The sequence below is a fragment of the Falco biarmicus genome, chromosome 11 (genome assembly GCF_023638135.1).
Source record: "Falco biarmicus isolate bFalBia1 chromosome 11, bFalBia1.pri, whole genome shotgun sequence".
Classification (NCBI taxonomy): Eukaryota; Metazoa; Chordata; class Aves; order Falconiformes; family Falconidae; genus Falco; species Falco biarmicus.
Genome location: NC_079298.1, coordinates 27,541,460 through 27,829,817, shown reverse-complemented (window position 1 = coordinate 27,829,817; position 288,358 = coordinate 27,541,460). Strand labels below are relative to the sequence as shown.

The 288,358-nt window shown below is 39.7% G+C and overlaps 8 protein-coding genes across 19 annotated transcripts in view; 5 read left to right on the top strand and 3 right to left on the bottom strand.

The window, feature by feature from the left end:
* RGS13 (regulator of G protein signaling 13) overlaps positions 1-12,614 on the top strand; it is a 13,761-nt gene extending 1,147 nt beyond the window's left edge. The window contains exons 2-6 of one of the 2 annotated variants that reach the window (XM_056356283.1): positions 1,576-1,644; positions 2,215-2,364; positions 4,171-4,232; positions 6,099-6,265; positions 9,152-12,614. In XM_056356283.1, the coding sequence (XP_056212258.1) occupies positions 1,580-1,644; positions 2,215-2,364; positions 4,171-4,232; positions 6,099-6,265; positions 9,152-9,337 (630 nt within the window). In that variant the 5' untranslated portion in view covers positions 1,576-1,579 and the 3' untranslated portion in view covers positions 9,338-12,614. The remainder of the gene's footprint in view (positions 1-1,575; positions 1,645-2,214; positions 2,365-4,170; positions 4,233-6,098; positions 6,266-9,151) is intronic. The other variant, XM_056356284.1, reaches the window with a different exon arrangement.
* A 38,274-nt stretch (positions 12,615-50,888) lies between these two features.
* RGS2 (regulator of G protein signaling 2) lies at positions 50,889-53,902 on the top strand. The gene is made up of 5 exons (XM_056356288.1): positions 50,889-50,971; positions 51,203-51,301; positions 51,401-51,462; positions 52,325-52,491; positions 52,927-53,902. Exons 1-5 carry the CDS (start codon positions 50,904-50,906, stop codon positions 53,119-53,121), a joined length of 591 nt encoding a protein of 196 aa, XP_056212263.1. The 5' UTR covers positions 50,889-50,903; the 3' UTR covers positions 53,122-53,902.
* Positions 53,903-113,628: 59,726 nt separating this feature from the next.
* Positions 113,629-133,119, bottom strand: UCHL5 (ubiquitin C-terminal hydrolase L5). Of its 4 annotated transcripts, none has more exons than XM_056355956.1 (11): positions 132,985-133,119; positions 131,690-131,753; positions 129,827-129,932; positions 121,917-122,042; positions 121,769-121,830; positions 121,560-121,690; positions 119,897-119,960; positions 118,706-118,808; positions 118,172-118,285; positions 116,071-116,169; positions 113,629-114,223 (listed from the first exon to the last, which is right to left on the bottom strand). In XM_056355956.1, exons 1-11 carry the CDS (start codon positions 133,064-133,066, stop codon positions 114,179-114,181), a joined length of 996 nt encoding a protein of 331 aa, XP_056211931.1. In that variant the 5' UTR covers positions 133,067-133,119; the 3' UTR covers positions 113,629-114,178. The 4 variants fall into 4 exon arrangements, with proteins under 4 accessions (XP_056211931.1, XP_056211932.1, XP_056211933.1 ...); XM_056355957.1 differs by having other exon boundaries at positions 118,172-118,282; XM_056355958.1 differs by lacking the exon at positions 118,172-118,285.
* Positions 133,069-152,003, top strand: RO60 (Ro60, Y RNA binding protein). 6 transcript variants are annotated; one of them, XM_056355950.1, is made up of 9 exons: positions 133,069-133,189; positions 138,461-139,063; positions 139,568-139,788; positions 140,043-140,189; positions 141,658-141,795; positions 142,080-142,196; positions 142,967-143,080; positions 143,528-143,674; positions 144,951-152,003. In XM_056355950.1, exons 2-9 carry the CDS (start codon positions 138,484-138,486, stop codon positions 145,101-145,103), a joined length of 1,617 nt encoding a protein of 538 aa, XP_056211925.1. In that variant the 5' UTR covers positions 133,069-133,189; positions 138,461-138,483; the 3' UTR covers positions 145,104-152,003. The 6 variants fall into 6 exon arrangements, 5 of the variants coding, with proteins under 5 accessions (XP_056211925.1, XP_056211926.1, XP_056211924.1 ...); XM_056355951.1 differs by having other exon boundaries at positions 133,175-133,189; positions 138,464-139,063; XM_056355949.1 differs by lacking the exon at positions 133,069-133,189 and adding an exon at positions 133,541-133,694.
* Positions 152,004-152,167: 164 nt separating this feature from the next.
* GLRX2 (glutaredoxin 2) lies at positions 152,168-156,227 on the bottom strand. 3 transcript variants are annotated; one of them, XM_056355960.1, is made up of 4 exons: positions 156,086-156,227; positions 155,032-155,101; positions 153,411-153,587; positions 152,168-152,877 (listed from the first exon to the last, which is right to left on the bottom strand). In XM_056355960.1, exons 1-4 carry the CDS (start codon positions 156,154-156,156, stop codon positions 152,758-152,760), a joined length of 438 nt encoding a protein of 145 aa, XP_056211935.1. In that variant the 5' UTR covers positions 156,157-156,227; the 3' UTR covers positions 152,168-152,757. The 3 variants fall into 3 exon arrangements, with proteins under 3 accessions (XP_056211935.1, XP_056211936.1, XP_056211938.1); XM_056355961.1 differs by lacking the exon at positions 156,086-156,227 and adding an exon at positions 155,624-155,733; XM_056355963.1 differs by lacking the exon at positions 156,086-156,227 and adding an exon at positions 155,235-155,335.
* A 2,262-nt stretch (positions 156,228-158,489) lies between these two features.
* On the top strand, positions 158,490-271,269 carry CDC73 (cell division cycle 73). The gene is made up of 17 exons (XM_056355954.1): positions 158,490-158,690; positions 164,130-164,235; positions 165,225-165,294; positions 166,307-166,369; positions 166,456-166,508; positions 168,301-168,389; positions 170,618-170,834; positions 184,435-184,533; positions 185,805-185,883; positions 197,999-198,063; positions 249,738-249,795; positions 252,825-252,860; positions 253,226-253,313; positions 259,795-259,956; positions 261,863-261,963; positions 265,312-265,453; positions 266,716-271,269. The coding sequence occupies exons 1-17, from the start codon at positions 158,560-158,562 to the stop codon at positions 266,750-266,752; spliced, it is 1,596 nt and encodes a 531-aa protein (XP_056211929.1). The 5' UTR covers positions 158,490-158,559; the 3' UTR covers positions 266,753-271,269.
* LOC130156767 (ubiquitin-conjugating enzyme E2 D2-like) lies at positions 164,303-164,714 on the top strand. The gene is given in 4 exon segments (XM_056355546.1): positions 164,303-164,308; positions 164,400-164,479; positions 164,481-164,656; positions 164,659-164,714. Coding segments are annotated over 4 exon segments (318 nt in total).
* On the bottom strand, positions 220,824-229,111 carry B3GALT2 (beta-1,3-galactosyltransferase 2). Its single transcript, XM_056355955.1, has 2 exons — positions 228,520-229,111; positions 220,824-223,687 (listed from the first exon to the last, which is right to left on the bottom strand). Exon 2 carries the CDS (start codon positions 223,577-223,579, stop codon positions 222,311-222,313), a length of 1,269 nt encoding a protein of 422 aa, XP_056211930.1. The 5' UTR covers positions 223,580-223,687; positions 228,520-229,111; the 3' UTR covers positions 220,824-222,310.
* Positions 271,270-288,358: the final 17,089 nt, after the last annotated feature.

The window sequence follows — 288,358 nt, the reverse complement described above, 5'->3', positions numbered from 1 at the left end:
CCCTGGGATATATGCTTGGCAAATGTGTGTACTCAAGCCCTGGGGAACAATATTTGCTTAAATGAAATGAAAATAACATTTCCTTATACAAATGTGACTTCATGCAGCAACCACCTGAAGAAAAATAATTACTGATTGACACTTTGAATTTAGGTGGAAGTAGCTGAAATAGATTACTTAATATTACTTCATGTAATATTTCTTGGGCATTTCTGTATAGTAGGCTTATAAGCTTCCTCAAGTTTCAAAAAAACCATGAAGGCTGTATTTGGTTTGTATTTCTGTGAATAGAAGAATCACAGTTGCAACATGAAAACAGCGAAAATACAGGGCATTGGGTAAAATACTCTAAGATATGATAAGCAATAACCATATACCAGAATTTAAATGCATAGCTTTATCTTAAATATGGACCATTGTGTCGTTTCAAAAGATTGCTTTCAGACAGAAGGTAAGACGAGTAAATACCAGTGAAAAGGCAAGTGTAGAGGAAGTCATACAGAAACCAAACAGAGAATTCCACAAAAGTAGGAAACGGGCAACAGCCACTGGTGATCCTGCAGGGAGCATGAGCAGCCGGAGTTGCACTATAGCAGTTGGGCAGACTAACAAAGTTTCCATATCCTGTAGGAAATCTACTGGGTAAGACTCTAGTATAATGCAAAATTTGATATAGCTGTCAAGGAAACAAGGAAAATAAGACTAAAGGTAAATTCAATCATTTCACAGGTTCAGAATGCTGGGAGATACAGACTTGTTCCGTGTTTTACAGCGTGTTTCAGTTTGGAGGAATAAAACAGTTGCAGAAGTAGAATGTGCCAGTCAAACCCAAATGTGAAAAAATACCTGTGATTTTAAATTTTAAAAAGACTATTGTTTTGATTCCAGGCAGGTCTATACAAACTTACCCACTGTCCTATGTAAACTTTACAAAGAATTTGACATCTCCTGAAAGCCAAAGAATAAAAATTAAACACACTCCAGGTCACAAGAGGTTGTTGGGTTTTTTTAGACAAACATATTCTTGACTGCCTTGTTCCTAATAAAAAATTACAGCCTTTCTTATGGATATAATCTCTATACAAAATCAAGTTTAATACAAATTTTTATTGACTTTGAAATATTTGCTAGATAAATATCAATGTTAATCTCAGGCACTTAATTTAATCAACACTGTCCAGCTCACATTGAGCTCTGATCCCTGATCCAGGTCACCCTGAACTTTCAGCAGAATGATTCCTGGTTTCCTTCTGCTTTGGGTCAGGTTCAAACTTGTAATCTCTTTTCACAATTGAAGAAGCAAAGAAGGAGAATTATTAACACTGTTTCCCTAAGAGATAGCCACAGGACTGCCTGATTTTTTGTATTTTTAATTTTTCAAAAAAGTTCTTGAATGTTACAAAGATATATTTTGGTCTAATGTTTCAGCCGTGACTCATAGGTAAAGATTAGATGCATAGAATAATACTGGTAGAACTGGTTGCACTACTATATGGAGACTGGATTATAAATGGTATTTAAGATAGCTGGAGCTGAGCACAGCAGGTTTAAAACTCACATATTTTCCATTTTTAGAAGAATGAGTCGAAATACTTGTTGGCTTTGCAAGATATTCAGAGCAGAAGAAAATGGGATCAGTTCTAAGTAAGTAACAATAAGACTTTTGTGTTCTGCAGTACATACAGCTGTCTGAGTAGGAGAGACAGAAATTTTAAATTTCATAGTGGAAGTGTTCTTTGCAAGCTTAAGATCAAGTGAAAGAGTGCAACATCTTCACAACTGCCCCAGCTGCCCATCTTCATATAGCCAATTCATTTGCCGTACATGAAGTGTAAACTGGCATCTCTCTGGTGGAAGGAGGGTATATCCCAGTGGGAACTTCTTTTATATTAAACAAGCATAGGCCGAAACTAAATCCCTGGATTAAATCCAGATGTGGACCTGTGAAGACTTTTTGAGCCCAATATTTTGGGTCAGTCTTTTAAAAGAATTCAGACTGTTGTCAAAGGTTGAGTACACAGGTGGTGGATAAGAGACATGGCCAATTGCATCCTGCAAGCCCTCGGCTGCCACCAGCCTCAGTGGAGACCAGCCATAGCTAGAACTTTGGCCAGCACATCACATCAGGATGGTGAAATGCTTCCATCCAACATGCCTGTCAACTGGTAGCAGATCACACATGTTATTGATTAGAGAAAAAAGTGTCCTCCACAGCAATACTGAGGAGTGTCTGATGACTCCTGAAACTGCCATTTGGGTGAGGTTAAGTAGCAGAAATCCAGACAGCATTTCCACAAGTGCCTGCTGGATGAGGACTTCTCTCCCACACAGCAGTGGCCAGAGGAGCCCCTCACACTGGAAAAGGTACAATAAATGAATGATAGCTCACACAAGGCACTACAAAACCATTTTTCAACTTAAACTTTGGAGTCTCAGCTATAAAGCCTTAGTTATTTATAGAGAATATTCAGGTTTTTTCAGTGTAATCTATGTTCTTCAGCAAAATTAATCACGTTGTAAATCAGTGCAGCGAGAAGTTTATTGTCAGCACAGCAGCTATGAAAGTGGCATTAATACAGATCCTAATAACCCATGTTCATATTTCTCTTACTGCCTTTCATATTTTCTGATTTTAAAAGGAAAGTAAAAAGGTTTTCCTCTGTGTCAGCTGCCCCATCAGGCAGCGTTCTTTCTGCTTCACAGATTAATGCTAAAGACAAATAAATCAGAAATGGAAATAAGATGGCCCTACTAATGATGCTCAGTGAGACAAGATTGTCACTTGTTCTATATAGAAGTGCTATTGCTAACAGAGGTGAAAAATTATCTGCGTCAGTAGCAGTGAATATGACTCAGAAGCAGCTTCTAGGGAAAAAAAAAAAGCGTTCAAAGGACTAAAGTCTCATTCCTTATAACCATACGCTTCGTGAGTTTATACTGAGAGGCCGCCAGTAGCTCATGAGAAAGAAAAAAGAAATATCTTTTACTGGCAAGAGCTACTAGAGAGTTATTGACACCACAATTTGATAGAGGTACAGTTTCTTTTACTATACATTTCTCTGATCAGGTCAGACTGATCAGGAAAGCCTGACAAAATAGTCAGTGAGTCACAGCATGTACTCTTCCAGAGAAAGAGAATTGTATCAAGTTAATAAATAGGTGATCACCAATTTAAAAAGCTACAAAGCTACTAATGACTGTTGTACAGCAGAAGTCTATGAAGCATCATGCAGCACTCATACCAAAGCCAGTTTTGCTTTTAATTTATTTTTTTTTAAAAAAAGTTCAGTGATACTAGCTTTTGTCAAAATTGTAGCTCATATGAAAACAAAATACTCAATGAGAAGGGATCTTCCCCCAGGTTTGGCTGACGTGTAATGGAAAGCACCCACTGGAATACATCCCTTGTGTTTTCTTCTACTAACATAAGCATAAGCATTTTTTCCAGGTTACCAGCACTGATGTCCTGTAACTGCAACGCTTAAAAATTAATTGGTGTAAATGGAACTACATGGACTTAAATGGAGCTATTGGCCCTCAAACATTTGTTTTTCCTTAAATTGTTTAGTCTCTCACCTCACTACTTCCATAGTCTTTCCCAGAATCAGGCAGGAACCTCCTACAAGCTTATGAAATTATTGCTTAAGAATTGCAAACATGAAAAAAAGAAATCTGATTTTAGTCACCTCCAAGAACTGCCTAGACTGTTACTGATGTGTCATACTGCATTGTAACACACTTTGATGTTAAAGTCAACTTAGACATTAAAGGCCTTTAAATATTACACTAACATCTTGAGCCTTTATAAGAACATTGCTACAAACATCAACATTTCGTTAACTATACAATACCTGTCCCAAAGAAGTTGCTACCTAGAAAGCTAGTACTTCCCTTGTGCTTCCCCTAAGCACAATTTAGATAAGCGAATGCCATTTCTAGAGGAATTACATGAGAGCACCTTGAGATGGAACTGTATTTGTGATGTCAAGAATACTTGCTTCAGCACATTAAGCACAAGATTTAGGACACATAGGAAAACCTTTTAAATGTAAGTTTTGTGCCAATCTTATGTAAAGTAGGGGACAGATTTTCAATAATGTAATTTCATTTTGGTTTTTTTTTATACTTTGAACCACAGCTAATCTTACAGTAATCTTCTTTTTTCTAAAGAGTGTCTTTGGAAGAAGTGCTACAATGGTCCCAGTCTTTTGAAAAGCTTGTAACAAGTAAATGTAAGTAATTGCATATTTGTATTCCAGATGGATTACTGAAAAAAACTTCCCATGAAGCAAAATCAGTAAGTCATGCAGTATAATGTATGCTGTCTTACATGCAACTAATGAAAGAAAAACCTTTGTGTGAAGGCTTAGCATGCATTACACTGAAAATAAACGTAGCATGCTATAAATGCTTTCCCAAACTTGCCATTTCTGCAAGCATGTGTAATTCTTTTAAAGACATATGATAAGGGCAGGTTTATGTTCCATGCTCCCACTTACAGCACTGCATAGCAATATGTATTAGAAGAAAGTGAAAGAAAAGTTGACTCTGTGAATCCTGTGCATGGCAAAGACACCAGACCTAATGCTACATCTGTACAGTGTAATGCCCTGGAAGGTGGCTTAGACCCTCATCGCAAGTACGGGAAGAACTGTAGCTTCAGTAGCAAAACCGAACTTTCCCACTTCAGCATCCCTCTGCCTCATTCAGGGCTCAGAGCTCTCTTACGCTTCTCACATGGCCAGCAGTCTCCAGCGACACTGCCGAGTTACTTTTTTTTAAAATATTGACTAGAAAGTAGTGTAACAGAATTACATCACAGCACAAACCTCTCAGAATTATTCCCAAGGACTGGCACTATTTTCAAACTAGACAAAATACAAAGAGCAAGAAGATTAAAAGACAGAATATGTAACAACTATAAAGAAAAAGATTTTGCCATTAAAATCTTTAATAGCAAGCAATGTAGTATGTTAGAGTTTTCAGGGAAAGCACAGGGAGAAAGCGCACAACAAAACATTTAAAAAAGACAAAATCATAGTACAAGCAGCATGCATGCATGCAATCACTGTCACTGCCAAATGACAGGCCGTGCTCAATGTCTTTAAAAACATGAAACCATAAAATGCTTGTAGCTTCCAGCAGTACTTGGATGCTGCCTCTTCTTGAAATACCTCCCTCATTCCCTGTATTTAGATGGCACTATTTGTCGATTCTGAATTTAAGTGCCTAATGACATCAGAAAATCCAAAGATGTACTCATGTGAAAAGCTGGATGCTCTAAAGGCAATGATTTGCAGTTCTTTGTGAAAGGTAGGCAAAGTATTTGCCTATCTTAGGTTTTACTCTTGAAAGTACATCTTACAACTGCAAGCATCATTCCTGCCCGAGTGCTAGCACAGGGTGAGCCTCATAGACTCTCTCCTGGCTAGAGGTATTTTAGCGACTGTCACCTAGTTCTGTACAGAGCAAGTCTAATAACATGACAAAAGGCAGCCTCAGGAACTTCATCTTTGCCAAGATCCTGCTGATTGCTGCCATCAGACTCCATTACCAGGTGTTACAAAGAGATCCTCAGGTGCAAAACCACTTCTTTGCTTCAGAGAGAATTCTTTTAACCACTTGATTACAGCAACAAGAGACAAAGTTATTTCCTCTTCTTTGCTAATTGCTTTTCCCCAAAATTCTTACATCAGGAAAATAAGGTGTTGGTTTTTTTCCACTCAGGTCATGATGGTTTGATAATACTCAGACATTTTCTATACAAAACTAGAGCCAGAATTTTAAAATATTTGATAGTCTTTGGATACATTTCACAGTGTTGCTGGAGCTCAGGAACAGCAAAGTTTTTTGTGCTCTGTCCCTGCACAGCAAAATGCCATGGAAGGTAAAGGAAGTTCTGCCCATGCAGGAAAAGGCAGTGTTGAAGCGTAGGGCTCTGGGTTAGCGTGTTGAGTTCCCCATTTCGATATAGGAATATTTATAGTTGTACAATCAAGAACTATACTGTTTTGTAATCACCCCTATTGCCTTTGAAGGACTCTAAAGATAATGTATATATACATGGTATATAAATTTGGCTTATGAAATATTTACAGATGGGCCTATGATCTACAAGACCTACTTGAAAACAGAGCACAGTGATGAAAACATAGAATTTTGGCTTGCTTGTGAAGCTTATAAGAAGATCACGTCACAGAGGAAAAGGATTTCCATGGCCAGGAAACTTTTTACAAGTTACATTCAACCTCAGGCTCCCAATGAGGTGATATGTGATAACACAAACACTTTTTTTTTTTCTTCTAATAGGAATGCCTGATGCATAATGTGGCTTACAAAAAGCAACAATAAATGCGTAGCACCTCTTGTATTAAAGGGAGTGAAAACTGTTGCTAGTCATCCTCCCAAAACTCTTTGACACCTAGAATTTTAATACTTGCCATCACATCTTGTCTACAGGCAAATCTTTCAACTACATCCAAGGACACAAGCAAAAGGCACAACTAGATTAAGAACCAAGTTCTTGGATCTGTTCTATTCTTTTTAGTGTTTCATCCAGGGGCCATTGATACCTCTTCAACAGATATTGGATGATGACATTGCTACGTGTATATATTACTCTGGTCTTTGCAAGGGTAAATGTAAATGAACTCTACCCGGTACTGTCCCCTTTGTATAGTGAGCTAAAAGAAATATTCCAAGACAGATTCTTTTCTGCTTCCAGAGCAGACTTGTATGCAAAATGTTTGAGAGCAATTTTTTTTTTTCCCAACAAATGGCTATTAAAAAAGTTATTCCTGCTCAGCTAGTCATGCTCTATGACCTTTAACTATTCCTGCTTGTTACTCTCTCCTTGCAAAAATTAGCTAATACTGGCTTTTACTGCCACTGTCTCTGGCAGACTGACATAAATGAAAAATCAGGCTAGAGTATTCTCTGGTTTAGGCAAAACAATAAAATTATTACAGAGTCTCAAAACATAGCTTCCCTGTTGACACTGAAAGACAAGCCAAAACCAACTCAACTGGGTTCCCAAATGCTGAGAGCAGTTGCTGCTTTAAATGACTAAACCACTCCCATCAATCCAAAACTTGAGGAAATCTGAGACTTCCCTCTCCTGGTTTTACATGCCAATTGGCAAGACAATGCATTTTTCTGTCTTTTTCTGATTTATTTTATTTTTAGCATGTGCAGCTATAGGAAACTCAGCAAGACATTTGCATTTCCAAAAGAGAAATGTCAGTATTGCCAAACACAAATGCATTAATCAAAAGTTAGCGCTTAAATCAGGACAGTTAAAAATAAGCTGTATATTTTTTTTTCTAAAATAATACGCATTTGAATCTTGCTGATGGTTGTCTGATTTCTAGGTCTTCAGGACACACTGGTTTCATGTTTTCTTGGTATTTGCTATTAACACAAGAAGTAGGTACCACTCTAAAAATGTAGATGCTCATGAGGATTTAAAACACAGTTTATATTCAGATTTCAGCAGCATTTAAAAAGGTGCAACCCAAACAACTACTCTGGAAGAGCAAGATCCCAACCCATGACAGACATCAGCACTAGCTTCACATCTTTAGAGTTCTCCTTTCAACAGTAAACAAAGTTAAGCTGAAAAAAAAAGCAATGTAATTAATCATCAACTAATGTGTTATCAAAAGCCCCCATTTTATCTGCTATCTTTTCCTTTAACTAGACCTTTCTACTCTTACACATCCACAGAGCTTCAAGTTGTCTGCTACAAACCCTGGATCACATCAGAAAAGCTCTAGGAACCAAAGCTTTTTCTAAACAAGGTTGACTATGGGTTCAGTTTTTGTTTCTCTCAGAGACCATAAAAATTTTAGCATTTGTTTTTCACTGGTACTGTGCACCTCCAGCCACTTGGACTCATTAGAAATCCAAAGTCAGGTTTCCTTTTCAGGGATCTAATCCTAGCTCTAAGAACAATTCTTAGTGAAAGAAAGGGGCTGGATGTCAACACCTTTCAGCTACTTCTTCCACTGCAGCCACTCCACGCAAACCACATCTGCAGGACTTCCTCTGCGTAAATCATACATATGTTCATATGCTTTCTAGAAGTAGTGAGCAAGTCAAAAATATACTGCTTAACCCCACTAAGGTTTGAAGTCTTGGGCCCATATTCTATATATGAGCCCAGCAACAGTGACTTTACCCCTGCTTTTGACCTCCACTGATCACAACAGTCAGGATTAAACCGGCCACTTCATTGAGGGCATGGGGCAGGCTAGGAAATTCAGGCAGATCCCAGTCTTCCAGGCTTCTTGTACTTAGGGGAGCAAACCCCCCGCCATTCAGCCACTAACATACCTCTTACTAAATCAAACACCAAGAGGAACAAATTGGTCAACTAATAAAACCATGTTTTCTGGCATTATAAGGAGAAATCCACTCTGCTAGAATCAATGTTTTTGGTTAGGTGCTTGTGCTGGCTTTGGCTGGGATAATTTTCTTCATAGTAGCTAATATGGGGCTTTGCTTTGGATTTGTGCTGAAAACAACACTGATAATACAGAGAAGTTGTAGTTCCCGCTGAGCAATGCTTACAGTCAAGGCCTTTTCTACTCCTCACCCCACCCCACCAGCAACCAGGCTAGGGGTGCACCAGGAGCTGGGAGGGGACACAGTCAGGAGAGCTGACTAAAGGGATATTCCATACCATATGGTGTCATGCTCAGCATATGAAGTTGAGGAAGAAGAGGGAAGCAGGGGGATATTCAGAGTGATGGCATTTGTCCTCCCAAGTAACTGTTAGGTGTGATGGAGCGCTGCTTTCCTGGAGATGGCTGAACACCTGCCTGCCCATGGGAAGTAGTGAATGAATTCTTTGTTTTGCTTTGCTTGCATAAGCAGCTTTTGCTTTACCTATTAATTGTTATTTAACTCAAGCCACGAGCTTTCTCACTTTTACCCTTTCAACTCTCTCCCCCAACCCACAAGGGGAGAGCGAGCCAGCAGCTGTGGAGCTTAGTTGCCAGCTGGGGTTATACCATGACAGTGCTGATTTTAGATTAAAGGGTATATAAAAAGATATAAATGAAAGGCATTTAGTACAGGTCCCTGTATCTTCCTTACCCTTCTTTGCATGCATTCAGTGATACTTTAGTAATGTTGTTTTCTGTTTCAGATTAATATTGACAGTCCTGCGAGGAAAGCAATCATAAGAAATATTCAAGAGCCAACACAGTCCTGTTTTGATGAAGCACAGAGAATAATTTACATGCACATGGAAAGAGATTCTTATCCACGATTTCTTGAATCAAAGTTCTATCAAAAACTCAAACACAGCCTTCAAAATAATGGCGATAATTAAATGATGAAGAGAAAGGCTGAAAATTTAGGAAGGCTTCTTGTGGCATGCAAGTGTCTAAGATTTAAAGTAGACAGGAGAAATCAAGCAGTAATGTGCTCAACTGTTTTGTTGATGTTCAAATTGGCGAGACACTATCCTCCCCCTTCCCTTTCTTTTCCCATGGAAGAGTTCTGGTTTCGTTTTCCTCTCCTCTCAACAAAACCTTAAAAGCTAGCAAAAACTAAGTAAACCAAAGTTTCAGCCAAAAATTATAGCCTAAGGTTCTACTCTTTTATTGATACTTTTCAACTCAAATAACATTTTCAGTATTGTTTTGAATGACCTTAAGTAAAAAAAAAAAAAATTGTCTTCCTGCTAGGAAATAAATATTTATTTGGCTATACATAACACAGAAGAAAAAACATCTGCATTGCTGCATTGACTTTGTGTTGTTGCTTTGTTATACTCTTCCAAAGTAAAATATGATAAGTTGTGAGGTACAGCTGCTTGCTTAAGCCATGAAGCATAGCATTCACGTGGCGTAGAGTCAATTTATGCTAAATTATGATGTACAACATATGCTGTAAAGGTACTTTGTCTACAGCATACTGTAATACTACCAGTGTTTCCTGAATTTATCTTCACTTATGAAGCTCATTTGTCTTTTTTTCTGGGTATGGACACAAACATATCACTTTGGCATCTGAACATCATACTGTAACGCAAGCAGGTTGGCCTCTCATGCATGCACTGTAAAAGACACCTTGCTTATGTATTGATCAAGTACCAAAAACTGGCTTACATTCAAAAAACAATCTAACTTCTCATGTCTCATTAAAACTGGAATCTCTTAATTATTTTAATGGTCTTAAGCATAGACACTAAAACACAGTAATCCAGGGACCTTTTTGCATCCTCTCAAGCTGCATTATTTCAAGGAATACAAAGAACAAATTCTGACAGCAGCCCCATCAACCCCGGTAGCATCACACTGATCCTCTGGGATGATTTCACAGGAGAAATGAAGTATTCATTCAGTTGGATACATTTATTTGACTGAGGCTATTTCAATCATGTTGCCAGTTCATGCTTTTTAACACTTTAAGCTGTAACTTGCCTGCCTAGTTTAAAAAGGTAATTTTTGTGACAATGTGGTAAATCATTGCCTTGCTTCTGCTGGGAAAACTCAGTCTTTCTGTGGGAGGCTCACAGCAGTCCTTTGTGCCACCTGCTTAACCACAGTAAGTTTTTGTTCTCCCCGAGAACCTCCTTTACTTCTCCAATGTGAATGTCCCAGCCTTTTCCTTACAAGGCGAGCATGAAAACACAGGTCAGTGCAGACAGCGAACAAACAATTGGGTTTTACTTTGGTGGCATCTGTCCTGTAGCGAGGCAACACTATACTTGTTAAGATGTTTCTCTTGCCAGTGTAATAACATATTGTATGTAAACATTTTAAGGTAAAGTCTCAATCCCTCCTAAAAAAATAATCATTGTTTAGGGCCTCCCTGAGCAGTGGTACTATTGTGGTGCACAATATAGCTGGGAAGAGGGACAGTGATTTATTGATGGCAGATGAGCATGCTTATCAACAGCTACCAAATGCATGATATTACATCTGGCTTTGCATTAAGTTATATTGGTAAACCGTAACTGTGTGTGTGTGCTCTAATGTCAACAAAACTATAGTATAAGTGGTCATGTTGTAACTTATCAATTATCTAAGGCTCCACAAATTCATTTCATCCATCATTTTTATGAAATTCTCAAGCTAGAATTTATGTACATGCCTAAAGCAGAATGCAAAGCAAGTATAAGCATAATCTACACTAGTACAGAAACCTTAAAGATAGCAAGTACTGTAAGAAAAGAGATTGTTAGTATAGGAGATAATCCTGTCCTTTTGCATTGACCCCATATAAAAGGATCATCATAGCAACATGTGATTATTCAGCTTGTAAAGCCACTGTCAGCAAGCAGAGACACCACAGGAAATCCAGGCAGGGGTAGCATAGCTTTCTGTATGTACTTCTGAGGTACGTACAGTGCACTTTGGCTTCACAGATCCTGCAGATGCCTCAGCCTCAGAGCAAAGAAAAACTATAGGAACTATTAAAAAGCAATTCCTACAGGGAAGTAGACCTGTGACAAAAGTCAGCCTGAGCAGAGGAAAAAGCAAATAAACAAGGGACTACACTATGAAAAGCCTTCCCATGTCTGTGAGGATCAGAAATTCAGAAGACCTAGGTATTGCTCTCTAAATGGAAAAGACTTGTAATGACCAAGGATAATAGCTCTGCATATCCAAACAGGCCTAGCATGCAGTCTTCTGAAGGGCTTACAGGAAGAGGCTGGTCAGGTAGTGTGACAGAACATTTCTCCTTGCAGAAAAGAGATTATCCAGAAGGAGGAAAAAAAAAAAAAAATCATCCACAGAGAATGCTCAGAGAAATCATAGAGGGACTCACAAACACTTTTACGGCATGAAGTGTTTAGCATTTATTTTGATAACAGGTCATGAGTCTAGCAACCCTTATTGCTGGTGGACTTATTAACTTTATATTTCCTTCTAGAAATAACTAAAAAGTTGATTGTTTTTTGGGGTTTTTTTTCTAGTGATGTCTCCCACCCCCCCCAAGTTGGAAAAAGAGAGGGTCCTTTTCCCCAAATAGATTTATTGTTAACTGTTAGAGATCTTTCTCTTGCTTGATTTTTCTTTTATGTTATGAGAGGCATGACAGTAACAGTGTATTTCATCAGATCACATGATTCATAAAACAGTAACTACTGGCAGCAGCAAAAATAAATCACCGCTTTTAACATTTTCATTAACAGCACTTGAATAAGCTCAGGTATACTTTCCACTGGCAGACAACACTAAAAGGCATTTGCTCACATTAATCACCCAAAGCTACTGTTAAAAAAGATAAACTTTATAACAGCTAAATTTGCAGAATTCTTTGTCATTCTTCCCTCTTTACTTAACAAGAACAAAAAAAAAATAAAAATAAATCCAATGGCAATTCTTCAAACACATTAAATTTGGCAAGACAAAAATGTAGATTAATCAAACCACTATAGCAATTAACTGTATTCAACCCTGGAAACTGTTGACCTATCAAGGCTCTGTAGAAAAACAACCCATAGTGGACAGATGGTCTGGGGTTTTGGGTGGGTTATTTTGTTGTTGCTGTTGTTTTAAAAAGAGCTGACAATTAGATCTTTTTTACTTTGTAAATGTGAGGTGTGCATGAGCTTCTTTCTTGACAAAAGTGATTAAACTTACACCCTATTGTTATATTGCTGTTTTCATGAGTTTTGCGTCTGCTCTCAGTGTCTAGATGATGATAAGTGCAGAATAACAAATGTAGTTTGCATATCAGGTCTAAAAAACAAAGTAAAAATCTGCTTATAAGTAGAGTCAGCCAAAACAAACCAGTAAGAACAGCATAGTCCAGTCTTTTCTGTACAGATGGGTGGTAAATGAGAATATATAATGTCTCTCCATTGTATGATCAAAAGCCTTCAGAGAATAAGTTGCTAGGAGGCTTTCGTCTGAAGTTACCTCAATTATTTCATATCTTCATATTAACTCCAGATATTTCTGCTTTTAAGTCCCAAGAAATAAAATATAGGCAGTTACACTCTAAGCGCAGTAACTAAGTAATGTCCAGAACTCGGTACTGTAGACAACTGATTTAAACAAATATTACAAGCAGAGATGTTTGTCACCAATTCCAGGGCAGATGAGGATGTTTAGGAACCTACAGCCTCAGAGGAAAGGGAAATGACTGTAGCATTTCCAAGTATTGCCAAATATACAGTACTGTTGCAATCACAGGTCCCTTCAGAAACTGATGTTTGGTCTAAAGTTCAGTTCACTAAACATGGAGGAAAGAGCACAATAGAACAAGTCTTCCAAACAGAACATTTTGCTGCACATGACGATTAGCTAGATGATGTGGCTACAGACTGTAGCCTTCCCTGGGCAAAGACTGCATCCTAATATCGGCTTGCATAGGGTGTCCTACAAGGAAGCTTCACAGAGGTGGTAACCTCTCTTGGCAGAATTACCCATCTAATAATTTTGCAGTTGCACTGAGTAACTGTACAGATTTGAGATGCCTTGATTTCAAAATTTAAAATTTCAAACCCAAATTTTAGAAAAATGAAAAACTTTTCAAAATTCAAATTTAAGATAGCAGTCCCAATTCAGAGTCTGATTAGAATACACAAAGGATTTAACTTTTTTTTCTAAATCAAAAATAAAAGAAACAGGTGCAACAATGTAGAAAAATAAAATCACAAGGCAAGAAAATTAGATATTGGGGAAGCAAATCAAGCACTCTTTTAGATATCATACATCATAAGTGCACAGATTCTAAGAACCATGAATTCTCATCACAGCAGCAGCAAGATATCAGCCACTGAAGCCAAACAGTGCAACTGGTTCTTTAGAGAGGAACGTAAATTAGTAAGAACATGGTAGCATCATATTATGGATTCCAGCCAGTGTCTTTCAATTGGTTTTCAGGCACCTACATATCCTTATAGAAACAGCAACATGGAATGAGACATCTTGCAGTATACTACAAATGGTCAGAATTCAGTACATATGCATTCTGTCTTGACTCAGTTGCATGAACACTTTATGGTGTGTAGAACCCTTGGGCTAACTAAGGCTTCCCCTGGTGCTGGTAGATCTGACACAGGTAGGTAGACATACTGCCCATTCCCTGCTGCAGTGGCAAATGGATGCCGCATGGCATCCTAGAGCATCTCAGAAGAACTAGGTGCCTGTGTTTACACAACCAAATCAGGCCTGCTTTCTTAACTAAAGATTTCACATTTGCTAGGTTTTTTTACCCACCCCAGCATCTTAAATCATTTACTGAAAAGTTGTTTATAACTTCACAACAATATTTTCCCTCCAAAGTCACTATGACAATTATCTCAAGATGGCCACGCTTATATAGAAATCCTTATGTCCTGTACCTCAGATTTTGCTCAACTCAAAGTACAGTGCAGCTATCCAGGGACTGAGAACAACTCCTTACTGCAAGAACACATACCTCACAAAATGGAAAGTGGGGTCAGTCTACCCTGACAAGTGTAAGCAAGTGGGGGGTTTTAACCACACCAAACCCGCACTGATGGCTACAGACCTCCTTCACAATCCTAGCTTTTCAGTCCTGTGTCTTCCCTCTGGATTTGTGCATCGGCTGCACAGATGTGAGGATAAGAGGAACAACTCAAGGCTTTACAGCATCAGGGCAGGAGGCAGGGCTGCAGTTCCTCTTCCACAGCCCCATGCCACTGTAAGTTTTTTTACAGGGCCCCATCAATCTAGTAGCCTATACTTATCAGGGGGAAACAAGTCAGTGGGTCAAAAACCTACAAATTGTAGCAAAGACTTTATATGAGCATTGCCTTCCTGTCCAGCTGCGAAGAGCAGAAGTTTTGTAATAGCGGTAAGAGTGCGCTCTGCTAGGCTGGTAGCAAGGCTTAAGGTATAACATGAAACCTCACCTGAAAGACTGCATTTTGTGTGAATAAGCAGAAATGACAAATTGTCACTGTATTTGCCGAGTCCAAAAGGAACATGGCATTCATCTAATGACAGATTAAAATTGTTGCCTCTGTTTTGTGTCCTGGCTTGCCTGTCTCACTAGTCTCTGATAAGTCAAGTTTCCCATGCCATCCATCACTAAAGCTATTGCTGCATATTGTACCAGCCAAGCCAAATAGTTTTTTCTTCCACACTCCTTGTCTGCAAACAGTGATTCCAGTAATCACCTCTAACAGGTGAGTAAATAAGGACAAGATTTTCTTTTTCTTAAAGAAATGGTTACATACTCAATTATTTCATGGAGTTATTTCCTTTCTACAATACCATGATCCACTTTGCCTTTGATTAGAGGAAAGAGTACAGGACTGTAACTTCACTTGCACAAATACACAGGGAAAGAACTTTACAGTCAAAGTTCTAAAAGCAGTTTTCAGACATTTGCAATTATAAAGTTTTATCATTCATAACACGTGATCTGGTCAGTTATTAATGAGTCATTCAGTGCCATGACAGATCACTTCTCAACAGTAGGAACCATAAATATTTTTATTAATTATTCTCTACCAATGACGACATACTTAGTTTTTAGTCTCATCATTCAAGAAGTCCACAATAACAAAAATCAAAGGGAAGAAATATCTAGAAACGTCTAGCCTGTGAATCATTTCCCATGTTGCTCCTTCACTCAGTTTTGTCTGCTGCTGAAATAATCTTTTAATAACAAAAGAGTAATTTATAGTTAATATTTGTAATCTCATTTCAGTTCAGATACCAATACAAAAATTGCTTCTTTATTCCTCATTATCTTCTTCACTCTCTCACTATTCATTTTAGCTGTATTTTTGCAACAGTTTCTGTTGGTGGTCACCCTACTTTTGTTTTCTAGAACACATTTTTCTTTGCATATTTATCTCAGTAGCTCTCCAGATTCCTTCCCTTTCTATATACCTCCCATTTCTCTTTACATTAAATACTGATATTTTTTAAAGCATGTATAACACATACATATTTTAGGATATTTCAAAGGGTTTGTTGTCTGTTTTAAAAAACTCAGGATTTAGATCCTGTAAACTGCATTGGTTCTAGATTAACATCTGTCACTTACAGCTCTTTCAGACAAGTTCATACTCTCTCAGGAGTCACCTTAATGCTACATCAAAGACCTCTCTCCACTTTACACGTATTGAGCCTTCCAGCACAGTCTCTGGCACCACCACCAGTCTGTCTTCATAACCAGGCCAGGTAACATGTCCCAGAGCACCACCAATACATCAGCACACAACACAACCTTCCCAGAAACGCTGTTCACAGACAGGTTTCCTACAGTCCCACTCAAACCATGGCAAGGTAAAACTTAGTTTGCTTATGGCAGCTCTCTGCTGCTGCGCAGGAGTGCCACCCACCCAGCTCACAAGTTGAGTGGGCCTATTAATTGACTCAGACATTGACTCACATGGATTCATTAGAGGACTGAAATGATGAATACCACATTATCAAATGCAATTCCAGAATACAAACACTGCAACAGTCCCACAGGACAAATTACAGTAGGGCAACTATTTAAACTTTTATTGCTGCTACATCAGCATGGCAATTGCTTCCTAGCAACATGGTTACTGGTAAAATAGGATAAAATTGCTCAGAGGATAAGCCTGTATTGTCTTTGCTATTGTAGTACACTGGATGAACAGTTCACTGACTTTTAAAACCTTACAGTTTTACATTGCTAAATATTGAAGAGTGGGTGAAATCAACCTCTAGTATCAGTTACAAAAGTAGCAACAGTTGCTGCAAAATCAGAGCAGTTGCTGAGATAATTATGCTCTGTCTAGCTCTGCTGCTCATACATTTAAGCTATAGTATTAAAAAAACTTCAGAGTTTTTTTTCCAGCATGAACAGAAATGAGATCAAATAGTAAAGATGAAATCTAGCGAACAAATTACCTGTTCTAACAGGTCAAAGTTTAATAGAACATGCCAATCATTTTGCCTCTAGCAACTTAGCCTGCACTTACTGATTGTTGTGCAGTGGTACATGAAGCTAATAGTTTAAATAATCCAGTTATTTTTCCACAGCTTTTGAAATAATTTTTCTAATTGCTGTATCATTGCTGTATCTGCACTGGGTCTGCCAGCCATTTTGGCTATAAAAATATATTTTCTACCTGGCATTTAACATTTTACAAGTGAAGTAGCTAGCTGGAATACATCTACAGCATTTGTAGAAAGGTGTTAATATACTCTGTCTGCACTTTACCTCAGTAGAAGAAAGATCACTTCCAGTGCCAAGAATGACCTGACCCCACTAGCATAAGTTTATAACCATTGCTGAGAAACTGATGTGATAAAAAGCACGTTTTACAATTCTGAGGCAGTTAGGCTTTAGCAGTGACGTAACTTGGAAGTATTTCTAGACAGTCAGGACTAGATTGTCATTTATTTATGTTACATTAATGCTGGTAGTCCTCACTGAAAGCCCCAGGGCATTAGTGCATGCTACTTGAGAAAACTCGTGAAGGAGTAACAGAGAGCTGAAAAGCCAGCAGGTAAGAAACTTAATGAGACATAGGGGCAAAATATTACCCCAAATAAAAACAAACAGCTGAAAAGTCTGAAAGAAGGCCAGCTCACCCCCCAACCTGACCTCTTCCCCTCCACTTTCCTCTTTGGCTGGGACTCACACCATTAGACAAGCCCATGCTAAGCCACGACAAGCCCTTGAGGACACTCACTGGAGCCACCCAGGACTGAACTGCAGGACAATTTGACCAGTCTCCATTGGCACAGGCTTTGCCTTACAAGGCAGCTGGGAATGGAAAACCCCAACACAGTGGGGCACCTTCTTTACCTGCTACAACCAACCAGGTAAACGTTGCCCCCACAAAAAGGGACAACCTAACCAGTGTTGTACATAGTGTAACCTATCAGTCACACCACGCTGTAAATGGTCATTATGAAGTGTTCAAAGATAGGGTTAAAAAGCTGAAAACAATATTTATAGAACTCAGCTATTTATTAAGATAGATTCTTCCCAAATTCCAAACTAAAACCAGAACATCCACATTTCCACATCAAGCCATTTTAAATTACAGCTTCTATTTCAGTAAGAGTGCACAATTTTATATTAGAAAAGTATTTTTAATATGTACAGCTTACAAAACCCACAAAATCTTTCTTAATCATTTAGGTATCCAGAGGCATTTAGAGAAGCAAACTGCATCAAACTTCTAAACATAAATCAGAAAAAGTTTCCAACAGACTTTTCCCATTCCATTTTATTTGAATTTTTTTCATTTTAAAACACAATCAACATGTGACCAACAGGCTCCAGAAGGCAGGATGTTTTAATTAGTACACCACTCCTGCAAGACCAGAAATAACAAGAGTTAAGAAAGAAGAGAAACAAAACTATAAAAAGACTCTGGCTTCTCATTTAGTCTAACACAAAACCTTCTAAAACCGTCACAAACATTTTAAGTACCACATATGGATGAGATCGGAAGCTTTCTTCTCCCTCCCAACTTGTGCACAGTCCATTCATGCAAACACACCAGCATACATTGGAACAGCAAGATCTAAGACTGATCATATTTAGCCCAGATGTAATAATTTTACTGAAGCAATGAAAAAAGTATTTATGAGCAGTGTTGTAAAGGAGGCAACTGGGATCCCCATGGGAAATACCAGTATAGAAAGTCAACATTCCTTTGGTTCTCGGTGAATTAAGATGGCTTTTGGTCAGTTTTCCACTGTTGCTATTTTTCTTTTGTTTGGAGCACCACTCTTCCCTTTTTTCCTTGGCCAAACAGCTGTGATACATGTACAACAGAGACCTGTCTGGACAGGCATAGAAGAGTTATATGATAAAGAAAATAGGGTCCTCAAACATGTTTGGGAAACGAAAATTGTTACTGATTCTCATCTAAAGAGCTCTGTGGGGAAACAATTGCATCATTAGGTTTGTCGTTGATATTCAGCTGCTTACCATTAGCTTTCTTTTTAATGTAAAGTGAAAGATTTGAAAAGAATTTACATCAACAAATGATTAAAGTCTGTGACAATTAATGAGTGATAAAACCCAGTGATGCTAAAAGCACAAAGCGTACTCTGCTTTATTGCAGCATGACAAATGAAGTGGCAGATGCAACCACACTATCCAATCCAGAATTAATCCTAGAACACATTCTCAGATAAGTGAAGAAACAAGAAGTACAGTGTCACAAGAGGGGACGTGTCTATACCTGCAACATCAATCTAAAAAGAACAAGAGAAACAAACACAAAATGGTACTTTAAAAGCAAAGGCACAGGGTGAACAGCTTTCATAGCAAGTAAAGCAGTTTAAAGTATGTTGTATTTTTTTCCTGTATCAGTCCTGCAGTGGTCCTGACCCATATGGATCAGGAAAGGGGATGAACAACAAATTGCACCTGGACATGCATGGGGATAGCAAAAGAAGAATTTCTTTTGCTATTAGCAAAGGTAGCTTCACAAACAGAACAGCATTTAGGGAAAAAGATCAGGATGGTGATTATATATATAACATGCAAGTTATACCCTTTTACACATCTCCTTTCCAGCCTCTCTAGAGCTGCATTGATTTCAACATGCAAAAAGACCAGTTGCGTCACTCAGTCACTTCAATATTAAAATTCAGTTGGAATCGCCCCTTCCAGTTAGCACTGCTGTTCAGCCAAAACTGCCCAGAGAGAAGGGAAAGCCAGCAACAGGGTACAGCCCATGGGTTCCGTCATGTCACCATAGGTCTTAAGATTCCCTCTATTTCTAGTTCAGGTTTTTAAAAGTAACAGTACTGTCAGGCATCAGTTTGAAAGCCCTCAAAGATGTCTGAAAGGCCTCATCAGATCCCAGCAAGAAAGTAGTTTCCCAGCACTACCTCTGTCACTGCAGTTTTCAGGGAACATGTCGCTAATGTCACACAAAGAAAACTACTGGACTCCAAAAATTAATGAGCTCACCAACATCATTAACAAAAATCCTAGCCATTTTGGTATATAAAGAGAAGCAGTTAACTTAGATGAACAGTTATTTGTTCATTGGAACGTTACTGGTTTCTGTACTTGTTTCTACTCTATTTTCTTGCTTCTTGTTGAAGATCCCATTTAGAAATACACAGGTCTGACTTCCTTATTTAATTACAACTCCCTAATTTACTTCTTAGTTATGTAACCACTTTCCATGGGAGAAGTTTTACTTCAAATATAATGGTATTTCTACAACCATGTCAATTTAGGGCCCTGTATCTGAAGGGACGAATCTGGAAGCGAACTTTTCAAAATTTGCATGCAACTTCTCCAGATGTTTAGGGCCTTCTTTATATGAGCATCATTCTTATTAGGGTCACTTGCCAGCTAAATATTATGTGGATTTTTTTTCCAGTCATTACTTGCATGATAGTTGTGTCTATTTCCTCCACCATAAAGATACATCGTATTTCTGACACAGCCATTCCCATCTGGTTAGTGTTACTGCAAACAGTAGCACGCTTAGAGCAAAAGTGAATTCCCAACACCCCTGAGCACTCAAACCCCTGGTTGGGTGCTTTCCTAAGTGCTCTGATTACCAACTACAAAAACCAGCTTGCTCCATCATCATATGGGAAAGCATATTTACTGCCTGGAACAAAACCTAAAATCCCATCCATCTTTGCCAGTATAAAGGAAGAGAAAACAAGCACATTTAAATGGCCTGCAAATTAACCTGCAAGTTTTGCTGTCAGCTGGTTGTATACTGTGTAGAGATGTTCAGCACCTTTTCTAAGTTTGTTTACTGTTCACAACTTCTACACAGGTGTATGATGCCATGTATTTTGGAATATTAACTACACTGAGCCCTTCGTTCAATATCAAAAGATATTAAAGCTTTATAATTTGCTGCCTTGATGAGATGAAGGAAGATACAGTTCTACAGAGCCAGCAGTGTCTACACTCACATCTTAGGTTCAGTGGGAAACTAGCAAACAAAAAAGGGGGGGAAATCCAAGTAATTATCCTTCAAAAGGTCACTTCTCTTACTCCAGTTAGAGCAGACAACACATACAACAGTACATAATCTACTAAACATTAACAAAGCATACTCAAAAAGGACGCATGCAAACCTGAGGCTCAGCGAGGAGTCAGGAAGCATGTTCCTTTACTGATAGCAGTCTTGGAGCAATTTTCATAAGTGATACTTTCCTTCCCAAAGGATCACTTCTGTAAAGCACACAAGCTTAGAACTAACCGATTGCAAAACAACACCTTCCACCACCACAATTTTCTGGTTATGATTTAAAGATAGACATTTAAACATCTCTTTAAAGGGTATATAAAACACAGCATTTTGTTTTGGCAACATTGGGTGCCCCCAGACAATTCTCATCCAAGAAATTCTTACTCCATAGCTTTTTGAATAATCCTTCACTCCTGCACTGTTCAGAGGGAGCATGGACAGAATACAAAACCAGCCAATATCAGCTTTGTAAAACCAGGAGCACAGCACTCATTGTGAATGTCTCCACTCATTGCTGCAATTTGTGTCAGTAAATATGGGGGGTTTCATGTTTTTCTCCTAACATAATCTGCATCCACAACAACGTGAATCTCTTCTTCCATTTCTACCATCCTCACCTTTATATGCTCACACAAACGCTGCAATTTTAGGGGAAGAAGGTTAAACTGCTGCACTGTCATCAGAGATCCCATCCTCATGCAGATGAGAGAAAATTTTCCATGGATCTGTCCGGGGTGCTTGACAGCCTCTCCTGAGAGGTGTTCTGATACCACAGGTTTGGGAAATTACACAGTTGACCCAAAATTTACCAGGAACAAAAAAGCAGCAAGAAGTGTCGGCTGGGAATAAGTTTTAAAGAGTCAGTGGAGCAGGTCTGCTGAGTAAGAATATGTCACTGTTAGTATGCAACTTCACAGAATAAACTTTTTTATGTAGTGTTCCAGGAATATTACCAAATAACTTTAGTGTATTGGGTGAGTCAGTGTGCTGGTGACATGGATTAATAGTCAAAAGGAACAAACCCAAGAAAGTCAGAGTTCAATTTCCTAATGCTGCTGAAAAACTCAGCCACCTAAAACTTGGCAAATTAACAAAACACTAAATGGTAATATATCCTCACAATAAATTAAAACTGCATAGTGCTGGCTCAGCAATCTAAGAAAGAAGATGTGACTATTACAAAGCAGATGTTTCAGTTAATTTGTTATAACACACTTGCTCCAAAGCTGTGGTCTATTGGGAAATAATACAAGACCCAGACCTAGCCTGACACAGATCCAGTAATATTAGCAACAAATAAGTTAGCATTTACAAAGCAATTTTGTCTGTAGTCTCTGAAATCAGCTTTTTCAAAATCATGTAAAATACACATTGCTCAGGACACTGGCAGTGGCTGAGGCTCTCGCTGTGCTTAGTTTTAGCTGCATGGTTTCCAGGGCTTGCCCACCGGCTGATGGAAACATCCCTCATTTCATCCATGCTAGCTGAGAGAGGTGAGCTCTGCAATCACAATGTCAATGTCAGAAAGATTTCCCCTGTAGAGCATGAGCTCTCCAGGTGATCTCCCAAGGTGCAATTACAAATAGCCAGAAGTTGTAGTGAAGACTTAACCAGTGTTAATTGAGACTGAGTGCAGGCCAGGAGTGACACCCATTAGTTTTGGGTGCCCATTTGTCTCTTCAGGAGCCGTACTACAGGAGGCAACTGACTACCAGCCCTTGCTGTACCTCATTCAAAGCCAGAAGCCAACGTCCTAAGTCCCTACAAATAGACTGATTTAGATTATATCACCGGGAGCTCCCACATCCTGCCCAAACCCGGTTGAAATGGCAATTTGATCAGCACCCTCAGCTGCCCTATAAAAGAAATAGCTCCTGTTAAATTTGGTTACACAAAGTTGAGCAGAAGCAATCCGCTGCTTTAGAAAACAAATTGAGGACATCAAGGTTTTGAGCCAGGCACCCCACACTCCACCTGAGTGTCCAGGCAACATATTTTAAAGGTGTTTTTCTCTCAACTTATGAAAAGAGTTTCACCACAGTGCTGAGAAATCCTTCCCATCAGCAACTCAGATACCATTGATTTTTATCAAAACCGAAAAGACTGGTGGAATCGTGATTTTTTTTCTTCCATGGAAAGCTAATGAGAAGTCCTGAAAAGGAGAAAATGTTAATACACAAAGTGCTTGTAGCCAGGGCAACTGAAGTGTTCAGCTGAGCAAAAATTTTCATTTCTGAATAGAATGCAAGTACGCAACTAGGACATCCTTAAGAATTTTACCTTTAGTTTATGGATATGTTTATGCAAGAGAACTGGAATAAGACAGCAAACAAAACTTGCCACACTTTTTTATAAGTTTATTAGCAGGATTAGAGACCAAGACAGACAAGAAAGCTGAAGTTCATCAGCTACATCTGTAACTGTCACATATCTCCAAGTGATATTTGCCATAAGCAAAATGTTCCATTACTTATCATATGGATCTGCTGAATGGTTGCATTTTAATCTTCAACTCCTTTATGTCTTTAAGTCTTTCCATGAAAACAAAGGAACAGTGAAGCCATAAGTGGGGAAAACAAAAAGAGCACCATTACTGCATAGATTTCTCATACTCATTTAGAAAGTGATCCAACAACACAGACCAGATTAGAGGTATGATTGAAAAAAGTCCATTCTTGTGCTTAACTGCACAAGTTTAAAGAAACAGACAGGCATGTAGAAGCACAAGAATCCTCTGTCAGCTGCCTAGATGAGATGTAAAGATTGCCCTAGTTATTTCCTCATCATGCACAGCACACCACTGTGCTGTTCTTTCTTTTCCGTCAGATATGGACCAAAACCCTACTCAAAAGCAACTGACAGCAATGAATTTACATCAAGAACAAACTTAGCATTTCCAGGCAAACCTACAAGGACTACAATACTTGGAAAACCACCCCAAAACCAACAGTGAAATGGGCAATGTGTACTTGCTACTATAATTGGAATCAGAGAGATTAAAATGACTACCTACTGTGCAAATAAAGGATCAAAGCAAACAGCATTGCTTCTGGTACTCAGGAGGTTACTTCATTGTTTTTTGGTGGTTGGGTTTTTTTTTTTTTGTTTTGTTTAAATAAAGTGTTCTGTTTATTCATTCTTCCATCTTTCAAGAGAACCATCAATGTCCCCAGTCAATGAGGCATACTTCCTCCTGGGATACTTGGAAAGAGCACCCTGCATTTAGAGAACTACCTCTATTGCAAACATTTATTCAGAGGTGACTTCAGAAGACCATGCATGTGATCCCTCTGGGTTTTCTCTTTGGCTTTTTTTTTTTTTTTCTTTTTTTGCCTCCTCTGAATCCTGGACTACAGGAGAAAGAATGCTACCTACCTGGTGAGATACAAAAGCATTGCTCATACAGATAACCTTTTATCAAGGAAAGGAACCAGAAGGTGACAGCAGGCAAATGAAAGGGAAGCTTCTACAATAAAATGTGGAGTGGTACAGGAGTAAAGATGTAAAATTACACTCCACACTGCAACATTGCTGCCTCGAAAAGCTCTGCAGTGGAAACTTTTGTCTACTTTCCCCAGTGCAACAGGCCCAACCAGCACAGCTGCCTCCACGCAGCTCACAGACCTGAGCACCAAAAGGCCACCTAGATGACAGTCAGCCCACCTTACATTCCCCTGCTTAGGAGTACCCTCCAGAGCAGTAAGTGGTGGGAAAAGTAGATCCTTTCCTACTATGCTCAAGCTACAACATGTGCCCTATTAGTACACCAAGCCAATAGTAAAACTGAAATAAGGCAAGGTTGTGGGGTTTTTTAATTGTTATTTTTTGATTTTTTGGTTGAATTTTAAACCACGTTTTCTTTCTAGCTTCTGGAATGAAATTGAGAAAAATATTTTGGAATATATTTTAGAAAAGGAAGATCTGTTGGGTAAGATGAACTTTCCCATCTCTCAAAAAAGAGACACATTCAGAAGGACATAATTTAGAGATGTATAGGTTTTAGCCACCTTGACCCAGGAAATGGTACTAATGGTCACTAATGATTTAAATCCTTCCGGACTCCTTGTAGATTAAGTATATTTTGTTTTTATGTTGTAAACAAAGAAATTAAAGGCAGTTTACAATACAAACTCTGCACAAATTCATATGTACAAGACAAATTAGGAATATCAAGCCTGATCTCCAACATAACATTAAAGGCAACAATTAGCTCCGCATTAGCCTTGTCCTGATCAATAAAGCTATACTGACTTCATACCACATAGACATCTGGCCAGATTTAACACACAAAAAATCCCACACACTATACACACAAACACATAACTTTCTCCAGCTTACCCACATAGCTTTTCTGTCTTTCTATGCCAGAAGTACAAAATATTTTAGAACAGACTGTTCAAATTTGCTTGCAGCTTTATAACTGGAACATTAATTCTCTCTGACACTTACTTTTTTTGCCCTGTTTTTCTTTTCAGATACTATCTTCAGTGACATAGTAGCAATATATCAAAAACTGTAATTCTGCAAAACCTTAACTAATAAAACAAGTTCCAAATTACTTCAGGGAAGGTTAGCAAGAAGGAACAATTCATTAAGCCTGGGTAGGTTTCTGTGATGTAAAACAAATACATAATGTTGGTTTTTATACATTTGCAATATCAAAAACATTTATTCTACACTCACTTTCTATAACTGTTTCCAAGGAAGTATTTCAGATGGAAGTAAGGAAACATGATCTGACATTCATTTTCCTCAAGAAGAAACCTAAAGTGGCAGTTGCAGCATTCATTGGTGATTTTTCATTACTAAAAGTTCTCATATAATATATACACATATAATATAAATAGTATATACCAATGACTTTTTTTAACCCTTTAATTTGTAAAGGGCTTTTTGAAGTCATTCACAACCTAATTTTATGCAAGAAAACCTGTGATATAATCTGCTCTCTCCCCTCTCTCTCTTTATGGCTACCAAATCAAAACATTAAACAAGAAGAAGGAAAGAAACAAAATCTACTGGTTTGTAAAGACCACGTAACATCACTTGTACAAATTTGCAGGTAGTGCACATATCATATAACTTTGACTTATTCAGGTGGAAAACTTAACTGTTGTGATGCACAGATTTGAAGATAATCAAGCCTGGAAAGCAGAGCTACAAATATAAGGAACAGGTATATCAATGGCATTCTTCACAAAGGCAAACACTTGCATAGCTATATTATGCAAAGTAGTTGCCAGAATAAAAGATCACACAACAAAATAATGTTCCCATTTCTTTTTGATGCATTAGTGTTGTCAGTAGCATAACCAACATACATAAGTTCATACAGACTGTGATGCAACCAAAATACTACAGCTCTTAAGTGAGACACTTCCAGGCTCTGCATTGGATTTAAAAAGCAAATTCAGTGAGAAAAAAAAAAAAAAGCATCAGCTTTGTCTCCCCCCCCCCCCCCCCCTTAGTACTGTTTCTACACAGGATCATGCATCTGTCCAGCTCCAGTGACATAAGATATTTTATAGATAAGTAGCCAATGCAGCTCACTAAACACCAAAGAGCAAAGGAGACATTTCTGGGATCTGCCAGTGCAGGTGTGGGCTCAGATTTAGCAGTATTACTCCCTGCTGAATTTCCCTGGGTGCAGGGCACACAGCAGAAGGCAACAAATGTAGAACTTGGCTAAAAACTCTTTCCCCAGAAAAAGCACAAAGATGAGCTTAAAACAGGGAAGAACAAAAGGGTACATTTACACATCTCTGTTTAGTGCTGGGAAATGCTGCTAGTCAGACTCAAGCATCAGCTCTATGAATGCTGCTGAGCTTACTAGCTTTAGCAAGTTCCTGAACAGCGAGTACATTCTGTCTCCCTGGTAGCAGGTCAAATCTATACCCCTGCTCCTCAAGTTTATTTCTCAGTAGTTATGAGAGATTTTACAATCAAGTCTTTATCAAAAGCTAATAGAAAAATACAAAGAGGAAACAGAATTGGTAAGAGACATAATGTCCAGCATACTCTGGCTGGACGTACCTTGGCCTTATATTGAATGCACAGGTTGACCTTAGAGTACTTTGCAAGCAGAAACAAGCTTGACTGGCTCATTACCAAAGCAGACATGAGCTCTTGCCTATGCTACAAGATGCTCACAAGTTGTACAGCAAAAACCCCTGAAGAAAGCCTCCTGGCATTATGGGCAGGGCTAGCACAGCACTGAACTCAAGGCACCTACGGTAACATCCCTTCCCAACTGTTCAGTATACAGGCAGCCCAAGATGATTTCTGCCTGCAAACATCTGTACAAACTTCTGAACAGCAGTGCTTGTAGGCCCTGTAATACATAGAACATCATCACAGCGTTCATTTAGACTTTGCTGCTCTGAACCATGTCCCTTTAATGGGCTAAACAGAGTTCACAATCTTTGTTTTAAAATACAGCTACTGTCAGCTGTAAGGAAGATGACATTTACCCAGGACGTAGAAAACCCAAGTTCTGGTCTTTCCTCTAACTGAAGGGGTCAAGCCCATGTTGCACAGGACTTCTGATAAAATATGAGCAATTATTCAATTGAGTATTTACTCAGCATATTTACTCTAAAATATTTTATTACTTGACATATTTTATTATTCAACATATTTATTTAAAATTGTGGCAGTAGAACCCACTGAACTCATTTGCAGATTGTGTATCCAGCCACCTGTACTGGAGGAACTTGCTATAGGAATGGTCTGCCCTCTCAGCTGCTCAGATGATTTGGTGCAAGTATCCTGTTAGTGAATTAAAAGGACAATTCAGGATAACTTACATTTCTTACATCACTCAACTATGTATTTTACATAAGTACCTCGAAACAAACTCTTCACATTAAAATTTACAAAACACTTGCCTACCTTCTCAAACACATGCCCTTCCTCCACTCAAAACCTTCTGAAACTTTAGCATCTCTATATAATAGCAGTTAATTGCTCAATTTGCAGTTACCACATCACCTGCTTACTGTTTAGGACAATCCCAACCAATAGGGATTCAGTACTGTAATCAGCAGCAGGTGCTAAATGAGCTGTTAAACCCTGTCTGCAGTGGAACAGGAACTGTTACTTGTTCTAAATTAGGCTACCCTTACTCAGATTACCTATATGGCTAATTTTATATGTGATGTATCTCCCTCCAAAAGTGTGGCATGTTTTTCCTGTTAGTCTTTCTTTATAGTATTCTCTAAAACACATTTTGTCTATTTTCAAACACTGCATTTCATTCACAAGCACATATCCTTGGCATGCAAAGAAAAAAGTGTTAAACTTGAATGTACAGAGCCCTTTGGCATAACACCATCATTAGAGAACTAGAGAAACCTAAACCAGCCGTTCCATTGAGGAGCATTAACGAAAAGAGAACTTTCTGCTTGCAGTCTATATTCCCAGAAGAATGGCTAACTGCTGTTCTTTTTAAGGAACTGAAGAGTTGTCATCTCTGTGTTGCTGTTGCACTGATTTGTAATCACTATTGGCAAAAGTAGAAAGCATTACAGAATCTGTCAATTAATTCAGTGTAAATTTCCAGTAACGACAGGCCAGTGGAGAGTCCTGGCCAAATTTCTTCTGAGTTCAGAGGAAATTGAGGAGATAAAAAATTGATAATCTGTCTTTGTTTTCTTAATAGAAGGTGCACCAGAGGATGGCTATCACAGTTACTCTCTGGAGAAGCTGCCAAGTAGCAATGGTTATGTGCTGCACTTCAGGAAATCTGTGCCAAACTTCTCAAAAAAACAGGTGCCAAAAGTTAGATTCATATCTCTGTTTATGCACACAGTGTTATGACCTGCATTTGATTAGCTCCCATGAACTTTGGGTTGTAAGCCTGAATCACAACTGTGCAAGGTTTTAATTAGATATTCGGTCACTCTGCCCTTTCTTAAATTCCAGCCATTTACTTGCATGCTTATACACAAAGCTGGAAGCTTAGGTCTGAGAGACCTTCCCAAGCTAGTAACAGATAACTACCCTCACAAGGCAGCATAAAAAATAATTCCAGCAGGAGAAGCCCATTGCTGAAAGATTGGAGTTTAGCAGGTAACTAACCATTGTGCACAATGCTACATTAGTACTGACCGGTAACGAAGTGATTTTAAAGAGCTACTGTGATTTCCTCATTACACATGACTGCTACATGTCTCACCAAAGGCTTGTATAGTTTTGTCCAAAAATGGTGTATTAATTTCCAGTAATAGTTCCACATCCTCAATACCAGTATAAGAAAGAGTATGGAACAAAAAGTGCATCTGATGCCTACACAAATATTTTCTTTCCAAATCTTATTAACACTTAAAAAATACCTTGTAGACTAATTTCCAGCATCAAGCTAGGAAACAGTCTAAAAATACAACAGAATGTGAGATAAGGCCATTTTTCATTAATTTTGTGGTTCAGTACAGTTTGCACTGCAGCTTTTTCAGATTTATTGCAGTTTCAGCTCAGCTCAATGTATTGTATGCAGAGGAAATCTCTCACATACAGGGTGATTCGTCCAAGCCATACCAGATGGGTAAGCAGAATTTTTTATACCTTTCCCTGCTTATCGTTTACATAAGTCAATATTAGTCCAGTCTTTGGTAGTATTTGGTGCTATTCACAAATACTGCACCTACTCCTTAAGTTTCCTTTTCACTACCAAAAGGAAGGCAAAAAACCTCTTCCTGTTGAGTGAAAAGAAATTGCTTTGCAAGAGCACAGTAATTCCTACAGCCCTCCTTTTACAACATATATTTCAATGCTATGTAGCAAATCCTGGCATTATAAAACTAACCAATTCATCCTCAAAGGGACTGCTTGCCAAATTTAACATATCAAAACTTGCCTCCTGTTTCCTATTCCCCTCTGAACATAGACGTAGTTGAAAACAAGAAGTCATGGTACCCTGAAAACCATGTGATACCCAGTATCTTTCCTGACCTTCTCAATGTCTCTTTTCCTTTTTCTCCTTCCCACATTTCTCTATTACCAGTCCTGTGCTTTGCAGTTATGTTCTTAAATTGAATTATCTCCAATTTTTATCTTTCCCCTATTAGAAGAAGGGACAGTTTGTATCCAGCTATCTACCCTGTTCTTTGAGATTTCCTTTCCTATTGCAGGAATGATTCAGCTGATAATGAAACAACTGCTGAGACTCCACAACATAAAGCAGCACTTTTAGTTTGCCTTGTTATGATATGCTGCAAATCTTGATAGGGGCTCAGGTGCTGGCAGCTGAGTTCTCCCTGCAGCAGGCAGACAGCGATAGGAACTTCTGCAGCTATCCAAGGAATGAAGTCTCTGTTCTTCAGCTAGATTTCATGGACATTTTTCACGGACTTTTACAGGATTGCAGTAATTCCATGTTTTTCTCATGAGTTTGCTAGTAAAGCTAATCATAAGTCAACATTCCTGCTAGAGGAAGTCACTCAAACCCTGACTGTGTCTTTCTATGAAAGACTTCCAGCCTCATTACTGGGAACTGAAGGTTAAATAAATATTTTTGTCAATAATGTAAAATATTATTTTATGCAATGTAAGACTTATCAGACAAGTTTACCTGGAAATATGGCAAATGTTTACAATGTGATTAATAAGGAAAAGCCAGGAAACCACAAACAGGAAAAAATGTTACATTGTATGGGTTAAACAAGCCCTCTGACTCATTCTCTGAAAGTTAAAAGAGTAAGCACATTTCTTTTCTGGCCACACAAATAATACAATTGCGATTAGACAAGTAGAGGGTTGTAATAAGATGGTTTCTCCAGAAGTTGTTCATTGCAGTCATCAAAAATACCAGTGAACAGGTTGCATTAGTGGCTCAGTACCCCTATGGCAACGATCATTTGTTAGCACTCTACATTCAACCCACAGGTTAAGGTAATGTTAATATAAATCGGCAAATAAGTACCCTGAAGATACTTGAGCGGGAGAGCAGCCCCTCCAGCTCAGGCGTGGGCCCTGCCCTCGGGCAGGCCTGGCAGTGGGGCCTCCACCTCTGTGCACTCTCATTCTGATCTATGTCTGAATAAATTGCACTTCATATTGCCCAAAACACACATCCTTATCCTTCCCCAGCTTGTTCCTCCATATAAGTTTTTAAATGGGTAAAGTCAGAATATTTTTGCTGGTATGAAGTTCTCCCTCCCCGGTGACCTTCCCCCCAGTGCAGGCCTTGCCCCGCAGGCCGCACAGCAGGAGCCATGGGGCAGTGCGGAAAGCAAGGCAGGAGGGCCAGGATGGCCAGGGGGTCAGCGGCAGTGAGGGGCCAGGCCTCGGCGGCCTGTCAACTGACCTCCATATCCTCAGACATCAGAGGAAAGCAGGCAGCCATGTCTGCTGGCAGGCGGGCAGAACCCCAGCCAGCCCTGCCCAGCACAGCGGGGACATGCCCAGGAGGTTGTTCTCCCAGAAATGGCAAAGCCCACCGGGTTCCTTAATATGCTTTTATTTGTCATGGGGCATACAAGCAATTCCCACCCTAGACAATGCTAAACTGTGAATACTTGCTCTCATTAAGACAGAAGAAAAATTTCCACCACATCCACTCTTGCTAGCCTCCTTCAGTACAGAAGAGCACCTCCTGCCTACAACCATCATGTCCCTTTCTTATTAGTTTTGTTTTTTTTTTAAATCAGTTTCCTTGGTGGCCCACTCCTTGGATCTGGCTTATTGCTATTTTTTTTTGAATGCAGCCCAAGAATGTCTCCTTCTTCCCTTGCCCGCCTGATGCTTCTGAATTTCTGAGCTCAGACACCAAAACTAAAGATTTTTTTTTTCCTCTCAAAACAGCCACCATCATGCACTTCATGTCCAAGAACCCTTTCCTGGGTTTTGGGTAGGAAGACCTCTCTGGCATTGAGCCTAGTGCTGAGTGAAGAGAACAAGCCAATGACTCCTAAAAATTCTTCATTTGCTTCCCCCGTTTACAGATAAACTATACAGATGTTAAGTAGGACCATCTAATTCTTCTTGTGAACATGACTTTGCACAGAAGAGTATTAACCTACCATCTTAAATAACTATCCAAAAAATAAACTAAGCTAAACAATGTTTTTAGTCTTCAGAATCGTTCCAGCATTAAAGAGCTGTTATTCAAAGCAATACCCCACTGAAAGAGACTTTTATAAAGCCTCTTCTTCTAGTTATGAGAAGAAATGAGGTTCAGGACACACAATGTCTCCCACAAGTACTATGCAGTTATGAGGGAAATGGAAGACAATTGTTTTGGAAACGAGACAACAGATGTCCTTTTCTGAGAACTGAGGCCTGGCTCCTGTTAGAAGAAGGTCCTTCTAGGCTTCTTATAAGCTTCCTTCTATTGCTTCTTATAGCAGTAATATGCAATAACTCTAAGTAGCAAAGCTATACAATAAAACACGCTTGGTTGTTAGCTGTCCTACACAATGAGAAGAAAATAATACACAACAGAAATAATGCATTTTTGAATTTTCAGCATCCCCATGACATCTATTTACAGCAAACCAACCAAAACTCCAATGTTTATACTACCAAAGCCAAGCCAAAATACATAGTAGAAACCAAATTATATAGCACTGTTTACATTCCCATAGGCACTGAAAAATTTCCTTGTGGGAATGTCTGCAAATAATTGTTGAGATTATTTACCTTCTGAGGCACCTCTTTCCTCTTTGAAATTAGTAAGCAAAACTTCTACACAATTGACCTCTTACAACTTTCACACACACTCATATCCCACCATGCTGGCACTTCTGCAAAGTATTGGGTAGCAAATTTGGTCTTGAGTTGTTCTTCTAACAATCTATTTCTAGTAAAAAAGATTTCCAGATATGGAGTTGAACTTATTCCTCTTGCAGAAATCCTGTCATGCTAGAGAGAGCCTTGAGAGGCAAGAGCACATCCATTGCAAGGTTAGAGAAGGAGTATTTTTCAGGTCATTCTCAGAATATATTTGGAGCAAAGGAAAGTAGATCAACACTCCTGTTGTTATTCCTTGCTTCTTTCCCAGCAAACTTGCAAGAAGAACCTTTGCTGGAAAAGGAGCTCCAGCAGCCATCCTTTCCTCTGCTTTTTTAAATCTTCCTCTGGTCCTGAGAAGGTTGATTCTTTTGATATCACACTGCAAGAGACAGGATCATTTATTAGAAGCAGTCTTCAGAGCCTTTAAGTATCATACTGGGAAGTTTGTTTTCCAGTTTTTCAATATGAGATTGGATTATTTAAACATCTTCCTGAAGTGAAACTGCTTATCTCTCTCTTAATTTTGGAATGCATGCAACCAAAATAATGCTAATTAGTTATCCAAAGCACCTTCTAAAAATGTAAGATGTTCTTGCCCCTTGGAGCTCATGCCTCTCCTGTCCCTTCCCAGGGACTAATGAAATGTGAGAACTTTAAAACTGGAAACTTTGCTGCAGAAGTGGATTGCTTATATTCTTAACAACCCCAAAACAAACTTGCGGCACCCTGTGTATAATAATACATACCAGTACTAAAACTAAGCTGCTGTCACTGAAACTTGACCACAGCAGGCCTCATTGCAACCACAAATCCTGTGCCATTGACAAGATGTGCTATTGAAACACCTGGTCTTTGAAACATATCCCTAATCTCGACTGTAGTATTCAGCCCATCAAGACAACCCATATAATAAGTATACAAAAACATTCATACCTTGTTGGACCCTGTCACCCAAGTTTTTGAGCCATGCAAAGCCCAGCAATAATATTTACAGACCCTAGCACTATCCCCAACTCGATCTATTAACTAAAATGCAGTGTAAGTCATCACCAACACCTGCCACTGTTGCAGTTTTGCTGGCCAGCGGTCATCCATTTAAAAAGTACTGTCAGCCTTCCTTTACTGAGCCCTCTCCTTAACTGTAGCTTAAGGCTGACAGCCTTTCTTTGAACAACTGTATAGGCTGCACTGCACTGGGATTCCTGCCACAGTATTTCTCATGTGTTGCTTTGTTTTTGAGAGAGAGTTTGTTATCTTAAAAAAGGTCAATAAATAGGACAAATAAATTGGAAAGTACAGGCATTTTTAAAACCTGGTCATCTCACAAGTACTCTAAACTGTGTCAAGTATATTTTGTTAGTGCACATAATGTAGAAAGAAAAAAGAGTATTTTATGTCATGTGTATCCTTGGTGAAATCTGCTGATCAGAAGCAGGGAAAGACTGGTGTGTTCCCCTTGTAAAGGAAAGAATAACTTGCTTCTCCAGTGTCCATCAATTCAGGGTTCAAAGAAAATGTTTCACAGCAAGGAAAAAACCAGATATATTTTTTAAAAAATATCTTGCTTCGTCTAGCTGCTGTGCTGGAGTTTGGTTTTGGTTTGGTTATTTTCCTTTTTTTTTTTTTTTTTATAATTACAGAGTCCCAAGGAAAACAAAGGGAAAAGGCATGATTCAAGATGCAGATTAAACATTGTGCCATGGGACCAGGTCCAATCTTTCAACCCAACCTTGTTTTCATCATAGTTACAGCACACCCTTCTAAAAACTGGCTTCATTCTTATTTTACCAATTATCACTAAAAAGGAGAAGTCATTTGATCCACAAAATACATGTTTTCCCTCCTAAATTTCTATCCCTCAGAGAATCCTTCTGTTGGTGTCCTGAAGTCCAGGCACAGGATTTGCAAAGGAGTAAGCAATGCATTCCTTAGGGTATAATGCCATGCAGCCAAGGCAGTGTAACCGACGAAACAACACTGACAGGAGGGTTATCCTGCACCCTCTTCCCATCATTTCCCTCGTGTCAGATATAGTGACTGGGCAGGTGAAAAAAGCACTACAGTAACCATCTGAATTGCACCCAGAAGTTGTATGAGGGCTAGACCCAGAGCAGGATGAAACAGGGAGCCCACTCCCTGCAGAAACAAATCACCATTAGATGTGTTTAGCTGTAAGGTGAAACCACCTCACTCCATATCCCTTTTAAGGATGTACAAGTGGTAGGGCTGAGGGACAGCCTGCCTCTGCCAGCAGGAACATCTGGGAGTTACAGAGACTGAAATGGCTCATGTTTAAAGTCACTAATGGTTCTTCCATCTCATAACATAAACACTGTTCTGTAAACATATTTTTTCTCTTTTGCAAGAATTAATTGTCTAGCAATTGCCCCATTTTTCTTCTTCCTTCCTTATTAGTACAGTAGTTTTCATATAGAAAAGACAAAGATGAATACAGACTTCCCAAGACCAGGGTAAATTAGGCCTAATGCTGTGATAAACAAATGTAAGTGACTTCTCTGTTTCTCCTTGAGGTAACATCCTGTCTCAACTTCCAGAAAGGACAAGTCCATGGCTGACATTTCTTCCTGGGATATGACTTGTTGAGCTTAACGTTTTTCTTGCCTCGTATGTTGCAAAGTCTTGACATCTGTGCCACAAAGATATAAATTACCAAGCACAAAATAAATCTCTCTGATGGAAGACTTGTACATCTTGGAGCCAAAAAAAGGTATAAATATTGTAACTGAAGTAAAGGACTGTTGTCTGATGAGGAGGAACACACAGTTTTTTGTTCCTGGTCTGTCATTCCAGCTATACTCACAGTTGCAAAGCCAGTAAAATAGTTAGCTAAAGTGAAATTTTTGATTGAGGAGCTACCAAAATATTACAAAATCATCCAAACTTTTACCATGCCTTTAGGCAGGCACAATCCTATGAATTTTTAAGGGAGTGCTTGATCACAAATGAGTTGCTGGAAGAGAAGAACAGACTTCCAACAACTTGGCAAAGAGAAAACTTAGCAGTCTTTTGCAAGGTGCCTTGCCATTTGTACCACTAAATGTCTCCATTTACCATGCTGTAGCCTGCTTCCCACTTGCAGCTCTTGAGACGTCAGCCCTGAGGTTCTGTGTCAGTGCTTTTTCCTCAGATGGCTACTGAGACCTCCCCTTCCCTTTCCTGCCTCTCTCCCCAAAGGTAAGATGCATCATTAGATCTGATGTATGCCAAAAGCTATGAAACCCACTCATAAAATGTTGTGTGTATGAACCTTTCTCAGCACCCTTTGTGCCACAAGTCCCATTTCATAAACAAACTAAAGGTGAAGCTTAGCACATGCCATTAAATATTATTTCACTGCTAGAGAGAGGAATAGCCCAGTGTCAGCTGAAAAGAATTCAGAAAAACACTGAAGATCGCTCCTGATTTAAAAATCAGCAATCAGGAACCTGTTGAAGTGAAGTTTTGGGTTTTTTCCTGCGTAAAAAAAAATTGCATCTGGTGTCTTTTCTCAAAGGGCTCCTCTTGCCTTTAGGGTCTTTGTGTATTAATGGAGCTGCCTCAAGAACTTCCTATCCGACCTGTAAAATATTTCAAACATATGAAAAAGTATCATCTGGAATGGTAGACTTGGATAGCCAACACAGCTGACAGGGCTGTAAGAACAGATGCATGCCCCCAGGGTGGGAAAGCTCAACTAGCCAGGTGCCAAGACCAGGCAGGAGGCACGGCAAATCCAGCTGAGGAAGAGGCAAAGAGCTCGCTCTCCTCTCCACCGGCTGCCTGGCTGCCTGCCAAAGAGCCTGCCAAAGTGGGACAACAGGCTGGATGGAGCACAAATGAGTCTCATTGAGGCTACATATTCTGGAAAAATGCTTTCATTTGGAAGAATCAGCATTTTCTACCAGAAAACCAGTCAGCTGGAACATCTCAAACAGCTCCACTATGCAGTTTAGTCATTCATGTTTTTCTACCCATCTTCCAGCTAATTAGCTACAGCTAAGGCAACACATGGAGATTTGCTACCTCTGCAGGTAGCATCTCTTTATGAGGTATGCGCAAACCACCAAAAGCAGGTTGTCAACAGCCACTGGGTACTGTTTGTAATCATCTCTTGTCGCTTATTAAACACAGTCTCCTAATCCAGCCATTAGATATGGTTTGATTTCTTGTAAAAGATTAACTTATTTTTCTCACCTCTTTTATTTCAAACTGATAAACATTTTACAAGCAACAGAATACCAGATAATTTTGCTTATCTGATTTTATCTATACCTCATCTTCTAAACATACTTTGAGCCAGGGTAAAATTAGAAAGAGATGTTCTAAGCCCTTGGCACTTAAAATCTCTACTTTGGCTCAGCTGACAGCACTAACTGGATGTGATTATTTATATAGCTGTGTAAATGTTCACGGTACTATTTAACCAAATAAAGTATAGACCCTGAGTCTAGCAAAATCCTGTGTGTGTACAAGGTCCTTACTTGTAGGCTTCTCAGGGGTAAATGCTTTAAATCCTAATGGTGTGGTGGCCTGAGTAATTAATAACACTTATAAGGACGTATGAAATGCTACAGTGGGTCAGAGCGATGCCTCATCTAGATCAGAGGTCTCCAGTGGTGGCTGAAGTAGCTAAGTAGGGAAAGCACAAGAAACCAAATCTTGGTTGCTCCATTCCCCACACAGTTGCTCAACATTAACAAATGTGACATTAGGGATGTTAGAGGATTCTCATCCTTTTCAGCATCTCTTTGTGGATCTGTTGTTTATGAATTTGTTTAATGCCTTTTGGAACCCAGTGACTGCCCCATCTCCACAGCCTCTTGTGGAAGCAAGTTCCAGATATTCACTACCTGCTGGCTAAAGACATGCTTGCTTCTATTCTGTTCTAACTGGTCTCCTACTGCTTTTATCAAGTGATTCCCTAGTTCTAGTTTCACCCCTTGGATCATTGTCATTTCCTTTCTTTGCACTGTTTCCTTGCCCCTGCTAGACAAGCCCCAAACCACTGTCCTTTAGTATCCATTTACAGATTTATTGATGATGAACATCTCAGCTTACTCCCAGCAAGAACTAACAGCATGTGCCGTAAGGTCCCATGCATCCAGAAACAAAATAACATGGATGGCTTATGGTCACTGCGTTTCTCAAATGGCTCTGAACATGACATTCCAAAAAGGACAACAATTAAGCATCAAACAGTAACTGTTTAGTAATGGTTTTGTCTTACATCTTGTGTACTTGCAACATTTCTTGAGAGCATCCAAATTTAACTACTGACTAAAACCTGGTTAGGAAAAATGGATAAAGAAATCAGGAACAAAATTAGTGTTTCAGCATTTCACAAAATGTGTGCCTAGAAAATGGAGGATGTCTTCTGCAGCCATGAAAATGGTATTGTAGGAACTAGCAGAAAAGTTCAGTTTATCCAGGAGCTGATGAAAAATCAACCTGGCAATGACTGAGCAAAAGGTGACTGTGGCAAAGTAAACAATGCAAATGGATGCCTCTGCCTAGAGTCAGAAAAAGAACTGTTGGAGCTCTCAGTCTCTCTCTCTCTAAAATTATCCTAAATCCCAAAGAGCACAAAATGCTGCTATCACACTCTCAGAGCATTCCAGTCCAAATCGAGCTTGGCTGCAGATGAGGATAATTTCATGTGCATTGAGTCTGCTTCTTGAAAAGTTTGGTTTAAAAATGTATCTATTTAAAACCAGCAATTGAATTAAGCAGGAAGCTCAATGTATTACATCGATGGCTGAAAATATTCAAAGATTACATGTATCTTAAGGAAAAGAAGTCCCTGAGCATGTAAATTCTTGTTAATTAATGACAGACATGAGACAAAACACGGAAACTAACCACTGCTCCTCTAAAAGATGATAGCCTAATCATGCAAAAGACAGTGCAGCTGCACGATTTAGTGCCCAGATGCCTAGGATTTAAAAACCTTGTGGTACCAACTAAACTAAGCTAAAAATCTCATCACATCCCTTCACAGCAAGTTTAGCCTTCCACATACATTTTCTTCTGCACTGGTCTGACTGGTTTTAAAACATCATGTTTCTCAAATGCAACCCAGAATAAAGATTCTTGCTTTTGAGTCAATCACTACTCTCTCTGAAGGCAGTGACTAACAGCAGGGCAAAATAAAGGCTAATAGAGAAACTTTTGAGATTGCAAACCCTAAAAATCCTCTGTTACTGTAAAAATAACAGGATGCTTTCCAGGTAACAATTTCTCCTAGACTTCTGCAAACAAATAAGTAGAAATCTGACCAAACCCTCTTCTGTATCCTCCAGGAGAGGCTAGGTTCCCGACAGAGCTTTTTAGCTCAGAGTCTGCAAAGCAGAATGTTTTATAGTCATTTTGTTCCAAGAAGAGTATCTGCTGGCATTTATGTTATCCAATTTATTTTGCTAAATAGTATATGGTTTGTTAACGTAGTTAAGACTCAATTACTATTTAATCTTACTGATCCCGTCCTCGGACCAGGCTTTCAGCTATATACAGCTTATGTAGAGCAAAGCAGGTGAGGATAAATGTTAGCCATGTTGCAGGTTAGAGCAGCCAATATAGACTGCCACAAATTTTCAGGATGCTTCATACTTCCCCATTTCCTCTAGCATATGTTCTGGCACAAACTAGGGAAACACTAGGGAAAACTAGAAGCTGCCCACAGGCAGCTTCCTTACCTAGGAGAACTCACAGGGCTGAAAAATTGTTGTAAACATACTACATGATACCACCTGATCAGGTCAGTACAGACTGGGGAAAACATTCCCAGTTTCTTGTTTCTTTATCCTTTGGGTAAATATTTATAAATCTGCTCTTAAACTTGAGCAACTATAAATGGCAATGCCGTGCTTCTTTTAAAAGCTTAAAACATAGGATTAGTATTGCTATTTCACTGAGGATTTTAGAAAATAATTACAATCACAGCAGCACTGAATACACAGTTCTCAGAGTAGAACAAAACCACAAAAAGTAAAATAATAAAAATAAAAATATATAGAAAGGGAAACCTTCAGCCTTATTATTCAGAGGGTTGAAAGTAACCCTCTGCCAGAGTCATTTTAAAGGGCCTGCTGAGCCCGAGGTTTCCATATATAGGAAGAAGGAAGCCACAGACACATTTTTCTGTAAAAGAAGAAGAGTAAGTGCATGGCCCTGGTGCCCACCTGTCTGGAAATGAGAGAGGGTCCGAAGGGAGCTCCCACCCTTGCAGGGCTGGGGCTGCCCAGCTCTGCCCTCGGGTCAGCCTGGGGGTGTCTCAACCTGTGCAGGGGTGAGAGCCAGCTGCAACCAGGGAGAGATCTGGAGTGAGTGCCATTGCGGGCCAAGTCATTGGCTGGTGTAAATCAGCATAGCTACGTGAGAAATTGGCACTGTGCTGTTTCACACAAAATGTGATCTCGTGTTGAATGTTGTTCCAGGAGCAGATAAGTAGCAATCAGCACAGACGCAGAATGGCAAATGCTAGCGTCTCACCCCTCGATAAAATCTCTTCGCTTTGTGGGTATAGATGTCTTTGAATACACATTTGCAGTAAGTGAATATGTAGTTTTTTGATCACGCCAGGGGAAATGGAGGCTCATAGAGAACAAGGAACAACCTGTCCACTTCTAAAGGCTACTTTACTCAAAGGCGGTCCAGCCAGACTTCCAGTCCCTTCACCTGTGCTACCAGCTGGGTGGGTGTCTGCCAGATCTAGCAGGAAAGCCACACTGCCATGCCTGCACGAGGCTGGGCTCCAGCTGAGAAATGCAGGGTTTGGGACTAGAGCCACCACAGTAACACAGCTCCATCGCCAAGACAGCCAGCCCAAACGCCACGCAGACCCACTGTGTGTCTGACTGCCCCTGTTCAAGCAGACTTCCCCTATCTAGTTCCTCCAGTTCAGAAAGGACTCACTGTAATAATGTCATGGTTGATTATTAAGCCAGAAACTTAAAAAGCAAGGAGACAGGCAAGCAAAACGAAGTCTTAGTAGATTTGCTTCCATGAGGGATGAAAAAATTGGGGATGGAGTTTAATAAAGAGCTGTTGTTTTCTCAGCTGTAATTATAAATGAAAATAAAGTCCATCAGAAGATAAAATGAGCTGGCTGGTGATGTCATTATAAATGTAAATGCAAACTGGCAAGGAGAACAAAAGTATCTCAGTTGGTTTGAGTTGTAACAGAATAACCTTTTGTTTCAATTCCACAAATTTGCTAGCTTTAATACATGCAAATTAAATAATATGGGGCAGACAGAAGATTTAGTAAAAAATATTCAAAGTAACTGGCCTGATGATGCATACAGAGTAGTTGCCTGGCACCTCCCAAAAAAAAACTACAGCAGAGGAAACCATCACATCCTTCTTTACTCTCCATTTACTTGCAAACTACCCATATAGAGACTGTCAGTGCAAAAATATCCTGTTGTTTCAAGAGGCTTTTCATGTGTTGATTCTGTGCCCAGTTCCAAATGTGCATCCTTTCTATATTAAATATGTAAGAAAGTTACAATCAAGGTGAATTCCATACGTAAAGGGAAATCAGGAAAACCAGATATAATGAACATATTTATTAAAATTTTCAAGCCTTGACATTGCAGGCCATTAATAAAGTCAGCTAGGGAAAGTAATAGTAGTGACTGAAACTATATTCTTACCACTTACCAGCAACAACAGAAGTATGGTACTAAGAAATTGGTGCCAAACGCTATGTCAACATCAGTCGTTAATGACAGTAAGATATAAAGGAGTTACATATTAAACACAATGATAACAAAGTTAATATTCAATTTACACAGTGTTTTCTGCACATATACACTCTTCCCCCCCTCCCCCCCCCCCCATATTTTGAAACATACATTTAAAAGTAATCAAGAGGTTACTGCTCTGATTACAAATACATTTACATTCATTTCTGAGAGCTGGCACTAAAACATGCAGCACATTATGAAACAGGGAGATTAAGCAGGTTCATCTGTGTTCCACTTGCTGTTTTCCCCCTTCAAACAATCAAATAAATACGTGTTGTTTTCCCTATGCATATCAAGACATCACCCTTACATTTGCGGCTCACACTCCCCCTTCAGCTGAAGTTAGTAGCAAGGTACACGAATCCCCTAACCACATCGTTAGTTTGCTGATGTCCAGCAGAAGAGGATTGGCCAATTGTTCAGGCAGAAATTCCTTTGTGCATTACAACACGCTCACTATAGCCTTGACAGGAGCCCCCTACCATTGCAGCAACAGCCACAAAGCCGGGGAACAAGAAGTCACTGGCAGCACTGAAGGTCCTCTCTGCTGTTCAGTTCCATCAGTGCTCCAGTCTTGGAGCAGTTACAAAAGTTGTGGCATTGCAAACTCAAGTATCTCTTATCATTTTTTTCATTGTCTAATCTTCTTCCTCATCAGAGTAAACACAAGTTTGCCTTGAACAAACTCAGGGCTACTTCTGAATGACTTACAGAAAGAATGAGAAAACAGCGGTCGTTTGATCTAAGTGTCTTCAAGCGGACCTGTGAGTAAACAACACTAGAAAACCCACCTCTGTCCAAATTAGACGCTGAAGTCCCAGGAGTTTTTACCGGTTGTTCTTTCTTTCACAACTTAATGTGCTTGTAAAATTGCTTTAGTTTAGATTTAGACATATATGATATTTAAAATATGAAACCTCTTGTTAGAACTAACAGCTCCTGTTACTCCTAAAGCACACTGTATTCCTCAGAGGCTTGTCTGCAGATGTGAAATTCATCTCTCTTAACTGCTTACTGTATACAGATTAGAATATTTGTATGAAATAATGAAAATACACTACGCAAAGGAAGACTAATTCCATAATACCTGGAAGAAATTGTCCCCACTTCTCCTGTAGCCAAAGCAAGCAGAAGCTAATTAATACAGTGGGCATTAGTTATTCAGTGGATATTGGAATAGGACATGGCAGAGAGTATTTTCCTTGAGATAATTTTTGTTCTTCTTTCCATTCCTCCTTGTAATTTACCTAGGATTCCTGGTATGTTCAGGTATATCCCAGAGAGTTGATCTAAGCCATCTTGTCCCCTGATTTCTTTCTAAGTTCCAGACTTGCCAGGAATGTTGTCTCAGTCTTCAAATAACAGTTTTTGTTGGAAAGCTACCAAAACCCAGACTTATTGAAAACAAAGAGATTTAGTAAACAACTTGATATAAAAAAAACCCCAAACAATCCACAGCAACTAAACACCAGTTTTATGTTCACTGTAAAATAAGTTCCCCATTCTAGAACTTGAACTGCAGCTTACATGTCACACCTCAGAGAAATGTGCATCAGAAAAAGTACTGAAGGATCCCATTTCGAAGTGTACTTTTAGAAACTGCCACACAGTCGGTTTCATTTTTGAAAGAGTTTGGTGTTGAGAAAAGCTTACTGAAAGGATCTGGTAAAATCACAACTAACATCACAGAATGTACACCTCATCTGCAGTAGCTCTTCATCTCCGAAGAGAAGCTGCCAGCCGGGAGAGAAATGCCAATCTGCCAGGTCACCCCCGAGGAAAGCGATGGAAGCATCACAGCCGGGCTCAGGCAACATTTGGCCACTCGGTTGCAACTGGGGAGACCCGTTCTGGGTCTGCCTCCCTTCCCCTCTAGATGCATGCTGGAAGATTGCTTTCTTTCCAGGACTTCATTACTGTCTTTCATCCTAGCTTGCAGATAGTAAAGGTCAGAATTTATGGTGTCTTTTGAGGTTCCAAATGAGCTGGCCAACATCTTTGGGAGGCTCCACTGCTTGGCAGCCTTGCTAGATCTCTACTGAACTTGCAGATACAAGGCTGTTTACAGGTATATTCAGCTCTCCTCTTTGACACCTCTGACTAATCTACACCATCCTTTAAGAACTGGCAAGACTTCCTTTGTTGATTTTAAATTTTCTTTTTGATATATTTTAGTATTTATGGTCAGTGAAGAAACGTTAAATTGTTGTTGATTCTTTTGCTAATGAAGCATCATTTCTCAGTGATGCTTCAGGCAATCCTTGAGAAGCATCTTCTTGCAACCAGAAAAATACTGCAAACATTCATGTAGAGGTCTCATCACAGCTGCTAACTGAAGCCTGAGACACAGTGTGGAACCAACAGAGCTTTCCAAAACATAATCAATGAGTCATATGCGGCCTCTTAGACTTCTAAGTACAACCCATGGTAATGTGCATTCTTGCACTGCCACTTCCTAGAGCTGTAAACGTTCCAGAAAATATTTATTTGATGCAAAATTACCTGTCACTGTTTCTGCCATGGAGTTTTGCCCGTTTAACATACACTCAAATAATACAAGAAGTGATGTTATCACATGTTTTAGAAGTTTAGACTGTTATTTTCCACATGGAACGATTCACCTAAAGTCAGCTATGAATTGCTTTGTTTTGAAGACCTGTTTGAATGATGAACTAATAGCTGATGAGAAAAACATTCTAGAGGAACAATGTACCTGCCTACAACTAATGTACTTGGAGGACTGAGACATTATTTTGCAACACTTGGCATTAAGGGAATGACTAATCTGCCAAACTACTTGTCTATGTCTCCCCCTCAGGCTACCTGCAAGACAGCCTGCTCCTTCAGTCCAATTCTGGCTATGGTCTTAACTCTTCAGTGTACTCTTTAAGTAGCCAGGAGGGATTTTCCAGAGGTTGATGAAGCCAGATAAATATCACCCTATACTTCATTTCTCTCCCAGCCTTCAGGAGTAGACCAGGGTGCCACTGGATAAATGTGTGGTTACCAGTACTGCACATTGGGAGTGAAGGGAAACCTTCATTCTGGCCATTTCTAACTCCAGAGAGCTTAACTTCATCAATTTTGGGATAGTTTTTGTCAATACGATAAGTAGAAAAGGTATAAGGCTACCCTTACTCAAATGAAATGTCCTCTGACTTTAATAAGCAGGTTTGCTCAGACAGTGCTTTCTGCCCTCTCCATTACCATGCATCCTTTGCCAGATCTGAAAGACATTCATTACCTTTCTGCTTTTCACAGAAAAGCCTGTACTGCAACACTGAAGGTGATAAAAAAGGAAATACCACCTTAAAATAGTTTTAAGAAATGAAAAAATTTCTACTGACAAATTTGATATTTTGCTAGTGTTTTTATTTTCCACTAAGAAAGTCTAATTAAATCTCTGCTAGTTCCACCTAGCATGGAGATCAGGTTGTTCCAAGAAGTGGTTTTGTTTCAGTTTTCTGCCAATTATAAAATAGGAAAGACCAACATTGTATCTCCATTTCAAAAGAAATGCTTATTTTCAAAAATCTGAACTTTTAGGTCATGCAGATCTCTTATGCACCTCTCTAATCTTCAGCTCTCTCACTGTTGTGCTCCTGACAGTATTCACCTGTAGGAGTTGTAAAAGGGATTGATTTTGTAAGCCACCGAGACCTTGTAGATCAATATCTGACTAATACCATTTAGGTATTTACAGGGAATTTCATTAACATGGATTAAATAGTCATCAAAAAGGCTGTGTGCTGACTGTGTTGCATGCAGATAATATGATAAAGATGGTGCCCACATCCAGATTTAACAAACATATTTGTTTAATGTCCCTCTGCACACATGATTTAACAAATACGGCCTTGGGGGCAGGGGAAACAAAATAGACTGCAATTTGAACAGAACATGGAGCCAGTGTTCTGCATCACCTAGTTAACCTCAAACAAGATTAATCAGATCTCTTTACCTGAGATGGTGTAACCCAGCTCGTACCTGCTAAGAAAATTTCATTGTTAAAAATACGCTGCTTCTTGCTAAGCTGTTTGCTTTCTGCATTGACAAAAGATGTAAGGAATATGAGAATGTCCTGTCCTTTAAAATGCAGACTGTATTATCGGGTCTCCTTTCAGCTTGTCTTTGCAGAGGAATAAAGCAGATCTTACATGAGCAGGACAGCCAAGCCAGGGTCCTCAGGGAACCCACTGTTCTTACTCCCGCCTGCCATTATTGAGTATCACCCCTTGAAAAACTAGCATTTCCAAATGTCCATGGAATCACAATCAGCTGCTCAATGCCTAAATACACTTTCTTTTTACGGTGTCACTATAACAGAGACGTAAGCATCCACGTAACAGCAGCACTGCAAGTAGACATATAGTTCCAGTTTATCCCCTCTTTGATAAATTTCAGCTCTATTTTTAGAACTTTTGTAAACTAATGTGGGTGTTTATGTAAAACAAGGTGGCTGAGGGCTGGGAATGGCGACTTCTTAGAGAGCTCCATCTAGTTTATATGTTACTCAGATGATTTTGCTGTTCAGTGAAACAAGATCCATTTGTAATGAGACGTATTTTATTTTCTGTTTAGGAAAGACTGAACATTTAATTGGTCCAGTCTTAGTGTTAATGCACGGTAGTGCTAAATTTAGATCCAGAAATGACTTCTTATGATTTGCCTGTTTTCAGCTTTATAACCGGAAAGCAGAATAAGGGGAAGCACAACAGCCAGTCAGGCACAGCCTGCAAGGCTGAACTCAGAGAATGCAACAACTTGACCTCAGCAAGCTTCAAGCAATTAAAAAAAAACCAAAAAAACAAACCACCACAACCCAAAAATAAAAACCACCCACCCACACTACATGCCATTGAAATTGTAAAAGGGACCAGAAAGACAGAATGCAAGGAACAGAAACAGAATCAGACTAAGGGTTTGAGTAAACATCTTCACTTATACAAAAAACGCCAGAAAGAGGGGCAGTTACAGTACTCATCTAGAAAATAGTGCCTTGCCATACATACCATGCATGACTGCTATTATCTAACAATGCATAGCGCAGCAGCATATCACTTCCACCCATCTTCCACTGGGCATCTCTGTGCTCTTTTGTACAAATACTTGTCAGTCCCCTGTGCCTCAGTGAAAACACAGCCTAAAAGAGAGGTAAGAAGAGAGGCTCAGTTGATGCTATTATAAGCAGCACAGTGGTCTTCCTCGCCAATCTCCTGTTCCGATGCTTACATGAACTATCTCACAGACACAGCACCAGGACTGTACAGCTCTAAATTTAAAGAGAACACTGTAAAAATACAGGAAAGTGCACCTGTGCCATTTGCAATTTGTAATGCAAAACAGAAAGAGATAGCTCAACACCTTATTCCTTCTTTTGGATATGATTTTTCAGCTAAAGACACCAAGTGTTCAGTAAGGCATCCCTCAAATAACTCTAAGGCATGGTTTGAACTACCATGCAAAAGCATATTCTCCCCTCTTGACTTTATGAAACTCAGCTATAAAGTCTCTAGACCATTTTTCTTATGTTCTTTCCCATCATCGAAGCCTTCCCTATAAAAAGAAGAAAAAAGGACTGGTATTTCAGAAAATGCAGACATGGGTTTAAGCATTATGCAGTGAGAACAGCTACTCACTGGGGATTTGGAAAAGATCAGCATAGCTATTGCAACATAACGTAACTGAGATGGAAAAAACCTCATCTTCCATCCTGGATGTTTATTGCATATATTACTGTCCTTTGTACATCCAGACATCACTGATGCTCATAGGGATCGTATAAGCACAAAAAGAACAGAACATTCTCAAGAAAGCCTCTGCAAAGAGAAGTGTGATCTCCAGGGTGAGAGCTTGTGTCATTATATGTCTGACATCAGATTTCACTGCAGGTGATAGTGAAATTCTCACTGACTTCAATAGCAAAGTTTGGGCTAGAGACTCCCCCCTCCATCACTTTCCATTGGCCTTGCTCCTTAGCAATGAGATTAGTGTTACAGAAATAGACTGAAGCTTCAAGCGGCACATAAAGGAAAAGATTTGGTGCTGTTTGTGTTTGTCCTCAGCTAGCAAGAGCTTCACTGTTTGGAAACAGCGGAGGTCAGCATACACAGAGACAAATCTGGAGTGCTGCTCTGTACGCTGGATCGAGTCACACAGGCAGGGTCGCACGCCCCTCGGCCCTATTCCTGACGAGAGGCATCACGAGAGGGAGGCACTTACTTTTCAGCAGCATTGTGCACTGTGCTACGCTAACACACCTGAACCTGTGCTGCAATTGCAATCCAGGGCTTTTCCGGAAAGTGGTGATACCTAATTTTCCTGAATTTTTTCAAAATACTGTTGCAAAAGACAGTGTGGGACAGGGCTGAGATTCCCAGTCTCACTTTGCCAGGTTAGTGTATGGCACCATTGGTGTGAAACCAGACCTGTCTCCAGAAAGGCAGGTTACCGACCTGAGCCATTTTGCCATCCTTGCTTTGAAAAACTAGAAATTGGTAAAACAAAGTAATACTTAGGTTCGGTGTATCTAAAACTACTCAGTGAGCCCAAATGCTCTGGCAGGCAGTGCCTGGCGGAGGGCTGCACACATGGCTCCAGGGGCAGGTGGCTCAAGGGGGGTCAGCCCCCTCCTCCCAGAAGCATCCCCCCTGCCATCTGGGGCCTGGTGACATTGTTTGAGGTCAGATGCGCTTTTTTTGTTGTTTTGTAAGCATAAATGGAAAATACCTTTTATCATGCAGATGTGCAATTGACCTCCTGGCAAAGGTTAGCATCCTAGCCCAAAAACACACTGCACAGCATGATGAATTGAGAAAGTATTTCATAAAGTTTCTCTTTTACTGGAAAAACAGTGATATCCAAGTTCTTAAAGTATAACAAAATTTTAACCTAAAATTATACCTTTAAGGCAGCCAATAAAATTCAGTTTTAATCTGACTAGTTTTTAAACCAAATGTTACAGTAAGTGTGTTTTATAAGGCCATCTAACCTCACTATTCCATATTCAGCTTACTTTTTAACCTGGAACACTATTTTTTCCACTGTTTAAAGATATTACAAATCTTATAGCTACCTTCCTTAACTGGCACTTCCATTTTTATGGGTATCTGAAGGAAGCAATTAAAAAGTTTTAAATAAAAAGTATCAGACAAATAGATGATTCATGCTGCAATTTTCCATATGCTAACTACAGCCAACTTTACAGCTTGGCAGATTCTGGGAATATCCTAGCTCTACCCTTACAAATCTCCTTCAGAACCATCAAGAAAACATTCTGTCAGGCTTCAAACATCTGCAGGATCTCTGGTGTGCTACAGGTAAGCCCCCAAAATATAAATGCTGGAACAAACCATACTGTAGTTTTAGGGCACATTTCCCCGCAATCAACTTTGAGAGTCAGGTGGGAGAAACTTGAAACCAGCATAAGAAACAGGGAGATATCCTACAAGTCGGGTGGAAGGTGAGGACGTACTGTTCCTCTTGCAGACCATTTGGTCCTTTACAGAGGCTCTGCTTTGGGTAACGCCTGGGGCTGAGTTTCAACCTGTTGTTTGAAGGCAAGGCAGCCTGCCCCCCCCCCCCCAACCCCCCCAGCCAGGAGGCTGCATGCTGCGAGTTTCGCACGTGCAGAGAGTGTTCCCGTCCTTGTGCGTGCTACAGGCTGTTCAGCAGCTCCTGGCAGGCTCCTGCCCAAATCATTCCCAGCTGCACAGCTCGGCTGACCCTGGCACTCAAAGCGAGTGACGATGGAAGTGCCTGGAAGCGATTCAGCACAGCTCCATCCATCATGCAGGCACTGCCTGCCCTGGGCTTTGCTTTGGCAAGTTCCCCCCTGCAAAGTTTCTGGAACTGATGTTTTACAGCATTTAGAGCCTTACCTCTGTTAGCGTTTCCACATTTACCCCCTCCCACGGTAAAACCCTCGTAATAATTTCCCATTAAAAAGCATGCGTATTGCATATACAAGACTAAGAGCTACCTGTTGCAAAAATCATTTAAAGCAATTTGGTAAAATTTAGAGGATAGAACTTTATCTTCCTATCAGACCATCAACATATGCTGCAAAGGGCTTACAACAGGCAGCACTGAAAATCACCCTTGTTTAAATGCTTGCACAAATGAAATAGCATTAATTTTCATCATACATCTCATTGAAAGCAAAATGCCTTTGCACATCTTTGCGCACATTGGGCAAGCAGAGAGGTTGTAAGACTGTAAGACTAAGGCGATTACCTAAAAGGATCAGACAATTGATGCTACGTGATTGCATTGAAGTCAGCCAGTGTTTTGGGAATCAGTCTCTCTGAATGCTGCTTTCTATAGCAGAAAAATACATGCTGTAGGGTATTGTGGAAAGGAAGACATACGCACGGGAAAGAGAGAAAAGCATGGTATGTTAAAGAGAAACTCATGTGATTCCTAAATCCAAATTCTTAGGACCTGATACCCTTCAGCTGGACACTGCAGATAAGGACCACATGGCCTTTTCCACAAGCTGAAGGGTGGAGCAAAAAACATTGCAGTTTCAGCTTCATGTACTGAGAGTCATTTACACAATTCACTGGTAGGTGGCAACACTATACAGAGATGAAACACACGTGCAGACAGCGTATTAAAGTGATGAACAGCCTGGGTTAGCAGACAAGTGGACACCAAAAATACCGTATACTCGAACTGACCGTTACTTCATTTTTTGAAGAAACGTGGCTAAGACCTTCCTTATGCTTTTTTAGCATGCTGGCCACACTCAAAAGTCTGTATTTCCTTTAAAAAAAGACAAATCTGCAGAAACGCAGGGTACATTTCTGATGGACAGAACAGAAGGGACAGTCACCCCCCTTGGCTGTGCCACAGGGGCGGCTGCTTCTCCCCAGGGTGTCCGTGCCACTGGGTAAAACCTTTCCAAGAGGGTGCTAGCGAGGGCAAGTTAAGAAGGGGGAACAACAACAAAAGAAAAAAAGAGTGGAAGAAAAGGAATAATATAAAAAGAAAAAGGAAGAGGGAAGAAAGGAAAAATAAAGAAAGGAAAAACAAAACGAAAGGAAAAACAAAAAGAAAGGAAAAATGAGAGGGATATTCTTGCCATCGGGTAAAAGCTTTCTAAGAAGGCACTAGCAAGGGCAAGTTGAGAAGGGGGTGAGGGGAATAACAAAACCAAGAAGAAAAAAGGAATGAAAGAAAAGGAAAATAATAAAGAAAAGAAGGTGAAAAAAAGGAAAAAAATAAAGAAAAAAGAATGAAAGAAAAGGAAAAAATAAAAAATGAAGGAAAAAGAAAAAATAAAGAAAAAAGGAGGAGAGAGAGAAAATAAAGGAAAGACAAAGAGAAAGGAAAAACCGAAGGAAGGAAAGACAAAAAGAAAGGAAAAGCGAGCGATGACGGCGGGGGAAGGCGGCACCTGCCCGGCGGGGCGGGGCCGGGCGGGGCGGGGCCGGGCGGGGCGGGGCCGGGCGGGGCGGGGCCGGGCGGGGCGGGGCCCGGGCGCTATAAGGCGGGCGGCGGCGGCCGGCGGGGCTGTCGGGCAGCGCATGGAGCGGGGCGGGCGGCGGCGCAGCGAGGCGGAGGAGGCGGAGAAGGGCAGGATGAAGCGGACAATGTGGGTCCCCCGGGGCTGGCCGGGGGGGAGCAGGGGCCGGGCCGCACCTTGGCTAACGCTGGCCGCTGGCTAGCGGGGGGGACCGGGATCTCTGCGCCGGGTGGCGGCGGGTGCGGAGCTGGCGCAGCAGCGCCGGGGAAGCTGCCGCAACCTTTGCCAGCGGCGGGGCCGGTGTCTCAAAGCTCTTCGAGTTGGCGCTTTTAACGTGTGTCTTTGTCTCTGTTCTTCCAGAATTAAAGATTGGAAAACAAGACTGAGCTATTTCCTGCAGAACTCCTCCCATTCTAAAATGAAATCAAAGAAAGTGGGGAACCATCGCACTTACTTCAGGTAAGTTGTGTGAGGGAAACTTTTTAAATAACTGGAGTGTTCTACAAAAACAGTAAATCTTGAGCATTGGAGTCTAATGTTCTCCATCTCTTCATGCAGACCTTCCCCTGAAGAAGCCCAGCTGTGGTCAGAAGCCTTTGATGAACTCCTTGCTAACAAATGTAAGTTTGTCTTTGAAAAGTAGCATTTAAGAGCAAAGGGCTGGTGAAGTTTGTATGTAAGAGATTGCTTCTTGCATGCTGGCATTGTATCTTTCTAATCTAAATAGCTTTGATTCTGGTCTTGAAAGTTAAATGCTTTAAATGGTTTAAAGCCAAAATTCATACAGGTGTTCTTTAAAAAAAATTACACATGTTAAAACATGAAGAATACTTCATTGTAGTACATTTTTTTGTAACCCTTCTAGTTAAAATCATGCCTATCCACTTAGCTTTGCCAAATGTGAGAAGAGCATTTGTTCACTGCTCAACCAAGACCAAAATTGAAATGGATTCAAATAACTTGGGAAGGATTCTGCAACACAGAAGTTCAGCGCTGTCTGGGTTTTACTGTAGTTCTGCAAGGAAAAGCACTCAAAAGCAGAGCAGAAAGACTAAGAAATATTACTGTTTGCTCTTTGAACTTGCTTGAGTCATCCTTTCCATTGCAAAAAAATATTCCAAAGGTTTTGTGGCACAGTCAAATATTTACTCCAGTGTAAAGGTTAACACAGGAGAGCACATCTAGAAAGAGGTTTTTTAATATATGTGTGGGCATCACAAAAAGGAACATACTGATTAGAGATGGCTTTCATTTTTGTGCTTACCTAAAAAAAAATTACTAGCTGGGTGAAGCCTGCCAAGCTGTTACAGCATTCATTTGCATGCATACATATTTGTGGAAATATCCTTTATTGCTATGATATCTCTGAAAGAGCCTGACCCAGAACTACAGCAAAATGTTTTGGTAGAAACAGATGTAACCAGTGGGTAAATTCAAGATTCTTGAAATAGTTAATTGAGGTGTGTTTTTTCCTTACTGTAGATGGTCTTGCTGCTTTCCGAGCTTTTCTGAAGTCCGAGTTCTGTGAGGAGAATATTGAGTTCTGGCTGGCCTGTGAGGACTTCAAGAAAACCAAGTCACCCCAGAAGCTGACATCAAAGGCAAAAAAAATTTACAATGATTTCATTGAAAAGGAAGCTCCCAAAGAGGTAAAGAAAAACCTGTTTAAGCATTGAGTGCCCTGTTCTAAGTTCTTACAGCTCTTACTTGTTTCTCTGAACTCCCTTTAAGATACAGGTGCCAAACTGCGCTGTATCTACCTCGGTATCTGTGTCTGAATGTAACTCTCTCCCTAACTGCCTTTTCACCAAGCTGGAAAATGGCACAACCAGTATTTTGGGGAGTTTCTATCTTAAGTGGGGAAGTCAACAACCGCATTGAACACCTGTAACATATTTGAGTTTAGCACTGAGAGATAAATGGTATCTGAATCATTTGGGGTTTTGTATAAAAATTTCTGTAAAGGAAACTTCATTCATTTGACCCTGAGTAATATGGTCATACCTTTTTTTCACCTCTTCAGAAATTTTGTGATTTATTATACTTCAGTTCTCAGAAGTAAATGTCTTTTTTTATTATTTCAGATAAACATAGACTTCCAAACAAAGAACATGATTGCACAGAATATTCAAGAAGCCACGCATACCTGCTTCAGTGCAGCGCAGAAGAGAGTTTACAGCTTAATGGAGAATAACTCATATCCACGGTTTTTGGAATCTGAGTTCTATCAGCAGCTGTGCAAGAAGGCGCCCATCACCAGAGCAGTCCAGGGGACATGAGCAATGGAGGAGAGCGCAAAGATGCCTCTTGGCTAGCGGGGAAGCAAGCCACAGCTGATGGCAGCATCCTGTCCTAAAAGACTGAGATACCCAGTGCTCAGTATGTTTGCCATGGTGCAAGGACAAATGCTGACTTTGGTGCAATGCTGATGGCAAAGAGTGGTGCTGTTGGAGGGCATTCAGAGGTGGTGGCAGGAGCGTGCCAGCCAGCTGCTGGCAGCGCACTGTGCTGCGAGTGCTGCAGTGAAAGGTAACTGTGCATTAGACCCAACCATACAGTGTAAAAGCCCTTCTGTCCCGGCTGAGGTGGTGATGCAGCAGGTCAGAGCGGAGCTGCCTCCTTGTAAACAGAAGCTGCTCTGCAGTTGTGCACCTTTGGGAACTTGAGTAATTGGTTATGTATGTATTTTTCCTAAACATCAACTGGTGTTGCTCTTGTCAGTCACTTGGTGTGTTCATACCAGTTCAGTAAACTGCCTCTAGTTGCAGAGATGTGTTGGGGTTTCTGAGTGACCTCCAGGCAGTAAGTGCTGCGCAGCGTGAAGTGACAAGGGACAGCTCTGTTCTGCAACTGAAATACACGGGGCTGGATTGTGTCAATGGGGCTGCACAAGGCCAGACTGAGGGCAGAACTTGGCCAAGGCGAGCAGGAGCTGTATAGTATTATATTTATATTTGGATTATGATTGTGTTGAATGCTGCAATAATGTCATAATTCTGTCTTGAGGACAGCAAGCTTCAGTGAAGTCTCTTATGTTTTTTAATAAAATTTTGGTACAGAGCTTCTTTTGTTGCTTGTTTTGTACACACAGATATATACTGTCTGGCACTGAACTCTCAAGCATTGGGACTGCGTCCTGGGTGTGATCTTAATAGAGCTAATTTTAAAGCTATTGTTTCTTAATCTACCAGGCAAGTGGTTTTTTTCTGGATTGTTTTTGTTTTTTTGAACAAACAAATCCTCAGAGCTTGGAAACTTAACAGGGAAATACTTATTCAATCACATGCTCAATCTTAAATATGTCCCCATGGAACAAGTCTCCAAGTGCAAGGTAAGTGTATGGCTAACATGACAGATCAGCAAGAAAGCACCAGTATTGCTGCTGGAAGTCACAGGATGCTATTTGGATACAGGCACTATTCCAAATAGTAGTACATGAGTAGCACAGTTGCTCCTGCTCAAAACCTCCCCTTTGAAAAAGGGTTTAGAAGGGCTTTAGCGTCAGGCTGTAAAACCTCTACAGAGTCAGTAGAAGTAACGTTATCGTAAAAGTATTTTGACTCCCTGCTAGGTGAGTATGTCTTAGAGGGAAGGTTACTAGTTGCCATTATTCTATGTCACTCTTTCTGACAACATCCAAACCCAATACTTCTGAAAAAGATCCCTAGTTTGTTAGTTTTGTGACTTGTCTGAACTCTAGGTCTGCTTATGTCCTGGCTCCACATATTTTTGGCTCCAGTCCTCAGGTTACAGCTTTAATTGCTTAGTTCACATATATCCCCAGTAGTCACTTCTATAGTGGTCTGCTTCTCCAGGCATCAGGAAAATTCTCATCAAAGGATTTTCGACATCAGTTACACATCCAAAAACTGTTCAAAAGCAACTACTTCATGCAGGTATATGCATATTGCAGGATATATAGTAGTGTGCATATATACATACACACAACATATATCCATTACGCTGCCTTTACACATGGAAAGAAACAAATTTGATGCAGCCTCTGCTTTGCTTGTAGCCCTGTTCCTGGGGCTGTGAGAGCTAGCCCTCACACAGCAAAGTCTGCTGCTCAGTTAAGTCTGCTTAAAATAAGCACAAGAAAAACTCAGCCCAATAAGTTACTGCAATAGAGAAAGTTTTTTTTTCCAGCCAGGAAAAAGATTTGGGCTGATAATTGCTTTCGTAATCCAACAAAATAATTTGAAGAGCATAAAAATAGCCAGAACTATACCTATTAATGACTCTGAGCCAGGGCAGGAATAATTCCATGAAGCTTCATTGGCTTCAGTGAAGCAGCTTTAATCTGTGCCAATTTGGAATGTGGTAATTAACCACTGCTAATGTCTGGTTTCGGGAAAAGCAACACTTCTAGTTTCAGCAGGTGCCAGAACTACTCATAGAGCAGTATGTAGTTCAGAGGGGAAATTAGGTGGGGCCGTTAGGCAGGGCATCGCTGCCTGAGGGCTGTTCTTGTATATTTTTAAGATCTGAACTGTGAACATTGGTCTTCAGGAAGGCTGTGCAGGCAGTTCCATAGCTTCCACTGAGCGTGGCACAGGGGTAGCCAACCGACCAAGCCATGCTGGCTCCCTGGCACAGCCCCTCTGCAGCGCCTGAGAGCCCTGGCTTTAGGGGTAAGCTTTGCAGCAAAACAGTTTGGTGTATCAACAGGGAAAACAAAAATAAATCTTACTTTTTGTCAAATACAGCTGATCTGTGCACACAACATTCCTTCCAATTGTTGCTTTTCCTATTTTTGATAAAAGCCCTGTTTTCCCAACTCCCAGGGGTAACCACCATTAAAAAGGGTACGACAAGCACGTTGGGGATGCTGCAACCCAAAAGATGGCTACGAACATTTCCTGGAGAAACGCAAACCCACCAATTGCTTTAAGAGATGATGGATCCATGCTGTGGGCAGCCATACCGCTGCAGTTAAAATTGGAACTGTGCTATCAGTTTCCAATGGGAACAAATCATGAACTGCTCGTTCCTCCGCAGCCCGGCCAGCCAGTTGGCCCCTCCACCCCAATCCCACCGGGCAAAACACCGGTCGGGGAACGGCGAAGGGAGGGCGGCAGAGCTGGGGGGGATTCCAGTGAGGGCACTGCTAAGCAGCTGGCCAGAGCACAGTCCTCTTCTTAGCTTCCATCGGGTTATAAAGCTGCTGCAGCCCATATCCCTACTGACAGGCACCTGAGCAGGCAAATCCAGAGGAGGGACCCCAGCGGGGAACTGCGTTCCAGGAACCATAGCTGCAAAGGAGCACGAGTCCTGAACAAGTCTGTAAACAAGCTCAGCTTTTTTGGAGAAAGGACTTGCTGCAGAAGGCTAAGGACAGGGAGAAGAGGACCTCTCCGGAGGGCAGTGGGCAGAAGGGCCCCCCGCTCTGCCGGTGCAGCCTCCAGCCACACAGCGAGCCCTGGCTGAGCCCAGGAGACTCCCTGCCACTTCAGCACTGCTAACACGACTGATGGTGGCACGTAGAGTCTGAGGAGCTAGAACTGCTGAAAAATACCAGCAAAGCAGGAATAAAGGCAACTTTTAACTTGCCATGTATCACCGTTTTCAGACCACAGTCTCTCAGTAACTGGTGCTTTTCTTAGCTGCTACAGACGAGCAATTCCCCTGCTTTAATATTACAAAAATTACATTTCTCACCCTTACGATTATGCAGAAAATAAATTTTCAAATTGCAACTGGAGTATCCCTAGTAATTCTCCAAACCAGAACTTAATGCAAAGGATATGCAATCTTATAAAAAAAAGATATCTAATTTTCTAAGCCAATCTCACGATTTTGAGAAACTAGGTCATGAGTTTCAACTGTCTGGATCTGGTAACAGCTTGGCTTTTTTTAAAGGACTTGTGCTGACACTGCAGCATAGGGCGATTTGAAGGAGAGTCCTTTGTGCTATCAAGGCAGCAACGTATAATCTCCTAAAATCCGACCCAAAGCAGCTGGCTCTCGCACGTGCTCTCTGGCCCAAAGGCTGGAGAGGACCTCTGAGAACAGGGCAAGCTCACCGGTGATGCTGACTCACCACTCCAGGCAAATGGGAAAGCAGTGCCACTCGGTAAATAAATGGCAACGCAGCACTCTTGCTCCTCACGTTTACGTACTGTGGCTGAAAAATGTACCAAGACTATAAATAAAACCTGTGTTTCCACTTAAAATTCCCAATTTCCATTTGGAGAAGGGGACACTAATGATGTTTTAAAGGGCTTTATAGGCATGGGTATATGTGTGTGCGGAAGGCTTTCTTGGATGAGACTTTTAACTTGGCAGCTTGCATGGAGCAGAAGAGTGACCTTTAGAAGTAGTTTTAGGCTCTTTATGGATTTTTTTATTTTTTATTTGACTAACTGTGATTCAAGAGGGGAAAAACTGGTTGGAACCTGGAATAGCATCCCGTATTCATCTTCCTTCAGGTGGCAAAACATCACCGATGGCTCCCCCTCATCCCACCTGCACAGCAATAGCTGGTGTCACTACTGGCTCACATGTGCCAGAAGCAAACTGCCAGCCAGCAGCAGGAGATGGGGACGGGGCTAGCAGCAAGGCCGCCTCATCACCCCAGGGTCCATCCCAGAGACAGGGCTGGTGACAGATCTGTCTGCAGCACAGGGCCTGATCCATCCAGGAGAGAGAGGCTGCACCTACAGCAAAGCTCGGGGGAAACACGTGGCTCTCAAGGCTGAGCTGAAACGGGGCCATGGCCACAGGGCAGCACCAGCTGGGGCTACTGAGGGTGCTTAAAGCCACCCCTGTCCTCAGGGCCCTAACACCAATATGAAGGAGCCCCTTTCTGAGGGTTACCGTGCTAGCCATAGGGCCCACAAGCTCATGACCCCAAAACAGTCTGAATTTTTGAGGGGGCTCTGCAGTCGGATTTGCAGTGGAGACCCTCAGCAATCAGCCTCAGACCATTCTGTAAGTGTGGTCACTGGCATCACCCGGAGCGCCGTAACTGGGACAGGGCTGGCCAGCACGGCAGCCCAGGGAAAACAGTCCCGCTGTTATCCTACGTAGGAGTTTAAAATGTGAGTCCTTTGGCAATCTTTCATTAAAATAATCTTTTAGATCAGAGTTTCCAACAGCTACAAAGTACCCATGAGCAGCAATTAAATGAGGTTCCATTAAAAGTATTAAATATTCCATTCAAGATAATCTAATTGACAAAAATTAGTACTTGTGTTCCCCAGCCAGTGTTCCCACCTGGGTTCTCATGGAATAGGCTATGTTTCTGCGTTACAGATTTAGAGCAGAGAGCAGCTCCATGGCTCCCTGGATGGGAGCCTGACTCTGGGCTTTCAGGGGACACGGTACTTATGTATTTATAGGGCTCATAAAGTCAGCTGTCCGATATGGAAAAGGCACTCGGGAGCAGAGCGGGCTGTTTATTGAGCCGGAGCGTTCCTTTGCCGTTGGGGATATCCAAGGAAAATTGAAATGAGGAGCGTGGCAGGGTGCAGGCGCTGCAGAGGGGCAGCGAGGGGCTGTGCTAGCACCCTCCTGTTTCAGCTATTGCTTTTAACAGCCGAGCTCAGGCTGGGACCAGCTGGAGCTGATGGGGCTGAGCTCAGGAGGCGAAGGGGCGCTGGGGGGGAGCTATTCTGACCACCCCGGGGCCATCTCAGCTGTGGTATGTGCAGATGTCGGAGGCTTCCCCCGCTCTCAGCAGGCTTCATACTGCGTCAGAGAGATGATCTGTCGCGTGTGGCTGCCCTCCCTGGCGTCCGCCCAGGCTGAGTACGTCTGTTTGCAAAGTTGAGCTGTCTCCTGACTTGGCCGTGGTTGGTTCCCACTGTTTACTTTCCCTGATACCCACTGCGGGCTGGGACCGGGCGTTCGAGCAAGGGGAGGAATGACTGTCAGGGACACCAGGACTGTCCCAGCCACCTTTGGTGCCATCGGCAGACTGAAACATCATTTTTGCCGCTTGTCCTTCCTGCAGGCTGCAGGGTTTCGGAGCAGGGTCCTTCTGTTTTCAAAAGGAGAGGTCAGCTTACTCAGCAGCAGCAGCCCTTTGAGATGAAAATGCTGGATAAATATGCGGTATAAATGGGTCACAGTTGAAAGCTGAGGAAAAGCTCAGCCGTGACCTTAGGATCAGATAGTCACAGAGCTTTATGGAGGGCAGGGTGGAGTGACATAGTTATGTGATCCCACTGGCTGCATTTTTATGATGCTATGGAGATCACACTTGTTTCGACAGGCTAATACCTGTGTGAACACATAGGTAGCTACTGAAAGTGTGCAGAATTTTTCCCAATAAAGCCTCTTGGCTTCATCTTTTTAGAGGAAAAACCAAGGTGTTCTACAGAGCTGGCTGTGGGAAGAGGTTGGGTTAGCCTAACACAAAGGGACCAGATTAATTTTCATCTGGAATTCTGACAACTAGGTTACGTCTCTAGAGATACGCGTACAAATTAGGGCCAAATCTGTCATTTTGAGGAACTCAATAAGCCAGGAGTCAGCTCAGCAGCCACACAGCTCTTTCCGTAAGTCAGCAAGGCCGGAACCATGGATGTGCCTTTTGCTAGCACTAAAGCAACAATATACTACATCACCCTCTTGATTTACCTGCAATTAACATTTGCTAATTGTTCATTGGGCCAAGATTCCCAATCCTGATGGACGCTATCACACCTGCAGGCTGCTGTCAAAATGCTTCTGTTACCCCCAAAACCACTGTGTGTGTGCTTTAGTAACACTGAGAAGCTCAAATCCTTGGCAGTCGCTTGCCATAGCCTGGCAAGGAAAATGTTCCCAACACCTGGAAGAGTCAGTGTGGCAAGAGCTTTTATCCAGACCAATTTCCCAAAAGTTCAGAGGTCTCAGTGGTCTCTCGCTAGGTTAAGCATGCTCTGTGCCTCGGAGCTGCCTGGGGGGATGGCTGGTGCTGTAAAACAATGTCACGGACTGGGATAATTAAGCACTGGAGCAGCAGGCAGATTTGGAAAGAGGTGGATGCAGGTGTGAGAACAGTACATGGAATCAGCCTTCATATCTTCTTTGAAAACTGGGTCCCTAGGAGAGCTCCCAGCTAAGCTGAGCTTCACTCGGCCACAGAGACCCCCCCGAGGCTGGCAGTGGTCCCCAAGCACAGACCTTCACGGCATGCCTTAGACAGTTCCTCTCCAGAATAGACCAGAGGAATTTGGACATGTAATACCTAGGAGACATCATCTCCCTGGAGATTAACATTTTTGCTGAGTGTTTAGATACAACATCTGAAAAGGCAGGCAGAGCACAGCCCTCCCTGCCAGCTGACCTCCTTCTCCTTTTCATACACACACACCCCCCCACACACACCCCCATCCAGGTGTTTCTTCCCCACAGCTTGCAACGCTGCGCTTGCACAATAACCTCTTGAAGCTGTTTAGCTCTGAGGAAAATGAGAGGACACAATTTTTATGAAGTGTGGTGTTCTGAAACACATACACACATGTAAACCACATCTCCTTTTGTACATTTCCTTACAAAATCAACAAATTACAACAGTGTAAAAGCCACTGTGCTCTGGAACAAGCAGCCTTTGCACACCAAAAAGGACCTTGTGTCTTGGCGTGCTTGTGCACTGTGACTTCTGGAGAAGGTGCCTACACCACACACACAAGAACTTTAGCAAATCTCTTTCTATTTTTTTCTCAAGGCTGCTAACAGCGGGGCAACCTCCTGAAAGTGAGTCCTAACTACTGTCCCTTTTCATGGCTGGAATCAGAAGAAATGTTTTTTAATCAGCTCCACTGGCCACCCTAAAATGGTTAGTTATTCTCTTTCAGTAACTTCTGTGTTATGAGACAAACCCAACGTTTATCAGGGCAACAAACTAATGACAATGTCTAGTATGGAAAGGAGCACTGAGCAGCTGGGCTGTTCCCTGCATCCCAGCTAATGCACCTGCCCGGCAGCGTTCCTGTCATATTTAACCTGGAGTAATTATTACGTAAAGCCTAGCTGAGCAAAGTCTGGGGTTTTATGGTGTCCATCTAAGTTTTGAGCAAGGTGTTGGATCTGGTGTCAAACATTCCCAGTACAATGCTGAACTTGTATCCTCTGCCATGCTAAGAGTTTACAGAAAGAGAGTCAGCTTGGTGAGATGCCGGCACTGCCCGGCTAGCCACCAGCACTGCCTGGCTAGCCACCAACACTTCAGCCGGGGCTAGCTGTGGCCCTTCTCTTCCGAGCAAGGGGCTTTACATCCATCAGCAGGTTGATCACCGCTGCCTCACTCTGTGGCAGGGATGGGCAAACCAAACCACTAATTAGTTGAGTGGAATGATACATTAGCAAATACGAAATAGAGCTCCTCAGCTTTGTGCGGAGCAATTACATCGATCTACAGCGTCCAGAAGATCTCAGCTAATGTGGCGTAAGTGAAGTAGCGAAGCAGGGGAGTATGCCTATAACTGGCTTGTAATAGCCAGCTCCCAAAAGTAGCCCCAGAAACCTTGGAGTAGGTGAGTCTTTCTGAAACACCACTCCAGCAATCACCAGTATGCTTTTCGTACCGCAGTATGCCTCCAGCCCAGCAGTCTAGCATAACTGCAGGAGTACTGGGACTGCAGAGGAGCATCCTTGGCATGGGGAGAACCTTCCCTAAAGACAGAGCATTCCTGTCAGGCCAGCCGTGTGGCTGGCAGCATGGCCAAGCAGGACGTTGTGGCGGGATGGCTGGCCACTAGCAAGGGGAAGAAACGTGCCAAGCATTTGCTTCAGCCCCATGAATCACCACCAAGAGAAGGTTTCAGCGGCCTCCAGATGGGAAAGTCATCCCCTCTTTGCACGTGAGCAGGTACAATCAGCGCAGACTTGGAGAGCAGTCTGTGTTGAACATACTTTCCACTAGGAAGTAGTAAGTGACTAATGATGATGGCAGTCGTTAATAAGGCAACAAGTTAGGAAATAACGTGCAAAGGCAGCAGCAGCTCCTGTGAGCGAGTGCAGGCTGGGGAAGCATTAGCCCCGCAGCTGCCCCGGGAGGGGAACGCTGGGCTCAGGCAGGTGCTGCCGGTGACAGCAGGAGGACCGGGAATCAATGCCACCAGAAACAAAACAAACTCGAGGGGAACAAAGTACTATTTACAGGCAAAGAACATGCCAGCTGCAGGGTTTGCATGAAGTTTGAGTGCCACAAACAATAGAGGAGTGTGGAAGAAATGTCACTGAGGAAGCGTGGATGCAGCTGCTAGCAGATTGCCAGCAGATGGGAAATATTCTTCCCTTCAGATCAAGAGGAGCTGGAAGAAACATCACTGCTGGCACTCCCCAAGGGCAGAAATAATGCAGCTGCTTTGCTGCTTTACTGACAACAGAGCGTAGCTTGTGCCTGTGGGACTCAGTGGGGCCCAAATTACTCTTTCCTGGAACAAGCCACTTGTAGAACTGATACAACCACAAATGGATGCATAAGGTTATTTTAATAGCAGTTTACCAAAAGCAGCCACATTTGGGTAACTTTTTTTAAATCTCAACATGCTGTTAACATGCATAGCAAAGGACCTTGAGCAACATCGCCAGCTGGGTGGCAGCTGTTGGGTCACATCCTTCCTGGTCCCTGCCACACCGGGTGACTGACAAGGCACAGGATACGCCTTTGCTGGGACACCAGCAGCATTCCTCAGGGAGCTTTCTGTTGGCAGTTGCTAGCAGCATGGATTCAGGGAATTTTGCTCAGACAAACCAAGGATATGGTTTTCATGTTAGGCTTTGGGATGACGTACCAGCAGCAGCTGCTTTACCGGGAAGCGGGACAGTTGTGCTCCCCCACTCCCTCCCCTTGCCCAGTCTCTGCACATCCCTCACTGCCCTCGCATCTGATTCAGCAGCTGTGCAGCTGCTGCAGAGCAGGATGAGCAAGTTGGTTGGGCATGAAATTTTTCTTTTCTTGGTGGATTTGTTTTCCATGGGATCAGATCACTGATCCAACTTACCCTGTGGTCGCCCAGACACTAGATGAGGGTGATGGGGAGGAGAGAAATGCGCTGATGGGGGCCCATGGCCTGAGATACAGGAAGGAGAGGCTGATTGACCTCAAGGTTCAAGCCCGTCATCACTGGTTTTGTTATACTTTCCCCTTTGTGCTCCTCCTCCACCTTCCTCTGGCGCATCACCAGCCTCTTCGGAAGGAATGCCATTCATCTGGAGTCGGAACTGCTGATTTTCTGCCCCTCCTTCCCCGATAACCCAGCCAGACTGGTCACACAACAGCACATCAGGAGACATTCACAGACTGGGGAGCAGTTCAAATGGTAGATATTACCAGCAAATCTGTGAACACGGTGTTGCCCAAACAGGGAAGGGGCATCGTGCGTCAGTCATTAGGAAAGAGAAGGGCTTCTTGGCTGGTTTAGCATCCAATAAATGGTTGCACGTTACAGATCAGCTGAATATACCTACTGACGCCTAACAGCCTTGCTGGGAGGTCCAAGGTTCAATTATAGCCTGAAAATAATTTTAGCACATTGGCAATCTGAGTCATTGGCATAATGTAAATGGGTAAAAGTGTAAAAGGACAAAGCTGCTCAGCATCATCGTTTTCCAAGCAGCTTACCCGATTTCCAAACAGAGCTAGGAAAGCAGTGATGCAAATGCGTATCTTCCGGCAGTATATCCTCATATGTTTAGTGGCTTTCCAGTAAAGAGTGCAGTTTCCAGAGTAAGTAAAACCCATGCTGTTATGGCATAAGGAATGCTATCTGCAGAGTATCGATTTTTATAAGGTAAGTATCCGACTGAATAACTCTTTACTACAAATCGACTGCCAGGAGCCAGTTTCACCAGCAATTCAGGCAGCCAGCTGAATTTGCTGCTTCCTGCAGTATTTCAGTACCACCAAGCACTGATGCATCTTCCTCAGCTAGTTAGTATCGTATTGGCTTAAGGAGGAATCCAGTATATTTGAGATGAGCATTCGTTTTAGCTTGATTTGCTACTGCATCTTTCTTACTGCGTAGTTTATAGATATTCTCCCCCTCTCACGCCCTACCCATGATAGAGAAAATGATGTGCTGGGAAGCGGCGCAGCTCAGCAGCCGTGGCTGAAGCTGTTGTTATTATTGACTGCGTGGCCTTTTCTGCAGTTACCAGACTTACACTCTGACTAAGGCCAAACAAACTAATTCCGGTTAAAGCATGGACTTTAACGGTTCTTGCTTGAACAGCTTCAACTTTCACCTAGAATCTACTAAAGTTTCCTCGAAAGTTTAGAGTGCATATGTGTTTCTAAATAACCCATACATCCTAGCATCTCCCACAGCGAGGCAGGGGACACAGCAGCGGCCGGCAGGGCTCCAGTGACTGACCCCTGCTGCAATTTCAGAAACGGCAAAAGACTCGGATAAGTTGACGTAGCAGGTTACTTCCCTTTCCCAGACCCTGATTTACCATGATAATTATTTCTATTCTTGCAATCTTTTATGATTCCTCAGCTACTGTTTCTGTTTACTGCCACAGCTGCAGTATTGCAAAACTGAGGGAATCCTTTTCACCCACATTTCCTCCTTGGCAGGAGTAAATGAAGGCAGCTCTGTCCAATGTCTCGTTTTCTCTGACATCTTGTTAGAAAGAACCAAATGGGTCCTTGGTACTAAAAGCTGGATCCAAGGGTCAGAGGCTGTGAGATGACCTTGGAGCCAGGTTTCTGGCTTGAAATGCCTTCGAAATATAGTTTTTTTGTGTCACCAAATGATGGCCAGTTACTGAAGGGCACACCTTGAGCTGCACGCTGCCAGCAGAACTTTCCTTCCATTAATCCCCACAGCAGCCGCTCTCTTCCTGGGGTGTGTTTTCCAAAAAGATGTCTCACACAGACAGCATTTATATTTCTGACTAACCTTTCATGAGAAGCTGGCTTTGTCTGGGGCTGAGCTGGTGTTGGAAGCTCAGCTAGCATCCCTTCAGTCAGGTCACACCCACAGCAACACTGTCTTGCTTGCTTTTAGGGTGAGGATCGAGCCCTCCAAGACCTACAGCTCTGCTTGAAAGTCTCATCTTCAAAAATATGCCTCATTTTTGCAGCTACAAAAGGTGAACTGGGACAGCTCTTGCTTTAGACGCAGAATAAAGCACGGTGAGTTATGTTGCAAGATACCTGTGCACTCTGTAGGTGGTTAGAAGCATTTTTCTCTCTGAGTGGTCTTAGGTTAATGCAGCCAAACCATTGACGAATGCCTAGATCTGGCGCAAAGGGAAATCATCCCATTTACTGCAAGGGCCGATCACACATTTCTACCTACCAGTTAGCGCTTAGGTAGGAGTTACCGTCTTTAAAGACTGTGTTTAAGATACAGATACTCATTAATATTAAAAAAAGATATATCTATCTCTATAGATAGATAGATATGAAATAGCAACTGTTTTGAATAAACGGATGTTGCCCTTAAGTTCAGCCTTTCAGAAAAGCCTGAAATTGAAACCAAGAAACTGGCCACGTAAGCATTGACTTCACCCTCCCTCGTTGCTCCACCTGAGGCCTCTGTGCGTGGGTTTTGTAAGACAGCAGCAAATTCTGAAGAAGGGTTTATTTCTTTGTCTTTTAATCTAAAGCTGGTAAGACATGAAACCTGAAGAAATACAATACTGGATGTTAGGAAAGCCACAGCAATGGGCATAAGAAAGAGAAGCAAGAGAAATACACACACTAAACTTGCAATTCTTTGATCTTCAGGACTGACCAGCACTGGTTTAGGAAAAAAGTATTGTCCTGAATGTAAAAGGGAGGTTTGTTTCTGCACCATTGAGCCCAACTGTTGTACTGGGTTCTAGGTCATTAATTTTGAGTTAATTGGGTGTATATGCAAACTGCAGTCAAAGCTGTGACTTTAACTCTTGCAGAAGAGCCTCCACGTCTTCCTCGCTGGCCTGGTGCAGCAGCAGGTGATGGGGCAGCCCAGACAGCCTCTGCCTCTGCTTCCCACCATCTCTCCTGCCCCTGCAGCAGCCCCACATCTCCAAAAAGATTTTTTCTCTCACCTACCTGCTGTGAGCTGCCAACAGCAGCTTTCAGTTCCGCAGTCTTTGCTTCCTGGAAGGTATTTGCCAAGAAGCCCTGACAGAAAAATGGTCGCTGCGGTCAACGCCAACAGTTTTGGGAGGGGGTGAGCGATGAGAAAAGCTTCCAGCCCCCTGGTGCCCTGCGTGGGCAGGCGGGGAGCTGGAGGCGAGAAACCTCATTTTGTGAAATAGCCGAGATTTTGGGGACACATTTGAAACACGCCCTGGCTTGGACTTGGTTCTGCCACACAACGAGGCTGGCCTACTTGTGTTACAAAAAGGAAAGTTATTGCTAAACCTTTCCTGCTTCTCCAACTAAAATGAGGCTTGTCATTCTGAAGGCTATTCTGATCTAAACAAGAGTACAAGATTTTTTGCGAAAAAGAGATGGTTGGTATAAAGACTGGCATTTAGAAATGTCAGCATTAAGGCATAACAGAAACCTTGACTTTTCTGTCCAAAATATCCTCCTCAGTTCTTTAGTCTGGGAAAATATGAAGCAATTCAATGAGGTTACAGTGATGCTTCAGTTTTCTGGGGGGAAAAAAGGGTCTTAATTCTTTCCACAGTTCTATTAAACATTTTTTTTCACAGGAGAATTTGCTGGAATAGTTAATGTGGAATAAAATATTCCACAGTACCTGGTCCAGGATAGAAATATTCAGATGCTGGTACCCAGTTGTCTTTTCCTTACTTAGTTTAGCTCATTCAGGGAATCACATTAAGCTAAAATAGACTTGTGTTTGGAGCAAGGTTCCAGGAACAGAGACATTTGGGAATTGCTTTAAATTCTAAACAAACCTGAGCCAACTCCAGAGCAATTTTCTAACACTAGGTCTCACTTTATTATTGTACGTTACTGGGAGGAGATGGAAAATTAAGAGATGTACAAAATCCCCAAGCAGTTTTAGAACAGCTTTCAGAAGCAATTTTGGCTTCCCAGGGCTCCCACTGCCTTCAGCAGTGAGTGCTTAAGAGAAATCCCGTTACTGATTTAGACAGCTTTCTCTTTCAGAGGTTTGTTTCCCACAGAAAAGCCCATGGGAACAAGATGATCAGCAGAAAGACCCGGATTGTGAAATCGGGTCCACACTCCTCTCCCTGCCGGACTGGGAGAGGGTGGACAGTTCCTCCTTGCACCTCGTTCCCCGACAGCTGGTTTTGAGGGCATTTCATAAAAACAGGTGGCAGAGGGACCTGTTTATAATTTTTCAAACAGGGCAGGGATGTTAAAAAAACAGCCCCAAACGAGCCCTCCTTGCTTCACGCCATACGGGAAGAGTCTGGCACCCAACAGCATCTGCCAGGAGGCAAATCTCAAACAAACAAGCGGGAGCACGTCCTCGCACACTCTGTAATCACACTCTGGATCATCCAGAGGTCGAAAGTATCAACAGTTTTAATAGATGGCTGGCTAGATCAAAAAGAAACCTAAACAAAATTGGGCTGAGTGATTATTAGAGCTGATGGGTCTGCTTGTGAGAACTCTCCAAGCAGTGGTTTGCAGCCAGAGCATGAAAGGAGAGGGGTCAGCTTGTGTTTGCCCCTTCACTGTGCTGAGTAAGGCCAATGAGCAGCAATTCAGGCTGTTGTGCAGAACACCCTTAAAAGTTAGGGGGCTCCGCCAATGCACAGATCTAGGAAGGGGAATGACTTAAGCAAAGCTGAAAAGTTTCTCAGGGCTTTTGCTGAGGTGGTAGTTAGGACTTAGGAGATGCATATTTTACATGCCCCCCCAGCACACTCCTGTAGCACATGCTGCTGGTGCTGCCAGTTGCCGAATTGTGCAGCTGAGGAGGGGGCAAAACCGCAGCCTTTTGCAAATGGTAAAAATCTGTGTGATTAAAAGTTACCTTTCTGCACACCCACTGCAAGAGCTGGGACAAACTGATTTAACATCACAGACAAGCATGTACACTCCAACATGAAAGTACTTGCCTAGCTTTATGTCAGGGATGTGTTTCTACATTGTGCCAAAGCTGATAGCACACGCAGGGCTCAGGCAGCATAGCACAAGGCACTTGGGAGAGAGGTAAAACTTTGAGAGAGAGGTAAAACCAGAATTATGCTGCAAAAATTTGGTCTGAAAATCATATGCTGTTGTCAGAGACTGGAATGCAGTCCCACAGCAGCGTAGCTGGGGACTTCCCATCTATATTTAGGGTGTTGCAATCCTATCCTCTCACCCACACGTTCTCACCCTCAGTGGGATGCCAGCTCCGGCATTTCTGGAGCAGAAAGCAGCTGCCTACATCCCTTTCCATGCCTGTGTCGCAAGTATCAGGCTCTTGGGCTGGGACGAGAGCATGTGGCAAGGCAGGGCTTGGTGGCAAAACTGTTCATCACTTCCAACTGCTTCAGTGACAGAGAGAAAGGTTAGGAAGTGACTCAGAGCTCTCAGATACTTGATAGCATCGTGGTATTAAACCTACATGCATAGTTCTCAAGGGAGCTGCTTGCACAGCACCCACAGCCTGACCCACAGAGTGGGCTTTGATAACCCCTTGCGCTGCAAGCCGCGACAGGGCTGGTAACAACCCCGCAGCCGATGACGCTTTGAGCACGAAGGCAGCATTTACACTGCCATGCCCGTGCCCATTCCCACGCTTCCAGCCAGCCGGAGCGCAGGCATACCTGCTGCCCACCATCCCACCTGCGCTACCGCAAGGCGCCTTCCCTGCACGCACATCCTTCCGCACAGCACCAAAGGGATCAGTTTAAGAACAGAAACTCCATGCTCTCTGCTTGTTGGGTTTGCTGGTCACCTAAGCCAGCCCAGAAAGCCGAGGTGCAGCCTTTTTGTTCTCACTCTGTAGATTTAAGATTTATTCAAACAACTGTCAGGTGGTGCGAGGCTTTCCTTTAGTGAAGCCCCACGTACACCCAGTGCTCCCACATACCTTACTCATGCCGTGTCTTAATATTTTTCCATATCAGTCACTGCTGCACGCCAGGATATACATATTGAAGTTTGCCCTTCCCTTTTGATTCATTCGGCGATGTCATCGTGCACAGCCTCGGATGTCAGCGCGGTGGCACTTACGCGTCCCTGTGACACAGCTTCCTGAGCAGAGCGGTAAAAGTAGATTGGTGGGGAAATAACCTCTTGCTGCTACCAGAGCACAAAACTGTCATGGTATGTTAATTAATTGTGTATTTAGTAATACACTGCAGTAAGATTATTTGACAAGGTTTGGGCAAGGGGAAGTGGAAAGTGAGAGTTTAAGACTTAGAACCAGATGCAGATTAAAAGCACTTTGTGCTCGAGCGGTGGATCTTTTTTGCTTTTATGAGAACCCTCAGTTCTTGGAGATGTGGTTTAACATGACAAATCCAATTTTCTTCTTAAAACATGTTTGTAACATTGGTGGTTGCAGAGCAAAGGCTGAAATACAACTTCCAAAAGCACAAAAGACTACAAGGCTAATAACCCCCCCCATCCTTCCCCAAACCAAATATTCTTTCTTATTATTTTAAAGGTCTTCACTTTTTAATAATTATTATTCTGAGTGTTTAGGGCTGCCATAAAATGGCACGATGTCATTGCCTTTGCTTGGAGCTCCTGTTGCTGCTGGAAGGTGACAGACTCTCGCCACTGTGGAACACCTAAAAATGATTATTTAGTCCTAGTTGCAGAGGGTTAGAGCCAGACTTTCAGCAGCAGCTTCTTAAAATAGCAACTGTTTACCCAGCTTATAAATCTACATACCATTTACGGACACAACCCCACAGACAGGGGTGGGATTCTCTTTTGATGTATGAGCCTAAACTCACGCTTCAGACCGAGAGAATCAAACAAAACTGCCAAAATAAAGGCACGTCATCAAAAAACCTGCAGACAGACAGGGGAGGTGATATATGAGCGTGGAGGTACGTGCAAATCCAGAAACAGGCACTGCGTTGTTGTTTGTTTAACATCTACCATGTGCGTGAGCACAGGGGGTGAAGGAGCCCCTGGTTTTTGTTACCGTCCCCAGGGTACAACCGTGTCCCAGCCCCTGCCAGCCACAGCGGGGACAGCAAAGCCGCGTGCCAAGCACCAGAGGACTAGCACAGACTGCTGCAAGAGTAAGAATTGCCTCCATGAGGGCAAAGAAGCGATTTCACAATTAGGGCAGAAATGAGACAGGCTGCTACACTCGTCATATCTCCAGGGATGTGACGTCCCTCGCCGGGCACCAGCGTCTCACGCTTCACCCTGCAGCAACTCGTCCCCCGTTCAGCGCAGCCGCTTCTGTTGTGTAGCCCTAAATGTAATTGGTGGTAAAGATTTTCAGGGGGGTTGGGGTGGCTTTAGGGCTTTTGGTTTGGTTTGGCTTGGGTTTTTTTGTTGCTGTTGGGGTTGTTTTGGGGTTGTTTTTTTCTTTTTGTTACCACAAGCTGGATGCAAATAGCATTAATCACATTTAGCAGCCCATTACTCTGGCTTCCAGTGACAACCTGCGGAGTCAGGCAGGGAGCTTTACAGATGCCAAGTCAGTCCCAGGTAAAGGCAGTTTTTTCCTGAAGCATAATGTCCAGACCTCAGGTCTGCATCCACGTGGATTTAGGAGCACATGGATGCAACTGGCCTAAATGTGTTGGGTTTACATCACTTTTATTTCAAACACAAAGCTCTCCTCTGCATGGATGACATTGAGAAGAAAAACGTAGAGAAAGAAAAAAATAAAGTGCAAGCAGAACTCAGACATTTTGCACAAGAGTTCCTGAAATTGCACATTTTTAAACAAGCACTGTAGTTTAGCTCTAAAACTTCTTGCCTCTTTGTAAATGGAAGAGGCAGACAATAAGTAAGCATAATAAGATACATTTGTATTTTCTGTCTAAACATTTCAAGAACCAGAAAGAGGATGGAGTAGGACTGGGTGCACATGAATTTAACGTAAGACAACATTATTTATAAATAAATTTTCTGAGGAATGATACAAACAACTTTTCTAACAGAAGACTTAAATTCTTGTCATATTTTCCTTAAACACTTTTAGGACTTTTGATTATTCTTTCAGAGAAGCTGCCAGTGTCCCATGCAAACCTCTGAGATAAGCTCAGCAAAGCACTGTGAAGCGAAGGTCTCCAAGGCCAGTTCGCTCTTTGCTGCTGGGCTCCACAGCGGGGGTGGGTGGGCTCCATGGAGGAACTGGCTCACGGATAAAGTGCGAAGTGAAAGAAGAGTTTGATGGCACCTGAAAGAATTCATGCCTGTGAGCCACACAGTGTTGCAAGCCACTGCATGGGAAGTTAGGAAGACATGTCCATTGCTAGCCATCCCCTGCTGTAGGGAAACACAGGTTTTCGTTTGTGTACCCTGGCTCTCACAGCACCCTGCAGCCACAGAACATTTCTGCCTGTGTTAAGCGAATAACAGAGTCCCTTTGACCTGTGCAAGGTTTTGTACTTTTGCCTTCAAATACAAGGCAGAGAGAGCCCCATGTCGCCTCCCACCAGCGAGCTGGGACCACTGGCAGAGGCTGTGGCTCCTCTCCTGCAGCTGGAGATCCACTGCTGGTACATCAGAGATTACTGCAAAGTCCAGACCAGACCATTCTTGTTTGGGGAGAAAATGAGAAAGTACAAAAGGTGACTGCGGGTTATGTTTATAGACGTACTGTGCGACGGCAAAGCAGTACAGAAACTAGAGAATGCAGAAGGGCACCAAAAAATACCAGTTCCATGCGGATTTTGTGTGTCACCTACCTGTGAACGATCTGCACAGAGATGAGGGGACGAGCTGGCTGCAGCCTTTTCCAAACTAGGACAACAGTATGCATTTGGAGTGTCTTTGGAAATCAAAGCAGTACTTGAATTCTAGATTTAGAGACCATGTCTTGATGCATACACTCAGGAAGCAAAATTTTACAAGCAATCATAATTCAAGCATTTCTTTTGATGATGTTCTTTTGTCACAGACGTACATGTACCATTTATGCACTGATGCAATATTCTTTTGTCACAGGTGTACATGTACCTTTTACGCACTGATGCAACATCTATTTCTGTAACGCACAATGCTTTGGGACACACAGCAGAAATTCTCGGGGAGGAAATCCTGGCTGCTTGGTGCTGCTTTCATGCAACCTCCCCTTCCTTCCCCCTCTCTGTACAGTGCAGAAAGTACAGGGACTGTCCCCTGCCATCAGCCGTACATCTAACAGTGCGGAACCCTTCTTGCTTACTTCCCTGTATGATTCAGGTTCATTTACACTAATTACAAATAGATACACTGCATTGTCAGATGCAATTTCATGGCATAAAATGGAAGTTACTTTATCTTGCATGCTCTCTCTCCTGGTGTGCTGTACGCCCTTCTTTTTTGGCTTACTAAATGGTATGCATTTAATGTGGTATTTTGTCTCTGGTTTTGAGATAGCCTGCTAGTTCTAGCTCAGTAGCTCTGAAAGTTTGTGCTGGCTCTCTTGGAATAATTAATTTTGCAGTAAGGTCAATAGATTCTTACTATTGACTTCAGAAGTGTTTAACCCTAGCCAGTAATTTTGAACCAAATACTTCTTATTTTTCTCACAGAAACAGTCTATCTTGGTATTCTTGCTAATGCTTTGTCCATCCATTGTGACTCCTGCTGTAGTCTATGATTTGGGATTACAAAGGCGTGGAAAATGCAATGGAGGGAATGGAAGATCCCTAGAGTTCCTGGTTTGGGATCTGTCTGAAATTTACTGATGGGTGCTGATAGTATGTAGGCACTCAGTTGCAACAGAACACCCACCACCACCACCGAGATGTTTATAAATAAAAGAATATTGAACTTTGCTCTTCTGCATCCAGTTAATTTCAAAGGGGACAAATTACAGTCTCATATATTATACTGGGGTTTCTACACCAAGCATTATTCTCAAATAGTTTTTACAGGAAAGCGTCTTTTTTTTTTTCTTTAAATGGAAGTGCCAGTAACTTCGAAAGCAGGTTTCATTACCTGCCTATGAGCAGTTTTTCAAGTATTACGCATGTTTCTGTGGAGAGGTTTACCTTTGCCAATGTAACACAGGACTGAACCATTTGCAATCAATGTCTGGTTCTGTGCTATAACTCGTATGCCACAGAGCATCTGCTGTCCGCCCACTTCTGCTGTGTTTTGTAAACACTTACTGGCCTCTGCAGCTGTTCTGGGTAGCTGGAAGACAGCCTCATCAATACGTATTCCGTATAAATTTGCACCTTCTCACATCTCTGGTGGTTTTTCCAACTGGTGCTGCACATCTCCCAAGTACTGTTGCAACTTGCTCTTTACTAAATGCAAGCATCTCTGACAAAACATGAAGTCTCTTCCCAACTGGAGGTCACATTGCTGTACAGCGAGAGCCTTGCTAATGTCAGGAGTGATTTATTATTGGCTGGAGATTTTGATCTGATAACATTATTTGTGTTGGTAGATTGCTCACGTGTCAGGATTAGTGCAAGACACCGGACAAGGAACACAGTGTTCTGCTCCTATTTATGTTTCTTGCTATAGTTCCCTCAAAGACTAACATTATTAACTTCCTCCGTCAGAGAAATGACACTCGAGTTTGGGGCGTTTATACCTGCCTCTTACACCTCAGGACTTCTTAGATGAGCTTAAAATCTGATAGAAAGCTGAAGGATAGACGCAGCAATGTGTAATACATGTCTTTACATCAAAATAGGTGTTTTTTTGTGGATGGTTCCTGTCACAGTTTAGGACCTCAAGCCATCAGCGAAACACTAGAGAAGCTACATTGACTTTATAGGGACATTGCTGATGTGCTTTGCCAGACCTAAGGTCTTAGTGGTTCCTTTCTGGAAGTTTTGGAGCGTCAGCCACCAAAGACAGACCTCGTCCTTGTCCATCAGGCCCCATCACCAAGGGACCCCTGCACTTGACAGGGCAGGGTGGCCTCTAGCAGCTCCACACCGAGAGCCCCAGCTGCTGCAGCTGCCCCCAGCAGGGACCATGCTGGCACCGGTGGCATCGCAAGCAGCTGGAAGGGCGAAGCAAGAAGAGATCTGCAGAGAAAAGTCTGCACAGCAAATGCTTCTCTGCCCCTAAATCTTTGCATTGCATATGCATTATCTCCATCCCGGTTTCCTTCTTCACACCCCCTGCAGCCTCCCCTCTCGGCAGGGCAGTTCCACTCAGGGGCAGGGCTGGCGCAGCAGCTACTTCACTTGCCACTGGCTGTGAAGTGCTAAGCAATGAAAACGCTAACACCTATATGCTGACTGCAGCGATTGTAACCACCCGCATGCAGGAGGCCAAACAGCCGAGACTGGTCACACAGGCAAAAAACGGAGCCGGCCGGCAGCTGCTGCTTTCACATAGCTGCTTTCCAGCACCCGAGCGCGCTCCAAGTGCAGAATAGTTTCCACTGTTTCCCCTTTCACACATACTCAGAGTTTTCCAAACCGTTCACCTTTAACAAAAAGCTTCGTGCCTGGCCCCTGCTCGAAGGTCAGCTTGTTTTGAAACGTGAATATGACTCTCAGTTATTAAAGATGCGGGGAAGCAAATAAGATCGCTTTTAGAGTTGGTTTGTTTTTTGTTTTTTTTTTTCCTTACTTCATTTTGGTCATGAAATTTGTGCACCCACTTCCTTAGAATTTATAGTTCATTTTTTGAATGAGACTTTTGCAGACTGGTAAACAGAATTATCCCCTAATAATTTAGATACGTAACAGAGGAAATTAGGTGTCCTGTTATCACACAGTATGATGATTTTTTTTTTTTTTAGCAAAATCTATTTTAGTCCGGTACTTTTTGTGCCATTGTCAGATTTTTTTTTTTTTTTTAACATGCGCACAACTGACATTTGCATAATTTCCATGAGGGAGACTGAAACATTTCAGGGAAACACAATGCAAAGTTCAGGAAGACAAAACTTTTCATACGGGGAGGAAGGAAGCAGGAGTGCCAAGGTGAATCGGGGAAGGCTTTGCCACTCGGGGCTTGCTCCCCAGCCTGGCTGCTCTCACAGGGGCACGTACACCCTCATTTTCCCCAAACCGGAGCGTTTGGGCCAAGTGTTACTGTACAGACCTACATTCCTCTATGGTCTGTCAGCAGAACAAGTGCAAACAGATGCGATGCCGGTAAGACTTGACTCTCGTGACATTCCTGAGAAATCCCCCTGCACAGACCACTATGGGAGCCATCCCCCTGCACCCAGCCAGCCTGCCCAGGACCTGCTCTGGCACCTGTCAGGCTCTTTCACTCACTGAAATGGCAGAAAATGGTCCATATAAAAAGTTTAATATATTTTATATTACATTAGAAAGATTAATTAGCTCAGTTATGGTTTAGAGGCAGTTTGAGGATGGGGCAGGACTGCATAGCCAAGAGCAAGCTGAGGAAAGGGCAGAGGAAAGAAGAGGTAGGGCAGGAAAGCAGAAAAGGCAGAAAAGAAGCAGGTGCATTGCCTGGGCTGCCACCGTGACCAATGCTCAATAGCTAAAGCATTTCATCCTGGCCATCAAGACATACCTTGGGCTGAAACATGAAGAGTAACAAGGGAATGTAAGAAGCAGTGAGACTTGGTGGAATAACAACAGTAATCTTAAAAACCTGCAAATCTGATGATGTGTTACACATCATAAGTTAGCCCATTAACAAATGGGGAAAAAAAGTCTTCTGAGAGACAGCATCAGTTTTAAGCCACGCTGGAGCTATCTTGTTTCCTGCTCTCTGTTTCTGTGACTATGCTGTGTTAATGCTGACAATTTATTGCATGGCCTCTGTAAACATTCTGTATGTTAGGTTATTGTGTCACTCCGCTTCCATTTCCCAGAGAGATCCCATTTGCTATTTCTTACCAAACCTCCTTTTCTAGGAGAAGGCTGTTGAAATCACGACATGGCAATGGCATCTCATTGGTAGGCACCACCACGGTTCACACCATTACAGTATTTCCAGTTGCCCCAGTTACACACAAATTCATAGACAGGAGAGATGACAGTAAGAAGGCTGGATAATTTAAATACTCTATCTTCATATAGGCAACCTCTACCTCAGATAACCTCCAATCCTCTAAAGACAAACTTTCCTTACTCACATTATCAAGTTACCAACCGCATCCAATAGCTCAGAAATCTGGAGCTGGAGAAAGACCAGAAGCAGGGAGGTTGCCAGGAAAGATGTTTAGGACAACGTTTTCTTTTGTGTTACCAGCACAGCTGCTGAACTGCTGTTTGTTTTACAGTTATCTTAACGCTTCAAAGTCAGATGGAAATGTGGTACACGACAGCAAGTGTTCATCTCAAGACTGAAGAAAAGCATTTGTGCAAATAAATTAAATAATTATGACAATACACATAAGGAAAAGAATTATGTTAATTACACACTAGGGAAAAACAACCAAGAAAGTTTATGCTGATGACACAAGACGAGGTCAGAGTTTAGAGCTGAGTCTTGAACCCCTAGTGCCTACCTGGTTTTTGTCTGCTGTCCTTTCTCCACACTTGTGGTACAGAACACCAGAATTATTCAATGTTATGTTTTTTACCACTCCTTCCTTACAGCTATCCACCACAACATAGGTGAGAGAGGTGACCAAGGACTCAAATACCCCAATTCTGTCCCATAAGAAACCTCAGGATTTTGGACTCTGTGTTTCTATACCTTTTTGTTTCCTCATCAGTGAATCATTTGTTACTCCCACACCCCCAGCCTTTCTGGCCTGTTTTCTTTATTTCAGCTATAACCTCTGTACGGCAGGTGGGAGCCCAAATGAATCTCAAATGCAACAAAGCATTCAATCTCACCACACTACAGTAGAAAAAAGTCCTTATGACCTTCACAGGGACAGAGTTACTTGACATTTATTGCACTAGTGGACAGTCTTCCTTTATTTTTCATAGTTTTCTTGCACATCTTGTAGATGAAAACCTGATTTCTTTTATACTTTAGAACGAATGATGCTTTTTTCACTATCGCATTTCAAATGGATTCCCCATATGTAATTCCATCCCTTCATCTTTTGGTACAGGCCAAAGACTTTTTTAATCTTCTCAGGAATCTGGATTTATTAAAAATAACAAGCAATAGTGTGTGTGCGGGGGAGAGAGACAAAGAACAAAAAAACCTATACAAACCCACAGCTGGTCAAAAACTTTGATACTCACAGGAGAATACTGACTGCACTTGCACCACTGACTGAAATTAATGGGTATCACACAGTTCAGCCGCCCAGTTCAGACAGCTGGCAAGTCCTTAGGAGAACGGTTTTACTTCTCCCCAAAAATCTAACCCAAAGCAGAATGCTGAAATGTTTGTGTTCTTGCTTACAATAACGTTGTTTCTTTTGAAAGAACATCCCTCAACCTATAAACAAGGAACTCAGGCATTCATAATAATATAATTTAAATAGAACATGGATAGTTTAAAATTGGGTTTAGAAAGTCTGGCTTGTAGCACTTAACGGATGATGGAAAATAATGCAGTCAGAGAAACATTATACTTCACAAGAGAAATGTTCTAATCTATTCTTAACTCACTTTTATCAATAATCCCCATAGCTGGCTTCTGGTGATCCCAGATGAATAATTTAGAGCCAGGAAAAAAAAAGCAATTTGGACAGGCATTATATGTTGCAGAATGGATGAGAGAAAACGGCCACGGATCCATGGAAGGGCTGTGTGACACAGCACTTGACATGAGTTTGGAGTGAACCAGACTAGGCCGCAGAGAAAAATTTACTGAGCTTGCAAGAATGGACAATGGACAAGGAAGATAAGGAAAAGGTCAATGCTGAGCTTGCAGAAGATGTAGCAACTAACTTTGAGGAAGGCACGTAGAGCACGGAGCTGAGCTATGTGACCAGTTAACCGCAGAAACAGCAAGTAGGAGGCCGTACGAAGACGTAACCGTTAGAGCTTAGCCTATCAACATATGACTAGTAGGCATAATTAACTGAAAATGTATAAATATCATAATTGCGCCGTAATAAATCGGAGCTTGCTTTATCACTCATACTGAGTCGGCTGCTTGCTTCCCCTCGCTCGTCGCAAGTGGCGCCCGAACAGGGACACCCAATCCCTGTTCTTCACCGGACAGCGAGGACGGAGAAGCACTGGTAGCAGCGACCAGGGAGCAAAGATCGACTGATGCTGGCATCGTATCTCGATCCGTGCTTGAACCACGTTAATCAAGGGAAAGGTTCGCCGTCCGTCAGAGGCTACCCAGGGGAAAAAGGCTGCATCTTAATCAAGGAGAAGAATTCTCTTAATCAGGGAAGAATTCTTTAAAAAGCGCGCTATGGAAAAAGAGGTAGCACTCGCTCTTTTACAACGCTTTTTAGAAAAGCGGGGGGTAAGCCCATTAAAAGATTTAGCTGGGCTAATTACGTTAGGCAAAGCAAAAGGTTACTTTAAAGATCCTGAAAGTATGTTTGAAATAGAAGAACGGCGTAATTATGGGGACTGTTTATGGGATTTGGTGATTGACGATGATAAAGTTGCTAAAAAGTTAATGAAATCTTGGAGAGAGGTCATTAACTGTTTAAAACGTTACAAAGTTGAAAAACAGATGGCTGCAGCTGCCTCTAATCGGCTCGAAAAAACTGACTCAACAGCGGGGCGTTTTACAGCAGGAGGAGATTACTTCAGTCCTCCTGCTTCAGGAATTCCTGTCCCTGTTGTTCGTCAGCCCTCAAATCAACCACCTCCTCCTCCTCACACAGAGAAAGAAGTTTGTCCTTCGGCACCGTCTCAAGATCAGGTGCAGGATGGCTCGCAAAGTAACAATTCAGAGGAGGAGTCTACTGAGACTGAGGGAAAAACGACAAGGGGACAGTTAAAAGATAAAACATTTAGTAAACCGTTTCACTCACCCCCGCACCCACGGTTAATTCGAGTCAGTTGGGACAAAATAGTCCGAGAGGCAATGGAGCAGAAAGATTTTGATGCTGTAACTCAAATTAATTGTCAAGCTTATCCCGTGATTTATACTATTGATAATGCAGGAGTAATGACAGGAGAACATCATACTTTAGATTGGAAAATTTTAAATCAACTGCGAAGTACAGTTAATGACTCAGGTTTACATGGTGAACCTACCCGACAAATGTTAAACTATATTTGGGGAAGTGGAATACTGTGTCCGGAAGATATAAAAAACATTATGAGACTTATTTTGAAACAATCACAGCAATTGTTGTGGCAAGCTCATTGGCAAAGGCTTTGTGAACTATCTGTACATGCGTCGCGTGACCGATTAGCAGGAGTAACCGTAGAACAATTGATGGGGTCTGGACCTTTTGCCTCAATAGAAATGCAGATGCAAACTGGTCCTGATGTACTGTTAGAATCTATGAAACTGGCGCGTGAAGCATTACAAAAAGTGAGAACAACCCCTGCTACACCTTCATATATGTCAGTTAAACAAAGCAGGGATGAGTCTTTTGCCTCTTTTGTAGACAGAGTCACTGATGCAATCAATCGCGCAGATATAGCGGATTTTATGAAGGGACCATTATTGAGGCAGTGTGTATTAGAAAATTGTAACACTTATACAAAAGGCATTTTAGTTACCCTTCCTCTAGATGCTTCTGTTGAAACTATGTTAGAAAGAATGAGCCGAGTGCCTGTAGGACCTCAAGCTTTGTTAGTCGAAGCACTTAAAGAGGTAGGAGACAATTTAGTTAAAACTCAGCAGCAAGCTTTTGCAGCCCTCGCTCCTTTAAAAACATCAGATGAACGGCCAAGTAAGAAACCACCTCGAAAAGACTTTATTTGCTTTCGTTGTGGGCGTCCTGGACATACACGTCGTCAATGTCGAGAGCGCCACCTATGGTGCAAAAATTGTCAAATGGACACAGCATCGAGACAGATTATTTCGGCTGCCACGACCAGATGAAGAAAAACGACTTGTAGAAAAGCTGACATATATTATTCTTCCCATTTTATGGCAGCTGCCTCGGGAGATACAATATCAATTACCCTCTGATAGATTGTCTTTATTACATTTTACCCGTATTTTGCATACTTTGCAAGACCTCTTTGGGCAAGGACCAATACAATTAGAAAAATTTTGTCCTATATGTAAAACTGTTTGTAATTCAAAAATTACATTTTATTGTGGATATTGTAAAAGAGTTGGAGTGTTTAGACGAAAAACTTTATGTTCCTGGGTATGTCCACCCTGTCAAAATAACATTTTACGTTTTGGCTTTGGTGGAACTTCCCTTTTGACTGAAACACCTGCTCCCAGTTTTACAGTTATCAACAAAGCATTACAATCTTATGAGGCTTTTGAACAATTATTTTTGGCAGAATTACGTAACGAATTTATCTTTTGGGTTCGCATTATAAAGAAAAGTTTTGAGTCTCATATCATACAACAACATTGTAAACGTGGATGATGGCATTGTTTTTGGGAATTAGCCTATTGAATATTGTCGTTGTTTTCGCTTTACATAGTATAGAGCCTAGACAAAATATGTGGGTTACGTGGGCAAATCAATCAGGAGTTACAGATTTTTGTCTTTCCCTGCAGAAAGCAAGTGATCCTTTCCGAACGTGTCTAATTGGTTACCCTTATATACATTGGCCTGATTTTGAACCTTTGGGAGTAAATTATACAGCCATAAATCAATCATATTTGGCTTGGTTAGACTGGAAGTATAATGACATGAATTTTGGCTTTGGTGATAACTGTACCTGGTGGAATAGTACACTTATTAGAAATACGTATTTTTTACAACAGTTGATTTACCATCTAAATGAATCAATCCATTTACCTCAGCAAGAATTAGACCTATGGGGCTCTTTTCCAGCCGCTGGGCCTTTAGTAAATGTTAGTCAAAAACTTAATTGTACCAGAGTTCGCCCCCTATTTCGACCTATCAATGGCTCAGGTGCTGTCATGTTTGGAGATGAATGGAAACGCATCATGCACCGTGACAATGTAATACAATTTTACTTAGGATATCAGAATGTATCAGGGAATTCTAGCCATTGGAACACCTCAAAATATGCCGGTGAATTTGATGTGGAAAGTGTTACAGCAAAATTATTACCAGAAGGATATTTTCTAATATGTGGAGACAGGGCATGGCCTGCCATACCATTTCGTCCTGTGAGAGGACCCTGTTATATTGGCAAGTTAACCATGTTTGCACCCGCTATGCGTGACTTAGTGAGACAAGTGAATGAGAGTAGAGCAAAACGCAGTCTTCATGACTTAAAGCCAGATTGTAATGATAATGTAAATCTTGGCACAGTGGCTGGAACTGTAGCTCTTTCATTTTTTCTTCCCGGTGGCGCAGCAGCTGCGAATTGGGCTAAAATAAAGACTCTAGCTTGTTGGGCAGTGAAACAATTTAATTCTACAACAGACATTTTATCAGGTCTTGCCACTGATGTTGATAGCTTACGCCACGCAATCTTGCAAAATAGAGCTGCTATAGACTTTTTGCTTTTGGCAAATGGGCATGGATGTCAGGATTTTGAAGGCATGTGTTGCCTAAATCTTTCTGATCATTCACAAAGTATTCATCGACAGTTGGAGGAGTTAAGAAATCGTATGCATCATGTCAAAGAAGGTTCATCAGGCATAGATTCTTGGTTTGCTTCTCTGGGCATAAATGGATGGTTAAGAGACTTGTTAAAACAGGGTTTATCTGTATTGTTGCTTATTGTTTTACTGTTGCTTTTGTTACCTTGTATTCTTTCTTGTATCCGAAAATTGTTTGAACGTGTTACCCAATCCTTCCTTGTCCAAAAAGAAAAAGGGGGAATTGTTGCAGAATGGATGAGAGAAAACGGCCACGGATCCATGGAAGGGCTGTGTGACACAGCACTTGACATGAGTTTGGAGTGAACCAGACTAGGCCGCAGAGAAAAATTTACTGAGCTTGCAAGAATGGACAATGGACAAGGAAGATAAGGAAAAGGTCAATGCTGAGCTTGCAGAAGATGTAGCAACTAACTTTGAGGAAGGCACGTAGAGCACGGAGCTGAGCTATGTGACCAGTTAACCGCAGAAACAGCAAGTAGGAGGCCGTACGAAGACGTAACCGTTAGAGCTTAGCCTATCAACATATGACTAGTAGGCATAATTAACTGAAAATGTATAAATATCATAATTGCGCCGTAATAAATTGGAGCTTGCTTTATCACTCATACTGAGTCGGCTGCTTGCTTCCCCTCGCTCGTCGCAATTATACACATCTGTAATTCATCTGCTTTGCTATATTAAGTCATTCACCTGTTAAAAACTAATTTACTAGTATATAGATGAATATGCTTAAAGGTTACACAGCTAAAAATAGCACTGCCTCCAGAGTTTTCTATACTGTGAAATACATAAATTATCCTCGTCAGTATGCTGCTATAAAAAGGCATTGGCTTGTATTTCTAGAAGCAGACAATTTCAAAGTTCAGTCAGGGGTTACATTTTGCAAATACAGTTTAAATAGCTTTGTAGCATATATAAAGGTATGTGTTTTGTTTTTAAAGATATTTTTATTGCCGTTATTTAGCAAAAAGTGCTATCAAGCTCACCATATGTGAATAGCAGTACATGCCTAAAACTAAAAAAAATGTGAGGGTTTGGTTGTTTGGGCTTTTTTCCCTTAATTTGTTTTTTTTTTTAAAATACTCTATGGCTAATCTAACTTAAACCTGCAAATTTTCCTTCTGCAAAATCATTGCCCAAACATGCTCCTCCTCCTTCGAGAGGGGTGACCGGGCAAGCTGCAGCTCCTTCCCACCACCGCTGACCCCCCAGCTGGAGCTTGCACTCCCCATAGCCCCTTTGTCCCAATGGGGCTCCCAGTTGCTTGAGCTACAACAGCTCCCCATCGCGAGAGCTGGCCAGTGCCCATGCCCACCCCCCACAAGCTTCCACTCCAGGGTCCCATGGCCCAGAGGGAACATGGCTTTATTCCATCTTGAGCATCATGAATAAAACCATTTGCAAAGCTGCATATGTGCCTCACAGTCTCCGCGCCACTGTTGCTACAGCCCGGGTAGAGCCTAATAGAATATTTATTGTTTGTCATTATATACAAGAAGGAAAAAATGTTCTTTGACTCTTGGGAGCCTGAGATGACTTTCACTGGCCTGAAAGAGACACAAACCCCAAGGTTTCAGTCTGATTTGGATCTGGGAATCACCGAGATGCAAACTTAACTCTACAGGTGACATCTGCAGTGGACAGGACATGACCCTGTAGTGCCACTCGGCAAGGCCGAACCAGAAACGACTGAAGTCATCTACATACAGCCGCTGTCTTACAGTTTCTGCCTGCTAATGAAAATGCAGCAGAAAAGCCAACGTGGCAGAACGTCAGTTACATTAAATGCAAAACACGCAGCCAGTAAGCTTTTGTCCATAAAAGAAGTTATCCGAGGGTCAAAACAACAATGGAAAATTGTAGTTCTAGTGTCAACACCAGCCCTGTCAGAAACAGAGAGGGTTTCTGCTCCAGCCAAGCAGATGGAAATACTCTATTGCGTCGAGATAAAGCAGGGCTCCCACCCGGGAGCTGCCTGCATGACTACCGCTCCCTGCCCGAGTGGAGCCTTTCAACCACCCCCCATGCAAAGCAGCCTTCAGGAAGAAGTTTTGATACTGCAGCTATTTTTACTGTTCCCTTTTTCTCTTGTCCAGAGATGCAAGCACAAGGACAACTCATTCCATGAAAATCAAGTGACTTCCTTCAATAAACAGGATGGTGGCTTTTCTTTGGAGTCACACTCACACCCGTTCCCTTTATGGCTGCATAAACATCCTTAGCTCCCCGCAGATCCTTTTACATACTGTACACATAACGCATCTTCCTCCCGCTCAGTCCATCGCTGGGCTTCTGTGGGCGCAGTTGGCATGTCTCTCACAGTGTTCGCATCGTTAGCAGGCTACATTAATCACTATTTATCTAATTTACGGCGCTGCAGCAGGAAAGTGCAAATGCAAATATATGCATCCATTCACAAACATTACAAAGAAATACATAAGTTTTCCTTTTAGCACAGCAAATATTGAGAAGTGATTTGTCAAATCACAAGATCAGCTGGCATCCTGGTCTATAGTATTACTTATATTTACTTTGTCCTGTCTTATCTAACTCAATTAACTTACATTCAGGATATAAGCATACATTCATGTTTACCTTTCTGAATATAGACCATGACTGGAGTAAACTTCTGCCAGAGTGAAATTCCACTTAAGTCAATGGCATTCAGCCATGTTCCAACACGTCGGCTGGGTTATCTTTTGTTTTGATTATTTCCATCACATTCTATGGCAGTGCCATAGCTGCACCAAAGCCCAGCACTGCCTGCACTGCCCTTCGGGGACAGGGTCCGGGCATCCCAGCCTCTGCCGCCAGCAGAATCCTTTGGGGTACCATCGTCCTGATGTTTCTGAGCAAACAAGCAGGGAGCAGTGTCCACATTTTCCCACTCTTGTGGGTCCATGCCCTTCACACAGTTTTCCACAGTTCCTTTCCTCCCTGTCTCCCCAGATTCATTCAAGCTTTGGTTGCTCACATGCCCCTTTTCCCTTCCTGAGCCTCGGCTGCCTTTCTCCAGAGCAATCTAACTGCAGCCCGTCAGCAGGAGCTGACAGCCACGAGTTGTGATGTGTGGACAAGGTTTATCACGGCAGTGAGGGCACTGTGCCTCGAGGCAGGGCATTCCCCCAGCAGCAGAAGTTAACCAAGACTTGTCTCTAAGCAAGCAAAAGTGCCAAACTATCAGATAACACACTCACTTTTAAACTAAAACGTTTTAACGGTTTACCAGGTTGAAGAAACCTAGGCTGGCTTAGAGTTCCAGGTAGGAAAACAGAACTTTGGTTTCATAAGCTTACAGCTTTTAAACCCAAAGCAGCAGCAGCAGCTCATGAGCTGCAGTTGACTTTTGGCTTTGGATCATTTAACACTGAAGCTTGAACAGTCAAGAAGCGGCATATTTATGGCCCCGAAACCTCTAAGCTTTGCACACATCCAGTTTATGAGCTAAAGAAAATGAAGGAAGATTAACAACTTCATTTCTTCAGTCACAGCAGCATCTTTTTAGAAGCAGTTTGCCTGACAGACAGTGGGAGGTAGTTTCAGAGATGCAAATGCAAACTATCGTATCGCTCTTCCTGGAAAACAAGTAGTCCTTCACTAGCAGCAACCTGGAAATGAAGTAACAAAAGAAACAACAGAGGTGTTCGATGGCTCTTCTAGAGTTATTACAAATTTAAGAGCTGAATCACGAGTGGAGTAGCAATTTTCCTGCAAGATCAGAGAGAGATCCAATATCTGTAATAAACGACAGACTTTATCTTAAAACACTTATCACCTTAATAAACAAAAGACAGGGAGAGAAACAGGAAATCAATACACTCATTTTAGAAATGACATCAAGAACAATGATCTGAGGAAGAAGAATAAGAGGAAACAGAAGATAAAGCGCACTGGAGTAATTTTAGACAGAAAGACGACAATAACATTCTTCTAAACTAGCAGGGGAGCTACAGTGAGAGCGACCTGGGTAGTGGGAGGTTATAAATAGTATGGAACAATAGAGAACAAGAAATACCCAAACTTTTCAAGCCAAGGGAGAGGAAAGAAACAAAACTTTACAGTCCCATAAAGTTTTTTGTGCAGTAACTAATACTGATGTGACTGGGACACTACTTTTTTTCCTCATCGGTGTTTTTGAGTGTCCCTCTCACTGCAAGTCAGAGCTAGAAAGACCAGGGCTGACGGGAAATGTTACCCAACATCAGCGCTATTGGCACAAAGCCACAGGGTAAGATTAGAGAACTTGTAATTGAACGGGTCTAGTGAGACCGACAAGATAAAGATGCTGAAGAACTTAGTGAAGACAGTTTTCATAATGATTATACAAAAAAAAGGGGTGATTACAAGTACAACAATATTTGACAGGGAAAAGAAAAAAAGAACTAAAAAAAAGAAGTTTAACTGCAATGCCAAGCAAAAGAAGAAATATCTATAGCTGTTACTTTCCCTGAGTCTGGTTGCCTTAATGTTATTAGAAATGACTGATGAGCTCCATGACTGGCTCATCTTTGAGAAGAACCAGTCTGGAGTCCAATAAGCTGTTGACCACTCCGGAACAGAGTTTGTTTCATAGGGATTACTTTTTATCTTCTTGAGAATATTTTACCAGATTATAAAAGCATGCCTCTGCCTGCACAGATTACTCTCCCTCCACCCCACTCCATTCTCTTTTAATCAAGCATCAAGGTACAACAGTTGCAGGCATTTACTGTGACCCTGCAGTGCCCAGGGAAGTTACAAACAAGGCAATGTGAGAGAGGAGAGAGGTGCTGGAGGGGTGATGGCAACCAAAATAAGGAACATACTGTAATACTTGTTGTGACTTACTCTTAATCGTTCCACTAGCTCACACTCAGGCAACCCCACCTCCCAACACATTTAATGGCATGCCCAAGTCAGCACCTGGATATTTCACTGAAATCCCCCATTTAGCTTATGGAAACCTATTTATAGTAGTCACCATAATCATCCAGTTTTCAGACCTTTCATGGATATTACATTACATTCTCTGCTTTGCACAGTGACTCATTCCTGCTTCAGTCATTTTTGAAGACAATACAATATGCAGAGATAATGCAATAGTTTCCTCCCTCCAGAAGTTTTCTCAATAATTTTCTTACTCCAGAGGGAATTATAAACACATATGACATTTCTACTGTTCTTTGGTCATCAACTGCTTTTAATCAGCATAGTCCTGGTTCAGTTACCAGTTCTAATGAGTTCTTTCTCACTGAAATTAGTGAAGTGATACAGACATACATTCAGTTAAGATCTGGCCCAATTAAATAAATAAGCCAGTGAGTGTAGCAAGACATTATTTCTTTATTTTTAAACAGCTGGAGTAACAACAGTCCATTTAATTTTTGGAAAAAGTTTAAGGGTAGTATAAATAGGAGGAGCGCTGGAAAATAACCACATATGCAAATACAATAATTTAAAGGGGTAGGCAGAATTCTTTTGGATCAGCTAGCAACTCCTAAAAATGCTTGTGAACCACTGTGCTGTTTTCTCCCCCAAATCCCTCTTTACCCACCAAGCAGCTGAGGACAGGACACATGCCTTTTAGACCAGTGTGGTCTAAATCTGAGAGCTGGGTAAACACCTGTTGGAAATATTTTAATAAAGCAAGGTCGATATATTGTGGTAATTTTCCTTATATTAGACATGAGGAGGGAGAGGAGGTAAAGGGAGTAGATGCCAGTTTGCCCTCTTGCTTTCCGTCCCCACTGATGGGGGACCTCCAAGAAGTGCTTGGCGGGGGGAGAATTTGATTTACCTGCCACTACAGCAGCTCCTCCAGTGGGTCCCCAGGGGATGTAAGGGGACACTTTTGGACCTTGTCTAAGTGCTGCAAAATTAACATTCCTACCTGGGCTCTAATGAATAGAATAAGCAGAGAGGAGGCTCCATCAACAGCCTCTTCTGAGTGGGAGGGGGTTGTGCCCAACTTCATACTCCTAAATAAAAAATTCTATGTTTGGACTCACTGCCTAGCTTTCTTTTATGATTACTGAAGAGAAAAAGACATTTTGAAGTTGTTTACTCTGCTTTAAATAGAAAGATGTTTAAAATAGAGTGGGCAAACAGCAGAGCGGAGGAACCTATTTCACTGCACTCAGTGCCGTGTGAGGCAGGCGGCTCAGCAACAGTTCCTACGCATCTAAAAGCAGGCGAGATAAATCCACCTCTCTGCTTTTCACTGGGGGTGGCTGTCCGAAGGGAAAGGGCATGGCCCAACAACTGACATTCACTTGTATGTCAGGCGGAATGGCGGGCTCCCAGCTGTCCAGGAGGCATCGAGGGAGACTCAGGAGGTGGTGCCCACCCGGGCAGCAGAGACCTGCAGGATGGTCGCAGGTCACTGCCATGTCATGTTTTGCAAGTCTTGATTAAAAAGTGTCCACAGCTATTTTTAAATCCTAGAAAACAGTCCTAACAAGGGAAGACAATTAAACTATTCTATCTTTGGAAACACACTTGCTGACAATGGATTTGGCTTCCTTTCCCTTTGCTCTTTTCTGGCCCCGCTGATTTTTTTTTTTTTTTTTATCCTGATCTTCAGACTAAAAGACCAGGACCAGATGTATCTGATCCACATGATTTCTATGACTGATCTATTTAAACATACTGATAAATTATTCTTGTCTTAGTTCTCCTTTGCTTCTCCTCCTCCTTCTCCCGCTTCTCCTCCAGGCAAGAAATAAAAATACCTCAACCAGTGGAGAGTCTGTTTGATCTCATCACACAAAGTCTGGTCAGAAACAACATTTTGTCTGAGTAAGGATTGTGTTACAAAATCTTTTCTGTTGTGCTACAGGATTAACTCTCACATTGATTTAATGTAAATCATACAAGATCTGAAAACTATAGAGGGTTTTTTTCCTACTTTCTTTATCAACAGCTGGTATGTTATCTGACTATCTAGAGAAACAAAAAATTGCATTTTGTACAAACTCATGACATTTATGTTGGTTTCTGTGAAAAAACAAACAGTCCCTGGTTTATCCCCCACAGTATATATGGGTTTTAGTTATTAATCATTAAGAGAACCCAGAGCTTCCATTTCTAAAGTCATAATTTCAAAAGCGCTAAAGCTAGTGCCTGGCAGCAGCCCTGTCTTCAAATAACCACTGACCAATAATCTCCAATAAACAAGTTAATAAATATTCTACAATGTAGAAGAGAACTTTAGTGAAGAGATCATTGCTAATCCTTCAGATGTATTTAGAAGATAGTATTGAGAAACTGTTGGTCATTTAACATCTAATTTTACACTTAGTAATTCAAGATTTCAGTATGTCCCACCACTGTATGTAGTTTAGATTTGTGTAACATTCGCATGAATTTAATAGGTAAATAAATAAAATCCTTGTTTTCCCTTTACGGATGACGAAGATTGTTCTGCACAGACACGGCATAGGACAAACATTAACCCCTTGCAGGTTTTCACCAAACCCTTAGATTTGTGCAGAACAGCATAAGAACGCAAGTTACCAGTTGCCCATGGCTGAAGAGGCCAAAAGCAGCCCACTGAGGGAGAGGCTGGCCTGTGTACTAGAAAAGACGAACAAGAAACATAAGTTAGGTACATTTAAATCAGAAATGAGATGTGTGTTTTCAATAGTGAGTGCTAACACCCACTGGAAGAGATACTGAGAAGAAGCAGGGAGCGCTTTCTGCACAGATTTCTTCAAGTTAAGACTGTGGGCTGGGGACAGGCTGCATGTGGTGTTAGGAGAAATGTGCCCGACTGCTGCAACAGCGAGATCCTGAAGACGGTCTCAGTGACAGTTAGGGCAAAAAGAAACTCCTAAAAAATTCCAAGACTCATTTGATTGGGTCAAGCTGATTACCTTAACAGCTGTAAGGTATGTCTGTCCAGCTGTGACTACTGGGAAGAATTTTGGTAGCAAGACTGAAAACACAGAAGTTTGCAAAGCCGTGGAGATCTGCTCTCCTAACAAACCAAACAGAGCCAAGCCCCAGCCTCACAGACCAGTGGTGTGGTCAGGAGATCCAGCTCCCCCTGCCTAATCATTCTTATTGAAGCGAAATTCACACCGAATACATTGGGACACTAGCTAGGGAAAGTACAGTGGAGGCCGATACATGGGGATCAGGTTGGTGTTTCTCAAGGCACGCTAACATTTACTCTTACATCCTACCGAGGTTAATTTAAATTTTTACAGTGGTTCCCAAAGAGCTGAGTCGGTCTCTTAGGGAAGGACAGATACAGAAAACCAACTTACTCATTACTTCATCTTGTCCTTCAGTAGCGCCTCTATGTCTGCTTTCAGCTATTGTAACCTGTTTTTTTCAGGCTGAACCTGAAATGGTTTGGTTTGGGTGAATGCCTATGAAAGATATACAAAGTCAACCTTTGTTTACTTGTTCTAGCATTGTTTTTAGTTGCTGCTAATGTCTTCTACCCTACAACAATAAAAAGCTTTTGATTTCTTAATGGTGGAAAATCATAATCCCTTGCATGGAAATGCTATTAGTACCCCATGACATATTGAAACCCCTTATAAACATTGACATCTGTGTGTTAGGTGGGATACCAAGCAAGCAGTCACTTACTGTTTGTAAACAAGCTGAACACTGGAGACGTCCATTCTTGAGTAATCTTGCTGCTCCATGGAACTGACAGTACAGTTAAACAAAAAACCACCAACACTAAAAGCAAATTGCCCCTGCAGCCAAGTATACCCCTACAGTTCATTTGACATTTATCAAGCACATAGAGCAAAATCGTACTGAGAGACGGGAAAAAGAACATAACAGGCAGATACTTCAGAAATCTCTACAAAACCTGTAAATGCTATGAAGAGGTGAGCAGAGAGGGAGAGGGTGCGGAACTGTGGCCTCTGGACATGGCAGGTGCCAGCGGAGCACTGGGGGCTGGCTGCTGCCTGCAAACCCCTGAACCCTGTGCTGTCCCCAACACGCCACTCACACCCCCCAGCACAATATGACAACTCAATAGGAAAACTCTGCAATAATTGAATCAATGCAGATGTTTCTTAGCTCCAACCACATGCAGGATTTATAAAAATTCTATTTTCATATAAATCAAAGTGTCCTTGGAGCAGTATATAATTTGCTACCTGAAAAAACTGCAGTTACTATCATTGGCAGTGAGCTATTCTCACACAGTGTTTACCATGTTTTAATAGTTACTAGACTGGTAGCACAATCCCTTATCTCAGCACTCTCATCTAGAAATCCTAAATCCTATATTTCCTTATTGAATGTATCCTATAAAATCAGTTACTAGTTTTACAGTCCTTTCACCCCATCCCACAAAAATCTGATCAAACCCAAATTTAAGTAATACTCCACAGTAATACAGCATCATTCTCTCGTCTCCAAATTGTAAGGAGTGAGAGATTATTACATGTCAGCAAAGCAGAAAATGGAGGCATAGCAGGGAGAAGAGACTTCTGCTCCAAAGTAGGGGACAAACCAACAAACTCAAGCTTTTCAAGAGAACCTCATCCTCAAAAGGGTGAAAAGAAGTTAAGAGTTTCGTTTCAGCCTTCTGAGTTTGGGCAAAGCATGTAAGGCAATCTGAACACAGTCTCTGTGGATGCAAAGTTCATAGATGTGACAGGCTGCAGCAATGTATTACAAGGTCAGTTATATTTGCTTTTGCACACAAATGGAATGATTCCCATATGGATTTACTGGGCTCATTGACAATGTTACAGAATAGATGCGGTCACTCAGAAGGTCATTCAGTGTGGCTCGGTGTATCATATGCTTTCCTCAGAGCCACTGCAAAACGGATAGCTGTTTCTGGACAGAATACCTGCAGATGCAGTGAATTTCTTCAAAGAATCTTGAATCGATCACTTCCAGCAGCCCTTGGCGATCCAGTCCTTGCTGCGGCTCTGACTGCTTCTCTCTCCTGTCAGACAGGTATTGAAGGTAAAACTCTGTCAGACCATAGAGTGTGGTTTGTTATTTCAGCTGTTGTTCAACACTGCCACTAACCTTCAAGCTAAGTAAGACCTGGTTAAAGGCCTCGATGCATGCACTGAACTTCACATCTTTTAGTACTTGCACACGACAGCAAAATGCCTCCAGCACTGGAAGGATTGAGTGCTGTTTCAGGTTAACCAGAAAGGTACTTATCTGAAGAAGATATTTAAGTAGGCAAGGAATTGCACACCTGGAAAAGTGCTGTCTTTTCAGGTTCTGGTTTTGTCATTTTACAAAAGATAAAAAAGTCTAATAGAAATTTCCACTTTCAGTAGTTCTCATACAAAAGAAGTATTAAAACTTTTGACCAAAATCTGTAGAGACATTTTATCTTGCTATTTGGCTCAAAGTTTTACATTATAATAATGAAGGTCAAATTCTTCTCTTTGTTGTCATGGACTTCAACAGGATTAGAGAGGTCTTACAGAACAGGATTTGCACCACTTGCAACAAATTAGGCCAAGTGCCACTTCTTTTAAAGCACACTTCATTTCAAGTAAATAATAATAAAAAAAAAAACCAAACCAAAAACAAAAAAACACCACCAAAACCAATCCTGGCACTTGCCTGTTAAAGCATTCACTAAACACATTGCCTCTGACACCAAGCAAACAAAAGAAACTTCTGAAAGAAGATTTTTCTCCATCTGACCTGTAGTGAGACTTTGTATATTGGTCCTTTCCTCTGCTTAAACCTGATAGCCACTTAGTTACTAAGGTGTTTCTTGAAGTAGGTTCAGCTATTCACGTCAAAGTATTTTGAGAATCTGTCTTTAATTTGTTGCTGGAAGAGACAAGACTGTTGAACCTTAAAGCTTTTGCACATTGTGGGAACACATCAGGCCTTGAAAGCCTTTTTTGCAGACCCCACAATATGTATGACTCATGAAACGCTATTCTTTTCTCAGTATGCAATTAAAAAAAATATATTTATAGCATCATACAAACTATTCAGAAACTGTTTTTCTTTGAAGTTTATGCATAGCAAGGGAATAATAATTTGGGTAAATTACATTTTCTTTGAATTGAGGCCACACATCATATCTTTGCAAAATATGCGGTTATGATGAAGGATCCCAATTCCCCAAAATAATTCTGACATTCACAAGTTTGCTGAGGTCTAATGTCTGATTGTTTTTGGCTCAGAAGTGACTTGAGCGCCAAACTACTTTTAAGAACATGAACAGTGGGACAATTTCCTTGCCTTAGGGGTCTCAATCCCGTGCCTCATGCTGGGTCTTTACATACATCCTCAAAAAGGTCCTAAAGTTCTCAAAAAACTGTCTGTGTAGGATTTGTCAAAACCTTTCAGCACAGATGCATTTGTTCCCACTGAAGTTTGTGGCAAGAGCTTGTTAAAACCCTCCACAGCAGAAAGTTATAGCAAGTTGTACATTACATGCCTGTTACTGCTGTTATCAGTTGTGTTCCGAGAACTTTGGTCATACAAGGAATAGCTCAGTGTTCATTTTGGTCCAGACTAGAGAGATACAGAAGTCTTCCCAAAGATGACATTGGAGGCACAATCAGTTGTAACAAAATGTTCTGGAACCGCACCAGGTTTACGGCAGATATTTCGTACAGAGAAAAACCACCCTTTTTCTGAAGCTGATTACAAGGAAGACTAGGAAACGTCATCTTAAGGAAAATAAGAGAAAACTGGTTGTTTCACATGTAACCGGAGAAGAAATGTATGTTCAGTTCTGGATAGCATAGCACCTTGTAACTTGGGCTACAACATGCAGCCAAAAAGTTGTGTTTAAAGCCAGGCTCAAACCTTTTTGTTTCAAGCCTACTCTATTCAGGTTAAAGCCTTCTTCTCGTGCCTGCAGCCCAGCAACAACTTCAAGCCTAGAAATTGTTAGGTACGACTCAAAAGAGACAAAATCCTCAATACGTGCAGAAACTCCCCCACCCCGGGTGAACTGGAATGCAGTAAAGATCTATTTGGGAGCAGACACCTGTAAACAGATGAGACACATGACTGAACACAAGTGAAGCAGCTTGTACACCCTCTTTAGCACCACCTTCATCCCCCAGGCTCTTGCAGCCAGCAGATGAAGAGAGGAGCCCTCAATGGTAGCCCTGCTATGGAAACAACACTTGTTCTACTTACAGTACAAAAGGCGTTCTGCAGCTGTTCATGCTGCAACACAACTTAAAGCAGTGGAAGAGTTTAGATGAAAGATTCAAAAACATCAGTAATTTCATTTTTGCCTTCCCTGACTTCATGGTACACCATGAATGCATACAACATCCACAGACCCCAACAACGGGTTGCCTTCGCTCTTAGAAACAGAATATTGCTGCAAGATTTTTTTTATTTCCTGTGTTTTCATTCAGAGCAACATATAGGGAACTCAAATGCAATAAAAAGCTGTTGCTAAAACATATGCTGAAACACGACCTGGGCTGAAGGAACAACTGTCGCAGTTTGCACACAACTCAGAAGGGCATGTGGGTTCCTGCTGTCACCAGAAGCTGTATTTTAATCACTGCAGAACATGATATGCCTGAGATAAGCATGCAAGAGCTGCACAACAGCCAGTATTTTTCCTCAGGTCACGTCAGGCAAAAAGTACCATAGTTTCTCTTCTCTCCATCTGATTTTATGCCAACACGTACTCGGAAAGCTGTCGTCTGGCCTCTCCGTCCCTGTGATGGATTGCATGAACCTACCAGTTCCCACAAGTTCAATTTTAAAAAGCTTCTGTTCACTTATGTCTGCCTCATAAAAGATCTTGTGCTGATTTTCTCCCCACCCCCTTCACAATTAACAAACATGCCGCTAAGAAAGAGCTTCACCATCAATCGGATTTCATCGCTGATTAGACGGGAGATACCCGGACTGCATTTGCAGTGGGCCTCCTCCAGCTGTTTTTGCTTCTAAAATTAGCTCAGCTATTTCCTGAGAGAAGTCTCAGCCCAGAAGGAGACACCCCCACCACGCAGTACCTTTGAGCGGTGCCAGAAAGCTGTAAAGCTGAACAGACTGCCTGAGGAGGCCAAGAAACTGTTCACCCCGCCGCCGGCAGCGGGGGTCACGGGAGCCCCTCCTGCCATGCCCCACGCGGAGGGGCCCGTATCTGAAGCACCAAAGGTCCAGTCAGCAAGGGAAAGGCAGCAACTGGCCTGAGGACGAGACACCGCTCATCAGCTCCATCCCCTGCGTCACCAGAGCTGCCGTTACCCCTTGTGCCAGTGGCCGGGTTCGCTGCTGAGCGGCAAGGCCGCGCTTCCCGGGGTGCCCCAGGGGTGCCCCCGCAGCCACCGGGGAGGCAAGGGCAGCGACGCGCAGCCGCCATCCTGCCCTCCCGCCTAAACAGGGGCTCTGCCCGACTGAACCAGGAGCATTAAATGCAGCCAATTTACTCAGTGCCGTGAAACTCAGCACATTTTGGAGCAAGCGACAGAAGTTCTAGGAGCCACGTTGCAGGCAATGTATCTACGTCAGAATCTGTGCAGGCCTCGTTTATACGGGCTTACATCCTTCTGACAGTAGGAAAAAGGTTGGACCCTGACAAAAATAGGTTACAGCTACTTTTGCAAGACACATACATATTCTCCCTTCACCCAGGTTCCCTTTCTCCCACCAGCCAGCCCATATCGTGAGATCTGAGACAAACCTCTAGTCCAGGTGCTGTGCTGCAGCGGGTCTCACCAAGAGATTAAGAGGAGACATTTCTTTTTGAAACGAAGAACCAACAAAACCACGTCCTGCCGCAGACAGTTCTGAAAGGGCAGGCTGAAGATGGGCATTATGGAGTCAGATGCAGTTTCTAACAAGTCATTAGAAGAACAAGACACTGACTGCTTTGGAAGTTCTGCTTGAGCAGTACTTAAGGAAAAAAAAAAGTAATCAAGTTGTAGCAGGATGGGAGGTATGCCTCATGTAAGCATATAGTTTCTTTATCTAACATGTACTGTATAAATAGGAAAGTTCTTCAGTAACTGAGTGAAGCCAGCATAAAAAAAATAATAAAAAATAAATCATACGCAGCTGAGGTTTCTAGGGAACTAATACTACAAGGCCTGAGGAGCCCTTTGAAGTAGGATAACTTGGCAATACTGCAAGTAGTGTCTTCAGTTTTATAGACAAGGTTTGGGATGAAAGAAAGAGGCACAAGAGATCCCTTGTTCTTTTACTTGTTCCTTCTTTCTGACATCTTCATACCATAATTAAAAGCTTTGAGTTTTAACTTCCAGGACTATTTTTTTTTTATGTTCAAAATTAAGAAGAGAAAAAGAGAAGGGAGCATCTCTTTGCAGCTACTACATTCTTTATGCACCCGAGGTTTAATTTAGGCAAATCAACATAATGTCAAAGCAACAAAATCAAATCATTGACATGCAAGCACACAACAGTCAAAAGTGGTGGTTTGTTTTTTTTTTTAAAAAAAAAAAAGTAAAAAAATCACTCCCACCTATATGCACATGCAGGATTATGCAATACTTATACCAGAACTGCATCTGCTCTTGTGTCTGAATTGGTTGACCCAAAATGGAAGGGGAGGAAACCAAAACCAACAACAAAATGCTAAAACATTTTGCTTTCAGGAGCTTCATTAGATTTTATTCCCACAATTACAAAATAAAAATCAGTTTGCTGCTGCAAACTAATTCTGTACCACTGATTGCAGAGGTGATAAGCTAGCTAGTGCTACCTGAGATTCCTGCTTTCTATTGTCAACTGTTTTTGCTTTGTATTATATCTTTTTTACCATATCTATTAGGCCGTAACAGAAGCCTCACAGAGACTCCACTGCACTATCAGCCAGAGCCTAAGGCTTCCTTTTGAATGTACCTATTTAAACTAAACTTTAAAAAAATATGTTTTTTCTAGCATCTTCTTTTCAGAAAGGGGCTAACTGATACTTCCGAAACAAAATGCTTTCAAATTCATGACTCAGATCAAATTTTTCTGCTAAAGTGAAACAAAAATCACAAGTTCTCACAACAATTTTTTGGGAGATGTGCTAAGGATTAAGCGAGCAAGAGCCGTCCACATCAGCAACGACATCCGTACCTCAGGCTCTCGCGGCTAAACTGTTCCTATTAGCCAATAGCTCTAGGCTACGTTTTGGTGTGAAGTCTGTGAATGGCGTTTGAAACCTTTGTAGTTCCCTGTCTCCACAGTCAAATTTTACAAAAAGAATGTTATTTTGCACTGCTAACTATAACAAAATACCCTGTGTGCTATGCGTACCAATCAAATAGGATATTGCACTTGAAAATTCACTAAAAGATGTTATTCTGTTCAAGAAAGCTACCAAATAATGAACGATCTTCGCGTTGGACATACAAGTGTCCAAAACCAGAATGGATGTTGGGAAAAACAATGCGGTGACTGACAAGCAAGATGTTTTTCTCTGGCAAGTGGATATCTTACCTTGCTAGGAGGATATGCACAATTCTTAACTGTTTCTTTTACTATTTTTTTTGGTGGGGAGAAGAACTTTTCATAAGTGGTAACATATCAAAATCATATCATTCATGTAGGATTTTGAACTCAAATAAAAGGTTAGGTTATTGAGGAAAAAAGAATTATTTCATAAAAATGCTCACTGAGGCACCGATACTGACAATTTTGGGCCAACTTCTTCCTGTCTTGGTAAAGACACTGACATGATTACTTAAGACCACAAAATGCAACATGCCTGCTCACGAAGGTCACATATAATCCGCCAAATAAAAAAACGCCAAACATACAGGGAAAATGGCATTCAAAGACCCATACAAAACCAAAAAGCCATTAGTTGGAAGTATTGAGGAAAAATGAGATACTGCCAAAATTGGGTGGTTTTTTTTTCAGTCCTGTTAACAGCTTAGACCGTGTTTTCACTACAGGCATGACTGCTCTCTTTAACAGTAAGCACCAAGGACTCAAAGAAAGATAAAGATGCAAACAAAATGGATCGTAAGAGAATTGACGCAACAGAAGTCAGTGCAAACTTCACAAACTTCCTTATTTAATGACTTTCCAAAATATAGCATAATGGTGATTTCAGTCTAATTGAGTTAATATTAACTTCTAGGAGCTTGTAGTTAGTTTAACGTACGCTCTTAGTCGAGATAAGACTTCTCTAGAGCACAAGGACTATTGCCAGTGACTCGCTTATTACAATTTGCTTGAGTTGTACTAAAAAGCTAATTTTTCTTTGTATGCTTAAACCAAATCCTGTTAGACTCTGTAAATTATAATCCAATTATACAGCCTCATCTAGCCTATGCAGATACTCTGCTAAAGGAGTCAGTGCACAGCAGGAAAACGCAACACGCTGCAGCAGCGCTTTGTAGTGACCGGGTACAGACACATCAAGCCCAGTAGCCAGCAGGGACCGAGCAGTAACCGAGCGTAGCCCCTGTGTTACGCACATCCAGTCTTTTGTTGACACGCTGTGCACATTGATTCTCCTCACTGCTGTTAGTACAGAGTTCCAAAAGTAGCGTATCATGTAAAATATAAGTTGCCAAAGTAGATATGTTAAATGGCCAAGGATGGTGATTTTCAGAGAAACTCTTCACATCCAGCTCCATCCATTAAAGAATCTGAGGATTTAAGTCTGTATCTTTCAGTCAGATGGTCACTAAACTCCAGTAAAGTGCTGTTTGCTACTACAACCCTGAGGAAGAACGTGGTGTCCATAACAGCGAGGAAGATCGAGACTCCTACAAGTGGCCTACAACAAACGCCCAGTGTAAAGCCACTGGGAATCCTCCCCTGGCATGGATACCAGGCAGCACAGGGGGATGTTGTGTACAGGGCACCCGGCACACCTGCTGAGCACACTCCCCCAGCCTTCCTTTGAGGAAGAACAGGATTCACGCTTTTCTTTTAAAGATGCGCAGAGGAAGAGCACAGCAATAGCGCTTACTTGCGCTGTAACTCCCTCGCAGTTAAGGCGTTCCCCAAGGAAGCAAGCAGAAATCCTCTCCTTTTCCCACAGCGAGGCCATGGTGTGGCACAACCGTAGGGGCCGATGTACCTTCAGCTAGCTAAAGTCAGAAAAGAAGAATACAATAAACCCCCAGAAACACCATCCACACTAAGCAGCAACGAGTTTTCTACACCAGTCTCTTGGTGGCTGGATTTTCTGCATCTTTACTCCAATCAGCCGTAATAAATTACAGTCATACAGGAACCAACTTAGGCTATGTAGGTACAGCCTGAAAACATGAAGAGAGAACAGCTAGAGAGGATCCCATGCTATCAGCTGTTTTCTCAGAGCTTAGGACAAAGTGTTCACTGAGGACAGGGTACTCTGAAGGCACTTGTAAACCAGAAGCAGCTCTGCTGCTGGAGAACATCCATACTGGGTGCTTCCCGTCCGGCTTTGGCAGAAAGGAGAGTCTCATCTCCACAGCAAGTTCATCCTCCCAAGTTCCTGATGTGCATTACCTTTGGAAAATAAGATACCCTAGCTGACTAGCCCCTCTCCCAGCAGTGTCACAAGCCTTTCTGGACACATCATGCATCATTAAGCCTGTGATGTGGTCTAAAAGGTGAAAAGAATTAGTAAAACTAGCTAGCGTCAACACTAACTGTAGCTCCCAAAGAAAGGCATGGTTAACCCTCACTTGATCTTACACACCGTATCCTTGAGATACTTGAGAAGCATTGGACTATTTGGTAAATGCTGAGGCAGTTTTAACAACAAAAAAAAATACAAACCTAATTAGCATTCATCCTGTCTTAACTCTGTATGTACTAACCATGTGTGGGGTACATCTCACACTTAAAGGTAAAAATATGCCTTAATACTGCCAACATTTCCAAAGTCTGTTGGGGAAGCTGGACAAAGAGGTCGGGGTTTTTTTCAGTGATAGTTTGATCTTGTCTCCCACTTCTACACAGTAGCCAAAGAGATGGCATTTTCAAGTTTAAAAATCCATTACTGTATGCTTTATCCTCAGGAATAAAAAGAAAAAAGCATACGTTAAGACTGCATTAATTAGTACTTCATGCAAAGCAGACTAGGTTAATATTTTGTAACTTCCAAGTAGTCTTTGAATCTATAAATATTACTCAACTTTCTGGTTTTCTTCAACATCTTTCCATCACAAACTTGTGAAATTGATATATTTTGCTTGACCGTGTTGGGGAAAAAAAAGAAAAGTCAGGAAAGCAACTACAAAAGTAACAAAGAATTAAGATAAGTTTAGGTAAAAATGAAGAACAGGAGCAGCATGTAGAAGATTTTTTACTTTAATTGTTCAGTATGTGGTTTAGCAGAAAGAAATAGTGGCCTCACACACTGAACATTTACGAGTTTGTAAATAAGCAAGACAACAGTAGAGCATAAAAACTTTTATAAATAGTGGACTAAGACAATATGGACTGAAGCTCAGTCTAAATTAAACATCTAATTTTTATTTCATCACTCAGAGCTATTCTGAACTTAGTTTTACTTAAAGCGTGAAAGAAAACATTGGAGGTATTTCTCATCTGCTGTAGTTAGACACTAGGATCTCGTATTCAAAAACTGTAGAAATACAGCAAGTAGTTACGCAAAGACAGTGAATGAAAAAAAGTACATAAATTACATATGCAGGCATGAGCCTTCCTACATGTCTACATTAATTATTTATGTAAGAAAACTATAGCAGGACTCTTCATATGCACATAAATATTTGTGGAACTGGGAATCAGTCAAATACTGGGAAAAAAATTCTTCTTACGCTAAAAAAAAGTTTCAATTAGGTTGTGACCACATCTAAAACAGTCATGAAGCTCTTAAGCTCTGCTGTTGATCATGACATCATCACAAGGAGAAGAGTAATTAAAAACTTCCTTACATGTGTATGAGCCCTAAGTCCAAAACTAGCTGAAACACATAAACTGCAACAAATTAACATGGCTCATCTTTACAAAAACGTTAGTCTGCACCAGTTTTCCTCACCAGTGGAACGACTGATGCATCTGACACACTGTCTGATTCGTCTGTTAAATGTTTTTATTTGGGGGCAGCGGGGGGTGTGGGAAGGAGAAGTATGAATGTAGGATTTCAAAACGAAGGATTTCAGATGGACAGAGCAAGCCCTCATACCGGATCAAAGATCTGGACTTTGTCTCCATCACAATGAGGACTGCTACCTTTAGAGCTACCCTTTTGCCATACATTTACCAAGGTACAAGGACTGTAAATTCAGGCTAACACCGAGCCTGAAAAGCATACAATGTACCCACTGTGTCTGCAGTCGTTAATATTTTACAGCAATTGAGAACTATAAACTTAATTTCCTGTACATTGTGTTTGTGTATGCAATAAACCATGCGGTAGATAGAAGTCACTAAATTTAGCTCTGCAGAGAAAGCGAAGCGGCCATTAAGGGAGGGCATGAACGCTCCGCGTGCTCCTGTGTGTCTCCAGCTGCCACCTACAGTAACGTACCAGCACAGACAGAAAGTTCGGTAGTGCAGTATTGCATAGCAGAAAAGAAGCCATCTCATTCTGCTTGATGAAAAAATAATAATTTGAGGCATTGGTGTTAAGGAAAACTGGTGTTAAAGTTATAGGAATAATGAACAACTCTTATTTCCTTACAATACAGAGAAACAGGGTTCTTCATTTCTCTTGCTCTCCCACCCAACCAGAGCGTATTTTCAAGTGTTTGTTCCACCTTCATTAGAAACTTTCCTATCCCTGCCTCACATTTCTGAGAACAAGTCTCAGGACATTTTCTTTGATGGTACTATCTAACTTGCTTATCTCCTGCACATCTTGTACATCTAGTTGTACTCATTTGTTTTGGAAAGAACTATGATGAAATTATCCTGATGTAAATACCGCATGAATATTACTACAGTACAGCTCCATCTAACATGAAAAACAAGTACCTCTAGCATTAGATAAATTCTTGCCCTTCCCATTATCTTTTAAGTCCCTTCTACTTCTGCAGAAGATGCCAAAAAGTTGTCTGTGTGACAGAAAAGGCCACTTCTCTTGTTTTTCCAGTCTGAGTACTCTTTGTTGGTGTTGAGCTCTATTTTTTGGCTCTTTGTTTTCAGTTTTCCATAAACTCTCCAAGCAGTTTCAATTCCAGCATCATCGTGTATACAAGCATTGCTAGCTTCTCCTCAAGACAGGAGAGCATCCCACTTCTGCAGTGCATGAAGCCCTTCCAGCTACACCTGGCTTCCTCTCAGGTGGTCACAGCTTTTACCGGTTTTGGTATCCTGAGTGTGTCAAGCTCCAGGCACGCTTAGTCAGACTTCTGTTAAGTAACCCAGACAAAACTGTTAATGGATTTTTGGTGGCTTCAGACTGTTAAAACTGCATGCTGTGCCATCTGCTAAGTGATTCATGAAATACAGAAAGGATCACAATCTACTGGAAGTGTCTCACCCCACTTCAGAGCACTGAACCAAATTTCCAGCTGTACAGGACATTGTCTTCTGGCTTTGACTTTTGTATTTCTATTTTACTGTAAAATTAGATTATAAATTAAACATAACACAAAACATCGCTGGCAGTTCATATCCCATTTGGTAACTGACACAGTAAGAATAAAACTCATGGAATTAGACTTTCCCATATGTTGAAGGGGTTTGAACACTTAAAGGAGATACACAAAGAAGGAACACTGATATAATGTACTACTACCATGAAATTATTAGAAATTTGACTTAAACATTTTGCCATCTGGAAAGTGCTTTTATAAAAGTTAGCGAGGATTGCTTTCATGTTAAGGCTATGTTCCTACACCTCGGGATCGCTGGCTAGCAAGAAGGCAGAGGCTAGAAAAAGCAGCATCTCCAGCATGGTGTTAGCGCTCAGCCGTCTCTCTGGAGTCACTGAACCCGACCGAGTTGAAGCATGAGAAGCATCGCACCAAGTGAAGGAAGAAGAGAAAAATTTAAATCTAGAAGCACATTAAGCTCCAGAGAGCCAGAATGACTGTGATTACTATGAAAACCAGCTAACACAGAAGCAGGAGTCAAAATATTAAGCTAAGATTCAGAGGACAGCGCTGCCAGAAAGCCATGCAAATACAATTACACATATAAACTCCACAAATACCTGAGGATTCTTTGAGACCTTATTTCATAAGCAGAGGTTTCTTTTTTTTTTTTTTTTTTTTTTTTTTAAATTTGATTTCAAAACCACCGGGTCCTGGACATAGCTGTGACTTTGGTGGTATTCAGCATGCTTTAGTTTGATTCAGGCCAATGAAGCAGGCTGTTGCATCTGACCAGCACTGGACCCAGAGCAGCACAGAGCGCGGAAGCAGTGAGGGCAGAGCATGCTAAGAGGCTAAGAGGGAGGCAGGCAGGGCAGTGCCCTCCCCGACAGCAGCCCTGTCCCACCATACCTGGCAGGGGTGAGCAGAGCAGGTCCACGTCTTCAGACAGGACAGGAGGAAGGTCCAAGGTCAAGCTAAGAAGGTGAACCAGCAGGTGAGGGTCAGGCCCAGATCTGTAGACAGTAACCAGGGTCAGGCACAAGCAGCGATCACCAGGGAAGTCTGCAGCAATCAGGCAGGTCTAAAGTCAAGCCAGAAAGTCAAGTCAGAGCCAGGGTCTGGATTACAGGGTGCGCAGCCAGGCAGGGGCATGGCTGCAACACAGGGACCTTAAATGTACCAGCAGGAAGGAGGAGGATGTGCCTGGGGCTCTGGCAAGGTGTTTTTTAAACCCAGAACAGCCAGAGGCTTTATTCTGGATCACGCACTAACCACGTTTTCAAAATTTAAACGCTACCATTAAAACAGAAATACAGGGGCAAGGTGGGAGGAAGGAGGGTATGCTTCCTTCAGGCATGGAATACAGACACAGGGTTTTCCCTCTTCATTTGTCATTTTATTTCCCACATTCGCTGTGTTAACAAGAGCAAGTCAAGTGCGTTAATTAGAATGTATGTAGGACAAAGTGAAAATATATCCTGAAGTTAAAGCATAAAGCAAAACCTAAAATTCTACACTCAAACTTTCTTCTTTTGACTTTTTTCTTCTCAATTCTAAGACTCAAATAACTTTGGTAATAAAGTTTGCATGAGCTTTACACATTTCGTATCCAGAATGCTTCCTATAATCATAAAAATTTTGAGTGGAAAAAGGAAAAATTTGTCACGCTACAAGTAAATTCAAATTCAGTTGCACTCGTCATATCTTTCTTCAAACTGCTCTCAATTATTTGCTTCAGTGCTTGTCCTAGCTTTAATTGATCAAACCTGTGGATGACATTTCTGATATCTGAAGTAGTAAACATTCATTCTGACCAGGAATTTGTAGGGAAATTCTTATGGGAACTCTCGCAAACTGGAATATCTTCAGTTAAGCAACTGCTGAACAGATTCCCCACACAGAACCAAATCTAGTTGGTTTTACTGGACATGTCTATGCTTTTTTGCAATGGGAGGAAGATAATTTTATGTTGAATCACTGATTTATTATGAGTCACAAGAAGTGAATTGGCTTCGGTGGAACATGAATCACAAAGCACTGCATTATCTATTGCTACTTCCTCAGGCTAAATTTCTTGCTGCTTGTGGAACTCTTGACATTTCTATTGTCATGTCTGACTCTCACATGTCAAACATACTAAGAGGTTTAGATTCTTCATTACCTAACATCATGAACTTAACAGAAACCGTTGCAGCAAACGCCAACAGAATTAACTTCCCCAAACAAACTGCAAATCGCTCGCGTAAGAGCATACTTCAGAGAGGAAACTGTCTGACCTAAAACTACAGATTTAATTTTTAAGAGTCAAAGCTAAAGGCCAAGTTCAACATTTCCTAGTCTCAAACCCATGTTATACAATGCTCAACATGTAGAAAATGCAAAATAAAGTACTAGGAAGAGGCTGTATATATTGAAAAGCTACTCAGAAATGGCATAGTGGAACACGAGTAGGTCCGACTACATCTGAAAGGAGTACACTCAGGACTCCTGTACTCTCTAAGAAAAATGACTGAGTATCACAGGGATTAGCATTTGTAAATATTACAAATCAGTCAAATTTACTGCATAGATCTTCTGTTTACTATGAAAAAAAAGATCATCTAAGCCAAATATTTGTCTGCAAAATACTTGGGGAAATTCAGATTAAAAAGTCTGATACAAACGTATACAGACCTGTGAAAAGCCCGCAGAACTGAAGGGTCACCCTAGCAGCTCTGAAGAGCAGCAAACCTCCATTACCCCAAAACATCCTACATCCAGGGACTTCACTTGCAACTTTATACTCACCAAAGGGTGTACCTTTCATCCAACTTTTTCCCCTTCTTCTGGGAAAAGAAAACAAAAAATGAACTAATGATTTCTGCATCTGTTCTTTCTTAGGCTTCTATTATCATCATCACCACCATCATCCCCAGTTCAGGCTTACCACTTTATTGTAAGTCTCCCTCACTTTCCTTCACCAGAGCCAAGACATGCTATACATCTTTTTGATGTTTTTTCCTTTTTTTCAGGGCAAACTCTGAGACAGAGAGAGAGAGAGGTTTCTCAAGGTTCTTTGGCCAAAATACCAAGTTACGAAGCTGAAGTTCATGAGATGTAGCAAGACTACCCCACAGCCCAAGTCCACTCTGGAAGTCTGCTGCACCAGCATCTGCCGTATCAGCTCTTTCCACAAAGGGGAGATAGTTTCAGCAAGAATAATTCAACTTCCCAGAAACTGAAATCTCTGTGTTTTCTTGTAAGGGCATCTAAGTTCCCATACTCATTGCTGCATGCACACATATCCTCATTTATTTTCTCATAGAACTAATAAGCAACTTCATGCTTCAAGATATGACTGCTGAACTTCAAAAAGCCTTCATCACCGAACAGAATCCAAATTGTCTTAAGGGGGGCAAAGTCAGACCTGTAGTTACTGTGAAACAAATTCTTACAAAATATGGGTTATAAGCACACAGTTTCGAGATCTTAACAATAAATACTTGACCCTTCAAGGTGCACAGGTAGTGGGAGAGATCTTTTCTTTAGTGTGTAATGAAAACTTTCAAGCATCTCACAACATCCTTAGGTAACCACTACCTGTCACCTGAAGACCAGGACTACCAAGGACGAACCCCTGGTCAGTAAGGCCACATCAGCAAACCTAATCTTCTGACTACACAGAGAACAAACTGGCCAAGTGAAGCCAGTGCCTTCAGTTAGGAGGTTTGTTTGCTCTTATAGGCTTACTGAGCTGGGTGACACAGAGAAGCTGCACAGACCACCTCCTTTCCCTGCAGTGTTTTTCCATGCCACATGTAATACTGTACAGAGACATACAGATGAGTTCTGCATAACGAGTCTCAGGTATCTGGGACAGCATAATCCCACTGTCCTTATCTCTCCGTTTCTCAGCATAGCATGAAAACTCCCCTAGGACAAGCTCTCTCTTCCTCATCTCTCAGGCAGCCAAGAAGTTTTCTTGCTAGTATCTAGACAACGTTAAGTAATAGTCTCTACCTGTCTGGTGGGACAGTAATGTCTCACTTCCATGTATCAACATTTAATTCCAATTATTGTTTTTCTTCATGCAATTAAGCAGGTGGGGCGGCGAGACAGATACAGAAAATTCAGTACATCCCTCAATCTCCTTTTACTTTTCCCCTGAGGGTTGGAAATGAGTTTACATGAAGAGGGGAAGAGGAAAAAAAAGTCAAAGGGAAAATGGATACATCGTCTTCGGTTGGTAACTTTTGAGTGTAAATATTCTTTGAACTGAGAAAACAACAATTTGGAGGAAGACAGGAGTCACTGTAAAGATACCACATCTCCCCACACTGCAGCTTCAAGTTTAAAAGATGAGATACATGAACATAAAAGCTTCCAACATCCCCAGGCCTGTCACAAGAACCTACATTTCTCTTTTCCCTCCACCACTAGAGCATTTCCAGCATTAACGTCACAGTCTGTTTGGCTAGTTCTGCCTTCTGATAAAATAAATATCACTCACCAAAACAGACAGTTCCCAAAACACGTATCTGATGATGTTTCATCACTTTACACAGCAAATCCCTGCTCTTCTACTGTGTGAGTGGGGATACAGGGCTGGAGGTCAGAGTGACATTTAAAGATGTCATAAGAGAGAATAGGGGAAAAATAAATAAAAGCAGCTGAAGTAGCTTCACTTTTAAATCTCTTCTTTTTCCCCTTAAAACCAACAGCAATCTTGGAATCTGTAGTCATGTTTAGGTCACCTCTTAGTGCTACCATATCAAGACTTCAAAGAAAACGTTGAGCATAAAACTTCCTGAAATGCTCTGTAGATTTCGAAGTGATTGAGAAACAACCAAAGCATTACTGGAAAAATAAGTGGTGGAATGAGAAAGACAAAGCACAAGAAAAAGCTTATAATATTCTCTTCCACTCTTGGAAAATAATTTTTCTATAGAGAAACAAAATTCATAAAGCCATGATGCTGGTTTAATTTTTGAAGCACACCACATAGTAACCATGATAAGTCAGATGTGTCCGGACTGTTCAGAAGGTTGCTTTAAATACTATCAGCAGAACTATGCACATGTTCTATTTCCTCAAGACTTACTCTTTGCTTTTCCATCAACTGTAAAGGCACAACAGTTTAACAATATCTTGACAGACTTGACAGGCAACACTGAATCACAAACTGGTCTTCTGTAGTACGCTATTGTCTGTTAAAGACAAGGAGATCTGACCTGTTACTGTAAGAATCATTTTTCAGCACTGGCGATGAAGAAAAGGTAATTCACGTACACACCTTGTGCACAGATTTGCGGAAAATAGAGTTGCTACTGGATGTTCAAGTCAGAAGTTATTCTTATGAGAATTATCTTAAGAGTTATTTCATGTTTTCTTGTTTAAATTGGGATACAACAATTATCTTGGTACCAGACTGTTATCAATAACGTTGGCAGAAATTAGCAAAAATATTTGCATAAAGCACACTTTATTTTTCATTCACTGAACTGCAAATATCAGATATTGGTAAGAGTTGCAGATGATTGCCTAGTTATTGTCAGAGATATAACCCTAGCAATTAGCAATGTGTATAGTTAAAAAAAGAAGACAAATATTAATGTAATTTCCTATTGATGCACTTAAGCACAAACAAACCATGCAAAATATGGAAAATTCTTGCTTATCATGGCAAAACATTTACCTAGACTTGAAGTGCCTTCAATATAACCAACTCTGTTAGATCTTATTAATAGAGGGAAGTGAGATTACCCAGACCAGACAAAAAGGCTCCACAGTTCAACTGCCTTTTGCAGCATTTGCAGCCATTACATGTAATGGAGAAACCTACCTCAATTTCACTTAACTTGGTGATTGTAACTCTGTGGGAACAGCCCTGCACTACCAACACTTCTGCTACATGAGGGTGAACACAAAAGACTGAAAATGGTGGCAGAACTTACTACTAGCTACGTTGCTATTTTTGATCTTAAGGGATGAAAACACAATAAATGGAAAAAAAACCAAACCCCAAAAACAAACAAAAAAAAAACCCCACCAACCAACCAACCAACCCAGAAAAGTAACTATAACACATAAACATAACTATTCCCTCCATAGCTGTTTCCTTAAGGATGCTTTTCTATTTTATTTCAGAGCAATGCTCCGGGACCGCAGAGAAAAAAACGTATTTTATAATCCCACATAGGTCACATCTCAGAAATGCATAAATTTTAAGAGAAATAAGTTTCACTAGCAAGGCCCAAAGCAATAAAGCCCATACATCCTTAAAGATCTAATTGTGATTTTTTTTTTTAAACATAAATAACATTTTTCTCCTGCTCTACAAAAACTACTATCTGTACGATACTTCCACTATTACTAAAATTTCTGTTACTGTACTTATTCAAACTTTTCTGAGCACTCTGTATAGTAGGCACTCCGATAGTAGGGCCTGTAGCAATAGGACAGGGGGTAATGGTTTTATGCTAAAAGAGGGTAAATTTAGATTAGATACCAGAAATAAATTCTTTCCTGTGAGGGTGTTGAGGCACTGGCACAGGTTGCCCAGAGAAACTGTGGGTGCCCCATCCCTGGCAGTGCTCAAGGCCAGGCTGGACAGGGCTTGGAGCAGCCTGGGCTGGTGGGAGGTGTCCCTGCCCACAGCAGGAGGGTTGGAATTAGATGGCCTTTACGGTCCCTTCTCAACCCAAACCATTCCCTGATTCTACAATTTATATTGGATACAGCCTTTTAGAGTCGCAACTTATGTTAAGATGCTTTTGTAGGAACACCAGCATTCTTTCACAGAGGTATTTAGCAAACACAGGCTATAAACTTGACACTCCTTCACTGTACTTTCCTATTATGTTTTTGAGGTTGAAAACAAATAAGTCGATCAAGATTCCAACAAGTATTCTTTGCTGGGAACATTTGTTTTACTCTAGGAATAACTGCACTGTCAGTTTGATGTGGCTTAGCCATCCTGCTTACACCCATTAATTCTGAAGGGACTTCATCATATACAAGATCAAGCTATTCGGGCCAATTAAGCAAGCACTATTTTCACTGAATAACAGAATAAGGAGTTTTAGCTTTCTCAAGACAGGACTGAAGAAGTTCTTCCCACTCTGAAGAAGACTAAAACATTCTGTGTCTGATGTTCATCAGAAGGCACCTTACAAAGCCAATCAGGTTGGATGCTACCACTGCCATACTACAACATGTTTTAACTTACAAAGAGGTTGATGAGCCACTTCTGCCCACAGAAAATATACAATGCAACTGAGTTTAAGATGAAACATGGACGGTTTAGTACCTACTTAGTTAGGTAGGTACCTTACAAGGCTTTGGAAACTCCTAGAACATAGAATTGCTTCCCTTCAAACCCAGTAGTAAGCCAGCTTTTGAGGAAGCTGCAGGATAATCAACTGAAAAGATGTCAGTTATCACAGGAGTAGTTTGAGGGATGTGTAAGAATTATTTTATTTCTCACATTCATCTGGTCTAATAACAGAAACCACATTAAGAGTTAGTAGGAATTTTTGATTTACTGATACGATGTCGGGATAAAGGACATAAAGAGCCCAGCCCAGCTGTAAGGTCACACCTGAAGTCTGACAAACACAACGTGCACACTGACAAATGTCCTAGCTTGGACAGGTAGACTCTGTTACTCATCACACCACTAAGTCCTATACCGCTGGCTAAAAAGACAGGATCTGTGTTTTCTGTTGAGTACAAGCTGAAAGGCACAGGTAACTTGGTATTTTTAAGTTTTTGTGCTAGATCTATTACTCGGTCAGGGAACAAGAGAGAGTATCTCAAAGTTCACAACCAGTGCTGTTGGGAGCTGCTTCTCCTCAGCCAGTCATCTACAAACACAGGTCTGCAGTTTATCTGGATGCACTACACAAACCATGGTAAGTGATCTGAAACCTCAGGTTCGTAGCCTATTATGAACACTGTGAGCTAACACAATTTTTCATGTATATTTTCCTTAGCCTGCAGCAAACGCAAGGTAACACACTCTTGTAACTTTTGTTAACAATGACAAATGCAACTATGCTTAAAAATTTCACTACTGGCTGCAGGTAAAACACTGACTTGAATTTACTATCACATTGTCAGCTGTACAAAATCCATTACAAGATGAGAACATTTCAAATGGCTCCTTCACTTGCTGATAATCACCCCTTTCATGTAGTGCTATGACAAGACTGCCAAAGCCACAGAAGATATTAAGAAAAAAATACCTTTACAAATCTTATGGATAAAAAATAATTACTTAGCTTAGTCCCATATGGTTGAAATAAATACACATTATCTAGTCACCCTTTCCTTCGTACTTTTCTACTCTTAGTCTCCATTTATGTAGCTTTCATGACCTCCCTGCCCAAAGGTCAGATCTTTGGAATATACACCATTATTGCAACAAAATAAAATAAAAACTTATTTTATCTGTCGCCCATTCACTCTTAAAGAATATACCAATAATGCAGATTTAACTTAGTCACTAGAACCAAGTCTTGCAAATATAAGGACTCCTAGCACTTCAGTCCTGGAAACTCAAGGATAAACCTGTTGTTAAACTAATTGATGACCTTCAACGCTGCCCTACAAGGCAGTAAGGTTACACACGCGTGGCAGAAGTTGTGGGAGGGAAAAAAGGATGGATAGCTTCCTACAGGACCAGTTTTGACGAAGCAGAGAGGATTTATGAACATTATCTTAAAATGTTGCTTACAAATAAGAATTTTTGCCAATGAAACTGACTAATCTAATTTAAGATTTGTTGAAATTTTCCAAGTTAAAGTCAATTTCAGAAAACATTCCAGAACAGACATTCAAAAGGAAAAGTTTGTACAATTGAATATAATATAATAAATTTTTCATCTCCAATTGTTTTTTTGGTTTTGCTTTTTTTTTTTTTTCCTCCATTTTCTCTGTATTTGTGTGTCAGGAAGGGAATATCATAATTTTCCTGTATCTTTCTCTAGATGAATAAAAATTTCTCTACCATAACAGTTGACAAGTCGTGTTTCCCTTTCACCTCCAAGAGATGAAAGTCATTAAGCATTCGTTTTCTGGAATGACCCTGTTTATTGATTACGTTCAGATAAATTGTACAAAAGTACCCACAGACTTCATATCCTCCACTTTCTACCTCTATAGCATCATAAGAATAGATTTGGTATTTGAACTGACATTTACGAAGCTGCTATGCATATGTACAGATAGAACGACCATTTTCCCCACAATATCCATTTATTAAAAGCTTTGTCATGAACCTTAAAGAAAACGCAGAGAAACTTATTTGCATTACTAAATGAAACAGCCAGTACAGAATTATTTCTCAAGACATTTTAGGTGTTGCAATTCAAATGGAACAACTGTCCATAACAGGTTATTTTCATGACCAGATGTAAACAAGTATAAACACTTATTCTAAAGATACAAAAACACTGACCTTGTATATGCCCGCCAGTTTTTATTTTTCAAAATCTGTTGCACAGGACAAAGGACTATGTCACCAGTACCACAACCATCTGGATCCAGTCCTTCCTCTAAGACTTTGCTCTGCTCGGGGTAAAACACTCTTCTGGTGCAAGTTCATTCTATCTGACTTTCCTGTGACCGGAATGAATTTTATTTGCAGTAATACACTGAGGGGAAAAAACAAAACAAAACAAAACACTTTTCTCCAAAGCAGTCTAGTGGTATGTTTTGCTCCTTTCTTTCCACCTTCTTAGCCAAAAAACAGACTACTCTCTTGGTCTCTTGTGTCTCTTGGCAGCTATTCACTGGTAAATCGTAACACTGTTGAACATGCAAACTCGTATTTAAAATTTATATCTGTGTACCAAATTTGTATTTTAAAATAATTTATGTAGAAAATATAAAACGTTACCCTGTAAAGCAAGAAATCAGGCTGCAGCAGGATTCTTAAATTTATGTACTATGTTAAAATTGACAGCCAAAGAACAAAACTGTGAGATGACACAGAAGTTTTATGTTGGCATTTTGTTAACAAACCTTTAGCAGATGGGGGAGACACTATAACCTCTTTTGGGCAACATGAAAAGCAGCTGTACAGTAGAATTCTTCATAGAAATTGAACTTACTTTTTATTCTCATTATACCCAAATTTCAGCTCCAACAGCTATGCCACACCATATGTTTATATTAGCAGAAAGCAGCAGCCCTTGAATTAAATCAGAACACAAATCTTTCACCATTCTATAAACAGCAAAATTAAGATGGATTAAGGCCGAAATCTCTATTTTTATTTTTTCGGCACCTTTGATTTCATAATTCATCAACATTATTTACAGTTTTACCTTCATGTGATGTTGCCCTAGAACTAGACAACATACAAATAATTGCCTTTAAAAACAAAGATAAAAATTACGAAAAATGGTTTTACAGACTTGGTGAAAATGGTCAAAAATTAGCATACAGGTTTTGATCAGGGAAAAAAGATATTCTAGAATATAACAAAGTACACTAGTTCTGAGTTGTTCTACTTCTGCATTAAATACTCTTTAAAAAAACCCCAACATTTTTCACTCGCACATTGGACTGACAAATTTTGTTAAACTTTAAACTTCACGTCAATTCTTTTTTCATTCCACAAATCCAGAAAGCTTGCTTGCAATGTAAGTCACTCTAATTTCTAAAAAAATTACTATTAAAATTCACTGACAATTGCAAAAACAATTTGCTTAGACGCCCAAGCATGCAAATAAAAGGAGAATGGAATGACGTCAGCAAAATTTAAGTTGACATCTATTACGGAATAGCAAAATTTTATTGTACAAAGTATCAAAATTCTCCAAGAATGTCAGGGTGCAGCAGGAATCATCAGGCTAGGCAAAGAAAAGACAAACCTTTGCAACAGGTTGAAATGGAGTTTACAGTATGATTTCCAGATCAGAAATGTCTTACAGAGGAAGTGTCTTTCCCTTCCCCTAAACAATACTGCTGCAATGAGTGACTGAAGTAGGGAACCCTCAGACACAGAAATGTTCTCATCAACCTGATCAATTTTGTACAAAATGTGGACATCTATCTCATGTTCTTTTCCGAAACAGATCTTACCCTTCCAGCCACAGCCATGACACGCGAATCATTTCAGCAGTAGGACAGCACAGCACATGTTTTACTTCTTGGGCCAAAATTTTATCCTGTCAATATATATGCTATATATATGAAGCACCAACAGATGGCAGAATCTGTTTCATATCAGGGTTTCAAAAATTTTTCTAAATATTGTATATTCTCATCATACAAGCCTCCCAGACCAAAGGACCTCACAGTTCAGTGAACTATGCCTATAGGCAAAGTAAGCAAAACAAACATATTTTACTGGTTTTAAACATGTTCCAAGCAAACAAAGTTTCTTTTGCTCATTTTTCTTTCTATTGCTTGTCTCGGTCTCCTAAGAAGAAATGGGAAATTTAGAAAGCTAATTTATATACACTATACACACTACAGTGTTTTGGTAATTTGAATACTATATGTTGTTATGATGGCCTGCTACTATCCTTAATAAAACAATTTGTCTATTCATATTTCACACACGAGCAGCACTAAGTACGCAAGACACCACGTGAGCTCCATTCCCCAGACATTCCCTTTGGTCCATGGAAGACAGTTCAAGCATCTTCCATTACAAAATTATCAATAAGAATCTTCATACATGTTTTTTCTTAGATTAAATTACCTCCCAAGGTCAAATAAAAAACCATTGGTTTAATGACTTAAATTTAACATACTCTAGAACAGTACTACCTTATATCCAAGAATATTAGCTCCCCAGAACAAGCGTGCCTTCTTTCTAACCCAAGTTTAGAATGCATATACTCAAAAGTCGTTAAGGCTAATGACCTCCAATGCATATCATAATCATCTTATCCAATAATAAAATACCACAGAAGAAAGTCTGCCAAAATAAAAATGGGAATATTTATTATCTTTTTCTACTAAAGCAATGCAGATCTCTTGAGATTATACATTGGTCTTTGCAAATGTTTCTACAGCTAAATCCATACTTTTCAATTTTGTAAAAAAATTAGACACATGCTTCATAAAAGCAAAGACACAGGGTATGTCACTGAACAATTGGAGAGTATTATAATTGTTAGTAGGGATGAGCAAAGAAGGCTCATGCTTATACTTGAAACTGGTATTTGTATCATCATATATTCAAGTGGGACAAACCAGGTACATTTTCAGGTCCACTTCTCAAGGTTTCAGAAACCAGATATACTGTTAAATACTGAATTTGACCAAGAGAACCCAAACATTACTTAGCAGTACTACATGCACAAGATGCAGGGGAAGGAAGAAAATCAGACTGTGCATACAGTACAAGACAAACTGTTACAATTGTCAAACGTGCGTTGGACAAAATTTAAAGTTTATGAAAAGTTTTATTTGTTGTCATGTAAATAGTTTCAGAAGCACAACTGTATGTATTTTGCAAAGTCATCTTCACTTGGCCTCCTGAACTTTCTTGGCATTCTGTTTTTCTTTCGCCTAGAAAATAAAGGGAGATGATGTTAAGACAAAGACCTTCCTTTTGGAGCTTTGAATTACTACTCATTAAATTTTTGAACATTCAACAGAACATGCTGTAGAAAGAGACATTTTAAATGTAAATTTAGACCCTTTAGAAGTATCCTACTACTATTTTACTAGGTTCATTTACAAAGCCTTTTAAGAATACAGATAGGTTTAAATACATAATATGAAAGAAACTCTAAGATTAGGTAACTACCATACAGGGAAAGGAGAGGTGAAAAAGCAGCACTATTTTTGAAACATAATTTAACCTTCAGTTTTCATACCTCCTTATTAATTTCATTTAACAGAAATAACTCTTCCTAATAAAAAAAATTTATGTCACAAGAAAACACTGCATTCAGACATATTGATTATCACAACTTAAACTCTGAAGCAATCAACATCTTAGGTTTCTAGATCTTTCAAAAGAACAGTGACGAAAAAACCCACAAGAGTTCCTACCACGACATTTGCGAACAGATTCTCATATAACTTGTACCAATTGATTGGACGTTCAAATTGACAGGGAACTAGCATTTTCTTCCTCATGAATTTAGTGAAAAAATATTAGGCAAGAAGAGGGGACAATTCAGATGCAATACTCGCCATCTTTCTGTCAAAACTTTTGTTCATTCTGAACGAGACTGTTGCTTGTTACCCCTTGCCATTGAACAGAACTGGATCTAATGCTGTGATTTAGAATTAAGATCTTTTATCACCAGCTACTCAGGTCTACTGGAAATTTACTCGTATGAGAAGCTTGGTGGTGTTATAAATAACACCTATTAATGTGAAACTGGATTAAAACTCCACAAGTTACCCAAAGAAGGAAAATATTAAAACTGAATTCAAAAGTTACTGTCTTTCAAACTACTGGCCCACAAGCATACTCTAACTAAATTCATTACTCATTAAATAACATTTAGCTCCTTTTTCATCATAATAAGAGAGAGCCTTTTTCAGTGTGAGGTCAAAATCGGGGATACTGTCTATGGCACATGAATAGATATGCAAGCCAGCGCTGATCTTATTACAGTTGAAGTACCTGACTAACCATACAATTTAATAGCCTTGCTTTAATAAAAAAGCCTTAATACAAACCCTAATAGTAAATCAATATTAGTAGCTAGACCCCTCAGAAAGGGGAAAACAATGAGCCAGTAAATCAGTGTAAGAACAGAGAAAACAAAGAGAACACATTCCAAGCTGTCTAAATGACCAGCACCTCTGTGCAAAGGTTGCCATCTAGTGCTGACAGCTGGGTAGATCAACAAACCTCAGCACTGAAGTCCATGTTGGCAAAAGAGATTGATCTTGTACATACATGTCTGTGTATGTATACAATTAAATAATCTTCAGTTCAAAAAGGGATATCTAGATAGTATGGGGAACTCTACTACATACTAACTGGAGCTACACATCACTATTTTACTAGGACTTTTAATTTCCTCTGCAGAAAAGCCCAATTCATGTGTGTCTCGTAGCATCTTACACCCTGTAATGTGATAGTTTAGCTGATAATGAATTGCATCCTCCTATATCACCGTTAGAAAAATTTGTTTAGGTTATCAAAGGGGAGCTACCATTTGCTTTTGCATAATAGTGCAAAGTTGGTTGGTCCCCCAACGTCCCGTCTCCATTTGAGTTATGTCTCTTGAGAACTGCAAGGGACTATCAGGTAAACTAGCAATATCCCTGAACATGGTGGTTCATATAAACAAACCTATGCCATATATGTTTCCAATATATTTGTCCGCATTTTTTCTATGTAGAATTATAGTAATATGCTGCTTCTTAAAAGTTAGTTGGGAAATACTCACTTTTTCTACTAATGGTATTAACTGTTGGTGCTCTGCTAAAGTCTTTAATAATTCCATGATGAAAGGCAGGTAGTTATGTTTTCTTCTAATATTTTCGATCTAAAATTAATTAAAAGCATCAACAGAATTATTACATGCCTAAACAGGGATTTTCCCCATCCCCATTATTGTCATTTGGCCTGCCTCCCCCCACCCCCCACCTCCCCTTCCCAAGAGCAGGAATTCTTTTTTCCGTTTCAGCCAGCTAAAAATAAAGTCAAAGCAATAAAATCCTAAGCACACAGTGCAAAAGTATATGCCAGATGAATTTACTGCTTAAAATTCTCCGTACAGTCTTTTGTCATACTGGCCAAAAAACCCTCAATGATTAAGTAGGTTATATGGTTTAGCTACCGCCATAACACTGACAAGTACTGTTATCCGAATTATTCACTTTTTTACCCTCTCAATTTATATTGCAGTTCAAACTATGTATTTGTACAGTCCCTTGTGCAGTTGTGGCCTCAGCCTAGGCTGAAAACTTAAACATTTCTGCAATGCAAAAGCATAATTATTTTTGTTATACTGAACGCTTTGCAGCTCCTACAGCAGTTCAATCTTTCAGAAAAGGAGAAGATTGTTTGGTTTTTCAACTGAGAGGAGTGACGTCCAAGTAGTTACCTTAACATAAAAAGGTGGACTTTATGTAGTTTCCAAAATATTTCCACATACAATTAGGAACTTTAAGGGTTTTTGCCCCTCAGTTTCATTTGTTTGCTTACTCTCATGCTCAATAAAGCACACACTTTGGGTTTTTTTGAGTTTGGTACTTAATGTTTGGGGTTTTTTATAGTTTCTTGAATTGCATCCTGATGCTGTGGAAAAGAACATACTAACACTGGTTTAGGGACAGATAACAACACTTTACAACCTAACACATATACTGTAGAAATATATTTGAAATTATCATCAGATTACTGAAGTCATAGTCTGTACCTTGTAGAAACTCATGAAAACATTTATTGCGTATTTAGTGAAAACAGAAAAAAAATCTAGTGAAAACATTTCTTTCTTTTCTATATCCTTTGATATATACAACTTATTTTAAAACTTTTTTTTAAAATGTAGACACTTTCCACCCCCACCCCCAATAGGTTAAGGGATTAAAAAAAAATAATAAAAAAATCACTACCCAGCTTTCTTCCCCCTCAAAACATTCCTTTAAAAGTATTAGGGAATTATCAAAAAAGTTGCAAGTGATGATCTCAGAGGAACTTTCCCACATCGCATTTTCATTAACACAACATGTCATTTCAAAGAATGACATGCTTTCAATGCACACAAAGTACTTCAGGAAAAAGCAGATCATATCAACTGTATCTTCACTGCTTCCCATAGAGGAAAAAACAGCAGGTAAACTGTAACAAAAGAACTCAATTACCCTAGGAAAGCTTCTTCACTAAAAGCTATGCAAGCACCTCTATGTCAGATTCAGAGATGTATGTGTAAAGACAGCACAAGGAACGTTAATGCATCAGTTGATAAGGAAGTTCACAGAATCTCCTGATTAGTCTTCATTATCAACGGATGCATTAACATTCTTCATTACTGACAGTAAGAGCTGGAAGAGCTTATATGAACGCTGTGTAGGGAAAAGAAAAAAAAAGTTAAAACTAACATATCAAAGTCCTTCCCTTCTAGTAAAAGCAAAAAAAATATCCTACTTAATAAGAGGCCACTGTTACATATAGTGGTTGTAATTAGCAACTCTACAAGAAAAGGCTAATCAGCGATCTCAGACACACAAAGCAGTTTCTTTGTAAGAGTTCTAGAATCCACTGTGCTTAAAAAAAAATATTTTAAAGCGAAAAAGACAAAGAAGTGGCAAAACAAAGGGAGCTACCAAGACCATTACTAACCCACTTGGTAAGCCTTATGCTAAAAGGAAGCAACTGGTAATAACTTGTAAATTCAGGAATGCAACATGAATCTACGTAACATTGCCTTTCTAGTACCCATCCAATTCCTCCAGAGTAATTGTAACAGTCTCCCACATACACAGAAGCTGCCTTTTTCTTACAACTTTTCCAATAGTTTAATCAGAAAAGCAAAGGCTACGTACCTTATATCTTTTTAATTTTTGGTTCTCTTCTTCAATTAACATCTGGTATTTTGCAACTTCTGATTGTATAGAACTTAACATATTACTACTTTGATCTGTATCCATAGGCTCCTCCTTCCACAAAACAAAAAGTGAAATGTAACGCATTCCTGTATTTTTAAATTTATTATTTTTTTAATTAAAATAAGTCTTGTCTTAAAGAGTATTTCTGTCACAGAAAGATTCAGTTTTGCCTACAGTTATAGGAACATTCAAGGAATTTCCACAGTTAGATATAAGAAAATTAGCTCAGGTACTAGCAAAAGCATAGTTCCACTACCACAGCAAATTAGTCAAGACAGAAAGCCACAGTTAGCTTACTTGGAACTAACCAGAGCTGCATCAGTGTACCCACACAGCACTAGACAAGTATGTAGTAATCCCTCTCTGCTTTAAGTGATACTCCATTTGGAGCATGGAAAGGAGAAGGTCAATAATGATGACACAAAACCATTATCAGAGAACTACTCCAGTAACTTAAATACCAAGGCCTACCTCTGCAAGCTGCTGCTGTAATTCTGCAATCCTCTGCTCATATATCATCTTTCTGTCAGATACAATAGCCATCAAGTTAAACCTTATCTCACCTTCGCTGTACCTAAATGAGGAACAACAAACAAAAAAATTTTTCAAAATTCCTCATTAATATGACAACTCAAAAACCCCCTTCACTATTTCATTATAAGGGAATGTATTTTGTGGGGAAAAAAGAAAATCTAAATCAATTTATTAAATTAAGTTGTGCTACAGATCCAATCTTGTTAGGAAATAAAATGAGATCTCAGACGAACACTATCCAGTATGTAACTCCTAATAACTTCCTCTCCCAAGATACTACTATTCCTGTCTGTGGCCACAAAAAGTAAATACTAGAACTGCCAAAAAAAAGAAAACAAAACATGATATAGCTGACAACAAAACTTGCACAAGACTGCTGCACACAATGTTTTTTACTTTCTAATTACTGTTACTTGTTAGAAAATGTTGGGAGACTACTTCACACAGTGAAAAGTACATTCAACAATTAGACTAGCAGGCCTTTGAGTTTAAATCCTTCAAATGCGATTTGGTAGCAATGTTTTACTTATCAAAAGAGTCTTCACATAAAATACTTTGAAAGTTATTTTCTTAAAATCGCATGAAATCAACTTTATTTCTAACATACTTGGGGCTGCAGTCTGGGGTCAGAGCTAAGTAGGAAAATTTCCACAGTACATTTTTCAAGCTTAGATTTCTAAAGCAAATCACATACCTAAGAAAAACCTCTGTAAATACCAGCTGTATGAATGTATTTATTACCTAGTATTTTTAATTATAAGCTCACACACAAACTTTTTCCATGGCACTGGCACTCAGTTTTCACTTGCAAAGACCCAGAGCTGTCTAACAGAGTTAATAATCTTGCTCTTCCTTTTTCAGAGTACTAGTAGGATCTCTCTTCACTACACAGATACCTACTTTGATTAATCATACAGGAACACAGCGTATTTGAGACTTATCTATCATCACATTTGGCTCACGCTGGGCAATAGGTTCTGAAGTCACACAGTGATATGCACATAAAATGATGCATATGCGTCATTCCTTAGAAATTCAGTTGAAAGCCTTTAATTGAAGGAAATTAACAATAAGGAATTTTTAAACATATATAAGCTGTTATATTTTAAAAGCATCATGACCATTTACTTTTGTATACGTTTCTCTATGACAGGCCGTACAGCACTTATCCAGTCATCTTGATTGCATGCACCTAGAAAAAATACAAAGAAAAAAAAGATTAATCTTCTTTGAAAAAATTAATTGCAAATTCAAGACTTATGTAATTCAGGTTTGTGCAGATAGTTCCGAGTATGTAACAAGGTTTTCCTTGGCAAATGCAGTCTCAAATTATTTAGGTGGGGTTTTTTTAGAAGGAAGAAGAAACATTTTTTAATATCAATATTTAGATAATGTACCGGCTGAAGCAATGGAGCAAACCTAAATTTCAGGGGGGTAAGTATCTAATATTTATTTTGTTGTTAAGAGACAATGGGAACAGGGGGAAAGTAGGTTATACAAGATTTTTATGAAACAAAAAATCAGTTGGGATGAAAACATAAAAGTAGACAGCAAAAGAAAAAAGTATGGATAGTTACAGCTGTTTCATTTGGACAAAAAGAAGAGTTAACACTATGTGGGTGCAACACAATGTTAAAGTCAGACAGAAAAAAACCATAAAAGGATATATGACAGGTGACTTAAGGCAAGTAAGAGAATAAGCAAATGTGATTAGTTGATAGTGCCTTTAACAACTTCAACACCTCAAAGGAAAAGAAGAAACTCATGATCTTGTGACCACAGATGCTATGTTACCAGTAGGTCTGCAAACTGTACAGTCTTTCTACCCAGACTAAAGATCAGATTTAGCAGCAAGCCATTACTCAGCCTAAAAATAACTGCCAAGAAAACTGCAAAAACCCTCTGGAAATGCAGTGTGGAACACAGAGATTTTGTCAGACTCAAAAGAAAGTGTAGACACATGATAGGCACTGTAGAGCTTTTCAAGATATAAGATGGCACACATGCGGCAAGGTAAGAAAGATTACAAGACACAAAACAGGAACAAGTCTTACGGAGAATAAAACTGCTAAAAGTAGTTATTTTTTTTTTTAAACATTGGGAAAGTATCTAAGAAGAAAGAGGGCAGCATGTAAACATCGGCCACATAATGTATAAAAAAAATGCATGGAGTCAGCTGTATACATGCTTCCACCGAAGAAACAAATGATAAAATAAATGGATAATTTATACTCAACCTGGGGAAAAAAAAAACCAAAACCTTTGAAAACAACATGGGAATTGCCTTGGGTGACAATACCACACAAAGGAACACATGGGGAAAAATATTAGCAAAAGTAATTGCACGCTATTGGTAAGGAAAGCCAGAAAGATTACATAGTTTTACCAGGTTTTGTTAGAGACAGCTCAGAATGACGATTTATTTCCCCAAGTAAGGAGAGCAAACATCCAAAAGAAGCAGGTTATATAAACTTCTCTCTTGCAACAAAACTAACAAGGTATTGGAAGCCCACAGGATTGCATTTGATTGTTCATTTGATTACTGAATGAAAGGAGAGTTAATCATAAAAGTGGAGGAAGCAGGAAGAAAACTGCATTTTCAGACCAACAAAAATAAAGCAATATAAATGACTGAAAAGAAGTATGAGTCTGAAGAGCACGTTAAAAAAACTTTAAATATATGCTTTAATTCAATAAATAACTTGGCTTGATCCTATAACTTACAACCAATTTGTTGCAATTAGCGCTATTGTTAAAATGAAGGATGTTCAGAAGAAATATCAAATATTACCCAAGTCAATTGGTCCTTCCCTTAAGCCATCTAGTTCATATAGCCGTCCATTAACAGGAACATAGCTTACAAAGTGAAATGCATCTTCTTCTTTTGCCGAAGACTTTGCATCAAATTCAAACATCTGTTGTCTGCAAAGAAAATTTTAAAAAAATCTGAGATGAAAACCAATTCACTCAAATTTTGCCTAGGTTTAAAACATGTGTTACCTGGCAAAACTGTTGTGAACTTGCCGAATCACTTCCGAATTGCTTAGTGCCAAACCTTTCATCTGAAATTAAGTTACAAAATTAAGTTGTAAGCCAACGTAGATATAACGCTGTAATACTTTAAGTGTAGGAAATCGTACGCACTCACCGCAGCATCAAAACTTTGTGAAAATTCTTTAAATTCTGACAAAGTCTCTCCTAGATGGATATCTTGATGAGCACAATTTAATAGCACACTTACTATGGCTTGAGTAGCACAAGCATTATTGATTACCTAGGGGGGAAAAAAGAAAAAAAATCAAAAAGCGTTGAGATTTTGTTCAGTACTGGTGATAAAAAAATTACTTTAAGCTGGACATTTTTCATTACAAATACACACTTCTATGCTGATTCACACTACAGCCTCACTCTAAACTAGACAGCAAATCTCATCTGAGTAGCCACAGACAACCCTTTGCTGTAGGACAGTATTAAAATGAATGCTGGATGGCTGTTATCTACAATTCATTGATAAAACTGGTATTTCACACCTATACTTAGAAACTCATTCTGCCTCACCACCTTCCTAAAGTGATTAATAAAGGACACAGAAGAAATACAGGAACCCTCTGAGCTCAGTAGAAAACCAAATAAAGTACTATTCAAATCAAGCTGCCCAAACTACATTTTTACAGCCAACTCTCCCAAAAAGAATATCCTTCAAATACTCAGAATTCCTACCAGGAGTATGAGTAAAAAAAGAAATATTTATTTGGGGCAATAAAGCACAATATGGAAACTAGAATTTTTTAATAAAAAAGTTGTTGGACAAAAAATTTTAAATATCCTAGGCATAAACTAATAAAATTTCAAGGTGTTCCAAGATGCAAAGATTTTCTAAAAGCTGGTTTGCTTAAAAATAAGCCATATGAAATTTTAGATTTTTCACTCGTTTAATTTACAATATACCTATCCTTTTCAAACTAACATGTAAATTACTAGTTTTTGTGACACTGTTCCTTAAGACTTTTAAAGCATTAAATATTCCATTTTTAGAAAACACAAACTCACTCCTTCATATTACAGCCATGCCTTTGATGTTGCTTGGTAATACACAAACTAAAATACAGTACTTAGAGAGACTACAACGATTACTAAATATAGTCTGAGCTTTAATTAAAAGCACAGTAATCAAATGGTATAAGGCCATAATACAAGAAAATATTAGCAGTTTTTTCTCAGTGAGCTATAGGCTAGAAAAAATAACCTAGCTGTAGTCTATGAGACTATTTTGCACAGAAAATGCTACTTAAACCTTAGGACTGGGAGAGAGGATTTGGTTCTGTATTAAAAAAAAAAAAAGAAAATTAGTTCAGGGCTGTGAATGCAAACCCACTTCCAACAAGAGAAAATAAAAAAAAACCCAACTTGTTTTACAATCAAAGCTAGTCCCTAACAAAGAAAAACATACTATGTTAATACTATGCCACATACATATACACATTTTCTATACTTCAGTGTTCTCAGTTCAGAATATGTCTGTATAGTGCTGATGATAAATAAATAATAAAGCACTTCTTAATTTAAGAAAAATACGGTCTAGTTGACTTAAATGATAATTGAGGGAGTTGGCTACAGACGTAGAATAGATTACAGCAACTGAAACAAACTAAAACTGTAGGTATACAAGCTAAAGGCTAGAGTTCACACTAATAGAAAATAAAGGGCATAGAAGGAAAACCCAAAAAAGGGCAGTGAAATAATGAACAGCAGCAGAAAAATTAAAAACTGCAAACTACGAGAATGACATAATTTGAGAAAATTAATACTGTAACATAGGAAAATGAACCAAGTAGTAAAGATTCCCCGAGAAAGGACTTGAGTATGGTATTAGAGACAGTTGTAAAAGTAGTACTAGGATGAAAGCAGGAAGATCCTAAGTGGATTAAAGTGGGCTAACCCGAAGCAGTGGTTACAAACATGGCAGTTAAGGTGACAGAGAAAGAACATAGAGAGACCTGTGTCAAAGAACTATTAGAGCAATGCTGTTAGGATGAAGGAAGGGTCACTACAACAAACTGCACTTGTTAAATTATAACTAATACAGGACATTACAGGGAGAGACAGCACTAAGTGGTTAACTATTTCTACTGAAAAATCAAGATGGAACAATCAGTTGCTCTGACAGACCACTAATCCAATAATGACTTCAAAAAAGGGTAGGGAAATTAAAGAGATATTTTGTGTCTAGAGGCAAGCTCAACACAGAAACTGTGCTGGACTAAGTGGATACAGAAGCTTTAAACAACAGCAAAAATAGAAAGAGGAAAAATTGAACTCAGCAGGGAACATGGTCTCGTCAAATACTTGCTTTTCAGCATAAAAATATTTTTGTATTCCAACTACAGTACGAGAGAAGTATGTAAGGACCAAGCTAAACATTCTTGTTTTACTGCTAGAAAACAATATGCAACAAATGCAACTCTCAGACCAGCAGCCCCCAGCTGTTGAAATGGAAATACACTGCAGAACTACAAATACTCTTCAGAAAGCGAGAAGCAGGAGGTAAGGAAAATGCAGCAAGAATAGTCCTGTAGCAGCAGAATAGAAACAAGTGCTGGTGATACGCATAAAAAGACAGTGTGTTCCTGGATCTAGATGACATGAGAGAACTACGAAGATGGAAGGAGGTACCTAGGCAGTGGTAGTTCCTGGGCAGACTGAAGAGCACAGAGTGAGGAGGAGGTGATGGCAGTACCACATGTAGACAAGTGCAAGGCTTATTTATCACACAGGCACAGCACCCTACCAATGCATGCAGCCAGTCCAGCACTGCTATACACATAAGCTAGTGAGTCCCTTGGGAGAGAAATTGGTCAGGATACCCTTCTACCTTGATTTTCAATGTACCCCTTAAGGTGTCTCAGCGCTGGCAGAAAACATTTTCTGCATTTAAATAGCATGAGAATATATGCAGGTTGTCCCAGAAAGATTTGTGTTTTGACCTGAGGAAACTTAAGAGGATTTGTTTGTATTTGGCCAGAAGTCCCAACATTTGCCTGTGTACTTCTGTCCAGGAAATCCTGGTGAGATACTTGATTGGTAAATGTTCAGGTCTCCAACTTAAAGCAGATATTTGAAAGACTTTGCTGGAAAAACTACAAGGTGTATTTCATAATATTTGAAAGAAAATAATAATATATATAGATATTTATCAGAGGAGATTGCCATCTCACCAAGTAAAGCCTAGCTTAAAACAAACTAAGGAACCACCTGGATAGGCTACTCTGGCACACTCTTCAATTAAGATGTGTAACTTCCTAAACATGCATCTTTCCCTAAAGATGTCCCCAGCTCAAGTTTCTGGATCAACTTCAGGCTGAAGCACTTTATGTTCTTGGCTTACATCCTCCAGCCGATGGATTACGTATTTTGTTTTTCAAAGAGCTGTGGACAACCCTGTGCTGCAATTGTAGCACAACCAGCAAATCTCTGGGGTTCGCTTACTAAGTATCCCAATGTTACAAAATAGTAACAAACTCTACAAAACTCAATGTGAAAAATTCAGCATTAGGATAAAGTTCCAAAACATGCCTGTTAAAAATCCCTATCTAGTGTTATTTAATTTTATTCCTTTGGAATAAAGACAAAAATCTTCCTACAGTTATATTAAATTACTGAAAATGTCTTTCTGACTTGGATTAGATGTGTTGCAAGTTCATCTTCTTGTAAGGTATCTGTTATCCCAAGTTTAGCTTTAACACAGATATCTGGACTACCTTAATATTACTGAACCTGAAAATGGCAAAAATTGTGAGTTTGAAATCAACTGAGTATTACAAGTGTTAAAAAAACCCCAAAAACATATAACATGCTTCTATTTGTGGCACAAAGATAACTAAAGACCAACGTTTTGTTATTAACAGTATCATTTAAAAGATACTCCTTCTGAAGGTATATAGATTTTATTCCCAGTTTTAATAAAGTTAACATTATTATCACAACTGTAAAGTTCTATCATCATAATGCAGCACAAAATAAATACATGACACAAAACAAAGGTCTGATACCAATACTTCAGTAATAAAACCTGAAGAGGTTATTAAAATAAAAAAAAAATTAATTAAGTGTGCAACAATGGCATTTTTTTTTTGGTCTTTTTTGTCAAGAGACACTTCCACTTCTGCAGTGATCAGCACAGGCTACAGCTATTCAAAACAGTGCTGAAGATAGCTGAATATGTTGAGTGGTACAGTCGTGTAGCCACTGTGTGTAAAAAATAACAGCAAGGGCCTACTTAAGCAACACAGAAATCAGGAAATTCAGAGTTAAGGCTGAAATTGTATCCTTAACTCACCTCATTGTGCCTAGGTATCCTAGCTCAAAGGGTATGTAAGATCATCCAGAGTTCTGTGGCCTCAAATAGAGGACCAAATCATACCTAGGCATAACAGGGAGGCCAAATTTAACATGAGTGCACATAAAAGTGACCATTAAAAAAAAAATCCTTTAATATGCATGCATATCAGACGGACGTTAGAATTCAACCCCCCCAACATACTCGTGATTTAACTATGACTAAGATCTACTTGCCATTTGGAATTCAACTACAACATCGCTATGAAAGTGGGTACCAGTAAAATGTGAGCACACCCAAGTTTCTTACCCAAACTGTGTTTCCTAATGCAACTTTAAGTGTTTTGCTAGACAGTTTGAGATCTGTAGCCTTTTACATCTAACTAAAGTTGTGCCCCTCCCTCCCGCAAAAATGAAACAGTTTAATATGGAATATTTAATTAAAATTAAACAGAAATAGAGCCATCCTGTAATAGCATAATTTATTCCCCGTTCTAAATTGTTACATATTAACAGTTACTTAGTCTCCCTCATACAGGATTCAGAAAGACACTTTGAAACTTCTCTGCAGTAAAACAGATTGTACCAGACCTCTCTAGGTGGTAAAATTTAAAAGAAGAAAATGCATGGGAAAGGAAAGAGGCAGAGTTCTTGAGGTTCTTAGGGCTCCAGTGTCATGTCAGTTTTGACGATACAGATCAATACACCAATTATCTTAAATGTCATAAAAATTTTGCTAACCCAGAAAACAAATAATTTGTTCTGGGGTTTCAGCCTACAAAGCGACATATGATCATTTTACTCATTACTTTTGTAATTAAGAAAAAAAGTCCTGACAGCTGAAAAAAAAGTATTGAAAGATAACGAAACCCCATCCTCAAAGCCACCATAAAATTGGACTTAAAACATGCATACAGAAAATAAAAAAGGTACGCAAGACCACTTGTATGATAACTGGGAGGACTTGCTATTTTACAACAGAAATACTTAACATTAATGCTTGACTTCCCTTGTGCTCCTGAGTGACCCAGAAGGATTCATAGACTGCGGTTTCAAGAAATGCAATAACCTCAGCATTGCTATAAAGAAATTCCTTTTCTCTCTCACTTACCTTTTACTGGTTTTGGCCTGTACAGACTCAACTGAACAAATACACGTCGTAACATGGCAAGAGACCAGCCCAGAAAATATAGACAGAGCATCTACAGAAAACTGCTGGTTGATGAGCTGCACTGGCTTACGGAAATTCAATGAGCAGCTGAGCCATTGCAAAAGTGGAACAGAACCATGAAGTCAAAAGGAGACAGGTTGGGAGGACCAAGACATCCTGCTCTCATCAAGTGACCAGATCAGCCATTTGCTTGAGAAAACACTTTAAGTCCTGAAATCAAGGCCAGTCAAGTTGGATCTCTTAACTCAGGCTAACTTCCTCCAGTAAGAAAGTCACCAGAGCTAAACTGGTATTACAAATCCTCCCAAAATATCAAAACCAGTTTCTTTCATTTATGTTAATTTTTGATTTTAATTTCTTTGTGACTATTTTCACTAGTTCTGTCACAATACCTCAGTCCAAGCAAAACTGAACTGACATGAAACACAAGCATATATATGTCTACAAGAAGTATTTTGGTTTTGCTAAGCCACTGACTTCACTTGACTAACAGACAACACTAAACCACGGAAAAGTTATTCTACTTTTAAACTCGTCGCAAACATATATTTGAAACATATATTTCATGCCATCAAGTGGCATAACTAAGTACTGCTATTTTAAAATAGCGAACACTTCTAGAAATTGCTTTCCATGCTAAAATTAATGAATTCTTGAGAGTCAGTCATAGACATCTTCCTTAAAAGCAGCAGATGAAGGAGGAGGAAGATTAGAAAGTTCCTACATCTCCACATAAGTTTCAAACTTAAGAAAACAGTAATACATGAATATTTCAAAGCAAGCTACAAAATAAAGACAACTTTTTATTGTTAGCCTTTAATTTTCTGTTTTTGTCAGCAAGTCTAATATTATCCAAATTTTCCGACGTACATTCTGCAAACCCAACTTAAAACTCAAAGCAGCTCCTCTTAGCTTCTTGTTTTTAAACACAGTGTCATGCTTCAAAAAACAAGTGGGGAGGGGGGAAAAAAAAAGGCAGAAGTAGTGACGCAAGCAGACAAATGTTTGGAAACTTTTCAGCATACATAAGAACAGCAGTTATGGAAGAACTTCATCTACTCACAGGAAACAAGATAGATGAAATCCCTTGACTGAGGGTACATCTGCCTTCGTCTTTAAAAAAACTGTCTACATTCACATCAGAGCAATTTCCTCTTGCCACAGAACTACCCTTTGAGAGTTTTATCAAGGCTTTTCCCTGAGGTTCTTTGCATCAAGGCTATTTTGTAGCCACAGCCTAATGTTCAGTAACAGTATGTTTGATTAGGTAGAAATCACAACCTAAACCAGCATCTGTCAGATCTATTAAGCTATAAAGCCATTTGGCAAAATACTGCTGATCACTGTATTGTAAGAATGGGGGACACTGCTCGGAGGACTCAAAGTTGCAGTAGGTAAAGAATGAAGAAAACAGTACCCCCAAAAAAAGGAATAAAGTCATCTACAATAGCATGAAACAGTAAGGTGACTATAAAAGGAACAAATTCAAGATTATTACCTGCGCAACAGAAGCACGTGTACAGAGTAGCCAGGAGAGCTACAGAGGCACCTAATGTTTCCATTGTTTTGCGTATTCCTAAACTTTTAGCTGGAAGTGTGTCAAGACTACTTTATAGCCCTAAATTTACATACAAAACACTTCAGCATTGGGGGTGGAGGGTGGGGCAGAGAAAAAGAAAAAAAGAAAAAACCCAACAAAAAATCCTCAAACCAACCAGTCTAATGTGTCAGTTTTCACAGAAAACCTAATAATTAGAAAGCATTCATATCAAAGGGCAAATTAATACATGTAGACTTAACACAGGTTGTACTGTTACATTTATCGTTTGCGAAGCAGGTCTTGAAAAAGAGCTAAAAACATCTATTAAGTACTCCTACTTTCACTCTGATTACTTTCTCTTGTTTTTCTTGCTTGCAAACAAACATACAGCAGCCTGTCAAAGCTAAAACAAAATTTTAGTACTACTTGGTATCTAATAAAACGCACAGATTGCATTAACAATAACAATTTTTCCTGTAATTTCTAATTTAAACTCACCCTTCTGATTTAAATACTTAAAACTCCCATGACAAAATGGTCTGCAAACTCTTAAAGTATTCCAGAGTTACACTGTCCTGGCTGCAGAGCATTTGAGAAACACAAGAAATAAAGAGTGGACCAAAATGAACATTTCTTCTTAGAATTTGTTGAAAGTGGTTTCAAAAAAACAAACAAACAAACCAAAACCAAACACATTTGCTTTCTGCTGAGAAGTAATTCTTTATTGCACAGAAGAGTTAGTTACTCTTATAGGAGATGGCTGACAAGTAAGTAAGAGCTTTACTCTTCCATAACTGATGATATTTTTGTCTGACTTGAGAAATCAATCTGATTTACTTTGTTAATCATCTTTTAATACACAGTTCCCTCTCTCACGGAATCTGTTAAGTTTTTTTTCACCTTGTAAAAATCTTAATTTTTGTGTACATATGAACAAAGAGATCATTTATTTTTCAGTACTGAAAGCTACGCTTCATGACATATCTAAGGAAAGATACTGAACTTGCCATACCTGTTTAGCAAAAAATATTGTATCCAGTCTAGAATCCTGAACAACAGAACCTGCTGGTTCCTCTCCAGGCTGCCACTTGAAGAGGAAAATTAATCCGTGCACTGGCCTAAAAAATAAAATTGATAGGAAAAAAAAAAAAAAAAGTCACATGTACTTAGGAAAAGTATCAAAGCCAGAAATCCCTGCTACAATTTAACTGTATGCTGGTACAGTAATTTCTTTGTAAACACAGGGAATTTGCACTGAAATTTTCAAATGTGGTCTCTTAATTAGGCAGAACATACTTCAGGGTTCTTTCTGCATATGTTAAATAATCCCAGTCTAAACTGACACGTAGTAACTTTTATAAGTCAGGACCCCTTTTTTGGTTACTTTAACTATTACTGTCATACAACATTCATTTGAATTTGCTAGTGATAAGCAGCTATCAAAACATGTGTCAATCATATACAACGGCTGGAACTAAAGTTTTGGTAATCCTTTTAGGCATAAATTAAATATACTAAGCGAAGCTTTTGTGAAACTTAATGCTTTGAGTTATCTCTCTGAGAAGTAAGAGAAAACCAGTTTTCTACTAAAATTGTGTTTTGCTTTTCAGACTGCCTGTCTTGCATATTAAACAGCTTTTACTGCACATTACACTGTATTTAGTATTTCCACAAAACAAAAAATTATTAGTAAAGGAAACAGTTCTTACAAAATCTGTGGCTACATAAAAGCAAAAACTTACTTATCAATCAACTTGAATTTAAGGTCACTGCCACAAAGATGCCACAACAGTTTATCTACAAAAGGTAAACATACCACCGAACCGCGTAAGAAACTTTTCCTAAACTCTGACCAGAAGTCCAAGATGTCTTTTTAAGCAGTGGGTCCAATGAGGGAATTTGAAAAATGCTACAGGCTATTATATCCTTTAACTCTTAGTATTTACGTCAAAATATTGTACTTGTACATGTGCATGGGAAGGATGGAAGCTGGCTATCACTCAAAACTAGGAAGATATACATCTGACAGTACAAGCAAGCAAAGCTGTTACTTTATGAAAGCAACAGGTAATGTTCTGATGAAGTATCATATGAAATACACAGTGCAGGCAGCAAATAAACCACTTCTCAAGTAACATTTCCGCCATTCAGGTGTCATTGTCAAATATCTTCAGTCAGACATAAACTCTAAAACTATGCCTTCTGTAATGATTGCTAATCTTTCAGAAAATGTAATTACACAAGTGTAGGATATCCACACAGGAATAGAGTATGTTCTGGGTTAGACAACATTTCTCTCTGAAAATCTGTTATGTGAATACAGATAACACTTAATGCATCATGGACAAAAATGGTAAGATAATTAATATTGCCTAATGAGGGCAGAACTGTTCCATATATCACTGTCAGTTATAACAAGACTATTTGCCTTCACCTACATATGGAAGTGGTTCTGCAGGAAAAACTAGTTACAAAAGTACATAGTACAGTAAATTAATTTAACGCAACAGATGCAGTATCATGTAATGTGAGGGAGAAAGATAAAGCAAGGAACAGAGGTTTCTCAAAGAATACGGCAAAGAATGTAATACAAGCCAATGACCAAATCATTAGAAATCTATTTTCACATTAGCTGCTACTAGCATCTCTTTTCAAAACAAGAAAAGCTAGCTTAAGTACCAAGGCATTAATAAAAAGTAACTTTAATTGCTAGGTACTCAATTACATCAAAGTCCTAGTGAGCTTCTGCGGAAACTGAAGAAAAACAAAACCCAAACTAAATGCCACCAAAAAACCACCTGAGTTTAGTACACATTATTTCAGTGACTTCAGAGAAACGTGAATAAAAACCATGCAGATGAGAGATGCGCCTTACTTCAATTTTTCAAAGTTCTCTGGTTCCAAACTCCATATTTCTTCAACTTGTGCTCCTCTACAACCTGTAACAAGGAAAAATAGAGGTTTCTTCATCTAGCCCATTTAAAAGGGATGCAGCCATAAAGACAGACAAATGAAAGAACGATGGGAACATTTACAACTTGCACACCCAGGTTACGGAAGTGTCTATTCACAGGCTTTAATGCATTTTCATTAAAACCCCCAACAATGCAGTTCAAGAGAAAGTATTTATCCTGTGCGTGGTGATGTTGTCTTTGTAACACAGCTGCATTTAAAGGAAGCAAAGGAGATCAACGTGCCTTTGGTCACCTCACATCCTTTGCTCCACTGAAAGTAATACCATTTTAAAGACACCAGCTGGTCTAAAGCTGGACTTCAAACATCTGTCTTCAGCAAGAGACCCATGGTAATAAACTGAAAACACTGTAAACTACACACTCAAGCAAGACATTTGTGTAATACAGAAACTGAAAAGTTCAAACGCTTAGTGTGTGGAAGATGGATCTACAAGCTAAATCAAAACGCAAAAGGGGAAGCGTGCCTGGACTTCACTTGGGAGAAAAAGGCGTCACAGAAATGACAGATCAATGTAACCTAGAATAAAATCGTTCTGCTGCTTTGGCCAAAATCCTGTGGAGACTTATCTGTCGTGATAACCGCATAACCACACTAACGCCAAAGACATGAAACGCCGTTCAACACAACGCTTACAGTCTAACAGCCCGAGCAGCGCCCCCGCAGGCCGCCCGGCCCCCCGCCCAGCACCACGGCTCAGCTCGGTCTCGGCCGCCGCGCCAGCGGCCACACGGCGCACCGCGCTCAGCCCCCTGCGCACGCCGCCCCCCCCACGTGCTCACCGAGGGCCGGCAGCGCCGCACGCCCGCCCCGAGCGGCGGGAGGGACCCGACCGCGCCGCCCGGCACTCCCCGCTCCCCTCAGGCGGGGCGGCGCGGCCAGCGGGGAGCGGCGGGCGCAGCCGGAGCAGCGGCGCAGAGGTCACAAGGGACGGCGCTGGCTCCCGCCCAGCTGCCGCTGGGGTGCGGGAGCGCGGGCAGGGCGCTGCTGTGGGAGCTGGCGGGGCGCCGGTCCCCGGCCCCAGCCTCCCCACCGCCGCCGCGGCCCCTTCCCCACCCGGCCGCGTTCAGCCCAGCCCAGCCCAGCGGGGAGCCAGGCAGCGGGCCGGGCCGGCACCCGCGCGGGGACGGCCGCAACCACCGGCGGAGCCGCGGCCCCGGAGTCCCGCCCGCCCGGCCCCACTCGCTCCTCCCTCACCGAAGCCCTTGATAAGCTCCGTGAAGACACCCGGGTCGCTCTCCATGAGGCACCACTCGCCAGCGCTGCTGCCTCCCGACATGGCGGCGGCCCGCGCGCTCCCTCAGGCTCGGCGCCGCCGCCGGCCGGTTACGCTGCGAGGCCGAAGCACGCCGCTCCCTTCCCGGCAGGCCCCGCGGCCCACGCCGCGCCTGTCATCTCTATGGTGAGGCGGGGCGGGAGCAGGAAGCGGCGGCGGGGACTGGATCCGGGGCAGCCGCCGGCAGCACCGCCCCGGCCGCGGAGGGGCCGCACCTCCGCCTTGCGGCCCCGCTCCCGAAAGGCGGCGGCGGGAAGGCCCTCCTGCCCGCACCCCTCCCCGCGGCGCGGCAGGCAGCGGTGCCGGGTCGGCGGCGCGGCTTCATCCGGGCACCGGCGTGCGGGCGCGGAGGGCAGTGGGCGCGGCCCCATCCGGGTCCCGGCGATGCTGTCAGGGCGCCGGCGGGGCGGGGCTGGGGGAGACGCGGAGCCGCTGGCGGCTGGAGCCGGAGCCGCCCTGCTTGCTCGCCGCGCCTGGAGCCGGCTCCGCCGCCGCCCCGCCTGCCCTCCCCCCGCCATCGCCGGGCGGCCCCGCCGCTCCCTGCGGCCGCGCCGCCGCTCGGTGCCGGAGGCCGCGCAGGCCCTGCCGCGCAGGCCCTGCCCCGCGGCCCGCCCCGGCCCGCGCCTCGCAGGCAAGTCGCGCCGCCCGGGCAGCGCTGTGGGCGGGGGGGCCGGCCTGGCCCCGCCGCGGGTGCGGGCTGCCGCCCTCCGCCGGCCGGGGGCCGCGGGCGGGCCCGGTGCGGGTGGCGGGGGCTGGCGTTGTAAATGGCCACTGGGCGCCGGGGGGATTAAGGGGCGCCGGGGGGGGCGGGGCGGCGCGGCCTGGCGGGCGCTGCGGACGGGCGCGCGGTGGGCGGGGCCCCCTCGGCTGCGCCCCGCCCCGCTCGGTTCCGCCCGCTCAGCGCCCCTGGCCCTCCGGGCAGTTCGGTTTTTAAGCAGACAGACTTCTCAGCACACTGTGGTAGCGTTTCTCGGGCAGGCGTGTGCAGGCCGGTGTGTTCGGTGCTGCCACCGTGCCGCTCGGGGCCTGGAAGGTGCCCCGGCATCCCTGCGCGCCTGCAGACCCCGTGTGCGGGAGTGCGGGGCCGGGGTTGCTGTCAGGGCCCTGCTGTGCTGCGGGGCTGTTCTGCTGCAGCTGGGCACGATGGTCTAGTCTCTGCTCGGTGGCCTACAAGACGTTCTTCGCAGTCATTGGTCTGATGCTTGTACAAAATTTTGAGAGCTGAGTGGGAGAATGCAGTTTCTCGCAGAGCAAAGCGTCTATGATGAAGTATTTGAAGGCAACTCGAAGTGCTGTCCTTACAATGTCAATGCACTTTTTTTCATAAAATATCTAAACTTAGAGTTTAATTCCATGTGTTTTCACTACAAAGCTTGATTTGTCATGGGTAATGTAGCAGTTAAATTTAAGGACTTAAGCTAGAACCTGTAGTTCTGTTAAAGCTTTGTGCATTTTGTATGTTTTTTAATATGTAACCGAAACTTCTAAGACTTTTCTTAAGAAAAGTAGGTCTGGATTGTAAAAGTCATAGGAAATAACAGAGGTTAAGTTAGAAAACTATCATGTTATGGTACAGCAACATAAAGATACTGACTTACCAATCAAGATGAAATTGTTGTGTAGGCTGTTTCAGACCAGTCAAAGCCAAATTTTACTTTTAGATTAATTTGTATGCTGTTTGGAATATAAACCCAAATTGGCTTAGTGTTCTCTCATTAATAATGGTTGAGCAACTGTGAATTTTAGTTCAGCAATTTTCATTATAGAGTATCTAGTCTGTGACTTTAAAGCTTTTTCACATTGTGTTTGCATTCAAGTAGCTGAGAGACTGGAAATGCTTATGGAGCCAGAACATAATTGATGAATCCTCCATGAGTGTTTGAAATTCAAGTTCACTGCTGCAGCTCAGCAGATGAAGAGTAGGGTTATGGTAAAGCATATGTTAAGTGTGTATTTGCATTTACCCATTTGCAAGGGTGAAAGCTGTCCATGTTATACAGGTGTTAAAGCAGAAATTAAGCTTGAGGTCTGGGCAGAGAAGAGGGACTGGTTAGAGGGAGGGAATAGCTTTGGGAACTTGTGAGGTTAAAATACAAAACAGGAGTTAGAAATGGCCAATGTGATTTAAATAGTTCAGCACTGAATAAGTGCTTTTCCAGTAGGTCTTAGTGAAGTTTAAGTTTGATACTTCTAGTGTTGCTGTTTGGTAGTGAAATTACTGGTTTGCATCAGCTGTTGCAGTTCTCAAGGGCAATTTTTAAAGTATAAATGTATTTTAAAGAATTTACAGTTCATAGAGTTGGTTTGAAGCTCTCTTTAAATCTCTGAGGCAGCAATAAGCCATTTGAGATAAGTCTGGTTTACATCCTAGAATGCTTATCAGAAGGCAGTAGTAACAATAATAAAGGTTTCAGAAGACTTGTCGTAGGCATTTTTAATGGGGTAAGGACTGCAGGTAATTCATTCCACGGTGAAGTACTGTGTTCTTATCTGAGAAAGAAGACTTTGAGGTCTGAGTGAAGATGAAGCTTTGCAAAAGGTGGAAATCGGAACAGCACCTGTTTTTGTAGTTTATCATAATTCCTAAGAAGGCAAATTAAAGAGCTAAGCTTTAGAATAACTAGAAGTGTACATTTACAACATCTATCTTTTAAAATAACATGTTTGTGTCAGAAGGCTATGGGTGCTCCTGTCTTTTAACACCGGTGTTTTGTCAGAAGCCTGTGGGTTCTAGCACATACCTCTTTTCAGTGCAATGAGTCCATACAACACTAAATGTAAAAATTATCCACTATTAACATGTGTAAGTTAGGTTTGTTATATGGTTTGATAGAGAAGTGCAGTAGGAGAATTTTTTTCTCTGATGGTTAGCTCTAAGCTTCTTTAATATGACACAGTTGACATTACACTGCATATTCACGTGTACCAATGAAGTACTGAACTGTTTGCCTTTCAGAATGATCCCTTTGATGGAAATACTGATAAATCTAGATTTCAAACTAGATAAATGTTATTTGTAATTTTAGGAATGTTATAATTATTTCATTTAAGTTTTGTTCCCACTCAGAGTGGTGGTAAGAGTGGTAGGTAATTTGTATTAGTGACTATAAAACTAAGCATGTGAAGACGAGTGAGAATCTCCAAGTGAAAATTAAAATGGAATATCAGATGGAACCTGTGCAAGTGGAAAAATGTCAGAAAAAAATCTAATATTCAAAGTAGTGTTGGTATTTCTTAATATAATCAGCAAAGTGAGATAGGAAATGCTTTAACTGAAGGCATGATCCTTCCAGTTCAGTTTAAGTCTTGATAATCCATACTGAAAAAGAGTTGTTCCAATTAGTCTTATTTTAATGTAGTAATATTTATTATAGCAGGGGTATGAAAGACGAAACAAGAAATTACTCTCGGGATTTCATATATATGGAGATCTCATTACTCATGCATGATCCTTTATGCTTCCCATCCTTATTTTTGTTTCAAGATAATGGTGTTTTTCAGTATCTTTCCACATACCATTTTTTGCTGATAAAGGAACTAATGGATGCTGACGATGATTTCAGGATTATTTTTTTTTTGTTTGGGTTGTGTAGGTTTATTATGAAATGTTACGTACTGTTTAATGAAGCTTATTGAACTGCACTGACATAAAATGCATTTAGACATTAAAATGTACTGGTATGGTATTCATGCATTGCGCATACCACCCTTGTTATTTTCAGTGTATTTGGATGCCTCGGATGTCAGTGAAGAAGTCAGCTCAACCATGATGTGTATTTAAATGGGTTTGGCAGGAAACATGGTTAGAATATTTAAGTACTAAGAAAAATAGCTGGGCCCTGGTGCTCTGAATAATACAATGAAAGGTATTTCTTAGTGAAGTTTTAACTGAAACCTGCATTTTTAAACCAGGTGCCCACATACGGCTTCTACTTTTGTGATTTTGGCAGCATATAATGGGGGCACTGATGATTATTTATAATTTAATTCTGGATGCAGACAGCACATCACTGCAGATAGGCAAGAATGGAGGACAAGGGCACACTTATAGTCATTTGCAGAGAAAGGAAGATTCTGTGTCAAAGAAAAAGTAAGAGAAGTGGTTTGTAAATCAGTGTGCTAGTTACCTAAACTGGCGGAAAAACCCCATCTGTCTGCATTAGTGACGTTTATTTGTGCTACCTTATCCTGGTAAATGAAGCAAAATGGCTATCCAAACAAGCATGTCAAAAGTAGGTATCTGCACTACTTAAGTCGTTAAGAGGATTTCTTTGAAGTGTCATTTTGCATGCTCAGATTTTAGTGTGTGCATATTTTAAGATCTATATGCAGTTTGACAGAGCGGATTATTGGTTGGTTGTTTTTTTCTTTCAATGGACCTCTTGGTGCTATTTATTGCTTTTTTAATTGTTCAGTGTGAATTGAGAAAACTGAACTTATTGTTGTCATATTAATGCTTTGGAGATAGTATTGATGATGAATTTTCTTGTCCTTACCCTGCTGATTTCAGTTAATCTGCATTTATTTCAGTTTAATTGTTACAGTTTTTTTACCATGCTAGGTGTTCTCCAAGCAAGGGGGTAGTGTTGTTGCCTACAAATATTACAGCCAAACTGTCTTGCAGCTCAAGAGTGTATAAATCGTAAAGACCTGAAAGATTGTGAATTTTTGTGCTGTTTTTGCTTTTTAACTTCAAATGTGAAACAGTACAGAATTTGTTGTTATGTCTGCATGTTTTCTTGGATCTCGCTTGAAACAGTAGACTATTTGAGGACAAATATATAAATACAAAATATAATAAAATAAAAAAAATACAAATAATAAATAGAATCTTTTCTTGAGCTACTGTTGGTTGTTAAAAAGATCTTGTCTAAGCCTCACTGAAACCCACCATATTCAAACTCTCACAAAGTCATCTGACTAAACAGTTTTCCGGTATTTTAGTTCTTTAGCATCATGTTTCTTCAGTTGGTCAGCATTACCATTTCTTCAGCAAAATAGAGTAGGGCAAGATGTGAGTTTTGCAATCCAAAAATCTGCCTAAGAAAGTGGTGTAATATATTAGTAGCAAAAGGGCATCACACCAGATACGTTTTCTGTGTGCCACTTACTGGGTTTTAAGTAGTTAGTTTGTTTTAAGGAAATAAATTTGTCACCGTTGTAGCTCAGAGATTTTTGTTTGTTTCTTTCTTTTCTGCTAATTGATATGTGTTATTACACTCTTAGAGTACAATTATTGTAAAAATTAAGTAAAAAATTAGGAAAGTTATTACACTCTTTCTTAAATTTACAAAGGCAGATAGGTGTATAGATAAGATTAGTTTGCTAAGTAGTGATAAAAGAGTAGTGTTGCCAAGTTTTCACAATAGCTCTTAATAAACTTTATTATCCTTTCAGCAGAGTTCTTTGAGGTGTAAACAATGGAGGACGAGGAAACCCAAGTGCAACTCCTGGATGAAAAGCAGGTGCCGAACTCTGACAGTGGTTATGTGTGGCATGTCACCGATATGACTCGACTGCAGCGTTTCTTGTGTTTTGGCTCAGAAGGTGGTACTTACTGCATCAAGGAGCAGAAGCTGGGCTTTGAAAATGCGGAAGCTTTAAAAAGACTGATTGAAGAGGGTAGAGGTGGTGAAGTTGTTCAAGAAATAAAGACTTTTAGTCAAGAAGGCAGAGCAGCAAAACAGGAGCCCCTGCTTTTTGCACTTGCAATTTGCTCACAGTGTTCTGATGCAAAAACGAAACAAGCGGCATTTAAAGCTGTTCCTGAGGTGTGTTGCGTACCAACCCATCTCTTTACTTTCATCCAGTTTAAAAAAGATCTGAAGGAGGGCATGAAATGTGGCATGTGGGGCCGTGCACTGAGGAAAGCAGTTGCAGATTGGTACAATGGGAAGAATGGCATGGCTGTTGCTTTAGCAGTTACAAAATATAAACAAAGAAGTGGTTGGTCTCATAAAGATCTTCTGAGGTTGTCCCACCTAAAACCTGCCAGTGAAGGTAATAAATTTTTATTTACCTGAAAATAACTGTGTTTTAAACCTTTTACTGTGGAGCTATTTTGGAAACCCAAATACCATTGTAGACTGATAATTTCTTGGTGATAGTATCCTGTAAACTGCACCTTAAAAATGTGAGTGGTCATATCAGAAATGGACCTGTTTATCTTCAAGGTAAACAGAGTTTGTTCCTTCTTTTTCTTCCTTACATCAAGAGAAGATAAAGTGATACAATTCCCTCAGTTTGTTCCTATTTGCTTACAAATGATGAATTAACACTTTCTTGTTATTTGGGAAGATCTGTTAGTTTCAGATATGTTAGGCTTCTTCTAAGGGAATAGTACAGTGATTAAAACTACTGCTCTAAGCTGTGTGTGGCTGACCTTTTTCTATAGCTGGTTGGCAGGTCTGAGAAGGAACCCTGCTAAGTCATTTGCTTGCTAAAATGATAAATGCCAATGTAAAGATGGTAATCCTGCTTGGAAAATATTTTTCTTTTCAATAGGAATTGCTGTAGTCACTAAATACATTACCAAAGGGTGGAAAGATGTCCAAGAGGCTTATAAAGACAAAGCAGTTTCTGCTGAGACTGAAAAACTCTTGAAGTATCTGGAGGCTGTGGAGAAAGTAAAACGCACAAAAGATGAATTGGAAGTTATTCATTTAGTAGAGGAATATGGTCTAGTTAGAGAGCATCTCCTGACAAACCATCTGAAATCTAAAGAGGTAGGTAAACATCAGCTTTGTATTCTCTTTAGAGTAACACTTTTCAGAGTCTTGAGTCTAGATTTCCATAACAAATATCCCTTATGCTGCTTTTCAAGATAGTTACCAAAATAGCCGATCTAAAATATTGAAAATCTTCATATAACTTGTATGTTTATTTTAAAATACACTTATGTAATGTACAAATGTCAGTTCTTGTAGCTTGGGAATCTCATCTTTTTTTTTTTTTCTTTTCTCTCTTTCTTTGATCATAGGTTTGGAAGGCATTGCTGAAGGAGATGTCCATTGCTCTGCTGTTGAGAAATTTGGGAAAGCTGACAGCAAATTCGGTGCTTGAACCGCGAGGTTCAGAAGTGGCAATAGTATGTGAAAGACTGAGAAATGAGAAACTGCTAAAAAAGGTAAGACCTTTGTCATAATTAGTGCCGGCCTTTGTGGTTTTTAATCTCTTCCTAAACGGTGTTTCTTCAGGCAACCTCTTTACAAAATAAAAGGAATGTTTTTTGTAGGAAAGATATAGTTTATTCTTTTAGAAAACTGCAGTGGAATACCTGCCCCTTTTTTTTTTTTTTCTTTTTTTTTTTTTTTCCCAAGAATTAGTTCCCTATTTGACAGCTCCTCCCCCCTTCCCTGTGTTTCTAAAACTTCTCTACAAATTAAGTATATTGACAGCTAGGATATTTTTTTATATTAGGGTTATGGCAAGTTTTGCCAGTTGGGTTCATTCATTATTTCTGAGTCTTGTAATTTAGAATCAGCAATACAAGCTTAAAAAGTGAGTGGAATTTGCTTGTGTAGGATCTTAGGAAGTGAATGAAGAAACTAGCATAGGTGTGAGGAAAAAGAAGATGGAACAAGGAGACTTTCTCCTTTCAGATTGCTTTACTACCCATCAGAGGTAAGAAAATAAAAAGGAAAAAGAGGCTTCTCCGAAAGAAGATCAAAATTTCCAGGAACGTAATGCGAGATGGAGAAGACAAGTAGTTTTGTGAGTTGGGGAGACTAAAATCAGAACACTTAACTTCTTCAAGACCATAGTTGAACTGTGAAGAACAGCAGTAGGTCTTTTCTATTCCCCATATCACTGGTCTTCCCTTTTTCTGGTTTCTTCTTTAATCATACATAGTTACAGAGGCACTGGAGAAGGGAGAGAAAAGGTGGTGGCACAATACCTTGATGGAAGAAAGACAGGAAGGCAGGCATTCAGATTTGCGTAGGTGTGCTGCTGGTAGTGATCAATGACTGAAACTCCCCTTGAGGAAAAAGATAAAATGTTGATAAGTCAGCAAATCAAAGGTGTGGTTTAGAATACTTAGTTTGCAGCAGCCATTGATTTGGTTTTATGTAGGGAAAGGAGAAAAAAAAAAAAAAAAGAAAATGTTTGGACTGTCTTCTTTACTGTAAGAAGAAAATGAATGCTGTGTTCTGAAAATAGTTTCTTTCTCCAGTTTTACTGTATTTGATAAAAACCTAGTTTTAAGTTTGTTCTTTTCCTGGTTTGACTCCTTTCTCTTCAGCAAGATGGGGACTTTCTCTTACTTGAAGCCTGTGACAGAAAATAGCACTGGACAATCACAGATAGAGCTGTGAAATTTCTCCAGAGTTCTGGTGATGGCATAAGATAACATTTGGAATTCATTGCAGGATTCTGGAAAGGGAATTAGGTTCATTACCAGTAACTGACAACTATCAGTTTGTACAGCAGCTCCTTAAAGACTGCATGGACTCTTAAAAGTTAACAAATTTAAAGTAACAATATACTAAACCAGAGATTTTTGTAGTAAGTTCTTATTTTAAGTTTCAGTTTGTTACTTTTTTTTAAGGAGCTCTGATTTTCAAAAACTTGCTGTTGATTTCTTCTGCTTGTAGGGCAGAATACATCCATTCCATATTTTGGTTGCAATAGAAAGCTATAAAGCTGGACATGGAAGCAGAGGGAAGCTTTGGTGGCGTCCTGATGAAGACATTTTAGAAGCTTTAGATGCCTCGTTTTACAAAACTTTCAAGGTAATACAGTTCTCCAATTTGTTGTTTTCTGAAAGCTTATGAAATGATGAAGAAAAGTTGTTGGGTAGATAACAATTCTGAAACTTTATGACAAAAACCTTAGGAATTGGGATTTTATTAAACAAAGAATTGGAACTTCATGACATATTCAGCTTTTGGCAATATTATTCTCCTAATGTTACCTCAGAAAAAATAAAAAGCTCCACTTCTAGGGTTGAAAACTGAAGAGGAAATTAATGTATTAATTATGTGTACCTATTTTCTTTTTCTTTTTTTCGTTTTAGACAGTTGAACCAACAGGAAAACGCTTTGTACTTGCAGTTGATGTCAGTGCATCGATGACACAAAAAGTTTTGGGCAGTGTGCTCAATGCTAGCACAGTTGCAGCAGCTATGTGCATGGTGAGGCCTTAAAGTCCTTTTTTGGGGGGTTTTTTGGGGGGGGGGTTTGTTGGTTTTTTTTTTTAATAAATATTTGCAGCTTGAGCTGCGCTTTTTGATGCAGAGGTGCTCTAAAGCTGCTTAGGAATCAGAAGAAAATATTCTTTGATACAGAATATGTGACCTTCTGCCTCACTGGTAGACCAGATGTTTAAAGCTACTGGCAACCAAATCCAGAAGGATCAATGTGAAGAAGTTGGTTTCCAGTATAAATCAAGTGGTCAAGGCTGCTTTTTACTTACCTTAGCTGTAAATACATTTCAATTTTTGTCAGAAGTATTAATGGAATGATACAGATTGGGTTAAGAAATTTTGCAGTAATTGTTGTGTGCATTTGAGTTATCAATACGGCCTTTGTATCACAGTCACTTTCCCCTCAATTTGTTATTTTAAAGCTTGTTGTGTTTTTGTATTATACAGGAGTTGAACTGTCATTGGTGTTTAAAAATATTTAGTGTTGTATGTCAGAGGGAAGAGAAGAAATATTGAAGTATCTTTAATTACAATAATTAGAGCAGTTGTTTAGTTCTGATTTTTGCAAAGTTGATTTGCCAGCAGTATTACAGAATGTTTATAAAGTGTAGAGTGAAGCATTAGTGCATATGAGGAGCTGTGGTGACCTAAATACAAAAGGATGTGTCATATTGTGTGTTTGGTGGGCAGTGCCTTCATTCAGATGTTAAACATTCTGAATAATGTAACTGAATTATTTTTGTCTTCCTCTTTATCAGGTTGTAGCACGTACTGAGAAGGATTCCCATATCGTTGCCTTTTCACATGAAATGGTCCCTTGCCCAGTGACGGCTGATATGACGTTACCTCAAGTATTAGTGAAAATGTATGAAGTATGTAAAAAAAAAAAAAAAAAAAAAAATATTTTAAAAAAATATCGGAAATAGCTGTTGCTACTGTCAGAGTTTAGATGTCTCCGTAGTTACATTGTATTTTCTTCCTAATCAACTCTAGTACTCTTAGTTTGTATCTGTATAGTAAAACACTGGATTTTTTTTTCTTTCTTTTATTTAAAGTCCAGCAAGTGTAATTATTTCAAGTGCTCGATATTAAACATTGCAATTTAAAATGGCAGCTAGGTCCCAACGAGATAGTTTGAAAAGAATATTAGAATAATCAAACAAATAAACCTCTGGACAAAACTGAAATGAGTAAGTGGCTTGTTGTTTAACAAAGAAGCCTCTGTGTGTGATAAAACATGAAGCTTACATAAAAGTAATTTTTCCATGGTTTACTAACTTCCGTATTAATTGCATGTATTTTTTTTTTTTTCTTGCAAGATTCCAGTGGGTACTACTGATTGTTCCCTTCCAATGATATGGGCTCAAAAAACTCAGACAGCTGCTGATGTCTTCATTGTATTTACTGATAACGAGACCTTCACTGGAAATACTCATCCTGCAACTGCTCTTAGAGAGTACAGAGAGGTAAATATGCTTCTGAACTGTTTATAGTTGGTGAATACTGTACAAAATAAATACCAGCTCTAAAAATGTTCTAGAGACTGAAGTAGTTGTGGCTTTTTTCAGCAAATAATTATATATTGTTAAAACCTGATACATTGTGCAGTTAGGCAGAATTAGTGAACACACTGCGCTAATTGCGTGTATTTAAAACTGCTGAATTGTTAAACAGTTGATTATTCTACCCTGCTAAGTGTACTGCAATATCAATGAAAATGTGTTTTGTATTCAGGGAATATATGGATTTCTGCATTCTATATATACTTGATTGAATAAGGTTTTTTTTATTGTTCTTACAGAATTAAATTTGGCTCACAGAATTAAATTAAACTTTGATATCTGCAGTTAGATACCACAAAGTTTAAATGAAGTAATGAAGATAAGCCTGCAGGGAAGGTGTCAGTAAGATGGGGTGATAGTATCTTGTGAAGAAAGCTCATGATGTTTTAAAGGGGCTACTCTAAGCTGTGTAGCTGTGTAATTTTAAAATAGAACTAAGAAAAATACCTTCTCCAAGTATATTGCTATTAGAAACTCTTATATGGGCAATCTTTTATGTCTTAAAGGAACTATTTTTTAAACTACAAAAAATACATATTGGCAAGCATGTATGTATGGACGTTAATCTTCTTATCATGTCCACCCAGCTGAACTTAATGCCAAAAATCTTTAACTTGCCCACCATGTTTTAGTTTTCTTAGTTGAGATTAGTTTACATTCCTAAATTTGTTCGTTAAAGAAAAAGTTCCTGTACTCTAGACCTCCAGCCACTTGCTTGCTTTACCTTACAGGTTACTAACCTGCTAATTCAGCTCATCTAGCAGAACTGTCCAGGCCACAATTGTTGTAGTTGTTCAACCAACGTTTGGAAATCTTTGCCTTAGGAGTCAAAGAGTGCATTTTTGTCTATTAGATTACTTTATTGGAAGTTTTCTCTCCAAATTAACTGCAGAATAGCCAATGCAATCCTTGCATTTGAAATTATGAATCTTATTATTGCAGGAAAGTTGTGCTAATATACCTCACTGTAATTATTTCCATTTATTTAAGTATATCTTCTGCAGGTTAAGTACAGTATTAACAAGGAGTCTGCAGTTCTGGTTATGGCATGTCTACTTTCTATCAGTACGGCTATTCAGACAGCGGTTTATGCAAGCAGGATAGCAAAACTTGGTCCTCTGGCATGTTTAAGTTACTGTATATGTGCGTTCTGAATTTTTTTTTCCCCTCTTTCCTCTAGAAAATGGGTATTCCTGCTAAACTGATTGTTTGTGGAATGACCTCAAACGGTTTTACGATCGCAGATCCAGATGACAGAGGCATGTTGGATATATGTGGCTTTGATGCAGGAGCTTTGGATGTTATTCGAAACTTCACTTTGGATTTGATTTAGTTTTCTAGACATCTGCTCTTCCCAGTGGGTCCATTGCTGGCAACAGACTTCACCCTGGGACCTCCCAGCCAAATATACTTTATTAGAACATGGCACATCATATACATATTGGAATGTTACCTTTTTGTGAAGGGAAAACAAGAAAAGCAGATGAGAAATCTCTTTTCTCTTTTTTCCTGTTGCACACAATTTAAATTAACAATGGGAAGTTTGCTAAAAGTAGCTACAGGGTTACTCAAGACATAAATTAATTTCATTTATAATAGTTTATAAATACTGAGAGATTTTTAATTCCCCCCCCCCCCCCTTGCTGTGGAATGCTTGTTTGCAAGAATAAATTGATTAATTACTTAAGATGGGGCAGGAAAAGAGAGCGGCTTTAGTATTTTAAATAATGTCAGTTTAACAGCATCTTTGAGAGAGATTTTTCTTTGAGCTTTTTTTAACCTCTGTATTTTAAACTACTAAGGTTCGACAGTTGCCATTGTTACACTACACATCTACAAAAGAAGTATTTTCTGGGACATGTGAGACCATGTGACTGTGACACAGTATAAAAGCCACCCCGTGAAATTTTATACTGATAAAACTGAAAGGAAGAGCTCATACTAATCTTTTTTATCCAGATTATCATCTCAGTTTTCAGGAGTAAAGCATAACTCTCTTTAGGTAAATTGAGGGGCAGTTTCTGTACAATGCTGTTTCAGAAGCACTATTTTAGAATTAATATGCTTTACAGGAAGCTCTAAAAACTGGTTTTAATAGAAAAAGACCTTGGAAATGGCTGGGAAGCTGCATTCAGTCCATGTTACAACTTGAGGAAGCATCAGCACACTTTCAGTGAGGAAGATCACCAAGCGCATGTGTCTTGGCCTGCTCTTGAAGCTGAGTGGTAACAACCAGAAACAAAAAGCTATGGTTTTTTTTCCCCAAAAGAACGTGTTCAATGATACAGAAACAATCTTCCTAACAGGAGCGTATTTACTTTTTTAAAATCTTTTGTAGATTAACATTACTTCTGATTTCATAAATTAATTCAAGCTAACATTTTTCAAAACTACCTCCAGTTTATAGTGACCAATTCTTAAGAACTTTTATGAAATGTACAGTTGTCTCCTTCATGTTCTCAAAATCTTGTTTAGGAAGTGATTGGAACTGGATATTTTTTTTTTCTTTTAATTTAGTCTCATACTAGGAGTGTGAGTAAATAAGGAGAACGCTAGTGAATATCTTATCACTTTGGAACAGGAACTGATAGCAATTCATGTGTATATGTATTTAATTCTGTGTGTATGTTTTTATATATGTGTGTATAGGGGGGAAGTTAAAAGATCTCTTTAGTAGATCACAATTTTAGAAGATGAGAAAGGTGTTTTGGGTTTTTTTAGTGGTGCTTTTACAAATTCCCCGAAGACATATGTATGCCAGCCTCTTTTATGCTAATTCTGGCTGTTTTAAACAGTGAATTTGATGTTAATTGAAAACAGCTGTGGTTTATAAAAATAGCCCTGTTGTGGTGAATGACATATAAGACCATATTTTTCTGCCTAAACCCCAAGCTTTTAAATGTGAAATTCAAGTTCATATTATACTTTTTATACTTGTAACACTTTTCGTCATGCCTCGTACATATTGATTACAAATTCAGAGCTCGCATTCTGTAGGATGGATATCTCCTTCGGTGCTAAAACATGAGGTTATGTGTTACTGAGGGTATTCTGCTATACAGTTATATACTCCACCTTAACTAATAGATCAAAACAGTGAGGGAAGCCTTTTCTGACGCTAAAACCTTGGCTTAAAGAACTGATGGTAGGACTGTTACCTTTCAGTGGACATGAATGCAGTTACTACTGAATTACCACTGCTGTTATGATACAGCTCTGATGGAATGCTTGAAGGATAAGGAGACTGCAACCAGCTTGTCAAGTGTCGTCTAGAAAAAAGCAAACTTTCCCACAAAAGCTGAGTTGTAGCAATCGGGAGTTTGAAAAAGAAAACTAGCCATTTCTTAGGGAAAATTTCTTAACCACTTTTAGTCTCCTTTCTAAATTAACACCATGAATATGGGGAGTAAACTCATTTGTTCAGTACATGTTAATAATTATTTAAAGTAAATGCACTGATGTTTTGGGGTTGGTTTTGGTAGAAATGTGTTTTAAATTACACAATAATAGCCAAACATCTGATTAGGTGTTTCCTTCTAAGCTAGAGATGTTGACAATAACTGATAGATAAGTATCTTTTGCAAGTACTTTTTCTTATTTGGAGTAGTATGTGTGAAGTAATAGGAAATATTTTGGGCTAAATATAAAATGAAAACTTAAAACAGATATTTCTAGTAACTGTGCAGTTAATTGATAAATTTACTGCAAGTAAAAGATTAGACTAGTTACTAACGGGTTGAACAGTTACAGTAGTGTTGCATCTTTGAAAGCAGTCCAGTTTAAAATGCAATTTCTTGACCTAGAGTGTAAATGAAGATGAACTTTTCAGTAGAACTTAGAGAAAATGTAGCTCCCTGTATCTATTGACACCAGATAGCTTTGCACCGTGTTAAAGATAGCCATCCGTGCTGGAGCACATAATATGCTCCTACATATTTACCGTATCTCTGTACTAAAAAGTCTTGTTAGAAATAGAATATTCTAAGTGGTTTGGGTATCTGATATAAAACTAGCACCAATGAATGAGATCATGTTGTCATTTGCTTTTCCTTTAAGATTTTCAGAGAGGGGGAACTGGAGTAAACGCTGACAGCTGAAACTTTGCAGTGTGTTGACCTTTGTTTCTACCATTTTCTGTCTGGTTTTGTTACTACCTTACAGTAAAGGGCACAGAAGAATGATGCTGCATATTCCTTTTCCACAGACTGGATCTTTTATTTAATCTGTCCATATACTGAATTTTAGGGGACAGCATGACTCACTTGCCATAACATAAACCTGTCCTGATTTTAGCCATTAGTTATTAAACTGATAATTTCCAAAACTATCTGGACATCAAGAGGCAATAATTACTTAGTGTTCAAAAAATAATAATAAGGGAGCTAAGACAAAAGTTTCTAAGCTTAAGGATTAATTCAGTATACAATAAATAACCAACCCTTTCACCAGAGAGGAGACACAGACTCTCTCAGGTTGATAGTGTTGTTTGCATTAGAGGAATACTTTGACTAACAAAACAAAAATGGGGCTGTAATTGTGCACTGCAGTTTACCAATGAAACTGAACAGGGACAAGTTTAAAGATGGTTAATTTTATTAAAAACAGTAATTTAAAAAAAAAAAAAAAGGCCTAAATGCAGAGAGCAACTTTAGACTGGGTGAATGTAGGTTTCTTGATATCTAAAAGAATTAATAGGTTTTCAGTTTGACTGCCATTTTATTCTGTCCCCCGTAATTCTGAAGTGTTAGAGTGTTATGTCTAAGACTATAATGTTCAGGCACTTTAGCTTTAAGAATGAAGAAAAGGATGTAATGGCTGGATGGAAGTGCAGCAGAGGTAAAACTTCTGTAGCGAAAGGCTGTAAAGAATGAACATCAAAGGTCAGGCTTCTTCCTGGAAGGGACACAACCAAGAATGTGGCGAGGGCAGAAAGCACTCAAGACCTGTTAAAAGTCATGCAATGCATACATTGATATAGTGTAATAACTCGAAGTCAGTAATTTTGCCAAGGAATAGAATTTTGTGTCAGGAATTTTAGACTGGTAGCAAGGAGGCAGAGAGTTTGGGATGCTTATGGAATTGGATTACAGGCAAAACATGGGGTCTGTACCTACAATGCTATTTTAAAAAAGAGGAGCCTAAAAGTAGGTGTAGATCTGAAGTCAGCAGGGCCAGTCTTAAGTTCCCACTGTGTCAGGGCTGCTAATAACTGGCCCTAAAATATCTTGCTACTTAAAACCACTGTTAAGCCTGTTTGTTAAACACTAATCTTTAGGGGGGTTGTGTTCTTTTTCATTGTTCTCTAATTGGGGCCCATAAATGGGAATGGCTTTGAAAGGCTTTTCAATGAAGTCTGTATTCCTGGCTTAAAAGATAAACCAGCAGTTCTGGAAATTTATTTTAATACTGGCTTTGTCTGTAAAAACACTAGGAAAATATTTCACTCCATTGCAAAATGCTGTGCAGCTTAATCGCGTACCTAACTTATGGCCACCATACTCAAAGCACTGGTATGGGTTCAGTTTGTTTCTTTTGGCTGTGCCCTTCCTTTTCTCTGTTAACGTTGGCTTTTTTTCTCCTTTCCCGTTTCCTTGTCACCTCAGGCCTATACTTGAATCTCTTTTCACATACAGGCTCTCAGCCATTCCCCTTTTTTTTACCTCTCTTCTGCTTCTGCCTTCTTGCTGACAATGAGCATGCTAGCTTAGCTAAATAACTTATACCAGAACTGATGTCATAGTATTTATCTTAATTTTTAAAAGCTGGTTAATTTTTTTCCTTCCTTTGATAATGTAAGTCTCTTAAACATTCAATTTGCTGTATCTATCAAATTTTTGGTAAAGCTTTGTGTAAAGATAAGTAACAAAAGTATACTTGGTTTATTTACCAAAATCAAACATCTGCCTGTGAATGGCTTTATTTTGATAACGAAACTGCTTAAAATTGGCCTTTCATATTAAAAGCTTTTTGTAGAATGAGCTCAATGGGTCGGAGCTTTCCATTCTGTTAAATATTATCAAGCTGCTGTTCCATGCAGTATTAGGGAAACATTTACATTAATATTCTGGATAAATGGGCAGCTTCTTTGTAGTATTGGTCAGAGAAAATCTTCAAAGAATAGGATGTAGAAGTAAACCTGTGCAAAGGATCACTTGTTTTTTGCTTTTAATTTTAAAGCATTTCATCAGTTTATAGGTTTATTTTGCTATTTACAGTGGTTTACAGTGGACAAATATGGTGTAAGCTGTTTTGATGACTTTATTGCTGGAATGGTAGGGATTTCATCGTACCATGCTACAGTATAGCGTACAAAATTGCTGAGTAAGAGTTGCGGGGGGTAAAGGTAAAACACTAGGACAGCGTATTTTGTACATGCTGCTCTAAGGGCTAAGATGTAAGATGAGCTCATTTCAGCAGAAGGTATGGTGTCTTTAAATATGTGTGCTTACATTTGGATTTATAATTTTGATACTGTAAAGCGTGGTTTCTTTAGGTATTTCTGCATTCTGAATTTAAGTTTAAATATATATATATTTGCATATATATATGTGGTATGTTGAGAACTTTTAGAAATGCTTCATTAACAAGTAATGAATATAAATAGCTGTTTTCCTAAATGTTACCAGCTTCTTAGAGTTAAGCACAACTAGTTAGAAATAAAATGTCTTTTCTATTACATTCTCCTATAAAAGTGCAGTTCTACTCTTCAAAAATAATACTGTATAAAGGAGTGATGGGCACATTGACAACTCTGTCTGCTTAGTGGAATAAGCTGATGCTTCCTTCCAGCTTCTCATGCTTTTCAGGAGCACGGTATTTAAGCTGGATGAACGGGTATATCTTAAGTACAGAATCTTTTCGTGGGTCATTTTTAACATTCGGGTCCCAGGGCAAGCATTATTTTAAGATTAACAGCTTTGTCGTGGAGACAATGCTAAGCAAAAATTACAGAAATGTTTAATGACTGCTTCTGAATTCCTCCCTTTGTTTTTTTTTTTTCTAGAGTAGAACCACACTTTAACTGCCATATCGTGTTTAAGTAACTTAAACATAACATGGCTTTGTGCCATCCAGTAATGAAGGCACTGTCTTGCTGCTACTTTCTATGAAGTGATACACAATTAACAAGAAACTATTTGGATGGGGAGCCTTATTATGCTTAAAAAGAAACATAATTAACCCTTTGAGTGCCTTAAGACATACCTTCTGTAATAAACGGGCACTCACTTGGATCGGCAGGCATACAGCATGTTTTCTCAGCAGTTGGAGGAGAATATTGCCTTCAGTGACAATGCCCTGGGATTTCTGAAACTTAGAACTCAAAGGGTTATTTTAGACTACTGGTTTGGGACTTTTTGTTAAAACAGGGAACAAAATGAAAAGATCTTTGGAAAAATTCCATTGCGTACTACTATTTTTACATGATGGATTTACCAGCTTTCAGGTGCAAAATTATTGTTAATCTTCTGAGAAAACATAACTGGTCTAAGAATTCTACACAGAGAAAAAGAATACTTGGTTACCACTGTATGTGCAAAATAAATTGCTTTATTAAGTATAAGTTTAGGGAGAGATGCACGTTTGTGTCTGTTTACCTTGATGACTGTGTCCTTGTAAACAAAATTTTACTAAGGCAGTGATGAAGCTAGCAAAATACAGTACATGGCAATAATAAAAATGTAACGAGGTCAGTGTGTCTAATAGCTTATTACATGTTAAAGATGCACAGTGCAGGCAAGTGTATACTAAAGACTTTCTACAAAGGATGTGGTTTAAACTTATTTCAAACCTGCATTGCAAAAAATGAAGCTGTCAAATTGATACCCTTACAGTCCTAGGTATCTGGAGTTGAAAACAAATGGGATGCTTTTTGGGGAAAAAAGTACTTCAAGTGCATGTAGCACTGAAAGCAATGGAAATAACAGGAGTCTTACTCAAAAGAATTCAGTAAAAATTCATTGACTAATGTTTTTATTCCAAACTGTGCACCTTTAGTAGTGTAATGGTCCCTTTTACTAAAGAATGGGATATAATTTTCTACTTGCATATGAACCTTCTTGAACTAACCAAGAGTCTTGGTATTGCCTGGTCTGGCTTTGGGTGTACATTGTACTGAAACTATTGAATTTTAGACATTTCTTGTAGACATCTAACTGCAAGTTAAAATCACTAGTAAACTGCGTTCTGACTGTAGAACTTAAGTACTTAAATAAACTCTATGCATATTAGACTCTTTTCCTTTGTCTTAAATTTCATAATAATGCTGGATTGATCATAACATAGTCTGTAGCTACATCGTTTGGTAACAGAGCTGTCTGGCTCCCCTAGGAGGATATTCCTGAGTGACACTGTATAGACTGGCGCTTTGGAGTACAGATGAAAGCAACTGACTACCTCTTGAAAGCTGCAAGAATCTTTATTCCATTTTCTGTAGCAAGTGGACATACAGTTTGGTAGCAAGGTGATAAGACACTGAAAGCTAAGGGACGTGGACATGCACACAGCACTATCACTACAAACTTGTTTTGCTTCATACTTGATCTTCATGATTACAGTTTGACATTCGAAGAAGAATTAAATTTAAAGGAACCATTAAACTGACTATTTATTGTACAAATAAACTTTCTGGAACAAAACCAGAAAGCGAAGTAATTTGCAGCAAAAAAAATACAGGATTGTTCTCCTTGTCTATACTTCTTGGAAGCATAGTATCAGGATGTAATAGTGATGTCATTTTGTTGCTACTGAGAGCCCCAAGAGTTACACAACATTTTTTTCCCCACCAATCTGGGTGTGGTGAAGCTGAGGCAAGGACACCAAGTGATTGGCTGAGTCTGTCAAGTCAGTGTCAGACAGCGATCTCCAATTCGGAAATCTGTAATTTGAAGTTGTTGAGTCCAGCTGATGCAGTGTATGTTTGTCATCTTTAAATTTGTTTGGAAAATTCTGTTTATACAAAGGAAGACTAAGCTAAGCTAGATGGCTGTTCAGGATTTTCTTTTCCCTTGACATTGGTGAACTAATGGAAGCAGTTTGCCTTCCTCATGAAGCCTCTGAGTATCTGTAGCACCTCCAACAAAAGTCCCGTTGACAAACACTCTTGGGACCTACCAAGAAAATGAAAATTGCATTAGTTACTCCTTGGAAAAAGGATAAAAATCTAAGCAAGCCCACAGGGACTTTAGTATACACACAACAGTTATGTTCTTGTGCAGTGATACTAAATATACATACATAATTCATACATTTCCACAATATTTAGAGATGGGAAAATTTGTTTGCGTGCCCCTTAAAAGCGGGATAGAGTCACTGTAGCAGAGATTGTAATAAACTAGAGTCAAGTGAAACTATAAAATTAAGAAATTACAAGATGTGTTAAACACAATGGATTAAATATACCTCTACAAATGAAAATAGACTTTATCTTAGTGGCAGTATGGAAAAGATCACCTCAGAGGGATAGCCAGAGCGTCTCAAGAGAAAGAGATGGCACAGAACCCTTCTGCAGTACCTTGCCTTTAATTTAGGAGCTTGTATCCCAAGTTTACATGCCTCAAAAAAATGAAGAACTTGATATGGTCATAACCCATGAAGTGTAAGTTCTTAGTTTGCTTGTTACCTGTAAGAAAATATACTTAACTGTTCTGCCACCAGTCATCTGTTCAAGAATGTCCTGGAGCTGACTTCCATTTGTATTCATGTCCAGTTCTACAGCTGTATAATTCACATTCATACTCTCAAAAAGGTTTTTTGCCATTTTGCAGTAGGGGCATGTTGATTTAGAGAAAATCACCACACAGTTTGCTGAAATCATGTCCTGTATGTTCAAAAGCATTCCAGTCAGTGTGCTTTGTTTTTAAGTCAGCATATTTTAACAGTATCGAACAGCCATGAAAACAAATATACAAGTTACACTGCACAGAAGTTAAAAGTCTGCTATCATGGTAACAAATACAGGAAAATTACTCTTTGTAAAGGGCATTCTGAGGTACTTTTAACAGGGACAACTGAGGAGTTCCCAGCTGTGCTACAGCAATAGCTGGTGACTTTCGAAGGCTCTTCCAAAACACCATACTTAATTCTCATTTTTTTTAAAACCAAATGAAAAACTTGTAAGTTTTCCCTGTTTCTAATGTACAGCCACAAGAATCTTAAGGCAAGGAATGAACTACTTTTTAAAAACAAGGAGCAGACAGCAATGAATTCTATCAAGGTATCTGTCAAGAAGATACCATCACCTGAATGGTGGGTGCAAAACATACTTCAGGTTTGTTCTGAAGACCTTTATCGTGGCCTAGCAGCTCCTTTAGGAATGCATCCCATACTTTCACATCAGAATAGAAACTGCTTTGTACGCAACCACCAAGAAAGTCAGGCTCTCGGCCTCAAAAAGTGCAGCTGCACTTGACCAGATCCCAAAGAGCATCCGCACACAAGTGCAGCAGGCAGAACTACATGGAAGGCGGTGACTTCTCCCATTCTGCTTAAGCTTTTAAAAGGTTTCAGCAAAAGGTATGCTCTACTCTTTGAATAGAACACCTGGAATCAGTTAAAACTTAGTATCTAATTTTCAGGAATGTTATGGTCTTGTGGGAGCAGAGAAACAGAGGCAAGCTGGCACCGACAATCTCTACCAGAAGCACTGCTGGCACCCACGAAGCCGTGTGACCTGCGCTTTACTCCAAAAGTGAGTGGAATGACGGCGGGGCACATGGTATGACAGCCACGCAATGGTGCCAACCCCGAGCCCTCTTTTGCTCTGCAGCCACAGACCTACGGCCTGCCAGACAAGCGGCATTCTCCTTGAAGTATTTAGTATGGCTTTCTGGGTCCGTAAGGCAAACGGGACGTGCCGGTGGCAAGCAGAGTGACAAAAAGGGGTTCTGAACAGGAAAAAGAAAGGCTCCTATTACTTTACTGTAAATTCAAGGCAATTTCAGGCTGTTTGGTAAATTTGTTTTAAATACCAACTTACTTTTCAAATATTTACTTTACTTGATATACGTCATTTTACAAGGTTTAATTCCCAATATTGACAGCAGTACTAAATTTTGAATACAGGTCTGAGAAAACCTAACATGGCACAGCCTGGGAAGATCAACTTCCAGGGCTGGGGGTAAACAATGCTGCCACTATCACATGGTAAAGGTAAGAACCAGGTCCAACGTGCAGAACTCTTTGCAGAATTTCTTTGTATATACAGCATTTAAGTAACTGTGGCTTTTAAACATGTTGAAAACAAATATTGTGTAAACAGTTACCTGTATGTGATTGACAGCAGCATCATGAGACAATCCTACAGAAGCAGGCAGACTGTTCCCCATTCTAAAACTAAAAAGAAATCAATGTCAGATATTTGAGCTTTCAAACAAATGACACGGTTTACAGTTCACAAAATAAAGGTTGGCTTTATCCTGTGTCAGTTAAACATTTAATGTCATTTCTCCATTACACATAAACTCACTTCAGCCCCAATACCCCCAGCCGCAGCGGTTCTGACATGCCTGCAGGATGACGAGCATAGAGAGAGACGCTGCAGGCCGCAGTAAGGAAAAACGGCCGCCTTCACAAGCAAAATACACCTTTTTTTTTTTTTTTCCTAATCAAGCGTTAAAACCCACACCGGTCCGGGCCCAGCGTCGCAGCGCGGCCCTAACAGATGCTCTACCAGAAGGGGCCACGCTGGCTTCCAGCACAGCAGCGGGGTCCGCCGCCGTGCTGCTCCGCGGCCTGCACGGCCCGCCGGGCTCCCCACCCCACCCCGGGCGGCCCCTGCCGCGCCGCGCCACTCCCCGGCCCCACGTCCCGAGGGCACGAAGGCGAAAGCGGCCCGGTCCCCGCCGCCGCACCCACCGGCCGGGCCCCCCGCGCCGCCCCAGCGCCAGCGCCGCCGCCCGCCGCAGCGCCCCCTGCAGGGCCATGGCGCCGGCAGGAAGGGGCGGGGCGCCGCTTCAGTCCTCACGGCGGTCCGGCACGGCCTCAGGCCCCGGCCCCGCCCCCGCGGGCTGCCCGCCGCGCGCCCGGTGGCCGGAGCGGGGAGCGGGGAGCGGGGAGCGGGGAGCGGGGAGCGGGGAGCGGGGAGCGGGGAGCGGGGAGCGGGGAGCGGGGAGCGGGGAGCGGGGAGCGGCCCGGCGGGGCGGCAGCGGCGCCCGGCAGCACTGCTGCGGGGGGGACCCCGGTGCTAAAGGTGTCGGCGGGGCCTGCGCCCCGCCAGGTGTGAGGCTCGGCGCGCCGCTGCCGCGGCCTGTCTGGCTGTGCCTGCTCCCGGCGGGCGGGACCGCTCGGGCGCGGCGGGTGCCGGCAGCGGGCACTCACGCTCGCTGGGTGCTTCGCCGACCCCGGAACACGTGGGACGGTTCTAGTGACTCCCGGAAAATCCATTCCATCGTCCTAAAGGATTAACGTGCCGGGAGGTTTTACTTCGTGCGAGCGTGCTGGGGTCTTCTCGCCTCGGCCCGCCCGGGAAGCGCGTTCCGCGCCCCCCCCGCCCCCCGGAGCTCGCTGCGGGGGCTGGCACACCCGTACCCCTGCCACCGAGCCGTGTCCCTGGCCCAGCGTAGCTGCTCGATAACCTCCCAGTCTCCCGGCGGGGACCTAGATGGCAATTTCAGCACTGCAGAACCCTCTCTGCCCCTCTTTGCTGGGCAGGGGTGCGGAGCGGTGCCCTGGATCACTGCTCTGTAGCCAGTTCCAAGGTTTAGAAAACAGTGCGGGGAAATCAGCTAACGCGTACTGACTTGGTCTTGTTCATGTGCGTATAAAAATGAACATGGTGTATTCAGACACAGAATGTCTCGCTCCTCCTGCATTATAAGACTTGAACAATCTTTCCTGATGTTATTAATCTTAATGGAGTTACCTACGATGTAAAATTGCCAAACCTTGTTTTACAATTTGTTTTTCATGTCAGACAAATCATCGGTATAACCTGTCAGACTACAGCTCTGTGTAAACCTGTCATAAAATGCAATCGAAAGATTGCACCTGTGCGATATACTTTCATTTTACTGAATGGTAACATGCTTTCTCATTTCAGGTAATGATTTTCCAGCCTAATCGGTGACAAAACTGATGAACAACACTGAAAACAGTACCTAATGCCATGTGAAAATTGTTGCTCTGACATCTCTTATCAAGTCCTGATCTGGTGATAAAAATAATGGTTAATAATCTCACTGTGTTCCCCAAAGCCAATCTGTGGGAAATATTTTGTAAACTCGCAATAGGAGCTTATAATGAGGGCATCCTTAACTGAAAAAAGCAAGCCCAAGCTGCAACATTTTCTTGAAACATGAAAATAAACCCTGTTGCATCTGATGACGTGCTGCTTCACTTGCTGCTTACTGAGCACACACCACAGCACAGCTTAAAATGAATTTTTTCTGTGTCTTGTAACATAATGTTACTTTGTAACTTGCTGAAGAAAGTATCATTTGTATTCTTGCAGATGTATGGGATGTGTTGCCTAAGGGGCAAGTTGGTTTAGGTGATGTAGCAGGGTTTTTTGGATGAGGTGTAAAACCAGCTCTTGGCCCATTGGAAGCGTTTCAAGTTCTGCTTCAATTTTTTATCAGCTGTAGGTCCAGCAGTTGTTCCAGCTCCAGCCTGGCAAATAGTATTCTGTTAATTCATTATGGTTTCGTCTCCTAACGAATAATAGTAATTGAAAAATAAATACTGCGAGTGATTGGTATAATATGTCATGTGTTGTAGTATGTTTGTGTATTTAGACTATTTTGACACTATATGTGAAATGTTATAAATATACCTGCGATACTCAGCGTGCTGCGTAGCTCTGACATGAATGGTGGTACCACCAACATCTCACAACAGGAGATTGTATAAACTGTTGGCTTTTAATCTGTGTTGTTGGTCTCAGTATGTGCTACATATGGGAAGAAAAATGGTGCGATTTTGCCTGTTGCAGATTTAAAATGGGATGGCATTTTCTGCCAGCCTTGAAAAGCGTTAAGACAACTTTGAGCACCAAAGATTAGAACGAGCCATCGCGAGGGCTTTCTGCCAGGCCTGAAATCGCACGAACTGGTGTTCCACGGGGGATGCCAGCAGGGTTCAGCGGGCAAGCGCTTCGCCTGCACTGTTTGTGTGCTGGAGCAGCAGGGCTTGACCCGGGACAGCGGGAGAGCGCGGTGAGGCCGGGCGGTGCGGCCTGCGCCCCGGCCCCGCTGCTGCTGCTGCTCCAGCTGCGGAACCAAGGAACCCTTCCCAGTTACTTGTGCTGCCGCCGATTTTGACGGCTGATTCTTCTCAAAATCAAACCGCATCTTTGTGATTGATGAAGCAGAGATTTTTGTGTTTGGTTTTTCAGGCCTTTTTTTTTTTCTCCTTTTCCCCATTCACAGCCAGGCCCCAGCAGATTTTCTTCCCACTGCACAGCGTGCGGGGCTCTTTGGGGAGCCCTTGCCCCGTGCTGCTACGGGCGGGAGGGGGCTCCGGCGGCCCCGGTGAAAAGCCCCTCAGCCGGGACGCGGCACCTCCTGCGCCGGCCACAGCCGGGCCCGGCCGGTGGGCAGCGGGACGGGGCCCATCGCCAGGCCGAGCCGCCCCGGGGCGCTGAGGGCCGCCGCGCGCCGCGGGAGCTGGCGGCCGGAGGGCGGGGCCGCGCGGCGCCATGGCGACGGGTTCGGCGTCGCCCCCTGTAGGCGGTGGCGCGGGTGGCGGCGCTCAGGCGTTCGCGACGGGCAGCCCGGGGCCTGGCGGCGGGGTCCTGGCGCGGCTGGCGGAGGGGCCGGAGCGGAGCGGCGGCGGCCGGCGGCTCCGGAGCGAAGATGGCGGACGTGCTGAGCGTGCTGCGGCAGTACAACACGCAGAAGAAGGAGATCGTGGTGAAGGGCGACGAGGTGATTTTCGGCGAGTTCTCCTGGCCCAAGAACGTCAAGACCAACTATGTCATCTGGGGGTAAGCGGCGGGGCCGGGGCGGGCGGCCGCCGGCCGGGGGAGGGGACGGCCGGGGGGGCGCGGGGAGAAGTTGCCCCGAAGTTGCGGGGGAGCGCCCGGGGGGCCCCGGCGCCCTGCTGCGGGGAGCGAGGCCCGGCCTGGCCGCCGCCTCCCGCAGGGCCCCTCGGCGGCGCCGGCCGCCGCCTCTCCGCCCCGGCGCTGGGTCCCGGCGGAGCGGCTGTCCGGGCGGGCTCGCCTCGGGCCGGGCCTGCCTCCTCTGCGCTCCCGGCCGGGCACGAAGGGCTGGCGGCTCCTCCGGGAAGGCCCCCGGAGCCCGGCCGGCGGCCCTGCCCTGGGCCGGCGGAACCACGGGGCCGGGACGAGGCCTGTCGTTGCGGCCCGAGGGGAGGCGGCGGGGCGGCTGTGCGGGCTGCGGCGGGGAGATGGCGGCAGGCGGCGCCTCCAAGTTTTTCGGGGGGTTGGGCGAAAACGGGCGGCACGTACTTAGTGCCTGCCTTCAGCCGGGCTGCTGCTCTGCCCCGGGAGCTTTGTCCGGCTGCGGGGAAGCCAGCGAGGCCCGCAGCGGCGTCCCGCTGTGGCGATCCGGGGCCGTGCGCACCTGTGCCGGGCCCCTCAGCCCGCTCCCGGCCCGAGAGCTGGCAGCCGCCGAGTTGTCCTTATTGCTGTAAACAAGCAGGGATAGCGTTCCTGTTGCGTGAAAGATTTTTTAAAAAAGGTGCAGTGCTTATTTTCAGAAAACCTTCAGAAAATGAGGTTTTGTACCTGTTGATTTTTCTGGTACAGTGTGTATTGCTTGTGACACAAGGGAGTTCTTTCATCTGAATTTAGGAACTGCTTGCTTTTAATGTCCTGACTAGAAGGATTTCAATGAATCTCTTTTAAATCCAAGAGAAGAAAATTGCTTATTGTTAAGTATCAGATAGAGAACGTTTCAGGAACTGATCAAAGCCAGTACGTTATCCTGTGAAGCTGGATGGAAAAACAGGAGAACCAGCAGGTTTGCCAGAAACCCCCTTGTAGTTCAGTCTATGACCAGGGATGGCTTTTTTTTTTAAAAAGCTTTTATAGTTATGACATGAATATTAGTATTGATCCAATGTCCTTATTTCTAGTTTGAGAGAGAAAGGAAAGAAACCTGTGTTTGTGAACTTGTAGACAGATTTTTTTTTTTAACTGGCTTTACTTTGCACTCTTTTTAAAACTAGAAATATGCTATTTCATTACCTATTCTAAGCTTTCAGAAACTGATTTGGGATGTATTGGCTCTGCCTGGCAGAAGTGGGGGATACTGGTGGCTAGACTGAAGCGGAAGGAAAATACTTGGATAGACAGTTAAGTTCTGAAGTTCTTGAAAATTCTTAGTTCTATTTTTGCTGAGCAACTGCATAGAGAATTGCAGTGGTTTCCTTGCTACAAGTTTCTTTTCTCGAGCAGTAACAAGTAACCGTTAAGTAGACACAGTTTTCATTGCTCTTCTGTAGGGAACAGAGAAACTGAGATGCCACCCTAACTCTGCTACTGCCTCAGAGACCTTGAATTAGGCCTAGAAATTGTGAACAAAAGACAAAAAGACAGCAGCTGGAGATGAAAACTTCATTATGTACATTCAGGCAGCTTTATCTTCATTGTCAAGAAGGAGCTGTGTGAACAGAAGACGCTAGACAGAACAGCAGCAGTAACCTTGTAATGGCTGATTGTGTCCTCAATCCTTGTGATAAACGTGTTGTAGGATTTGGAGGGTGTGGGTTGGTTGGTTTGAAGTTAGTAAATCTTGGTTTAGACCAGTGGCTTCTGAACTTTTTGCAGCATCAGACTGCTGTCAGTTCACAACATTTCTTGTGAACCCTGGTGGAGTTATAGATGTCTAGTCTTTACATTGAAGACACTGTAAAAATGAGACCAGTTCTGCAAGCCAAGGCCAGTAGCTTTGGCACCACAGTTTAGGATCTGTTAATTTAAGTAATTGCCAGACTTATGTAGGGACTTTGAGAAACAATTTTTAAAACTTAAGATTCGAAAACTTTTTTATTCAGGTCACTTTGCAGGATCCAAACTGTGCTTGCACTGAGCAGTTGTTAGTGGCTTAGTTTTTCGTGAAGCAAATCTTGACTTTTGTTTTAGATGTCCACAGCACGGTTGCTGTAACTGCATCTCTGCTGCCAGTCTGGAGAGAGTAATGCAAGTCTGAGCAGCCGTGGTGGCATTCTGTCCCTGCTAGAATTAGAAGTAGTCCCACTAGACATTTAACACTGTGGCTCCTTGAGCAGCCAGGCTGGCAGAAGTTGGCAGCGCTGCCCTGCACTGCCTTCTCTCTGTGCTAGCACAAGTGTCAGCCAAACAATGAATCGGTCTGAGGAACTAAGCCAAGTTAAAAGTAACCCGGGGTGGGGAAAGCAGAAATTAATTTTGATCCAGGTTAGTTTCCAGATAATAATTATATGAATACCCCTGCTGGCACATGAGGAAGGCTAGATTGTCTAAGATTGTTTTGTGTGCTTTGAGCTAAGGGCTGATCTGTGGCCCCTTAAGAGTGATTGTAGAATCTATTTCTAAACCAAAGGAAGGAACCAATCTAACAGAGAAACTAACTTGCTTTGTTTACCCAGCAGAGGGTTTGTATGCACAGCTGAGAAGTTTTTAAACAGTGAGCAGCTGGTCATGGGTATTGTAATTTGTGTGATACTCTGCATGCCTAGTCTTGTATTTATAAAGATTACTGCTTTCTTTTGTGGATGAGACACAGGCCTTTAGTACCTCTGTAAAATTTCATGCTTTGAAACATGAAAGAGAAAATAAAGCAGTTAAAAATGAATAAACTCCTGGCACCCACAGTTTGAGGGTGAATGGATGAGCAGGAAACAAATTTCTGGTGTTAAAAGCAAGCAGGTGGAACTTTCTCTCTTGCATTATGTAAAATTTTTTAAGCTATGGGTTTGTGGTTTTTTTCATAAGAGATATATTTTTTTAATAAACATTACAGAAAAAATACAAGTACTGGACTTTTTAAGGTTGAATCTTAAGATTTTGATTTTTTTCTACTTGGAATGTTTGTAAATTGAATGAAGTGAGCTACCTTCAGATCAGCTTGCTTTTGGTTCTCTGAGAAGGTTCTTTCTGTCTGGAAAACCTGGAAGGAATACAAACTGGTGCTGAAATGTCAGTTTAGACTTAGATTTTCTCCTTGCGTACAGCTGGTTGTCTGTCTGATACTGTCCCTTTAAAGTGCAATATCTCGCCCCCCCTAATAAAACATCTTCTTAGACCCATAATGAGCATGGGGATTTCTTGTGTGTGTGGTTTTAAGTGATGAAGTACCAGCTGTGCCCTGCCGAGCTTTGGCAGTGCCTGTGGCTGTATAATACTGTATTTTCAAATTAATAAATAACCCTTCAGTACTTGTTTTCCAAATGATGCAATTTATTGCTAAATATTGCTAAAAACCTGAGTAGATGACGACCTGGACTTTTTATGCAATGTTCAATGGGTATGGCGCACTTCAAAGAAATAATGAGTTATTCTGAAGTGAGGTAATCTAAAATGTTTGTTTTAAAATGAAGTGGCAACTGTATCATGTGACATAGACTTCAGAGCCAAGTCTATACCGAGGAAGCTTTTGTTTCTACCAGTGCTCTGAATATGTTTAGATCCTGGCAGCGAAACAGTGAAGTGGGCTAACACTTCTTTGCTGAGGAATCCAGTTCTGTTGGCCCTAATGGTGAAACCAGCTTTTGGCTTTTTAGCAGTTGACAGATACTATGTGTCTTACCTTTTCTCTTCAGCAACAAAATGTCATGTGCACCTGCAGATCATGCCGGCTAAGTTTTCGGAAGGAAGGAATGGGGATAGAAAGATTCTTTTTCCTCTTCTCACTGTATTTTCAACCTCTTTTCTCTGCATGTTATTCGTGTATTGGTTTTCTTAGGCATCATTGTGAAAGTAATGTTTTCAGCCTTACTGCTAGTGATGAGTTCTGAACAGATTACTGGACACTTTAAATCTAGATAAATTTAGGAAAGTAATTGCACAAAAAGCGGTACTGGCTTTATATCTGCAGTATGGAGAAAACAGACATACTGCTGTTGTGTTTAGTTGCTGTTTGTGTAGCTCTTTTAGGGTCAAGAAAGTGGTTTTTTTTTATTATTTCCTCTCCCTTCCCCCAGTGTGGTTGGCACTTTTGTGATGTGTGTTTCGATACTGATGGTAACCCATTAGTAAAGCTGCTGCACTTGGAAGGAAAACTCCTTCTTATGGTTTTAGTGGAAGTCTTTCTTCCTTCTCTGGTTTCATTAGAATTCTGTGCCAGTCTTAAGTTTTACAGTTTTGGCCTGGTTGTTTGGTGGGTCATCTTCCTCAGGCTTTGAGGTGAGCTGGCTGATTGGGGATGGGAGCTGGGCAGTGTGGAGGAGCCCTGTCCTGCTTGGAGCTGGGTCTGGCAGGTCCCAAGCCTGCGCCGTGGAATCCCTGGTCTCCTTGATTTCCTGGTCCCGCTGAGGGCTGTGAAACTGATGGAAAGGTCAGTTTCTCAGAGAGGATGAAGTATTTGGGGAGCAGGCTTTGTTTTGAAACTGGAACAGGCATTGCTTCCTCTACAGAATTGTCTGGTGACAGCATGAAGGTGTGGACCTGCGTGAGGGGGGAATCAAGTTCGAAGCACGTGGAACCAAGCTAAAACACTGGGTTTTGTTGGGCCTTGTTTTTTGTTAGTGGTTCTCTTTTTTTAATTCTTACACAGAGCACATTCCTTTTTAGACTTAAAAGGCATCTTCTTCAAACAGGTTGTTTTGAAGTTGAGGTGTAACTTGATGCTGTCGTGTTGCTCTGAAGTGATCTGACTTGAGTATTCCCATTGTGATTTTGTAGTCCACTTTGGTTTTGCTAGTTCTGTGTGCAATTACTTTCTGCTCGCTCCTTATCTTGACCTTTTGGTACCATTTTGAACTTTTTACTCTCTAGACTTCATGGAATTTATGTATTCCAAATTCTTTACTGTGCCTTCTCTAGTGGTGAAAATTCTGTCCCATTATACCTGAAGAGTACATCATAATACCTCTTTTTTTCAGTTGCATTTCAGTTACGTTCCTCTAGCTGTCCCAGATAAGGTGGACTTTTGATAATCAGAATAAATGTTTGAGATATGGGAGAATGTGTTCTTAAAGTTTCCTGAGTCTTGCTGCTTGTATATTTTACAACCCTTCCAGCTCTTATTTTGGACAGTTTTTATAACTTGTTCAGTAAAGAGGCTGGAAGAATAAATATCCCTCTCTCATATTTGTTAACACAACTGATAGTTCACTAGTTTGGCAATAGCCTGATAATAATATTACTGCTTGCTTTTTGAACTCTCATCTGGAGAGAAAAGAGAACTTTGCTACAAAAGTGTGTGCATGAGACAGAGACGGAGATGTTAAATGTTAAAATCTTTCTTTCATGATTTTACAGGACAGGGAAAGAGGGCCAGCCCAGGGAATACTACACTTTGGATTCTATCTTGTTCCTGCTCAATAATGTGCACCTTTCGCATCCTGTCTATGTCCGCCGTGCTGCAGTAAGTAGACCATATTTTATTTTGTTTTGTTTGTGTTAAGTAATAAGTACTTAGTTATTTTCAGGGAATGATAGTAACATTTCAGTGTATGAATTTGGCTGGGGAAAGGAGAAAAGATACACAACAAAGTGCGTGTGTGTTTGAAAAGGAACATGCCTACATAGACATCAAATGACAGTCCCTATCAAGGTGGAATATTTTTCTTGACAATTCACTTCTTAACAGATTATCCCTTCAAACCACCAGGTTGCATTTAGAGGAAGAGTCTGTCACCCAAATATTAACAGTAATGGCAGTGGTTTTTTTGACACTACAGTCACAGTTGTCTCCAGCACTATTTCAAAAGTATTTTTGTCCATCTGTTCTCTGTGTGATCCCAATCTCGATGATCCTTTAGTGGCTGAGATTGCAAGCAGCTACAAAACAGAGAAAAATACAGCAGGGTAGCTTTGCAGCAGAATCAGAAGTATGTAATCTAATTAAAGAATGTATTGAATAAGCTCTACAAATAAAGATAGGGAAACTCTGAAAGGGTGTGTTTTTGATTTCCATTTGACTGCTTTTTATGAGCCTGTGCTTCATCTTCCTCCATGCCACACGGTTACCTGATATAGCAGTGCTGCGTGTTATACATAATTGGAACAACAAAATTGAAATACTAGATTTGTGTACCAGCACTGACTCCTGGCAGAGAAGCACATATGTTAAAAGGTGGTTCTTAATCTTATTTTGCAAGTTTTGATGTGATGGAGGAAAATGACTGTCCTCTCTTTCAGTTTTATTGCAGAAAACATGTTTTGTTTTGTGTAGCTGAACAATCTCTAGGAAGTAATTGCATTTTTAAGCTTGATGGTTATGCTTTCTTGGGAGGCAGGACATGTGTTGCTGTATTTGTGTGAATTGAGTAGTTTTCAATAAAAGTGGAAAATGTTGAGCAAGAGACTTTCTGGGGGAATAATGGTTTAATGTCAAGTTTGCTGTTTTTTCAGACTGAAAACATTCCTGTGGTAAGAAGACCTGATAGGAAAGACTTGCTTGCATACTTAAATGGAGAAACATGTGAGTGATGCTTTTTTTTAACTTAGACACTTAGTGCACTCTGTTGCTTCGTATTTATGGCACAAATGAGGGGTAGGAGGGGAAGGATGGTTAATGGTGGTCAATTTGCAGCTTAACTGAATGTGTTCAGACTTCTCAAATGAAGTTAGTATTTATTTTATTTTTTTGTTGTTGTTGTGAACTTCATTATTTTTATTGCATTTAGCAGCTGCATTCCTACATGCATGTTTAGAAGTGAGCTACTTTTTTATTATTGTTTATTGTGTGTAACAGCTTTTGGTCAATAGTTATGTGTTAGAATGCTTAGACTGGTATTTTTTTCTTCTCTAGACTGTGGGAAACTTTCGGTAGTGCATTGATCTTCATGTAATAAGTGTGTGGGTTAAAATCTTCAGTAAAATATTTCAAACCACTGCTTTGTCAGCCTGGCAGATTTGCCTAGTATTTCATCATTTTAAAATTTTTTAACAATAGTCAGAGAAAAGAGGTTTCTCTGAAAGATAATTATGGCTTACTTTTGTAAGTTACTCTGTTTTGTAGGTGGTCTTAGAATTTTAAGAATACTGGAACATGAGATTATTTCTGTAATATGAGCAGTAAACCATTTTTTAGGTATGTATTTTAAACAACCAGGAGGTTGTCTTTATTCCAAAAAACTAGACAAATTAATAGATCTTGATTCCAGGTTATAAAGAAATTATCTTTGACTCTGTTTTCTTTTATGTATACATAGAATCACTGACTAATTTATATTGGAAGGGACTTCAGGAGGTTATCTGGTTCAGTCTTCTTTTCAAAGAAGGGCCAAAATGACCCTGACTGCAACCTGATCTAACTTCATATTCAATCAGGCTCTGAATATCTGCAGTTACAGTGTTTGACACTGTCTTTGCTACCTAATATCTAGTTAGAATTTCCATTCTTGCAATTTGTCTGTTGTCCTCCTTCCTTTCATATTTAAATACTTCTTCAAATCTTTTGTACTTAAATGAAATGTTGTGTTTGATTACAGCAACCTCCTCAAGCATAGACAGAAGCGCTCCACTTGAAATTGGCCTTCAACGGTCCACTCAAGGTACGGTTTAACTAAAAAATAACTGAGGTTTATTTTATGAAACTCTACTACAATCTTGCATTTTTAATGTCCTTTTTTTCTTGTAGTTAAAAGAGCAGCAGATGAAATATTAGCAGAAGCAAAGAAACCAAGAATAGAGGTAATGACTGTCATCAATACAAAATGGGGGTGGTGGTAAATTACAGTATATATCTGTTTTTGTAGCAGTTCAGTTCGGTACCTGTCCTCTGGGTCCACACAGCACTTGTGTTAGTGTGAACACAAACTGGAAGGAGTTAAATTTGAAGCCTGTGATTTAGACTTGGAATTGTAGTTGCTAGATACGTGTTGTAGTATGAAAGGGGAAAGCTTGACCACATATCTGTAAGTACCTGTTGTATTATAATTGTCTGCTAAGAGCTAGGGCATTGGAATAAAAGTGCTGTTTAATGACTTGTTACAGTTATTTGCCATCCATGAGTTGGCATTAAACTTAAATGCCAGTCTTATCCCCATCGATGGATACTTTTTTGTTTTACCTACTGTTTTAGTCCCTTTATAGCAGTATATGAAACTCCCAGTGATTACTATCATCTGAAGCTCTGTCTTAATCAATTAATGTAAGTGTATTTTCACAAGTGCCTCTTGAACAGAAGCAATGTGTCTAGTTATTGCACACATTGTATTACTTAACTCTAGTTTTAAAAACTGACTTACTGTTTTTCCTGATAGATTTTTTTTAAACTATGTTCATCCAGTTGTCTCCTCTGTGAGGTATTATAAATCTGGCTGTATAGATAGCCTCAGAGTACTAAGGCTTTAGATTTCTTCTTAGAAGGGTTATCAAAATACATAAATTCCTTTATTAAAAAGTTGGATTTCAACATGTTTGTGCTTAGTTATAACTGCATAAGAACAAAAAACCTTTATGTGTTCTTAATGGCACACGAGCAGATGACTGCTGCGAGATGACCTTTTGGTGATCTATAGATTTTTGTTCTACATTACCCTATGTGGTTGTGATGCCAGTATGTTTGAAACTGTAGATCTTCACTATCGTAATCTGGAGAATCAAGAATTTTGCATATGAGCCTAATGAGCTTATGGCTGTCTTCTTTTTTGTTTCTTTGCTGCTCCGGTAGCTCAGAGTCTGTAAAATCTCTTAAGTTATGTGGAGACCATCTCCGTGTAGGGCTTCCAGGTCTCTCTTGATACATGGGCATGGTTTTGCTGTGCTTCAGCCTTTCCGAACAGACTTCTAGTGATAGGATAGGCTTGAAGCTGATTTAAGTTTTGCGGGGGAATAAGACTGATCAAACACAAGTGGTAGCAGCAGTACCAGAACCTGAGAAGATGGCATAAAATTACATCTCTCTGCTGCTTTCTCAAATTACATGTCTGTCTCAAACGTGGTATGAGTTACTAGATGCTTCCTTACTCAGGACTTTTTTTTTTTTTTTAATATATTCACTAGGAATGCCATTTATAAAAGTTTTGTGTCAAGATAAAAGTTCTGAGCTTTTTTTCTTCTTTAAAAATGTCACTGATTAAATAAATATCTGGCAAATCTGAGTGTCCAACAAATTTACCTGTGAATATGTATGTGTGTATATGTATTGACATACCTGAATGTGTGCATTCTTTGCCAGCTGTAAGTTTTCTGATTTTTCTGTTGTTCTCAGTTGTTCTCTGAGCAAGGCTCTTTATGAGGGATTGCTAGTTTCCTTTTAATTTTTCTAATTATACTTTGTGGCTCTTGAGAGGAAATTTCCAATAGTTGTACAGTTAGTGCTAGTGCATAGATCAAAACTAATTGGAAATGTAGATTGTCCTTCCAAATGTATTAAAAAAGAAAAAAAATCTGCATGGCTTTAATTCTAGTTGTATTTATTTTTATAAAGAGAATGCACAAAATACTAAATGTTACAGTTAAACATTACTGTTACTGCTAGGATGAAGAGTGCGTGCGTCTTGACAAGGAGCGGTTGGCAGCTCGGTTGGAAGGACATAAAGAAGGTATCGTGCAAACAGAGCAGATCAGGTAGGAATAATTATTCTTATGGGTAATGCTGAATTAAAGGAATGATAACTATTATTTTGCTATTCAAGGCAGCCAGTTTTACTTCTGTCCAACAGCTCTCAGTGGAAGTCTCTCTCCCTTAGGTGCTATCAGTAGTAATGTCTGAGGAGGCAGAACGTCATGCCTAATCAGACTCCTGTTCTTGAGTGGAAGGTCAGCTGTCACTGCGTGAGATTTGGTTTGTTTACGGAAATGAGCAGACAGTTGTCTCTTCCTCCTACCAAGTCTGCCATTTTTGCTTTCTTTTGCCATGATGTTTATTTAAAGCAGTCAGATGCAATGAGCAGAACTGCAAGGGGGAGCTGATTATTCCAGAAAAAAATATCTTGTATTGAGGAACATCTTGTATGCAAAAGGAGGAGAACATTGTGGGAGTAGATCAAAGGGTAACACAGCCTCTGACTCCACAGAGGTGAGCTGCCTGCCTCCGAAGAGGCAGTAAGCACCAGAGAATAACGCACTGTCATTGCCGTAAGTAGTAATCTGTGTTCAGGTGCTTAAAAACTCGCCCATCACCTTTCCTCTTCCGTTGTATCCATCCAGAACTTTGCATGGGATGACAGCTGATTTTGAGTCTTGCAACATATCTTCCCAATGCCAAGCAGAGAGGAAATGAAATTCTTCCAACATCTTGTTGATGCTAAGGATCTCGGGCTTAGTACAGTATCAGACTCTTAAGAGCTCATTTTCAAACACCGGAGTTCAGAAGTATGAAAGTAAAGGTAGCTTCTTAATTTCTTTAGAGTGTCAGCTCCCATAATGTGAAATGGGAGTCATGCTTCCTGCAGTTAAGGTGTAGGGGTATGAATTGTCTGCACTGGATTTTGCAGATAAGTAGTTTCACTTGATTGACTGCGTTCTTGAGACATTTATCTCTTGAGTGTAAACAATACTATGAATGCTTGTCTGTCCTTTACTGGGATTAAATGTAACAGCCTGTCAACGATTAATATAGCAGAGTTTAGGCATTTGTAGAATCCATAATTACCCTAACCACATGAAAAATACGTATTTTGAATGACTTCTTTCTCTCTGCCTCTTGTGTAGGTGTACTTAAAAGGAAACTATAGGGAAAAAAAAAGATTCAGACCTGACTTAAAATGAGACAGTCTAAGGATCAAAAAAATCAGAGTATGCACATTGTTTTGTATAAACTAATAATCTGGATACTAGCTTGAGTGTATCACAATTTCATTTTGGAGTTGTGAGACGATGCAGTGGGGATTACTGAGTGTTATTAGGAATGACTTTGTGTTGTGTATTTATGGATTTTTTTTTTTATGTTGAATGTGAAAGACTGCTTTTTTAAAAAACAGTGCAAATAACATTTACAGGCAGTGAGTAGGAACTCAGTGCTTGTCACTGTTGTTACTTTGGTCAACAGCAACATAAAAGAAGCTCCCTTTCCAGTAGCTTAGTTGTTAAAGGAGAATACTTCACAACTGGTACTCATTGTATTAATTTTTCAGTGTAATCTTAAACAAAAAAATCATGTAAAGTTGAATTGGGTATGTACAGTTAGGACTGTGCAATTCAGTCCTTTTTTATTTTTTTTCTTCAGCTCACCTGCAAAACAATAGGGCTCACTGTTTGGCAACCAAATTCTGTGTTTGCAATTAAAAGCAAACAGATAAAGATGTTGCACTCTTGGACTGAACTGGGCTATCTCAAACACAGATTAATGTGGACAAAGTTACTACCATCTGTTGTTTGTTTGGCCTACATGCTCTGCAAAGGTAATGCATCTTCCAACTGGCCAGGTCCTCATAACAGCACCTCAGCTGAAATTTAGATTAATGCTTTGAAAGCCTCAGAGCAGCCAGGGATCGATTGACTGGACACAAAGTTGTAATCCATGAGAAATAACAGGGAGCTGCAATTTGGATGATGTTGTAAATGGAAGTGTCCCGATGTTTCACATCTGCGATCTTTACTTCTGCTTGTTATAGCTGGGATTTTTTGATGTTTTTTGTGCTCATACTGGGATGGAGTCTTTTGTCAGAAGTTTGATTCTCATGCCCAAAACAGCAATGCCAAGCTCATGTAATCTTCAAGTATATGTAAGGTGACTATTTTATGATTTGTAGCATAGCCATAATCACTAATCAGGATGAAGTTACTCGTTCACAAATTCTTTCAGAATTGTTTGTGCGATTACTTGGTCTCTTTTGTTACTTTTGCTTATTTAGGTCCTTGTCTGAAGCCATGTCAGTGGAAAAAATTGCTGCTATCAAAGCAAAAATCATGGCAAAGAAAAGATCCACTATCAAAACTGATCTGGATGATGACATAACTGCTCTTAAACAGAGAAGTTTTGTTGATGCTGAAGTGGATGTAACCAGAGATATTGTCAGCAGGGAGAGAGTATGGAGGACAAGAACTACAATCTTACAAAGCACAGGCAAGGTAATGTTCTGGATACCAAGCTGGTTTCATGGTCGAAATGAGAAACTGCATTTTCTGTTTCCTGTCTCTCTGACTTGTTAACTGTAGATGACTTGGGGGATTGTGCTCAGGGTTGTAGGTAAAGGTAGGCTTGGAGGCTGTTGGTACAGTGACAGAAGAGGTTGTTCTTACTTTGTTACAGTAAGCCTAAAATGTATCTCAAAATACTTGCTTCAGCCATTTAAAAGATACCAAGTAATCACTTAATTCCTCTTAAACAAAGCTGGCTTGAGCCCTACGGTTAGGAGGGCTGTACGAAAGTACCTGCTGATTTGAAATGTACAAAAATGGGGAGTAACTGATAGAGCGAGCAACAGGTTTACATTTAAAGTCCAAATGCTGCTGAGCTGTGGAAAACAGTAAAGTAGTGCAGAGAGAAAATGCTAAAATGAAAAAAAACCCCAGAAATTGTTACCAAGAAGAGGCTTTTCTGTATATTTTTGTCCCTTTGTTGCTCCTTGAATCCATGTCTTTAGCTGCACTTGGTTATGTGCCATCCAGACCATGGTTGCAAGCACAGATGACATCTTGCTCTCTTTGGACAGTTAGGCTTTCTTTATTGCGGTGTTACTTGCTGCTTCCTTGAGAAATGTAGTGCCAAGTCCATTTCTGAAAGGTTGCGAATATCTGTTTTCCTGAGGTTATTGTCAAATTGAATCTGTTGCCTTCACTGCTTCTTTATGTACTGTCAGAGGAAAACAATGTTTAGAAGTAAATGAGGTTCCAGTTTTCATTTGTCTGATTAGTGCTCATTTTCATAGCCTGTCCTCATCACGTGAGTAGTAGAATTTAATTCATGAGTTAGGGGGTAATTACTATGTGGCACATACCTGCATGCAACACGCAGAGTGAGTATTGCTTCTTTGAGTCGGTGAGGTTTGCAGCAATCTTGCTGCTGAAGAGTTGATAATTTGGTAAAAGCCTTTAAAATTTTTGTCACTGGAAATATTTGTACTGAAGGAATCTGGGTAGCTTTTCCTCCTTTAGTGAATCATTCATGGCTTTCATATCTTTACGTATCTTCCAAGGGAAACTTGCAAAGATACTAGGGAGAGAGTTAAATGTTTTATTGTAGTATCCTTGTAATAATAGCAAGATGAGGTGGTGATTTTAAGCAAAACCTGACATGGGAAGAAAGACAAGAAACAAGAGATCAAGTTTATTCTTGGATTCCAGCACGCAGTTGCTTTGACTAGCCTGATGAATATAATAGGCATAATAGCAAGCCTTTACTTCTGTTTGTGCAGGGTTGCAGGAGTGTTCTTGATAGTATGGGCAGGAATCGTTGAACGATAATGTTTATTTTCTTGTACAAGTATCAGTGAGAGTAAGTAGATGGGGGTGGTGGGGGAAATACCACTTGTTACTCAGGGCTGTGACTTATCCCAGAACACCTCAGGGTTTTTTGTTTGTTAGTAGGTTGACTGGGAGGTTTCTTTGGTTGGGGGTTTGTTTGTTTGCTTTTTGTGGTGTGGGTTTTTTTGTTGTTGTTGTTTGCTTGTTTGGTTTCTTTAATGAACTTTAGTGAAGACTACCTCAAAAGTTATCAGGAAACTTGGGTATGTTCTCTCAGGCAGATCATTCCTTATCTACTTGCCTGATCATTTAAAGAATTTTGATCAGGTAAGCATGATACTCCTCTGGAAATGGTGTTTTGACTTTACTACATGATACTTGAATTGCTAATCAAAAGAATTATCTGCTTGGTATAGATTTATCTACAGACCTACAGTCTCCGGAAACCTCTTAGAATGTTTGAAATTGACTTCAGCAGTAGTTTACATACCATCTAGCGTCTGACTATTTACTGTCTGAATTTGTGTAGAACTCCTGGGTGAATTGCAACACAGTGAGCACCCCAAACCTTCAATTTCATTGTTTCTTTCCAAACTGTCTGAGGCAGTTCCTTGCTCTCTTTTACACAGAGAAAAACTCCTGTGCGTGAGCCTTCCCAGTGTTCTCTGTAGTAAACAAAGATGCAGTGATAGCTTAAGGTGCAAAACTTGCCCCTCACTGCAGGAGGGATGTAGTGGGGCTGGGGCACCAGACTGGTGGGGAGCGGCTGGGGGAGCTGGGGAGTTCAGCCTGGAGAGGAGGGGGTGCTCAGGGAGGGACCTTATTGTTCTCTACAGCTACCTGAAAGGAGGTTGGAGGGAGGTGGGGATTGGTCTTTTCCCTCAGGTAAGTAGTGACAGGACAAGAGGAAAGTGCCTCAAGTTTGTTACAGGGGAGGTTTAGATTGGGTGTTAGGAAAAACTTCTTGACAGAAGGGGTGGGCGAGCACTGGGACAGGCTGCCCAGGGATGAAGTGGAATCACCATCCCTGGGGGTGTTTAAAAAGCATGCAAATGTCGTACTCAGGGACATGGTTTAGTGGTGGGCTTGGCAGTGCTGGGTTAACAGTTGGACTTGATCTTAAAGGCCTTTTCCAACCGAAATGATTCTATGATTCTAAAAGTAAAACACTAGGAAGATCAGGCCACAGCAAAATGAAATAATCTGTCATCCTTATCAGCTCTCCGGCAGGTTTCCTCTGATTTTGATGTGTTTGAAAAGAGTACTGATTCGTCCAGCAAGATACTTGTCAAAATGCTACACAGATGGCAGTAATCTTGACTATATTTATGGAGTATTTACTGTTTCTCCTTTTGGACACATTTTCTGATACTGAAGTTTGCTTTTTACTTCAAATAGCCTTTTTTTGCTTTATAGAACTGTTCCAGGATTATTTTTTTTTAAGTCTCCAGTGACATAGTGTTCTCTTAACATCTTCAGTGGTTTTCATGAATACTTGCATTCTGCCCTTTCAGATGCTGCTTTTAATTATCTTTTGATAGCATCTTCATTGTTATGTAGATCCCCTTACTGAAATTATAGTAGTGGATTTTTTTCCTGCCTGTGGGAGTGTTTTTGATTTACAGCAATGTTGAATTGAAGTACACTGATACTCCTTTTGTAGAATATTCTTCAGCAGCTATTTCTTTAAGCTAGGTACTATGGACTAAATGAAGAGATGCTTTTCCTTTTTAGACTACTTTGGCTGGTTGCTCCGAGAAGCAATTATGATAGATAAAGAATTAATTGCTGCATCACTTACCTTCTTGACACTTACCCAATTTACAAAGTAACTGCAATCTCTCATAATTACTGTTTTCTTTGGAAATCTCTGTACTGTCTTGTTCATATTGGCAATGGATCCCTAAGGCTCTAATGATCTGGGGCAGGTTACCGTTAATTTACTATCATTCATTGGTTGTCGTTCATAGTTTCTTTGACTCTGAGCTTTCTGTAATGCATCACACAGGTCCTTTATCTGTATGATCCCCTCTGTTTTGCAGTCCCCGGCTGTCTTTTTTTTTTTTTTTTTTACTGATTTTCGTGAGGTTCCTACTTCTTGTAAAATCAGGCATTTGAGTTCATCTGTCCTCTTCTGTCTTAAGATTTCTAGAATTTGTATTTGTCTGCTTGCTTATTTTTCTGTTTTGGTTAGAACTTTTTGTTGAGGTAATTTTCCATAGTAGTCTTCCTGATTATTATGCAGTTCTACTTTCTTTTGGAAATACAGTGTTTGATTTAATTGCTAGTGGATGAGTCATCCTGCACTGTCTGTTTTAAGTATCTGTTGGCCTTCCCCAAGTCTGTAGTGTAATCTTACAGATTTTATGAATAATGTGATGCTTCTAAGTAACCACTTTTCAGAGCCAAATTGCATCTGTTCAGTCTTACTTTTTGCGTGTGGGGTTTTGGCTTTTTTTTTTCTCTTTCATAGTAGCTTAATTTTAGAACTGCTTGAGAGGATATATTGTTTAAAGCCATTTCATTTCAGGTGTGGCTAAAGGCATGCAAAACAACATTGTTGTTTCAGTCAGTCAACTGCCAATCTAAACAGCTGAAAATTTAGCATCAATCACTTTTATTGCTTTTGAAATTTGACTAATTTCTGAATTCTTTTACCATTCTTTTAACAGCCACAGTTGTTGGGGGTTTTAAAAAATTAATCTCTTCCGTTTGTCCTTGCTTCACACAGTCCAGTTCTCATTCTTAATCTTCACAAACACACACAGAATCAGGGTGAGGGAATTGCTATCTTCAGACCTGGCCCAGCTGGACATGCTGGAGAAGAGAGGCAGTACAGGTGTAGGGTGGGAAGTTTAAAGAAGAAAAAGTGAAAATTATTTAATCTGTATATTGATATTTGGATAAGGTGTCTTGCTACCATCAGTGTCTTACTAGGTTTTTTTGGGTGGTCTTTTTTTGTATGAAGCTGACATAATAATTTTGGATGCTTACTTCTATCATGTTAGAAGGGTATGAATGGGCCATTGGTAATGTAGTTGTGCCATTGCCCGTGGAACCTGTTTCTGAAGAACAGGTTAAGTTTGTCAGATATTTACATATGTTAAATCAGTTTGAGATACTGTCTGGTGAAGATACATTGGAGTTAATATTGACACTTTAGAAACTACAAATCATAGGGGAAAATACAAAAATACTACTTTTGTAATGTCTTTGAGAGAACCTGGGTATATGGAACTGGATATCTCTCTGGTAGCTGAAGTTTTGAACCATACATAGAATATTTACCATCATAAGCATGTGAAGTGTTAAGTTTTGAATTACTGCTTTGCAGAAGTTTTAGTTCTATTGTGTGCATGTTTTTAGATAAATGTCTGGCTGTTTTGTAAAACAAACCCTTGAACACATAGAAAAAAACCCAACAGTGTTTAAACTGAAATGAATTTCTTCCTTTCATGTCCTTCCTCTACCTTCCTTCCTGAATAACCCTTCGGTTTTTATAATCTCCTGTAGCAGGCTCAATCTTTTCTGAAAGAAAAGCCTCCTTGTTCCATCTCTGCTGTAAATCTGTTTGTGGCACTTGAATTCTTCCTGTAGGAAAAAATTAAAGTAGCCTAAGCAGCAGTTTCAGCATTCACAGGTGTATTTGGAGGGTGCATTTTGTTGGTGACTGCTGATGTACTTGATTTTTTTTTTTTTTTTTTTTTTAATCTTTAATCTGATTGCTCAGAAGTATTTCTTAGATAGGCAGCCAGATACATGATAACTGGGTGGGCTGGGTTGAACATGCTCTGCTTTATGCGTAAAGAAATGTTAAAACTGGAATCTTGGAAATGCATTAATACTGGCCTTGTGAATTTTCTTTTTGAAATGAACCAGTGTTTTTACAGGAATAATAAGCTCTGAGTATTTCTGATGTGTTGTGTGGTTTTGTTTTTTTTTTTTTTTAAATCTTTCATCCTTTCTTCTGTAGAGTGTGGTGGGTTGACCTTGGCTAGATGCCAGGTGCCCACCAAGCTGCTTTGGCACTCCCCTCATCAGCAGGATTGGCGGTAGAGAAAATAAGATAGAAAAAAACTTGTGGGTCAAGGTAAAGGTAGTATAATAAAAGCAAAAGCAGAGATTGCATGCAGAAGCAAAGGAAAACAGATTTATTCTGAACTTATTAGCAGGTGATGTCCAGCTGCTTCCCTAGAAGTAGGGCTTCAGTACCTGTAGCAGTTGCTTCAGAAGGTACACTTTGTAATAACAAATGGCCCCACCTCTCCTTTCTCTTACTGTTTATTGCTGAGCGGAGGTAATACGGTATGGAATATCCCTTTGGTCAGTTTGGCTTGGCTGTCCTGCTATGTCCCCTTCCAAGATGTTGCCTACCCTCAGCCTACTGATGAAGAGGGAAAGTTGGAGAGGCAGCCTTGATGCCGTGTGAGCACTGCTCAGCAGCAGCCAAAACACTGGGGTGATACCAACGCCCTTCTAGCTACCAGCGCAAGGCACGGCACCCTGAGGGCTGCTGTGGGGAGAATCGGCTCCGTCTCAGCCAGAGCCAGTACGTAGGGATATGCTAGAGGTTATTGCTAAAACTTCAAATTTTGGGTAGCACTCTTCGGTCATATTTTCTTACAGTTGCGAGAATATTAGAGTTACCTTTTCTCAAGTGGACTCTAACCCTATGTACAGGAGAAATAACACAGTCCATCTTATCAAACATATGGGAAATCTTGAGTGCTACACCACATAACCTTTCTGAATTGCTTTGACTAAGAAGCTGGAGCAGTGGCTATATGTCCGCCACATATGGGCCCGTAGAAAGACACACACTTACGTATCTGTGTGCAGCAACTGCCTGGGACTTGTCCAGCTGCTGGTTTTCTGGATTTCTCTGCCTTTTTCGACAGCTCTGTAAATCCTTTCTTTACTGTCTTCTTTGAGCCTTGTGTAAGTCTTTTGAAAACATTGCAAGGCACTAGGAGTCTAGTGTGACCTGTACAGTTATTGTGTGTCTGGATACTCTCCAGGGAAAAGCACTGAAGTAGAACCACATAAGCTGAATGTGAGAAACTTGAATTTCAGGTGAACGTTTTTCTAATGGAATTAGCTGTGTATAAAATTGAAGAATAAGCAGCTGTGGGCTCCTTGTGCAGGTATCCGTTAATGAACAGAAAAGCTATTTAGAGTGTTCAACTTGGTATGGGATCAGAGTTATGTGAAACTTGGTCCCTCTAGTTTCGTAACCTTTGTCAACATACAATTGTTTCTTTATGTGCGTGTAACTTGCTAGCTCTAGGTGGAAATGTTGAAGCAAAGGTCCTATTTATTGCTGTTGCTTCACTTCTGCACACCGACCCATTTGATTCTCTCACAATCTGAGTAGTTAATCTTTTCTCTGTTTAACATTTACCAAAAAGTTAAGAGAATATTCTGAATTACGGCTTCTTCATATATAAAAACTGTTCTCTTTCCTTTCTAATAAAGTAGGAAGTAAGCCTGAATTTGAATAAAATGCTTTTTCTCCTTATCTCCTTTATCTCCTGATATTTTTATATTCTCTGTTCTTATGTGAAAGACCTAGACTAGGCTATTCAGCACATATTTTCCTTAAACTTTGTTTTAAAAACACAGGAATCTTGTTTTGTGTAACAAGCAATTTGTTTAAATAAACAAGTTCTTTTGTTGTGGTATTTTTTGGTTTTTTGGTTTTTTTTGTTTTTTTTTTAAACCCTCCTTTTTCAGATTTGGAATGTTCAGTTGTTGCAGTCCTGTTGTAATGTGCTAGTTAGCTATATTTTAGAAAAAAGCTTGATGCACAGTGTATCGTGTATCCATAAAAAAAAGGACATTAATACAGAAGGGAATGGACTCTGCTCTAACTTAATTTTGTAGAGCATGATTGTGAGTTGTATGTATTAAATTCCATAATCTTGATTATTTTTTTTTTTTATCTCCCCAACCCCCACCTTCTGGGTATGTTTGTGTGCATGGTGATGAGAAGTCCAGGACTGCGTAAGATGATTAGAGTTTATAGCTGAGCTAGCTGGAGGGATTAGTGCTTTCCTGGTATGTGGCATTTATCTTGGATGTAACCCACAATTGCAAATTTATCCAATACAGTCTTTTGCTCTGAACTCTTTCAGAATGTTACTCCTTTGTGGTTTTATGTATTCCTGCACGTAAGTATTAAATAATGAGACTTCTCATTTTTCTCCTTCTCCAAATGAATCTCATCTTTATGGTGGTCAGTATCTTCAGTTTTCTGTTACCACCTGGAAAATATTACCACTGCAGACAGTATCTGCATATTTTATTTTTTAAAATTAATGTCTTCTATTTGTGCAGTTGATCCTTTTAACAGTGACTAACATATTTGAAGTAAATGCTGTGAGTAATGGCTTTTTCAGTTAGTTTCAGTTCTCATGTTTCTGTTCTGACACATTTTGAGCATTCTTACTAGTGAAGTCACCTCTGAAAGGGATTAATACAGTTATAATCACAATTTCATTAGATTCTTTTATATGATCTTGTAACTGGAAAATACATTAAAGTAATTTTATAGCAAGAATAATATAGTATTTTAATCACTTTTGACAGCTGAAAGGGGTGAGAGTAAAAATCTGGATATTTGAAAAGACATTATTGGATTGTAAAGGCAACTTTTATGTCTGGGCTCTAGGTGGCAGGATTGTTCCATGTTCCTGGAATTGATAATCGTGGTGAATTTAATAGCAAAATCGAACAGGCGAAGGTGTGCCAGGTTAATAGCAACTAGTATCGTCATTAGAGCTTTCAAATGGAACAAGCGTATCATTTTAGAATGGCTGTGCACAGGTGTAATGGCGTGGTGTAGCTTAAGTTCCCAAACTCCACTTTATCCTATATTAGCTTAGTAAAACTGCGAAGACCGGTATATCACTGCTAGGCACTAGTGCAGACATTTTGAATACAGCACTTAAAGGAAAGAAGGGCCAGATTATAAAAACTGTATTTTTATTGTGCAATAATGAACCTTGTTTGGTAAATAGATACCTTGAATTTGTTAGAAAAATCTGTAGAATGAAGCATTGCATTTCCTCAAAGAAAATTTAGGTTAGCTATAAAGTAAACTCACCATTCTTAAGCACTGCTTCTGTAGCTATTAAAGAAATGTATTTCCATATGCTGCATTCATAGGAGAAATAAACTTGGATTATGTCTGAGGGTGGTTTTTGAGCCGATTTTCTGCTGTGCTGTATCTTCAGAATATTACAGTGTTCCTGCTCTTCTGAACTATCCTTTGTGGTATTTCAAGTTAGATGTTTCTGTTTTCTGTCATATAATACTCTTGCTGTAAAAAATTTAGTGAAGATAATACAGAACAAGGGAGGAGTGAAACTTTTTACTGAAAATACAGTCCACAAATACATGGGGCTAATAGCTATGTTTTCAATTTAGTGCAATAGACTAGCAATACTTAACTGAGCTTTTTGCCTGGAATATGAAGAAATGTTATTTGATTCCCTGAGTAACTTTTTGTGGAAGGGAGTGTCTCATTTTCCCCACCCCCCAGCAGTTAGTAACCAGTTCAGTTTTATGAACAGGGTTTTTTTTAATTGGTTCCTAATCTGACAGCTTAAAAAAATATTAAGTCATGTACTCTGCTTCATTGGGTTAGCTATATAAACTCCTGTTGTCCTGAAAGCATAGCTAAGATGACTTATTAATTTAGGTGGTTCTTTTAAAAATTCTCTGTGTGCTATTATGCTTGTTGCATGACTCATGAGTGGTACCATGAGCTCTCTGCAAACGTGACTGTCAGTGCAGTTGAACATATTCTGCATTTTATGTGTCAATCAAATGAAAGCAAATAAGGAAAATGGGAGAGGTGCATGTGTATGCAATTCAAAAAGAAGGATTTACTTCATCACAACTATATAATACATGTTTCTGACTGTGGCCTTTACCTGAAGGGTTCTTGTGTGAGGAGAGGAAAGGTGCTGGGTCAGAAATGATGGAAATTTTTATAGTCTGAATGAGCACGGTGCAGAGAATACTAATAGTTCACACAGCCATTCTAGCAGCACATTTGCATGCTTGCAGTTGCTTGCAACTGTCCCTGAATATCAATCTTGCATATGTCCAACCTTTGATTCAGAGGGCAACCTCGCACACAATATAAAATGCAGTGCTTTAGGACTATCTTTAAATTAGAAGAGCAAGGAGGAGAGAAGATCAACTTCAATATTAGTGAACAGTTTATAAATTGAAGGTAGATATTCAGAGGCATAGGAGGGGGATACCTTAAATGAGGGACTCCAGATCTAAATATGTGCTTTAAATGTGCAAATTATTTTCTCTTAAATGATACAGTTCATCAGTTCACCTTCTGTATGCACAATTTTTTAATTTCTCCTGTACTTGTACCAGACCACCTGAATACTGTTCACATTTTTCATGTCAGGCAGTACATAGGAATTGCTGAAAATGTGTGATGGGGATATTGCATTTCTGGTACTGCATCATGCCTTTCAGTCTGTCAGTGGCTGCAAAGGACTTAGCAGTATGTCTGAGCGTGTCAAGCAAATGTGCAAAGAAGTGTGATAGGGGCTCGATTCTTCCTTCTCTAGCCCTGCTGTAGGTTTGGACGATATTTACAGCCTTCTGCAGCTCTTGCTCATCCTGGAATGCATGTCCAACAAGAAATTCTTATTGTTAGCTCAAGTAAGACTTTGAGTTTATACAGTTGTTCCTAGGCTCTTCTCTCTCTGCAGAGAAATACCAGAATGTAAAACCTGATGAAAAATTGGTTATAGCTTAGCTATAGGAAAGTTTTGAAGCCCTATAAGCCATGGTATCTTAACACTGTATATACTTCTAGTTTTATATGTGAGATTGAATCTCTTATTTTTGTTCAGATGATTGAGATGAAATATGCTTTTCTTTAAATATTTTTTGTTGCAAGATATTTTCTGTGAAGTTGAAATCGGTGTTTGTTTTTCTTTTAATTTGGTAGCATGACAAAGCTGCTATCGTGACTAGAAATCTTTGTTAAGTAGCGTTAGGGTTATGGGTAGTTATAGAAATTAAAGATAGGTTGTAGAATGAGGATTGCAGTGGTGGGTTGTGGTTGTTTTTTTTTTGTTTTTTTTTTTAGAATAAATTGTGATATATTTAAATGGAAGTATTTTTGTTACAAAGGATGTTACTGATGTAACTTGATTAAGTCTTCCCCAGCAGAGCAGGCTGATGTTACTTGCTGTGGTGTTTCTCTTCAAACAGCTTGGTGTTAAATTAACACCAGTGATAGTAACTTGACTTGGTGTATGTTAGTCACTATGTTGGCAAGGCATAGAACATCTGTGCCAGTAAATTTTCAGAATTTACATAGTGTTGCAGGCTTTCCTACAGAACCTATGTGACTCTGTAAGATGATTGACTATGTGTATCTGCCCATAGGTGCTGTTGCTGATTGTCTTTTGGCTACCATTGTTTTCCCTTCCAATTCACAGCTAGCGCGTGAGCCTTCTTTTTATAGGCATCAGTGAGGATGGGTGGAAATATCTGTTATGCTAGGGCTTTACTTGAGGCAATATCAAAAGCCTGATTTGGTAGTTGCTGAAACATTTTGCCCCCTCCCACTCTGTGATGAATTATTAGTGTAGACATGGTTGGAATCAACAAAGAGAGCTTTCATGGGAGTAGCAGTGCTCTAGGCAGCTAACAACAGGAATCAATCGTATTGCCCTGTGATATACTGAGGATTTTCTTAAGCATTGTTGTTAAAGCATGTTCAGGGTTTTTTGAGACAGTACGGAGAAACAGATATTTTTTTCTTAGTGTGTGGTGGTTGGTGTTTTTTTTATTTTTTTGTTTCTCCTCTGCTCTGTCCTCCAGATCAGAAGTTTTTGGTAATAAAAATGTTGCACTTGGTATTAAGTTCAACTAAATCCAGGGCAGAAGCTAGGGGATATTCATATTCTGATCTCTGAAGGGATGAACAATGAAAATTTAGAGGTCTTGCAACTCCGCAGGGCTTTGCAAGTCAGTTGGTACCTGCAGCGGACTTCCTGCTCGATCATTTTCTGTCACAGTAATGTAATCCCAGATCCCCAACCAAGCCAATGAACAGCAAGATCATGATATTAGTTGGAGTGCTTGTTAAAACACTGCTGGTTTTCCCCCTTCCAAACAGATAGTAGTTGTGGCCTTGGGGGATCCTGCATTTTCTTGCTGTGGAAAAAAAAGACATCAGCAAGAACACTTTGTAATTCCATGCCTATTAGAGAGACATCAGCAGATGGGAGAAAATCCTGTGTGTTTTTTATCTGAAAGAATTTAAAATTTGGTCCAGAACGTGCAGTTTCAGGCTATTAAAACCTGAGATGCTAAAATGCCTCTGAAAATCCATAATTTGAAATTTAAACTCACTTTTTAAGAGTATGTTAACTGAGGGTTTTATGAACAAAATACGGATGTGAAAGCTGGTTGTAGCTTCCTTGTGTCTAAAAGAAGACTTGGCTTCTACATGGACAATTACTCTTCTTACTTGATTAGTTCTTGCTCTTGAATTTCAGAAGACTGAGTAGCTTGTTTCCAAGAGACAGTATATGATAAAGCACAGCAGTGACAAGAATTATGATTGATATGCTGCCCAGTCCACAGTTTGGGAGAAATGTCTGATTTTCCAGTAAAAGTGTGTATTTTAGACTTACTTTCTGAAGAACAGAGCTGATTTTGAGTATCCTCATATAATTGATATGTGCATGGCTCACAGCTTTTTAAAGGTTTCGGGTTTTTTTTCCCCAGGATTTTTCTGACTGAAAAGAACTTCAAATACAGTCTTGCATGAGTTCTTTCAGTCTTTGTGAAAAGAACTGGGTTTGCTCAGGGAATGGCTTTGCCTTTGTAAGTGGTTTCTGGTGGTCTTCCAGTTCCTGCCCCCCTGGTCTGAAGCAGACTGACAACGTGCCAGCTGAGGTCAAGTGAACAAGCTTAGAGAAGCTTAGCATTGCGGTGCTGTCAACGATTTCTCAAAATTCACCTCAGAAGTCTTTATTTTGTAGTGCATGCCTTTGTTTTGTAATGCCAGTGGTGTTAATTAACACCACTTCAGTGTTAGCATACCATACTCTGGATGTATCTAAGCATTTTTTGAATATGTTATACTTTTCTGAACCAGTAAAAAAGCAATTTTCCTTAATTGGTGAAAGGCTTTTACTGGTGAACCATTACTGAAAATTGACAGTAATGACAGACATTGTGTACACACACCTCTGTATCTTAAAATGCCTGTTGACTGGTAATGTGATCAGCATATGCCTTTCAAAAGCTTAATTAACGTGTATGTTTTCGTTTAGAAAAGGCAGCCCTACTAATATTACTAGAAGGAATGTGTTTTAAAACCCATGATCAATACAATTTGTTCCGTTGTGCCTCAATGACTTGGTTATCTGACAAAACACTGTGTGAAGTTACTAGAATTATCCTGGATCACTCTTGGAGTCGAGGATTTGTGAATGTGATTTCTTGCTTCCAGTTGAAAATGAAAGGCTCTACTGCTTAAATTGCCAAATGGAGTGAAGTTGTAATTCAAGCTAAATATTAAAAGAACTGCAGCACAGTGCGATGGGGTTGTGCCTGTGAGCCATTAACAGCCAGCTGAAGCACATTTGCTCTGCTGTGCTCCAGTGCCGTGCTGGGAAGCAGGGAGATGGCTGCCTTGCTCCCCCCCAGGGGCTCAGAGGGACCCTTGTCAAAGAGAGCTGGGCACGCTTGGGTGGAGGAAAGCTGCTTGTAGCACGGGGTTAGGTGGGCAGAGGGACTGTGCCCGAGACACCCCGTTGGGAGGCAGAAGGTGAGCAGGCGGGCTCTTGGCGGTTGCATACCTGGGGTGATGAGATGCGTCACGGAACTCTTGAGGAGAGGTTTTCCCACCTTGCTACAGCACAGAGTTCCAAAGGGACTGTAAGGGCATGGTAGGCAACAGGGAGGAAGGAGATTACAAGTGGTTTGTGAAGAGTCTGGTTTACCTTGTGGTGTAATGAAGCCAGATAGATCTAGTGAGTTTGGGCCTTGAAGAATAGGGAGTAGCAGCGATGCCTGAAAGCTCAGTTTATGTTTGGATCCTCCTGTCACAGAAAAGTAATCAGAAAGCGCCTGTTTAGAAAATTGGTGCACTAGTTTTGTTTTTCTTCAAAGCACAAGTTAGCCAAATGGTGTCTTCTACCTGTACTGTTACTAGTTGAAACTCAGATAGTCAACAAAGTTCATGGGTATCTGATATGTTTTTCAGAACTTTGCCAAGAATATTTTTGCAATTCTTCAATCAGTAAAAGCCAGAGAAGAAGGCCGAGCACCTGAGCAAAGACCTGCACCAAATACAGCACCAACGGTAAGAGCAGCACTTTGAGTATGACGGCTGTAACACCAGAAGTGAGAGTGTCTTGTTATTAAATATGAAATTTATTTTGGTTTAGTTCCAGTGAATGCACAACTTCTCAGCATAATTTCACAGATATTCTTTGACTTAAATTACATTTATTGGTATTTATAGAGTTGAATACATTAGTTTAATTTGTTCAATATGTTCTTGTTACTTAGAGGTGAAACTGCTTCTGCCAGCTTCTGCATTTATTGAACACTAGTGACATCCTGCATCTATTTGCAAAAAATGTATTAGATGAGAGTACTGCCATTTCAGACAAAATGTTTTGCTGTTTTTCTGACAGATAGGGTAGCAAATGTTTAAGAATCTGGAACATGACTCATGAGTGGGAACAGCTTGAACTAGCTTTCTTTTGCCTGTAATAAATCAGCAGACTTAGAGGTTTATTGTTTAAGTCTATCTAGGTATTAGACAGGATTTGTTTTGTATTGTGGTGTTTACTATTGAGTTCTATTAAGCCTAATATATTCTTGAACTCGGTGGCAGTCTGCTCTAAAAGCTATTTAATCATACTTGGTTTTGGTTTTGCTGCTGCTACTTTTGACAAAGAACTAAATTTAAATAACAAGATGAATTCCAATATTTAAATATTTGCTTTGTGTTGAATTTCGTAAATTGTGCACGGCACTATTCAAATGTCCCATTCAGAATAGTTGTGAATACGTAACTAAGCCATCCACAAAAAAGATTGACTTGGTATTTAGCATGTCTCTAGATTGGCACTTTTTTAAACTTTTCCCAGAATACCTTTTTTTTTTTTCCCGCCCCCCCCCCCCCCCCCCCCCTCTCCAAATATGTTTTTATTCTGTAGGTTTAGCAGAATTTTAGCTTAATCAGGCTGGCAAGGAACATTTTGTGTGTGTGGCTGAAGGCTTAATCATGAGTTGTCAGTTGACAGGTTTTTTTCCTCTTGCTAGTTCTTGAGATATTACAAAAACTGTGTGATTTCATAAAACTTTACAGATTTTTAGCCAATGCAGTTTGTTATTGCTACTTTAATTTTGCCTCGGGTCACTGTCATTGTTTTTGGTATGTACTTCTAAACTCGGTTTCTGTAAGGTTATAAGTGGATTTTGAAGGGAAACATGTCAGAAGTTTTCAAATGCATTGAGACTCCTACTGAAGTTCTTGAACAGTTCCATGTAATACTTCATGATGTTCATAAAGCATCAAGTATCTTTTAGTATGTTTAACAAATGTTATTTAACCTGTTTTAGGATCCCACTTTACGAAATAAGCAACCTATTCCAGCTGCCTACAACAGATATGATCAGGAAAGATTCAAAGGCAAAGAGGGTAAGTGTACTGTAATACTTCTTTTAAAAGGAAAAGAAAAAGAAGTGGGGAAAGAAATCAATGAGTTATAAAGTTTGGGTTAGGGGATTTTCTGTGCTTTTACTTTTGAAACTTAAGAAAAGACCAAAAAAAGCTTCAACTATGCCTGAAGATTACTTTTCCAAGTAATCAAGTCTGAAAATATTATCTATTAGAAATAATTTCAATGTCTCAGGAAGCAAAATGAAAGCTTAAAACCAGAACTACTTGGTGGTGTGGGAATTAGTTTGGGAAAGGTCATATGCAATTAATAAATAAATAAATAAAAAAAAATAAATGCAAATATGACTGTCAGGTGCATAAAATGAAATAGATTGGGTGTCCTCAAACAATAGTAATTACTTGACAAGTTGCTTCCAGTTAATTACAAGTAAAGATTATTAGCTTATTATGTCTCCTTAATTACAAAACAAACTGGTAGCAGCAGTGCAAGATATTATCTCCCTGCTGGAGAGAAGATGGAAATAATCTATATATTTAAGAATTATCTATCACTTATTTTAAAACAGAGTGGAAAGCTGAACTTGAGTGGTGATTTGTCTTTCTAACTCAAACTTTTTCTTCCATCCCCTTTGCTTTTTTTCTTTATCTTCTGTTTTTAGTGCACGTTCTAGTTATTTCATGTTTGTGTCTTGCTGTATTTTTAATTTGTAAATCTTGTGTTATGGTTGGATTTTTTTGTGTTTCTTGCAGAGGACAAGGCAAATTTTGTTACCCTTCTGAGTTGCCTCTTCATTCTAGTTCTCAAACAAAATCATTCTCTTTAATGACAGTTCCTATGCATGCTTTTGAGGACTTTCTTTTCTGACTGCAAGAACTTACATGCTGCTAAATGCCATCTTAAACTGTGGATGAGGAATTCAGCTTACATCTTTTACCGTATTTGGCTTTGTCCAAGTTAGTACCATTATTTGTTGAGGGAGACTGAGTAACATTCATATGCCGTCTGTATGATTTCTCAGATGCTGTAGAAGTGCTGTGCTATTGCTAATTGTGTCCAATTTTGTATTGAAATGGCATGGTCTTTTTTGCTATACAAATAAAAAGCAAGAGTATATTACAGTATTACTTGGATATTCACTTTTGATTGTAACTGGAGAAAGAAAAGCATAAAATATAACACCAAGGAGAATTTCATGCTATAAGAAATTTGTGAAGCTTACATTTTTCATGTACCTCTTACTGGATAATATATAAGAATTTCAGAATCTGACTGTAGCCATCTCTGAAGTTACTTTAAAAAAAAAGTTCTATGAATATACGCTTTATATGTGAGTACATCCTTTAGGTTTATGGGGTTTTTTGTGTGTGTGCAAGTTACTATAGGAGACTTGGTCAGATATGCTATTATATCCCCTGTTGGCCTCAATATTCTTTTATTTTGGTGCAATGGTTTTTATTTACTACTACTCGTTGACAGTTGCCTGGGGGGTAAGAGAAAAAAGCTGAAGCAGGATGTTTGCTAGCTTTTTCAGCATTGAAAAATAATCTACAAATAGCATCCATGAAGAATTAATTGTTGTTATAAAAGTCAAGGGAATTTGGGAAAGAAAGGAAGAAAAAAAAGCCCCAAACAACAACCCAAAAACCAACACAACTCTTCCATGAATATTTTTATTAGTATTTCTTCAGTTTGTTTCTGATATTTTCAGACTCCAGTACTCGCATATTTGCCAAGTAGTCTTCCTTTTACTATCATTTCCTATTAAGAATTAAAAATGGTAAATATCCAGACTGGACAGTATGAAATAAAAGGTGGAGAAAGAAATTAATGGACAAGGCTAACAGTTCAAATATAACAATGCATATAATTCAATGTGGAGTCTTTTACCACAAGAGACTCAGGGAAAGGAATGGTCTAGTGTCCTTCCAGATGACAAATCGCGTAGTTTTAGTACACAGCCTGTGCAGACAACATCTGTGCTAAAGGGGTGAATGTATTGTATGCTTTTACCACACGTGTGTGGTTCAAGAGGGAACAGAAAATAAGAGGTTTTGCATGGCAGGAAAAAAGAACCCAGAAGAGTTTGTTGAGCAGCTAACCAGCGTGGGGTTAATGTAGAAATTTCTGAGCAGAAATCAAAGAAGAAATTAAATGCATGTCAGGGGGGAAAAAATGTTTCTGTAATTAATAATTGTGAAAAATCCATTTGTATGTGATTCTGAGAACGTGGTCTTGGGGTTTCTGTTAGTGTTGAAATGGACTCCAGCTGATGTTCCAGTTGAAAGGTTCTTTTGTGATGTGATGGTCATGAAGTGCCTGAAATGGTTATGTTCCGCCTGGGTAGTTGTTACCACTGCTTCTTTCTTGGACATGTTTATGTGCCTTACTTTCCAGTTTCTTGTATTTGGTTTAGTCATATGTGGAGTTGATTTTGTATTTTGGTTTTCTCAGTGAATTTAAAGAAATACGTATAAGAATAGCACTGGTGTAATACCAAGTTATATGTGTAGGTTAGCATGTGAAGTACAAATTAGATGTTTGAAAGAATGTGTTTCAAATACAAAATTGACTTATGAAAGGTATTGATACAGCATTTATGGAAATTATGTAGGATTAGAAATTAACATCTAGATTTCTTAGGAGAGGACCTAGAGATATTCAAGTTACCTTCCTCAGCTACAAGTTAACTTTAAAAAATAGCAGAATACCTTATTTGCTTCTGGAGTATTCTATTATAAAACTATAAATTTTAGTCTAACTGAAACTCACAGTGCCAGGTAAGTTTTAAAAGCTATAAGTAGGCATTTATGTTTTCCTATGCCATTCAGTAGTGGTAATGTGATTTGCTTAAAACTGAACTTTATGCATCACTTGTAACCATATCACAAGTTAATTCATTCCTTAAAGCATTTTTAATTTGCCTTCAAAATTCAGTTGTAGCCCTCAAATTCTCAGTGTGGAAGTGAGATTGCAAGCAGAAAGTCATCAATAAAAGTAAAGTAAGGCATTTTTTGTTCCTTTAAGACTATTTTTTTTGATGGTTAGTCTAGTAAGAACTTGGAATAACATGTGTTTACGGAAGTCTTGCAGTATTGGGGATTTTGGGAAAGAGGTCTGAAGGAAAAGGAAGATTATTTAAGTTCTAGGTATAATAACTTGAAGTATTTATGCAATTGTATCCATGTTTATTAGTAATGATGGATAACACTTGAGAGAAAGTTGAACTCTACAGATTTGTGTCACTCTGAAGGCTTTCTATATGTTGCCCTATATGACTGTACATGTGATTGGCTAGAGAGTGTGGAAGGGGAGGACTGCGTGTTGTGTGTAACAATATTCGTAGTAGTAAATTTGGCTAAGGATTGAAACAAAGCCAAGGGAGGCAGTGTTTCTAAGCTTTTGTCTTTGTCTCACCTGTTTGCTCTTTCCTCAGAGGTATTGAAACTGTAGGAAGGATTCACCGTATTCCTCGGCTAGTTGCATGATGATTGCGGCTTATTGTCTGTCTGCAGCTTCGTATAATACTACAGTATTTGTGAAGATTTAAAGTTTAGGCAGCAAAAAGATGAACTGTTTTTTCTTTTAATATTTGTGTGGTTTAATACAGAATCTTTCCATTAACAGTTTTGTCCTTAGCAAACACAATTCAGAGCTCATAGGGTGAAGATGGTAAATTTAGGAATTTTAACATGAGATGCATTAAGTAAACAGCTGAGTTGCAGCCAAATTTCTCAGCTTCTTGTGATGGATTGTTATTTGTGATGCAGTGTATCAGGATGCCTCTCTGGCTGGTTGGCTTAAAATTTTCATGCCAGATGGGGCAGGCTTTGCTGCTTGAATGGTTTAGATTGCTTTAATAGTAAATGTGAGGGGGTTGGTAATTTTAAAGTACTATTCCTGAAGAGCAAATAATCAGTTACACCTGCAGTCAATGGAACTGCTTATGCAGCCCTGAGTCAGTAGTTGTTAGCTTTCTCTCAAATGGGTGTCTTGTTGCTGCGGCTTTGGTTAGGTAGGAGAGGGAAATCTTTCCTTTGACGTTCTTAAAGTTCTGTGATATATGCCATAGGAAATGTATTAGAATGTCTCTTGCAGTAGGACTCGTACATCCTAGATTTTTCTACAGTGGAAGAACATGTTACTTGGCAGCACACCCATCACGCTGAACTGTTCAAATGGTTTTGAGGTGAGGCAGTGAACTCCCTGCACTGCCTTTCCTTGGCGGCTGTTTCCTTCCTGTTGGTTTTGTTCCTTTCATGCTGGCAGTCAGGGGTTGTGTCCCCTCTTCACAACACAGGGCTCCGTTCTGTGCTAAACATTTTGTACTTTGCTTTTGTAGTTTTATTCCTTTCCTTCATATTACTCCTGTTAGCTTTTTTTTTTTTACACTTTATTAATGACATCTTTACTAGTGGTATTTTATTCATGCCACAGGCCATCTTGTTCAAACCGCAGTCTGTCATATCTCCTTGGGCAACATAACATAATCTTTAAATCCTTTTCAGGATTTCAAAATCCAGTGCCCAAATGTCATTCGACACTTACGAAGGTATTTTGTGTGCTCTCCTATGTGCCTCCGTGTTTGATATCTAAGTACATATTTACTGATGTTTATGGTTTGCAGCTCAGCTGGTGGTATACTGCAACTTTGAGCTGATGTATAGGACATTCTAGGTACTAAATTGTTCTGGATGCTATACCTAGGTGTTTTCCCCTGGATTTTTGGGTGGCTTTACCTGAGATAGTCCTTTTCACATGCTTGTTTCTTTGGTAATTCCAGAGTGTGAAATAGTGTTGGGATGATAATCTTGAAGATATAACATTTTCATGACCCACTGAGTGCATCTCTCAGTATAGATAGCAAAGAAAAGTTTCTCGGTGCTGCTCCAGGTGTTAGGTCTTTAAGTTGTGTTCCAGGAGTGTTGTTCTTGTTTGCCTATTGTTGTCAAGGTTTCAACACAGCAGAAGCCAATACAAAAACGACCCAATAAAAAAAAACCCACCACACAAAACCTCAACAATTTTTAGTCCTGTGTAGTGTAAATTGGGAAGGGTTTTGCTGTACAGACATGTGATTTCAGTTTGTAATGGTAAAGAGTATTGTTTACCTTGTCCAGGTGCGTCCTTCAGGAAAGCTTGCTGTTGACTTCCTGCTGTTGTCATTTTGTGTTTGAATTACTCTTGTAATTATGTTGGATTTTCAAATATAGCTGCGGTTTTTCAGAAACATGCCTAGCTTCAGTCAGTCATAAGTGTTAAGCCTAGGTAGCAGAAGACTATGAAGTTTTTAAACTTGAGGTGACTCTGAACCATACATTTTTTTTCCCCCTCTCCTATGCATTAAGAGAGCTTCTTTGTAAAGCATTTATCATAATAATATTCTTTTAATTGTGTGATTTCTGTTTACACAAGGAGAACAGGAGAACTGGTAGCAGGAGATCCAGAGTTCTGAAAGTTGACTGTCTTGTTAGACTTTTATTTATTGCATTAATTTTTACAGTTATAGGATTCTGCTTTTTTTCCTAGCAGAGAATATGTGTAAGAGTCACATTTGTAAAAAGATTGCAGTCTATCTCTATTTTCTGGCTTAGTGTGACCAGGTCGTCTGATAACTTTCGGTACCGTGCTTTCACTTCAGTACTGAAAAACACACACAAATTCGTACTTTTTTTTTTTTATTAGTACTGTGAGAAACTTTTAAATACTTGGTGTTAATTACTTGTAAGATTATTACTGAACTGTTATATATGAACTGTGCAGAGAATGTTGTAAACTAATTAGTGTAGCTTGGAAATTTAGGCGTGAAACTTCTTAACTTGTTAGGGTATAGTACTGAAATGGAGTGTTCAGTAAACTTCTGTAGAATGAAATTTGGTGTCAGTGATTTAATTACCATGGGTGTGAAGTGGGGTAGTGAATCATTTCCAGGCAGTCTGCAGAGCTGTTGCTATCTGGGGTTTGAAGAGTATACAGCTGAAAAAAAAGTGGTTATTCAATCTTATTCATCCACAATTCAAAGAAAGTCTAACTTGAGCTCTTCAGTGATTCAGAGACATGCTTCTTTGTTCTATTTGCCTAGACTTCCTTCCAAAAATTCAGGTTAATTTGAGTCTTTTTAAAGCTATTATTCTTTTGGTAATGGATCAGTGCTCAAGCTTGCACCCGGATTGCGTAGCTAGAGCTGCAGCAGGTGCAGAATCAGAATGCAGAGTGACCTAGATGGACATAGAGCAGTGGGCTTTAGGCAGATGGAAGGCACCTTGAACATTAATACTCTCATGCAGGGAAATGGAAATATAAGCAAATGGTGATCTATAATCAGCCCAACAAGCTGATGCATTAGGGGGCATATTTTAATTTCCAGGTCTAATTCTTTCAAATGAGAGAAGGTGCTCAGATTGATGCATGGTGATGCTAACTAGTGATGAACCACACTGGAAAAGTATGTGATTCTTTGACAGTCTTTGGGTCATTGAACTGTGAAATTGTGATCATAATACATGCAATGACTGGAGAAGAAAATATAGTCTTAATGTTAACTGACGATAGTGGTTTTGAAGCATTAGATTGATTATTCAGTACTAGTTATTGTGTTTAGTCTCTCAGGATGTGGCTTTTAAGGCATTTGTTGATGTTGGTGTTTTTAACAATGCTTATGTGTTTATGAAACTGATTATATCTGGCAAACAGAAAAAGTTGGGATATAGTTTGTGACAATACACTAAGGCTGGGCTTTGCTTGCATTCTTTACTCCTTAGGGTTAAAAGTTTAGAGTATTTAATATGGACTGCTTTTTGCCTAAAGGAAATGTGTATGATAACTTTGCTATAATTTTACTGAAAAATCCCAGTGTATTGAAGACTCTCAAGTAAGTTTGGGGTTTTTATCAGTTGTTCTGCATCTAATTCCAGTTTTAAAAATAAGGGTGCAAAGTCTTGCTATCATGATGCTTTTATGTAAAGGGCTCTCTTATTCTTGAATACACTTAGTAGATGGCTTATAACTTTAACTGCTACTTCTATTACCATCAGTGAGGCTGTGATTTTGAAACTGGAGTTACAAACTAATTCTTGTCCAGGCATTAATATTTCATGTCTGTGCTGGTGCATGAGTCAGCAGTACAGATTCAAGCCAATGTGGGAGGGTGGGGAGAAACATGCTGCTTTTGTTTTTCTTAGTCAGAGGGTTTGGTACAGTGTTTATGCTGATGTGTGTTGGGGGCATGTCCCGTGGTGCTCCAAGTTGCTCTGGAGTCCTCTTTACTTTGGCTTGTGGTTCCTCTTGTGTCCCATGTGTGGTTTTGAGCAGCTGCATGGGGGTCAGCCACTGCCCTCAGAGAATGCTCTGGAAGAAGTGCCTCTCTACTTTCTAGCCTGGTCCTCGAATGTAACTTACAACCAGCCGCATTAACCTGGCTAACACCTTCTGCATTCGTTGAAGTGGGACTGCAGCTGTAACGGTGGAGTCCCTGACTTGGAAGCATTTGTTCTCTGCTTTGCACAGGCTGTGTACAGTGAGTGGAGCTGAAGGTACTACTGTGTGTGGCCAAGTGTACAAGCTGTTGAAACCTTATAAAAAGGCACAAAAGTGCAAGTGGCAGGGCTCTCACTTGTAGCGGTGCTTATTTCTGTAAGAAAAGTGAGTGGCTGACTAGTAGAATATCACGTGGTGAGTGTGAGAGGATCAGGTCAAAAAAGCTGTATTCTGAGAAAAGGCTGTGCTGTTACCAGTTAAAGGAGGGTTGCTGTGATTATCTGCAAGGTGGCAATGCTTAACTCTCATTCACCAGTTGCTTCAGAGTTTTAGGCAGGAATTTTGAGAGCTGGTGGGCAGTTTGGGAGGTGACTGCTTTTGCTTATCCCACTCTACCTGCAGGTAGCAGACCATGGGTCTGCAGCAGACCTTGTGGCTACAGTAACTGTTAGCAGGAATGTAAGTGGGCTACCTATGTTCTACTTTGGCCATTTAGCATCTATTAGAGTTACATCAAGGTATTGGGTTTGCATGGAAGCTTCCCCCATGCCCGATGGACCTGCTGCTGGCCATGGCCAAGCCAATCGGTGCCAGCTGGCAGCACCTCTGGGGTAGTGTATTTAAGAAGGGGGGAAAAAAACCTGCACAACAAATCGCAGTGGAAGAGAGGAGTGAGAATATGCAAGAGCAGCATTGGTCCTGCAGCCCCCCAGGGCAGGGCAGGGCAGGAGGAGGCAGGAGCAGCTCCAGGTGAGAGCAGAGATTCCCCTGCAGCCCATGGGAAGCCCGTGGTGAGGCAGGCTGTGCCACCAGCCCGTGGAGCCCAGAGGAGCAGACGGCACCTGCAGCCCTGCCGGGGCAGGGGGTGCCCGAAGGAGCCGTGACCTGTGGGCAGCCCGTGCTGGGGCAGGTTGGCTGGCAGCGCTTGGGACCCCATGGGAGGGACCCACACTGGAGCGGCACGTGAGGAACCGCAGCCCATGGGAAGGACTCATGTTAGGTTTGTGGAGAACTGTCTTCTACGGGAGGGATCCCACGCTGGGGCAAGGGAAGCGTGAGGAGGAAGGAGCAGCAGAGGCAGGGTGTGATGGACTGACCGCAGCCCTGTCCCCATCCCCTTGTGCTGCTGGAGGGGAGGAGGTGGAGAAACTGGGAGTGAAGTTGGGCCTGGGAAAAAGGAGGCGGGAAGAAGGTAATTACAATTTTTGGCTTTATTTCTCATTATCCTACTCTGATTTGCATGATAATAAATTAAACTGATTTCCACAAGTCGAGCCTGTTTTGCCCGCGACAGTAATTGCCGAGTGTGTCCCTGCCCTTACCCCAACCCAGGAGCCTTTCACTGTATTTCCTCTCCCCTGCCCAGCTGAGGTGGGCAGTGACAGAGCGGCTTGGTGGGCACCTGGCGTCCAGCCTTGGGTCAACCCGCTACAGTCAGTATGAAAAAGTGCGCTGCCATTACTTCCAGATTGTCAGAACTGTTTTGTTTACTCTGTGAGTAGCTGTTGGGTAGCGCTGGAGGGCCTGCGCAGCTGCTGGGGCGGTGCGGGAGGCCGGAGCGCCCAGGGGAAGGCTGGAGGCTCGGCTGGCTCCTTAGCACCCTGGCGTTGCTGTCTCTGCCAGCCGGGAGGCTCAGCACGGTGCTGGGACCGGGGGGCTGGTCAGAGCCAGAGCTCTGGTTAGCAGCTCTTGTGGCTCATTAAAGGAACCAGGACATTTTTTATGAGAGATGTGAGGAGATCTGTGCAAAAGATGAAACCATTGGTGGTTGAGCAGGAGCTTGTTCCCAGCCGGGTGCCTCTCTCCTCTTTGATTTATTTGTCACTGTGCTGCTGGCTCTGTCGGCCTTTATTCCCTTTGCACTGCTGATGGAGATTTGGGTTAGGGTGTTTTTAATTAATTGAGAAGGAATGCAAAGCTTTATTCAGGGGAAAAAGTAGAAAAAGCCCAGTGGAAAGAAATAACTGCAACAAGGAAGGAACATGTAGAACTAATTATAGAACCAGGATTTCTGCTGAGGAGAGAAAACGTGGCAGGCCAGGCATGGCGGGGGATGCTGTTTTCCTGGTCTTCTTCTGGGTGTCTATATTCTTTGGAGTTTGGGAGGCATGTCTAGTTGAAATAGTTGAAAATTCTCCATGTCGTAGGCAAGAAAAATCTGTGATAGGTCATTCTGGAAAGGGGAAAAGGTTCCTCTGTTGGTGACCTTCTGAAATTCACAAACAACTGTCAGCCTGGATTAGATGCCGCTGATTGATGTCACTCCATGTCAGCAAAAGCATCTCTTCAACTTAGGGGAGCTCTACCAAATATTCTGCAAGGCTCCAGGCATCACCTGAAATATTAATACGCTCCTTGCCCAGAAACAGTGACATATATAGTTGCAGAGAAAACTGTTATCCATGAAAGTGTTGGCCAGGTGCAGCTTCACTCATGTTCAGCTGTATGAGCCCTGAGCTAAGACTTAATGCATAATTACATCTTCAGGTTGTGGGGAAAGGTGGTAAGGCAATACCAATTTATAAAGGGAAGCTAGGCTTCTTTTTTTAGTAGAGAAGGCTGGATTTGTGTTGGTACTTGCATTTTGCTTTTTCAGAATCAACTCTGTGTAGTTCAGAAATGTTAAATCCGGCGGAAGGGGAGGGGGGGCCTTGAGAAGCCAAGATGAAGGGGGACTGGAGCTGAGGTGACTGTGTAAAACAAAACGTGGTAACACGGGCCTCTCCACTCGGCAGCTGTTCTTAGGTCTGCTAGCATAATCAAGGGGGCAAGGAGGGGAAGGGACAACCAAAACCAGTGTTCAGAAAGTAGATACCTATCTCTGTGGTGAGAGGAGTATGATCAGTTTTCAACTCTTGGATGTCTTTTTCAGGCACTGGAGAGTTATTAAATCAGGGAAACTTTTCTGCCTCATTTCCTACAAGCGTCTGATAATCTTCCTCATCTAAGGAAGAAAAGATGAGCAACCATAGATGCTTCCCAGAGCATCTGCATTGTTTTCAAGGTTGTCTGGGTTTCAATTTAAGTTAATTTACTCATGATAAGAGCAAGAAGCTCTAACAGTCTTGAAAATCTAATATTTTTCTTGGACTTTTTGTAGGTTCAGATATGAGCATTACTTTGATTCTGCATTATTTCTGGTCTATTATGTTTTTGTGCTGATGCATTGTATGAAGGTGGTGTAAAAAATGGCAAAAATCTTTCAATTCTGAATAGCTGTTCCTGTACAGTAATCAGTTACCTTTACCCAAGTCTAGTGGAAATAGCTCAAACCTTGCTTAGGTATAGACAAATGTTTGCTTATCATGGTTTGATTGGTGATTATCATGCCATTTTAAGTATAATTCTTCTACACCAACCAATGAATTCATAGAGGAATGAGGGCAGGTTAATTAACATTGATTATATACAGCTGTGGGCTGGCTTCAGGGGCGGTGGGCTGGCTGATGTGGATAAGGTGCAGCTGTGGCTGGTTCCTGCTAAGTACTTAAATAGCTCTAAGGGGTATGGAAGAGGAGCACTGGATGAAGAGAGACCTGGAGGGAGCAGAGGGAGGAGAGAGAGTGCCCCGAATGTAGGAGAGACAAGGAGAAGGATGCAGCAGAGGTGAGAAGCAGAGGGACTGGCCTGAAGAGGATGAAGAAACATCACGAACAGTAGATAAACTGTTGAAACCTTGTGGGGGATTGGTGGCTGTGCAGGGGCAAGGCATGGGAGCTACTTATTGAAGTTAACCTGGTACAGGGTGGTAAAAGCCTTGTTGCAGCCGGCTAGTTTTGAGAGTGCTGCAACAGGGTGGTTAGTTGATGGGGTTAGCTGGCAGTACATGCATGAGGCTACAGGATTTACAGAAGGAAAAACAGGGGTTTTGGTGAGTCCTGATGGCAGGAGACGACTTATGATCTTAAGAGTGCTGAGAAAAGGAGGACAGAGGAGGAGGATTTTAAAGCAAACAGCCTAGTGGCAGCAGGTTTAGTCACTGAGCACTTGCAGGCTTCTGGCACTTGCTCAGCATAAATTCAGTCTGATTAAAACGACTAAAAAAACCCCCGACAACCAACCACCAAACCCCAAACCAACTGTTTTTATCACCTTTGATCTGGTAGTGTGAATTTATGCAGATTTTACCCTCTGTATCATCTGACAATGACAGTGTTGCTCTTCTGCACTCCAGAAGTGAATTTATCATGTTAAGTGGCCACAGTTTTATAGTCGGCATGTAAACAGATTTCTTAAGTATATTATTCCACTAATGCACCTACAAGTTGAATGTGTGCGTTACAATGCATTCTGGGAATATGAAGCAATTCTCCATTTTGTAGTGAAGAGAATTTGTGAGACTGCATGCCTGTTGTAACACATTCTCATAAAGATTTAAATTCGTATCCTTTCTCTGGAGTGGTTTGAATGATTCCATGCAGCTGGAAAAGCTTACTCTGATTATAGAAAGCAGAAATACCAAATGGGCCTCTGTCTAAAGAAAACACAGATTTCCTAATTACTAACCAGGTTTTGTGTTGTGAACAGGACCTAAATCTCTACCAATAACAAGACGCGTTCTTTGCAAAAATAATTTCAGAGGTGTTTCCAATGTTGTCCATTTAGACATGACTTCCCTCTGTTCGTAATGATTTACAAGAGACTTTTTTTCCATTGCAGAGACGGAAGGCTTTAAAATTGATACCATGGGCACCTATCATGGAATGACTCTGAAGTCTGTAACGGTAAGCTAAAAAGTCTTTTCTTAAACAGGTTTTGTAGAAATGAATGTACCTGTATATCTATATTTCTGTCTGTCTGTATATATCTTGTCAGCTTGGCCTAGGTTCTGAGAAGTCACTTTGGTTGGGTAAAAGAATTGATGAAAGGTCTTCTCTGTGAAAAGATAAGATGTGTTTTAATTTGCTCTGCACATTTTGAGAAATCTTTGCTCAAGGGATTTGTCTGCAGTAGAAAGGTGTGCTAGGAAGGCTTTGCTGGCAGGTGGTTCTTGTGGAAGCGCAGCCTTTTTGTGCTGGACTATAGTGAGATACCCATATTTTTGCTAGCCTTCTGCATGTCTGTGGAGGACATCTATCATAATCATAAGGGATAAAAGTATACTCACAGAACTGAAGGAATAACACCAGGTTTTGGAGTATCGCTGTATTTCCTACTCTTCATTTAGTAACAATAAATCTGTTCAGTGGTGGAAGGATTTGACCTCTGCATTACTGTTGAAGCTTCTTAGCTTAGTGAGATGGACTGCTTTTGTATGACTGTGCAATGCTGTTAGTGGGGATTGATGTACACACAGATGAGAGAGACTGACCCTCAAACAGACTTCCTTTTTTTTGACCAATGTTTTTTCTGCTTTTGTGGAAGTGGGTTGAATTCTCTCAAACAAATGCTGTTTTGATCTGCTGGTAAGTAGGACAGATGCTACAAAACTAATGTAGGGCCCTTGTTAAGGTTTTTGCCATCTGCATACCTATATAAATCTGATGAATAGACAGCACTAAACACTCCCCTAAATCCATGCGCTACTTGTAGTTTGCACTCCTAATTTGAACATAAAATAATATCTTGAATATAAATTTCTTAAAAACACTTAGAGCTTTTTCTTGTTTGATAAAAGTTCTTGCCCAAGTCTTTTATTCCTAACCTCCTCTGGACTTAAAAATTAGAAGAAAAAAAAAAAGACTTTTAAGGAAGGGAATCTACTTGGTTCTGAACAGTGTTGTTTCTAGATTAATTCAGTAATAGATTGGGTGAAGGAGAAGAAAATAAGCCATTATGTCCAAAGATTTGGTTTTGGGTTTGGACTTTGCACAAATCTAGGACTGCTTTATGAGGTGGTGTTATACCAAACCCAGGTTTCTATTGTGTAATGTATCTGTTTCAAGTTGTAGTGACTTGAAATGACTTAGTAAACAGGTTCTGTTTAAGTTGCCCTGTGGGGGAGGAAAAAGAAAGAAGGAAGGGGGAAAAAAAAATAAAAGGCAGCAAGATTACATTAAAGTAGAAATGTTGAAATGTGTCAAGCTTGTCAGTATACATAATCTAAAAGGGAAGGGATGCACAGTAACTCTAACATTTTTTTTAAGTTTATTTAAAAATAATTAAGTGTTTTTTATTCTAAGATTCCTAGATCATGTATTTAGCAACTATCTAGAGTTTTGAGGTAGAGTTATTACAGAATCATAGAATCATTTATGTTGGAAAAGACCTGTAAGATCATCAAGTCCAACTGTTAACTTTACTGGTTTCTTCCATTAAGAAAGAAAATAACTGATATTACATTACCAGTAAATCTTTTTGTAATATAAACTAGAAGTTTTTGAAATAACTACTTAAGATGTATTGCATGACTGCACATGAAGCATCATCTGGTGTCATGAGAAATATTAAGACTCCATCTGTCATTTAGTATTTTTCTAAGAACGAACTTGTAAGGGATTTTTTTGAGCCTTATTTTCCAGACTATTAAAAAGGTGCCCTAAATGTTTAGCTCATTCATAAATTGCAGTGACATACTGATTTTGTGTTTCAGATGTGGGAGAAATGAATATTAATTATGTGGCACAGAAATGTTAATCTGTTTTTGTCTAAACTTTGTCATGGTGATGGACCGCATAGTTCTAGCCCATAATCTTCAGATTGTTGTTTTATATGGAATGCTTAATCTACTACCAGTTAGCGAACTTCATATTATGCTTTTATTCAGGGTTTTTTGTGGTTTGTTCTGATTTTCTATGCTTGACAAAACTAGGAAGGAAATGGGGAAGTTTTCGTCCCCTAGAGGTGTGATGGCAAAGTACGTTACACTCATTGGCTAAATCATAGGAATATGGAGGATAGCAACGGAATTGCATTCTACCTACATGATGGTGTCTGCTGTCCTCATAGCATTGGTATAATCCCTTTTGTGAACTCATCAACCGTTTCAAAGGAATTGAAGTGTTAGGTAGCTCTTTGTTAGAAGCTGTCTTCAAACTTCCAACCTCTGATTTCCAGAGGAATGGTGAAATATGAAAGGTTCATTTTTGTGCCGTCGTTGTCCTTGGTAGGAGCTTAGGTGGCTCCTGGGTTTCTTCTGTGGTGTTTGTTTCCATTACTGTATTTATAGAGAGCAGTCTCATTCTCTTAAAACTTTTTGTTTTGCTTGGCTAAACAAGTCTTAATGTGAAATTAGCTTTCAATTCCCATGTGAGTCTTTTTCTCTAGCTATTCCAGTTAAGATTCATCTTTTTCTCGAGCATGGAGAAGTAAAATTTCATGGAGTTAGAATTCTAAGTGAGATCTCACCAATGGTTTGTAGAAAGGCAATAAGAATTTCTTACTGCTTCTGAAATTATAAATATTGCCTTGAGATGGATGAATTATGTATTTTAATTTATCTTCATTCTTTATCACTTTTTCATATCTTTCTTATTTTTGCTCTAGTTTCCATGTTGTAAGAGATTTACTCTAGTGTGGTGGTTCACCTGAGTATTTAACATTATTAGTAATACCATCTACCCCAGCTTTTGTTCTCTGTGCTACATTGATTCCTTTGGCTTCCCTGTGTGCATTGTCCTTTGTTTTCTGTGAATGAAACAGTTGGATGGTTAGTCTTCTGTTTAAGAGGTTGGTGGAGTCATTAGCTTCCAAAAGTTTTGATCTTGTTACCAACTGGAAAAAAAACTTTGTAGATCTATGCTTATTACCTGGAGTGTAAACCATAACCCACTGTCTGGAGTTGCCCGCCTGCTTCTCATGTAAAATGTGTAAGAAACTTTTACTTATTTCATATTATATTCCCTATGTGTCTTCCACTTGCACTCTTCCTTACTGTAGTTCTGTGTAATGATTTTTATGAAATGTGCAAAAGTTCTGTTTTGTGTTTGTTCTTGCTGAAATGTGAGTTGTCTTAGATGCTTGTTCTTTTTAACAGCAAAACAAAAACTTCTGCATCTTGACTGCTTTCTTTTCATCAGTGATGTTGGAAACTTTCTTAGCATTCAGAATTTGTGCCAGAACAGATGGTGAATGGTGGGCTTTTTCTGAAGTAATGTCAGCTAAAATAACTTGTGCTGCTGGCAGTTCTTCCCTGTAACAGGGTTTTTGCTTAATTGGCACACTTAACTTTCTCTTAGGAAGAACTGAGTTATTTAATGAATTTTTATTGGGAAGGCATGATTTCATTATTCTGGACCTGGAATTGTTTATAATGGGACATCTTCCTCAGAAATCATGGTTTAATACCTGTGGCACCTTCTGTTTGCCTGGACTGATGATGTTTTGGAAACAAGTAGGCTAGTGGTGGTAGCTCTGGTTATCTAGTTACCCAGCAGTTTGTGTTGCAAATTGTGCAGCATGACTTTTAGAAACCTGCATGTCTACCTGCACGCTTCACTTCAAAGCATAATCCCCTGTATAACAAGTCAACTTCTGTTTGTTTTAAGTAGGGAAGTTTACTGTTTGAGATGGATCAAATAAGAGCTCTGGAAGATAACTATGTTAGTATTTTTACACACGGAGTGTGAGGGAATGCAGAGAGTTTTAAGCTGACACCCTCAACCTGTTCTTTCTTTCTTGAGTAAATGTGACATCTCCAGGGCATTAGCCGCCTTTTCTACACAGAAATATTGACTTGGTGTCTAAGCCAGTGTCATCTGGTGGAAGCCTAGAAAGTGGGTCTGACCTTTTATGTATAATGAAATTGAATTTGGGACTACTGGTTTCTGTAACTAGAACATGTGAAGAACTTAGCTTGAGATGTTAAGATCCGAACAAACTGGCTATCTGCGCCTATGTCAGGATACGGGAGAAGTCGCTTGTTCCGCCAGTGTCGGGTAAAGTGGGCTTTTATAGGTTGGTACTGAACTGTAGCCTCTTCTAGGCTCAGGGCGTGCTTTGTTCTGACTGTGTGCGCTTGCAAATAGTATTTGTTTCTCCAAGACAATTGTAGTCACAGTGGTGCTGGTTTTAGTCATCTTTGTGGGTTTTTTTCTTAACTTTCCATAACTTTAATGTGAAGGAAAGGAATAGAGTGATAGCCTGGGGAGTTCTGTGGAATTATTTTCTCTGAGTTCTGGGAGTCCTGACTGGTAATGAGCTGTGACTCCCTGTGGCTATAAACTTGGGTGCAAGTAAGATCTGTATAGTACTGCAGTAAACCCTTGTAGAAATTACTTTGTTGCCTTTCCTAACTACTAGAAAGCTCTCCTGCCTTTAACTTCCAGTTTCTTGCAGTATTCCCAGCTGCTGAAGTTCAGAAGCTTCCTTCCTTTCTCTTTAGTTTTTGCTGCTAGTAATGGAATCTGTCGCCGATCATCTGCACTCATAAGCAGATTGAACTGCTGTTGGCATTTCTTGCTCTAACTGTTCAGTAAACAGGTGGCTACAACAGCTCTTTTAGCTATTGAGATGATATCCTTACCGGAGAGTTTGGGACTACTTTTGAAGAATCTGTGCAGTTAGTAAGGGTTTCAGTTGAGGCACTTCACTTGTAGCAAACTCAAATGCAAATTTCTGCTGTGTATGCAAACATCTAAGTTTTAGCTCTAGTAAGAAATTCTGTGTAAGTTTTGAATGCTGCTGCCTTCAGTGATAATGTTTTTCCTACAAATTAACAAAAGTAATGTCCATCTTTCCAGTGTAACCTGCCAGGCTTTACAGCAATCTCTCAATTGTAAAATTACTCTGAGTAAACTTATAAGACTATCAGTAATTAAAGAAAATATATTACATTTCAGTCAAAACAAATAACATTCTATAGTCCTGACAGAAAATGACTAATGAAACAAGGGGGATCCCTATATTAGCCCAGTACAAGCAGGCTTAATTTTGGAAGAATTGGAGGACTGGTTCAACACCTCTATGTTGTGGTCAGTATCAGATCTTGAGCATTAACTAGTTAAAGGATGTTGCTCTTAATTGCCTTTAAAATCCTTTGAGTATGATACAGTTTCAGTGATTTTATTATTTTAACTGAGAGGTTGTTTAACCTTAATGAAGGGATTAGTGTGAATGTAGGGAAATACTGTTTCCGACACCTTAAAGAGGGGCCATTGGAGAAGAAACATGTTGGGGCAGAAGCAATGAACGTGGTGTGTGCACGTATTTAAAATAAAAGACTTCAGATAATTGATGTGCTTCTGTGTAAGTAGGTAAGTCCATGAGAACTTTTTTACTTCACATTGAGGAATTAAGACTGTGATGCAGTGCCAAAACTTGAAATGACTTTTCAGAAGCATATGGTGGAATTGGATGTTGTGTCTCAATATACAGACGAATAGCATTTACCTTTAAAAAATAAATAAAATTAATACATATTAAATATTAGATAGGAGAGAGATAACGACTTATCCACATGTCACCAGTTTTCTGTGTCATGTCCTAATCTCATTAAAATATTTGAAAGCAGTGGTAAGCGAGGGAGGAGTCAACAAAACAACAGACTCTTTGAAAGCATTTGAAACAGGCTTTGAAGCAGAGCATAATTTTCATGCAGTCTGTGCATAAGCTCGTCATTATTCTCGATGCGAGTGTAACACCAGCCCGCCCGCGCCCCCGCTCCCCTCCGCGGGCTGAGCAGCATTCTGTGAACTCTGTGTGCATACTATTCAGTTTTTAACCATCAAGAGGAGATGAGGAAGATGGTGATAATTGTCTGTTAGAAGAGTGTTCCATAGTTGATGCTGGAGGCAGAGATTTTTGTTTTCATTGGATTTGTAAAACTTTTTTTTCCTATGAAGTATATTTATCTGTAACTGTAATTTGGACATAACCATGAGGCTCTCTGTCCATGAGGGTTAAGGGCTAGGACATGACCACTAACTCAAAAAATCCTAGAGCTGGAGAAATGGATCTGTCCCCAGAACAGTCAGCCAGCAACCTTATGCTGGGGTGACAGACCAGAAGGCTTTGTGTGTTTATATTATTTTAATGAGGGTGGATGAAATCCAACCAGGTTTCCTGAGAACTATTACTGTATTTTATATTTAAGGTCCACGTAACAATTTCAGTGGCTGGCATTTCATTGCCTCAGTTGTGTTTCAAATAGTAGGTAAATTAATTTTCCCTTAGAAGAGTTTTAGTGTAAATAGTCAAGCTGATAGAGACCAAGGAAAAATACAAATGCTGCTTTCAAGAAAATGTGTTAGGCTGAACAATATTGCGCTTGTTTTCTCAGCAATTGTAAATCATGTATGTTGGTGCCAAGGTATCTTGCCATTGCACTGCATTGTAAAGCAGAACTGCCTGTTTTGTTCCTTATAGTAGGTTTTACTGTATTTTGAGACTAGGAACTGCAAATTCGAGAAACTAAGTGGATGTTGTATAACCAGTCATGCATCTGGAAGTTAGGTGTTGCTGTGTTGCTCAGGATGCTACTGAACAAAAGAGGGAGAGAGACCTGGAGCTATCTAGCTTTGTTACGGAATGAATGTGTCTGAAGTCACTGTTCCGTGTAAAATGTCAATGTGCTAAATGTGCTTGTGGCATGCCTATCAGGTCCCTGAGTGGTTTAAATGGAGGAGTGCCAAGTGTGAGAATCTGAAGTATTCCTGAGTATACATTGAAATGGAGCTTTAGACATCCAGGGAGCTTTACTTACAAAAGCTTGAGCACCGTAAAAAATTTTGGTATGGATTCTAAGATGACTTGCTAGACCTTTCTTGACCTAAAGCTGAATGGTACAAGTTTCTTTGCTAGCCCTGTGGGTGTCCCTTGAGAAACTCATCTGCCCTGTACAGTGTGCGCTAGGGCTCAGATCCTTTACGAATGGTTCGGGAGTCACTTCCACTTGGAAATATGACCCCAAATAAAAACATCTAGGAAACTTCATTTGTGTTCTTTGAATTGGATGTCCACTTTCTGCTTGAACCCTATATAAGTGCTTAGATTTATTTGTATTTTTTAGGTCTTAAGATTTATGTGTAATATCTATTAATGAAAGTTTCATAGGGCATTGCTCAATGATACCGGCTGAACCTAAGCTACGGATTTTTATGCTTTGTCCTAATTGTTCTGAACAATCAAATATCACACACTTCACATAGCTTATATGTTAAACAATGTTGTCTACATATTTCCATCTAGAAATTATCTCCAAACATCTACTGAATACGTAATAGCTGCATCTTCAACTGACAGTTCATCATCAATTTTTTTTTTTAATGGGGAAAAATTAGCTTTGCTATTATGTCACGTTGTAATGTATTCCCAACTACGTAAGGCACTACAAAGGTCCTATGACCCAGTGTAAATGAGCATGTGACAGATCGGGAACCAGCAGGTCACTTCAACATCCATCCTTCTCCCTGCAAGTGTATCCACATTTGCCAAAATAATCACCTGGGTAGCCATCCCGTTGTCTTTGAATAAGAGTTGTAACAAAATTTTGAATGTTTCTAACACGTCTCAATTCATGATACAGTAACTAAATCAAAGTTACAATTCAAGCATTTAATGATCAGCTGAGTCATTTATGTAACTAATCTGAGATGACAGAGTCCAGATTTCCTTCTCTGTTCAGTTGTTGAGTTTATACCACTGTCATTAGGCCATGTTACATTTTACTACTTGGTCGTTTGCTCTTAGTGGAGTAAGATCCACAGTTCATTATTTGTAGAAACAAGTTTTCTGCCTGGAGTACTTGCTTATATGGGACTTGGCATCATGGTCATACCTTTTTCTGAGCCTGGAAAGTAGGATAGCTTGATGGTTACCCTAGAAGCATATCCATAGGAACATGCCTCAAAGCCCAGTCTGCCATACATCGTGCTCATGCTACTTATTATGACTTAGCTAAGCCAGAGCAAATTCTCCCTTATGATAGTTTTGTTTTGTTTTTCTAAATTCTGTACCTTGTCATTATAGTCAAGGCCTTTTTTTTTTTTTAATGCTCTTTAAGGACTGTTGTTTCAATGTGTGGACTTTGTTCCAGAGCTGCTATTTTAATGGTCCACCTCCCTTCCTTCTGGCAGTTGTGGGTTTCTTTTGGGGCTTCTGTTGGGTTTCTTTCAGTATATAGCTGTTAGTGTTTGAATCCAGCCAGAGGGTATCTCGGTGTGGCAGGCTTTATTACGAGACTGTGTTGCATTTTTCAGGTTTTGCATGAAAATGCGAGGCAAAGAGCATTTTTGAAGCACGTCAAAGCTGCAGAGCTCAGAATTGAGACAGATCTTTGGAGGCAAATGTTAATGAAATGCTAAGGTCCGAATGCTTGTTCTTGGTTTTTTGCGGGATGGATTATAAGCGATGTCATTTAGCACTATTTCAATGTAGTGCAACATCACAAATTAGAAGGTCCAGTTAGGGTAGCAAAATAGGTGGTATTTTTAAGTCTTTAAGGCAGTTCCTTTTTGGGCCAATTAAGAAGGTAATTGATTAAGGCTGACAGTATTTTGGTCTCTAACTTTATGTGATTTTTATTGTTCCATCTAAATCCAGGTGTTAATTTGCCTGTGTCTTTTATGCAGCCACATGCTGTTGCTGTTGAATCTGCATCCTCGCTTTTAGGATGGTGAAATGTGTTTAATTTATCTTTGCAAGGACAATCTATAGGCATGGTCCTGGTGTAGTCAGGTTTGCTACTGGTGGTCCTGAATACAGTCTGTTTCAGCATAGGTTTCTCATTAGGTAAATGACTAAAGACTATATAATGAACTGTGCATTAGTTATGGCTCACTCAGCTAGCATTTAGGCAATACTGATAGTACCTTCCAGAATATACCTGTGTTTGTGATCTGCTGAGCTGCCATCTGGAGCTATATTTACGTTTTCACTGAGCAATATGCTACTGTGGAAACTACTTGCATCACTGCTGCTGGAATGGTGGTTCTTTAGTCTGTATTCATCTAAAACTCTCTTAAAGACGCTGCTCAGCTAAGTGAGTTAAGAGGAAACGTCTGTTAGTTTGGAAGTGCATGTAGGTAAGCGTTTAAAGATGTATTGTCTGTTTTAATTTGCATTCACCACTTTCTGTTTTGCCCCTCTTTATTCCCCAAAGGATTGTGGGCTTTTCTGAAGGCTTTTGGTTTGTGGGTTTTCCAAGTCACAGGAACATCATATACATACAACTTGAGACTTAACACTGAAGATAGTATTTGGGTAAAAAAAAAACAACCAACACCATCTTGTTTCTAATCTTTGTGAGTTGCTAAATGCATAGTGTGAATGTGTATTTTTTTGAGATAAAATACTTTGTTTTAAAAGTATACAAGCAATTATCAAGTTTTTGCTTGCTACTGCATGAACATATTAGTCTTCAGTACCTAGTATTTCAAATGGTTTGTCCAATGTACTTGAAAATGTCAAATTTATCTCAAACCGTTGGTAAATTGAAAGATTGATAAATAACTTTCAGAACTGTGTTTTTACAAATACCGTTTGGATAGCTAGGATCTAAAGCTTGATTGGGCTTCATACAATGTGAATGTTAACAAAATATATTTTTATTTCACCTTATATTACCCCTTGCATTTGGCAGAGTAAGTTTTAGGAAGTTGAACTATTCAATTGGCTTGCTGCTTTAGGAGACTTAAGATCTATTATTGTAATTAAAATATCTCACTTTTTGAGCTCTTTGAGGTTAAAAGCAGGTGATACTTTCCTTCCATAAAGGTGTATGAGTGGGTTTCGTGCATAAGCAACAGGCTTTTAAAATTCAGTTAAAGTGTGAAGCAAAACTTTGTGTGACTAAGCAAAGTGATGTAGTGATGTGACAAGATTGCTTGTAGTTAACTGTCAGTCTGGTTGCTGTAAATTCATAGTACTTATAATTTAGGATTGTCTGGGTTTTTTTTCAATTCTGGGTTTCTTCATAGGGAATAAAAGTAATATGTTTTTTTCTTTATAGTCACCTAAGTTTCTTTTCTGCCTAAGTGGGTATGAGGAGATAGCCATCTCCCTTGACGTGGAAGACAGTGCAGTTGATGAGTTAACAGGTGTTTGCTTTGGGGTGGCTTGGTGCTGCCATTCTGAGGGGACAGAGAAGAAGTGCTGCCTGCTGTTCCCTCCGTGGGAGCGGTACTTCAAGAGTTCCATTTCCCTGGCCAGCAATTATGGAAAAAAAATTGACAAAGGCAGTAACTTTTCCACAGGTTTTATTGAAACTGGAAAGTAGGTTCAAAGCATACTGTGGAAGAAGGGGGGGAATGTTACTAAAGCAGGCTGCTAGCAAATCTGTTTCCTGAGGGGGAGAAAAACCTGCTTTTTGCTTTGGAATAAGGGGACTTGAGGGTGCGTCATGCAGCAGTATTCATCAGTCCTACTTACTGGTTATCTTTGGAGCAGCTGATGTAAATCAGGCAAACAGATGGCAATATTACTGAAATGAAAATGGAATCCAGTTGTCATTAAGAAAGATAACCTGCCTGATTAATCGTGTTTCATCGTAGTTATGAAATAGAACAAAAGACTTGTGGATGGAGAGAGCTTTATAAGGCAGTAAGCCAAATAATTTGTAGCTAATAATCTATATAATATATTATAATAGACATTATATATACAGCTACTTCACATGGGTTTATAAAATCCATTCTGTTTCAGGGTGACATTGTATGCTGTAACAAACCACTGATTCTGTAGTAGATTTCACATGTATAACTAGGTCTGGAAAATAATGTCATGAAAAAGCTTCCAAAAATATCTGGACATGAACAGCAGGTGAAATGCAGATTGAAGTGGTAAAATGCATATTAGAATACTAAATGGTTCATAATGTTATCTTAGAAATTAAAATCTAAAGGAGCTCTGGACTGCCAGGTGTAATATTACATCTGGTTTTAAAGGGTAGTTTTATAGTTGGCTCAGATTTCATATGTTGAATTTGAAAATGTAAATAGACTTCCTTGTTCGTACCTGAAATCTTCTGAAAAGTGTATTTACTTGTTTGTTGTACTTGGCATTCAGATGAATGAGAAAATAGTGTAATCAGGCGGTCTGCTCACCTTTATTTGGATATACTAAATAATTAATGAGGGTAACTTTTATATGCATGTCATTGTTCTGTACAACAAACCCAGATATTCAGTATGTTTCTTATATTCCGTTCCCTAGCAGTTCTCAGCAAGACTCTTAATATCCTTTTATTTTCTTCTCTGGAAAGCTGCCTGTAGTTGGCCTACATTATCCAACAGCGTGAACTGCAGTTCTTTCAAATATGAATGTAGGTATTAGGTCCTTTTAAACAGTGAGTACCATAACAGTAATCCATCTGTAGGGAACATTTTATAAATGGAAATTCACAATACACAGGAAATATTTTCAAGTATTATTTTATCACTCCTTTATATGGAGCTGAGAGGAAAAGAATGTAAAAGGTAATAAGTACTCAACATTCTCTGTGTTAAGATCAAGAATGTGTTAAATTTAAACAGTAGTTACTAGTATACTGATATTTGTGAAAGTTCTCAGTTATGAATAAGAAACATACCTTAAGGAGATAATGCAACTTTTTCTGATGCTTCTCATAAGTGGAATGAAAATGATTGATAAACCTGACATTTAATATTTGGCAAACTTCAAGGAGCTTCTGCCTTATGTTCAGTAAAGTGATGTTTCTTTAGTGAAGACGTATTTAAACTGTATTAAAATGCATAGAGATATATGGATACTTCATAAATGTGGGATAACTAAAGAACATTCACAGCTTTGAGAAATAAGGGGCTTTTTTTGTGTGCCCCCCCCCCCTTTTTTTTTTTTTGTTTTAGTTTTTTAAACAAAAGACTCACTTTGGCTCAAGTAGGCTTGGCCACTTTCCTCTCTTACCACATTCCCCAGAAGGGAAACTAAATTAATTCTGTCCATAAGAAGATTAAAAGCTGATGGGGTAGGCAGATGTTTTCTTTTCTCAAGGGTGAAAGAAATAGAGTAAGGTTCTCTGGCAAGTCTGAAGATGATGAGGGAAAAATGTTTTGATTCTAGTTAAATTGCAGCCTGTAATATGTTTTGGCTTGGGGTTTTTTTGGTGGGGAGGGAGGGCGCTCAGTCGTTTTTGAACCACTTGTGCTTTGTGACACTATCTTGGTGGAGGAAAAGATGTATTCTGGTTTTATTTATTAATAGTTCATTCATTCTAACACTGATCTGTAGTAAATTTATTACGCTTCAGTGTAAGTGTTCATATTACTGTGAATGGTATTACACTTTTTAATACTTGGTTTTCCACTGTAAGATATTTAAATCTTAAACTTTTCTTACATAAAAAGGTATACACTTATCTAAATCTGGGTTCAGTTATTTTTCAGTTCTTTTGTTTAATGTGTTTTTATATTTTCTGTTAAAGCCCTGGCTGAAGTCATGCTTACTCCTTGTTACCAAGCTGCTGTAGGAGAGACTCGTGGTGGACCCTGTGTGCTTTCTTGCAGTATTCACAGACGTTCTCTCCTTGGTATAAACTGATTCTTAACCACTGCAGCCTGTCATCCAGCTGAGGTAGCCTCCAGCCTGCTGCTGACCTGGGAGCCATTTAATAGTTTAAGTTCACAAGTTACCTGCCTTTTTCAGCATCAGATCTTCCTGGATTCCCATCTTGTTTAGGGATTTTGTGACAAATAAATAGACTCCTAGAGGTGCCTTTGCACTCACACAAATGTTAAACAAAGAACTGCATGTAGCTTTGGCATGAAAAATACCACCCCTCCCCTGCGTCCCCTGAAACGTGACCTTTTTTCTTCCATGGTAGCCTTGGAGTCTCAGTCAGTCAGTGCCCTTCAGGGACTTGATCTTCTGGAGCTTCCTCCCAGTCTTCTCTTGTAGCTGCTGAGCTCCCCAATACAGGATTTGTTCCAAACACTTGAAATCTTAAGTTATTTTTCATTTGTAATTAAACACCTCAGGTCTTCCCAGGGTGAGGCTGTTGCCACCTGAGTGGGGCTGGGAGTCATTAGGAAGTTAAGAGTCTGCAACAGTCATCTCCATTTTCCTGTTAAAGCAAGTGCTTCCTAGTTCTGCCATTGAGAAATAACCTTTTCTCTTTAATACAAAGGATGATGCAATCTAATATGGCAATATACAATTATTCCTTAAGGCTATATCTAGATCAAGGCACTCAAGCAAATTAAAGCAAATTACCAAAGTGTACAACATCAACATTCATAAGTTATAATGCATTAAATTGCCATTGGCTGGAGATGTCTTTAGGAATAAAATTGCTTTAGTTAGCTGTAGTTTAATTTCTTTATTTTACAGTGAGTGAAGGCCAATTTACTGCTGCATTAGAAAATTCATGTGGGAATTTAATGCATTTAAATTAATACGCTTTTGACTTTTCACCTTTACTTGAATCTTTATAAACTTGTAGATCGTTGGTTAGCCCATTACGTTTGGGAGCGGCTTTGCTGGACTGTCTTATGTTTCCTCCTTCGCTTGTTGCTGAGGTCCCGTTTCTTAGTGCTGTGTTCGTGTTCGCTATAGATTTGATCTGAATCAAGCCGCAAATAAACTGTTGCTTTTCAGTCCAGGTGGTGATGGTTAGATTATATAGAACTACAATGGGACTTCTTAACTAGCCTGTACAGACTGTGCATTTTCCAGCATGCACAGTTCAAGGTCATCTGGGTTTCATGTACATTCAGTAGTAAATTCAGTGGATTTTAGTTTTTTCATAATGCAGTTGTTCTGTGCACATTAAAAGGTTGCAGAGGTCTCTAACTTCTTGTTTTATTCTGGTTGGCAAACCCAAGGGTAGTTGGTTTTGCATTGAGTCTTTTGTAGCAAGTTTGGGGTCTTTAAGGTGAGAAGGAAATAGGAAATTAAATACCTGTGGATGTTTAGGGCATCCTCACTCTTTTCACACTTCAATTGTCATTGCACAAGGAAAAACGCTCTTTTTCAGTACTTAAACTGATCATTTGAAGCCTACGACTTAAAATTTGGCCTCTTATTTACTTACATAAGCTGCTTAGGGCAGAATATTTTCTCTTACAGTTTCTCCGGTGCTTGTCCTGCCTACGTATTTCCCCAGAAGCGTGGCTTTGCTTGGTTTTGCATCTTTTATCTCTCTGTTTAATAGAAAAAGATGTACTATGTAAAACTTATTGAAGTGTCTCAATTCTTAAAGTTTAGAATAATGGACAGTATTTACAAAATATTTCTACTGGCTTTTTTTGTAATTCTCATTTAATGTAGTTAGTACCAGCACAGTAAACTTAAAATTTCTACTGTTGTACTGCATATCTGAAGGATGGTGTAGTCTCAGATTAAAACATCCCTATAAAGTTGAATCTGTATATGTGAATTTGTGTTCTATCTTTGCATTTTTCAGTAATTTGGGAAATTCAGGTAACATTTCTGTGAGGTGTTGGGTAAATTTTATTAACTGTTTAGGGAGGGAATATTGGTAACAGGTCCTAATCAACATTTATTTATACTTACGGGGTTTAAAAAAATATCTGTGTTAGTACATTGGCAAACTGTTGAAACAAGTCATTTTGATTTGATCTAATATCTTCTGGTGATACATAAGGAAAGAGTTGGTCTGCAATATATGACCTATTCTCCGGTGACATTGAAAGGATTCAAGCTTATTAGTGAGCTTGAAAAACGTTGTATAGAAAATTCAGAATCTGTAGTTTGTTTTTTATCAGAACCAGACAGGCTTATGTCATCTCTTCTGAATGGGGTCTTGAAGTGATGTTTAGGGAGTTAATGTTCGCTTGTGTAAAACAAGACCAGTTAGAAATTTCTCTGAGACAGAATGTTTCCTCATTAGCATGTTCTTGAGGTGTTTGAGTGGGGAGGGAGGTTGTTAAAGGGTTTGCTCAGAAAAATGCGTAATTTTTCATATTGCATCTTGCAGAGATTCATGTCTAGTGGGTTACCGTGTATCTTTTTGGTAACTTGAGAAAAAGTTTAGCTGTGAAGCAGTAGTTGTCAAAGGGACATAGGACAGCAAGAAGAGAAAGCTTTATTGACCATTATAAAATTAATTCCATTTTTGTTGACTTCCCAAAAGCCAGGGACAAACTATGAGCATGGATTCTTGTGTCTGTATTGGCCACAAACCAATGAAATGCCAAATTTTTTAGTTGGCTGTGGTGGGAGGCAATTTTTTTTTTTTTTTTTTCCTATGGCAACACATTTCATTGTGATTGTTTTTCACTTCATGTTACTGACAAAAAGCCAGTATAAAATATGTTCAGCAAATACGTAAAGCTATTTTTGCCCAAGAGTCTTTAAGTATCACAGGAAAAAACTCAAGTTGTGCAGCACCTTGCATTATACAGCTGGATATGATAAACAGTGTGAAGGCCAGCTACTCAGCCTTGGGCTTAGGTGAATCAGTCCATCCTTTCAGAGTATGAGCACTGTCCAGCTCTTCAATTTATCGTAACTTTAAGCTGGATCATAGTTTTATATGCTGAAGTGACTGTACCAGTGAATGTTTTCTTCTCGGCACTTTAAACTGGTGCAAAAGTACTTTACTGTATCCTAGCTAGAATATGACAGTATGTACTGCTTTCTGCAATTCAGTTGTACTTAAGGGGTGAGAAAAAAGAAAAGGGACGTTAATGCTTATGATGATCAGTTTCATCATGAACATTCTAGGATTTAGCTGTTCTGTAAGTAAATCGAGGTGTTGCAAATCCAAGTATTATATTAGTACTTCAGGTGCTAATATAAGTACAAGTGAATGTTATGGTAAGAAATTGGGAGAGGGGTGTGTGGGGGAACGGATGACGCCCTTTAGTTCACATAAAATCTTTTACAATGAAAAATTTTTAATACAAGATTCATAGGTGTTTTTCTCTTATAGAACTGGAAGAGGTAAAATATTAATATTTGCTTAGTTGTCACAAGGAGTCTTACATGCAACAAAAGTAGTGTTTTTCAAAAAGGCTGGATTTATGGAATGTATGCAGAAGGTGTTCATTAGAGAAAGTGTGGGTTCATGTGTGTAAAATTTTTTTGATGAATAGGAGGAGGGGTAGGGAAGAAATGTATTTGTGTACTTCATTCTAGTTTTTCCATTCCGCTCTGCTGGCATGAAATTTGGACAATAAATCATTTGAACTGTTTAACTTCTACTAGTGGAAAATGAGGAAATGACGGAAGGGGGAAAAAAAATTAAAAATGGTTGAGGTACCCAGACAGTGCATTTTTTTAACGAATATGGCAGCATTATATTTTACACAGGCTGTAAACCCCCAGATTATTGGCAGAAGACTGCCATTCCTTTACTAATTTCATTTAAGTTGGATATCTTAAGTTAGCAGCACCCATTTCTCAATGGAATTTTGATTAGAAGGAAAATCATACCTTTGCTGGCTGTAGCAAGCAAATGTGCCTTCTTCTAAAAAGGGGGTAATTCACAGCTGGATAGTATGAAGTAGTAACTACGGCTTTTAAATCCAAATAAATTACAGGTTTTGTAGAGTAAAAGAATTGTTACTACCATTCTTCCTCTTACTTTCTTATTTATTTTTTTTATCACTTTGAAAATTCAGGAAGAGCATTAGCTTTTTTAAGTAATGTAGTGAACTTCCAAAATAGATAAACCATCTAAAATCTGGTGAAATGACAGAAGTAATCTGCTGCATCAACATTTAAAAATAATTTCAGATTTGAAAGACAGAATTTTCTCCTAATATTAATAGAGGTGTTACTGAAAATACTTTTCTGTTGAGGGTACATTTATGTTGGAACAGTGTGATTTCTGTGAGTTTGTTGCGGTTTGGGTTTTTTTCCTCCCTTTGGTATGCCTCAGTGTGCTTATAGCATAAGCTTTGTAATTTGCTTTTTGAGGAACAGATGTGTTAGTTGTCCCCTCAGGTATGTGTATGATATTTACTTTTATTTTAGAGTCTTAAGTAATGTTAAGAGTACCTCTGAGTTGTCATCTCATTTCTTTAAATTTTTGGGACATAAAAATGTTACCCTTTTCTATATTAAAAAACAATAAAATACAGTACTTAGAAATTATTCAATGATGATACAATGGGAAATTGGTTATTCTCTTGAGTCGGAAGGCTGGATAATTGAGTTGAATTTTTATGTCTACAAAAATCAATGCCTAGGTGGACTTTGGAGGAATGCCTATAAAAAGACTGGCATTTGCATTAAGTGGCAGTACTAAATTTTTGACTGAGTCACAGATGGTGTTTTCCAGTGTTTCATTTTTGTTTTATCATCTTGCATCAACCTATACATTATAGCACAACAGGCTTAGATTGTGATGTAGATTTTGTTTTTTAATACTAAACTCATGCTTCTTTGGGAAGTGATGACAACAACATAGAAATCCTGAATGAAACCTAGAATCTCTCTCTTATTCTCAAAATATTTCCTAGACCTCAGCTTGTTTAAATGCAGGATATGGTAAATATTTAGTAAAGGCAACGAGCAAGGTTTTTGTTTTCCTTGGTGACTTGTTTGGTATTTTATTAAGAAAGGATTTCTTGTGGCAGTTGTTTTTTCTTGTTTTAAATTTTGAGCTTACTGTGATGTGGGAACACTTGGCCTTTCCACAAGAAAAGATGTGGTGGGGTTTTGGTTTTTCAGGAGTGGAAGAGTGGAGGGATTTGGTGTTTTTCTGATGGCATGGATGTTTTTCATTTTATAATTTAATACAAAACTTTAAAAAGTGTTGACAGGGAAAGATCTGGGAATACTTGACTTTTTGAGGACTTTTTTCTGTTGAAAAGATTAATCTACATCCTTGCAAGTATGGCTAATTCCTCTCATCTGATTTTTGTCATCTTGGAAAATTTTAAACCTTTAAGGATTTCATGCTGTGCTCAGTTTCTTCATCTCTTTCAGCTGAATTAATTGCAAGACAGTATCAAAGCCTGTATCCTTAAAATGTTAGGATAAGAAAGGTGTTTCACATGCTTTGTTTTCTGATGAGGTAAAGAAAAAGAGACTTCTCTGTTATGCCCACACTGAGCATCTGGGGGATCAGAGTGAGTGGGTTCACTGAATATTCTTATTGAACAGTTGAAATAGCAATTAATATTAGGTAAAGCTAGATGGGTTAAAAGGAAATGGATGTGCTTGTTCTGATGTGCTTGTCCTCAGAGGCGTACTTGTGTATTCTTCAGTACGCTTTGGCCTCCAGTAAGGTAAAGCAGCTTGCAGTGTTTTCTTATTTTAAGAGAGTGTGTGTGGATCACAAACTGATGAAGATTGTAGAAGAACACTGGTAGTGGTCTGCTTTCTCAGGCAGATGATATCTGAAAGATAGCAGCAGCAGTTCAATTTGCTCTTTAGAAAGTGTATTCTTTTCTCAAACCTTCCCAGGAAAATAAAAGCCCTTTGAGAAAAATCTTGTGGAAGTTTTTAGCAGCCTTGACTTCTCCACCCAGTACACCAACGGTGCCCAGCTCAAGCATTCCAATGGAAGCCTTTGAGAGTACATAAAGCATTAAGCTATGACTACTCCCTGTGCTGGAGGGACTTTGTTTCTTTGGTTTTATTTATGTTGAGGGTAGTAATTCAAGGTTACTCTCTCAGTTAGAACGTTTTGACCACCAGGCTAGCTTTGAGAAATGCGAAGGGAGTGGTTCGTACCCTGTGGTTTGAGTTATGCAGCAGTTAGCTTGTGGACCAAAATGCATCGTTACTATTATCCAGTTAGTGTCATCGTGCAAACTGGCAGATTTAAATGCTTAAGAGAGCTCTGTTGCCATGGTAATATCAGAACGGCAATGTGGTAGTTTTCATCCATATCCCATGTTCAGTTAAATTCCTTTGCAGTCATTTAACTGTGAAAGGAAGGTACCATATTGTACCAGGCTGGATTTCTTCTGAGTTAGCCACAGACAAAAGAAGAGCAGAATTAACTCTTCCTTTGAAAATGAAATGTAAATTCTATGCTCCAAGTGATCTACTTCTCTTTGCTTTTGGTTTGACTGTGTGCCAGCAGTCCTTTATATAAAATACTCTCTGTAGAGTTACTGACCTGCCATTCATGCCATAGTGTCATGTCTTGTAATTGCTTGGGTTCAGGCCATAATAAAAAGCATGCACTGCAATCACAAATTAAAAAATTTTGTTAGAGGAATGCATTTGCCTCATTCTTTCTCGGAAGGGCAGAAGTGTAAAACACTTAACGCTAGAAATTCACATCCTGCTTTCTAACTTGGCCTCCCTTCTAATAATTTCCCTTATCGCGGAGCCTGCCCTGTATTTTTTAAACCTATGTGGTGTTGATCCGCTGCTGCATTCTTAATTTTGCTGTTCTGTTCTCTGCCATCCAAGAGCTTTTTTAACTGACCTGCTTGTAAGAACTTGTTCTCCGCAGCCCTCCCCCAGCCTCCCACCCCAGAAAGCCTTTACCCCCACTCTCGCTGTGGGTACAAAGCAGAGACAACATTCTCACCTTCCTGACCTACATTTGCACAGCGCAGCGCTGCTTAGCTGGCCGTGCAGCCTCCCGCCCGCTGTCCCCTTGCAGGGTGGCTGGCTCTTGCAGGCAGAGCTGCAGGAGGGACTGGGCAGGCTGGAGATGCGATCTGCGGTAATAAAGCAAATGCCCTGTCTATTAAAGTATGGTCTGCAATCTGAAATTACTGTGCTCAAGGGTGAGACCGCGCATCACCTGAATGGCATGCGGGTTTGGAAGAATAATATGAAATTAAAAGGACAGTGATGCTCAAAACTTGATAGGTGCAGTTATTGTACTGTAATTCAGTAATTGTCCAATATTTATTTATTTGGGTTATTTGACAGCATGCAATAGGGATTGCAAAATGGGTTTTAAAATTGGAAAAGCATGTAAACAACTACTGATGCTTTTGCAAATCACTTATAAGCCTGTTCTTGCTAATAGCATAAATGTAAGAAGTAGTAGTTTTATATTAGCATCTTCCCTCTCCCTTTTATCTTCTCCTAGGAAGTTTTCACACACTGCAATGTGTATTCTTTCAAGAGGTAATGTTTTCTTCTATTGCGGGATTATGTAGGTATACTAGATCGAGGTGTGATTGGGGATTATGTTAATGTATCAAGAAGATTAGTAGGGGTGGGGAGGCAGTCTAACATAATGGCTTCGAGGTGCTTCCCTCCCCTCCACTGCCTGATTTAGCATGGATTTGGAGACAGTTAATGCATCTCTTAACATGTTAAAGTATTCTGAAAATATTTTGTAAATATGGACTGACACATTTTATATTACTGTATTGCAAAGAGAAGCAAATTTTAAATCGCTGTTCTAGTAAGGTTGTACTGAAAGCTAGTGTCTTATCTCTTCTAGATCACTGCCATCCTATAATTTTATATTTATAGGACATAAAAATAATTTATAATGTTTAAGTGAAGATCTTAATGGACACTGAATTTTCCCTCAGACCAACCACTGAGGCTTGGGTGTACCTTTATCTGTAACATTTTTTTCAGACTAGAACAGATCATGAACTTTACCCATGAAAAAAAATTTGTCAGTGGGTGGGGATAGGATCAGTTGTATTGCACCAAAACCTGTAGTTGTGTGTTTTCCATACTTGAATCTATTGCTGTGCGATCTGCAAATAACTCACATTGCTGATTTAATTGAAGATGTGAAAGGAGCAGTTCTGTTGTTGGTGAATAACAATTTTTGGTAGGACTTCAATGTAGTAATCTAGTATCAACGTGTAAATCTTTATGTCCTTGAAAGTTAAATAAATAGGAAAAAATTATGGAATTCCAATTTCTGGTTTTATTACCATGCTTAACTTCTCACTTCTCTAATGTTTTTCTTTGCCATTACGATGGTACTGATGAAATTGCCCCCCCCCCCCCCAAGTTTTCAGTCATGACTTTTTGTATTTGTTTTCAACCTGGAGCATACAGAGAAGTAAAAACATGTAAAGCTAGTATTATACAAAGTTCTGTCCTTCAATGGGTAAACTAGTTATATCCTTAGATATATATTTTATTTCTTTTACTGCATTGTAGACATGTTAGGCATTCAGATACAAGCTTGTATCCTGTTGCTAGTAAAATAAATTATTTTGGATTTTGCTGTATGGGGAAAGGAAGTGAGAGAACTTGTCAAAGATTTTAATGATATAAATAATTATTGCACTATTTTTAACATGAACTGTTTTTATATTCTAGTAGAGTGAGCAAATAGCTTAAACATGAGCTAGGAAACAGTAAAAACATTCGGAGAATGGAATGTAAATGTTTCATTCTGCAATTGCATATTTCATCATAAAGCTGTCCCTCCTACTTCTGAAAGCTTTGTAACGAAATCTGCAAGAAAACAGTACTTAGATAGGAACGATTTAAGTAACCTTTGCCAGTCTTGATAATGATGCAAATACATTTATAGAGTAGCTTCAACTTATACCCAAACATTAATACAAAAATTTTTTTAAAAAATATATTCAGCCCTTAAAAGGGTACTAAAAATGGCTATTTATTTAACATCTTATACTTGTTGCTAGTATTTTAATGAGTGAGAAGTTTGATATACTGAACTCGTAGGCATTGTACCATAATTCTGCCAAGGTCAGGCAGATCGACATCATTCATGAGCTCCAAAGTGGAGTACCCGAGAGGTTGTTTGGCTGCCAAACTTTGATTGAAGCGCCAAACTGTTTAAGGTTTAGTTATTCATCACTTGGACTATACCCAGAAGCCAGTAAGAGCATTTTGAGCTAGCCAGAGTTGGTATAATCCAAGTAGAGTACATGACGGTCTAGCCTGAAAATGCTGAAGGCAGGGAACAGTGTTGAAGTACTCGCGAAGAGAACGGGCTGTGTTCTTGGCCAGCGTTACTCAAGGAGAGGCCACTTAGGGGACCGTTCATCTTGCAGAACCAAATACCCTTGAGCAGTAGCTGGCTTTCAACACTCGCTCTGGTCTGAAACTTGCAATATTGTGTGAAGCCTGCATATAGTTAACTTAAGCCAGGTGGCTTTCAGCTGGGGTATTAACTGTGGCCTGCTTTAGCTGGAGGGAAGCAGGCAGATTGAGTGTGAAGAAAACTACAAATGGGTGTTGAAAGTACACTCCCAAAGACTTTTCCTAATGTAGCTCACATCGCTGTGTCACATGAACGCCAACAGCCATCACATAAACTAAATGGATGCACTTTCAATCTAGGTGGAGAAATCTCTTCTGCAGAAAGTTACTATTTTTACCCACATTTCATTTCCCCAAGAATGGGCATTTCTGCAATTTGAGGTATCTTGGAAATGCACAAATGTGTGATTTTCATACCTCAAATACAGCAGAAGACAAAATTTAGTGGAGGATCACCAAAAAAAGGTGGAGATAAAATTCCCATACCCATCTTCAACAGGAGCTCTTAGAGCTGCTTCATGGAGCTAGTCTGGTACAATAGAATCTGTTTATATGTGAAAGTTCCTGCATACGGACAGCCTTAGGGCTCCTGAGAGTGCTCAGCAATGTGATTTGTCTTTTCATTACAAAGAAAAAAAACCCCTTGCTGTGATCTCTGTATTGTGAGTGGTGTGAAAACTAGGCTTTAAGAACTAGGGAACACTAGAAAAGTAAAGTAATGCTAAAGCTAGAAATTGCTTTATTCCTGAGCAGCTTTCCCATAAAAAGTGAAGTCTGAAGACCATAAATATAATCAATTTTATTAAATAATAAAAGTACATCAAATATTTGTTTTTTAATCCAATTAAAAAGTCCCAGTCAAACAGAAAGCTAATCACAGTACCATCATTTGCTGCTGAATCAGAGGTGGGTATTGCTTACCCTGGCACTGTGACAAATAGGAATAACCTGAATCTGATACAACTCTGTTGTAACTCTGCTGGAAAATAAGGTTTAAAAGTTCTGTTTGTTAGAAAACTGGAAACCTGTAAATACATTAAATCTACTTCTCACAATTTATTTTCAGCGGTACATGTTGTGGCTTCAATTTTTAAAATACCTTAGATTTTGTTCTTGCCCATATTGCTATCTGAAACTCCCAGTCTTATTATGGCCTAGTCTTCCCCACCTATAAAGTAAGGTGTGTGGCTTGATTTTTTTCTAGCAGACCTGTTTTCACTTGACTGATCCTTTTTTTTTATTTATTTTATTTTATTTTTTTTGGCAGGCAGGAAAGAGCAAAATCAACAAAGATTTGGTTGGCTTTCTCCCTCTTTCCACAAAATGGAGCATTTTTTAGGCTATGGTGAAAGACATGCAGTTCTATTTTGCATTTCTGATTAGCCTTTGAGTTACCTTGAATTTACAGAAGGAAATTAATAGCAGATTAGATGAATTTGCATGAAGTTGCCAAGGTAAGTATTACTTGGCACCAGGTTTTAGGAGCTTGCCCTGTGACTTCTAGAGAATTAAGTAACTTTTAGTAACTCTGAGGAGAATCTGGTTGAATCTGGAATACTGCTTGGATTCCTGAAGCTGATGTACAAAAGGGCAGTATTTTGAACTTTGTTTTTGTGTATCCCTCCTTCCTAACCACAATAAGCAACCTTCCCAACACTGGACCCACTTCAAAGGGAGTACTTTCTTAGTGCTTGAGTTCTCGGTAGTGTCTTACTAAATTGCAAATGTGACACAGCTAAATGTATTGTACATTGAAGAAACATATAATTTTAATGTGGTATTAGAAGGTAAAACTGATCTGCCCTTTGTGCATTTCCTTCATTTTAAATTTTTTATTTTATAGCAATTCTAGATGTCAATGTAATGACTTTTCATTGAGAACTAGAGCTATGAATGCTTTTTTTTTAAAAAAAAATTAGTGTAGAAAATATGCTCATTATATTTTATTGGCACATAAATCAGCAATTGTACCACCAAAGTGTGCATGCTTATTATTGCACATTGACACAAAAGTCCTTATATACCATGGTTTTTTTTTACTCAAATTTGCTGGGAAAACCTTTTGTTTATAGTTTCATAATATTAGTGTTATCAAGAGCTATACTTTTTTTTTTTTAACTTAAAAAAATAATTTTCAGACTCCACTATGTTGTGATGGGGATCAACTGAAGGCTGTCCCATTAAGCTCATCCATTTTCACTGTACATGCGTTCAGCGGTATTTACAAATTGCACATGGAGTACGTTTGACAGAGGGAGCGTTGTCCTTCTAGTGCAGTTTACGATGGCGATACCTGCCTGCTTTTTCTTTTGCTGCATTGGCACAGGCATTGTGCTTATTTTGTTGTAAGTGGTTCCAGTATTTGATCAGTTCACTAGGTTGGAACTGATGGGAGGTAATTAGGTGGCTATATTTACAGCTGGAGTAAGAAACTCGCCAGTGATTGAAGACAAACTCATTGGGTGGAGGCATAGGGTCAATTCGCAGCTTGGCAAGACAGATCCCCACATACACATCTTCTAAGTGTAACCGTCTGATGCTTAAGGAGACTTTAAATATTTTTTCTGCTAAATCTCCGGAAAAAACGTAACCAGTTCCAGAGCAGAATACAGGGTAACGTTCACTTGGATACAAATCAGGTGGCATATACCACTTACTATCCTTGTTCCTATTAGGTGCATAACCTCTCATTAGATAACCTGTAAAATACTTGTGCCTTGGAGGAAGGTCTGGTTTCAGAAGCTTGTGTATTAAATACTCAGTATTGACAAACATATCGCTGTCAGTTTTCATGACATATGGAACATGTGGACAGTAAGATGCAACCCAGTTCATTCCCATCAGAGTTTTAATGGTTAAATTATAGTAGGTGTCCAAGTATTCTTGTTGAATGATGTCATGGTACTGTCTGCTTTCCTCTACTATGGTCCGCTGGAGGTATCCATTTATCTTGATGCTTAATCCCAGCAAAAAAATACGAACAATTCGGATGCCAGGCGTCAGGCTTTCGTTACCCCAAGTCTGTCGGATAGCTTGTCTGGCTTCCACCTGGCCTGGCTCTGCAGCGATGAGCAGTATTAGAAAAGGGCTCTTCTCCTGGCACTTCTCAGGCTCGTTGAGGATGTATTTGAAATGATACGATGTGGGGTGCCCGGTGCCTTTTTCGTTGTAAATGCTTCCGTTGGCACTGAGGGTGTTCTCCAAACCAGTTACTCCTTGTGGTGACAGGTCGGTGTTGTTGGAGTTGGTGACTGTCTGGGGCCTGAGCGTCTGAGGTACGGCGTCTTTCCACACGCTCCTCAGAGAGCTGTGGTTTGCCTCGCTTTTTGTAGATCTAAATCCTCGTATAGTGTAAGCCATGGGATTTTCTTTGTATCCAGCCCTGCCTGGCAGCCAGTCATGATGATTAAAGAACAGAAACATAGCGAAAAGAAAGACAAGTGAGATCAGGCCAATGAGATGGGTGCGGAACAGAGACCTTTTGGTATTCCAGGTCATCTTTGCGAAGCAGCAGTGTCGTCTTCTCCACTGAAGCATGTTGTAAGAATCCAATGGTGGGATGTGAGACAGTGCTTTTCTGATCGTGTTTTGAATTCGCTGCTATTCTTTGGTATTCATTTTCTTTTGTTCATGTTGAGTAGTTGTCTGCAAAGATTTAGAAAAGGAAAATCAGAAATCTTTGTAATTTTATACCCTCATAACGTAAAAGGTTACAATGAGAAACTAGTATAAAGATAAAGCTGAGTTGGATTTCTTTTGCAAACCAGCCTATATGAATAAAAAGGAGGTTTGGTTTATGCCAGAAGCCGACCTCATTTAATAATTAAAGTTTACTTGACTTACTAGCTTATACAAATGCTTGGTTTTGTGGTAAAAAGTTTTGACAACCATCTTGGGTACCAGAGACAAAAAGATAATTAAAAATCAATCTCGTTAGCAGAAGTGTGAAGTAGATGTAAATAGCTTCATGTATCCTGACTGTGAAATCCTTGTGCAGTGTTTGAGAAGGACTTGACTGAAAAGGCCTTGATACCAGATGGAAGGTTTATTGGCATTAATTAAAATTGATTTGACATGCAGAGGCTAGTACGGCTCACAGTTTAAAAACCCTTTTTGTAAAATGGTCATGTATTGGTGGTGGGACAGACGGTGCAAGGTTGATTATGGCAGAGTTGTGTTAGTCACAGTACACTGCCTGGCGTGTTTCCACCGGCCCCAACTGCGTTCAGAAAGTCAATGAGAAGATGCACCTGTCAAAATTAATTTTCAGGGTCCAGTAACCTCACTGCACAGCTCTTGGATGGTAACACGGGATAACATTTTCCGTCACCTTTCAGGCACCTTTAAACCTTCTACTCCACATTGAAAGAAAATATTGAATGGAACACTCCGCTGTTGTGCCAGGCTCATAAACAGCTGGATTAAAATTAAGCTATTGATTTTTGGCATGCAGCGATCCTGGGTGAGTGTTCCTGTTAACTGGAAGTAAAATTGCACAGCACTAAGTTTCTGGCAAACTAGCTGATGAACGTGATTTTGGAGGTTTTTTCTCTATAAATGTGTAACTACCATACTTCTGATATCATACAGAAATTTCAAGTATTGTTACCAGCAGCTGTAACTGTAGGAAAAAGTGCCAAAGCAGTCTGTGCTTCATTTTCTCTTAAATTTTTTTTCATATTCAAGAGCAGAGTCAATATGGCAGCTTCATGATGCTGCATATTAAAAGCTGATCAAATCATCTTGTAAATGAACCTTTCACTGCACAGTAGCAATTCGTTTGTGATATTCAATTTGGTCTAATTTATTTCTGGGCCCTAGGGTTTTGTGTAGGAGAAAGGATGACAGTTGAACAAGAGTCCATAAAAAATTGCTATTTCTAGGATAAATGTGTAATTTATTAATTGCTCTGCTATCTTCTAAAACCAATATTTGGATTAATTTCTGCATTTAAAAACTAAGTGACGTGTTGTGGGAAATTACAGGATTTTACACTGTAAGGAAGTAATTTAAGATGAGAACGCCACTGAATAACGGATTATTAAATTGTACGTGTGTGACTTAACATTCAGGCCGCCTGGTTCATGTAAGGGAAAAAATTGTATTTCAAAAGGGTGGGGAGAGACGTAGAACCGAGGCTTGTTTTAATTACTGTATGTCAGTTCATATATACACAAAGTAAGGTGCGTGCAGGGAGCGCCTCGCCCCCAGCGCCGGGGAGCCGGGGGACGGAGCGCTGCGCCGGGGCGGACCGGCCTGTGCCGCTGACCTCCGCTAGGGGGAGCGAGTAAGCGGGGATTGGAGCTGTCGCTTGTGACAAACGCATCCAAAAAGGCAACGCTGCTCTTTAATTCTTTTTCTGAAATAGCAAAATACCTGCCTAGTGCTCTATTAAGCTGTTCCCTGCCGTTGTGCACAGCATTTGTGAATCTGTTTTGAAAGTTCACTGAAAGTATTTCTGATACTATTTTTTTTTTTTTTTAACTGGTTGGGACTGCTGCCACTTACCAGAGACTGAGCTATCCTTATAAAAATTATTTTCCAGTCTACAGCTGTTAAACATATGTGTCTAAAGCATGTAGCAGGAGAATTAACCTGAAATTCCACACTACTCTTTTTGTGCTGCTTTAACTCAGACCTTATCCTTATGTAAAAGAAAATGAACCCCAAATACAGAAGACTTATGTTTATCTGACCACTTGCACCTGCTTTTGCATGCTTAGAAAATAAAAGCCTCCCCTCAAAACTAAACATTTTTAGTTCCTCTGCAGTGTGCAGTGAGTTTTAAATGAACATGCAGCTGTTTGGGAAAAATATCTCTGCATAAGCAAACATAAATGTCATTTCAAAGGGTACCCTAGATCTCTGGAAAATTAATTGTTTGGTACCAGTTTGGAGGGCAAAGGTGGGAGTATTTGATTAATTATCGTTCCATTGCATGTATACACAGTTTAGGAAAAAAGTCAAAACCAGAATTTCACGAATGTGGAGTAGCGGCTAGAATCAGATGAATTTTGTCACACTTAATTGTTCCACTTCTAAAACTGCAGTCATTAGATGCAAGTACTTCAGCAAATCTGCACTGCACTACTAACCTGTGTTTAATTTTTAATTGAGGTAGTGTTTTGTTGTGCACCTACTTTCATATCACAGTAGGCAAAAGGGAGAATCTTAAGTTATGTAAATATTTGTGTAAACTGAAAACTGTTTTCAGGTGCTGTCTTTCTGCGATGCACTAGGAAGTGTCCCAGAAAAGGCAGTTATAATGGCTGAAACCTTTTTTTTGTTTTTGACTGCATGCTCACATTGTGCATAAAAATAAGTTTTACAGAGGGATGGAACTAGAATAATAAAATATTTATGAGTCATTTCTCACTTACATATTTCTTTGATTTTTCGAAGTGGGAGTTTCCTGGAAAATCTTCAGTCTCTGTTTGCCCTTTAAAAAGGCATTGTATGGGTAGGGGAAGGACTCACATTACTACTTAGCTTCATAAAACTATTGACTGAAAAAAACTGAATAACTTTGTCACATTTTCTTTGATATTCAGGTGTAAAACATCTCAAAATATACAGTGGGTATTAAGTACTTGAAATACAGCAATAGCAATTGCACCTATAAAAAAAATACTATGGGCTGGGATGCATCGTTTAAAAACAAACAACTGTCAATATATATTAAACCCACCATCAAATAGTATACTTAAAATACCATTTTCTCTCACGTTAGGGTTAGATCATTACCGCTTTTGCCCAAATGCTTAAAATTTAATTTCACAGAAAGCTTATGAACAGGTACTAACCATTGGCAGTACATAAGAAAACCTAAATGTAGCAAAAGGTCTCTCTCAAAGCCATCAACCCTGTCTTCTGCAAGTGTGCTGTTACAAGTAACTGCAGCTTGAAGGTATGGTTTATAATAGTTCTACTTCATTTTTGGCACTTGGCTGTGCAGTCACTGATGCATTATCAAAGCCAAATATATAAACTGTGAATGCATCTTGAATTTTTATTTGTGGTCTGTGCTCTGCTGGTGTTTTGGTTCCTTGCACTTTCAGTTCTGCTCTATAATTACAGCTCTGCAGATTGAAGTATTCGACTTCCTATTTACAAGTCCTGGATTTTCATATTTTGATTAGCTGTGTGGGCAAACTTTAATTAGAGGGAAGAGTTCAAAAGGCAGCCTGTTGGCATTCTGATAAACAGCAGCAGCAGTTGCGTATTAGGCCTTGCAGAATGTGCCTGAGTTTACTTGCAAACTGCATTAATCTTTTGCACAAAACAGTACTCGGGATGAGGTTTGATGTGCAGGTTTTTAGATGTTGGATACGAAAGTGGCACCACTAGCTAGGCATGCTTCTCCCAGGGTCTTGCCTGAGGGTAGATTCCTTTTGTTTGTTTTAAAAGTTCTGGAAAGTGACTTTATCGTCTAAATGTCTTAAGTGATCTGAAACCGATGACTGTTGTGTGCTGCATCCTTAGGTATGTGAACTCTTTTCAGTTGCAGTTGTTTTAGTGCATGTTAGCATTGCCTTGGGCAAAGAAAGAATATTCATATTGACAGTTAATGATTTATTACAGCTTATTAGTAGATTCTGCAGATAAGCACTTTTTCTGTGGTGTATTAAATTAGGACGTAAATTTGTATTGCAAATATTCATCTTGCTTGTTTGCCACTAGTGATGAAGTATTTAAATTTCAACAATGAATAGAAATGAATGGCAATTAGATGGAATGTAATTTTACAATCCAAGTTAAACACTCAGTGTTATCATACTAAACAAATTGTAACAATGGTGTGAGAATTTTGTGCTCACCATTTTAAGCCTGTAGTGTTTGAAGGTTTCCTTTTGGGATGGATGTCAGGGGAGCCTGATGTTACTTGTAAAATGTGGTGCCTGATTGCGCTGCTGATGGTTTAAATCATGTCCAATCTTTTGCACGTTTGCAGTTTATGCTTGGTCAATATTAGCCTGATGACATTTTGCTTGTGGTTGGGGGGGGGGGAGGGGGAAGGGAAGCAAGTGTAAAAAGGTCTGTCGGTACTTTTCAGATAATGTAATTTGGCTGCGTGGTCTGTTTTGATGGTTCAGTGCTCTCAGTGTGTCCCATTGTGACCATTTTACCAGTGCTTTAAGATTACTTCACGTAAGGATTAATTCTGACCTAGTTTGAGAGGATTTCTAACTGTTTTTTCTATTTCAGAGGGGTTTGAGTTTTTAATGTCTCGGTTAAAAGCAATCGTTACAGTAGCAACATTATCCCTTTAATCCCTCCTCTCCAGCCACACCAACCTTGTGCAGACTGTAAGCAATGCCTTTAGTAAGTGTAAAGTAGTGACATTGTGCTGTGGGAAAGGAAAACCTGCTAGAATTCTTTCTCCCCCTTCAGAGATGTGTTATGAGCGATCATTATCTGTAATGGCTGAAAAGGTAACAGACAATTGAGTGAATATCACACACAAGGATTCGACATACCTTCCTTGGTCAGGCCATTTGTGGTGCGAGGATTATACCCACAGAAAATAGTTTTGGCACGCCATCACTTCAGTAAAAAAGATGCTATCGAACATGCGCACATCCCCCAACAGTCTGCTTCCTGCGATTGCTTTTCACAGTATCCAATCTGTCCATCTGTCTGCTCGTTGCTGTGTTACCTTCCTTGCTCATAAGTGTTGTCCTTGTCTTGGGGCTTTTTGTTCATCCTTCAAACAAAAGGACAGTAGTTCTCGTTTCTGGTCTGGTCGGGGCGGTCTGGCATTCACGGCCGATGGATTGGAGCTTTTACATCTGGTGTTTCCCTTGTCGGACAATGCAGTGCTGTGTTCTCTTGTCCTCAGTATCCATATTTCTAATGGCAATGTTAGGAGGGAGTGCGAGCGCGTAGTGGTTCAGTTGCCTTCAGTAATAGGATTTCCCTCTATTCCTTCCTTCATTGTTGCTAGGCAGTAATAGCAATGGGTTTGAGCTGTTTTAACCGAGGATTCTGGTCTATAAAATCCATTCCGTAGTTCTTCGGCTGCTGCACAGGCAGGCAGCAGTTTAAATGTGGGCTTTGACAGATGCTGTCTTCTGACAGAGCAGAATTTAACGTCACTGCTTGGCTGAATCCCACGTGATTGTTTGCATTCATTTTGACTAAATCCAAAGGCAGCCAGAAAGCTTTACAGGCTCTTGCTCCTATTTGATAAATGATACTTACTCAGTTCAAGCATAATGATAGGTGAATCGTATAAAAATTGTATGATTATTAAATGAATGATTGAGGGTTTTTTCAAATTGTTTTCACTTTTCCTTGACACTGTAACTTATGATTCTCAAGGGGATTTTTAATGCTAGATATATTCTGCTCCCGTATTCCAAAAGCTGTTCTGCAGTGCAAAGGAATTATAAGCATTTAAGAAACGAAGCTTGACTTAACCCATTTGGCTCTGTTGGAGTATAAATCTTTTTTTACCTTCATGCCAAAGGAAAAAAAATATAAATGTATTTCTTTGCTCATACTTCCTTTACACACGCTTACTCTATAAAAGCTGCTTTTTGTAATCTTAGGTTAGTCAATTAAGCTGGAGGACACTAATGTATAAGCACATGCTGTTAAGCTGCCTCTCTGCTGTTAATGGCTTGCTTTCTTGGTAAAGGTCGAAGTTTGGTATTGCAGAATCAGGGGCACTTGATTTCAATTATTGATAGATATAAGATGTCTTTTGTCTGTTACAGGCACCACCTATATTATAGAATTTGTTTTTCTGTCCTTTCAATGACTGACCCTTCTATGCTGAAGCATCTTATTACATTTACTCTCTTAAAAAAACAAACAAACCAACAATAGATAGCTCAGAAAATAGAAAGCTAGCAGCATACTTAGCAAGTATTTATTAGTCACTGTGTTTGTCCACTCTATTCTGGAAAGCTAATGACTAGCACTTTAGACTGTTGGGGTTTTATTTGTGTTTTTGTGGGTTGTGATTTTTTTTTTGGATTTTGTTGGGGTTTTTTTGGGTGGGGTTGGTTTGTGTTGTTTCGGTGTTTTTTGGTTTGTGGTTGGTTTTTTGGTTTTTTTGTTGTTTTTTTTTTATTTTTTTTTAGCTAAAGATAAAGCAAATGCAATTGCTCTATCATATTGTATCTCTGATTAGTAGGATTGGGGGTAGGTATGTCCTTTGCTCGCAAATAAGGCTTCCCGAGGCAGTCAGTGCATTTTACTATTCTAGATGCATATCCTGATAATTTACTAAAAACATAATCAGATTTGTATCCTCCTAACTAAATCATCTATGTACACTAACTTTCTCTGTTAATTTAGTCATGTTTTTAATGTATGCATTTTCTATCCTAATGACAATTTCCACAGATCCTATGATTCTATTTGAGGATGTTTTAGGAGCATGAGCATATTCCCTGCATGTGAATTATAAATATAATGTGCTTATCAATAAAGACTTGAATCTCTTCCACTCTAAAAAATTTTGTATTTGAAAAATGGGGGGGGGGGGGTCGGGGGGGTCAGCAGGGCAGTGGAGTGGGAGAGGAGGGACCTGTGTCCAGCACTGTTTACTGTTCTAGGATGTTTATGAATAATTGAGAGACAGTGCTTTGAAATGTTGCATGTGTGCTCAGTCTGCAGAGTTCTTCACTGAAACACACAAAGCTTTCTTATCCTTACCCTATATAAAATATATAGAACTTTATATAATCTGTTGCTGTATGTATACAAACATGACAGAGTTTGCTAGGAGTACTGTCAAGTTTGATGCATTCTGGGCTACAAGTAGGAAATCAAGCGAGATATTAATGTAGTTAATTTACCCGTGTTGATTTACATAGAATCAAGTAATGTTTTTTCACATACCGGCATGTAAATCTGCATCAGATTTTTGAATTTTCAGGTAAGATGCATAATATTGTATTTGGGAAACAGGTCTAAATTTCAACAGAATGGTTTTTGAAGTCCACGAAATCCAACTTAATTTTTTTACTACTACTACACTATGCCTGAAGTGTATCTCCTGAAAGTTTGTAAGTTGTGTAGTATGTTTACTTACTGGAGTGGGCAGAGCTTGTTGGGCTTTTTTATCTGTAAATACTTATTAGTAAATATTAAAGGTACTAAAGTCCCAAGGGCCATTTTTTTCTAAACAGAATCTGTTTTAAAGTAAATTTAGAAGGGAACAGACATCAGCTTTGGCTTTTAATTATATGACCATATCACTTATGCATAGCTTGTAAAGTTCAGGCAGAGCTGTCTCCTATGATATGTGTGAAGTTGGTTATCTTCCCATGTGAACAAATTGAATATTGGATTCTTAAATCTTAATGAAGAATTTCTTTTGTTCATTGTTTCTTTGCTTTTAAAGGATGAGTGGGTCTTTGCTCATCGTACAGAAAAGTAAGGAAAAGCTTCGATTTTTCTGCTACTTTTTATCTAGGTGTGACTGATGTAGCTTTAGAAAGTAAAAGTTTCAGGATTAAGTTCTCTTTCTTTTATAGCATTTTCCTCTTTACTGTCTTTATCTGATACTGTATGTTTTGGGTATTTCAGGAGGGCAGAGCTTGCTTTGTAGTGGAAATATGACCTGAAGGTTTTAGTAATCTTGCTGGGCTGGAGGTTGGAATGAGCTTTATTTCGGCTAAATCTCACTGTGAAGGGTCAGTGGACTGCTTGTTCTTGATCCAGGGAGTAGTATGTTCTGTAATGTTACTATGGTTACATCTTAAATTAGAAGCTGCAATCTTTGTGTTTGAAATGCTGCCATCTATTAAGACTAAGGAGGAGTTACTCTGATGTGGAGATGTGTGGCCCGTGTGTAAGGTACACTGCAGAGTAACTGTGTCAGTTGTTCAGCCAGTTCTGCAAAGCCAGAAGCAGATGCGAGGAGTAAGAAAAGATGGCTGCTTAGAACAGCCTGTGCACGTGGCAACTGTGAACAAAGCAAAATGTACTTTTGCAAAACAAAGGTGTATACGTGTGGAATATTTTCCTCAAAAAAACCTTAAACTTCCTACATCTCATTTTTAGAGGGTATCTTGTCGAACTGGTTTTAAAATAAATCAGACCCCATTGATTGAGCCATTAAATAAAGTTCAGTCTTGACAATGTTAACAGAAGTTTCTCTAATCAGTTTGGAGTGCTCACAGGTGTGTATTGCTCGGTGATTTTTCTGCCTGGTGGCCGTGTGTTGTGAACACCGCGATTCCTGTGCAGGTTAAACTCCATATGTATGTCATAGCTGACCTGTCAGCAGAATGTTCTCATATGGGCCATATTCCATGAACACTTGCCAAGTTTATTCCATTTTACCATAGTAAAACATAGTATTATTTCAGCTGTAATGTGTTGAAAACTTTTCAAGTTTCAGTTGAATGTTTTCAGTTCAGAAAGATTAATGGCAACATTTTCAAGGCTGGTTATTTTTGCTTTTAAACTTTTTTTTTTTTAAATTCTGAAATGTGTTAATACAGAATGTCATAAATGCTTAGTTTTCATTTTCTGTGTTAAGAACTATTATGTGTATGGCCAGTGGCCATTCTTCTCTTTGTTTCAAAAAGAGTACTTCTCCAATAAATCATTTAGAGTGGAGAGGGAATGGTGGTGTGAAATATTTGTAAATTTTTTGGCTACTTTCTGATCCCAGCATGTTTCTTCACGATCACAAGCACGTTTGTAACTGAATAAAAATAGCAATCTAGAAATGACCACAAGTGTCAGTATTGCCTGCCTTATTTTCCTTAGATTTTCACCATTGCTTAGTCAGTTGTAAAAACCAGCTTATGCTTACTGTGTTTTTTTTTATAAATGGTCAGGATTTTTACACTCTTCTAATCCCCAAGTCATAAACTCAGTGATTTCATTAATCTTTCAATGTCTTGAATTTAAAACAGAAATGCAGCAATGTAGATCAATCTGAAATGGTGACAGAACTACAGAAGTTTTACAGTTATTCTGAATTTTTCTTTGCTAATGAGTTGTCGATAATGTTGTATCATTCCGTAAGGAATATAAGCACGTCTCCTACCTTTGCAAAGTTGTGGGAGAGAGAAAAGAGTAAGTGAGGTTTTCGGGTAAGGAGCATGCTGCTTACTCAGTCTGCATTAGGAAGCATTTCAAGGGCATGTTTCATAATTCTAAAGTTTGTATTTTTCTTAAGCAAGCTGACTTTCTAGATATCCAACAGGAATTTAATCCATTCTCCTATCACAGCTTCCTTTTGAGGAACACAGATCTTAAGTGCTTCAAAATTCACTTGAAAAGCCAAAATACAAAATGGTTTCAGTCTACTTTATTTCTCTTCTGAGTTTGTATGTTACATAAATTTTGCATATTGAACTACTGTCCAGACATACATGTTTCTTTAGTCAATAATGTGTTGCTTGCTTTATCACACCTTCTTTCTTTTCCATATTCTGATTTTTCATGTCTTCCCCCAGGCTTTGCATCCAGTTACTGCTGATTGCGTGCTAAATGCAGATATTTTCTTCCAGGGGATGGACAACATAATTTCATTTGTATTATGCAGAATTTTTGTTTGTGCAGCACTCCCTGATGAACTGACAGTCCAGTGCCAGCAGAATATTTTCTGCCTGTCACAACTGTTCCTTTTGCATTCTGAGAAGAGTGGGGACTTCATGAAGCTTTGATTCAGCACAGCAGGGGGGAGAAGGCCAACCAGCAGAAGTACCAAATGTTCACAGGCAGTTTAAAGAACCATTGTGGAAAATAGATTATTTTTTTTTCCCTTACCTTATGACTTGTTTGATTCTGCCTGCCTGTCCTGTATGATTGTTACCCCTAACACTCACCCTCACACGCACACCCCCAGCGTGAGAATTTGCATTGAAGACTTGAATTCTTACAGAAAGGGAGACTTTGGGGAAGAACTGGTACTACGTATCAAATGTTTTAAAGATCAAATATCTTAAAGCAGGAAGATGGCATCCTGTGGGAGGTAATAGGCCACCAGCTCTTCTGCCCAAGGAAAAAAATACATTGCTCCAGCTGTTGCCACCTGACCAGCCCTTTGTCTGCCTGAGTCCTTCCTGCAACAGGCACAGAAAGACCCTTTTCCCTTCAGCTATCTTCAGGCTCTTGAGACATCCAGCACTTCTCTCCCAATGATTTCAAGGGTCTTGGCCCATCAGGTTCATCACCAGGATGCAGACCTCCTGCCCAGCACTCGTCCTTGGACTGCTGGATGAGCTATGTAGATTTTTTTTTTTTTATATTACTGTTATTTCTGTGAGACTGATTAAGAGATTAGCGGCTCCAACTGTTTATCTGCTTGTCAAATTTTTTTCCCCTCTGTGTATGGTTTGTTTGTGAATATGGAGACATTTTGTCGGCCTCAAAAACTCCTGTTTTTGAAATTGATGCAGATGTTTGGTGGGTGTTAACTGATGTGAAATTGAAGAGCTGGACTTTGAGAACTGTCAGAATTGCATGTGACTTGGGGTTGAGACCTGTGCTGACTCTTTCCATCTGTCACATTTCCACAGTAGCTCTAGTACATTAATTCCTACAGCTCTATCCTGTAGGTATCCTCATTTACAGCTAATTCTGTGGGACATGGGGTTTATAGCAGAAATAACAAAGGTTTACAAGTGTCTTTAATGCCTGAAGCCTTTTCTTAAAGCACAGAGGCTTCAACTAGGAAAAACAACAAAATCTGTGGGAAAAATCCTCTCTCCAGTGATCCAAGAGGTTCTATTCCTGTAATAAAATTAAGCGGTATTTGTTCATATCCAACAGAAAACTTGGATTGTAAGATGGAGAGTAAGTCCCCCTTTTAAGAGCAGTTCCCTGCTGCTCTCTCTTTGACACATTGGGGGAACTAAAATGACTCCCAACATCCTGCACACCACCTAGTTTCATAGAACTACTTCAGCTTGGCCAGCCGGTTTCTTGTATCTTTTTTTTTTCCTAATGTTCCATATTAATGATTCCTTCAACTTGGAAGTAGCTTCCAGTCAGTGTATATTAATGAAAAGCTAATTTTAATAGGTGCTGACTTTTATCATGTAGTGTGCTTAATATCATTGAACTGATTTTCAGTTATTTCAAAGTTAATTCTGTTTTGTGGCAAAAATCCTTTGGAAGCAAATGTTCATTTGTGTGTACTTCTGATGAGCAAAGCAATTAAGTTACTGTGCTAAATGTCTTGTCATACTCCTAGTTGCCAGTCTGTCCTGCAGTCTTTCTTTTTCCGCTTTTGAAATTCACGTTAAACTTAAATGATAACATGCCTTTTGTGGCTTCCAAGGAAAAGGAAACTGTGCTGTGGAAATCATACTTTTTGTCTGAATAACTGTGTTCATAATTCCTTCTGTAATCTGTGTAAGAGTCCAGATTAATTTTGTGAGCCTGAGGATTTTTTCACATGTAGAGTCAGAGTTGCCAGGACTCTTAGTCCTCAAATGCATGGTTTAGAGGAAATCCCTTAAAGCTCGTTTTTTATTATGTTAATTGATAGAGAATATTGGTTCAGAACTAGAGACTTTTTATCCTTTTCTGCTATCCTAAACTATAATTCAAACTTAAATTCCAGATTTTTCATTTTCTGTAATTTAGTGGCTTCTAACAGAGGAAGAAATCAGAGTCCATGCTCTTGCATCTTGTCCATCTGAAGACATAATATGAAGAATCATTAATGCATACTGTAGGGAGGTGTGTGTTTAACAGGAAAAAAAAATGCTGGATATATTTAATGCTGAATTAATAAAATGTGGCCTAAAATTAAAGATTATATTTTTTATGTAATACAGCAATATATATTCATTTAATTCTTAGCATCTGCAAAGCTTTCTATCACTGATCTGTTTTACTAAAGTAAATTTAAAGTGAGCATCTGTCATCTAAAGAAACCCCTCTACCTCTTCAAAACATATGAGAAACTGTTGTCCTCTTAAAAAAAACAACCACAAATCTTATGACCGTGGGCGAGGGTCATAATGATGCACATTGCAGGTTCTTTTAAGTCTTCTCCTCTCAAGGATTTGTGTAAATAAGCACTCAGACTTATACAGATGCTTTTTCTGTGAGTTTTGGTTAATACATGTTTGTACTTTACTCATGGCAAATATTATGGTTTACATAGCAGAAGAAAGCAGATAGCTTTGGGGAGCCCAAACCTGACTTTTTCGTTTTTCCCTGGCACCTTAGGATCTCTAGCTTATTGTTTTCCTTAGTTACTTTTTATTGCCAAATATAAAAAGCTCTGCAATTCTTTTAATATCAGTAAGAAGCATAATAATGCAAAAAAAGACAACAGTTGTTTTCTACTTCCATTACATTTCTAGGTAAGCAACTACAGTGATAAAATAGAATAAAAAAATCCTTCTTGATTTAATGAGGCCTGGATACAATACAAAAGGAAATCCCTTTTTTTGAGAATCTAGGTCACCTCACATGGAGATTTCTTTGCTGTGAATAAGTCTCTTTTTTTTTTTCTTCTTTCCCTTTTTCTCCCCCCCTTCTTTCATTTTTTTTTTTTTTTTTTAAAGCACTTGACCCTATGCTGGATTTACCTAATGACAAGAAGAATGTTACATGTGATGACATTTCACTTCTCTGAGGTGTGCTGTGGGAATGGAATGGGCAAGGAGATGCGCCAGCATTGTGGGAAATGCTGGATGCAGCGGGGAGAGTTAGAGCAGGTCTCTTGAATCTCTTTACGTCTCTCACCAGCAGGTTGGTTGGGACCAGTGCCAGATTAAAATTGGATCTGTGTATTCACATGATAATGCACACAATCAAATAAGCCTTGTGGAACGTGGTCCATTGGGGAATAGATGCATCAGCCTAGTCTGAATGGTCTGGTGGAGTCGGTTCAGGTCCCGTGTGGCCGGAGCTAATAAGCTCTGATGGCTCTGGGTAGAATTGCTTGCTTGTTCTTGAAACAATGCTGCAGCATACACGAGGTGCTTGCAAGATTTATAAATAGTCACTCCATGCTGTGTGGCGGTGCTGTTTCTGCAGCCCTGCTGGCCTGGGAAGTGGATGCGCCGTGTTCCTACAGAGCTGCCCTGAGCTAATGAAATTGCTAAATCTGAGGCACCTCTGTCATGTCAAATGGAAAATGTGCTACCCAAAATATTTGATCCCAGCTGATTGCGATCTGATGGCAATAGTAAGTTGGGTTTTTTTTTTTTTTAGAACAGCTTTCATACTGGTAGTGCCTTCAGATGTTTTTCTTCAAACGAGGCACTAGCCAGTGACAAAAAATGTCTGTTTGAGAAGATAAGGGGTTTTGCTCTTTCTTCAAAATAGGCATATATTCATTTACCCAAGAATATGACAACGCAGAAGCTGCAAAATAAGGAAGAAATGTGTAGTCTGATGTTAGCTCTCGAATAGCTGTTTTGTCTTAGATTTTCAGAATGTCTTTTTGGAACAACAGGAATGAATAGAGAAGTGTGACGTTTCTGTACTTATTGCCAGCCTGTTGAGCTACATGTAAAATTACTCTGCTGCCCTTTTTCAAAAGGTTTTGTTTTGGTGTTTTTCTAATAAAAGTAGAGCACCATCAGATTAAGACAAGGAAGTTACTGGATGAGTCTGTCTAATTGAATCTGTTTGCGACTGGTGAAGCCCTCCGAAGCACATACAGAAAGTTCCAGGGTGTCATAACAGAGGAATCTTGTTACACTTCAGGGTTTTTTTTATCATTGAGATCTTGGCATTGAAAGCCTAACTCTATTCCAAAACATTGTCTGCTCTTAGTGGGTTACTCACTTTTATTTTTTGCCACCCAAGTGCTCTGTTTTCCAGTGAGGGGATCTTACTTTGCAACAGATTGCTGCAGAAGAAAAATCTTGTTTATTTTTCATCACTGACAGTAGACTTTTCAAAGGCGAAACAGCTATTTGAAGTAACAGGACAGATGTGAGGGATGAAGGAGAGGTTGAAGAGGTCTTGCTGCTTAAGGCAGATTTCCTTCAGATAAACTGCGAAATCCACAGGATCATTATGGATGACTGATAGTTGCTAACATGTGAGTAGCAGGAATAATAGTTGCAGTGAACCTCACCTGTGCCGGCTGGCACAGTCTGTCATCTTCGGTGTTCATTCACAGTGGGAAGTTCTTAAAGATGAGTTTGTTTGTGTATGTATGTGTGTATACATGCACAGAGGTGTATTTAGGTAGAGAGAGAGAGAGAGGGGCAGCCATCTGAAAATTTTTTTAAACCTGTTTTAAAGTATGCTTTTGAATCTGCTCATTTAGGCCGGGTGTTACTTTTTTCTGCAGTGGTGGATGAAGCCTGTATAAAAGTCAGCATAATGGGAAGATCCTAAAATTTGTACAGGTCTTGTACAGCCCGTATCCTGTATCATCTCTGAATGGAATGGCCCCAGACTGTACAAACAAGACCTTGTCAGTTGACCTTCATTTAAGAGGGCTGCCTGCATTTCTGCATTACCAAAAATACGGCTCTGCCCCAGCCGTTTCAAAGAACAGTTGTATTATGCACTAGATCTCATAATGCATTGATAGTCTGTCTCCAAGCTTCTATCTAGTGTATGGATCATCTATAAAATGAAAAAATAAAAGTTGAATGCTGTAGTCTTAGTGCTTTGAGAAAGGCTTAATTTAATCTTCTCTACTAAAGAGAGAAAAATAATGGGGAATTTAGATATAATGCCAAAGGAAGCTGAAAGCAGAGGCAGAAGGCCAAATGGAAAAATTACTCTTGTGTGATACAGCCAGAATTCTTCCTGTATTTTAACTTAATGCATGATTTATTGCCATTACAGTTACTTTTGGATATAGGCATATAACATCATCAGCTTTTATATTCTACAGTAGGGTGGTATGAGTGATGTATTTATTCAGGATACAAATACCAATAGCAGTTTGCACAATCTATTTGCTATGTGATATTGTAGCAATAATACAGAAGTTCTGTGGCATGCATGCTATAGCGTAAAAAAACTTTGAAGGCAGTTATTTCAACCTAACTATTTGTCAAGAAGCACACTGCTTATGAACTTCACAGGTTTGGTTCTTGAAGTTTGTATGTCTATTCTTTTAAATCCCAAATTGCTTCTATGCTCTGACTTTGCATTTTCCTGACTTGGAAAATGTTTCCAAGGATCTGTTTATTTTGTTGGAATCTGAATGTAAACGTTCTGATCCAGTAATAGATGTGTTTTCCATATAGTTAAACCTCCTGAAATCTTTTGTTTTACTTGATACAAGTCGATGGAATCATCAGGCAGAAAGAAACATTGCAATCGCATGTCAGCTCCAGTCGTAATAGTTTTCAAAATAATACTTTTTCATATGGCACCATGTAGCAAGCCTATACATTGAAAATGTAAGGTATTCCGTGTCTGTTCAAAATAGTTGGTTTCTCTCAGACTTAGTATTTTTTAGTGAAATAGGATTTTAGTCACAAGGTGACCAATAACTGTGTTTGGGTACAGATTTGTTACGGGTCAGACTTCCCAGCTTCTTGTGATAGAAGCTGAGTGCAGGGAAGTTCCTCTGAACACACGATCAACCTGTTGGCAACGACCATTGTGCTGTCGCAGATGGGGAACAGAATCTGGGCAAGCAGTAATGCCGGTATCTCCTGTCCTGTCCCCCCAGCTAGAGGTGCTTTTATTGCAGAAAGCTCTGTCTGAAGTTTTTGTTGCTGTGTTTAAAGCTTGAGTAATGCTGTGATTATGTATAGTGCTTGGCAAACATTTCACAGGGGCTCATCTGACCGTACAAACTATAAATGTGAGCCTTATTTTAGGTGTTTGAGAAAGGGGGGAAAATGACTGATTCTGTGTTCTTGTCATGGAGAAGCGATAACTTTTTGCTGCCGTTATGATCGAGGGTGCTCAGCCACAGCATTACAAAGCAAACAAAAAAGTCTGTTCACCCATCGTCCTCCTGCCACCATCCACCACCAACTCTTGCACCCTGATTTGATTTGATGCACTTCCCTTCTTAATGGCACACAATATATTTGCTTCCTTTCAGTCTGTTGTTTTTAAAGGAATAAGATTATAGAGTAAGAGCAGGACAAAATCTGGGTTTTTTTTGTGACTATGGTGTTTCTGTGGTTAATTTTCATTATTTGGTATAATTTTATCATTACTTTTTTTTTAATATTACAGTTGAAAGCAAACCTGTGAACTGATGCAGCCAGGGCAGGACAAATGCATAGAGGCAGTATTCTAGTTATCTTGTAAGCAGATTAAAATGCCCAGTCTTCCCAGTTTGGGGGAATTACAGTGTGTGGATGACTGCAGCATGTGCAAGTCCAGGAACTGAATAAATTTTGTGCAGGACTTTGAAACAGAATAGTAATTTACTGCAAAAATTTCTAACTTGCTTGTCTGATGTTATAGATACTGCCCTGTGTCTCAATATTTTGTCAATGTTTTTATCACCGGCACCCAAGATAGCAAATCTGCTCCGTCTCAATGGACAGTTTGTTGATAGGAGGGCTTTAATGGATGTTATGCTGGTGATTTATTGCTCTGCAAATGGCCCAGATAACTGGCATAAACACACTTCTTTCCTTTTTATAGTACTACTTATTTTCTTATACACACAGTTTTTATCACTTTGCTGTAGCCAGTGAAGCAAGTGGGTGTCCAACAGGACTGTGTTGGGGTGTCTTAATGTACAGCCACAAAGTAAAGAAATATAAAAAGGGTTGAGAGGAAAATTGGAGATAGCATAAATTTCATTGCCATTATTTGACTGACTGCACGGATCTGTACTTGAGTATTACAAGCCTGTTCCAGTTATAACAGGCCTCTTGCCTTTTGTGGTTTAAAAAACCCCAACAATCCAGCTTTTGCAGCTCAATCTGCGTAGTAGATTAGCTGTTATTCATAAAGGAGGAAGCCTTAAGTGTAAGACACTCGCAGTTAGAACACTTTTCTAGACTTTTCCCTGGCCTGTGATAGTTCAGAATAGCTCTTTCCATGTCAAAGTGGTTATAGTCTGTTGCATTCTTACAGTCATCGCTGCCATCACTCAAGCCCTCTTATCTCTTGGCTTGTTTGTTTAATTTGTTATAGCTGCGGCTTAAAGCTTTTGATCCTGAAAAAGCTCATGCTGGTTTTGAACTCAGCAGTTGCTTTTCTAGGCAACACAAACAACTAAGAGTTCATCACTCCACTGTTCAGCTTTGTGCATTGGCTTCTCAAGGAATACAGTTTCAGGATTTTCTTCTGATATTTTAAGTCTTCCAAGGTGATTACTTGAAATTACTTTCATCTCTCTGGCCATGACCACCCATGATAATTATGTTTTCTTGTACCATAATGTAATATATAAACATAGTGCTGGGATTGCGAAAGATGGTAAGGTACAGAAAAATAATCTTTTCAGTTACTAGCAAGGAGAGGATCACATCAGGGTGATGTGTACTACTGGGAATAAGTTGTGCTGGATAATTTGTTGAACAAGCAATCACAAAAAAACTGAGGTCTTTAATAGCTTCTTGTATATTAAGATTCAATATTACAGCATCACCTGTTCTAGCAAAAGGATTCGGTATGACCGAGGGGTGTCTGGAAAAAGCCTCCTCAGTTTCTGTTGCATTGAGACATTGAACAGCAAGTTAATCAATTGCTTGGATCTTGATTCAGTTTGGGGGTTTTTGGAAGGAGTTTAATGCAGAAGTTAAGGATCCGTCTGTATTCATTTTAGGCACCTGCAAAGGTTTTAAAATTCTTCTTCTCACACAAAGCATTTAATGAGTCTTTCCAGAAGTTGCAAAGGAACCATTCCGAGGTCTTTTAAGCATTTTCCTTTGCAAATTTATTGCTCATGGAGTACAGGTGTAAGTGAGCTCTACCAGTTGCTCTGTACTGAGCAACATTTTTTTAAATGTACATATGACTGTTCCCTTGAATACAATTTCCAAAGCAGGATTCAAATAGAGAAATAACAGTGGGTTTCTACCTATGTTTGGAGCTTTGAATGTCAGGAATGCTTTTGCGCAAATGAATTTTGAGCCCCATATTCTGTAATGTTTCTGGTAGAAAACCCACTTCATATGAGTGACTAATACTTGCAGTTAGAGGTCATACTGCAACTAGAGATTCATGAATGTGTGAAGTTGAAAGTAGGAAGGCGAAACATTAGCAAATTTTAGAAAATTCACAATTGTGCAAATTACAGTTCTGTTGAATCAATGTGGTTTGTTCTGACCTTAGTATACAGAAAACCAGTAGCATATGAACCTTTGCATCTGACTTTCTCAAAGTTGAAAGAATCCTTTTATTCTTAAACTTTGTCAAAAATCATACTGATTGCCGAGTAATAAGTGTGAGGCCAGCTCCTCCGATAATTAACCCAAAGGGCAAGAGTTCTCAGCACAAATAATGTTTTCATGATATCTGCTTTTGTCTTTTCATTCTAGTTCAAGGGAATGGGGCATTTAAATAAAGATAGGTAGGTGTATTATAGGCAGGCCTTTATTTTTAAAACAAACAGACAAAACCTCTGAAGTTCTCAGGATTAATAGTTGTTGATTTTTTGCTGAAAACAGCTTATCCCCAGGAAAATGGAAGGGCTGCATGTTTAATCTGGCTTTGTCACCAACATTCCTTTTCAGCTCAGAATTGCTATTTCAATAGCAATGGTTTGAAATTAGTGAATTCAAGATGAAGATCTTAATTTTACCAATACGCTGTGCAAGGATAAAGATGGGAGGAACTCTAGCATGCTTCATTAAAGATTGTTCAGGAATGTTTTGAAATCTCAGCTTTGGGGGTAATAGTTTTAAGGCATCTTAGTAACTGTTGCTTTCATTAACTCTTTCCAAAAGCATCTCCAATAATTTTTATCATTATTGTTGTTACAGCATATTTATATGATTTTGTCCCTAGCTGATCACTCAGTCACAACAGAATTAATTTGGGTTCATTTCTGATTTGTGTTGCTTGGAACCATTTTCTCTGCAGAACGAGAACATTGCCTAAGCTATCTGCAAGCAGTCCAGTTAATTCAGTCGTCAGCATAGTTTTATTTTCGCCACCCTCCCTTGCTTCTCCTTTCCCCCTCTCCTCCATCATTGTAACACTGTTCTCATTCAGAAGAGACTGGCTACATCTGATTTCCTTACACTTGCAAAACTTGTTACATGTACTAACTTTAACAGCATTTTGAAAATTGTAATTTGCCTTATCTTTGTGAGAAGATGTGTCAAGTTTTCTTTTTTGCAACTGAATCTGAGGATTGGCAGTCATTAATTGGTATTTTTCTTCACACTATGCTTGATAAGAAATGACTTTCCGTATAAGCAGATTTGTATTTTGAAATATTTGAAACAAATATAGTATGATGGAATTTCTTCTAACCCCTTTTGTCTTGTTACATCAGGTTTTTTAGTTGTCAAAGTAGGAAGTAGTGAAGCGATGGTGTTAACTTGCCTTAGGCAATTACTATCAGAAGCCTTTGATAAACAATGGTAAACTTTTCCCCTTTTTAAATTAATTCTATAAAAATATCTTTAAATCTGCCGAAACTCCCACACTCTTTTTCTAGACAATAAGGAAGTTGAGACAGTCTAAACAGCAGAAATGACCTTGTAATCAATATTACAAGCAGTGGAAGTTAAAATGATTGTGATATTGGCAGTATTTCCACAGCAGTTTAGATCCTGTTATCAAATTCTATTTTTTTACAGCAGAGTTTAAAATTAGGAAGGCAGTTAAAGGCTTGCAATTTACTATTTAAATATCTGTCTTGAGGGACTGCATATGCAGGTTTGTGTACATAGAAGTATGCTAATAAACTATACCGGTTTCACGTGCAAATAAAATGAAGAAGTGAAACACTAGTTAAACTTAAAACATTACTGGAATTTTATTGATGGGAGCATAAGCCAGAGAATCATCAGGAAGACTGCAGAAGCAGACAAGCTCTGTTGGATTGCTTTGCTTGGTTCTTTGGAAGATCCTGTGTGTACTTCCCCCACCCGCCCCCCCTGCCCCGCCAAGGCTTTTAAGGGCTTTAAATTTTTAGAACAAAGCCTTGTGTTTTCAGAATCCAGGCTATTTGTATGAAATACATGTTTCTGTCAAGCTTAAAGTAGGGCATCTAGACCAGTTGTTAGATACCTGTTTTTGAAGTCATCCCATTCTTTTGGCTGTTTGTCATAGATCGATGTATACAAGGCTTAATTTCTAGAAAAATAATACTCTTTTTAACTAAGTAGCTGTGTTAGATTTTTCCCATAGTTCTTTAGGCTGGCTTTACTAGAATTTTCAGAGGTTCAATACTTTAAATCGCTCAGACAATGATAGTATAGTTGCTGGTAATCACAATGAGTTTTTACAGTCTCTCTACCCTGAATTGAGCAGTGGAATTGAAGTCTGTTCTTAAAGATAATTTTACAAGTTTACCATCCACATGTACTTATTTTCTTTCTCATTTGAGATCAGAATGTTGCAGTCCTACTACATTCATCTTCATGAACAGAGCAGCCTTTGGTTGAATGTCTTCCATCATGGATGGTGAAGCTGAAAGCTGCTTTATGTTTTATAAGCAGGCAGTTGCTAATACTTTTTGCAGAATCAAATGTTACTTTTTACTTGCATGCTCCTGCACAGAAGTAGTACAAGTTAACTAATGATTTTTAGATTTTTGGGTAAGGATCTTGTACTAATTTAAAGGTTATAAAGGAACAAGCTAGAAATTTAATTTACTAAATTAAAAAGCCACAAGATGGCATCAAATTGTCAATTCTGTCTGTTGCTCCTAACCTTTTTTAAAGGTCAAAATATTACCAAACGTATGGATCTTTACATAGAAACCAATTGGGATACTGAATGTGCAATGAAAGAGTTAGAGGTTTTTTTCCCTTCCATTATTTGTACCTTGTGACACCACAATAAGAAACTTTTAATAGCTTTATTTTTTTTGTGCTTCAAGAGAGCAAACTAACAGGTATATGTGAAATGAGCCTCCAAGAAAAAATTCTACCAATATAACACGTTTTATTGCTTAAAACATGAGGGTTCCTTTCCTAAAACGTAGCACGAGTTACTTTCAGGGAAGCTCTTATTCCAGTTGAGAAACGAGTGAAAGGAACTTAACTGTGGATTTTAATGCTCATTTAGACTTAAGAATAAGTACTAGGTGTATCTAAAATACAGAAATTTTTCTAAACCAGAAATTGGGTCCTGGTGTGAGATGAATATTGGTAATTGTTGATTTTTGCAAATTAACACATAGAAGGACAGATCTATTTAGTTTAATTACAATGGTCAAAAACCACTGTTAGGCAGTTGTAAAAGCTGTTCAAAAAAAACCCCAAACCAAAAACCAAACGAAACCCCCCTACAGGGCACCCGCTCTTGGGTACGTAAATACAGCTGTAGATTGACTGTAGATCTCAGATTTACTAACAGTATAGACCTTCTAGCTCTATAGATGTACTATAAATAAATCTTCTTCTAAAAGTTGTTGAACTTATTACATTAAAATGGATTGAGGATGCAATATATTGGGAGACAGACGAGTGTGGTATGAATCTGTCCAAAACGATTTGCATCTTCATAATATATTGCAACTTGCCTGTATAATGTAGAAGCGGGGAAGGGAAAACGAATGTACATGTGAAAGCTGTATACAAAATGTACAGACTTAAGGGAATTTAAAGGATAGATCTAAAGCTTCTTGTTATTGTAAACATGGTTTACACTCACAAAAGTTATCAGAGCACATAGCAGTATCTGAATTTGTAAGACAAACGTAGAAATTGTGTGAAGGAACTAAGGAAGTAAAGCACACGCTAAAAGCTTAATTACCAGGGTGTGCAATAATGGAAGTCAGTCATCCCTGAGGGTGTGAGGGTTTTTTCCTTGTTTGAACATAAGTGGGAATCTGCATCTTTTTCACACTTACAAACCTGTTCTCTGTTCATGCATTGGTTTGTGGACCCAGTGTTTTTAGGTGTTTAGGTAGGACAGTGCAAAATAGCAGAAGGCATGCGCTAAAATAAAAACAGTTATTGAGCTGGCATTTTGTAAAAGTCTGGTATGATAGGAAACATTAGTACTGAAGCGGATGAATTCCACTGAAAAATATATTTACAGCAGTGTTTCTGTAAATGATGCCGTGAAATTCAGTAAAGTATGAAGCTTTCAGTATCTGTTTTCCTGATTTCATTTTATGTCAGGTTGTTGCTTCTGCATGGTTACATACTCATATATTTATTCTAAATTGTAAGTAAACTATATATAACTTTCTATGGCAAATTAGCACAACTAAACCAAGTAATACGTTTTTGATTAACATGTGATGTTAAGTGGTTGTCTTAAAGTTTTTATTTTTGAAGTTACATGGTTTTGTTACTGAATGAGTTTCAACTTATGAATATTCGTAATATACTCCTTTAACAGTCTCAGACAGCTTACGCATAAGAATTAGGTATGTCATCTTTGAGCAAAACGGTTAAGTGCTCAGAAACTTTGAGGAAATTGAATGTTCTTTAAATAGCAAAAGGGTGATTGCTGCTGTTTCGAATGCTTAGGGTACAGCTGCGCAAACAAAAGCTCCCCTAACTGGGGACTGAATTTGCAGTGTGCTAGTTACTGAAGAGTTAATCTTAGATTAAAAACTTCACTTTAGAAGTTCTGAAATATCTTACTGTATGCTCACTGAGAAAAAACCTACTGTCTGCGCAGGGAGTTAGAGCATGCAAACGAGAAGAGAAGCTGCCTCCGAGTAGCTAATGGGCCATGAGTTACAGCAGCACTTTTCCTGGTGTAGTTGAAGGAACCAGCTATGAAGTTTCCTCTGTCAACTGAATTTTCTTCTCCTGGGAGAAATCCTAGCAGATAGTTCTATGTGGTTATACCTGCCTTCTAATCAGAGCTTTTACCATAAATCAGTGTATTGTCATAAGAAAAACTCAGTCTGCATGCTTTTGAAAAGCCTTAATTCTGTACCAAAACTCTGCATGTTTTGTTGTCAGGGCAAGGTGAAATGTTAGCAAAGTTATCCAGCTAATAGCTTCCTTAATGGAAGCAAGTTTTCTTCTCCACTTTGTGTATCTCGTCAACCGTCGCTGCTCTGCACTCTCATTTTCTCCTCATCTTAATACTACATTTTTCTCCTTACAAACAATAATTTGAAATACTGATCAGAGTTTCTTTTGCTTCTGCGGTTTTTACGTAATAGGTGGTGGTGATTAGGTCACTGATAAACCTCTGTATCTGTTACAAAGGGTAGATGATGTGCCTTCATTAGGTAACAATTGAGCTTCTGTGCTAAGATGCCAGTGTCAGTTGTGAGCGGAGGTTCACCCCTGAAATGATCACAGTCTAAGGCGGTGATCTACAGAGCTAAGAACTGTGACCTCCATTTATTAATTTGCAGAAATTGTTCTTACAAGTAGAAGGGTCATAGGCATGGAAGTGGTAGCTGTCTTTGTATCTACTCATTTAAATGAATTTATTTCCTACCATTTATCAGATATTTTCATGTTGTTTTGGGGTTGGGTTTTTTTTGTTAGTTTTGGTTGCAACGTTCTCCAAGCCCTCTGCCTTTTCGTTTTAGGCTTCTGCACTAAGTTTCCCATTAATCATTGTAGAGAAGACAATTCAGAGGAAAGCATGAACAACTCTCAAATAGTTAATATACCAGGTATTTTGTCAGGCTTGATAGCCACTGCTCCTGTTAGACTATGTATGTTCTGGTGCTTTGTGGACATTTTGGTGAAGAGCAGGGTCACAAGCACAAGTCAAATGGAAACCAAAGCAAAGCTTTGGTTATAATTTGATTATAATACTTTCCAAAAATTCCCAAAAACTCTAGAAGCTCAGAAGCAGCTCCTGGTTCCCTCCCTTCATTGCAGATGCTGTAGGACCTGCATGGTCTGAGACGTTGCAGGCACTAAGGGAGGGGGAGGCAGAGAAGCTGCATTACTGATTCTGTAGTGGAGGAAAGAGGAACAGAGTTGTGGGACTGCAGCAGTAATAGTGAAGCATCCAAGCAAACTGGATTGGATTTAGAAGCTTGAGACTTGGCATCGCAGGAAATGATAATTCTTTAGCTTGATGTTTTTCTTTCCATTTCATAAACTGCGGTGAATGTAAGGAAATGTTATGGGAAATTTCTTGGTAGTTCTTCAGACTGTGTAATTAGTCCACCACAGGAACAGTCTTTTTGCCCAGAAAATGATTTTTTTTTTTTTTTAATAGAAACATGCAAAATGCTTTGTTTCCGCTTTCTTGGTTAAAAGATTGGTGATGTTGCTTCAAATACCTGTTTGTCAGTCACGGGGCTTCTCTCAAAGGTTGTCAGCCTTTCCCACTGCTGCTCTTTCAGAGGGTGGAATTTTGATTTTTACCGCTTTCTGAGTAATTACTGTTGAAAGGACACTGGCAAAAATACCTTTTCTTAGATGCTAAAAAACTAAGTCTTGAAATAACAGTTACTGACTCAAGTGCCCTACTTAGATGTTGGTATTTTAATAATCAGAAGAGAGTACAGCAAAACTTGGGATTAATCCATTTCTTGCAGTGTGGGGTTAAATCCTTCTAGTGAAGATTACCAGGAGGTTGCTGACTGTAAAAGTTACCAAAGCTGCACCGTAGCAAATGTCAGCTCCAGCCTATTGTAACTAATCGGGGATGGCTCGTTTTGTTTTCCGAAGGGCTTGTCAAGTGATCTTCTATTTGTACTTCACAGCTCTTGAGATAAAAACAGTTTTAACTTTAATGGTGGAAACTTAAAAGCAGTTTCTTTGTGTTATTTAAATCATGGAACTCGAGGCTGCCTGCTCATTAGCTTTTTTTGAGTTACAAAACACACTGTTGTTTACACATTGGCATGCCAATGGAGTAATGCCGTATTAGAGTCTTTTCCAGCAGGTTTTTCCCAGAGTAGGATCTCTGACCTTTCTGAGTGTCTCACCATTGTAGGATACGCTTCACAAAGCGTTGAAGTAATTTTCAGATAAAATTCAGGGTTTCATGTTAAAATGACAGGGTTTCCTGTCAGCCTTGAAAATCGAAGTGGCTGGCACATATAGCATGGTTGGTTTTTTTTACATTGTTACTAATGTATGTTTTGTTCAGGGAGGCTGCACAGCAGTAACTGAGAAGGGAATTTATTCTTGCTGGAGTTCAGTGTTGCTTTGGAACCAGACATGTGTGACCTCACTGTTCTCTGGTGTGTGTTGACTCTGCAGCATTAACAGGAATAGGTAGTAGTGGAGGTCTTTTGTTTGTTACATTAAGGTAATTGGATAAGGCATGAGCAGAACTAATTACCACTAGAGTGCTATTTCTGGGCACTAAAACTCTTCCAGGCAGGAATGCATTGCAATTTCTTGGTCCTAGTTTTCCATCCGGAGCTTAAGCAGATCTTGTTTTGAAATTTCTGTAGCCAGTTGCTTACATTTGCATTACTAACCCTTGGTGAAAATGATCATAGGTAAAATGAAACAATGATACAGAGCGAAAAGATGTCTTTTGCATACAGAAAAAATGTTTGACGTTTTGATGGTTAAAATGTAAACCTGTAAACCATGCTTAGGAGGTTGCCTGTCTTCCCCAAGTCTAAAACAGCATCTGTAAAGAGTTTTGAATATTTTTGCTGTTTTCTTCTCTTTAATGGAAATGTATTGCCCTCATTCTCGTGATACCCTCTGTAGTTCTGTGTTCATTTTAAAAAACTATGTACCTGACAAGATGCTCGTCTGTTAATGTTACTTCTTCTGCCTTCTTTTAAAAGGAAGGCGCTTCTGCTCGAAAAACACAAACTCCAGCAGCACAGCCAGTACCACGACCAGGTAAGGAAGCCTACTATCACTTATGCTTCTGTTCCAAACAAGTGTGAGCTTTAAAGGAGTACTATTTACAATTTAGGTTAGCTGGAGAATGAAGTGGGGATTGTTTATTTGTGTCCTTTAATTTCATATGTATAGGAAATAACACATAACTTTATTATTAATGTTATACCACAGGGCTTGGGTTCATTCTCTTCAGTGTGTGCCCAGTTAGCCCATAGAAATAGTGAAATTAAAAACTGACGAACCTCTTGGTTCTTGTAGTTCACAAATGCCAGCTCAAATATGTAATAAAAGCTGGTTTATACTCCAAGGAGAAAGAAGCTAAATAGAAAAGCTAATCTCAAAAAGAGATGTATAATCACTTCTGTTACAATATATCAGAAGCAAGTCTTTCTCTGAATGTGTTATCATTACTTCTTCACACTTTTTTAGCACCTAAGGTATTTGTAGTGGGGCCAGAATCCTAAACTGGCTTTTTAATTACCAGTTCGTAGACTTCAGCTTCCAAGTCAATTTTGTATGTCAGAGTGAATCCGAAATTGAGATTTGAAGACAGAATTATATGGGTACTTTGGTTTCTTTTAATGAGAAAAAAGTTTAAAAAATTCTTAAGAAGAGTTTTTAGAAGAGTGTAAGAGTGCAGACAGTATACGAGAGGATCAGTGTTTCCAAACACCTACGTGCATATCTGCATCTAGTTTACATACTGTGAGAATTTCTGGTTTGATGGAAGAAAGTCTCAAGAGAAAGGTGGTGTTTAAGAACAAGATGATGTTACGAAGGTATTGGGAAGGGGGCATTTTGGGTTTTTTGGAAACAAAGCTACCTTTAAAAATGAATATACTTTTTCTAGAAGTAATGCCTATACTTGTTGAGACTACTAAATGCTTTCAACGAGTGCCTTGCTAATTCCTTGAGATTCAGTAGGATTTAGTACTAAGACTTAATACTGTAAAAATGATTCTTCTTCAAAAATCTAGCCTAGTATTGAATACTGCCAGGCGTATCTCAATGCTGTTGTGCACAGGTTCTTCTGTTTGGTTATTTTGGTACTAGAAAGGTCAGGCTGCTTGTCATACTTACCTCCCTAGCCCCATTAAGCATAATAATGCAAATGGAGTTGACAGACAGTGGTATGAGATGGGTAGAAGTGGCAAGAACAGAAATCTGAGTTGTCACAGGTCCCTACTGTTATCTGTGACTTAATGCGTGTTAACTGGCAGAAGTGTGGGGTTTGTACGTTATATAGGTTATACTGATACTGCCCTTCTCTAAGGCCAGTCTAATCCATTATCTTGCCACTCTATTGTAAGTAGAAGAAAGAATAAAGTCTGAAGAAAAGCATATACTGCCTCATTCAAAAAAAAAACAACAAAAAAACCACAAACACAAACCCACCACAAAACTTTCTGCCCATTATAGGATTTTTGGGGGGTTTGAAACTTCTGAAAAAATCACTTGTTCTGTTCTTAGCAGTCAAAGTATTTAAAACATGCCATTTCCAGGAGGATGCTGCTTTGCACATAAGAAGCACTAGGTGAATTGGATAAAACAGTTGTACAAGACCGAGTTGAAAAAAATGAGATGTGCTTTTAACTTTTTTTTTCCTTCACCTTTCTGCCGTACCAGCTTTTCTACTAACCTGTCTTGTTACAGCTATCAAATTTCTTAAATTGTTTTTTTGTCCTTTTAGGGCAGCTGAAATGCCCGTGTATTTCAGGAACTTATTTACATAAGGAGATCTGTAGATATAAAAAAAAATAATTAAAAAAAATCATTGGGTAGGTAAAGTTCACATAGTTCAATATGGTGTTGCCAATTATATCTGTGCATTTGACAGTGTCAGGAAAAGATAATTAAGGATATGGTCTCAATATTTCAACAATGGCAACTATGTGTTGTGAATATTTATACTGTTCTAGGAAGTTTTGAAACAGTTGGTCATAAATAAACATGAGCAAGTTGGTGCTATGAAATTGGAAGTCAGTTAATGAAATTTGTTGTGCATAGTAGCAGTTAAGACTTGAGTTAGTCTACATCAGTCTTTCTACTACTCACTATTTTCTGATTTTGTGAATTTGGATAAACACATATGATAATTATCAAGCACAACAGTTCTTTCCTTGAGTTAGCACTCCTGAAAACTGAACTATAAAATGTTCATTTGAAGGGAGTCAGATTATTCAGTAATATCACCAAAGTGAAGAAACATTCTTCTCCAGCTTTGGACTGAAGGATCTCCCATGGTGAGGAGGTCACAACTTGGAAGACTGAAGTAGAAACATTTAATTGGGGGAATTCTTTGGTTTCTGTCTGGCCAGTATTGTTTGTGTGTTCTTGTTCGTTGTTTGGTTTTGGAGGTTTATTTGTTTTGGGTACCTTTTTGTTGTGTTGTGCTTTTTAGTTGTGGTTTTTTTTGGTGGTTTGTTTTTGTTTTTTTTTACTTGAGTGCTATCATATCTGTTAAGCTTCACTGGTTTTGGCACCCAAAGAGCTTGTGTAACTCAAACTGCAATGCAAAATTGAGTAAGCCTGGGATTCAGTTTTGATTGTTGAAACTTCTATATGTGTTAAGGATAGCTAAATCCTACAGATACCGTGCACAATAATAACTAATGAGAAGGTGAGGGTCTGTAAGTCTGTGTGAAACAGTCTTCCTGTTCGTTCAGCACCATTGAACTTAAGAGCTACCAGCAGCATTTTCAAGATTGCTGGCAATTTTTGTCAGTGGTGTAGTGCCCCAGCCTTTTGAGGGGATGGAGGGGGATGACTAGTTTTAGTAAAATCAGGAGAGATTGACTCAACTGTCCTAGCATTTATTTCAGACAGTCAGGAGCTTTTTCTCTTCTGAATACTGAGACCCAAACTACTTCTCAACTTTTTGTATTGCATCTGTGAAAATGATCTAACTACTGTAGTGTGACTTTTCTCTGTTCACTTCTGCAACTAAAAACATTGAAATGTTGCCTTATGATGACATTTGTATTTACGTATTAATCATTCCTGCTGTATTGTCTGTTTTTTCTCAGTTTCCCAAGCAAGACCACCTCCAAACCAGAAAAAAGGTGAGTCAATATTCATTTCAAACACAGTCCTTCTCATTTTTGTGTGAATTGTGCCCACTTTATCTTTTGCTGCAACCAGAAGCATCAGCATAAACAAGCAGTGGAACGCAGACAGCATTCTGTTTTGCTAAATATGGATAGGACCCATATTTAGACTCCTTATACAGGAGTACATTTTTTCGGTGAACGAAAGCCTTCAGTTTAGAAAAAGATTTACTACAGTTTTCCGTGAATATTTTTTTATGGTGTTGCTCTGTTAAGCAAGGGGGTTCTTTTTGTGTACAGTTCCTTTAATGAAAAAAACCCTGACAATCAAAACCATAACAGAAACCCCCCAGGCAAATGTAACTTTATTATCTCTACAGGATCTCGAACTCCCATAATCATTATTCCAGCAGCCACGACCTCTTTAATAACGATGCTTAATGCAAAGGACCTTCTGCAAGATCTGAAGTAAGTAGCTGATTAGAACATGCTGTATAAAAATGATTTTCAGATATAAAGGTGTACTGGCACCAAATTAGTAATTAAGCAAGAGGGAGTATCTACTGTCTCATGACAAGCTAGTCTTACAGACTAGAGTATGAAAGAAATGAATGCTTGAACAGGAGGAAAAACCCAAGAACTTATTTTCAGAGTTTTTGCGTGGTGGTGATCTGTGGGCCTAATGGGCAGAGTGACAAGAGAGTCTTAGGGTACCATTTCTGATGTCTGTTGTGCTTTTCTTTTATGTAATGTAAATGCACACATGTGCAACTGATCAATGAACCCTTACAATGGAAGAAGACTTAAGAGATGAGCAAGGGCAGCATGCTTATGGAGCTCAGAAAATATTTTGGCAAATGACCACAGTTACCAGCCACTGGAAGGTGGCCTCTGTTGTAGAAAAACAACTGTGTCAGCTGAGCAGAGGGCAGCTGGTTGTGTAAATAAAGACTATTTTTTTTGAGTTTGCATACAACAGAAATACACATTGTCTTTCAGTATTGATGCAAATTCATTCAGAAAAATATTAATGAGTTACTAAGATTTGTTTGTTGCATCGCACTTCTAAGATTTAATTCATTATGGCTGAATGCAATCAACACTACAAATTATTTTCTTTATAATAAGGTAAGATTCCCTGTTATGTAAAAACAACAAAACCTGTGTGTGCACACACACCCCACTTGCCTCACACCACCAGCCCCCCCCTCTTCCCCCCCCCCCCCCCAAAAAAATGTTTCTCCTTGTCGGTATTTAGAGTTGCCTATCTGTTAACACTGGTTTATTCTTGTGAAACAGGCAGCCATTTTCACAAAGAAATACACTGTTAGAGCTTGTCCGCAGTGGTACGTTCAAAAAAATTGAGAGCTGCTCTTTCTCCCATCTGCAGTGCTTTGCTTGTCCTTTATGAGACTATACACTGCTTTTCTTCAAAAATAGGCTGTCCTTATTGTGGTGCTACGGCTTTTACTGGAGTTGCCCTAGTTTTTGAAATTGTGCAGTGAGATACCAGGTACCTTCTGATCTCCAGCTATTTCTAGTTGTTAGATTACTGCCATTTATCATTAAAGACCCAATAAGTGTATTGGACTCTTGGTGCCTTTTCCAAAATATTTAATTGGAGAGAAGGCTGGCTTTTAACATTATAGTTTAATGTTCAGACAGTTCCTGGGCTGGTATAATTGTGTTGACAGAGGATGTTTCTTGTTTATGTGGGGTTTTATGTTTAAGAAAAATATTTCACAACTGGAAGCCTTGGATTTAAATCTGTAACTTGTGACTTTCTGGTACAGGAACATCTATAATGGAATAAAGCATCTATATGTTATGTCTAAGTATATCTGTGCTAGAAGGCTTGCACTGGTTTTGGCCCCACTGGGGTACAGTTAACTTCTTGAGACCTGCCTCAAGAGGAGGCTGATCGTTAGGGTGCAAAGAACGTGATCCAGAAAAAAATGAAATAAAGTTTAAGAGTTCAAGGGAGGACACTGATGTAGTTAACAAGTATGAAAGACAAAGTGAAAAAGCAAGGTATGTTAATGAATCAGAAGTGCAATAGCAGAATTCAGAAGAGTGAAATATTAATTTAGCCATGGCAGTTCTAGCACTCTTCTAGAAAATATGCCACCTGGCCTGTATACTTTTGCATTCAAATTTATTGAAGTAGTTTGTTTAGGAATGGCTGCAGGGATTGTTTTTACTGTTCAGGTATGCAGAGTGTAGAACTAGCCTTGATGTGGAGTGTGATTGATAGATACGTGATGGTTTTCCAAGGAAAGACATCTAATTTCTGCCTCTTAAGTCACCACCTTCTTTAACTTATTCCACACTTTGAGCTAAATTTGACAGAAGGGTGGGTTTGGAAAGCACGTGTCATCGCCACAAGTTTTGGAGTAAAGACATATTGTCCACATAGAAAAGACACACCCAGATTAATGCTTCCTCCCTTACCCCTGCTGAGGGAAGATGCCAGTACATGTGAATTTCTTGTGTTTCTAGAGGTAACCAGCCTGCTTCCATTAGCCATCAGAGGAGCTCAATGACAAAGCACAAGGCGAAGGGGTTTTTGGAGCTGGAAGGGTGAGAGCTGTTGCAGGGGAGACCGCTAAGAAATGCAGGAGAACCCCGGGAGAAGGCGGCCCCCAGGGTGGCGGTGTGGGAGCTGTGATGCTCGTGTGATGTGGGCGGTTGACAGGGCAGCTTTTTCTTCCGTGCCTGATACCTGAGGCAGCCCAGTTCTCTGAAGCGTGTGGTAACAAAGAAAATGGGGATTTGGGTTTTATAAATAAAACCAACTTTTATGACTCCCTCCATTTAAATGTTTCTTAAAACAAAATAAGGAAGAAAGTTAACTAAAATTATAATTAGAGATCAAACCACTTACAATCAAAATTTAGTCATTGCTGGGAATCTCTGTCTTTTAAGATAGTTTTGTTTAATAAGTAACTGGAATGCAAAACATTGTCACTTTGGATATGAGAAAAAGTAATTGCATTATCATTGGCAGACACTGTAGGTTGGTGGCTGTAAAATAAAGAGGACAGTCTTCATCCAGTACTATGGGAGGCATTAAATTCAATTGTCAAGGATTGAAAGAAACCTGTTGATTAATACCAACTTTTTTAGTAAGCCTTTTCATAGCTCTGTAATAAGTTGAGGTTGTTTTCCTTTGCCAAATTTGGCTGACATTTGTATGATGCTTAGCATCTTCAATTCATCACTAACGTTTTGCTCTTTTTTGAGACAGAGAATAGGGAAAGCAAGAAAGTGATCATCAGTACAATGAAATACATACTATTTTAAACCGGAAGCATTTTACTGGTTTACAGTATTTTTTAAAGATATCTGATTTGTCTGTTGGATATATTTGTTGCAACTTTGATTTTGTAGGATGACATTTCTATATATAACTGTAATATATATAAATCACATACTGAATAATATGCAAAAAATCTTGATGACCTTTTTTTTCCTAAAAGTTTATTTTTCTAAGGAGCCAAATACAAGATAAAAATGAAGAGTTTCTAAAATAATAAAAACATATAATTTAATTTAAAATCAGAACTGCAATATGTTATGGTATATTGTAAATCTTATTAAAAATATTTAGTATGATACACTTTATTTTTATTCAGTATCTGAATGCAACACTAGATATAATTACTGTGTAAAGTCTGGCTTTCCAGATGAAGTATTTGAGGATAACTGAAGTTAGGCTTTTCAGAAGCAATGCATCTGCTTTACATGGGCAGTGTAAAAAAAAAAAAAAAGTGAGGCAGGAGTTGTACCAGGCAGGTGTAAATGATTGGATAATGATTATGTATTTTTATTATGATGATGCTTTTACTCATAAGTTTCACCATATGTGGCCAGGCAACTCACTGAGATTTATTCATCTTTGATATTGAACAAACTATCTGAAAGCTTCGGGGATGATGTATTACCAAAAAAATGCTTTGTTCTCTTGCAAAAATAGGTGTATGAAGCTTTTGATACTGTAATCTAACAAAAAGATTGAGAAGGTTATAAAAATGAGTCTCCCAATTCTAAACACAATCAAATGTGTATTACGATGATCTCTGTTACTGTTCAGCATTGGAGTTACAACTTGGGCTCTGCTCATGCATTTTTTCAGCGTGCCTGAGTTGGGGGCCAGAAAGTGCTGACCTGACCTCAGTGAAAGTGTTTCTAAAGTTAATGCTAGCAATTCAAGTGAGTTTAGAGCTTAGGCATGAGCCACTCTGGCAGTTCAGTGGGTAGTATCTTACCAATTACCTCCCATAATTTAGTCTTGTTCATCACTTACCCGTTACCTTAGGAAAGGGACCTGCTGTCTTCTCAAAGCGAGAGACTGCACCTATTCTTATGTGGATAATAATTTTGGTAATTAACAGCAAGAGAATTGAGTGTTGGTAATTTCCTAGTAGGTGTATAAAAATCGATTCTAAGTAGGTTTGGAAAATATTTTTTACTAGGGAATAGTAATCTGGAGAAGCAACAAAAAAAAAACAAAACACAAGTGAGCACCTGCTCAGTCAGGTTTCAGAACACATTTCCAGTGTGTTGGATGATTAAAAAGGTATCAAGTACAAATGTGTAGTTAAGCCACCAGCTGTAGTATTGTGGCAGATAATTCCCAAGAGAAGATGGGTTTTTTGGTGTCGTCTTTAATACTCAGATTTCTTACGCTTGTCTTTTATGTTGAGGTAGTGATGGAGTAGGTCACGTAAACTATTATTTATAATCATACAGTAATTTCTGTTGAGTTTTAACTCTTGAGCACATGGCTTTTATTATACTTACTGAATCGATGGTTCCTGGAAATGCAAGCATATATTTTATAAACTTTCTGTAAGCTGTCTTTTATTCCCGTACTCTCTGTACATATGTAAACATTTCCTTCAGTGTTTTCTTTACAACAGTCGTCATCTTTACTGTGCCATGTGAATCTGCCCATGGACACTTCTTCCTTCAGCAAATTCCAATAATAAGCTATTTCATGTTCTGTCCTGGAGAAGTGCGTTCAAAAACATTCAGATTTTTACAGTAAATAAAACTGAGGCTGTTTTCTAAAAGATACGTAACTGAAGCACAGCCGAATGGTGCCTTAATGGCTGTAACACAGGTTTCTAGCTGAAATGGAGAGAAACTGTCAATAAACTAGTGTTGAAATTAATTCTTAAACACAGAAACATTTAAAGCTAGAAGTGGAATTGAGAATGCCTGTTGTCAGCCAAATCTGAGATGTCTCAAATACAGTGGTGAAATCATTAGGCTCTGTAGAGCAGCAGTATTACTTCTTGTCTGATTTGGCAGAGTCCCTGTTTCCATTTAAAATGGTTAAAGTGCTTGATTCCTCATATTTACAAATTAAATATAAAATGTGACTTTTCAGATTGCTTGAAGGTTTATTGACCTTTTCCACATGCTGCCTTAAAACATGTTTGGGTGTTGTGTTGTGTCCTGTCCCGTCGTCCCCCCCCCCCCCCCCCCCCCCCCCGCTGTTTTCTCATTGGCTATAAGATGTTAGCAAAACCTTGTATTTTCACATTGACTGAATAATGACCTCTTCCTCATTTAATTTTTCATTCCTTTTTCTATTTTTCCAGCAATAGGAAGTGCAGTCTGCCTGTTTAAGCGCATTCAAATTGGGCTTAGTGTTCAAATAGAAATAGATTTAAAAGAACAAATAGAAATATTGCAAACAACTTGACTGAAAATGTAGTAAATGTTTAAAAAGCACCATCTGTAGTACAATGAAGAGAAATTTTACCAATTATCTAGCATACTATGTTTCTAAAATGGAGCACCGGTACTCATGATAACTTTTGCAGTTAAGTGAAACATAGAGTTTCTTTTTATCATGAGTTTTGGAAATGAAATGTCAGTGGCAAAAGGTGTTAGTAGTGCAGCTGGGTGGTTCTGAATAGAATATTAGGAGAACGTGGGTCTGAGCTCTGCTCTTTTACTGGCCCGGCAGGTGACACTGGCTACATCAGCTTCTCTTCCTGTGACATAGTTTTAGTTCTGTAAAATGCATGACTTAGTTGTCTTTCCTTTTGACAAAATCCACTGAGATTCATCGGTAAAAAGGCTTACACTACTCTCACATTAATGATGCCAATTTTGAGAAATGCTCAGTGTATTTTATTTTATTATCTCCATAAAGAAGAGACTCTTGAAATGGAATTGCATTTTTTTAAGGTGGGGGGCTGCAAAATAAAAGATCTGTAACTCATTTGAGGTGGTTGCATCCTAAGCATTTATTTTTTTCACATGGAGATTACATAAGACAGGAGGATCACATGATCCTTATTTTCTGAGCAATTTATCTGTCAGCGAAGCTATTTAGGAAAAAAAGAAAAAGTCCAAAATTGTAGTATTGTATGTTGTCGTCACCAGATGAATCATTGGTATTGTAAAATCACCATCATCCAAAAAAAACAAAACCTCACTCAAAAACCTTTTTGGCCCAAAACTCTAGCTTTCTTGAGAAAACTTAATTCTGGTGGTTCTAATAGCAAAAACTCTCAAATTTGCTCCAGGAGGCAATCACTGCTTAGTGCCCACGCTTCCCCGTGTTACCCTTGATCACTAAAATGATGTTACAGCCATTTAGCAGTCTGTGATCTGGCTCCACATCTGCAAATGTATCTAATAAGGTCGGCAAGGAGTGCATGAATGTATACGAACAGCTTAGGCTGTAGTTAGGAGGGGCAGAGGACCTTTTAAAAAATGTGACTCTGTTTAGTATAAGAGTTTAGAAAATATTTTTCTTACTTTTTTGTTGTTCTGAATGAGTCATGATGGAAGCTTGGCATAGTGAAAATGAGATGGCTTCAGTGAGTGCTACTAGTAATGCAAAGGTCTGATAAAGTTGGTTTTCTGGCTGACTACATCAAATAAGTTGCTTTCGTCTACTGAATGTTTTGGGTTTTTTTCCCCCAAGGTTTGTACCATCAGATGAAAAAAAGAAGCAAGGCTGTCAACGGGAGAATGAAACCCTAATACAGAGAAGGAAGGACCAGATGCAGCCTGGGGGAACTACAGTCAGCGTTACTGTACCTTACCGAGTCGTAGACCAACCTCTGAAACTTATGCCACAAGACTGGTAAAATACATTTCCCTTTTACAAAATCACTGAACTAGGAGAAAGCAAAATTTGGAGGGACCAATACAATGCTACTAAATTCACTAAAAAGTGAAGATACGGACTTGATGGTTAACTGTACAGGGGTCTTCAGCTGAAAATAATATGCAACTAAACTTATTTAAATGGTCTTCAGAAATTACAACGCTACTTTTAAACAGTATGAGCAGCACAATTAATTTCATTAGGTTTACATTAAACGTTCCACAGATTTGAATAGGAATATTCTTACTAGTTTTATCATTCATGATGCTGTAGTGTGCAAGTCACTGAAACATGATCTGAGAGAAAAAGACTTCTTTCTTGCCTGCTTTCTGAGTGAGAGTCTATTGGGAAGATACATTTGCAGGCCTTCAGCATCTGGCATTCTAACTTTTGTAATAGTTTAAGAAAGGAAGAAAGAAAGAAAATCCAACAGACGGTAAAGACTGAACTGTGATTTCGGTGTTGAATCAGATTCATTGAATTGGATTCAATGATGGGAGCTTACTTGTGAAGGGGGAGCCCCAGTCTGTGAAAGGGCATCATAGATAGCTTTTTACTTAAAAAAAACCAAAAAACAAAAAACCAAAACAAACCTGGAAACAGATTATTTAGTCTGTAGCCCATTCTTCAATGCTATGAAAACATATTTCTCTTTGAGCAGGAAAATTCTGGAGAGACATCTTTTTGTTGTTGTAATGGATTAGGTAACATTTTTACTTCTTCCTTACAAGTGTGAAGATTTTAGACACACACAGCGACATTCTTGGTGGTTTTGTAACTTTCAAATTAGATTTTAATGGAGAGGAGTACTTTGAAAAAGTCCTGTTCTAAATTAATTGTTCTCTGTATTGAGAACTTGAGCTCATCAGAAATCTGTGGGTTTGAAATGCTGAATATCAAATAGCACTTAAAATGTTTAATGCTTAAACATTTAAGAACTGTCTAAAGTGGTTCCTAAAGTGCTTCTGACCAAGGAGATGAAGTAGCGTGGGTTTTTTTAGCTTGTTTTTATCCAAGGGAGAATCAGGTATTAGTATCTTAAAATTAATGTGTTGCTGTGGGGTTTTTTCTCAGTTAGCAATTACAAACCCCGCAACATCATTTTAAATGTCAAAGCTTTAGCCTGTTACCTTTTAAAAGAAAAAAAAAAAATAAAAACCAACCAAAACTCCACCTTGATTAATCTTTTCCATTTGGGTTTTGGTAGAGTTTATAATGAATTAAATTTGGGGATGAGATTAGGGGAGGTAATTTGTTGTCATTGGTAGGAAACATGGTTGGATTATGTAAATGTTCAAGACAAAGATAGGCCGTATGTGGAAAGTCATTTGTTCTCAAAGGTTGGGGTTTTTTTAATTTTATTTATGTAAAAGCTTCATCTTAATCACAAATTTATTTTGTTAGACTGCAGGTGATGGTTACACACCCTTACAATAAATGATGCACTTTGCAGAAATTTGGCAGCTGTCTCTTCTAATACATTTTTTGAATAGGAGTTACCTATTCCGAATAAAGGCTTTTAAATTGATAGGTCTCAGTTTACAGTGTTGTTCATAGAAGATTATCTCTAAGATGTTGAAGCACTTTTAAAAAGCAAAGTAATAATGGCCAGGAGTAAACACTGTTTGCTTATAAATGTAACACGAGAAACTGAGCTGCATTCTGCAAAGGGACAGAGCTTAAAGTCCAGGAAAATCACATGAAATATTTTTGTTTTGGCTTAACAGAGAAAAAGCAGTTGTGCTGGAGGTGTGGTTATTAAATGTGCTCTACTGCTGTTCCTTAGCATAGCTTTTTATTCTAGTAATATTGCATGTTTAAGAATGCTTGTAATTTAAATGTTCAAGGTCTTCAAGATGTCCATGTCTCCCTGTCTTCGTAGGGACCGTGTGGTGGCAGTATTTGTACAGGGTCCTGCTTGGCAGTTCAAAGGCTGGCCTTGGCTCTTGCCTGACGGATCTCCTGTTGATATATTTGCAAAAAGTAAGGGGTTGTTTTGTGTTTTTTTTAAGTGGTTTGGGGTTTTTTTTTCCGTCTGGATTTTTTTGTGGGGTGTTTACGACAAAACACTGCCGAAGTGCTGTTGGACTTGGGTGGCTGAGAAGACAGGGGCTTAGATCTTTGCACAGATGGCAGATATTAATGTGCCCTCTGCAGTTCTTTTGTTCTGACCTGTGGAAGCTCACGGAAATCTTCTCAGAGCTGTCATCTTTACAAGAGGTTCAGAAATAGCTAGTGTATAAATTTACTTCCCAAGCTTCAAAAAAAAAAAAAAAAAAAAAAAAAAAAAAGGCAATGTATATTATAACACTTCACAGCTAACAGGTTTACAGGCTGTCTTCAGATTTTATTAATACTGTGAACAGAGGATTAATCACCTAGTAATTCACTAAGAAATTTTTACAAATATCATATGCTGTCTGAAAAAATGGGAAATTTTTAGTAACGTACAAATGCTTTTTAAGTTGTGAGCTAGGTGTTACCACTGAGTTAGATCTGACCAGGTTTTTGAGTTATCACAATGATGCCCAGTATGCTTGCAGACACACTGCACTTTTCTCACACAGTTCCCTCTGCTGATGGTAAGGTGTGCATTAATATCTAAAGGAACTGTCAGTTTCTGATCTCTGTTGCTTCATTGTGAAGTTGCCTTAGAAAATAGACCTTTTTAAAGTGTCCAGTGGTTTCTGAGCTACAGATTTTAAAAACAAAACCAACAAACCAACACGTACACACAAAAAGAAAAGAAAAGAGAAAAAAACAAACAAAAAAACCCCAACAAACCAACCAAACAAAAAAACCCCAAACAAACCAAAAAACATCTTAGTTCAGTCTGTCATTTTCCAGTTAGTGTGATAAGGAAATAAGTTTGATCAGGTTTTATGTGTGCAAATATTTGGTATATGAAGCAGAAGTTGGAAGGAGAATGCTAGTTTGATAAGAAGCAAAAAAGGAAGAGTTGGGCAGATGGCTAAGGATGTGTCTGTGAACATTGAATTGGAATTAGTTGCTTAAGCAGGGATTGAGCATGAACAGGGAGGGAGTGAAAGAGCCAGAAAGTCAATGTAAAGGAAAAAGTTTAACAAAAGAGACCAATGAAAGGAGAAAATATCACTTCAAAATGACTATCTAGAGCAAATGAAAACTGTGAAATGCAAACCCAAGAAAAATGCTGTTAAATACTTAAGGTCTAGCTAGTAGTTGCATGCTAGTTTCTATTAATTTTAACATTATGTACATATAAATGTATAGAGGGCTACAGGAATTGCTATGACATCCTTTGACGTTATTGGAGTCTTCGCTGTGCTAAAAGATCAAAATCATAGATACATAGTTCAGACTGAAGTGTACAAATTCTTAAGCTTTTCAGGTGAAAGAAGGATATCTGTTCTTACTTGTCCATGAAATGAACCTTTTTTAATTTTAGAAATGCATTCTGTTGTTTCAAAGTAAGGTATTGTAAAAAACGTTTTCCTGATAAGAGTATCTGTAGGGCTTTTTCTAATGACTGTCCTTACCCCTCAAAATAAAAGCAGTGTAGATGGCGAGAGCACCGGCAATGTCCGTCTGGTTGTATGTGTTTACCTTTTCCTGAAGCAACCGCTTTGCCACTGTTTATAGTCTTCAGTATCCTTTGTAAATAGGGTTTCTGGGATCTGAACAGTTCATTGTTTCATCTGCAGTTTGTATTTCTTCATGTAAGTCATGGGGTCCGTAGTGATTAACAAATACTCAAAGCTTATCATTGTCATTTTTGAGAACAAGCAGGTAGCTTGCCATAAAAAATTCCTCGATGAAATTTGTATTGGACCAGAGCCTGTCAAATTTGTTTTATTTGTTCACTTACTATGTCACGTAGCATTTTGTTAGTTGAGCCTCTAAAATTGTTCTCCTTAGTTTCCTTTACACGTGGTCTGCGTGCTTAATGTTCATGTAGCAAACGACCTTATTTCTTGCATCTGCAAGTGAATGTTTGAGATGAAATTTTGCATGATGTCACTTTAATGAAGAAATATTTAATTTTGAATACCATTTTAAAGGTCTTGCTCCTAGACCACATTAACACACTCTAACACGAATTTGTTTCGGATTCAGAAGTGGATTGTGTTCTGCTCAATATCGTTTAACCTTAATGGACAGGCTCTGTCAAGTGTTGATTAAGCTTTCGGTAAATACATAGCCCCGGTATATCTTTTTGCTCTCTCTGGAGTTATTTTAAAACATGCAGCATTTTGTAGCAAAGATAATGTATATGTTTTCTTAGTATTAATTCACAAAGCTTGGGAATTCATCTGACAGTGGTACAAGCCAGATGATCACTTTAATTTGTTAACTGGGGAAGAAAAAAGCTAATATCAGATACCAATCTTCTAGAAAGCTCCTAGATATATAATTTTATAGATCGACATGTATCTGGAAAAGGGGACACATGATTATTACATATTATAGCCATTTGGCTACAATTGAACGTGAATTTTGTGGAAAAAAAAAATGAAGAGAGTGGTACCAGAAAAAGATATGACCATAGCATTAAAAATAACTAGTTTCCACAAGCATGGTCAAATTCTTCTGCTTTACTTCTCCAATAATTTCCAAAGTAGGAAATGCATCACATTGGCTTCCAGATAGGAATTGTACAAGACTCAAATATTTTGCATTGCATTATGTCAGAACTACGATCTGGCTAAGGAAATCAAGAAGAGTCGTAAGAATATTTTAATACTCACTATGTTAATGCTTAGGCTTCACATAACTCACATGTGACAAAACTTCCCAAGAGTGAAATAACTGTTAGTATTTTACCATTTTTAACTGAGTACTAAATCAAGGGAAATTGGCAGTAACTAAGTTTCTCAGAAATGCTTTATGTAGCATTTGGGAGTAACGCTGGTGCTCTACTATCAGTCTTCTACACACACTTTCAGGAAATAGCCAGGCTTCCTCCTCAATGGTCTCAGAAATGCTTGGGGTTTCAATTCTTGGTCAGTTCAAAGATTTTTCAGAAAGAGCATCTTTCTTTGCCAGAGAAAACGTACCTGAATTGGCAATGGGTTTCTGCTATTCTCCTGGAATCTATGCATCTAAAAGTAGGGGCTGCCCTTTACTTAAGCCTGTAATAGTGTGAGAGTCTGATAGTGGCCGCTGACCAATTTATTTAGGGTCTTGGTGCACTTTATTAACTAGTTGACTTTCTGGGGAGATGGGCTAGTTAGTTTTGTTCTTAGGCTCTGTTCTGAAAAAGAGACACGTCATGGGACTTGTCTTTGACTAATAATGAAACCCTGGAAAGTCATCATGTTTGTACACTAAATGTTCTCCTGTTTCCTGTAGTTAAAGCTTTTCATCTCAAATATGATGAAGTACGTCTGGATCCAAATGTACAGAAATGGGATGTAACAGTGTTAGAACTAAGCTACCACAAAAGACACTTGGACAGGCCAGTATTTCTACGCTTCTGGGAAACATTGGACAGGTATGTTGCCTGTTGAAAGTCCTTTATGCTCAGGCTTTTACAATGTTTGGTGGGAATGAAAAGTGATGGCAACAAGGGAATTGTATACAACTTGGCTAAAACATTGTTCAGATGTCTTAAAAATACTGCTTGTTTAGATTTTTCCTGATGATAGTTAAATATATACCACTATTTTATTACAGACTATAAATAATCTCCATAGTATAATACGCATGGATTTAAGGAAGGGTAGTTACCATCAATCATCTATTAGTACCATGATTCCCCACCTCCCTTTATTATAGGGAGAAGGAAAAGAATGGAGAGCAAGCTAGGTGGTGTAGAGTTTTCCTTTGTTCCCCCAGCTCTCTCCTTGGACTGCATCTCTGAGCTTACAAGCTCTCCTCCTTTCACTTTCCACCTCGCTAGATGATAGTCTGGAAAAAGTGAGAAACTACCTGAGGATCAAGAGCCACAAAACATTATCTTAGCCCAATGCCCTTGAGTTCGCAGCACTGGGTAGAAGAGGAAGTCAAAAAAGATAAGGCACGCGTAATGAGTTTTCGACTGGGGGTTCTTCTGTATCTTAGGGGCCTTCCGAGTACTTAGCCCCACCTTCTGTGAGAAGTGAGGGATGGAGGAGCACGAGCAGCATTGCTTCTGCCTCTGTGTGGTTCAGAGCCTGTCTGAATAGGAAGTTCATTGCAATACCTTTTTCATGTTGCAGAGAAGGAACTTTCTTATCATGAAGCAGTTGGAGAAATATTGAGGGAAGGGAGAAGCCCATGCATTTCATGAATGTTTAATCTTTTCATGTTGATTGCACAGCAAACTGCTTGAACGATTAAGCGAACTTCAAAAAGAAAAATCCTATGGGAATTGCCAAAATAATTCCAAGCATCAGACTTCTGTGGCTTCTTATTTATAATTCTCAGCTAAACTAAATATCTGAATTCTCAGAATGAACTAGTTATCTTTAACAACAGCCTTTCAATATTAGAAGTTATGTGATGCCTTAGAAAACTTGAATTTTCATTGAAGCAAAGATTTTAGCTGACTTCCCAGTATTTGTGGGACAAATATTGTGCATAATACAGAACTGTATGGCATATAAGACATTGTATCTCTTTGGCAACTTGCAAATTCTATAAGATTTTTATTTTTTTTTTAACAAAGTCTGTGTGTGTTACTCTGGAGAGTAAAATTCCTTACTACCAAAAGAGTGGTAATGTTGTTTTCTGGGTTTGTTGTGTTTTTTGTTTTGTTTTGTTTTTTTTTTTCAGGTATATGGTAAAGCACAAATCTCACTTGAGATTCTGAAACCTTCAGCTGCCATTTATTTCCTGAAGTATGGATTGAGAAAACATGAAAGGGGCTCCAGTTTGGAGACCAGAGCTCGCACTATGTCAAGAACTTTACAAATGAGGAAGGGTCACAGTTTAAACTTTTTATAAAATCTTGTTTGGATGCTTCGTGCTATGGCAGGTTGATACCTGTTGTTATTCAGAAGCAAAGGGGTTTTGCTTAAAACTATTTTTTTAATGTTGTTAGCCTTCTAGTCTGCAATCCAAATTGTATATTTTGATAGCAGCAGTTTCTTCTCTGTTTTGTTAAATTAGCCACATTTTTAAATAATGTGTTTTGTTCCTTATTAGAAAATAGATTGATCTTCACTGCAGGTTACAAATGTGTGTATGCGTGTGCGCATGTGCGCACGTGTGTGTGTATATATGTGTGTGTGTGTCTATATATATCTAATGTATAAAAAAAAAAATTATAGACACACTTATGCACACATAGATGTTACCAGGCTTTCTAAACCACTTAGCTTCTGAGCTTAGTTTTGGTTTTCTTTGCTTATTGTTTCACTTACTGAAAATATTTTGTTGTGAATGATATTACATTTTAGTCAATAGGACTTGCAAACTGAGCAAAGTGAAAATTGTTTTGGATAAAATGAAAATGTCAACCTGTATATGTATATTCTGTCAGTCTTTGTTGAAAAAGGGAAGATGAAAAACTAAGAAACACTTTTTTTGGATTTGTAATGTCCCAGTTTACTAGATCTTTAAACTTTATTATAGGAATATCTTCAAGTCATGTTAACTTTAAATTGCCATTCTCTACACAGGTCTCTTTATTTAAACTGAAGGTGTGCATGTGTACATTCCCATCTATCAAAATACCTTTACATATGAGTCTAAATGTTACCTAGATTAAACAATGAATAGAGAAGGAGAGTTTGGATTTTTTTTTTTTGTCCTGAAATGGCTGCCACAAGGAATGAATAATTTTAACTTCTCTGCATTTATACCTCTAATACCACATCTAATATTATTTTCTTGTGACAAAAATAGCCTAGGCTATGTCTACAAGAGTTGTAATGTTCTGAGACGAGTGGCTGATATGGCCTCCTAACAGTCCTGCATTGGAATGGAAAATGAGCCTCCTCCAATTACCAAAGAACAGATTTGCTTGATCTGCAGTATAACTGAGGCCAGAAGACCCTGATATTTGTATGAAATTTATGGTATCTCTGTATCTGTTTAATAACATTAAATTGATATTGCATTACCAGTGGATGTAGAGAATGATCAAATACTGTAACACCCGCATGGATTTTTTTTTTTTTCTGGGATAGAAAATACATGTTTATATTCCTGTTCTTGAAATTCCAAACCATGTTTTTTAATATACTTTACATTTAAGGTTTAACAAAAGTAAAATGTTCTACCTATTCTTCATTAGTTTTGCTTTTTATTTGATGTTACCTTCATTTTTGATAAAAACAGAAGGCACATACCCTTAGGAGGTTTTTAAAACAAGGTCTTAAATTTATGAGGACTGTGAGGTCGGACTTGTTATTATGTTTTCATCCCTGCTATCTTGAGACTACTATTTTTAAATGGTCTTAATGGAAACATAAAAGAGAACCCCAAACCGCCAAACAAAAAAACCCTGGTGACTCCAGTCTTTGAGGAAGCTGACACTGGGTTTTTGAACGGATTCTGGGAAGTGACTGAGAAGAGCAGGCAATACAGAACTACTAGAAGGTCTCCTGTTTGTGTGGGCTTTGGTCAGTACCAAATGACTATTTTTTCCCAATACTTCAGCTTATTATAAATGTATCCATGTCATACATGAGTGAGCTAAAACATTCAATGCTTTGTTTTAACCCGTGCTGTAATTAGAAAAGCTGTAATGGTTGTCAACACAGCAATTGCTACCATGAGGAACTGGTTCCATTTGGGGTTCATTACTGCTTGAAACAGTGGGATATCATGTATGTTTTTTTTAACTTTCAAGGACTTCCAGTTAGAAATGTAATTTTTTTCAGATTTAATCAGTACTTCATGGCCCGTGCAGTTTCAAAGAGACTTCTACAGTGGGCAGCAAACTTAAAAAGCAAATTCTGAAGAATTGTGTGGTTCACGTGCGCCATGATATACGGACTATATAGTGGCCTTAAAATTTGGCAAGGTCCAGTTATCTCTTTTCTCCTGTATTTCACTTGTGTTTTAAAAGCATGTGTAATCCCAGGTCCGATATTGTATACAGGAAATGGCTTGATTAAGGTGTAAATTCATGTATATATTGGGAGCAACTTCTCTGAAAGTAGTGCAGTTACGTGAAAGCGAAACTGGCAGAAGAACAAAATCCATGAAATCTTTGTATGAACTGTGCCACTTTTTATGGATTGAGCATAGACCTTTAACATCTTGGAATTTTGTGCTTGCAAGCAGTTTACAACACAAGTTGTAAAATATGTATTTGTGAAGGAGTTGGCACCTGATCATGCATATTTTTGTTAGTCATAAAAGTAGTGATGTTTATAAAATGAGCCATTTTGCAATCAGATTCCTGCTGACATTATTGGAAGTTTAATTAGGTTGTCAGAATAGCATTCCTGCTGCCTTTATAAATAACTGCACATAGATTACGAAACTACTTGGACTTAAAAATTTAGCCTTACAGCAGCATTTTGTAACACAGCTGGAATTTTAGACACTTACGTTATGCTTAATTTATCTACAAGTTAATGTAGAGTAATAAAGAAAACCGATACTAAGAACTGAGGAAGCTGGAGGATCAGACATCTGTTTTAGTGAGCCACAGTCTTATTGTTGAGCAAATTTGACGCACTACTTAGCAGTGTATAAAGTGTGTAAATTGTACTCAATTAAAACGTATAACTAAAACTGAGCTACTTTACTGACTGTAGTTTATTGAACAGTAGAATGTTACTAGCATGGGAATCAGATACCAAACTGGCTGTTTCTATTAAACATCTTCAGTGTCGTAACTCTACACTGTTTCATAAGTGCAAGATGAAGGAGACGAAACAAGATAAAACGAGATGAAAACGGGTTTTGAAGTCTGCTGTTGGGCTCCCATACTGTCAGCAGGTGATTATTGCTTTTAGTAGCAAGGTTATAGTAGCCAGTAGATATATCTGAAGTAACGGGTTTATGTTAAAAACTAAAATACCTATGATTTATAGTATTTGAGCTTTCTGAACGCTACCCTGAACAAAGCAGACAAAGGGGGAACTCCTTGTAAGGTGAAGTAGGGCAGCTGCCGGGACTTGCATACCTGCAGAAACTGTCGATCAGCATCCGCAACTGAGCTCAGCTATTTAGTTATTACCTGGAAATTTGTGTAGCAGGAAAGTTTCACAAATGGGTACTAAAGTCAGTGCTTGAGCTAGGTGATTTATAGAACTGTTCTGCTATGTTGTAAACCTTTTTATTTCTGAATACGGAAGAAAATGTAGATAGCAGATTGTGTGTTAAGTTGCCCTTGATCATAAGTTGAACTACTATGTTCCATTTGACAGAGTAAGCCTTTATCAGAACAGCAAATTTGGTTTTGGCTTTCATTTGATATGCAATCGGTATGTAAAATATTACCATTCTCTGCAGGGACCTGCAAAACTAAGTTTTATTAGTACAGCTTTCATTCTTTTGCTGGTGAAATATGCACTTTGTTGCTAATTCTTGCAAACCATATACGAATAAGAAAAAGCTGGTCAAAATTAATGGCTTAGTGATTTTAAAATTTAATGTCATGAATGCATGTTAATTCAAAAGCCATAACTAATGCCAAGTACTTTATTAGAGCAGTGTGCTTATGAAAAATTAAAATCCCTGCCTGAAGAAACTGTTGGCCAAGTAGGTTACAGTTCAGCTAATCCGAGGAAAAATGTGCCACAACCTGGAATCTCTGAATGTCATATTCAGAGCTGCTTGTGTGTTATTTAACTGACTTCTTTTTTTTTTTTTTTTTTTTTTTTCTTAAGAGTAATGGCAGGTTTGCTTTTGTTCTCTGAACAGTTACATACTTCAGTAGTAATTGTGTAGTTACCTTCTTTGGTTTGGTTTTATCCTGAGCCTGTTAACACGATACAACAGTTCTGAGGCGGTGATTGAAAACAGATCACTTGGGTATGAAGTATGTTTCAGTGGAGTTCATGCACTTGACAAAGATAAAGGTGGCTTTTTAATGGAACTGTGATCCAGTGGGTGACATAGAGCCCGTTGTTCAGCTGTCATTGACTTGTCTGTAAATTATTCTTCTCAGTGGTGATGCTATTGTAGAGGGCAAGTTTGAAAATAACGATGTAGTCCCGAAAAATTCATTGGTAGGTGGTACACAGCAACAGGCCATGCATCCAGACTGGTGTACTGTGTTAATTTTTCTTTAAACAAAAATTTTATAATTTTTTAATAAGAATGCAAATGCAAAGAACAATCTCAAATGTCTGAAACTTTAGTGCAGAGACTAGTTCACGTGTAAAACTGAAAGATATGAGATGGTACATAAAATATGTAAGAAAAGCATCTTGGTTTATGGTTTTTATTTGCATCTGTGAATTCTTTTGCTTTAGTTTGTTTGATTTCAATTTCAGAAAAACTACTTATTTGCTTTGCAAGGTTCCTGCATGTGTCACTGAAAACTGTCAGAGGTAAATCTTCAGCTGTGGTTGCTTGAAGGTTTAGTTAAAAGAGTTTGTAGGTCATGAATTCTGGCCTATCTGTCAGTGGGCCCAGATTTTGACAGTAGTCTTGAAGGTTCAGGTTAAAACCTTACAAGATTCTGATGGGGATGCCACTGTTGAATGAAAGGAGAAGACAAACCTTTCATGAGGTTAAACCTTTAAACTCTCACATAACTCATAAATCTGTTTAATGACAACTTTCAATAAATTTTTGGATATGCCTTGCCACTTGACCTATTATTTAAGATCTGGACTATGTTATTGGTGTTTTTATGGAGTTAATAGTTTAGTACCAGCTCAACTGCAACTTTTGAAAATTCTTAGCAAAAATATATTGAAGACTTTACAGGGGCATGTGTTTCGAAATACAATAATCAACTAAGCTGTGAAAGAAGAAACAAAAAAAGCATGTTTCTCTTGTTCCTATCAGTCAAGACCAACCCTGTAGTTTCATAATACTGAATGGATTTTTATTGGTGAAATAGGATGTAAAGAAGACCTTAAACTGCTGCTTGTTTTTTCACTGTTCCTGCTCTCTTGAAATCCTGTCCAGGAGACCCCTCCAACCCCTCATCATCTTCCCTGGCTCATTCTTGCTGCTTTTGTCTCCCAAACTGGGGCTGTTCCCAAACCTGGCAGCTTTCTGAGGACCTCGGCTTAGCACACCCCCATTAATTGTTCCTCTGTCCCATGTTCATCGGTGCACAAACAGGGCAGTGCAAGCACAAGCACAAACCCCTCCATGTTATGTATGAAAGAGTTGGTTACAAAGTTAACAAAATTTACAAAAAAGGGCAAGTATAACCTACAGAGTGCTTCATCATGCTTCTTTCTTGTGTAGGTTTGACCTGCAGTAATGAAGCTTTGAGGTTTTGAACATAAAAATGTTGAAGATGTAACAATTAATTATTGTTATTATGTCTGTAGTTATTCTCCAAGGATCTTTAACTGCAGATTTGTCCCTGTTACTGCAGATAAGTATTAGGAGTGGAATGGTGAATTATTATCCTGAGCTCCACTGAGCTGAGTCCATCTTAACTTGAGACCAAATGAAATCTAAACACTTAATTACCTGGCAGCCTTTGTTCGGCAACTGGCAGGCGAGTTGAGGAGCACCACACTAGTTTTCTTTGTTATTGATTTTTGTGAGAGACAAGTCTAATGTAACAAAATTATGAGCAGTGAAGAAAATAAGAAAATGATACTTGTTTTTAGAATGCTATTCAGCACTTGTAATACAGCTATTCACAGTTTCATAAGAATTATGAGGTGGCCACAGCAGCTAATACTATTCCTTAGGGCAGAAAGCGTGGATGTGATTGTTTTCTAGGGCTGTGAGTTATCAATAAATTTTGCAGCGTGCCCTTAAAAACTTCAGATGGTAAGACAAAAACGGTGTGACTGAATGGAACCTCACCAACTGCCTCTTGTATGTAGTGGGGCATCTTGGCCAAGCCCTTCCTCAGTTCAGGTGTTCCTGCTCAGGATCACTGCTGCGAGGACAGGGGCAAGCTTTTACGTATTCAAATCCCCTGCTGTAGAGCTTGTTCTGGTGTTCCTTATTCTGATATTTTTGAGGACAGCTGTCGTGATTTTCTTGATGCTGATTTGCTACTGAAGGCACATCTGTGGTTTTATAAAGATATATCCCAAATGAAGGGAATAAAAATATTTAGCCGTGCTCCACTTGGTCTTAGTACGTATGCCACTGCTGAAGATTCTGCAACTAACACAGGTGTTAGAGTGAAAGATTAATTCAGAATGTCATGTATACCTGCTTTGTACGGTAGGTATTTTCAGCCATTCATTGACCTAATGTTGCCTAAATTCAGTTGTTGCATCTTGCATGAAAGTTAGATTTTAGGTTCCACTGGAGAGAGGGGAGATCTCATTCTGTAATAAAACTTGTATGAAAGAGCCTCTGTTTTATGCATGATGGAAGCAATTAGTCTGGTTGCTGAAAAGTTGCTAAAAAGGGTATAATGGGATTAAAGATTAACAAAGAAAAAAGGAAAAAAAAAACCAAACCACCAGCAAACCCAAACATAAAGAACCTCCTAAAGTGAGATTACTCAACTGAAATAAATTTGCAACAATTCCTTGTGAAATCTGTGTAGAACAAATTTATTTCTGTGTTCAGTGGATTAATGCCCTAAATTACCTTCCGAAGCTTTATCAAATTGAATCATCCACAAATTCACTCAATGATATAAAGACCCTTTTGAATTTGATTAATTTTCACTTTTAATCTTCTTGACTTTTCTGGCTTTGGTCGGTACCTGTTGGTCTGTTCATCTAGCCTTTTCTCTCCCCCAAATACCAGCGCAGATGGATGATCTTGTAACTACAAAATTACAGTTAATTATGTGTTTATATGCATGTACATTCACATTATTATTCCACTGAGAAGGTATGTGCGTGCCTCATGATGCATGTTGTTAATTTTGATACGTTACAAAAGTAGTGATGTAAAAAATTAAGTGCAGTGCTCTCATATGTTGAAATTCTTTTCAGAACAAATTAGACATTTGGCCATACAATGTGAGACAATAATGAATACGGTAAATGAGCTACATAGGAAATTTTGGGTGAGGAGAACACTGTGTTTGGTAATTTGCCTCTTGGGAGGCTTATTTTTACCCTGATGCAGACTGGAGAAGGCTGTGTTCTCTAGCCATTCCTAAAAGCAAGGAATAGCCTTTGAGAACTTCAGCAGAACAGAATCTGCCCAAAATCTGCTAAATGCACTGGATATGTCAGAGATTTATCCATTTAATACGAGATGTTCCTGAAGCATCACACAGATACCTTCAATATGTTCTCATCTTTCACACTGTCTGCAAGTCAAAACGGTAATAAATTTGCCATCGCTAGCCTGGCGATTCTTTGTGCATCATATCGTGCAACATATGTTTTAATGTGTTTCTCTTAAATTCTGGAATCGTGATTTATACTGTTATTTCTGGGATTAATGCCTTCAGATGTGTTACCAGTCACATCAGGGGAGGGGGTGGGTGTAAATATTTTCTAATTTTTAGGTCCTTAGGTATACAGTAGCTCTTGCAACAGGCAATAATGCCCATTGCAGGTGGTGTATCTGGGGAAAGATACATAAAAGAAAAATGGAAAAAATATATGGGTTGCGGTCACTGCTTAATGATGGAATTTTGGGGGCACAACAAGTATGAACGTGTAAGTCATCATTCCCACGCTATCTTGACCTGTAGCAAAGATTTTCTTGCCTCCTGTCCATGGGTTCTTCCACAGCATTTACCTACAGTTGTTGTCTTAGTCTCCCATCTTCCTACATGTTGCAGGACCTGCCCACCTTTTATTTCTGTAAAAATAATTCAGCTGACCAGTAGCATATTGCTAACCTTGTAAACAGTCATGGACTATATCCTGTCTATGTCAACTGCTTTTGTAAGTAGTAAAATATGGGATACAGTTTATATCTGAAATACAGAGATAAATGTCTGGTTTTCTTTAATGCAGCTCTTAATGTTCCATAGCACACTTAGCGATGGAGCATGTGGCATCGTCTGCAGACACAGAGGCTCCTCCAAAAACCAGCAATAACCTTGAAGCTTTTAGCCGCAGGACAGAGAAACGGGAGTTCTGCTGTGTCATAAAATGTTGATAAAGTGTGGGGGTTCAGGACCATCACAGGAGTTGTATCTCTGTGGTGGCTACAGGCAATCATGATTGATCTCACCTTAACTTTTTGTTTATTTTGCTGTGGGTTTGTGCTCTGGAGGGTAGAGGAAGTGATAGGTAGTTTCTCTACTATCTGAAATGTCAGAAAGAGTCTGTATGGGAACTTTCAGGTTAAGATTTAGATGCTAAAAAATGTGATGACATTGTCATCGTGCCATTTATTAGAACGTGCAACTAACCCATCCTTGGCATAGCAGTTGTCTGGCTCTGCTGTTAGAGCTGCCTCCCCAGGGCAGCTCACTGACCCTGCAACACCCTCCGCTCGGGTCACGAGGTAAATTGACGCAGCTTCGACATTTGCTGAGCAGACAGCTAATAACTGCTAAACACAGCAGGTTTTCTACTATTGAAAATTGATCACAATGTAAGAAAAAATAATGTATGAAGTATTTTAAAGTTAGGGAAAAGCTGTAGGTGCACACCTGTGCCTGAGGAGGCAGCTGCTCACACAGAGCCGGATTCGTTTTGCACGAGCAGTGCCGCAACATGATTGATATAAATGATATTGTAAAGCATTGATTTTGAGATGGATTGCTTTGAATCTTTAAATGTTCTAGAAATTCATTGCTCTTACCGAAAGACACCAGTGTTCAATAACTTCTTTGCCTTCCTCTGAAGGTAGCAAGTCCAAACATATCATATATGTCTGGAAGGCAGAAATCCTGCCTGCAGTCTGCTGGAGAGTGTGATGATGGTGCTTCTAAATGGCATGACTTGTGCACTTTACAAAGAAATTCTGTGCTGTTAACTTCTGCTTTCCTGTTACACCCCTCTTAACTCCAATTATTTAAAGTAATATGTGCATCTTTCAACAGAACTATAAACCTGATTTACCGAAGTTAAGGGATAAAGTGCATACCCTAATACCATTAGTTGTGTCATGCAGAGCTAATACGATTTTCCTATAATTTTCCACAGAAGTAATTTTAACTATTACGCTTGCAAAAGAACACAAAGAAAGAAAATTAATGATTCTAAATCAAGTATTCCCAGTATTAAAGTAAATTTATCTAAGTAAGTTAGATGTGGGAAGTCTACATAGCATGCAACAACACAGAGTGCGAGCAAATTGAGTGGAGAAGGTTCAGGTTTTTGTGGGGACACGTTCCTTATCCGAGCTGGATGTAGGTGTACCCTTCGAAGGTCACTCTAGACTCTGCATAAAATGGTCAAGAATGCTGAACGTATTTCATTCAAAAACAAAACACAAAACAAAAACCTATGAAAGTTAGGCTCCTGCTACTGTTAATTCAGTTGTTGTGGAAGGTTCTCCAAAGCCTTTGGTGTCTTAGCCTGAAACCTGTGTCCGCCTAGTGGCCTTCATCTTGAGTTTGATGCTGCAGTGGTGGGGGTCACTCTGTGGCTAATGTAAGCCCTGCCAGTGACTCCTTCTGGGGGATTCTCTGTAAGAGAAAACGTTATTTTGAAAACGGGGATCGTATATTTAGATGGCTCGATGTGCACAGGTTAGTTTGTTTTCACTTTTTAGGGCTACAGATATTTTGTTGGTGTTTGCATTCTTCTTAGAAAAAAAAACATTTGGGGTTCTTTGTCGTCTTTAATGTATTTCTCCTGTGTTGACTGTCCACCTGATGCCTGTGTTGGTTATTTCATCACTGGAGGAGAAACTACTGTGGTTTTTTTGAAGACTCGGGGAAGATGTGCTGTGTTTTCTAGTACCTAAGAGGTAGCTGTAGAGGAGGCAGCGGTCCTTTCTTCAAAAGGATGCATGGTGACAGGAGAAGGGGCAATAGGACAAGGGACAAGATGGGACAGGACAAGGGACCAGCTGCTTCAGGGGAAATCCTGTCTGAACAAAAGAAAGGAAAATAACCACCCTTCATTAGAGCAGTGCAGCGTAGGAATTAATTGTCCACAAAGTGGTGGTGGAAATTTACTTCCTGGCTTCAAGTGACCAACCCTTGGCTTGGTTGGGCTCTGGATAACCTGGTCTGTGGCCCTGCTTTTAAAAAATGGTTGGACCTGGGGATCTCCAAAGACCCAGACCTTTCCATGAGCCCACAAACGCCCTGAGTTGTGTCCTTCCGATCTCACGGCATTTCAGGCCCGCGGATCATTCTTGTATCTGGTAAAAATGTGCAAGGTGTCAGTCAGTGTTGGGAGCCGGCTGATCCTGCATCTGTCTTTAAACAGAAGCGCCTACAGTTACTCACGTGCTGATGTTCCTTTCTGAGTTGAGGGCTTCCATAACAATGGACTTACTGGTGCTTCCCAAGGAAAGCGAGCGCTAACCGCTGCCGCAGAGCGAGGCTTGCTGCCTCCCGGGCTCCCCGCGCCGCAGAGCAGCAGGGATTTCCCCCCGCCCCGGCGCCGTGGGGCTCGGGGGGTGCAGGGGGAAGCACCGGGCTCTGGCCTTGGAGCCCGTCACTCTGTCATTGCCTCCTCAGTTTGATCAGTTAGTTTATAAGTAGCAGAAGACGGCGGTACTTAAATGTTGTGCTGAGTAATGTCCTCATAATGGCCAGGATTATTTTTTTATGTAAATATTAACAATCAAGTTTATTTGCTGATTGTTTCCCCTGCCGATTAGTAGCATTGCTTAATTCACACCTATCTGTGCGTAAGCAGAAGATTTTTTTCAGTATGAAGCAAATTCCATTGCTTCATAATTTTTTTCAGGTCTGGATTGAGAAAGTTACTTTTTATAATGTCCTTTAAATACAAGCCTGTACCTGTCATTGAAATTGTTTTATGGAAAAATGTATTGCAGCCTTCCTATGAGCATTGGCTGTGATTCTGTTCCTCCGCTATTGAGATGACAGAGGCCCTTTTAATTGATATCCAAACATTTTAAGAATAATCACAGTGTTTCTCTATATTTGCCTACATTACTGTTTCTGTAAACCTTCCCACAAACCAGTGGGGCACACTTTTGTATGTGCAAGTCAAAACCATACCATGAAACCCCATTTTTTTAACAAGATTTTTATAGAAACATAATACAGTTTCAGAGTTGCCAGGATGATTTGGATAAGCAACTGCCAATATAATTAACCCTTATTTATTTTCATAACCCTTACCTTACATCTGAAACACTTCATAAGCAACTCGGTAGCAGACTAAAATGATAATTTCTCACAGAAATGGTAGAACTGAACCAGGTATTACTGCAAATTGGTGTGCTACTGGCCGTAACTGCGGGAGATGTAAGTGTCCTTTGCAAAACTTAATGTATTTATATTCACAAAAAAATAACTCTTTCCACACGACTGCTGGTCTGGGCACAGAAGTGAAGTAAATTCAACTTTTTAACTTGAAGCCCAGATTAATGCCGAATGTTTTCACTATATTCAGGGGGGGAAATGGCATGTGGTGAGAGAATGAAGGTGGTTGTGGTGGGGGCTGAGCCAGGAGAACTGAGGTGAAAAGAAAGATCGGCAGGGTGAACAGTTAGGTGAAGCAGTTCTGTCTTTCAATCCACGTGTATCAATGCGATATGAAATAACTTTCTTTTTTTTTTCTTAAAAATAGCTCTACAAACAGCAGTGACCCGTTGAAGTGGAAACCTTCATACGCCTGCAGGTGCTGTGGGCGCACTCAGCGCTGAATGTGCTGGGCAGGGGCCGGGCGGCCACGCTGCAGGCGTCGGCGGCTCCTCTCCCACTCCGGGCTGTTCTCCCAGCTCACTCCAGCAGGAATAGGGACCCTGTCAACCGAGCTGCTTGGCCAGCTTGGCTGCAAAGGGATAAAGAAGAAGGAGCAAGAAGAAGAAAGCCCTTTGAAATCCTTGTCTCTGAATAGTCTCCTCCTTTTCATTCCCATTCAGACTTTTAGCTTTTTTTGTGCATCACGCTGCTGCCCGTGTTTGCAGAGCCCTCCCAGCCGGCTGTAAGCCGTGACACATTGCTGTACGGTGTTGGTATTTGTTGGCGTGGTGATCTGTCTGAAGTGCCTTGTTTCTTACTAGCTGCTGTGCGGAGCGTGGGGTGGTGCTTGTCACAGTGGCAAGGCACGTCTGGCATCTTCTCACCACAGTTCCTTATCCAGATCTGTTTCCATGGCTGCATCTGTCCTGGGTTGGGAATTGCCCTCAGAGAAACCTCATTGCAGTGATCAACAGTGTGCAGCGCATCTCAACGTTTGGGGATTTTTCAGGTGAAATCCAAACAAATTGACATGAAATTTTCCCCTCTGTCAGAAATTAGCTGAGCTCTGAGGCTCATGCACGAAGGATCAAGCCCATCTATCTGTTTTGCCTCCTTGATCCTATAACCGCTGCTGAATCAGTTGAGTCCATCTATGCGTTTTCCTAAGTGGGAGACTCTACTGTCCTGAGGACACTTTTTTTCCAGGTTATTCTGAGAGACTTCTGTTTCTCTCTGACAGGATAACAGGGCGATCAGATTTTATGTGTGGGGTTTGGTTGGTTGTTTTTTTTTTTGTTTTGGTTTTTATTTTTACATCTGAATCCTGGGGGTCAGTAGTCTCTACCTGTTATCTTCCTAGTTTAACTTAGGGTATGTGTCGTCTTCCCCTCCAGCTGGCAATACCGAGTGGTGCAAGACCAAAGGTGGCTTTTTTATGCAACTGTGAGATCTTATTTTCTGCTCCCGAATACCACAGGGGTCTTGAAGATTCAGTGATCTGGTGTCACTGTGGTTTGTCTCACAGAATCAATCTTCTCCATGTTATTGCTCCTCATCAGTAAAGGTGCTTTTCACCAACAGCCGAAAGATTTCTGGGACGTGTACCTCACGGAGCAAACCAGGTTTTCAGCATTTTTATCACTGAAGCAGAGTAGTGAATGTTTTGAATTAATTAAGTTTGGAGATATCAAATTTCTCCCTTGTATGCCAAGTGAAATTTAAAGGAGCTTTTTTTGCTTCTCAGCCTGCCAATTTCAGGAATCATCTGGTTTTTTTCACCCTATTGTTTTACAGTTCCTGACAAGGATAACAGTGAAGGTACCTTTCCCAAGGCTGTCTTGTGAGGGACCTCAGTATGATTATGCTTGTTGGGCCCTCGTTTTAACCACTGGTAGCTTGCTTGCCTCGCTATTGCACTTTTCTATAATGCTATCTTCCCCATAACTATCACCTCTAACAAGGTACTGGAGGCAATTTAATCCCTTCTGATGAAATATCTTCATAGAAAAAGTGGGGGTGTTTTTGTGCTTTGGTGTCCATCTGCTTTTCCTGATTACTCAAGAAATTTAACCTGCCACCTTTTCCATAAGGTGAGTCTTCGGCACTCGGGTCTTCATACAGGGGAGGTCAGGAAGGCTTTCTCATACAGAAGTAGGTCTTTCAGACAACTGTCTGGGTTGCTAGCTGATAAACCCAAAGCTGTGGCCATGTCACAAGCCTTTTTCAAGTGCACAGCAGGTTTTGCTGGCCTGCAACAAGACTGCCAAATGAAACTTTCTCTTGTTTTCGTGGCTTGTTTTAGGCTTTCCACCTAAACTCCGGCGAGGTCACAAACATTTTGAGCAGCATCCCCATTCTTAACGTAGAAGGAACTATTCAGGATAAACTCAAGGCTTTCATGAGGCTTTCTGGGGTTATTGAGGCACCAAGGACTGATTCGACGCTTTGCAGAGGAGTCCTTCAACTCTTTTGTTTGTTTGGTTTTGTTTTTTTTTTTTTTTGTATGTACACCAAGGTGCCCTGTCTGATACATATGAGGATGTGGGATTCTTGCTGGCAATGATCTGTAGTATAAATGGATATGTAAACTATCACTTAAAGTCAAAAGAAAGGCTCTAGATGGCTGCTTATTAGAGACAGATTCTTCAAGATGCGCATGGAATAATGAGTACTGTTAGAGGAGTTAGATGTAAGGATTACAGGATGAAATTCTCTGATTTGTTCTGTGGGAAGCTGGGTGATCATCATAGTCTCTCCTAGCCTTAAAATGAAGTGATTTTTAGAGTAGTTTGCTTTACTGTACAGAAAAAATTTGGAGAGATTTGCTTTACTGTACCAGAAAATACAATCTGTTGTAACTGTCACAAGAACATCATTTGCTACCAAAGTTGCTCAAAAAAGAAACAGCAGAACATATGAAACATTTACATAATCAGACAGGTTTATTTGGACAATGCGAGAAGGAAATTCAGTAGAACAAGTTCATACATGTTAAAAATAACAATTGCTGAAAATGTCTTGCCCCTGATAGATGTTGAACTCATTCCAGAGTTCGCTCATTTGATTAAGGCAATCTGTTCCCTTTATAGGGAGATGCCATGGATCAAAATGAAGAAGTGAATTCCTGTGTGGGAAGGTGGCATAAGGTATGTACCCATTGCAAATGAAGGGGCTGTTATCTCTCTTTCCAGAGCACGTTAGCAGCTAGAGAGTGGTTTATCTCACGACATTGGTTTTGATTCTGGGCATTAACTTTTAGGTTAGAGCTGGTACCTTAATATGATTTGCTTAGTTCTTAAAGTAGATGTGTTAGAGGTGAAAAGCAGGTGTGTTATCTTTCCAAGCAGATGTCATCAATATATTTGCATTAATTGAGCCTGATGTCTTTGTGTATAGTATTTAAAAATTTCTTCCCTGAGCTTTGCAGAAGTATTTTCTTGCATCTTTCTAATTGTTCAAAAGCAGTCAAGAGAGGTTTAAGGCTCTGGAATTCTGTAGTTAAAATGCAGATAAACAACTAAGCTGTAATAATCGAATTGTAGCACCAGTTAGAGAACATAATCATACTTAGAAAACTGCCAATTATCTTTGACCAGAGCGAAGACTTTGTAAAGTGATATGGTCCTGATGTGTGCTATAATTCAGAGGCAACCAGAAATTATGAGTAACATTTAACCTCTTACTGATGTTGAATATTATTAGCCATTCATTTTGAGCATCTCAGTTCTTTACAGGTGTATACATTATCTTGTAACTGCTCCATTATTTTTACCTTCAAATTGTTAAAGGATATGCCTATTAACATCTGCTGTATTCTATTGATGCAGTAACATCATGTGTGAAAGCAGAATTCTGTGAATAAAAATAGAGCGGAAGAGTGCAATGCTTTTTTTTCTCTGTAAAAGCTTCCACCTTTCCAAACATTCTGTTAGAATAGAGACTTTAGAAAAGGAGTGCAGGGCAGATTCTTCAAAACGTTGGAAGCTCCAATGGTTCTTTTGTAAGACCCTGCAGCCAGTTTCTGGTTATTCTGTGCATTGCTGCGTTGCACATGATCCCTGAGCAAGTCAAAGTTGGCAGGACGGGCACAGAACTATGCGGTGGAGATATGTAACATCTGGAAGGGCCATTTCAAAGCTAAAGAATGACACAGGAGTTCTTTAATAATCTCTAATTGCAAGAATGAAATACTCCTCTGCTGACTTTCCTGGGGGAGGTGTCTTTGTTGTCGTTTTTGAAGCAGGAGGATGGTTTCTAGCTGGGTCTCCCCCCTCCCCAGGGTGGTTTCTATCTCATTGCTGAGATCAGGGGAGGTTTGCATTTGAATAGAGATGAAAGAGCTTCCTTGGCAGCTCGGGCAGAAGAGGGGTGGCAGCTGATTCAGGAGGTAAACTAGCTTTAGTGCTGGGAAGTAGTTCTTGCTTTTATAGTAACAGGATCTAGCAGCCACGGGTTGGGATTGCGGCAGTTGGTGCTATTGTACTTCCTACGGGAGATGGCAAGCAGCTTTTCCTTCAGAGGTAAAAGGCAGCTTTCCCAACCAAATCTTTAGCATACGCACATGGCAATATTGGGAGTTCTTTGTGCACAGCGGGCTGCTTCGGCGTCAGCTCTTCCTGAAATAGAACCAGCACTTCATGGTAGCAGCATATGTTTTTAAATATAATTTCTGCCACAGACGAGTGATTTGATGTGACTCAGTTTTCTCAAGAAGTGTCAGACTGTGTATGGTATGCTAGCATGAGCACCCAAAATCAGCTTTATAAATATTTTGCTATCCCGATAGCTGGAAACAGCTCAGCTGGAATCTCAGGTTGGTCCCGAAGAGGAGGAGGGGAGCAGAGAGGGGCTGCGCCTCATCTGCCTGTGCAAGTTTTCCCCTCCTTGGGGTAAGTTCAGCCCCCCGACCCCTGCCCTGGGCTCAGTCCAGCGCTGCAGTGGAGCTTTTCCTCTGGCACTGTGTTCTCAGGGGAAGGCTGGAGAAGGGGCATGCAGACAGCAAACACCTTTTACCTTGTGCATTTCTCAGTGGAATTAAAGGCTGGCAAAGCTTTGCTGTCCCTGCGGTCTGAGTATATTTAAAAAAAAACCCAAACCACAAAAACCAGCAAAACCACAGCTTTGAGGTTCAGCCCGTGTCCCAGTTACACCTCAGCTTCAGAAGCCTTTGCAGAACTTGCAAGTACCCAGTTCTTCTATCTTTACTGGTGAGCTATTACTATACCATAAGGATAGTTTCCCTCCTTTCTAGCTTCAACAGCCTTTAAATACCGAGCCTTCACCTGAGCACTGTCTTTCCTCAATGTAGACATCGTGTGCTTTGCATTAATACATAGTCTTTTACATAAAAGAATTCAAGTTGAGATGTTGGTTGGCTTCAGAAAGATTTGGCTCGCAGGCAAGATAACAGAAAATTTCTGTTTAGAGGAAAGAATGAACCATTTTATAGGGCTTTTTAAATTCGGTTATTTCTCCCTGCACCCCCAAAAGAATTAGAACAAATTATTTTCAAACTCATTAGCATCTACTTCAAGTAGGTGTGATGCAAATAAAAATCACACTGAACAGTTCTTTAAGTTTATCAATGTCTGAAAAAAATATGTAGGAGTATTTCTAGCAGGTGGCTTGTAAGGGCATTAATTTTTGGTGTAAAATGATAGAGCACAGGCAAAAAATCAGGAATTAAGGGGTCAGAAGAAATCTAGGGAGTAAAAAGGAAGAATTGGGAAAATACAGAAATAATTTCACAAGGGGCTTGGACATGTAATTATCAATAATTTGGTATAAACAATAGTGCTTTTCATATTTGTTGACCATCTAATATGAGATAATTCTTCATATTTAAAGATCTGTGGTCAGACAAACTGATTAACCTCATGTAATATATTGATTGGGACTAAATAGATCGTAACTTGGTGTTTCCATGGAAGGACAGGAGACGTTACATGTCTGTTGGCTTGCAGATGCGGGGCATTTGGAAAACAGCATTGCGAGTCGGAAGAGGTGATATGGCTTTGCAGACCGACCAGGTTGCCGGTTTCCGAGGGATTGGCATAACCAAGCGGCCGGGGCGGCTGCGTGCTGCCGGCCCTGAGGGGCTGAGCTGCTGCAGCGACGCGGTGGGATGGGGCCAGCTGGGCAACATAGAAACTGAAATGAAGATCTAAAAAAATCCATCCTATGTTTAGGGAACATGCTTGTAAGCCCTTTGCAGTAACGGGCACAGCTGCCTGTAGCTGGCAAAGGTCAGGAAAGAGGGCAGAGGGTCCAGCATGACCTAAATTTCTCTCTCGTCAGCCTGGCCTAGCGACTGAGCTCAGGTGGCACCATCAAGGACTGCAGGGCTAAGAGCAGCTCGTCAGGCAAAAGCGGCTTTTGCTGCTTTATCTTTGTAAACTGAGGTCACTCCATATTCAGCGCAAGGAGGTGCCTGTCGTTACACCTTTACTGGGTACGCCCGTATTTAACACCACTGATTCCTGGGGAAGTTAACAGTTCTGTCAGAGAATCATGACCGTTTCAGAACAGTGGGAGATAGTTTATCTGAACAATTCATTTTCATAAGCTGAAGTTTTCAGGTGGTCTCCAGAGAGGGGAGGAAAAGAAAATGGCCTCTTTTTTTTTTTTTTTTTTTTTTTTTTTAAACCCAGTTTCTATTCAGCAACCATCAAACAAAATTTTGCCTTCCCTTCACTTGCCTCTTGGTGAGTACATTGAAGCTGTGGCTTTTTCAATACCTTCTCATATGGAGTGAAAACCAAGCACACCCCTTTTCAGTCACATATAAACATGTTTTCCCTTGTGATTATGAACTTGAAGCACTAGAATGTGTCAAACTTTTGGTCTGCATAGAAATTAGCATATGCAAACAATAGGAGAAATGAAGGACATGCTTAGTTTGAAAATAAATCTCACCTTGAGATTTGGGAAGAGAAAAGTGCATGTTTTTTTAATAGCTTTATTTCTATTCCTTTAAGGCATAATAAAACTCCCAGTATTCAGACAAGAGCAAACAGATAAATGTTCTCTAAAACCAAAGGAACTCTAAAGAAAAAAGCGGTGTGTTAAAAGAACGAAACCAACCAACCAAAAAAAACCCCACCACTTGAGAGGAAAAAAGGCAAAAAAAGGCAAAGCTGTCATCTTAATGAAATCGGGCATAAGCACTAAGCTAGCTGGGAGTTTGAGAGTGTTTTTCTATTTATTCGTAGTGTTTGTGTATAAAACCTTTATTATTGCAGCATATAGACCAGGTGCTCCTCTGCTGGACCTTCTAATGAGTTTCTATTTCCGTTTTCCAGCACCAAGGAATAAAAAGGCAACAGCCCACAAGATTTTAAATATGCAATACATGTAGCAGGGAAGTTTCCTCGTTTGCTGCCTCCTTCGAGGTTCTTAAATGGAATTCTGAAACACTTTTCAATATAAGCAGAAATTCATTTCTAAGTTTAAATCCTTGAAGCTATGGGAGTAGCAGGAAAGCTACTTAATGTAACAAAATTTAGAAGTGTTGACCGAACTGTTAATCTAAAATGGTTGAGCCATTGGTATTGATATTTAAAGTGATCACAGTTTTTTGGAAAGAATGCCTTTCTGTTGGAAAACATAGCATCCGTGAAATGGTAAAATTCCCTAGGAATGCTTTGGTTTTATCCAAGCTTCCAACATAAATCAGGCAGGGAATTCGGGTAACTTTGAGAAACGAGCTTTTTGGAGGCTTAGGTAGAAAGGTTTTGATTTGAAAGAAATGTGCTGTAGGGGAAAGAAAAAGAAACAGTTGTTTGTTTTCCTGAGCTCTTCTCGCTCCTTCTTCCTGTGCTCAACTTTGACCTTTTCTTTAAGGCTGGTTTTCTTCCACCTGCTCCAACAAAACTGGTCAATTCTTATGATGGAACCTTATGATTTCTACCTCTTTGTCTCTTAAAATGAAATTATTTTTTTATCAATTCCCAAAGTATAAAACTGTACATGATTCAGCTCAGCTTCCTAGTTAATGTTAATGGAAACCAATTACATGGTATTTTTTCAAAAATTCTTACTTACAATACAGACTTTTCACTCCAAGATCTAGAAAGTCACTATAGAAACTTTCCCATAAATATTTTTTAAAAAGAAAACACTATAAAATATTTCCCATAAGACTTTTTTTTTTTTTTTTTAGGGAAAATAATGCAATGATTTTAATGGTCTGTTAAAGAATTGCAGAGAAAACTCAGAGTTAAACCATTAACAAGGAAATGACAAAACAGCTCTGAGGGCACTGGAAGGAGCATGAGAAACTTGGAATCTTCAGAGGGATTTCAGCAGGAAATGCAGTGGTATGACACGTGTGACTCTGGTCAAGGTTACAGCCTGAGTCCTAGAAAAAAACAGATTCATGGGCTCTCTGCCTGCTTTTTCCCATGCCTGTTCATCATGCTATAGACTTATGGTTCCTAGAAAGCTAATTCTAATGATTTTGATGTTGGCTTCTTTGTATTTTAATAACTCTTAAATTCCCAGGGTGGATTCCTGAGTATTTTTAACCATTGTAACTGTGAGGACAGTCTTGCAAATATGACCCAAGCGTAATATATAGGATTACAAAATCCACAGGCAGAAAACAAGTTTGCTCGTTTCCAGTTTTCAGATAATCTTATTCTTTGTTAATCTCACTCCTACTTGAACTATTTGGAGGTGACAAACACTTTTGGTTGCTGAAAGTTAAAGAGCATATTTTATCTAGCATTAAGAGCTAGAATATTTACTCAGGGTTTCTTTATCAAATCTAGATTGGGAGTTTAATCTTCCGTTTGTGGAGGTGTAAAACATTTTTGTTGTTGAATGATGAGAGACTGCTTCAGATACTATTTAGCTGGGTTTCTGAAAAACGTAATTTACATCTGAAGGGATTTATAAGAAGAAGGGAAAGGTGTATCTTAACCAAAACAAGATGCAACCAAAGCAGATACACAAATGTTCTTTAGAGGAAGCCTGGCACACAGAGCAGAAATAACAGCTGAGATCTTACCTAAACTCTTCATGTTAAACTGTCAAGCGCTAGGAAACTGAAGATAGAAAGTTTACTGAGTAAAGCAAAGGTCTGTCACTGAAGGAAACCGTATCACGTAACGATGTCTTGTTACAGATCTGCACAGCTGCCAGGAAAGTAGAGCTGTGTCAGTCGTTTTACTGCAGCGGGTGGTTCTGTGTGATCTATGGCGTAGTCTTGTAGCCCAGTAAATGTGGAGCTGCTGTTGCTCATCACCGGTCACAGCGCTGTGTTAAACTAACAGTGCGGACTTCAACATCTATCAGGCTTTGCCTGGCTTGCCTTGGCCAGCCTGGCTTCTTTTTTAGTTTGTTTAGCTGCAACATCAATTATCTAATTGCTGCTAGGTTATTATCTAGTCACCAGGGGACTATTACCTACCTCGTTTTAACTTTTGCTTAGCTTTGTACAGTTGTGTGGCATGAGACTCAATATTATGATTTTTTATTAAAAAAACCTAATGCAAATTAATTACAACTAGTTATTCTGTGAAGGGTGAGCTATCTGTGTCACTAGACCCAGAGGAGCATGGGGCAGAAGCCTTGAAAGTACAGGTACGCGAGGATATCAGAGGCCCAATGGCTAAAAACCAACTAGCTCATGGTAAGATACTGGTAAACAAAGGAATACAGCCTTGGGAGATGCATAAAATCAGTTTTAGGGGTAATAAAGACAAACATAATTCAGTGTATGTAAAATGCAACATATGTAGTAAATTCAGTTGTAATGCAGATGTACAGACCAGTGAAAACACAGTAAGGTGTAGAGCATGTTAGCCACCAGACAAAAACTTGCTTGTGACAAACTGGTAGCAGTAGGGAAATTTGAAAAGGAACAGAAAAGCCTTTCTTCTATTGGCTGGGGGGCGGGGGTGGAAAGTTTTTTTCTGTTGAAAAAAAGTTGAGGTCACTTTTAAAATAAATGAATAGTGACCTGGGCGTACATTACACGACATTAAATGACATTTTTTTAATATATATAATCTCCTTTTTCAAATATTCTATCCCTAAGTTAATACTTAGAAGAACCTGCTAGCCTTTAAGATATTGAAAGAATATTGAAGTTGGACACCC

Excerpts from the sequence above, each read along its gene's own strand:
- B3GALT2 (XM_056355955.1), bottom strand. The coding sequence starts at position 223,579 with ATGCTTCAGTGGAGAAGACGACACTGCTGCTTCGCAAAGATGACCTGG.
- UCHL5 (XM_056355956.1), bottom strand. The coding sequence starts at position 133,066 with ATGTCGGGAGGCAGCAGCGCTGGCGAGTGGTGCCTCATGGAGAGCGAC. Across the intron at positions 129,933-131,689 it reads GAGAACTTTGAAAAATTGAA|GCCAGTGCACGGATTAATTT; the intron begins GTAAGGCGCATC and ends TTTATTTTTTAG. Across the intron at positions 116,170-118,171 it reads AAAAATTAAAAAGATATAAG|ATCGAAAATATTAGAAGAAA; the intron begins GTACGTAGCCTT and ends AATTAATTTTAG.
- RO60 (XM_056355950.1), top strand. The coding sequence starts at position 138,484 with ATGGAGGACGAGGAAACCCAAGTGCAACTCCTGGATGAAAAGCAGGTG. Across the intron at positions 142,197-142,966 it reads TTGCAGCAGCTATGTGCATG|GTTGTAGCACGTACTGAGAA; the intron begins GTGAGGCCTTAA and ends CCTCTTTATCAG. Across the intron at positions 143,081-143,527 it reads TATTAGTGAAAATGTATGAA|ATTCCAGTGGGTACTACTGA; the intron begins GTATGTAAAAAA and ends TTTTCTTGCAAG.
- CDC73 (XM_056355954.1), top strand. The coding sequence starts at position 158,560 with ATGGCGGACGTGCTGAGCGTGCTGCGGCAGTACAACACGCAGAAGAAG. Across the intron at positions 158,691-164,129 it reads ACCAACTATGTCATCTGGGG|GACAGGGAAAGAGGGCCAGC; the intron begins GTAAGCGGCGGG and ends ATGATTTTACAG. Across the intron at positions 253,314-259,794 it reads GACCTTCTGCAAGATCTGAA|GTTTGTACCATCAGATGAAA; the intron begins GTAAGTAGCTGA and ends TTTTCCCCCAAG.
- GLRX2 (XM_056355960.1), bottom strand. The coding sequence starts at position 156,156 with ATGGAATGGATTTTCCGGGAGTCACTAGAACCGTCCCACGTGTTCCGG. Across the intron at positions 155,102-156,085 it reads CGGCGAAGCACCCAGCGAGC|TTTTAGAATGGGGAACAGTC; the intron begins GTGAGTGCCCGC and ends ATTTCTTTTTAG. Across the intron at positions 153,588-155,031 it reads CTGCTGTCAATCACATACAG|GACATGATTTCAGCAAACTG; the intron begins GTAACTGTTTAC and ends TTGAACATACAG.
- RGS2 (XM_056356288.1), top strand. The coding sequence starts at position 50,904 with ATGGAGCGGGGCGGGCGGCGGCGCAGCGAGGCGGAGGAGGCGGAGAAG. Across the intron at positions 51,302-51,400 it reads AACCATCGCACTTACTTCAG|ACCTTCCCCTGAAGAAGCCC; the intron begins GTAAGTTGTGTG and ends CTCTTCATGCAG. Across the intron at positions 51,463-52,324 it reads TGAACTCCTTGCTAACAAAT|ATGGTCTTGCTGCTTTCCGA; the intron begins GTAAGTTTGTCT and ends TCCTTACTGTAG.